This window comes from Sarcophilus harrisii, chromosome 1 (genome assembly GCF_902635505.1).
Source record: "Sarcophilus harrisii chromosome 1, mSarHar1.11, whole genome shotgun sequence".
Classification (NCBI taxonomy): Eukaryota; Metazoa; Chordata; class Mammalia; order Dasyuromorphia; family Dasyuridae; genus Sarcophilus; species Sarcophilus harrisii.
In genome coordinates this window covers 714,799,967-715,072,338 of record NC_045426.1, presented here as the reverse complement: position 1 = coordinate 715,072,338, position 272,372 = coordinate 714,799,967, and the positions used below count along the sequence as shown (strand labels likewise).

At 55.1% G+C, this 272,372-nt stretch overlaps 11 protein-coding genes across 17 annotated transcripts; 7 read left to right on the top strand and 4 right to left on the bottom strand.

Moving 5' to 3' along the window:
- The first annotated feature begins 2,122 nt into the window (after positions 1–2,122).
- On the top strand, positions 2,123–34,202 carry SPECC1L (sperm antigen with calponin homology and coiled-coil domains 1 like). Its single transcript, XM_031949173.1, is given in 21 exon segments — positions 2,123–2,294; positions 4,983–5,139; positions 5,972–6,038; positions 23,011–23,094; positions 23,848–23,905; positions 23,907–23,975; positions 23,977–24,848; positions 24,933–25,224; positions 25,226–25,379; positions 27,061–27,415; positions 28,019–28,283; positions 28,421–28,536; positions 28,539–28,577; positions 28,702–28,753; positions 28,885–28,996; positions 29,306–29,387; positions 29,474–29,615; positions 29,692–29,794; positions 32,970–33,086; positions 33,162–33,221; positions 33,649–34,202. Coding segments are annotated over 20 exon segments (3,249 nt in total). The 5' UTR covers positions 2,123–2,294; positions 4,983–5,019; the 3' UTR covers positions 33,739–34,202.
- Positions 34,203–52,490: 18,288 nt separating this feature from the next.
- ADORA2A (adenosine A2a receptor) lies at positions 52,491–67,466 on the top strand. Its single transcript, XM_031949106.1, has 3 exons — positions 52,491–52,609; positions 63,594–64,245; positions 66,507–67,466. Exons 2-3 carry the CDS (start codon positions 63,908–63,910, stop codon positions 67,231–67,233), a joined length of 1,065 nt encoding a protein of 354 aa, XP_031804966.1. The 5' UTR covers positions 52,491–52,609; positions 63,594–63,907; the 3' UTR covers positions 67,234–67,466.
- A 22,431-nt stretch (positions 67,467–89,897) lies between these two features.
- Positions 89,898–96,859, bottom strand: GUCD1 (guanylyl cyclase domain containing 1). The gene is made up of 6 exons (XM_031949107.1): positions 96,640–96,859; positions 96,222–96,306; positions 95,725–95,893; positions 95,459–95,550; positions 91,601–91,842; positions 89,898–91,470 (listed from the first exon to the last, which is right to left on the bottom strand). The coding sequence occupies exons 1-6, from the start codon at positions 96,674–96,676 to the stop codon at positions 91,379–91,381; spliced, it is 717 nt and encodes a 238-aa protein (XP_031804967.1). The 5' UTR covers positions 96,677–96,859; the 3' UTR covers positions 89,898–91,378.
- A 173-nt stretch (positions 96,860–97,032) lies between these two features.
- Positions 97,033–100,868, top strand: SNRPD3 (small nuclear ribonucleoprotein D3 polypeptide). The gene is made up of 4 exons (XM_031949111.1): positions 97,033–97,147; positions 97,780–97,920; positions 99,339–99,531; positions 100,673–100,868. The coding sequence occupies exons 2-4, from the start codon at positions 97,795–97,797 to the stop codon at positions 100,732–100,734; spliced, it is 381 nt and encodes a 126-aa protein (XP_031804971.1). The 5' UTR covers positions 97,033–97,147; positions 97,780–97,794; the 3' UTR covers positions 100,735–100,868.
- A 3,857-nt stretch (positions 100,869–104,725) lies between these two features.
- Positions 104,726–164,154, top strand: LOC100926551 (glutathione hydrolase 1 proenzyme). Of its 2 annotated transcripts, none has more exons than XM_031949108.1 (6): positions 104,726–104,883; positions 157,457–157,534; positions 160,341–160,491; positions 160,707–160,874; positions 163,068–163,198; positions 163,319–164,154. In XM_031949108.1, the coding sequence occupies exons 1-5, from the start codon at positions 104,831–104,833 to the stop codon at positions 163,188–163,190; spliced, it is 573 nt and encodes a 190-aa protein (XP_031804968.1). In that variant the 5' UTR covers positions 104,726–104,830; the 3' UTR covers positions 163,191–163,198; positions 163,319–164,154. The 2 variants fall into 2 exon arrangements, with proteins under 2 accessions (XP_031804968.1, XP_031804969.1); XM_031949109.1 differs by lacking the exon at positions 104,726–104,883 and adding an exon at positions 130,537–131,017.
- An 8,121-nt stretch (positions 164,155–172,275) lies between these two features.
- On the bottom strand, positions 172,276–174,315 carry CHCHD10 (coiled-coil-helix-coiled-coil-helix domain containing 10). The gene is made up of 4 exons (XM_031949110.1): positions 174,211–174,315; positions 173,815–174,025; positions 172,625–172,766; positions 172,276–172,409 (listed from the first exon to the last, which is right to left on the bottom strand). Exons 1-4 carry the CDS (start codon positions 174,255–174,257, stop codon positions 172,390–172,392), a joined length of 420 nt encoding a protein of 139 aa, XP_031804970.1. The 5' UTR covers positions 174,258–174,315; the 3' UTR covers positions 172,276–172,389.
- A 12,062-nt stretch (positions 174,316–186,377) lies between these two features.
- On the bottom strand, positions 186,378–193,488 carry LOC116420901. 2 transcript variants are annotated; one of them, XR_004231346.1, is made up of 3 exons: positions 192,156–193,488; positions 186,779–186,889; positions 186,378–186,513 (listed from the first exon to the last, which is right to left on the bottom strand). XR_004231346.1 is itself a non-coding variant. In XM_031949104.1 (2 exons), exons 1-2 carry the CDS (start codon positions 192,730–192,732, stop codon positions 186,792–186,794), a joined length of 675 nt encoding a protein of 224 aa, XP_031804964.1. In that variant the 5' UTR covers positions 192,733–193,488; the 3' UTR covers positions 186,521–186,791. The 2 variants fall into 2 exon arrangements, 1 of the variants encoding a protein (XP_031804964.1); XM_031949104.1 differs by lacking the exon at positions 186,378–186,513 and having other exon boundaries at positions 186,521–186,889.
- An 868-nt stretch (positions 193,489–194,356) lies between these two features.
- On the top strand, positions 194,357–201,297 carry MMP11 (matrix metallopeptidase 11). Its single transcript, XM_031949102.1, has 8 exons — positions 194,357–194,570; positions 196,028–196,233; positions 196,709–196,852; positions 197,262–197,395; positions 197,590–197,870; positions 197,968–198,172; positions 199,745–200,002; positions 200,287–201,297. Exons 1-8 carry the CDS (start codon positions 194,457–194,459, stop codon positions 200,430–200,432), a joined length of 1,488 nt encoding a protein of 495 aa, XP_031804962.1. The 5' UTR covers positions 194,357–194,456; the 3' UTR covers positions 200,433–201,297.
- A 3,438-nt stretch (positions 201,298–204,735) lies between these two features.
- On the top strand, positions 204,736–211,730 carry SMARCB1 (SWI/SNF related, matrix associated, actin dependent regulator of chromatin, subfamily b, member 1). Its single transcript, XM_031949101.1, is given in 9 exon segments — positions 204,736–204,825; positions 206,757–206,904; positions 207,468–207,588; positions 207,941–208,078; positions 208,256–208,383; positions 210,231–210,397; positions 210,459–210,649; positions 211,219–211,350; positions 211,461–211,730. Coding segments are annotated over 9 exon segments (1,155 nt in total). The 3' UTR covers positions 211,501–211,730.
- Positions 211,731–212,615: 885 nt separating this feature from the next.
- On the bottom strand, positions 212,616–214,631 carry DERL3 (derlin 3). Of its 3 annotated transcripts, none has more exons than XM_031949100.1 (7): positions 214,451–214,628; positions 214,257–214,322; positions 214,096–214,169; positions 213,856–213,949; positions 213,420–213,615; positions 212,937–213,027; positions 212,616–212,856 (listed from the first exon to the last, which is right to left on the bottom strand). In XM_031949100.1, exons 1-7 carry the CDS (start codon positions 214,541–214,543, stop codon positions 212,766–212,768), a joined length of 705 nt encoding a protein of 234 aa, XP_031804960.1. In that variant the 5' UTR covers positions 214,544–214,628; the 3' UTR covers positions 212,616–212,765. The 3 variants fall into 3 exon arrangements, with proteins under 3 accessions (XP_031804960.1, XP_031804958.1, XP_031804959.1); XM_031949098.1 differs by having other exon boundaries at positions 214,257–214,319; XM_031949099.1 differs by lacking the exon at positions 213,856–213,949 and having other exon boundaries at positions 213,420–213,622; positions 214,451–214,631.
- Positions 214,632–240,358: 25,727 nt separating this feature from the next.
- LOC100925246 (zinc finger protein OZF) lies at positions 240,359–264,222 on the top strand. 3 transcript variants are annotated; one of them, XM_031949095.1, is made up of 5 exons: positions 240,359–240,870; positions 241,123–241,185; positions 242,525–242,651; positions 248,171–248,266; positions 262,151–264,222. In XM_031949095.1, the coding sequence occupies exons 2-5, from the start codon at positions 241,150–241,152 to the stop codon at positions 263,587–263,589; spliced, it is 1,698 nt and encodes a 565-aa protein (XP_031804955.1). In that variant the 5' UTR covers positions 240,359–240,870; positions 241,123–241,149; the 3' UTR covers positions 263,590–264,222. The 3 variants fall into 3 exon arrangements, with proteins under 3 accessions (XP_031804955.1, XP_031804957.1, XP_031804956.1); XM_031949097.1 differs by lacking the exon at positions 240,359–240,870 and having other exon boundaries at positions 240,878–241,185; XM_031949096.1 differs by lacking the exons at positions 240,359–240,870; positions 241,123–241,185; positions 242,525–242,651; positions 248,171–248,266 and adding an exon at positions 252,983–254,817.
- The last annotated feature ends 8,150 nt before the right edge of the window (positions 264,223–272,372 follow it).

Genomic DNA, 272,372 nt, shown 5'->3' with positions numbered 1-272,372 from the left:
TGGGGCATTTCCCTGGCCGGCCTCCTGTCCAGAACACTGTTTTTTCCACTCCAATTATGACCTCCCAGGCGTTTGCTAAATACTAGCTAAAATCTCCCCTTCTGCAGGAAGCCTTCCCCAACCCCTCCTAATTCCAGGCCCTTCCCTTGTGTTACATTGAAAATTAAACTGAGAGACAATCCTCTTCCCCTCCTCTTCTCTTCCCCTCTCCTCCCCTCCTCTGTCCCCTTCCCTTCCTTTCCCTTTCTCTCCCCCTTTCCTTTCCCCTTTGCCTTCCTTTCCCCCCTTCTTTTCCTCCCCACTTCCCATCTCTATATATTGGAGGATTCCCTATGGCTGCACTAACCCTTGAGGTCTTCAGCTAGATCTCCCTGAAGCCCCTGGATCCCTGAGGCAGAACCTAGATGCCCTTCCCTTGCTGAGGCCCAGTTCTCTTTTCCTGTCCCCCTTCCTCAGGGTTAATCTGGAAAGCCAGAGGGCTCCGTGCCACCAGCCCCAGCCCTGGGTCTGTTTGTGGGAGGGCCTAAAGGCTCTGGCTACTTCTGTTCCTTGATTTATATAGGAGGGCTCAAAGAAGGGTGTGGGGAGGCTGTGATCCCTCCAAGAGCTAGGCCTGGGTCTCAAACCTGGGGTCTGGAGGGGATGCCCTGCCAGGCCTGGGCCTGAGGCCTCCACAGCTGGGGGACTGGCCCAGCACCCAGCAGCTGTTAAGTCTCCTGTGGCACAGACCTTGCTTCCTGGGAGGCAGCCCGGGGCCTGCCACCTGGTCCCACAGACGTCTGAGGACACTGGGTTCCCAGTAAAGCTTGGGCGCTTTCCCTTTTTCGACATTCCCCTGGCTGTCCCAGGACGGCAAACAGCTGGGCCAGGGACTGGAAGGCAGCTGTCCTCAGTGCTGGGGCTAGGAGGGCACAGCCCAGTGCCCGGGTCTAGTTCTCGGGGTCCTCGTGCCTGAGTCCGGGGGACTCCAGTGCCAGGAAGGGCCCAGTCTGTCACTAAAGCTTCCTGTGTGATCAGCTCCACATTTGGGGCAGGCACCCCAGAAATTTTGGAACCTCAAGGTCCAGGTTCTCCTCTGGAGCTGTGACACTAAACCCCATTACTATCAGTTCTGTTTTGGGAAGGGGGTGAGGAGCCTCCATTGAGACAGGAGACCTTAGCTCAGTAGCTTCAGGGTCCACCGGGCCTTTGACCAGGGCACAGGGCAAGTCATTTTAGTCAACATCCTACTTTCTGGGGGCTGGGAGACAGGTGAGGGAGGAGCTGCCCAGATGGAAGAGGAGCCTGGGACCATGGAGGGTCACTGTGATGAAAACCCCAATGAGGGTCAGGGGAATGAGGGGATAATAACAGCATCGGGAGGACCTGGTTTTTAGGTTTTTAGGAAGAGTTGTCAGGAGGGTGGGGGCCAGGAGACCTTAATAATCCTAATTATGATGAGGAAAGGAAGGAGAGGACATCCAGTGAAGATGAAATGGAGGCAGCGAGGTGAGAGGGGGAATGGCCGGGAAGAGGAGCTGAGCTTCCAGGGCTGACAGCAGGAGGCAGGAGAGGGTCACGCTGAATGACGAGAGGGTCACGCTGAATGACGAGAGGGCAATGAAAGAACTCAAGAGCCGGGCCTTCGGCGCGGTGACTAGTCATGATTAAGATGGAGGAGGTTGGGCATGCATGGGGAGGAGTAGAGGGAAGGAGGGGAGGATGACAGATGGCAGGCTGGGATCAGATTGGGGATAAAGGGGGAGATGGGGGGAGGAAAGAGGTGGAAGAGGGGACCTCCTGAGAGGTCAGCTAGCTTGACTCGGAGACATGCGCACTAGGCGGGAGCCAAGGCGCAGGCGAACAGAAGGCACGACTACCCTGCGAAGGCCCTGAAGTGCGCATGCGCCGCGGCTATACGTATACCAGCGGGTCGAGGTTCGGGAGAAGCCGGGTCGCTGCGCAGCCGCAGCGGCAGCCCGCTACGTCACGTCGCGCATGCGCCCTGCTACGCCCACAGTGGCCGGCCGACGCTTGGGAGAAGCCGGGCGGTGGCGCGGCCGTGCGTCGGTGGCAGCCCCCTCACGTCAGTGTGCGCATGCGCGCTGCCCTATCAAACGAGGCGCGTCGCGGGCCCCGCGCCTGCGCCCCGGCGTCCTCGCGGGCCCGGCGCGCGCCCCTCGCCTCGCGCCCTCGGTCACAGTGGGGCCCGGTCCGGTCCGGGTCCCGGTGAGACCCCGGCCCAGGCCGCGCCCCGTGGCCGTCTCCGCGCCCTCGCGACAGTCTGGAGGAGGAGGAGCAGGAGGAGGCCCGAGGTGAGGGGGGGGAGGGGCTGCCGCGCCTTTGCCCCCCGCGCCCTCCTCACCAACCTTCCAGCCCGGGGGGGAGGGGCGGACGGAGCCCCTGCCCGTGCGCTGGGTCTTCTGTGCCAGTGGTGCTCACCCCATCCCGTGGCCCCGCCCCACTGGTTTCCATCTGCAGAGTGGGAGCCTGCCCCCGGGGAGGGCCGCGGCTGGGGTCCCCTGACCCCCGGAGCTCGTCCGGGCTGGGGGTGGCCCAGGAAAGACAGCCCCAAGGATGGCCTTGGTCCCTCAGAAATGGTCCCTTTCCCCCGAGGGCCCCCGGGCTTAGCGCTGACATCGGCCTGGGAGGACACCGGGACCTGCCTCGGTGCTGTGGGTTGGGGAGGGCGCGTCCCCCTTGGGCTCTTTCGGGGTGAGCAGAATTTCTTCTGTGCTTGGGCTCGGGCTGCCCCCTCCCCCCAGCCCTGGAGCTCTCTGGGGCTCGGCCCCAGACTTTGTGAGGTGACTCTTCCTCGAGCTGGTCCCTGCTCTGAACTGCTTGGTGTGCGCTGAGCCCAGCCCCCGGGGCCCTGCTTTCTGCCTCTCTCCCAGCTGTCTATTTACAGGGTCAGCCTGTTGAGTCTGGTTGGGGACCTAAATAGAGTGGGGTTTAGTGAAGGTCTGGTGAGGTTTGAGGTACAGGGAGTCAACAGAGTTTACCTGCAACCCCTGGATTCGGCACAAGGTGCAGTAAATGAGGTCTAGTAGCGGCACAGGTCCCACAATACAAACATTTATTGGTCCGAGCTAGATTAGTAAAGGTTACATACTGAGTTTGGGCTTGAGATAGAGTGAGGTAGAGATAAGGAAGGCACCAGACAGAGGGTCCTCCCATGGCGGCATGTTTGGGATCTCTGCAAAGAGGGGGTCCCGGGTGGCCCTTTTATAATTGGAGACTTAGCTCCAGGGGCTTTGGGGTGTAGCCCCAAAGTTGGCTCAGATCCGGGTGGGGCTGGGACAGGTCGGGAGGCATTTATTGGAATTCAAAGGGACCAGGATTTGTGAGTCAAAGGGTAATTATATTCACTAGAGGGGTTTGGGAATCAAAGATTGAAGTCTTTCCCACATCAAGTCGAGGGTCTGTGGTCAGTCGGTCTACGGTCAGTCGAAGGTCTGTGCTCAGTTGAGGGCCCATGGACAGTCATCGGGCTTCAGGTGTGGGAGAGGCGGCTGACCAGAAGGGGATTCTTGGTTCCCGCCATGTGGCCTCCCCTCCATTCCCTCGTTTTCTGTCCAGGGTCTTGGCATTTCGCATACTCCCCTTTTGGCAGGCCTTTGGGAGTGGCTGGAGGCTGAGGATAACAGACAGAGATGGCTTGTCTGACCACAGAAGGAGGGGAAGAGACTGACCATTCACACCCAGAAGATGAGGGGCCTCACACGACGCCATTTGGTATGGTGATTCCTGGAGAGGCAGGAGCCTTTTTGTGCCTGTTTGAGGGCGGCAACTCACGGTCTGCCATGTTTAGGAAGAAGGGCTGTGCCGTGTAGATGGTGTGGAGTCAGTCTGCGGGCGCTGACACGAGCTTGGGTCCTGTTGGTTCCAGCCCCAGCAGGCGCTGACTGAGTCTCTGGGCCCACGAGCAGCGGTTCCCTCCCAGCCAGCGGAGATCCCCGCGCCCGCTGGTCCTTCTTTGCTAGGCTCGGCCTGGCCAAGGGGCTGGCGATCTAACAGCCGGCCGGCCCATCTGGCTCCTTGGCAAGAAAAAGCAACGACCGACAACAGCTCAGCCTGGGGAACCTTGGCCTGGGGGAGACTCTGGGAATTTCTTTAGCTACTCAGGTCAGGCCAGGAGGGTGGGCCGGGATCTGGCTGACTTGGTGGCTATCGAAGCTGGGCCCCCGGGACCTCCCTCTGGAGCCGGTTTGGTGAGGCCCCGAGGGCCCTGACAGGCTGGATTCGGGGTTCCTAAATGAAATTAGGGTTTAGTTGAGGTCTAGTGGCAGGTTTGGGGTACAGGGGTCAAGCAAGTCCTCCCCAGCAGTCTAGCCCAGGTAAGGTCACGAGTCCCCAATAAAGGCATTTATTGGCCCAAGAGCTAGAGTGATAAAAGTCGTTTATTACTGAGTTTGGCAGTAAGGAGATAGGTGAAGGTAGAGATAAGGAGGGTACAGGACAGAGGGTCCTCCCATGGCGGCATGTTTGGAATCTCTACCAAGAGGCGGTCCTGGGTGGCCCTTTTATAATGGGAGACTTAGCTCCAGGGGCTTTGGGGTGTAGCTCCAAAGTTGGCTCAGATCGGGTGGGGCTGGGACAGGTCCGATCTTCTATTGGAATTCAAAGGGACCAGAATTTGTGAATCAAAAGGTAATTACATTCACTAGAGGGGTTTGGGAATCAAAAACAGGAATCTTTCCCACATCAGCCCAGAGATGACCGATAGGCTTCAGGAGAGGGAAGGCCCCGTGAGACCCCGGGCCCTCCCTGCAGGATGCCCGGGCCACAGCTTGTGGAGAGGGGCAGCCCAGAGGGGCCCAAAGGGGAGCCCGCGGCCAGGCCGTCTTCTCCAGGAGACTCGTGGACCCTGGGACCCCGGAGCCCTCAGTCGGTGTGGGCCAGGCCCCCAGGGAAAGGGAAAAGATGGGCCCTGCCTTCAAAGGGAGGTCAGGGGCCCCCTTCCTGTGGAGCCCTTCGCCCGGTGACCCCACTTCTCCCCCTAGTGTCGCCCGTCAATGCATCACCGCGAGGCAGCCCAGGATGAAGAAGGCGAGCAGGACCGCCACCTCAGCGCCCAAGCCGCCGGGGACAGCTAAGAGCAAGCTGGACGGCCCCACGGGGGCCAAGCTCCCCAAGTCCGGCTCAAGCTTGCTGACCAAGGTGCGGGGGGCACTGACCAAAGTGCGGGGGGGCTCTGACCAAGGGGCAGGGGGTGGGGAGCACAGACCAATTAGGGCTTGGACCCTCCTAGGGCAGCCACTACTGTTTTCTTGGGGCTCAGATCCGAGCGGCTGGCCAGTCATGGGGCTGGGCCCGAGAGCCTGCTTTGTCCCCAGAGTCCGGCCCTCTCTGGCCCTCTGAGCGGGCAGCCGGAGCTAAGCGCCTCCCCCCTCCCCCCCAAAAAAATAATGATCAAAGTAATTGCTGATCTCTGGGGGGCAGAGGGGAGGGACCAGAGAGGAAAGAGCGGGTATGAGTGGGTTTGGGGGCAAGTATGAGCCGCCACATGTCAGGAGGGGTCAGGGGGGAGAGGCCAGTTGTAGAGTCCTGAAGAGGGTCATTAAATCATGGGTAGAGGCGTGGTCTGGAGGAGGTGGGGACTGAAGGAGCAGCCTGAGGGAGGGAGAGAGATGGAGAGAAAAAGAGACGGACAGAGACAGTCAGCGACAGAGCAGGAGAGTCCTAGAGACAGAGGGGATCGGGGTCCCGGAGGCCGAGGAGAACATTGGGGAGAGTAGGCTGCTGGGTCAGGGACGCCCAGGGCACCGTCTGGGCCTGAAGCCCGTCGGGGTTAAGACAGGGTAGGAGGGGTTCTGGGCCGGCTGCTCTCCCTGCCCGACCCCCCTTTTCTGGGCCTCGGTCCCTGCCATCTCTGGGACCTGGGGTGACCCCGGCCCTGATTCTTCCTGTCGCCCCTGCTCTGCAGGGAGCATTGCACGGCCCGGGCTTCCACCTTGCGCTCTGGGGCTGCCACGTTTTTCTTCTCCCGCAGGCCAAAAGCAACGATGACCTCCTGGCTGGCGTGGCTGGAGGGGCCCCAGGGACAAGCAGCATGAGAGGGAAGAAGCCCTGCCCGGCGGCAACCCCTGCCCCCAGCGTCCTCGCCGCGAGCGCCGCCGAGGGCAAGCCCAAGCCCGGCGCAGGTCCTGGCGCCCTCCCTCCCTCGCGGCCCCGTGGTTGGGGGGCTCCCCTTGGCCTCGGTCTGGGGGGGCTGGTTTGGGGGCCAAGGCCTTTCTCCAGCCTGGGCCTGTGGGGCAGACACAGCTCCCCACTCCCAGAGTCCATGGCCCCCAGCCTCAGGCTTCCCCATGGAGGAGGCGGGGCTGACTCAGAGCCATTGTCTCCCTCTGGGAGCGTGTCTGGTCGTCAGGGAATTTGCTCTTCTGTCCAGCGCGGCCTGAGAGAACAAGGCCCGTGCCTGGCCCTGGCGGGACAGAGCGTGCACACCCCCTCTTCCCCCCTCCCGCCCCCGCTCCCCGCCCCGGGGTCCAGTTTTGTGCCCCCTGTTGGAGGCTTTGGAGCCCAGAGCCCTCGGGTCGGGAGGAAGCTTGGAGCTTGGCTCTCCTGGGAGCTCACCCCGACTTCTCAGAGGAGGAAGCTGAAGAAGCTGGGGGTGGGGGTGGAGGGGCATCCGGTCCGGCCTCCCCTGCCCAGCCTGGCCCAGAGCCTCACCCTTGATCCCCCTCCTGAAAGGCCCTCCGAGGGCCCGCTCTGGGAAGCCCTCCCTGCTCTCGGAGATGGCAACCGGGGAGTCTCTTCACCCTTTAGGGCTTCCTGAGTTTGCCCCATTGTCTGGTCGGAGGGGAGTCACCCCCCCCAAAGAGCCGCTCTGCTCCTTCTAGTTAAGGGCACCTGGGGAGCCCGGAACATGGGGTGAAAGCCCTGTTTTCTCTGTCCCCACAGGGGCCAACTCCAAAAGAAACACGTCCATAGCAGGGCAAGAGCCCGGCTCGCCGAGGCAGCTTGAGGCAGCTCCATCTGAGCCTGAGCAGAGGCGCCCGGGCGGGCAAATTTAGCGACCCAGCGCTGGCCCGACAAGCGCTCCCACTTGTGTGCAGGCGCCGAGACCGACGTCTTGTAGGCAAGTCCCAAGTCAAACCAGATCAGCGATAGGCTGGAGGCCAGGTGCAGGACCTGGGGCTGGCCAGGAGCCAGGACTGGAATCGTCCACCTGCAGAATGAGCTGCGGGCCATGCGGGGGCAGCTGGGGCTGCGGGAGGAGCCCCCGGAGGGCACCGCCCACACCGAGCCCACCTTGCTGCAGCTCCAGGACCAGAACGCCAGCGTCCACCAGAAGCTCAACCAGCTGAAGAACGAAAACCGGATGCTGAAGGACCGGCTGAACGCCCTGGGCTTCTCGCTCGAGCAGGGGCTCGATCCCAGCCTGGCCGTTGGGCTGATCCTGAGCCCTGAGGCCTGCGGCGCGGCGGCGGCGGCAGTCGAGGATCTTGGGCACACACCTGGCCTCCTCGGCGAGGCCATTGCCAGGGCTCCCTGGGACCTGCGACCTCGGGCAGGCGGCTCCCATGGGCGCCCTCAGGCGTCCCTGTTAGCCTGGACAGCGGTGCAATGGTCACCACCAGCCACTGACGTCAGTGGCCCTGGGCGTCAGGGCCTCCTTCCCTCGGCGTCGTCCTCTGTCTCGGGAGGCCGAGGGCGGGCGCAGGCGGCCTTGGCCAGGCGGGCAGAGCGGGCCTCGGTGGCGTGCCTGACGGAGCGCCTGCAGCAGAATGGGGAGCAGCGGCCTTGCGTCGGGCTCAGGCCGCATGCGGGAGCTGGCGGACCTGCGCCCAGATCGCAGGAGCTGGGGGTGAGCAGGCGCCTCGGCGGGAGGCGGCTGCTGCTGCAGTCCCTGTGCCAGCAGAGCGAGCGCCTGGAGCTCCCTGGGCCAGCGCCAGCGCTCAGTACCTCGCTAAGCTGCCGGCAGGCACCGCAGTAGCTCGTGCTGGACGGAGACGTCAGGCGGTCGCTACCTGGAGCTGGAGCAGCGCTTCCTGGAGATGATGGAGAACGCGCGCTTTGAGCGCGAGCAGCTGCTGGGTGTGCAGCAGCACCTCAGCGCCGCCCTGCAGATGGCCGAGCAGGATAACAAAGACGCGCAGGAACTCATCGGCGCCCTCAAGGAGCGCAACCTCCACATGGAGCGGGCCCTGGAGGCTGAGCAGAAGAACGGCGCCTCCCTGACCGCTGCTCTTGAGCAACACCAGGCCACCGTGGCTGGAGACCAGCTGGAGCTGGGCCGCCTGCGCGCCCAGCTGGAGAGCGAGAAGCAGCGCGTGGCCGAGCTCTACTCTCTCCACAGCTCGGGGGACAAGTCCGACATCCAGGACCTCTTGGACGGCGTGCGTCTGGAAAAGGACAAGGCCGAGGCCCTGGCCAGTGGCCTGCAAGAGGACCTGAGCCACGCCCGGGCCGATGTCGCCCGTCTACAGGACGCCATCGCTAAGGTAGGTGGCACCCGAAAGGGGGACGGGAGGCGGGCTCCAGGGCCGACTCGTGAGGTGCCCAAAGGGAGAGGGAGCGACAATCACAGACAATCACCTGCTGCGTGCCGGGCCCCGTGCTGGATTCTGGGGATGCGAAAAGGGGCAAAGAAGGTCACTGTCTGATGGGAGAGACGACGTGCAGCCAAGAAGATAGGGAGCAAGCTCTGTATGGGATAAGGAAGAAAGAATGGAGGGAAGGCCTAGCATTGCGAGCCATCAGGGAAGTCTTGTGGAATGTGAGGTTTTAATTGGTGCTTAAAGGAAGCCGGGTCAGAACAGAAGTGTTTTCAGGGAGGGAGCAGCTGACAGCGGGCAATGCAGGGAGTGAGGTGCCGTGAGATTGGAAAAAGTAAGGGGTGCCGGGGGGGAAGGGCTTTAAATGTCAGATAGCATTTTCTCTTTGATGTGGGAAGTGATCGAGAATTACTGGTTGACTAAAAGGTGATACAATTAGACCTGGGTTTCAGGAAGGTTGCTGTGGAGGCTGAATGGAGGATGGCCTGAAGGGGGGAGAAGCAGGTGCCCAGGAGCTAGGAGTCGTTTTGGGGGGGGGCAGAGTCAGAGGTGGGAAGGAATTCCTGCCGTGGCCTGCAAAGGTGGCCTGGAAATGGACCAGAGATGGTGCCGTGCAGGCGGAGTCGCCTTCGCTGCTGTAGGGAGGCGAAGACTACAGGAAGATGACTCCTGTGTTGAAGGATGAGGGAGAGGATGCTGCCTCTACAGCAGGAGGGAAGGTGGAACCGAAGGGGCCGGGGAAAGATGAGTTCTGCTTGGCTTGTTACGGTTCGGATGTCCGTTGCGCCTCTAGTCGGAGATGTGACATGAAGGCAGCAGAGGTGGGATGGGAAAGGAGATGGAGACCAGCGTAAACATGGTCATCGAATCCAAGGGCAGTGATGAGATCCCCGAGGGAAGTAGCCTGCTGGGAGAAGAGAAGACGGCCTCCGATGTCTGAGGGTGGGTCTCTAGTTGGCAGTGGTCCAAGTCTCCCATGTTTTCGCATTTCCACAGTGATCTCTAGTGCTGTCTGGGCTCCTGACCTCTATGCGGTCCCAGGTGAGTCCATGACCCAGTCTCACTGTTGCTCACCACCTCCCATTTGGGCTTGTCTGTGCTCCCTGGGGGACCTGTAGGTGCTCTCACCCTCACTTCCCAGGGCCCCCTGGCCCCTCAGAATTGTGCCCACAGTGGTGGGGTCCAGGATTACCTGCCAACGTGGGCCTTTTCCAGATCTACTGAGACATTGCTAGGAGGGTGCAGCCAGATGGGGTGCCCAGGGCCCCTCCTCTGGCAGGAGTCGCCGAAGTTGTAATGACCACAGAAGCAGCCAGTGGCGTTGATCCCGCTTTGGCAGTTCTCTATAATGTGAAGGCCCTCTCTCTCTGGGCCTGGGACAGACTGCCCCGTGCCCCGATTCCCCTCACTTTTCTGCTCCTCTGGCACCTGCTCTCTCCCATTAGCCTGGCCTCCATTTCAGGGGTGACTCAGGACTTTCAAAAGCTGCAGCAGAAACTCCCCTCAGTTTCTCAGCTCCTCAACCAGTTCCATAGATGGGGGGGAGGCTCTGGGGGAGCCCTTCGGGCCTGGGCCTCTTCCTCCCTGGTTCTTGGCTTTGGGTCAGAATGCAGGCTGAGGAAGGGCCCTTGAAAGAAGATGGCAGAGCTGAACCTGGAGTTAGAGAAACTGCGCTCCGAGCTGGAGGAGAAGGAGACGGAGCGGGGGGACATGAAGGAGACCATCTTTGAGCTGGAGGGCAATTGGAGCAGCATCATGTAAGCTCCGACAACCACCCATCATCTCGACTTGGAAGTGGCGCCTGCTGGGGCAGGGGATGGGGGCGGGGAGGGAGGCGCGCCATGTCGCCTTCTCCCTGGGGAGGAACAGCCTCTCCCTGGGGGTCAGCTGTGCACGGGCACGGGGCTTCTGGCCCCCACCGGGCTTGAGAACGCCCTCGCTTGGCAAGTCGGAAAACTGAGGCAAACCTTGCAAGGGGTTCGCCCCCGCTCTGAGCAGAGCCAGTGCTCCGGGCACTCCGGCGCCCCCTCGTGGCCATCTGAGGAACTGTCTGGAAGGAACCGCTCACCTCTGGCTTGCCGAGCTCTGGCCCCGGAGGCGGGGCAGACACGGGCTGAGTAGAGCAGAATCAGGCTGGGGGGTCGGGAGCCGGGGGGTACGCGCTCCCCCCCCCGGAGCAGAGGGAAAGGACCCTCCCAGAAAACGTGGCAGGCCCGACGGACAGAGGGGGCCCCGGGGGTGGCTGGAGAGCTTGTCCGGGGCTTCAGGGGGGACAGGCTCGGGAGTCCCCCCAGGGCGCATGGTCTGCGTCTCCACGGTCGCCCAGGCCCCCAACTGCCCCTCGGCTCCAGCGGCCCTTCCTTGTTCTCGCAGACACGGTCAAGAAGCTGCAGGACCAGAAGCATGACATGGACAGAGAGGTCAAGACGCTGCACCGGAGGCTGCGGGTAGGAGGGGGCCGCGGGGGCCTGAATGTTGGGGGGCCCGGGTGTTGGGGGGCCTGGATGTCGGGGGGCCCGGCCATTGGGGGGCCTCGGGGGGCCCGTGGGGGGCCTGCATGTGGAGGGATGCACGCAGGGCCAGGGTCTCACGGGACCACACCCCTCCCCTCCAGGAGGAGTCGGCCGAGTGGCGGCAGTTCCAGGCCGACCTGCAGACGGCCCGTGGTCGCCATGTGACATCAAGTCGAGCTTAGGAGGAAGGTGGGGGACGCAAGCGGGCGGCTCAGGAGGCGCAGGAAAAACGAGAAGCTCTCAAGGGCTGGAGGCTCAGTCCAAGTAGGGGGCACAGCTGGGGACTCCCAACCTCTGAGGCGGGGTGGAGGCCAGGAGAGGCGAGGTCAGTGAGGGCTTTGTAGGGGCTGGGGGCCTGAGGAGGCAGGGATGGGGGGCAGGGGAGGGCGCCATGGAGGGTGAGGACACCCCGGGAGCTCTAGAGCCAGTGGGAGCCAGGGCAGTGTGACGCCCTGGTCATTGGCAGGCAGGAGGAGGCGGGCATGTTACAATTACATGGTGCGGTGGAAAGGCCTGGCACCCTACTTCAGGAGCATGAGGGCATGAGCAGGCGTCGTCCAGCGTCCTCCGGCCCACCACCCCGTGAAGGCAGCTCATCAAGTCGTTCGACAGTGCATCCCAAGGTGATGGCTGTGGGCTGGGGGGACAGGGAGGGGGGCTGGGGGGGAGAAGCAGGGGGGGGAAGCATGGGCCGGGGGCTTTGGCCCCTCCTGGGGGGGGAGCCTGTGCCTGTGAGCCCTGCCACCTTCTCGCTCCTGACAGGACCGAGCCCCGCCCCTGCCACTGCCATGCCTCGGACGCCCCTGAGCCCGAGTCCCCTGAAGACGCCCCCAGCGGCCGCCGTGTCCCCCATGCAGGTGAGGGCTGGGCCTCTCGGTGGGGAGGGTGGGGAGGCATCCTCGCGGGCTCAGCCTGGGTGTGCCCTGGTATTTGGGGGGCGCCTCGGGGGGTGACGGGCCGCCTGCATTGGTCATTTCAGAGACACTCGGTGGGCGGCTCCCTGCCCACCGCCAAGGCCCTCCCCGCCCTGTCGGACAAGAGGCCCAACTACGGAGATCTGCCCTGCCAAGGTGAGCTTGCTCGGGCCCTTGCGCTGGGGGTCTGCACCCGGGGTGGGGGTGAGGGGCCATGCCCTGCCTCAGTTGCCTCGTCTGTGGGGGGTTCCCAGCCCCTCCCCCCGCGCTGAGTGAGGCTCCGAGCCTCCGCCCCCGGCTGGACCTCAGCCCGGCTCCCTGGGGGCGTTGGAGGCGGAATGGGAGCCAGTTCTGGGGGAGGCGGGGCTGAAGCCACCTGAGGGAGGAGGGCGTGGGTCCCCCCTCCCCCACAGCTCACCCTCGCAGCCCACCCCTCATCCCACCTCTCGTCCCACCCCTCATGCAGAGCGCCTGTTACGCACCGGCTCGGTCAGCAGGCCGGCCCCATTGCTGAGGGTCCCCGCCATGGAGGGCGCCAAGTCCATCTCAGGTACGGGAGGGGCCAGAGGTGGGCACGGCCTGGGGGGGCGGGACGGGGGCAGAGCCCAACGTCTTCCTCCCTCTCGGGCAGCATCTTCCACGCCCGAGCAGCAGGGAGATCAAAGCCGGCAGCCCGTCATGACCTCCCGGTAGCCATATTTACGTCTACCCCCAACTGTCTCACCTCCCCACGGCCTCGTCCATACGCCCGCAGCCGCATCAGGTAGGGCCCCTCCCCCAGGCGAGGTCCCCGCCCCGGCCGCGCCCCGGGGATGGCCATCCTCCAGTGTCCCACCAGGGAGGAGAGGAAGGATCCGCTGTCGGCCCTGGCCGGGATCGACTTGGCTCCAGAGGAGCAGCTGCTGAAATGGTGCCAGAAGAAGACCGAAGGGTACCAGGTGGCTGGGGCTCAGCTATTTTCTTGGCTCAGGGCAGCTCACTGCCTGGGCGGGCCTAGAAACACCCACAACGCAGGACAGGAGGCGCTTTCGGCTGCTTTCTGGGGCCCTGCTGCCCCGTGGGTAGCGTGTGTTCAAATCCTGCTACAGACTCTCCCCGGCTGGGGACCCAGGCCTGGGTCGCCTCCGTTCTGTTTCCTCATCTGGGAGACGGGGGCCGTGAGAGCCCCTCCCTGCTGTGAGCGAGCCATGGTCATTCTGGTGCCGTTGACCCGGCTGTCTCCGAGGTCGGGCAGCCGACCTCTCTCCTTCCCTCCATCTCGTCAATTACCATGCTGTCTGTCTGCCGGGCCCAGCCTGGGACAGGGGCAGTCTCAGACCCTGCCCTTTTGCCGCCGCCACGGTCCGGGGCTCTTGGCCATGTCCCAGGGAGCTCTGATGGGACCAAGTAATTGGATTTCTTGCTTTGCAGCCGGGAGGAAGGAGATTACTATCTCCTGGATTAGATTAGGCCCGGCTTCCTCCCAGTTAGGGCTGGCCGGCCTCCTGGCGGCTCGTTTGCCCATGAGGACGATGGACTCCCACCTGGGAATGGGGCCGGGGAGCCCTGGGGGAGGGGTCCGGAGCAGCCCCCCTCCTCAGGAGGGATGTTGGCCGGCCCCTCGGAGCCCCTACTCGGGCTTCTCGCATGGGTCCCAGGCTTTGAGCAGTTGGGGCCCAATGGAGGCCCCTAAGCCTTTCCCTGCTCCCTTTCAGACCCTGCTAATGTCCAGATGAGCTTTTCTCCCATGCCCTGATTCCCTCACGCTGATAAGGATCCATTGGTCTGTCTTCATCTTTCTATTATCATTGTTATCATTACCAAAGCTTTCTTTTCAGAACATAATGACAGATAATTTTCAGCGTTCGCCCTGGCAAAACTTGGTGGGTTCCAAGGGTTTCTCCCCCTCCCCCAGTTGGCAGGGGTCCGATATAGGTTAAACACGTGTGGTTCTTCTGTACCTATTTCCACAATTTGAAAAATCAGATCAAAAAGGAAAAAATGAGGAAAAAAAGCAAACAAACAATAACAGAAGGAGTGGGAATGCTGTGTTGTGGTCCACACTCAGTTCCATGGTCCTCTCTGGGGGTGATGGCTCTTTGTCAGTGAACAAATGGAACTGATTTGGTTCATCTCAATGTTGAAGAGAGCCAGGGCCTTCAGAATTGATCATCATATAGTCTTGTTGAAGTGTATAGTTGTAGTGTTTTTTCTTCTTTTTCTATAATATATGATGGTTCTCTGTGGGCAGGTTTTCTGGAAGCAGCCTTTGTTTCAGTTCCAAGTAATAATCACCTCAAATGCAGCCAGGAGTTAAAATCCAAACGTTTATTTTCTCCTTCCAAGTCTTATCTCTTTCCTTGGGCCTCGTTAGCTTTCTTAGAGGCCTCTCTCCCTCCTTGGTTCCAGGAGCTCTTGGAGCTTGTCTTTTGCCTCTGCCAGCTTCTGTCTCCAGCTCAACTGCGACTCAGGGCTTCTCAATCTTTTCAACTGAACTCTCCTGACTGAGCTCAGCTGTTTTGTATGCTCTGGGGGATGGTTGACTCCTCCTCTGAGAGTGGGATTATGGGAGGTGTGAATTTGGATATCTCCTACTGAGCACTGAAATCTCCCAAATGAGTGAACTAATGTGTGAATTCTCAAAGGTGTAAACATAAGCATTGTTTCTATCAATTCTGGCTCATAACATATAATGATCTCCTGGTTCTGCTCATTTCCCTCAGCATCAGTTCCTGTCAGTCTCTCCAAGCCTCTCTGTATTCATCCTGCTGGTCATTTCTTACAGAACAATAATATTCGTAACGATCGCCTACAATTTATAGCCATTCTCAATTGATGGGCATCCCATTCATTTTCAGTTTCTAGCCTACAAACTGGGGCATACAAACATTTTGGCACATACAGGTCCTTTCCCTTCTTTAAACCTCTCCTTCAGGGTATAAGCCCGGTAGTAGCACTGCTGGATCAAAGGTATGCAGTTTGGTAACTATAGCCTGGCTCCAGATTGCTCTCCAGAATGATTGGATTCGTTCACAAGTCCACCAATAATGTATCAGTGTCCCAGTTTTCCCGCATCCCTTCCAACATTGAGCATTATCTTTCCCTGTCATTCTAGCCAATCTGACAGGGGTGTAGTGGGATCTCAAAGTTGTCTTAATTTGCATTTCTCTGATTAATAATGACTTGGAGCATCTTTTCATGTGGCAGAAATAGTTTCAGTTTCTCCGTCTGAGAATTGTCTGTTCACGTCCTTTGACCATTTACCAGTCGGAGAATAGAGACCATAAATCTGAGTCAGTTTCCTGTCTGTCAGGACCGAGGCCTTTATTGGGACCGTCGGACGCCACGTTTCCCTTCTGCCTTGGCTGCATTGCTTTTGTCTGTGCAAACACTGATGGCCTCAGGGAGGAGAAGGGCCGCACCTTGGCCGCCTTCCCTGGCTAGTCTCCGCTGTCAGAACGGGGTCTGGGAGGGCTGTCTTGTACCGCCCCTAGGCCGAGAGGTCCGGACACGTCCTCTCCCCATTTGAGCAGCCACTGGGAGGCGGAACCTTCCTATTCCCCAGTGTCTCTCACCTGATTGATCCAGAACCTGGTTCCTCCAATCCTGATCCTCCCCGAATCACCAGGGTTGTCTTTTCTTACGAAAAAACTAAATCACAAACTTTGCTTTGTTCAGTAACCTCCCTCACAGGAAGAACTTGGAGCACCCGTGGTTATCCTGGCTCCGGGCCCTCCTCTCTTTCTCACCCGCAAGGAAGGTGAGGCAGGAGTCGGCTCTGTGGGAACTCCAAGAGACATGACACAAGAGGAAGGCCAGAAACCCGGTTTGCTCCTGCTTGCACCGGGGCGCCTCCCTCCCTGTAGGCGCTTCTCTCATTGAAGGGCCCTGCACCTACACGGGAAGCGGCCTTGGGGTCCTGGGGGCTGGAGATGCCAGCCAGTTCTGGGGTCACTGCTCTCCTGGTCCCGTCTCAAGTGGCTGATCTCAGGCCCCCTTTCCTGGAAGAGCCCCCTGCTGAGCGCCGCCTCTCCCCCAGAACATCGACATCACCAACTTCAGCAGCAGCTGGAACGATGGCCTGGCCTTCTGCGCCCTCCTGCACACCTACCTGCCAGCCATCCCTGGGGCTCACGGCCAGGACAAGGTGAGCACGGAGGGCTCCCAGGGGTTCGGGGAGGGCGGCTCGTGCTCATAATCGCTTCCCACAGAGGAACTTCTCCTGGCCTTCAGGCAGGCGTTGGCATCAAGTCCAAAACTGGTGAGTGTGGGGCCCAGCCTTCCCCCTTCTGGGGTCGTGAGCCCTAACTCCCACTGAGAGAATGCTGCGCCCTCAGTGGGCAGGGTCCTGGTCACTATGAGAGGCGATAGCTGCTGTGGACCTTCTGCAAGAATGAGTTCCAGAAATTGCCTTTAAAAGCAATCATGAGGCTGGTTCCAGGTTAAAGAGGTCAAATCCCAGCTGAATGCTTCATCTAGTCCCAGATCTAGTGGAATTTCCTAGAGAGCTCCCAGCATCCCAAAGACTTCAATGGGGTGCTTTTTGACCAAGATTTCTAATTGAATAACAACACAACTTGTATGGGGAGATATGCTTTCCCAGGAGGGCCTGAGACCCCCCCCCCAAGATCAAAAGGAAACATAGTTTCGGTGTTAATTTTACAGATCAAAAGGGAACACAGTTTCCGAGTGATTATAGTTCACTCATGTCGATTTCACCACCGCCACATTTGTCATTTCACTTCATTATCTCTGATCGATTTCACCACTGCAACCTTTCCCATCATTTCACCTCTGCAGCATCTCTGGAAAAGCCCTCTCTCCTCTGACACTGCCACCACCCTCCTGAGGTCGACCCTCCCACACCCGGACAATGGCAGAGCTGCCGAGGGCAGTGGGGTCAGTCTAAGGATCCATTCAGTGACCAAAGTGATTTTCCTAAAGTGATCATGTCATTCCCACCTCAATAAGCTCCAGTGGCTCCCTATGGCCTCCTGGAGCAGATACAAAAGACTCTGTCGTTTAAAGGCCTTCATCACCTGCCCTTCCCCCCTTTCCCGCATTCTTACACCCCTATTCTCTAGCACATGCGCTTCCATCCAAAGACCCTGGCCTCCTGGCCGTTTCACCCTTCATCTCACTGTTTGGGGCATTTCCCTGGCCGGCCTCCTGTCCAGAACACTGTTTTTTCCACTCCAATTATGACCTCCCAGGCGTTTGCTAAATACTAGCTAAAATCTCCCCTTCTGCAGGAAGCCTTCCCCAACCCCTCCTAATTCCAGGCCCTTCCCTTGTGTTACATTGAAAATTAAACTGAGAGACAATCCTCTTCCCCTCCTCTTCTCTTCCCCTCTCCTCCCCTCCTCTGTCCCCTTCCCTTCCTTTCCCTTTCTCTCCCCCTTTCCTTTCCCCTTTGCCTTCCTTTCCCCCCTTCTTATCCTCCCCACTTCCCATCTCTATATATTGGAGGATTCCCTATGGCTGCACTAACCCTTGAGGTCTTCAGCTAGATCTCCCTGAAGCCCCTGGATCCCTGAGGCAGAACCTAGATGCCCTTCCCTTGCTGAGGCCCAGTTCTCTTTTCCTGTCCCCCTTCCTCAGGGTTAATCTGGAAAGCCAGAGGGCTCCGTGCCACCAGCCCCAGCCCTAAAGGTCTTTGTTTGGCTGGGGAAGGGCCCTAGGAAGCTCCTAGTACTTCTGTTCCTTGATTTATATAGGAGGGCTCAAAGAAGGGTGTGGGGAGGCTGTGATCCCTCCAAGAGCTAGGCCTGGGTCTCAAACCTGGGGTCTGGAGGGGATGCCCTGCCAGGCCTGGGCCTGAGGCCTCCACAGCTGGGGGACTGGCCCAGCACCCAGCAGCTGTTAAGTCTCCTGTGGCACAGACCTTGCTTCCTGGGAGGCAGCCCGGGGCCTGCCACCTGGTCCCACAGACGTCTGAGGACACTGGGTTCCCAGTAAAGCTTGGGCGCTTTCCCTTTTTCGACATTCCCCTGGCTGTCCCAGGACGGCAAACAGCTGGGCCAGGGACTGGAAGGCAGCTGTCCTCAGTGCTGGGGCTAGGAGGGCACAGCCCAGTGCCCGGGTCTAGTTCTCGGGGTCCTCGTGCCTGAGTCCGGGGGACTCCAGTGCCAGGAAGGGCCCAGTCTGTCACTAAAGCTTCCTGTGTGATCAGCTCCACATTTGGGGCAGGCACCCCAGAAATTTTGGAACCTCAAGGTCCAGGTTCTCCTCCTGGGCTGTAGACACCCAAGCCTAGCCCATTGCACTATCAGTTCTGTTAGGAAGGGGTGAGGAGCCTCCAGAACCCAGGAAGACCTTAGCTCAGTAGCTTCAGGGTCCACCGGGCCTTTGACCAGGGCACAGGGCAAGTCATTTTAGTCAACATCCTACTTTCTGGGGGCTGGGAGACAGGTGAGGGAGGAGCTGCCCAGATGGAAGAGGAGCCTGGGACCATGGAGGGTCACTGTGATGAAAACCCCAATGAGGGTCAGGGGAATGAGGGGATAATAACAGCATCGGGAGGACCTGGTTTTTAGGTTTTTAGGAAGAGTTGTCAGGAGGGTGGGGGCCAGGAGACCTTAATAATCCTAATTATGATGAGGAAAGGAAGGAGAGGACATCCAGTGAAGATGAAATGGAGGCAGCGAGGTGAGAGGGGGAATGGCCGGGAAGAGGAGCTGAGCTTCCAGGGCTGACAGCAGGAGGCAGGAGAGGGTCACGCTGAATGACGAGAGGGCAATGAAAGAACTCAAGAGCCGGGCCTTCGGCGCGGTGACTAGTCATGATTAAGATGGAGGAGGTTGGGCATGCATGGGGAGGAGTAGAGGGAAGGAGGGGAGGACCGAATAACGGGCCTGGGATCAGATTGGGGATAAAGGGGGAGATGGGGGGAGGAAAGAGGTGGAAGAGGGGACCTCCTGAGAGGTCAGCTAGCTTGACTCGGAGACATGCGCACTAGGCGGGAGCCAAGGCGCAGGCGAACAGAAGGCACGACTACCCTGCGAAGGCCCTGAAGTGCGCATGCGCCGCGGCTATACGTATACCAGCGGGTCGAGGTTCGGGAGAAGCCGGGTCGCTGCGCAGCCGCAGCGGCAGCCCCGCTACGTCACGTCGCGCATGCGCCCTGCTACGCCCACAGTGGCCGGCCGACGCTTGGGAGAAGCCGGGCGGTGGCGCGGCCGTGCGTCGGTGGCAGCCCCCTCACGTCAGTGTGCGCATGCGCGCTGCCCTATCAAACGAGGCGCGTCCCCGCGGGCCCCGCGCCTGCGCCCCGGCGTCCTCGCGGGCCCGGCGCGCGCCCCTCGCCTCGCGCCCTCGGTCACAGTGGGGCCCGGTCCGGTCCGGGTCCCGGTGAGACCCCGGCCCAGGCCGCGCCCCGTGGCCGTCTCCGCGCCCTCGCGACAGTCTGGAGGAGGAGGAGCAGGAGGAGGCCCGAGGTGAGGGGGGGGGGGGGCTGCCGCGCCTTTGCCCCCCGCGCCCTCCTCACCAACCTTCCAGCCCGGGGGGGGGGGGACGGAACGGAGCCCCTGCCCGTGCGCTGGGTCTTCTGTGCCAGTGGTGCTCACCCCATCCCGTGGCCCCGCCCCACTGGTTTCCATCTGCAGAGTGGGAGCCTGCCCCCGGGGAGGGCCGCGGCTGGGGTCCCCTGACCCCCGGAGCTCGTCCGGGCTGGGGGTGGCCCAGGAAAGACAGCCCCAAGGATGGCCTTGGTCCCTCAGAAATGGTCCCTTTCCCCCGAGGGCCCCCGGGCTTAGCGCTGACATCGGCCTGGGAGGACACCGGGACCTGCCTCGGTGCTGTGGGTTGGGGAGGGCGCGTCCCCCTTGGGCTCTTTCGGGGTGAGCAGAATTTCTTCTGTGCTTGGGCTCGGGCTGCCCCCTCCCCCCAGCCCTGGAGCTCTCTGGGGCTCGGCCCCAGACTTTGTGAGGTGACTCTTCCTCGAGCTGGTCCCTGCTCTGAACTGCTTGGTGTGCGCTGAGCCCAGCCCCCGGGGCCCTGCTTTCTGCCTCTCTCCCAGCTGTCTATTTACAGGGTCAGCCTGTTGAGTCTGGTTGGGGACCTAAATAGAGTGGGGTTTAGTGAAGGTCTGGTGAGGTTTGAGGTACAGGGAGTCAACAGAGTTTACCTGCAACCCCTGGATTCGGCACAAGGTGCAGTAAATGAGGTCTAGTAGCGGCACAGGTCCCACAATACAAACATTTATTGGTCCGAGCTAGATTAGTAAAGGTTACATACTGAGTTTGGGCTTGAGATAGAGTGAGGTAGAGATAAGGAAGGCACCAGACAGAGGGTCCTCCCATGGCGGCATGTTTGGGATCTCTGCAAAGAGGGGGTCCCGGGTGGCCCTTTTATAATTGGAGACTTAGCTCCAGGGGCTTTGGGGTGTAGCCCCAAAGTTGGCTCAGATCCGGGTGGGGCTGGGACAGGTCGGGAGGCATTTATTGGAATTCAAAGGGACCAGGATTTGTGAGTCAAAGGGTAATTATATTCACTAGAGGGGTTTGGGAATCAAAGATTGAAGTCTTTCCCACATCAAGTCGAGGGTCTGTGGTCAGTCGGTCTACGGTCAGTCGAAGGTCTGTGCTCAGTTGAGGGCCCATGGACAGTCATCGGGCTTCAGGTGTGGGAGAGGCGGCTGACCAGAAGGGGATTCTTGGTTCCCGCCATGTGGCCTCCCCTCCATTCCCTCGTTTTCTGTCCAGGGTCTTGGCATTTCGCATACTCCCCTTTTGGCAGGCCTTTGGGAGTGGCTGGAGGCTGAGGATAACAGACAGAGATGGCTTGTCTGACCACAGAAGGAGGGGAAGAGACTGACCATTCACACCCAGAAGATGAGGGGCCTCACACGACGCCATTTGGTATGGTGATTCCTGGAGAGGCAGGAGCCTTTTTGTGCCTGTTTGAGGGCGGCAACTCACGGTCTGCCATGTTTAGGAAGAAGGGCTGTGCCGTGTAGATGGTGTGGAGTCAGTCTGCGGGCGCTGACACGAGCTTGGGTCCTGTTGGTTCCAGCCCCAGCAGGCGCTGACTGAGTCTCTGGGCCCACGAGCAGCGGTTCCCTCCCAGCCAGCGGAGATCCCCGCGCCCGCTGGTCCTTCTTTGCTAGGCTCGGCCTGGCCAAGGGGCTGGCGATCTAACAGCCGGCCGGCCCATCTGGCTCCTTGGCAAGAAAAAGCAACGACCGACAACAGCTCAGCCTGGGGAACCTTGGCCTGGGGGAGACTCTGGGAATTTCTTTAGCTACTCAGGTCAGGCCAGGAGGGTGGGCCGGGATCTGGCTGACTTGGTGGCTATCGAAGCTGGGCCCCCGGGACCTCCCTCTGGAGCCGGTTTGGTGAGGCCCCGAGGGCCCTGACAGGCTGGATTCGGGGTTCCTAAATGAAATTAGGGTTTAGTTGAGGTCTAGTGGCAGGTTTGGGGTACAGGGGTCAAGCAAGTCCTCCCCAGCAGTCTAGCCCAGGTAAGGTCACGAGTCCCCAATAAAGGCATTTAATGGCCCAAAACTAGAGTGATAAAAGAATAATTTATTACTGAGTTGTGAGATAGGTGAGTAGAGATAAGGAGGGTACAGGACAGGGTCCTCCCAACAGCGGCATGTTTGGAATCTCTACCAAGAGGCGGTCCTGGGTGGCCCTTTTATAATGGGAGCTTAGCTCCAGGGCACAGGAACAGCTCCAAAGTTGGCTCAGATCGGTGGGGCTGGGACAGGTCCGATCTTCTATTGGAATTCACAAAGGGACCCAGAATTTACATGAATCAAAAGGTAATTACATTCACTAGGGGTTTGAGATCAAAACGGGGTCTCCACATCAGCCCAGAGATGACCGATAGGCTTCAGGAGAGGGAAGGCCCCGTGAGACCCCGGGCCCTCCCTGCAGGATGCCAGACACAACTTGTGGAAGGAGTGTGGGAGCCCAAAGGGGAGCCCGCGGCCAGGCCGTCTTCTCCAGGGCTAAAACGGACCCTGGGACCCCAGGCCCTCAGTCAGGGTGTGGGCCAGGCCCCAGGGAAAAGGGGAAAGATGGGCTTTCTTGCTGAGGAGGTCAGGGGCCCCCTTCCTGTGGAGCCCTTCGCCCGGTGACCCCACTTCTCCCCCTAGTGTCGCCCGTCAATGCCTGCATCACCCAGCGAGGCAGCAGGATGAAGGCGGGCCAGGACCCCATACCTCAGCCCAAGCCGCGGGGACAGCTAGGCAAGCTGGGCCCACGAAATAGCTCTAAGTCCGGCTCAAGCTTGCTGACCAAGGTGCGGGGGGCACTGACCAAAGTGCGGGGGGGCTCTGACCAAGGGGCAGGGGTGGGGGAGGCTGGGTGAGTGGGGCTTGGACCCCTCTAGGAGCAGCCTACTGTGGGCTCAGATCCGAGCGGCTGGCCAGTCATGGGGCTGGGCCCGAGAGCCTGCTTTGTCCCCAGAGTCCGGCCCTCTCTGGCCCTCTGAGCGGGCAGCCGGAGCTAAGCGCCTCCCCCCTCCCCCCCAAAAAAATAATGATCAAAGTAATTGCTGATCTCTGGGGGGCAGAGGGGAGGGACCAGAGAGGAAAGAGCGGGTATGAGTGGGTTTGGGGGCAAGTATGAGCCGCCACATGTCAGGAGGGGTCAGGGGAGAGGCCAGTTGTAGAGTCCTGAAGAGGGTCATTAAATCATGGGTAGAGGCGTGGTCTGGAGGAGGTGGGGACTGAAGGAGCAGCCTGAGGGAGAGAGATGGAGAGAAAAAGAGACGGACAGAGACAGTCAGCGACAGAGCAGGAGAGTCCTAGAGACAGAGGGGATCGGGGTCCCGGAGGCCGAGGAGAACATTGGGGAGAGTAGGCTGCTGGGTCAGGGACGCCCAGGGCACCGTCTGGGCCTGAAGCCCGTCGGGGTTAAGACAGGGTAGGAGGGGTTCTGGGCCGGCTGCTCTCCCTGCCCGACCCCCCTTTTCTGGGCCTCGGTCCCTGCCATCTCTGGGACCTGGGGTGACCCCGGCCCTGATTCTTCCTGTCGCCCCTGCTCTGCAGGGAGCATTGCAACCGGGCTTCCTGTAGCAGCTCTGGGGCTGCCAGGTTTTCTTCTCCCACTGAGCCAAAAGAAACAGCGATGACCTCTGTGGCTGGCGTGGCTGGGTTGGGGACAAGCAGCATGAGAGGGAAGAAGCCCTGCCCGGCGGCAACCCCTGCCCCCAGCGTCCTCGCCGCGAGCGCCGCCGAGGGCAAGCCCAAGCCCGGCGCAGGTCCTGGCCCTCCCTCCCCTCAGCGGCCCGTGGTTGGGGGCTCCCTTGGCCTTTCTCGATCTGGGGGCTGGTTTGGGGGCCAAGGCCTTTCTCCAGCCTGGGCCTGTGGGGCAGACACAGCTCCCCACTCCCAGAGTCCATGGCCCCCAGCCTCAGGCTTCCCCATGGAGGAGGCGGGGCTGACTCAGAGCCATTGTCTCCCTCTGGGAGCGTGTCTGGTCGTCAGGGAATTTGCTCTTCTGTCCAGCGCGGCCTGAGAGAACAAGGCCCGTGCCTGGCCCTGGCGGGACAGAGCGTGCACACCCCCTCTTCCCCCTCCACGCCCCGCTCCCAGCCGGGGGTCAGTTTTCAGCCTTGCCCCCTGTTGGAGGCTTTGGAGCCCAGAGCCCTCGGGTCGGGAGGAAGCTTGGAGCTTGGCTCTCCTGGGAGCTCACCCCGACTTCTCAGAGGAGGAAGCTGAAGAAGCTGGGGGTGGGGGTGGAGGGGCATCCGGTCCGGCCTCCCCTGCCCAGCCTGGCCCAGAGCCTCACCCTTGATCCCCCTCCTGAAAGGCCCTCCGAGGGCCCGCTCTGGGAAGCCCTCCACCACAAAGGTGGCAGGGAGTCTCTTGCCTTTAGGGCTTCCTGAGTTTGCCCCATTGTCTGGTCGGAGGGGAGTCACCCCCCCCAAAGAGCCGCTCTGCCTCCTTCTAGTTAAGGGCACCTGGGGAGCCCGGAACATGGGGTGAAAGCCCTGTTTTCTCTGTCCCCACAGGGGCCAACTCCAAAAGAAACACGTCCATAGCAGGGCAAGAGCCCGGCTCGCCGAGGCAGCTTGAGGCAGCTCCATCTGAGCCTGAGCAGAGGCGCCCGGGCGGGCAAATTTAGCGACCCAGCGCTGGCCCGACAAGCGCTCCCACTTGTGTGCAGGCGCCGAGACCGACGTCTTGTAGGCAAGTCCCAAGTCAAACCAGATCAGCGATAGGCTGGAGGCCAGGTGCAGGACCTGGGGCTGGCCAGGAGCCAGGACTGGAATCGTCCACCTGCAGAATGAGCTGCGGGCCATGCGGGGGCAGCTGGGGCTGCGGGAGGAGCCCCCGGAGGGCACCGCCCACACCGAGCCCACCTTGCTGCAGCTCCAGGACCAGAACGCCAGCGTCCACCAGAAGCTCAACCAGCTGAAGAACGAAAACCGGATGCTGAAGGACCGGCTGAACGCCCTGGGCTTCTCGCTCGAGCAGGGGCTCGATCCCAGCCTGGCCGTTGGGCTGATCCTGAGCCCTGAGGCCTGCGGCGCGGCGGCGGCGGCAGTCGAGGATCTTGGGCACACACCTGGCCTCCTCGGCGAGGCCATTGCCAGGGCTCCCTGGGACCTGCGACCTCGGGCAGGCGGCTCCCATGGGCGCCCTCAGGCGTCCCTGTTAGCCTGGACAGCGGTGCAATGGTCACCACCAGCCACTGACGTCAGTGGCCCTGGGCGTCAGGGCCTCCTTCCCTCGGCGTCGTCCTCTGTCTCGGGAGGCCGAGGGCGGGCGCAGGCGGCCTTGGCCAGGCGGGCAGAGCGGGCCTCGGTGGCGTGCCTGACGGAGCGCCTGCAGCAGAATGGGGAGCAGCGGCCTTGCGTCGGGCTCAGGCCGCATGCGGGAGCTGGCGGACCTGCGCCCAGATCGCAGGAGCTGGGGGTGAGCAGGCGCCTCGGCGGGAGGCGGCTGCTGCTGCAGTCCCTGTGCCAGCAGAGCGAGCGCCTGGAGCTCCCTGGGCCAGCGCCAGCGCTCAGTACCTCGCTAAGCTGCCGGCAGGCACCGCAGTAGCTCGTGCTGGACGGAGACGTCAGGCGGTCGCTACCTGGAGCTGGAGCAGCGCTTCCTGGAGATGATGGAGGCAGCGGCTTTGGTAACGAGCAGCTGCTGGGTGTGCAGCAGCACCTCAGCGCCGCCCTGCAGATGGCCGAGCAGGATAACAAGGCAGGAACTCGCTGGCGTAAGGGCGCAACACTCCACATGGAGCGGGCCCTGGAGGCTGAGCAGAAGAACGGCGCCTCCCTGACCGCTGCTCTTGAGCAACACCAGGCCACCGTGGCTGGAGACCAGCTGGAGCTGGGCCGCCTGCGCGCCCAGCTGGAGAGCGAGAAGCAGCGCGTGGCCGAGCTCTACTCTCCACAGCTCGGGGGACAAGTCCGACATCCAGGACCTCTTGGACGGCGTGCGTCTGGAAAAGGACAAGGCCGAGGCCCTGGCCAGTGGCCTGCAAGAGGACCTGAGCCACGCCCGGGCCGATGTCGCCCGTCTACAGGACGCCATCGCTAAGGTAGGTGGCACCCGAAAGGGGGACGGGAGGCGGGCTCCAGGGCCGACTCGTGAGGTGCCCAAAGGGAGAGGGAGCGACAATCACAGACAATCACCTGCTGCGTGCCGGGCCCCGTGCTGGATTCTGGGGATGCGAAAAGGGGCAAAGAAGGTCACTGTCTGATGGGAGAGACGACGTGCAGCCAAGAAGATAGGGAGCAAGCTCTGTATGGGATAAGGAAGAAAGAATGGAGGGAAGGCCTAGCATTGCGAGCCATCAGGGAAGTCTTGTGGAATGTGAGGTTTTAATTGGTGCTTAAAGGAAGCCGGGTCAGAACAGAAGTGTTTTCAGGGAGGGAGCAGCTGACAGCGGGTACAATGCGGGAGTGAGGTGCCGTGAGATTGGAAAAAGTAAGGGGTGCCGGGGGGGAAGGGCTTTAAATGTCAGATAGCATTTTCTCTTTGATGTGGGAAGTGATCGAGAATTACTGGTTGACTAAAAGGTGATACAATTAGACCTGGGTTTCAGGAAGGTTGCTGTGGAGGCTGAATGGAGGATGGCCTGAAGGGGGGAGAAGCAGGTGCCCAGGAGCTAGGAGTCGTTTTGGGGGGGGGCAGAGTCAGAGGTGGGAAGGAATTCCTGCCGTGGCCTGCAAAGGTGGCCTGGAAATGGACCAGAGATGGTGCCGTGCAGGCGGAGTCGCCTTCGCTGCTGTAGGGAGGCGAAGACTACAGGAAGATGACTCCTGTGTTGAAGGATGAGGGAGAGGATGCTGCCTCTACAGCAGGAGGGAAGGTGGAACCGAAGGGGCCGGGGAAAGATGAGTTCTGCTTGGCTTGTTACGGTTCGGATGTCCGTTGCGCCTCTAGTCGGAGATGTGACAACGAAGGGCAGCAGAGAATTGGGACAGGAAAAGGAGATAGGAGAACCAGCGTAAACATGGTCATCGAATCCAAGGGCAGTGATGAGATCCCCGAGGGAAGTAGCCTGCTGGGAGAAGAGAAGACGGCCTCCGATGTCTGAGGGTCGTCTCTAGTTAGCGCGTGTGGTCCGTCCTCCCATGTTCTCCGCATTTCACAGTGATCTCGTGCTGTCTGGAGCTCTGACCTCTGTACGGTCCCAGTGAGTCCCGCTGACCCGGGTCTCACGCTGTTGCTCACCTCCCATTTGGGCTTGTCTGTGCTCCCTGGGGGACCTGTAGGTGCTCTCACCCTCACTTCCCAGGGCCCCCTGGCCCCTCAGAATTGTGCCCACAGTGGTGGGGTCCAGGATTACCTGCCAACGTGGGCCTTTTCCAGATCTACTGAGACATTGCTAGGAGGGTGCAGCCAGATGGGGTGCCCAGGGCCCCTCCTCTGGCAGGGAGTCATCGGGGTGTAATGACAGAAACGGCCAGTGTTGGCGTTAGACCCGCTTTGGCAGGTTGTCTATAATAACGAAAGGCCCTCTCTCAGGCCTGGGACAGACTGCCCCGTGCCCCGATTCCCCTCACTTTTCTGCTCCTCTGGCACCTGCTCTCTCCCATTAGCCTGTGGCCTCCGGCCCCCAGGGTGACTCAGGACTTTTTCAAAAGCTGCAACCCAGAAAGAAACTCCCCCCCCTCCAAGTTCTCCAGCTCCCTCAACCAGTTCCATAGATGGGGGGGAGGCTCTGGGGGAGCCCTTCGGGCCTGGGCCTCTTCCTCCCTGGTTCTTGGCTTTAGGTCCAGGAGGAGTACGGAGGCTTCCAGGAAGAGGCCCAGAAGAAGATGGCAGAGCTGAACCTGGAGTTAGAGAAACTGCGCTCCGAGCTGGAGGAGAAGGAGACGGAGCGGGGGGACATGAAGGAGACCATCTTTGAGCTGGAGGACGAGGTGGAGCAGCATCGCGCTGTGAAGCTCCACGACAACCTTGTCATCTCCGACTTGGAGAGTGAGCGCCTGCTGGGGGGCAGGGGGATGGGGGGCGGGGGGAGGGGAAGTAGCAGCCGCCATGGCCCGCCTTCTCCCTGGGGAGGAACAGCCTCTCCCTGGGGGTCAGCTGTGCACGGGCACGGGGCTTCTGGCCCCCACCGGGCTTGAGAACGCCCTCGCTTGGCAAGTCGGAAAACTGAGGCAAACCTTGCAAGGGGTTCGCCCCCGCTCTGAGCAGAGCCAGTGCTCCGGGCACTCCGGCGCCCCCTCGTGGCCATCTGAGGAACTGTCTGGAAGGAACCGCTCACCTCTGGCTTGCCGAGCTCTGGCCCCGGAGGCGGGGCAGACACGGGCTGAGTAGAGCAGAATCAGGCTGGGGGTCGGGGCCAGGTACACTCCCGGAGCAGAGGGAAAGGACCCTCCCAGAAACTGTGTGGGCTGCGGACAGAGGGGGCCCCGGGGGTGGCTGGAGGCACTCAGGGCTTCAGGGGACAAATGGGGGTCCCCAGAGGCGCTGCATTCCACACGTTCTTGAGCCCCAACTGCCCTCAGCTCCAGCGGCCTTCGCACTTGTTCCATGAACCACGGTCAAGCTGCAGGACCAGAAGCATGACATGGACAGAGGGTCAGGCCGGAGGCTCTGGGTGGAGGGCCGCGGGGGCCTGAATGTTGGGGGGCCGGGTGTTGGGGGGCCTGGATGTCGGGGGGCCCGGCCATTGGGGGGCCTCGGGGGCCCGTGGGGGGCCTGCATGTGGAGGGATGCACGCAGGGCCAGGGGTCTCACGGGACCACACCCCTCCCCTCCAGGAGGAGTCGGCCGAGTGGCGGCAGTTCCAGGCCGACCTGCAGACGGCCGTGGTCGCCATGTGACATCAAGTCGAGCTTAGGAGGAAGGTGGGGGACGCAAGCGGGCGGCTCAGGAGGCGCAGGAAAAACGAGAAGCTCTCAAGGGCTGGAGGCTCAGTCCAAGTAGGGGGCACAGCTGGGGACTCCCAACCTCTGAGGCGGGGTGGAGGCCAGGAGAGGCGAGGTCAGTGAGGGCTTTGTAGGGGCTGGGGGCCTGAGGAGGCAGGGATGGGGGGCAGGGGAGGGCGCCATGGAGGGTGAGGACACCCCGGGAGCTCTAGAGCCAGTGGGAGCCAGGGCAGTGTGACGCCCTGGTCATTGGCAGGCAGGAGGAGGCGGGCATGTTACAATTACATGGTGCGGTGGAAAGGCCTGGCACCCTACTTCAGGAGCATGAGGGCATGAGCAGGCGTCGTCCAGCGTCCTCCGGCCCACCACCCCGTGAAGGCAGCTCATCAAGTCGTTCGACAGTGCATCCCAAGGTGATGGCTGTGGGCTGGGGACAGGAGGGGCGGGAGAAGCAGGGGAAGCATGGGCCGGGGGCTTTGGCCCCTCCGGGGGGGGAGCCTGTGCCTGTGAGCCCTGCCACCTTCTCGCTCCTGACAGGACCGAGCCCCGCCCCTGCCACTGCCATACTCGGGCAGCCCCTGAGGCCGAGGTCCCTATGACGCTTTAGCAGCGCCGTGTGTCCCCCCATGCAGGTGAGGGCTGGGCCTCTCGGTGGGGAGGGTGGGGAGGCATCCTACATGGCTCAGCCTGGGCATGCCCCTAGTATTTGGGGGCGCCTAGGAAATTGACGGGCATACCATTGGTCATTTCAGAGACACTCGGTGGCGCTCCACCCACGCCAAACCCTCCGCCCTGTCGGGACAAGAGGCCTTCTGGAGATCTGCCCTGCGGGGTGACACTAGGGCCCCTTGCGCTGGGGGTCTACCAGAGGTGGGGTGAGGCACCCTGCCTCAGTTGCCTCGTCTGTGGGGGGTTCCCAGCCCCTCCCCCCGCGCTGAGTGAGGCTCCGAGCCTCCGCCCCCGGCTGGACCTCAGCCCGGCTCCCTGGGGGCGTTGGGGGGGGGCGGGAATGGGGAGCCCGAGTTCTGGGGGCGAGGGCTGAGCCACACAGGGAGGAGGGGGCGGCGGGTCCCCCCTCCCCCACAGCTCACCCTCGCAGCCCACCCCTCATCCCACCTCTCGTCCCACCCCTCATGCAGAGCGCCTGTTACGCACCGGCTCGGTCAGCAGGCCGGCCCCATTGCTGAGGGTCCCCGCCATGGAGGGCGCCAAGTCCATCTCAGGTACGGGAGGGGCCAGAGGTGGGCACGGCCTGGGGGGGGGGGGCGGGACGGGGGCAGAGCCCAACGTCTTCCTCCCTCTCGGGCAGCATCTTCCCGCCGAAGCAGCGAGGAGATCAAGCCCGACGGCCCGTCCGCGGCCTCCCTGATGGCCATGGGCCCCACGTCCCCCCAGCTGTCTCACCCCTCCCCCACGGCCTCCGTCACGCCCACCGCCCGCAGCCGCATCAGGTAGGGCCCCTCCCCCAGGCGAGGTCCCCGCCCCGGCCGCGCCCCCCGGGGTGACCCGTCCTCCGTGTCCCACCAGGGAGGAGAGGAAGGATCCGCTGTCGGCCCTGGCCCGGGAGTACGGCGGCTCCAAGAGGAACGCGCTGCTGAAATGGTGCCAGAAGAAGACCGAAGGGTACCAGGTGAGCGCGGGGCCTCCGCTGGCACTGCCGGCTCAGGGGCAGCTCCTGCCTGGGCACGGAGCCCCTCGAGGGCACCCCTGGCACGGACAGGGAGGGCGCTTTCGGCTGCTTTCTGGGGCCCTGCTGCCCCGTGGGTAGCGTGTGTTCAAATCCTGCTACAGACTCTCCCCGGCTGGGGACCCAGGCCTGGGTCGCCTCCGTTCTGTTTCCTCATCTGGGAGACGGGGGCCGTGAGAGCCCCTCCCTGCTGTGAGCGAGCCATGGTCATTCTGGTCCTTGGGTGGGCCCCGTGTCCTCGGGGGTCCGGGCAGCCGGCCTCTGTCCTTCCCTCCATCTGTCCGTCCGTCCACCATGCTCTGTCTGTCTGCCGGGCCCAGCCTGGGACAGGGGCAGTCTCAGACCCTGCCCTTTTGCCGCCGCCACGGTCCGGGGCTCTTGGCCATGTCCCAGGGAGCTCTGATGGGACCAAGTAATTGGATTTCTTGCTTTGCAGCCGGGAGGAAGGAGATTACTATCTCCTGGATTAGATTAGGCCCGGCTTCCTCCCAGTTAGGGCTGGCCGGCCTCCTGGCGGCTCGTTTGCCCATGAGGACGATGGACTCCCACCTGGGAATGGGGCCGGGGAGCCCTGGGGGAGGGGTCCGGAGCAGCCCCCCTCCTCCTCCATAGGGAGGTGACCCCTCAGACTCGGGCTTCTCATGGGTCAGCTTTGAGCAGTTGGGGCCCAATGGAGGCCCCTAAGCCTTTCCCTGCTCCCTTTCAGACCCTGCTAATGTCCAGATGAGCTTTTCTCCCATGCCCTGATTCCCTCACGCTGATAAGGATCCATTGGTCTGTCTTCATCTTTCTATTATCATTGTTATCATTACCAAAGCTTTCTTTTCAGAACATAATGACAGATAATTTTCAGCGTTAGCCTAACAAAACTTGAAGGTGAGTTCAAGGGTTTCTCCCCCTCCCCCAGTTGGCAGGGGGTCGATATACAGAGTTAAGCTGCAGTGTGGTTTCTTCTGTACCTATTTCCACAATTTGAAAAATCAGATCAAAAAGGAAAAAATGAGGAAAAAAAGCAAACAAACAATAACAGAAGGAGTGGGAATGCTGTGTTGTGGTCACACTCAGTTCCATGGTCCTCTCTGGGGGTGATGGCTCTTTGTCAGTGAACAAATGGAACTGATTTGGTTCATCTCAATGTTGAAGAGAGCCAGGGCCTTCAGAATTGATCATCATATAGTCTTGTTGAAGTGTATAGTTGTAGTGTTTTTTCTTCTTTTTCTATAATATATGATGGTTCTCTGTGGGCAGGTTTTCTGGAAGCAGCCTTTGTTTCAGTTCCAAGTAATAATCACCTCAAATGCAGCCAGGAGTTGTTAAGAGTAAGCGTTTATTTTTCTCCTTCAGTCTTATCTCTTTCCTTGGGCCTCGTTAGCTTTCTTAGAGGCCTCTCTCCCTCCTTGGTTCCAGGAGCTCTTGGAGCTTGTCTTTTGCCTCTGCCAGCTTCTGTCTCCAGCTCAACTGCGACTCAGGGCTTCTCAATCTTTTCAACTGAACTCTCCTGACTGAGCTCAGCTGTTTTATGCTCTTTTAGAGGGGTAAACTCGAAGGTTGACTCCTCCTCTGAGAGTGGGATTATGGGAGGTGTGAATTTGGATATCTCCTACTGAGCACTGAAATCTCCCAAATGAGTGAACTAATGTGTGAATTCTCAAAGGTGTAAACATAAGCATTGTTTCTATCAATTCTGGCTCATAACATATAATGATCTCCTGGTTCTGCTCATTTCCCTCAGCATCAGTTCCTGTCAGTCTCTCCAAGCCTCTCTGTATTCATCCTGCTGGTCATTTCTTACAGAACAATAATATTCCGTAACATTCATATACCACAATTTACTCAACCATTCTCCAATTGATGGGCATCCATTCATTTTCCAGTTTCTGGCCACTACAAACAGGGCCGCCACAAACATTTTGGCACATACAGGTCCCTTTCCCTTCTTTAGTATCTCCTTGGGGTATAAGCCCAGTAGTAGCACTGCTGGATCAAAGGGTATGCACAGTTTGGTAACTTTATAAGCATAGCTCCAGATTGCTCTCCAGAATGATTGGATTCGTTCACAAGTCCACCAATAATGTATCAGTGTCCCAGTTTTCCCGCATCCCTTCCAACATTGAGCATTATCTTTCCCTGTCATTCTAGCCAATCTGACAGGGGTGTAGTGGGATCTCAAAGTTGTCTTAATTTGCATTTCTCTGATTAATAATGACTTGGAGCATCTTTTCATGTGGCTAGAAATAGTTTCAGTTTCTCCGTCTGAGAATTGTCTGTTCACGTCCTTTGACCATTTACCAGTCGGAGAATAGAGACCATAAATCTGAGTCAGTTTCCTGTCTGTCAGGACCGAGGCCTTTATTGGGACCGTCGGACGCCACGTTTCCCTTCTGCCTTGGCTGCATTGCTTTTGTCTGTGCAAACACTGATGGCCTCAGGGAGGAGAAGGGCCGCACCTTGGCCGCCTTCCCTGGCTAGTCTCCGCTGTCAGAACGGGGTCCCGGGGGGAGGGGCTGTCTTTGTGTCGCCCCCTGGGCCCGAGAAGGTCCGGACACACCGCGTCCTCTCCCCATTTGAGCAGCCACTGGGAGAGGCGGGTTTCTTCTATTCCCCCCAGTGTCTCTCACCTGATTGATCCAGAACCTGGTTCCTCCAATCCTGATCCTCCCCGAATCACCAGGGTTGTCTTTTCTTACGAAAAAAACTAGAATCACAAACTTTGCTTTGTTCAGTAACCTCCCCCCCCATCACACGGGAAGAACTTGGAGCACCCGTGGTCCCATCCTGAGCTCCCGGGCCCTCCCTCTTTCTCACCCCTTGAGAAGGTGAGAGGCAGGAGGTCGGCTCTGTGGGAGGACTCAAGAGACATGACACAAGAGGGAAAGGCCCAGAAAACCCGAGTTTGCTCCTGCTTGCACCGGGGGCCGCCTCCCTCCCCTGTGGGCGCTTCTCATTAAGGAAAGGGCCCCCTCACACCTACACCGGGGAAGCGGCCTTGGGGTCCTGGGGAGCTGGGGGAGATGCCAGCCCGGTTCTGGGGTCACTGCTCTCCTGGTCCGTCTCAAGTGGCTGATCTCCGAGCCCCCTTTCCCTGAGCCCCCTGCTGAGCGCCCGCCTCTCCCCCCAGAACATCGACATCACCAACTTCAGCAGCAGCTGGAACGATGGCCTGGCCTTCTGCGCCCTCCTGCACACCTACCTGCCCGCCCACATCCCCTACCAGGAGCTCACCGGCCAGGACAAGGTAGGCACGGGGAGGGGGCTCCCCGGGGGGTTCCGGGAGGGCCGGCTCGTGCTCATGACGCTCGCTTCCCCACAGAGGAGGAACTTCTCCCTGGCCTTCCAGGCGGCCGAGAGCGTTGGCATCAAGTCCACGCTGGTGAGTGTGGGGGCCCAGCCCGCCCCTTCCCCCTTCTGGGGGTCGCCAGGCCTATCCCCCACATGCGCTCTCTGTGAAGTGGGAACCCTTCTAGGAGGGATCTGCCCTCGCCAGCCCTGGCCCCATTACCCACAGCCCCCCCAGCCCTCGCCAGCCTTGACCTCCTGAGCTCCATCCACTGGTCCTGGAGCTGCAGGAAGCCCCTTTCCCTTGTTCTTGGCTCCTGCTGTCCACGTGGGCACACTTCGTGGAGCCATTGTCCTGCACGGGGTGGGGAGGGGGGCTCTCCTCTCTCTCCCTCCCCCCTTTTCCCTCCCCTCTCCCCACTTGGACCCTGGGCACCCTCACCCGCTCTGGGTACCACCCGTCGTGGGCAGCCCTGGTTGGGGTCAGCTGGTGCCCGTGACCCGCCCGTCTCTCTCGGCAGAACATCTGCGAGATGGTGCGGACCGAGCGCCCGGACTGGCAGAGTGTCATGCAGTACGTGACGGCCATTTACAAATACTTTGAGACCTGAAGCCCCAGCCTGGAGCCCTGGCGGGGACGCCCGACCGCCCCCCTCCCCTGGCCTCGGCCCTCGCCGGGACTCGCACCCAGGGCCGGCCCGGACACCCGCGTGCCTTGGAGCCGAATCTCGCCGCAGACCCGCTGCTCGGGAAGCCCAGAGGGAGGGGGTGCCGGCGTCACGCCCACCGCGTCAAGCTCGGAGACGCCCAGAAGCCTCCGGGCCCACTCCCCGGACTCCCCGCTTAGCTCGGAGTTGAGCGCCCGTGGGACCCAATGGGGAACAGTTTCCGCTTCCTGCCATGGGGGCCTGAGCCTCAGGGCGGGTCCTCCAGGGGCCCAGCTCCTAGTCCTGGCCACCTGGCTCGTCCTCCTCCCAAAGTTCAGCAGCCATCAGGGCCCAGCCAGCCCCAGAAGGCCCGGGTCAGGAGGATGGGAAGGGAGAAAAGGGAAAACCGTCCAGGAGCTCAGGGTCTGTTGGGGTGTCTTCCCTGCCACCCGGCCTGAGCTTGAGAAAGTGCCTTTGCTCCCCCCTCCCCGGGAGGCCGCACCCCAGCTCGCTGCCGGCTCCTAAGTCGTGGCAGGCTTTGTGTCTTCCGGAACCTCCAGCCTGTGGGAGTCCCTGCTCCCGGCCACAGAGGTCTGGGCCCGCCCTGTGCCCAGGCCCCCCAGGCCCCCTTCTGCTGTGGACTCCCTCAGAGCCCCGCCCCCCCCAGGGACCCCCAGCCACTGCATCTGTGACGTCCAGCAGAGGAAGAGAGCGGGGACACTGCAGGCTCCAGGTACCAGGGCCCGGCCCAGGTCAGGCTTCCCACCTCCCCAGATGAGAAGCAGGCCTGCTCGGGCCCGGCTCCGGCTCAGACTCTGCCTCCGGTTTTAGCTCCAGCTTTAGCTCCTTCTCTTGCTCGGGCTCCAGCTCCATTCCAGTTGGGCTCTAGTTCCGGTTCCGGCCCAAGTTCCAGCCCAGCTCACCTTGGACAAGTAGAGCTGTGATCCACCCAAAGGAGGGTTCGCCCCCTGGGGTGGCCCCAAACCACCCCGGGTTCCTGGGGGCGGGCCACAAGGCAAGGATTTCAAGTCGGGAATAGACAGAAGACCCTCCCCTCGCCCCCAGGGACCCTGGGAGAAGCTTCTCCTTTTTCCTTTGTTCTTTTCTCTGAATGTATTAAACGGTTAGACGCTGCCTTTTCCCTCCTGCTCCCTCCCCTTGGGCTGCCCCGGCCCCCCCATATGAGGGGGTGCAGGGGGAAGGGGGCCGGCTATCCGTGGCTCCCCTGGGCCTCCCTCCAGGCCAGCCTTACCCTGGGGGTCTCTGCTCCCATTCCCCCACCTGTGCCTTTGGGTCATGCTGCCCTTTCCCCAGCACGCCCTTCCAGGTGGGCTTGTCACCCCTCCCCCCAGCAGCAACTCCCCACATGGAACAGGAGTCCCACCCCCTCGCCCCTCACGACCACGGGGGTACAGTTGGCTGGCTTCCCCTGGAGGACCTGCGGGGCCGGGGTGGGCCGGATTTGCCCCAGGGAGACGTCCTGCGAGACCCAGCGGGTGGGCCCTGGGGGGCGCTGTTGGGCCGGGAGGGGCCCCCAGACCTGGGTCCTGGCCTGCAGCTCCCTGCCCGGGGTCACCTCCCTGACTGAGTGCAGGGGAGGGGGGGGACAGCTTGCAGCCGACCCCTTTGTCTGGCCCCCCAACCCTCCCCTGCCGCCGCTTCCCTGTCCGCGCCCCCTCCCCAGCCTTCCTGAGGCTCTCGTGGCGCCTTCCTGCGGAGATCAGTGCGCGGTCCACCACTCGGCAAACTCCGGGGGCTCCCCCTTCCCTCCCACATCGGCGTCTCCTGGCTGTCCCCCCCACCTCCCCAGAAGCTGCTTCTTCCCCGGCACCGCCCCCCTGACGGGGCTAGCTCCTGGAGGGCAGGGACTGCGCCTGGCGCACAGTAGGTCCCTAGCAGACGGGCAGATCCGAAGGCTCATGCTCCAGCCTCGGCCGGCCCGGAACCTTGCGTGGCGGGATTTGGGGTTTCAGTGTGAACACGAGAATCACGCAAATTTTCACACACGGAGAAGGCCTCGGGCAGCGACCCCCGGAGCTCCCTGGGCAGGGAGGAAGTGGGGCTCGGCAGCCTTGGCCAGGCCCGGATAAATTGGGGGGGGGGGGGCTGGGTCTCCATCCCGGGGCACTGGGAGCTGGCTGGAAAAACGTAGAGATGCACTTTGCCCTGCTTTCCTCAGCTTCCTCATCTGTAAAATGGGCAGAAGGGAGCAATGGCCAGGCCCTCCAGCATCTTTGCCTGGAAGATCCCTGGGGGAGCAGGAGGCACACGTGCCTGGGGTGGGGACGGGCAATCCTGGGAGTCCGGGCCGCGGCCTCGGGGGTCCTCCCTGAGCCTCCCCAGCGGGCAGCCCGGCCTCGGACGCTGGGGACCCCCACCGGTTCCCCGCCGTCCCTCGGCCTCCTCCTCTCCCGCTTTCCGGACGCTTGTCCAGGGAGGACCAGGCCCGGGGATTGGGGGGAGCGCCTCGAGAGCCCCCTCCCCTCCCCATGATCACGTGTGACATTGGGGTCGAGCAGCCCCTCCCCCAGGGCCCCAGCGAGCAGAGCCGGGAATGGGGGAGGGGCGGCGCGGGTGTGGGGGCTTTGCCGAACCCCCCTCGGCCCGACCGGCTCCCGAGCAGACTGTGGGGGTGGGGCGGGGCTGCACCCGAGCTCGGGCCTCGGCGGGGGGGTAGGGGGGATCCCCGAGCGCACTTCAAGGCAGAACGATGGGAGCCCCTCCCCCCCGCACGCCGGAGCCCCGGGGGCGGCGCTGTTCTGGGAGGCGGGGAGGGGGGGGGGCACAGGAGGCCGCGGGCCCGCGAAGCCCCCAGCGCCGCCCGGGCTTTGTTTCCCGCCCACACGTCGGTCCCCGGGCGCGCGTCCTGCTCGAGTCCGCTCTCCCAGCAGGGGGCGCTCCCGGCCCGGACCCCGGCGAGACCCGAGGGGGAGGGGCCGCTTGCCCGGCGCGCTGCTGACCCCGGAACCTGCCTCGCGGCGCCGGGCCCTTCTCAGCTCGTCCCTCGGCCTGGGCGCGCCTGTCGGCCCCTCCCCCAAAGCCCATGCCCCTCCTCCGGCACAGACCCAGGCTCTGTTTGGCTTCAAAGCCCTCGCCCCGCCCGTCCCCCGACCCAGGAGCCTCCGGGCATCTTCTCCCCCGAGCCCCGCGCCCGGCCGCCTTCTGCGGGAAGCCCTCCCGACGCCCCGCCCCCTCCTCGGGCGCGGAGCCTGCCTGGCCCCCACCTCCCCCCGCCCGGGCTCCTGGAGGTCAGGGGGCGCCTGCAGAAACGGTCCCGGGGGAGGGGGGAGGGGTAAATTCGGGGGATGGGGGACTGCGCAAGGCCAATCGGTGGGAGCCGAAGCGGGGCCGAGGAGGATCATGGGGAAGGGACTCCCGGGGGATGCAGCGCGGGGCGCCCCCTTCTGTCGCCTACCGGGCAGGGCAGCGAGGCCCCCCCCCCCTCCCGAGCCTGCCTCCGCTGCCGCCCGGCTCCCGCCCGGCCCCCGCAGTCCCTGCTGCGCTGCCCGGGCTCGCGGAATGACTTGCTCGCTGCCCGCTCCTTCTCTAGGATGACGCCGAGCTCCCCCCTCCCCCCGGGCCCGGGCCCAGCCAGACTCGCGGCCGCTCTAGCAGCGGGGAGGGCGGCAGGAGCCCTTCCGGGGCCTCTCTCCCGGCCGCTTTCTCCGCTTGCGGAGCCTGGGCCCGGAGCCGGCTTCCCGGCCGCTCTGAAGGCGCGGAAGGCCTTGCATTCATCCCCGTCCGCTTTTTCTCGCAAGATCCCGATCCGTTTGGGGGAGGAGCTTCTGGGGGGAATCCCCGCTCCTTGATCGCGTCCCCAGCGCTGCGGTCCCCGTGTCCCTCCGTCCCGGGCGCCTCTGCGCGACCCGTCCGGGTGTTCTTGGCGGGCGCGCCGGAGCCCGGGGCCGGGTCCTTCTGCGGCCTGTTTTACAGCCGGGGAAACGGAGGCAAGCGGGTGGCTCACTGGTGCCCCAGCCGCCGCGCCCCCTTGTGGCCTCCTTTAGTGCAGAAGGTGCTAAATCTTGACTGGTTCCCAAAGATTTGGCCTGGGGGCGGGCGGGTTGCCTGCTGAACATTGTCCCCCTGGGCCCCGGGGCCGTCTGGCAATGATATTCCCGTTTCAGGGTCTCTTTCCGGAGGTGATCCGTGGTTCTTTCCATTTCTCTCTTCCCGTCCAGTTCTAAAGTATCAGGCGTCGGGAATTTCTTAAACGATGATGTCTGGGCCTTTTTAATGGTGATTTTCAGGTTGTCCAATAATTCTTAAGTTATTTGCCCCCCCTTTTCCAGGTCAGCTGTTTTTCCAATGACGCATTTTGCATTTTCTTCTATTTTTTTCAGTCTTTGGTTTTCATTTTATGGTTTCTTCATATCTCCCGAAGTCATTAGATTCCATTTGCCCAATTTAAATTTTAATTGTTTCTTTCAAGGGGCTTTTATACGTCTTTCTTTTCATTTAACCAATTCTGCCTTTTTATAATACTTTTATTTATCGATTTATTTGTTTTTGCCGAGGCAGTTGGGATAAATGACTTGCCCAAGGTCACACGGCCAGGAAGTATTAAGGCCAAATTTGAACTCGGGTCCTCCTGACTTCAGGGCTGGTGCTCTATCCACCTAGCTGCCCACCAATTCTACTTCTTAAGAAATTCTTATCTTCAGTAGATTTTTGTATCTCTTTTGCCATTTGGCTGATTTTATTTTTAAGATGTTATCTGTAGTGTTTCTGGGCCTCTTTCACCAAACTGTTGACTTTCTTTCCCTTCATCTCTTTCCCCAATTTTTCCTCTTCCGCTCTTACTTGATTTTTAAAACTCTTTTTGAGCTCTAGGAATTCTCGGGTGGGTGGAGGCCGTGGCCAATTTGCATTTTTCTTTGAGACTTTGCAGCCGTTTGACATTATTGTCTTCTGAGTTTGTGTCATGATCTTCCCTGTCACCATAGCAACTTTCTGTTGTCAGATTCTTGTTGTTTGCTCATATTTACATTCTATTTCTTGACTTTTAACTTTATGTTAAAATTGGACTCTGCTCCCAAGATGGAGGGGACAGTATCCTGTGGTGTTCTCTTCTTTGGTATAATATGATGGTTCTCTCTGGGAGGAGGTGTCTTGGGATGGTTTTCTGGAAGCAACTTTAGTTTCGGTTCAAAGTAATAATACAGCCGGGAGTTAAAATCCAGTCCTTTATTGTGTCCTTCAAAGTCTTGAACTTCAGCCCCCAGCTCTCTCCCAATGTCTCCAGCCGGCACAAAAGTGGAATATGGAATGAATCTGTCTCCGCCTCTGAGAGTGGGCTTGTGTGGGCATCTGGGTCCGGCCCTGAGAGCTTCTTGCTTCTATGCTCTACACCGAATCCACACTGATCATTATATCACTAGGAAACCATTATCTGTTGTAGGATTAAATCAATTCTAAACTGCATTTAACCACGGTCTCCTCAATTCCACCTAGTCCCTTGTTTCAAGTTCTGGCCCATAGCATCTCCTCTAGGATCAGATCAATCACCCTGAACCAGGCTAAATTAGATAATTATTGTCTCTATCAATTCTAATGACCTAACGCTTTGTAAGGGTTCCAACAGTATCCCGAGCTGCTGTTTTCAGAATTAACCTGTGGGTGTGTAGGTTTTCATTTCTTCTAAGATGCAATGATAACCCAAAGAAGGGTGTAGTCACCGCTCTCCCGATCTGTACTCTGGTCTGGGAGTGACCACAAGCGTATTTCTGTCCTGGAACTGTTACCAGGGTCTCACTCCTGGAGTGCCCCTCCTCACCTGGAATCTGTGGCCCAGAACTGCATAGAAGAAATGCCACAAAGTCCTGCTTCCAGAACCAAGAGCAGGTTCCTTTTAATCTCCTTCTGACCAGTTGCCTGACCCCCTTCCCCTCTGTGGGGTTAAAGCTCTAAAAGTGACAGCTGCCACTGATTCAGTCCTCCCCACCTCTAGAGCCTGCTGCTGGACTGGATTCCACTCAGACTCCCCTCTCCCCGCAGCGAGACAGATCTTTATTTTTCCAATAGTATTTTATTTTCTAAATACATGTAAAGATAGTTTTCAACATTCGTTTTGGTAAGACTTTATGCTCCCAATTTTTCTCCCTCCCTCCTTTACCTCCCCCCTCTCCAAGACAACAAGCACTTTGATATAAGTTAAATATGTGCAATTCTTTTAAACATATTTCCATATTTGTCATGTTGTGCAAGAGAAATTGGACCGAGAGAAAAAAAAAAAACACAAGGAAAAAAAAATGAGAACAAAAGGTGAAAACACTACACTTTGGACGACATTCAGTCTCCATAGTTCTCTCTCTCTGAATGTCCAAGTCTATTGGACTTGCCACGAATCACTCAACTGTTGAGATGGGCCACGTCCATCAGAATTGATCATCACATAATCTTTTTACCATGGACAATGTTCTCTCGGTTCTGCTCACTTCACTCAGCATCAGTTCATCTAAGTCTTAACAAAATCAGCCTGCTCATCATTTCCTATAGAACAAATAATGATGTTCTATAGCATTCATATACCATAATTTATTCAGCCATTCTCCAACTGAGGGGCATCCACTCAGTTTCCAGTTTTCTGCCACTGCAAAAAGGGCTGCCACAAACTTTCTTGCACAGACAGGCCCCTTTCCCTTCTTTAAAATCTCTTTGGGGTATAAGCCCAGTAGTGACATTGCTGGGTCAAAGGGGATGCGCAGTTTGATAACTTTTTGAGGACAGTTCCAAGTTGCTCTCCAGAATGATCGGATCCATTCACAACTCCACCAACAATGCATCAGTGTCCCAGTTTTCCCACATCCTCACCAACATTTATCATTATCTTTTCCTGTCACCTTAGGCCATCTGAGAGGTGTGAGGTGGTACCTCAGAGTTGAGACACATCTTTTTTGCCGACCTTCTAAGATGTCTTGGGCTGGAAAATGTTTCCCCCTGTTTTTTTTTAGTTCTGCCATATCCCAATTCATTTTGAGACATTTGGAGAGTGTTGGTGGTTCTTTTCTAAAACACAGCCAGGTGATAAAAGTTCAGATCTTTTATTGTGTCCTTCAATATAGCCCGGTTAGCTTGGAGGCCTATCTCTCTGCTTAGTTCCAAGAGCTCTTGCAGCTTTGTCCTTTATTGCCTCCAGCTTAACTCCCACTCGTGGCTTCTCAATCTCCAACTGAGGCGAGTAGGCTTCTGTATCTCCCAGAGTGCTCTGTCTCTGACCCCAGTCAATGTTCCCAAGGAAAAAACTCTCTTGAGTGGCTCAATGGAGCTGTATTTATGCTACTTCTCCGAGAATGGGATTGTGGGATGTCTCCCAGCATGCTCTCTGAAATCTCCCAAACATGTGAACTCCAATGAGTACTTAGATACTTATGAGCTCTCTGAAAGTGTGAACACAAGCAATCGTTTCCATCAGTTGTACTTAGTACCTTGTTTCAAGTTCTGGCCCAAAATATCTCCTTCTAAGATCAAATCAATCATATTGAACCATGCCAAATTAGATAATTATTGCCTCTATCAACTCCAATGGCTTAACAGTTTGTAAAGATTCCAACAGGAGAGGAATTTGGGAGACTTCAGATGAGCCCCTCCCTTTACTCCCCCATCTTGGCTCCCAGTGAAAGAACATACCAAAATTTATGGGATGCAGGCAAAGGAATACTTATGGGAAATTTTGTAGCTCTAAATTATATTAACCAGATAGAGACAAAAGAGAGACAGAGGAGAGACAAGAGAGAGACGAGAGAGAGAGATTTCAATTAAAAATGGTTGGTTAGCTGCTGTCCTTCATTCTGGAAGAGGACCAAAATGATCTCATTATATTGGGGTGAAGGTTCGGTATGTGTGCCTGTGACGATCAGAGCACCGAGAGCTCAGAAAGCTCTTTCACAGGTTAGGTAGAAATGGTCTAAATGAACTGTTGGAGTAGAAACGTCTCTACATTTGTGCATCTCCTGTTTCTCTTGACTACTCAATTCTGCTTTACTCATAGAACCCGGCACCTTCTTTGATCCTGTGTCAGTGGATCCCGTTTCTCACAACTGAAAGTAAACTATAAACATAATAAATTAAATTATATATAATATATAAACTATAAACGTATAAACATAACTGATACTTCTTCAGAGACCTTGAGAGTGTCCCTGTGTCAATTCTTGTGACCGCCTTGTGTGTGTTAAATAGTCTTTCGGGTGAGCGTGCATTTGGCATTTGAACCGTGTCATGGCCCATTGGAGTCGTTTTCTCTGGGTAGAGTTAGAATCCTCGGCAGTTTAATTTGAGAAAGGACCTTGGCGTCTGGACTCACCCCACCAGGGGATCTTTGGAATCTTCCTAAGACAAATGAGAACAACTCAGTTTCTTGGCGTTGCGCTGGCAGACTGTCCAGGTTTCACGGGCACACAACACTAATGTCAGCCAATGGGTCTGCAGACTTTTGGTTGGTAGTCAACCTTCAGGGCCTCCCAACACTCCCAGTCACTGAGCTAGCTCTGGCAATGTGTCTATTACCATTGATGTGGACATCCCTGAAAAGTGTCCAGACACGGTCAGTGAACACACGGGGTCAGTAATTCTCCATTTACTGTACAAGTGGTTCCCGTGTGGAGGGTTGGTGCTGGTGGAGAACCCGTGTTTTCTTGCTGTTAATTGTTTGGCCAAAATGAGCACAAGCAGCAGAGTTGCCTTTCTGCTTCAGAGGCTGCACTGACCATACAATCATGTGCAAGCAAAAAGTCCTGCACCGACTCTTCCTTCTGCTTTAGTCTTGGCTTGTAGCCTTTTCAAGAAATAATTTGTCATCAGGGTGATAGTTGATCTTGATGCTATTCTCTTCCAAATTAATCTATTAATAGATGCTCTTGGTGTCTGGCCATCCAGATTGTGCTAAAACCAGCAGGAGATACTCGGTCAAATGTCGTTCTAAAGGCTACATAGATTGCATACACATGGCTCCTCCCCATCTGTGGTATCCCTCCCTAGTTGAGCAATTCTTCCGGTCTAAAAGGTACTCGAATTATATATAAATTTAAAGATGTATATTTTTATAAATATATAAATAAATATAAATTATAAATTTCCCAGATTAACAGAGAAAATAGTATATTTAAATTCTCAATACATCATTTTTATAATTTTGTATCTTACATATTTTCTACTATGTAACATTCTAGATGTAAGACATTATTTTATAAATGCTTAGTACTTCATTTTAGCTAATCATTTAAAACTATTTAATTTAGGCAGCCAGAAATGAGTTCCCTGAGAAAAAAAATTTCCAAATGGATTTATAGGAAAATTATCAAACAATTAAAAAAAAAAGCTCAATTCCAATACTATAGGAACTATTTGAAGAAAAAAAAAAAAGAGTAAGGGAGTCCTGCCAAATTACTTTAAGACACAAATAGGATATTCATACCTTCTCCATGAAGAGCCAAAACACAGAAAGAAAACTATAGCTCAATTTCTCTAATGAATAGTGATGCAAAATTTTAAATTAAATGCTAGCAAAGAGATAACAGCAATATATCACAAGGACCATACATTATGACCAGGTAGATTTCTGCCAGAACTGCAAGTCTGGTTCAATATGAGCAGAATAGACTATATCAATAACAAAGTCAACAGAAATCATATGATAATCTCAATGGATGCAGAAAAAGCCTTGGACAGAATGCAACACCTATTCCTATTAAAAACATTAGGGAGCATGGGAATAAGAGGAGCATTCCTCAAAATGATAAACAACGTTATCTAAAACCATCAGCGAGCATTATCTGTAATGGGGAAAAACTAATAATCTTCCCAGTACCATCAGAGGTGAAGCAAGGATGCCCATTATCACCAATATTATTCAGTATTGTCTTAGAAATATGAGCCACAGCAATAAGATAAGAGGAATTGAAGGAATTAAAATAGGCAACAAGGAAACAAAACTTTTGCTCTTTGCTGATCGTATGATAGTTTGTTTGGAGAATTCTAAAGAATCAACTAAAAAACTAGTTAAAACAAAGGGTATGCACAGTTTGATGGCCCTTTGGCTCTCCAGAATGGTTTCCTTTCTTCTAGGAAAGAGGGGGGGAATTTTTTTACAGCAATTTTTTTCTCTGATAGATGCCTTATTTCTCAAATAAACACAGAACTTAGATTTCTAAGAGCCATTCTCCAGTTGATAAATGGTCAAAAGATATTAACAGATCTCAGGCCGTTTTCAGAAGAGGAGATCAAAGCTATTAATAATCATATAAAAAATGCTCTATGAGGCAACTCTGAGATACCGTTGGCTAAGATGACAGGAAAAGATAATGATAAATGTTGAAAGAGACGTGGAGAAACTGGGACATTAATATATTGATAGTGGAGTTGTAAACTGATTCAGCCATTCTGGAGAGCCAAAGGGCCATCAAACTGTGCCTACCCTTTGATCCAGCAGTGTCTCTACTGGTTCTGTATCCCAGAGAGATCTTAAACAGGGAAGAAGTCCCACATGTTTGTGGCAGCCCTTTTTGTAGTGGTGAGAAACTGGAAGCTGAGTGGATGCCCATCAATTGGAGAATGGCTGAATAAGTTATAGTGTATGAATGTTATGGAATATTAGAGAGGCTGGAGAGACTTATGTGAACTGATGCTGAGTGAAATGAGCAGAACCCAGAGGTCATTATACACAGCATCAAGATTATGGGATGATCCCCTTGATAGACTTGGATCTTCTCAACATGAGGTGATTCAAAGCAGTTCCAATTGACTTGTGATAGAAAAAGCCATCTGCATCCAGAGAGAGAATTGTGGAGAATGAATGTGGATAAAAGCAGAGGATTTTTACTTTGTTGCTGTTGTTGTTTGAGTTTTTTCTTTCTTGTGTTTTTTTTTTCACGTTTTCATCTGATTTTTCTCACACAGTATGACAAATGTGGAAATGTTAAGAGAATTGCACATGTTTAACCTATATTGGATCACTTGCTGCCTAAGGGAAGGGAAGAGAGAGAAAGAAAAATTGGGGGCACAAAATTTTGCAAGGTCTGAATGTTGAAAAAGATGATTAATAATAGCCACAATGGGTCTGTATCCCAAAGATATTAAAGAGAATGGAAAAGGACCATTGTGCAGAAAAATATTTATAGCAGCTCTTTTTGTGATGGCAAAGAATTGGAAACCAAGGGAGTAGCCACCAGTTGGAAATGTCTGAATAACTTGTGGGATGTGATTGTGTTGGAATATTATTGTGATGTAAGAAATGGTGAGCAGGGTGCTCTCAGAAAAACCTGGGAATACTTATCTGAACTGATGCAAAGTGAAATGAGTAGAACCAGGAGATCATTATGTGATGATTGACTGTGAATGACTTAGCTACTCTGATCAAGATAATGATCCAAGACAATTCTAAGGGACACATTGTGAAAAATTCTGTCTACCTCTAGAGAGCAATGACTATCCAGAGAGAAAACTCTGAATGCAGATTGAAGCATTCTTTTAACTTTATTTTTCTTGATTTATTTTTTGTCTTTTATTTTTTTGCAACATGGCTATATGGAAACATGTTTTACATGATTTCACATGTACAAATGATATATTGCTCGCCTTCTCAAAAGAGTGAAGGAGGAGGTGGAGGGAAGGAAAGAATTTGGAACTCAGAATTTATTTTTAAAAAGAATGCTAAAAATAAATAAGTGCTCTTTTTAAAAAAGAATTGAAAACTTCTAACAACCACATGAAAAATGCTCCCACTCACAGTTTGACAAGGATGACAAAGGATGGGCTTAACCAATGTTGATGGGTTGCAGAAAAGTAGGCACATTAATACATTGTTGGTGGATCAACCCTTTTGAAAAGCAATTTGAAATGATGTAAATAAAGTAATTAAAATGTCCCTAATCTTTGAATTAGAAAATCTAAGGCTGAGTTTATAATCCAAGGAAGTCTTTGGTAAGAAGAACGTTCCCATTATATTCAAATATTTCCAGCAGCACCATTCTGTGACAGGAAAGAACTGGAAATAAAAGCAATACCTCTCATGGGGGAATGGCGAAAGAAATTATGGAGTATGAATTGGATGGGACATGACCACACATAAGAACTGATGTGTGTGATCGATCCAGAGAAGCAAGGAAAGAGCTTTATGAATTGATGCAACATGAAGTCGGCAGAGCCAGGAAAACAACACACATCAAGGCCAAGCCAATGTCAACGGAACTTCCCATGCCCGCCTAACATCACAACTAACCGACCAATAGAAGTGAAGTTCGCAAAATTCACAGACTTGTCCCCAAGAAGAAGAGGCCATCTCCCCACACTCCCCTGCACAGGTAGGAACTCCATGAGTGGGAAATATTGGAAATATTTCCTTTTATCTATTTGTTTGTTTGTTTTTTGCTGAGGCAGTTGGGGTTAAGTGACTTGTCCAGAGTCACACAGCTAGGAAGTGTTAAGTGTCTGAGGGCAAATTTGAACTCAGCTCCTCCTGACTTCAGGGCTGGTGCTCCCTCCACTGCACCACCTAGCTGCCCCCATTGGAAATATTTTCAAACTTTGTATATGCATTGATTGGTTTCATGGTCCTGCATGAGATCCTGAATCTGTAGATAACAAGCCTGGGTAGGGCAGAAAACAGGCAACGTGGAGCTGCGCTAACCCCGGCAAGACCCCCTTAAGCTGCCTTGCAACCCCAACTCCAGAAGAGAATGCAAGGTCCCGCCAAGGGAAGATCCACAAGGCAGTGCCTCCAGGATCCTGGGCCTTTCCGGGGCTCATTTCATCCATGGTTTAAAGCTTGCCCTAATTATGATGTGGCCCACGTGCAAGACTCGACCTCCTCCTAATGTTCTAGGGCCACCCTTGAAGAGTTGGAGATTCCCTCACACTCTTGAGTCCTTGCCAGGGAGCTCCTTCCCTCACCCCTAGAATTAGCAGTTGGGGACTATTTTAAGTAGCTTTCAGAAAGGGTGTTTACTAAGGTGTTGCAGTAAGAACACTTTGTACCAAATAATCCTCCCCTAACTAGCTTGGGAGCACATGAGGAAAAGGGATAACTCCCTGCTCATGCTTCTCAGAAAATCTTTTCTCCCCTTTGTGGGGGCTCGAGACATTTCCTTTCGACATGGAAAAACTTCCCGGCTGGAATACTCATCTCTGTCCAGTGTGTACTTGACCTCCAGTGCTAAGGACACCATCAGCTGCTCCAAGAATGCTCCTAGAATTCCAGTGGGGAGAGTCAGTCCCAGCAGGGTCCTCCCCTCCAACTGCCCTCAGAGATTTTACCGGTACCACCCCAAGATCTGACATCGGCAAGACTCCGGTCTAGCTTCATCATCTAGAGGCGACCCCTGGGTCCCCGGGGACGTGGCCAGCTTCTCTTGGTCTCTCCAAAAATCCCTCCAGTTCCAAGGATTTTTCTCACTGAAAGCCTTTGATAAATGGAGCTGGGTCTGGAGATGTGGAGAGCCTCCCCCCCCCTTAATTTTCCGGGTTACACCGCCCTTCTTTACTATAAACAGGACGGTCGTGACCAGCACTGATCTACGGGCAGAACTCCGGGGCTTCATCTCTGATCTTGGGTCTGTCTCGGCTCCGTGGGATTCTTCCTCAGTTTCTTTTCTGAAAGGAGAGGGAAATACCATCATACGTGGAGACCACTAGAGGGCGCCACAGTGGATGGCACCCTGGGCCTGGAGCCCCAGGGCAGAATCTGTCTCAGACATTTTTTTCACCAGCTTTCTGTGAATCCACTTGATGTGTCTCTACCTCACTTTCCATATCTGTAAAATATGGGATAGTAACAGCGCCTCCCTCCCATATAAGGATATAAGGACAGAATGAGGTCATGAGAAAGTACTCGGCAAATGCCGGGAATTCTTATCTCCATTTTATAAATGACTCCGAGTCTCTCCTAATAAATGCACGTTCATAGAAAATCCGACATGCAAAGTTTTCACACCGGATACACATTGCCCAGCCTGCCTCTGGATTTCCAAGTGCAAAAAGCTGACCAGCTTCTGCCGGCCTGGAGGGACCAGCTTGTCCCTTCAGACTCAGAGCTGTCCAGCTGGGGAATGGCTTGTTCCAGTCTGGTGAGGTAGTGAGTTCCCCGTTAGTGCCCAAGCAGAGACTGCCCTGAATAGGACTGCGTCATCTCTAAGCCCCTTCTGGCAGCAAGTTTCCCTGTTTTGGAAACCTGGTCCCCAACGGAGGACTGACCCCTTTTCTCCAGTTTCTTTCTGCATAGGTCAAAGGGGAGCAGGCTGAGGAAGATTTTTGTCCTCAGGAGTGACCTCTTCTCCCATCCCTCTTTGGGGATGCTCAGGTGGCATTCCGTCCCCATGTAGAAGCTTGGGAAGCCAGATTCCAGTCAGGTTTGGGAGAGGGACCCCACCCCCAATATTGTTTCTAATGATTTTAAGTTATTATGGACCTCCCCGAGCCAAACAAATAAGCATAATTAAAACTAAGGTTTTTTTCTTTTCTTTTCTTTTCTTTTCTCTCTCTCTCTCTCTCTCTCTCTCTCTCTCTCTCTCTCTCTCTCTCACTGGTAAATGGGCATTCTTATAGAAAAATCTGAACAGAAAACCCAAGGTGTTTCCTGAAACTCTCTCTGATGGACAGTTGGCTTTCCCTTTCTAGACCATCAGAAATTCCATAGATGCAGCGACCCTGCTCTGCTGGACTGGGCTTCCTTCTGGCTTTCCCTTAGTTCTCATCATTTTAAAAAAGGCTGCAATGACCTTTTGTCTGTTTTTCTACTTTTTTTTTCCTCCTTCCCTCTCTTTTTCCCTCCCTCCCTTCCTTCCTTCTTTCCTTCTCTTCTTCCTTCCTTTCTTCCTTCCTTATCTGAGTCTTAGCAGAGGCAGCCAGGAGTCTGAGGTGAGGAGGAGGAGGAGCTCTCCAGAGATGGGGCTCCCACAGTACAAAGTCAATGGAGTGTCCAGGAGTGAGCCCGGTCCCCACCCACCGGAGCTCAGAGACCTCAGGGCGAGGGACTCGGAGCTGGCGGGGACCCCCTCATGCCACAAGGAAGGGGACGAGCTGACAGAAGTCGGCGGTGGGGAGCTGAGAGGCTGGCTCCATGTTGGGCATAACCCTCTAGGGAGCAGGCTAGGATCCTGAGGGTTCCAGTGGCTGATGCTTACTATTGTACCCACGTGACCGGGACCCAGGAAGTGCTTCCTCCCTTGCCAGTTGTCCCAGGAGGTGGGCCTCCCTTCCTCGGAGACCTGGGAGGGGAGCTGGAGGGAGTGGCTGGTCTTCCTCTGCCCTCTGGCCAGCTTTGGGGGTGAGACGGGGGCTGGGGTCTCCCCGCTGGGGGAGCATTTCCAGCCTTAGGGGAAGACTCGGCCCCTTGGTGCCATGAGGTGGGCAGGAGATGGGGGGGGGAGACGGCTGCCAACAAGCATTTATTTAGTGCCTTCCTTGCCTGTTCCAGGCAGGCTGCCAAGCACCGGGAATAAAAGAAAGGTAAAAGACAGTCCTTGGGCAGGAACTTTCAGTCTAATGAGGGAGACGCGTGCAGCCACTGTACAAACAAGGCAGAGCAGGATAAACTGGGGATGATTCATAGCGGGAAAGCGCTAGCGCGGAGGGGGATGGGACAAGGCTTCCTGGAGAAGGTGGGATTGAAGCTGGGACTTGAAGGAACCAAGAGAGGGAGCAGAGCCTCCGGATCACAGAATACACGGGCAGTGGTGTGCAAACATGGGAGCCCACAGAGGTCAGAGACCTGGAGGCCAAGCAGGAGGCCAAGTAGGAGGCCAGGCTCCTTGTCCAGGCAGAGCGATGCTGGTGGCTGTTTGCTTGGGCAAAGGTCTTTCAGGGTGCCCCTTTGGCTGGTACCAGAGCTTCAAGGGCAGTGAAGGGACATGGACAGAAGTGAGGAGGTTGTTCGGGGGGAACTGGGGAGAGAAGGTATTCAACCTAATGTTGGACACAAAGTACTTGAGCAGCTTGGGGGTGGCCCAGGAGGGAGATGTCAGCGGGAGAGAGATTAGGGCTGGATGTTAGCCAGATTTGGAAGAGGAGCAGGGAGAAGGGGTGACCACTCAGAAGCTGGGTAGATCAGACTTGGTCTGGGGGACACCTTGTCAGGCAGGGTGTGACCAGGGTTTCTCCAGGGCGGGGAGACCCTCTGGCCGGTGTTGGAGCGGCACCATCAAAAAAGGTTCCGTTGTCCTGGCTTGGACTTTTGTCTGCTGTGGAAGAGAATTCAAAGGAAGTCTGGGGGAAATCTGACCTCTGCTGACTGAGGAAGGAGGCTTACTGGGGCTGGTCATTTCCCAGCTCTGGTCTTTGGTCTCCTCATCTTAAAAATGGGGTCAGTGCCCTGCCTGCCCATCTCCAACTGCCATCACACATCCCATCTGGATGTCCAACATACATCTTAAGCCCAAGGTGTCCAATAATGAACTTATCTCCCCCTCCTACCTTCCTATGACTTTTGAGGGCAGCCCATCCTCCTAATCCCTCAGGTTCTCAACCTAGGAGTTATTCAGGACTCCTATTTCTCACCCCCAAATCCAGTATGGTGCCAAGGCCTGTCCATTTCACCTCTACAAATCTCTGGTTTATTTCCCCTGTGCAGCATCTCTAATCTGTTTCACCTGTGCAGCATCTCTGGTCCATGTCACCTCTGTTCCATCTCTGATCCATGTCACCTCAGCAGCACCTCTGGCCCAAATCACCTCTGGCCTGTGTTACATTTGCAGCATCTCTGATCTATGTCATCTCAGCATCTCTCCAATCTGTCCCTTTCTCTCCTCTAATCCTGTCCCAACCCTGGTGCAAACTCATCTCCTCATGCCTTGACTTTTGCAGTAGCTGCTCAAGGGTCTGTCTGCCCCAGGTCTCTCCCACCTCCTGTCCATCCTCCAAGCAGCCACCAAAGTAATTTTCCCAACTCACAGGATCAACCACATCATTCTTCTCTTCAAACTCCAGGACTAAAGAGAAAACCAGCCAGTGTCTGAAAGGCTCTCCCTCCTCATTTTCACCTGAGAAGCCCCTTGCTGCCTTCAAAGCTTGGCTGGAGAACATGAAGCCAAGCGGCCCCGCCAGGATCCTTCTCCCCGTCCCTACCGCCCTCCCAAGCCTCTCCTGACTCTGCAGTTGGTGGTGCCCTCCCTCCCCAATCGGATTTATCTGAGTTCAGATCCGGGCTCAGATACTTCTTAGCGGGGTGACCCCGGGCACATTACTTTGCTTGTCAGTTTCCCCCTTTGTAAAATGAACTGGAGAAGTTAATGGTAAACCACTTCAGCGCCTTTGCCAAGAAAGCCCAAAATGGGGCCATAGAGAGTCCCACGTGACTGAAGAGCAGCCCGAGGCACACGTGGTTTCCAGGGAGAGAATGGCAGTTACCTAGAGGTAGACCTGTTTCCTTTTGTCATCACATCCGCCATATACTAGAGAATAGAGCAGGTGCTTAATATTTGGTGATTGGTGGGTGGAGGAAGAAATGGCTAGACGAGGTTGGGTATAAGGAGGCGAGGTCCTGCAAAGGAAGGAAGGGTGAATGTCTTTCTGCTTGGATGGATGGGTGGATAGAGACGTGGATTCATGGACTGATGGACAGATGCTCTATGTATGGTTGGATGGAGATATGAATGGATGAAGGGAGGGAGGAAATGAGGAAAGCTTAGAGAGATGGAGAGAGGGATGGGACTGCGTGAGTGAGTGGCTGGATGGCTGGAATGATGCCTAGAGTGAGAGTGTTAGTTCATAGGAGCCTCTCTAAAGTAGCCCCGGAGTCAGAAGAATTAGACACTTCCTAACTGCGGAAGTCACTCAATCTCTCCCTCGTTTTTCTCATCTATAAAATGGGAATAAAGAGCAGAGTTGTGAGAATGAATACGTGTGAATCGCTTTGCAAACTATAAAGCGCCAGTAAAGGTGAGTTACTGGTACTGTTTCGATGCCTGGGCGTCCCAATACTGAACGATCGGTCCTCCAGGACACCATCGCAGCGCCACCTCAGAACTCCAGGACCCTTGGGGGTCTCGAGAGAATTGCGTCAGTGCTTGAGAACAGCCCCCCCCCAGCTCTCCCGCTTCCCCCAACAGCCGTAAGCGCAGGGTTCCCGTCGGTCACTCTGGTCCCTTCCAGTCCTGGCTGGTGTGGCGAGGGGGGTTCGAAGAAGGAAGGCACCGGCAGGTGCCGCCCCCTCTGCTTCGGTTCAGGGTAGCCCTCCTCGCCCAGAGCCCGGGGAAGGGGAACAGCAGACCCTCGGTATGGCCGGTCCCTAATTCCAGGCCCGCCAGGATCCTTCTCCCCCGTCCCTGCGGCCCTCCCAGGCGCTCCCTAATGTTTGTCCCGTAGAGGAGGCGAGTGAACGAATCAAGGAGCAAATGATCGGCTCCTCCCTGCGTGGCCCTGCTGTGGGGTGGGGAATCAAGCGCCCAGGATCCGGCGCGTCTCCAGCCAGTCCTTCCCTCTGTGCCTCAGTTTCCCTCTCGGTTCAGAGAGATTGCGAATCTCCTCTGGTCGACTCGACTGTCAAGTTCCGGGTGCTGGGCAGGGGGAAGGGGCGTTAGGGGAGTCGGAGAGAGAGGGAGACCCAGCTCTCGAGGAAGATCCCGGAGCTGGACCAGACTTTGCCGCCCCGCCCTCCGACACGCCCGGATGGGGAGCCCGGAGCCGGGGCGGGATAAGGGCTGGGGGGTTCTGGGGCGGGGCCCTGGGCGGGGCGAGGTGTAGCTCGGACCGGGGTCTGCAGGGGGCGCCCGAGGGCAGCGCGGGCTCCGCTCCGGGCGCGGCAGCTGCGGCCAGGGCTGCCGGGGACTCGGAGGAGGAAGCGGGCGCCGGCGGAGGCGGCTGCGGGGGCGGAGGAGGACGCCCCCGGCTCGGGAGGCCCCCGGCTCAGGTCAGTGCACGCAGGAGCCGCGGCCGGGGATGGGCCGCCGGCTCAGAGCGCGCCGGTCCCGTCCCCCGTGTCCCGCCCGCTCCAGCAGCCTTGGGAACCGCTGACGGCCAGACGGGGCGGACTGTTGGACGGGGCGGGAGATGGGATTGGGGTAGGGAAGGGGAAGGGGGCGGGGGGGGGGCGCCCCCCCCGCCCTGCCCCTCGTTCTGGAGTGGGGAGCCCCGGGCCCCCGCATGTGCCTCCCGCCGCCGCAGGCGGGCCGTCGGGGGGGGGGGGGTTGCCACACTGAGTGGGGGAGATCCGGCTGTGGAGGAGCCGGCCGCGATGGGACGCGCTAGGTGACCCGGGGCTGGAGGACGCCCCCGACGTCTTAGGGGCAGGGTCCGGCCCCGGCCGCCGCGAACCCGGTCTCCCCCGCCTTGCCGGGGATGGGAGGCGGGGGCAGGTGCGCCGCGGAGGGGGCGGGCGTCAGCCGGGAGCCGGCCTGCGGGGGCTCCTGGAAACGGGCAGCGCTGTCCCTGCCGGGCAGCTCTGGGCTCCTGCGCCCTCCTCCCTCCCCCATGCTTCCCTTCTTGCTCCTCCGGGGGTGCGCCCGGAGGAGGCTTTCTTCCCGCTTCCACAGCTGGGCTCCAAGCTGCAGGGGGGGCCGGGGGGGCACGGAGTGAGAATGTGGGGGCTCGGAGCCTCTGGGGAGAGGAGGGGCTCAACCTGAGCCCCGATACTGGCGGCCGAGAGATGGGGAAGGGCAGGCGGGCGTCCTGACCTTTCCAACACCCTCCCCCCCAATCTCGTGGGATCTAATTGGTCCATCTTATCCCCTTCTTCCTAAGAAAAAAACTGAGACCACTGTGGATATGAGGGGATCACGGGCCAGGCGAACTCGCCCCTAGGAGCGCTGGGTGTTCATGTGCCCAGAGGGAAGGTTTTAGGGTCTCTGGGAAATCCTGGCACTCACTGGGCCCCAGGGCAGTCTGGGACCAGCTGGGAGCCGCAAGGGCCAGGAAGGAGGGAGACCCCGCCACGACCCTCTTCTTGGATCCCCTCCGAGCCCTTCCCGGTTCCCCAGCTCCTCTGGACTGGGGGCAATTCTGCCCAGCAAAAGGGCAGGTATTTTAGGAGGGAGGGAGAAGGGAAGGAGCAGAGGTTGGAGCTGATGGCCTTCCCTTATCCCCTCCCCCGTCGGACTTCATGTATGGGAGGCTCACTCCCATCTCCAGCCTGAGCCTCAGTTTCCTGCTTCTTTAGGCTGGCCCCCAAGTCTCTTCTGACTAGGCAGCCCAGACCCTGAGGGGGCCGTTTCCTCACTGAGCCGCTTCATGCTAAGGTGGGGGCAGCCAAGCTTCCACCCTCCCAGCTGGGCACCGAGTGATCAAGGGGGCTTAGCTTGGCCACTCAGGCTTTCTTCCCCCTCCCCCTCCCCCTCCCCTAATTCATTCCCAGATGATCGCCTGGAAGAGGCTGGCCTGGCCTGGGCCTCTGGCTCCCCCCTCTCCCGGTCAGCCCCTTCCAAATGCTCCGGGGCCCAGAGCCCTTCTGTGCAGGGTCTAAAAGGGGAGTTAGGCTCCAGTGATGGACAGATGGATGAATGAACAGGACAGACAGACCGAGCCAGTCAGTGCCCTTGGGAAGACGGGACCTTTTTTCCCGGCTACGGGAGCAGGAAATTAGATTCTAAGGGAGCCAGGACAGGAATCCGACAGAAGAGGTAGGTAGGTGGTCAATATCCAGCGAGCTTTCCTTCATCAGAGGCCAGCCCCAGCCCCTGATAGCGACCCGCGAGCAACCAGTGAAGCCCTGGGAAGGATTCGGGACCACTTGGTCCAGGGGAAGCTCAGGGTGAAGGGGCAAGAACGCAGCAAGTGAGAAGAGTGAGGGGGGCTTGGGAATTATAGGAAGCAGTGGAACAAAGGCTGGAAAAGAGGAAGAGGCCACGTCAGAATCAGCCAACCCAGAAGGAGAGAGCAGAAGATGGAGAGTCTGGGAGAGGGAGCTCGGAGGGAGAAGGGGAAGGGAAGTGGCTTCGGCCAGACGGGTATCCATCTATCCAGCGGGGCACGGGCTGGCAAGGGTTTCGGCCGGCAGTTAGAGTCTGGGCCTGGAGCTCGGGAGAAGGTTTGTTGGGAGTGAGGGAAGAGGAGGGGCTGAGGACAGAAGCTCAGGAGATGACAGCACCAGGGATAAGGAAGAAGATGTGGGGCCCGTTAAGGAGATGGGAAAGCAGTCAGACAGACAGGAGGGGAGGGAGGACCGAAGCAGAGGGAGGAGAGTATCGAGTAAACGGGTGGCCAGTGGCGGTCCGGACAAGGGGGGAAAGCTGTGGAGGGGCTTCTCCTAGGCAAACAGAGTGAAGCTAAGCCTGCCTCCTCAGCACAGTCCTTCGGTACCCAGCAAAGCCATTATGATTCTCCCCCACCCACACACTCTTCCCTTCAGTTCTCTCCAATCTAAACATCCTTTAAATGCATTCTCACATGTCACAGACTCCAGACCCTTCACTCCTCTAATTGTCAGACCTCCTGACCCCTCCTTGAGCCTGGAAACTGTTCTTCCCCATTCTGCTTGAGACTGCATTGGCTTTCCGGTAGCCACATCACATTATACTATCTCCTAGTGAGCTTGTGATCCCTCCAAATCCCCGAATCTTGTGCAGGGAAGCTGTTGTCTGACTAGACCTCTCCCATCCTAGACATGGGAAGTGGGTTTTCTCGAATCCAAATGGAAGCCTTTCCACTGAGCCCTGTGGCATTTTATCTTACTAAACTTGGCCTAATGCTTGAGCCTGCTGAGATCTTTTGGGATCCTGAGTCTATAACCCAGTATTTTAGCAATCCCTCTCATTTTCATGACATCTATGCACTGGTGAGCCTGTCATCCATCCCTTGCTCCATGTAAAACACAGATTCCCTAGGAGTGTCTCCTGGAGACCCCTTGCCACATTAACACGGAACCAAGAAAAATTATGTCTTGACTGCTCAGACACTTCCAAGTGCATCCATCCAGCTGTACTATCTGTGGGAAGTGTGGGGGATTGGAGAGATCCACACCTTTCCTCCACTTTCCCGAAGGCTGTCAATCCACACTAGTTAATCCCTGTTGGCAAATCAGGCTGTGCCTTTGTTAAACTCAGACTGTTTTCTGGGGCCTCATCTGAGTCTGGGGGCACAAAGAAAAATAAGAAACACATGGTTCCTGACCTTGAGGAGCTCACGAGTCCACAGAAAGCCACATCCACTGTATACACAAGGTAGCCCGCAGGGATCCTTTGAGGAAAGGGGGAACCATGTTGCGAAAGGTTTGCTTGTGGAAGGAAAAGAATAGAGGCATATCTATTTGGGCCTGGAGGCCATAGGGAGCATGGAGGTGTTAAGCAGGGGAGTGACATGGTCAGACCTGGTTTTAGGGAGATCACTTTGGAGGCTGAATGAAGGATGGTTCTGAAACAGGGAGAAACTAGAGGGGGCAGCCCAGGTAGCTATTGCAACAGTCCAGATGGGAGGTGACGAGGAGCTACGTCAAGGTGGGGAGAGAATTAGAAGAGAGAAGGAGCCTCTTTCAGAGAGATACTGTTGAAATCGACAAGAAATGTAGCAGAGGTGAAATCGACAGGAAATGTTGCACAGATGAAATAGACAACGTTGCAGAAATGAAATGGACAAGAGATGCTGCAGAAGTGAAATCAACAAAGACATTTATGGAGATGAAATGGACAAGCCTTGGATCTAAGGGGTGAGAGGGAAGAGGGTGAAAGTGAGTGGGAGTCTGGGATAACTCCTCAGAAGCCCCATTTTTTGGAATCTCCCATAGTTCACTGAAGGCTCACCCAGTCCCTTCTTTCCTGTTTGCTCAAAGAGATAACATTTTAAAACCACTTAGCACTGCGCCTGGCACATAGTAAGTCTTCTCCATCAATCTGCGCATGTATTTCCTGCCTTTCTACAGATGTTAGGAACTTTTCGAATGTTGTGTGGAGAAAGGGAGGGATTGTATTGTAGTGGAGCTGGTAGAGCTGGGGTGGGGGGAGGAATGGCTGAGGGTGAGGGCAGCTCAGGAAAGTTATTTTAGGACTGAAAATAGGTATGTTTTGAAGGGGAGGGAGTGGCAGGGACCAAAGAGATGGATGTGTGAGTATGAAAGTAGGGTGGTTTGCTGGGCAGAGAGGGAAGGGGAAGGGTTAGGGGGCTTAATCCCCTAGAAGCTGAAATTCTGATCCTTTGCAGTCAGGTGAAAGGGACAATGTGAAAGGGTGACTGATGTCTAGGGAGGGGAACCGAAAACAGCTCTGCCATGGTCTCAGTCGGGGAAAGCAGCAGTGCACATTTAGGGCAGGGGCATCCCATTCTGGGATGACCTCCCAATCACCTGGGGCTGTGCCCAGGAGACCCTCCAGTTCATCCCCTTAGCTTCTCATCCATCATGGGGGAGGGGGCTGTCTGCCATGGCTCCATTATTATGCTCCTTTAAGAGGACCACTATATTTATGGTCCCCCTTTGAGAGTTAAGGAAACTGAGGTTCAGAGACAGCAGGTTTCTGTTCCAGAGTCACAGAGCTTATGAATATCAAAAGTGGACTGGGATCCTGGGCCCTTCAGCATCCTTCACTAGGACTCGGTTGCTTCTTCGGTAAAATGGAGATTTTCATGGCTCCTGAGGATCCTCCTGGGATTACTGGAAGGTGTGGAAAGGGCCCCAGCTAAGGTCTTGGGCAGACCAAGTTCCAGGATGAGAACCAGTTTTGAGGCTAGATTGGGGGACAGAGAGGCTGGGAGGGATAATTAATCTGGGAGATATTTTCCCTCACTTTCCTTGGGGGGAAACCCCCCAAGAGAAGTACAGAACTCCCTCCCTGGGCCCCGAGGACAGCCTGTCAGTGAGACCTTGATGGGGGAACTCCGGCTTCCACAGTCCCAGCTCCTGCCTAGAGAATATTTACAAGCCTTTGGACTTGTGGGCAGCAACCTGACCCACCTTTCCAGACCGGGCCGGAAGTCTCCAGGGCCAGACAGGCCTGCTGTTGTCCCCTGTGGGAGTTTCCCACCCTCCCCCTACATCCTGCCCCTGGGTCAGGGCCCCCACCGTTTGGCTTCCCATCGCATCCTTTGTGTCCTCAGCTAGTCTGAGGGCCATCCCAGGAGCAGTGGGAGAAACACAGCAGAGCCTTAGTTCCCTCCTTTGCCGGCCCCACACCGTCCCGGACTGGGAAGGAAACAGGGGCATTCAGTGGCCAGGCTGGCCTTCTAAAGACACCAAGAGCCCAGATTTAGGCAGGGCCCAGGCCTGGCTAATGCTGACCTTCAGGGTGCCCTTTCAGGCTCAGACCCAAACTCACCATGGCGTCTGGAGTGAGGCACTGAGTCTCAGTTTCCTTTTCTGAGCCATTGGGGAGATCCCATGGGATCCTAGAGGCTACTGTTTTCTCCCAGGATGCTGAGAGGTGGCAACCTGCCAGAATGGGCCAGGAGGGAGTGCTCTCCCCAAGCATCGCCATTACAGGCTCTGGAACCACTTCCTTTGACTCGGGCTACGTGTTTATGGGGCTGTGACTTCCCCCCCCACCATGCCTCAATCCCTTCCCTAGCTCCAGCCAGGGCTGCTCACCTGGGAAATGGCCCCTTGTTCAGACTCAATTTCCTTTCCTAACCAGCTGCACGTGATTCAGGAATTCATTCCTGAGGGAAAACTGAGCAAGGACTGCACCCCCCCCCCCCAGACCTGCCTCCCTAGGGCACGGCGAAGCACTGGGGGCATGACAGGCTTGTCTGGTGCTCCTTCCCACCCTACCCTCACTTCCAGAGGCCAGGGGGACAACCCTTGGGTCTGGCATTTGAGACTCCATAAATCTGGACCGAGGTCAAGGCTTTGGCCGGAGCCAGGGGCTGAGGTTCCTGCTGGGGCTTCTCAGAAGCAAGAGTTCATAGGTCTGATTTTCACCGCTGGGGTCAGCCCCCTGCTGCAGCCCCTCTTGCCGTGGACATCATCTCATGGCCAACTCCCAGGAGTGCTCAGGGCAGACAGCCAGGCTGGCAGCTGGTGGCTGAGAACTCGTCTTGGGCTGGACTCCTCGGGGTGCTGGGAGGGAGTGCTCCCACTGGCCTTTGGGTTCTAGTTGCTTGAGCTCAGATATGAGGTGTTAGGGCATGAGATACCCAAGGCAGGAGGTTGCAGAAGAGTGAAGGAGAGCGAAGTGCCCCCAGAGTGCAGCTCCTGCAGGAGATCCCGACTTCCTTTCAGAAGGGGAAGGGGAGCCAGGAGCGTCCCTGGGGGGGTAGCATTGCTGCTCCCCAAAGATGTCGGGCAGGAGAGGGGGCACAGGGACATGAGAGCAGATGCAGGAGCCGAACTCATCTTGTCCAACTCCTACCTATTTGACAGGAGAGGAAACTAGGCCCAGAAAGTGATATGCCAACCAGAAGCAATTGGTGGCAGCTGCCTAGACCGATTTAGGTTAGATGTCCCAGTGTGGGACAGCCTTCCCCGGGAAGCAGTAGACACTCCCACTGGAGGGTCTTCAAGTATTAGATGGCAAAGGAACAAAGGGATACCAGACTCCCCTTAGAAGAAGGCAGGAAATCTGGCTGAGGTGCAAATGCAGGGCTCTCTTCAGCCGAGTGGCAGAGGTTCCTAGGAGTAGAAGTGGCTCAGAGCATGGGCCCAGGAAGAGAAAGACAGATTCTTCGGAAGGTAATGCTCTGGGCTTGTGGTCAGGAAACCTGGCTCTGTTCTGTTGGCCAACCCTCTGCTCTTTTCTGAGCAACCTCAGTTTCTCCTTTTAAAAGAGAAAGGGCGGAGCTAGTGGGTCACTGTGAAGACCGAGTTAGCTCCCTGTTGACCTCAGGATCAGCCAGAGTCAGGATCGGCAAAAGTCCTTGGTCTTTAGGGGGAGAAGTAAAGGAGATGGACGAAACTCCACGAGGCTCGCCACCAACCTCTTCTCTCCTCCTCATTCTAGTCCAAAGTGACTCTGGCTTGTCTTACTCCAGCCCCTAATCCCTCCTACAATTATCTGTGTACACCAAAAGATGGAGCCAGCACAGAATGGTGAGAAGGGCCATTTTCCAAGCATATGCTAATAGAGTATTGTCCAATAGGTCATTAGCCCTAAGTGCTCCGTTATCCGATTCCAGTGCACCTACTCAGAGTTTCAGCCCTTTACGGGTCACCAAGGTCTCTCCCAGCTGGGGGAGTTTTTATGTTGTGTTCTGTGTTCCTGGACCTGGACTTCATACTTGAGGAAGGCCACTGAAAGAATCAGAAGTTGTCTGGAGAAGGTTAGCCAGGCTACAAGGGCAAAAATGGCTGTGTCTTCTGCCCTCCAGGAGCTGATTCTCCTGAGGATCAAAGGTCAGAAGACATGGCCCTAGGAAATGCAGTACTATATGTGTCCTAAATAGATATAAAGGGTCAGGAACGTGTTTCAGAGAGGAGGAAACCTTTGAGCTGAATCTTGAAAGAATCTAGGGACCCCAAGAAAAATGAGTGAAGAAGGAAGGCATGCCAGGCACGAAGCACAGTCAGTGCAAAGGCAAGGAGACAAGAGATGCAGGGAAAATAGCCAATTTGGCAGAAACATGGCATATGGGAGCAGGGTGCAAAGGAAGGTTGGGTCCTGATTGTCAAGGGTTCTTAAAGGAAGTAGGCAACCACTTGAGTTTATTGAATGAAAGGTGGGAAAGGTTACAGGGTTGAACCAACTCTAAAAGTCATTTAGTGGCTGAGTTTCCATTGGTGGCCTGGAGGGAGGAGAGACTGAGGCAGGCAGTCTCACCATCAGCTATTGCAGTAGTCCAAGTTCGAGGAGATGAGGGTCTGCACCAGAGTGGGGGCGGAGTCAGAGGAGAGAAGGGAGTGAATTGGGGAGATGCCATACAGGTGAAATAGACAAGAGATGCCACAGAGGTGAAATGGACCAGAGGCAGTGCAGAGGTGAAACAAAGAGTTGCAAAAGTGAAATGCACCAGAGATGCTGAAGTGAAGTGGACCAGAGATGCTACAGAGGTGAAATAGACAAGAGACACTGCGGAAGTGAAATAGACAAGAGACACTGCGGAGGTGAAATAGACAAGAGACACTGCGGAGGTGAAATAGACAAGAGACACTGCGGAGGTGAAATAGAGACATGAGAATAGACAAGAGACACTGCGGAGGTGAAATAGACAAGAGACACTGCGGAGGTGAAATAGACAAGAGACACTGCGGAGGTGAAATAGACAAGGGATCTTCTGAGAAGAAATAAAGTGGGGGCACCTGTTGTAGATGATCTTCTCAAAGTTTAATCACAAAATGGAGGGGAGATAGATGCCTGCTGGTGACCACGGAAGGATCAAAGAAGGGGCGATACTTGGGAAAGCAGCTTCAAGATGGAGAGAGGGAAAAGACGGAGGGGGTGATCTGCTCAGGATATGCCTAATGGTGAATAAATATATAGTCCTACTCTATGATAGGCATTGTGCTGAGTGCTGGGTATACAGATAAAAAGAGTCTTTGTCCTTAAGGAGCTGACAATTGAATAAGGGAAGACAGTAAGTAAAAAGGTGAAAGTGGGAGGGTACCAGAGTTGCCCCAGCACTGATTGGACCAAGCCAAGGAACTGGTGGGAAATGAAGAATTCTCTGGAAGAGCCCTCTTGAAGGGGCCTTTGGGGAGGAGGCAGGATGGAAGAGGATCCTTCGAGCAGGTGGAGGGTGCTGCCCTTTCATATGAGATGGGGCGCAAAAAATTGACGGGCAGGGACAGAGGGAGCTCTTGGCCAATGATCCAGGAGAGTCCAGATAAAGTGATTTCCTCTGCCTTCATTCAGCAGCAGGGACAGAGGAGGGACTGGGCAAGGGGGTGACCCAGTTTGAGGCCCAGTGGGACAGGACATCTTAGGGACTAGCAATGTCCCGGCTCCCTGGGGCCAGCGTGGCTCTCCCCGGATCCAGGAGCAATGCTGAAGGAAAGCACCGATGTGCCGGGCTCTGCCGCTCCACAGGGAGCTTCCCGTGGGTGACAAAGCGTTGCAAGGAAACACCTGCAGCCAGATGAGGGGGTGGGGGGGGAGGAGGCAGAACTCCTGGACAATTGCTGGAGGGGGAGGGGGGAAGAAGGGGAAGGAAGTGAAGGAGAGGGGAAGGAGGAGAAAGAGGAAGGGAAAAGGGGTGGGGAGGAGGGGGAGAAGGAAAGGAAGAGAGAAGGGGGAGGGGGAGTGATCGAGAAGGGAAGAGGGAAAGAAAAGCTGGAGAGAGAAGGGGAAAGAGTGTGGTCAGGGTCCCAAGTCCCTTGAGTGGGGGATAGTGAGTGGGCTCCCACTCTCCCAAGAGCCCCGGATGTGCAGACCCTCAGCGGAGGGCAGTTGCCTCCTCCTCCTCCCTCCCGGTGGCTGTTTCTAGCCCTTCCCACCCGCCCCCTGCCGCTCACCTCCCGCGGACCCTAAGTGCAGCTCAGCCGTCCCAGCACGGGCTCCTCCCCTCACTCCCCGGCGCCGGCAGGTGGGGCCCATAAAAGGGCAGCCGCGGCCCTGGTTTCCAAGGGTAACCCCGTGGGCGACCTCTGCAGTGTACAGAGCACTCCCCCCCCCTCCCCAGTAGGCCTCCCGAGTATTCAATTAGCTTTTTGGGAAAAACACTATTCAAACGGGGAGCAGGAACAGCGACTCCGAAGCATTTCCCCAGGAGCCTGGGGCGCACACTCCCGCCCCGCCAAGCGAGCCTAGGGAAGGGTGGGCCCGGGGGAGGGGGGGAGGAGGGGGCGGAGCCCCGCCCACTCGGAGACACGAGGCCAAGGGCCTCGAGGCTTCCTTCCCGGGAGGGAGCATGTGCTGGTGGCGGGTGAGCCCTGAGGGTCCCCCCGGGGAGGTGGGCAGGTTAGCCCGGGCTAGAGCATGATGGGAATGCTAGATGGACCCATCGGGCGAGTGGGGGGAATGAGCAGGTGACAGCTGCTGAGCTGGGCCAGGAGTGTCCCGGGACCGCTGCTGGGCCGGCTGGGGAGGACTCCCTGCCTCCGGGAGCCGCTGCAGCTGGGGAGGACTCCCTGCCTCTGGGAGCTGCTGCAGCTGATGGCTGCTCTTCCTCCCGACTGGCTCATCCCCAGGCTCTGATGTGCTCAGCTCCCTCTTGCTGGGCAGCCTTGGTCCCCACAGACCCCCCCCACCCCATGGCTCTGCTGGGGATTTGTGCTCTTCCTCAGGAGCAACCTTTGGGGGGGAAGGAGCCTCTGTTCTGCGGTTCCCCCCCCAGAGGTCTTGACTCTGGGGTCTGACAGTGCTTCCTGACTCCCAGCAGTTCCATCGGGAGAGACCCCCCCTCCCACTCAGGGCCATCAGGGAGAGATGGGCAGGAAACAGCATTTATTAAACACCCACTTTGTGCCAGGCCCTGTGCTGACCCTCACACCCAGGACCTTTCTCCCGGGGGAGACACTCATTATCCCCACTCTGAAGTAGAGGAGTCAGGACGGGCTCAGGGGTGCCAGCTAGGAGGGAAGGAGCCAGTGGAGGGGGGCTGTGCCCTGGGACAAAGTGCTCTTTGATGATCTTTTCCAGAGGAGGGTCACAAAGTGCCAGGCCCTTCTTTCCCCTTGACATCCCAGCATGCCCCTCTTTGCCACAGGCTCCCAGCTTGTCAGGGCACCCTTGTCCTGGCCCTAGGAAGCCACCAGGCCCAGACTCGAGGTGCCCCCCCAGGGGAATGACCATGGCCAGGCCAGGGAGAGGCTTGGCAAAGACCCCCAGGCCCCGGAGGCCGGAGGAGCCTCGTGAAGCATGAGGGAAGAGCCCCATGGCATGAGGAATCGGGCTTGGAGACTTCTAGGGCCTTGGGTCTCCTGAACCTTGTCTCTGGCCAATGGGTGTGATCCCCTTTTCGTCTCCCCCAGAGGGAGCTGGCCTGCAGGCCGGGGAGCCGAGCAAAGGGGCTTCGGCCGCTGGGAGGGTGCAGGAAAGGCGGGGAGGAGCTCCCCTCAGCCTCCCCCCACGGTTCCACTTTTCACAGGGTGTCTTGTTTCCTAGGTTCTGAGGTTCACTCGCAGGTAGAGGAGGCGGGAGACCATGTGACTGGAGGAGAAGCCGCTGTGCCGTTGTGTGGGGTGCACAGCCCCGGGGCCCTCCATAGAGAGGAAGGGCCCCCCCCCCGCTCCTGAATGCTGGCCCACTGGGCCCCCTTCCCCAGGAGCTGGGGAGCGGTTCAAGGGGGGCTGGGGCCTCAGGGCAGGTCGGAACCCCCCCGGCCCGTGACAGCCCCGATGCTGGGGCTGCCGCTATGGACCCTGAGCCGGCCGGGCCTGCGGTCACTCTGAGCCGGCCCCCCCGCCCCTCCCGGCGCCATGGCCCTGGCCGTCTCCTGGGACGTGGTCTACATCGTGGTGGAGGTCGCCATCGCCGTGCTGGCGGTCCTGGGCAACGTGCTGGTGTGCTGGGCCGTCTCCATGAACACCAACCTGCAGAACGTCACCAACTACTTTGTGGTGTCCCTGGCGGCGGCCGACATCGCCGTGGGGGTGCTCGCCATCCCTTTCGCCATCACCATCAGCACCGGCTTCTGCGCCGCCTTCCACGGCTGCCTCTTCATCGCCTGCTTCGTGCTGGTGCTCACCCAGAGCTCCATCTTTAGCCTCCTGGCCATCGCCATCGACCGCTACATCGCCATCCGCATCCCGCTCAGGTGAGTGTTCCCCACTTCCGGTCCCCGCGGTGGGGGCCGGGGCCGCGGCTGCCTTTGTGAGCTGGCCGACTCCTGGCCCGAGCCAAGAGGTGCCAAGCTTCCTCCAGCTGCACCGTCCCCTGCTCGCCCCGGGAGGCCAGGCGGTCAGAGCTGTGCTCCCCAGAGGGACCATGGGCAGCCGGCCTTGGTCGGCAGGGGCCAGCCAGAGAATTGCACTCATAGAACTTCAGGAGCAGGGGCGTCCAGAGGTGCCCAGGGGTGTCCAGGGGCATCTAGGGGTGTCCAGAGGCGCCCAGGGGTGTCCAGGGGCGCCAGAGCTCTCGGGACCACTCATGCACAGCAGGGCTCCATGGGAGGAGTCTGACTAAGAATCCCTCTTACGGCCTCTGGCACACTCTGTGCCAATCTTCGTCTGAAGCTCTCCGGGGAAGGGCACTTCCCACTTCCCGGGGCCAGACTGTTCCACACAGGGATGTCAGTAGGAGGAACCTGGCTAGACTGGTCTCTGTAACTTGTCCCAAGTGCTCCAGGATCAGCTCCGGGGGCAGAACAAGGGGAATCCCTCCCCACAACGGACCTTCAGAGACTTGAGCAGCTCTCCTGGGCCCCTGATCCAAATGTTTTGACCTCCCCTGACGTCCCCCTAAGGCCCTTCCCCGGCCTGGCTGCTCTCCCCGGGACCCTGCTCTGTCCTTCCTCCTTGTGGGGCCCGCAGCTGCCGGGACAGAGGAGGCCGGTGGAACGGATGCTCTCCCGTCTCCAGGAAGCTCCGAATGGAGCCCGGGGCACGGCAGCTTTTGGGGCCGCCACATCCCGTGGTGGAGCCCGCTTCCCCCCCCCCATTCTTGTGTGCTGTGCCGCCCTCCTCCCTCACCTCGCACCCCAGGAGCCGCTTTCCCGGACCTGGCCTAAGGCTTTCGCACTTATCTGCACTTGATTTCCTCCGCTTCCGTGCTCCAGCTCTCGCAGTCCCAGTGTTTTATCCGGGGCCCCCGGTCAGTGTCACCCGCAAGCTGGCAAACGTGGGTCTGCCTTCCCCGAGGCTCCGGGGCCGAGCCGAGGCAGATCCCCAGGGCCGTCAGAGCCCGCCTGCCCCCTGACCCCGGCCCGGAGGTGCTTTACGGCTGGCCCCTCCATCAGTTCTGAATCCCGGCCCCGCCTCCATCTTCTGTCCGCCAACGGGAGGAGCGGCTTGATCCAAAGTTTGCTGAAATCGAGGCAGACTCGAAGCCCAGGCCTGCCCCATGTGCCGGCGTAATCTCTCTGGGCCCCGGGAAACGGGCTCGGTCCAGCAGAGCCTGTGCTTGCTGAGCCGGCCAGGCCGACTTCTTGGCAAGTCCCCCTCCTTTCCCAGATGTTCCCTGTCTCTTTAATGAGCTTCGCCACAATTTTCCCAGGACTAAAAGCCAGGGCAGATGGCCTGGAGTCCTAAGTCTGTTCTTTTCCCCTGGAAAAAAAAATCAGGCCAGTCTCCAGCCTCACCCGGAACTCCCGAATTTGTCAGGGACTCCAGCGGCCTCCAACCCACCTTGCCCCAAGCCACATCACCCCCAACCATCCGTTCCCCCCCCCCTTCCCCGTGGTGTGGTGCTCTCTCATGTGCCTCGAACTTTCCGGTGTCCTGGAGCGGTACAGTGACCGTCCCTATCCCCTGGAGGGGTGTGGTGACCCTTAACCAATCCCTCCCCATCCCCGGGGGCCCGTGACCCTCCAACCAAATTCCCCCTTTGGGGAAGGCCGCGCTTTGACCCCCTCTGGGCCAAAATTTTCCCGGAGCCCAAAGGTTTTGCCAGTTTAAGTCCGCCTTCCAAGAAAGGGGAGGTTGGACCCCAATCCCCGCCCAAGCCCTCGGGCCCAGCCTTGGTCTCCTTCTAACCCCAGTTTGTGATTTTTCCGGGATTGTTCCCTTGGGTCCCCACCTGAGGGCAGGCCGTTCCCAATTTCCACCCACCCCAGCAACCCAGCAGGGGGTTCCGGGTTCCGATGCCCCCAAGGGATTTTTGGGACCGCCCGGGCCTTTGGGGGAGGGCCCCCGGGGTTCCAAAGACCAAGCAGGGCCAATTCGTTGTCCCAGGGAGGAGGAACAGGAACTGGGGAAGGGGCCGGGGGCCTTAAAGGCGGGCTACCGAGGGGCGGGGCCTTCGCCCTCCCTCCCTGTGGCCGGAGGGGCGGGTCCCACCCTCCTGGTATTCCTTGGGTCAGGCCCTCCCCCTCCCCCTCCCTCCCCTGGGGCGCGACGGTGACCCGGCTCCCTCCCGCAGGTACAACGGCCTGGTGACGGGCACGCGGGCCAAGGGCGTGATCGCTGTGTGCTGGGTGCTGTCGTTCGTGATCGGGCTGACGCCCATGCTGGGCTGGAGCCGCTGCGGGGAGGCGGCGGGCGCGCGCAACGGCTCGGAGGCGCGCTGCGGCGCGGGCCAGGTGCCCTGCCTGTTCGAGGCGGTGGTCCCCATGGACTACATGGTCTACTACAACTTCCTGGCGTGCGTGCTGCTGCCGCTGCTGCTCATGCTGGCCATCTACCTGCGCATCTTCATGGCGGCGCGGCGGCAGCTGAAGCAGATGGAGGGCAAGGCGGCGGCGGGGGGCGAGCGCTCGCGCTCCACGCTGCAGAAGGAGGTGCACGCCGCCAAGTCTCTGGCCATCATCGTGGGGCTGTTCGCCGTGTGCTGGCTGCCGCTGCACATCATCAACTGCTTCACGCTCTTCTGCGCCGAGTGCCCGCACGCGCCGGCCTGGCTCATGTACCTGGCCATCGTGCTGTCGCACACCAACTCCGTGGTCAACCCCCTCATCTACGCCTACCGCATCCGCGAGTTCCGCCACACCTTCCGCAAGATCCTGCGCAGCAGCCGCGGGGCCGCCGCCTCCCCGCCCGCCGCCCGGGACTGCGCCCGCGCCCAGGAGCGCGTCAGCCTGCGGCTGGACGGCCACGGCGGCGGCCCGGGGGGCGCGCAGCTCCCGGAGGCCCCGCCCGCCGCCTCCTGACGCCGGAGCCCGGAGGGCGGTGCCGCGGGCGCGGGGGGCGCGGGAGCCCCGCGCGGGGCGGCCTCCCGAGCCGCCGCCGGACGATCTGCGGCCTCCCGAGGGACTCGGAGCTGGCCCGGGGAGCGGGGTGGGGGCTGGGAGGCCTTGGGGGGAGGGGGCGGAGGGGAGAACCCCCGGGAGCGATTTCGGGCTCCGGGCGCCCCCGGGCCAGGGAGGCTCCGCGCAGGGGCCGGCAGGGCGTATGCCCGGGGGGGGGGGGGGGGGGGCGCGGGGGGGGGGGGAGTGGGCACGGGCGGGCAGGGGGAGTGCATGGGGAGGCCAGGCTGGCCCTGGGTCTGCGCGGTGGGGGACCGACGGCGGTTCTCAATAGCCACGGTTAATGTTTATTCTAGAGACGGAATTAAAGGGGACTGTGTGACGCTGCGTGTGTTTGCGCCGGCGTGGCTCCACCCCAGCCCTAACCGCCTGCCCCCCCTCCCCCCGGACCCCAGCTCTAACCGCCTATCCCCTCTCCCCCTTTCTCCCCCCACCCTCCCCCCCAGCCCTAACCACCCACCCCCTCCTAGCTGGCTACCCACCCGCTTCTGAGAGAGGCGCCAGGGCCGGCCTTTGGTGGGCACCCGGTCCTGGGCACGGGGCAGAGCCCTCAGGGAAGCGGGCCTCGGGGGCCTTGGCCCGGCCTTCTGCCATCCTCCTGGCCCCTCCGGAAGCCCTTGGTCTGGTGCCTCGGACTCCTTCCCTAGAGGCAGGAAGGAGCTGGTGAGGGGCCCTCGCAGGGGCAGCTCTCACTCCTCCCCCAGAAGTCCTCCAGGGACTCTTAAGGCCTTTTGAGCTCATAAGGCCGATAGCAGAGGGGGCTCGGGGTTCCGGCAGTGCTCCTGTGCCAGCAAGCCTGGGCTTCAGCCCTGGGCTCTCCCTAGGGTCCCGGCCAGTCCAAGGAGGAAGGCCAGAGTCCCGGGGAGCCCTGGCACCCTGCCCTACTTGGTCACCCCACAAGCTCGGGGAAGCTCTGGGAAACCTTGGTAGTTTCCTAGAAGGAGGCGGGAGCCAGGCCTTCCTCGCCCGCAGCCTGCACCAGAGGACGGCCCCAGTTCTGCTGGCGGGAGGTTCAGGTGCCGGGGTGGCTCTGCCATGCTGGCGGGACCCCCTCAGCGTTCCCCCACCGGTGCCCAGACTGGGCTGGGATGCGAGGGGCCTTCCCCGAGCCCCAGCTTTAACCCCGGCCCCCTCCCCAGCCTGGCGTCCCCCGGGTGCGGGGCCCTTCAGGGACGGCCCAGACCACCGTTAAGCCCCTACTGCGTGCAGTGCGCCATGTGGGAACAGAGAGAGTTCAGGGTGACCCCTGGGCTCGGGTCTTGAGGACCTGGGGAGGGCCCGAATGTTGGAAGGGAGGGGGAAGATGAATTGGGCAGGGGGGGATTGTGAGGAATCCAGGAGGACCCCTGGACTGGAAGGCAGAGGGCCTGGGGGGGGGTGCCTGGACAGTCCTGAGGAAGGAAGGGGGGGAGCTCTGATCTGAGTTTCAGATGGCCACTGGCCGGAGATGTCTGAAGCGAGGCAGTGGAGGCAGATCCGAACGGAGGCAGATCCGGGTGCGCCGGCCGGAGGAGGCCCACGTGGGGCTGATTAGGTCACCGGAGCAGCGGGCCAGAGCTGGGGGACACAGAGGAGGCGCAGTCCCAGGGGGAGGAGAACGGGAGGCCCAGAGGGAGCCAAGTGTCTTGGGAGAGGCTGCAGGGCCCGGGGAGGAGGCTGCAAGAGCTCAAGGGAGCTTGGGAGTGGGCGGCAGAGGCACAGAGCAAGGGAAGGCCGGGCCTGGGGCTCCCACGGGCACCTACCCAGGGGCTCCCCCTAGATCTGGCTGGCACCGGTGGGCCCAAGACAGGAGGAGAGACCTTGGGTGCAGGGCGCTTCCCAGGTCTGGCCCAGGGCCTGGCTCAGGAAGAGCCCTGTCCGGGCCTGCGGCTCCCTGTGCCAGGGACGGGATGGCCAGGCAGTCTCAGGCGGGCACCTTTCCTGGGAATGGGCACCTGCCCTGGGGATGGGCACCTGCCAGGGAAAGAAGGAGGCCATTGAGGCTCTGGGCCCAGGACCCTGCCTGCAGCTCCTCCCTCCCCTCCCCCGGCTCTGCCTGGGGCTGGCACGTGGTGCCATCCGCCCACAAGCCCAGCCCCCCCCCAGAGGCAATTTTCCAGTTAAAATGTTGTCAGTGACTGTCACGCTTTGATCTTGCTTTGTGAGTTTGGTTGCCTACTCCCGGTGGGGGGAAAGAGGGGGGGGGGGCGAGCCACCCAAGGTTGGGGGGTGGTTGGTGTTAAAGCCCTGCCCCTAGTTGGGGTTTTATTCCTGTTTAGGTTTGTTGGCCCTTAGTTGGTTTAAGTTGGGTTTTTTGCCGTGTTTTCGGGGACTTCACCAGTTTTTGGATTTCAGCGCTTTTTCCCACTTCCAGCCTTTGGCCCTCCCTGGGCCCTTAGTTTGTGCCCTTAGATGGGGGGTGGGGGGCAAATTGATTCCTTGGAGGTTTGCCAGTGTTTTTGAGGGTTTTCCGGTTTAGAGTTCCCCTTTCCCGGGGGGGTTTGGGAAGATGGGGATCCTTGGTAAAGGGGCCGGGAGTGGGGCATGGGGAACCGCTTGTTCCTAGGGCCCCTTAGGCAAAGGCCTGGAGAATGGCCCATGGGCCAGATGAGGAAAGGGGAGAGAAGGGAATGACCCCAGGGGACCTTGGGGGGGGGAGAAAAGAAGAAGGCCTTGTTTGCCGCTGGCCTTAGGGCCTTCTCAGTCAGGGATACCTTTTCGGTGTTTTCCTGGAGGGGATTTGGGAGGCCCTGGGTTCCTGGATTTCCCTTTAGGGGGTCATGGACCCTTTGATTGGGGAGGAGGTGGAGGTTTTCTGGATTTTGTTTGGTGCCTTCTGAGCGCCTTGGGCCTGGATGGGGAAGTTGGGGCCTTGCTTGGCAGGAAGGTGGATGTGGGGGCACCTCCTGAGCAGAAGGGTTCTGGTCCCAGGGGGGTCCGGTAGGTGTGGGGTCCCTGGGGGGCCCGGCAGGTGTGGGGTCCCCAGGATTCCTGTATGTGTTGGAGATCCCAGGGGGGGGCCCGGCAGGTGTGGGGGCCCGGTAGATGCGGCCCCCCCCCCCGGGAGGGGTCTGCGGCTGAGGAAGGGGCCCCAGGAGGCCGAGCTCTCCCTGTCCCCAGCCCTGAGACTTCCCTGCCCCTCTCCCAGCTCCCTCGGCCCCCTCCCTTCCGGGCCGGCCTGTGTTTTCTCAGGCTATTTGCGGCCAGGCCCCAGCTGCGCCCCGGCCCGGCTTATTCAATTAGCCCATTAGGAAGCCTGCCCTTCCTGCCGGCCGGTGCTGGGGCTGCCAGGCCTGGGGGAGGGGCCGCCCGACTCTGCCGCCCCTCCCCCGCCCGCGCTGGGGCCTAACCCAGGGCCGGGGGCTCCTGCCGTCCGGGACAAAGCCCCGGCTGGGAAATCGGGCCGGAGCCGCCACAGGCAGGCCCAGCTCCCTGGCCTGGGAGCCGGCGGCGGAGCAAAGCCTCCTCGGGCGCAAAGGGCCTGAGAGACCTCCGAGTCTAGGGAAACTGAGGCACAGTGAATGAAGGGCCCCAGGCAGTATCGGTGACCTGGTGCTCAATTGTGGCCCATGAGGCAGTGCTGGGGACTGGGGGGGGGAAGACCACTGGAGGCTGGAGACAGGGGAGAGAGGGGAGGGAGGAGGGGAAGGGGGAGAAAAGGAGGGGAAAGGGGAGGGGGAGGAGGGAGGAGGGAAGGGAGAGAAGAAGGGGGAGGAAAGGGAGCTGGATGGGAACCCTTGCCCTCCCTCTGCCCTTTGCCCACTAGCCCAAGCTCAGGTGGGAGGGAAACGAGCTGGTCCCTCCCCCCCTCAGAGAGGAACAGAGCAGCTGAGTGGAAAGGGGAAAGGGGGGAGAATGGAGGGGGGGGAGAGGAAGAAGGAAAAGGAGGGAGAAGTGGGGGAGAGAGGAGGAGGAGGGAGGAGGGAGGGAGGGGGGATGAGGAAGGGGGAAGGCCGGCAGGGACTGCACAGATGGAGGATGAGGAGGAAGAGCTGCCTTTGGCCACCAGGGCAGGGGGGAAGATGGGGGGGGTGCCTGGAGAGGGCAATTGGTCAGAAATCCCTCTGCCAAAGCCCCCGGTGTAGATATCTTTCTTGGTAGCTCAGCCACCAAGGGCCGGGCTGAGGTGGGGCTGAGGGTCAGGATGGTGCTTTGGGAGGCCGGGGGCTGGAGTGGCCCCTCGGGCCAATGCCAGCATGCAGGGCTGTGCCCCGGGTTCTGCTCCTGCCAGGGTTCGGCGCCCAGCCGCGGCCCCGGGAGTGTCCCATGTGTCCTGCTCCCGCTCCTCCCGAGCAGTTTTTTGTCTGGGTAATGGGGACAATAGTCTGGGCAGCGGCCGCCCCTCTGGGACCTGGCAGTCGCCCGCCTGGACGGCTCCCGGGCGCTTGTGGAGGTGTGCCCGACTGCTCAGGGTACAGGTGGCGCCCCGTGCCAGCGTCGAGGGCTTTGTCAACACTGGCAGATGGGTGCTGTCCGGCCCCCTCCCCGGGGGCCCTCTCCCCAGTGCAGGAAGGAAAGGAAGGGGGGCGGGGAGGCCAGGCCCGGGGCCGTGTGGGAAGCCAGTGGCTCTTACCCAGCCTCATTTCCTGACTCGGAAGGAGGCCGGGGCCCTCGGAAGGGCTGGGGAACCCGTGGGCCAGGAGAGGGGCAGTGGGGGCACAAGGGACGGCCGGGGCCATCACCTGCTGGGCACTCTGCCCACCCGCAGCCTCTGGCGGGCACTGCCCAGCTGCCACCCCCAGCCCCAGCAGACTTTGACCTTTCCACTCAGCTGCTCTGCTCCGCTCTGTGGGGGGCGGGACCGGCTTGGCTCCCTCCCACCCTGAGCTTGGGCAAAGGGCAAAGGGCAAAGGGCAGAGGCCAAGGGCTCCGATCCTCCCCACTCTGACCCGGCTTTCTCTTGGTAAAGAAGGCCTTCCTGGAGGCCGGCCTGAATGAGCCTCTAACTGGGTCCCGGCCTCTGGCCAAAGCGAACAAAGCGGGGTCCCTTGGCCTCGAACCCAGACCCCCCCTCCCTGGCCTTCTCTCCCCGATTCTGTCCCCAAGCATTCACACACTCCCTCCTTGTGGGTCTGCTCTGGGCCAGCAGGGAAGTCTCTCCCCCCCCCCCCCCCCAGTCAGTTCCCTGAAGGAGAGAGTGGGCAGCCCCCGGGAAGCAGATATAAAGTGTCTGGTGGAGATACAAGTGTCTGCCCCCAGATACAAAGTCTCTGCCCCCAGATACAAGTGGCTGCCCCCAGATACAAAGTCTCTACCCCCAGATACAAAGTCTCTGCCCCCAGATACAAGTGTCTGACCCCAGATACAAAGTCTCTGCCCCCAGATACAAAGTGTCTGCCCCAAGATACAAAGTCTCTGCCCCCAGATACAAAGTCTCTGCCCCCAGATACAAAGTCTCTGTCCCCAGATACAAAGTCTCTGCCTCCAGATACAAGTGTCTGCCCCCAGATACAAAGTCTCTGCCCCCAGATACAAGTCTCTGTCCCCAGATAGAGTCTCTGCCTCCAGATACAAGTGTCTGACCCCAGATATAAAGTCTCTGCCCCCAGATACAAAGTCTCTGCCCCCAGATACAAAGTCTCTGCCCCCAGATACAAAGTCTCTGCCCCCAGATACAAAGTCTCTGCCCCCAGATACAAGTGTCTGCCCCCAGATACAAAGTCTCTGCCCCCAGATACAAGTGTCTGCCCCCAGATACAAAGTCTCTGCTCCCAGATACAAGTGTCTGCCCCCAGATACAAAGTCTCTGCCCCCAGATACAAAGTGTCTGCTGGAGATACTTTGTAATCCCAAGGGGGAACAGCAGGTCCAGGGGCTGGGAGAGGGAAACAGTCACCTCCCAGGGAGGCCCAGGCTGCCTTGGGGCAGAAAGGAGGAGGGAATGAGGAGGAAGAGGAAGGGAGGAAGAAGATAGAAACGGGAAATCAGCCTGGGAACATCCTCTGAGATGAGGTCAGGAAGGGCTTTGAATGCCAAACAGCACAGCCTTAGGTGCCTACTAAGTGCTTGCTCCCAGCCCTCCTCTTCCTCCTGTATGACTGGATGCCCCGAGCCCGGAAGGGACTGTGGGAGCATTTAGCCTCCAGAGCAGGAAAGGCTTGGACCTGGCCCGCGGACTGCTGTGTGTCCTGAGGCCGGTCCTTAGGGTCTCTGTCTGGAAGGGCCAGGGAGGCTCTGGATGGGCTAAGCAAGCTCCAGGCTGGCCCGGCGTGGATGCCATCCTCCCCTCCCAAGACTCTGTGCCCCCAGCAGCTGCCCAGGGCCTGTCTGTCCTGCCCACGAGGTGCCCACCCCATCCCGGGCTCTCCTGGGCCCAGCGAGACATCCTGGGCGCTGAGCAAAGGCGTGCCCGAGGCTGGCTGGCAGGGAGGCCCCCTTGGCCGGGCTTTCTGGCTCTCACACACGTGCGGAGACGTACACACAGGACACGGCACACGCATGTGCACGTGCGAGTGTGCCACGCCTGTATGTGCACACGGAGCTGCCCCAGCCCCTCCCCTGCCTTGGGAGCCAGGTCTCCGCGCTGCTCCCGGCAGGTTTCCAGTCCACTCTGGGCAGCCTGGCCGGCTGGGGCCGCTTCCCACAAGCCTCTGCCCACCTATTGTGACCAGGAGCCCAAGTCTGGCCCGGAAGAGGCCGAGGTGGCACTGGGGGCTAAGAATAGCAGTGAATAGCGGGAGAGGGCGGGCTCCGTTCCCCGGGGAGGCCGCGCCCCTCCCCCAGCCCTGGGAGCCTGAGTCTGCTCCAGGAGGGGCAGATCTCTCAGCAGGTGGGAAGCCCTTCGCAGGTTCCATCCCTGCCCTCCAGAGGTGGGCTCTAGGGGAGGGCACACATGGGCCCAGGTATCCGGACCTTGCTGGAAGCCTCACCTTCTGGAGCCCCCAGTGACCGTCAGTCAGGGGAGGAGCTGCCTGTCCCATGAAGGCTGGGGCCAGCAGGCCTAGAGAACTCTGGGGACCTAAGGAGGACCTTGCTCTGCCTCCGGGATGAGTTGGAGGAGCCAGGGCGGTCCCCAAGAGGAGGATGCCTGGGGGAGGCTGGGACTTCCAGGGCCCTGAGGCACGGGCCCCACAGGCAGGCCTCTTAGGAGCTACAGTGAGGGAGAAGCTGGAGAACTTGGGGGCACGTCCCCAGGGTTCCCATGAGCCTCAGGGGGTAGGGAATCCCCATCCCAGAGGCCTCCAGGGGAGGCTGGCCGGAGGCTCCTGTCCCCTCCAGGTCCCCGTCTTTGGTGGAGGTGAGGGGAGCTTTGGGAGCAGGGCCCGGGCTCTGCAGGGGCTCCTTGTTCCCCCCTGGGCCAGGCCTTCTCAACGTTCCGTCCCCTGGGCCGTCCTCCCTCTGCTGCTGTGCCGCCGCCTGGTGAGGAGCCTGCAGGGCCCTTCTCTTTTCCCTTTTCTCCCTGCCCCCAGGTGACCATGGGTGGCTGCCGGGCGGCTTCCTCGGTAGGATCCCCCTCCTCAGGCCAGGGACTGTCTCCCAGCCCTCAGCTCCGGGGGGCCTCCTCCCTCCCCCCCCATACAACTGCCAGCCTTCCTCTTAACAGACCATTTCCAGCCTCCGTGCTGGTGACCCAAGGGGCCGAGCCTCCCTTTTACAAATGAGGAAACTGAGGCACCCTAGAGCAGGGTGGGCCCCAGACTCTGGACGTCCCCCTGAGGACAGGGGCTGGCCTGGAGATGGCTCAAAGTCAGCCAGCCCCAGTCTTTTCCAGCTCCGCCCCCCCTCCCAGAGCCCTGGAGATGAGGCAGCCTCTGGCCTCGGAGCTAGACCTGAGACTTCAGACAGCCCTCTGCCGGCCTCCCGGCCAAAGGCAACACGGTTCTGGCCGCTGCCCCAGCCGGCCCTGATGGGACTCTCACAGAGCCCGGGCTCCCACCAGCTCCTTCCAAGGAGGCTCCCAGACAGAGCGAGAGAGAGTGAGAGAGAGAGAGAGACAGAGACAGAGACAGAGACAGAGACAGAGAGACAGAGAGAGAGAGAGAGAGAGAGAGCGTGGGGCAGCCCCTCTGCGAGGGAGCGGGGCACAGCTGCCCCAGGGCAGGGAGGCTGGGGAGGCCAGGACTGAGTGGGAGGGGGGAGGCCAGACGGAGGGGGAGGGCACAGAGCAGGGAGCTGCGGGAGAGAGGCCAGCTGCACTTCCTGGCCCGTTCCTCAACTTCCTCCCCCAAGCCCCTGGAAACTTCCCAACAACCTCTCTCTTCTGTCTCCCGTCTCCCCTTCTTCTCTCCCTCTATCTCTTATCTTCTCTCTCTCTGTCTCTCTCTTTTCTGTTTCTTCTCTCTCTGTCCCTTGTCTCTTCCGTCTTCTTCTCTCTCTTCTCTCTTCCTTCTTCTCTCTTCTTCTTCTCTCTCTCTCTTCTCTTCCCCTCTCTTCTCTCCCTCTCTCCCCCCCTCCCCACCACCTTTTTATGCCAACCCCTCATTCTCCCCCACAAAGGGTTTGTTACCCCCTTCGAGGGGACTGGGGTTTCCTTCCAAACTGGGCCCAATCTCCCAATCTCCCTCACTTTTAAACCGCCCAAAGGTTTGGGGAAACCCACCCCCTCCCCAAACTAACCTCCCCCTCTCCTGCAGAACCCCTCCCCCCAAGGGCCAGAAACCTCTCCTTCAATGTCCCAAGGGCCATCTTCTGGCAACCCCCCCCCTCCTCAAAACCCCAACAACTTCCTTAAGGACCTTTTCACTTTTTCCCCAAAACCCACCGGGGCTCTGGCCCCTCTGGAAACCCCGTGGTTTGAAACCGGAACCTCCCCTTTAAACCCAAAAACACCCCACCCCCACCCTCCCCCCTCGGCCCCAACCCTTCCAAGGCCCTTTGAAGTGGGGAAACTCTTGGGAAACCCAAGGAAAACCGGTCCTCCCTGTCCAACCATGCCCCCCTCAGAAACCTCGGGCCCGGGAATTATGGGAAACCCAAGGAGGGAAGGCCTCAAAAACCCCTCCGGAGAAAACCCCCCCAAAAGCAAAACCACCCTCCCCTCCCCTCCAATTGGAAAGTCTGGGCTCATTCTAAGGAACCTTTTTCTCTCACCCCTTGGCCTCACTATCCCTTCCCAAGGCCCTGCCTCCAGGCCCCAACCCCCTCCAAGGACAACCATCCCTCTGCCCATCTGCCCCAGGGACTTTCTGAAAGTCTGGACATCGGTCCACCAGCATTTATTAAGCAACACTGTGTGTCAGGCCCTGAGTTCGACATGGCTCCTTTGCCCCAGGGCACTCACCCCCCCCCCCCTTCTGGAGGCTCTTCAGACTTTTGTTAACATAATGGCGGGGCTGCTGCTCATTGGCCTGATGCCTCCCACAGCTGGCAAGGGGGCCTGGCACACAGCAGGTGCCCAAGAAGTGCTGCCGCTCTCGACTTGAGGGGAAGTCTGTGGCCAGCTTTTCCAGCACTGGCCCGTCCGGAGGCCCACCCAAGCCCTCTCCCCGGCCTGCCCTGGCCCTCTCCTCTCCGGGCTGCCCTCTCCCTCTCCCTGGGCCCGGCTCCGGCCCTCTCCTCTCTGGGGCTGGTTCGGGCCCTGCCCTCTCCGGACTGCCCGGGGCTTCCAGAAACCTCGGCCGGGGGTCACTCCCACAGGAGTCCTCCTGGCTTCTTGTGTGTGGGGCGGGCTCTAGCTGCTGTGGCCCTCAGGTTGGGCCCTGGCCCGGGACTGCTACTGGCTCCGTGCTTGTGGGAGCGAATGCCCCTCAGTTCCGTGACCCTGGCCTGGGGCCCTGAAGGTCGGGATCAGAGTGGGGGTCATCAGGGCTGTGGCCTCCCAGCAGAAGCCACGGCGAGAGGCTCCCCCGCCCCTCCCCCTTCCCCCCCACCTTGTTGTCTCCTGAGTGTTTGGGGGTGGGGCTGCCTGGAGGTGGTCACTGGCCCTGGGAGGCCTCAACGGGTCAGGCGGTGGGAGGGGCAGAGCTCAGGCCAAGGTCCAGAGAGCCCCGTGGCGCTGCCAGCCCAGCTGCCCCTCAGGGCCTCGTCCACCCGCCATGGCCAGCCCCGAGTTCTCCTCGCTAGAGCGGAGCCTGGAGGAGAACCTGCCCCCGGGCGACCTCAGCAACGTCCGGAGAATCCTGTTTGGCAACGAGACCAAGTGTGTGAGCGGGGCGAGTGTCCGTGGGCAGGGGTGGGGAGGGTGGGAATGTGAGTGTGTGAGTGTGATTGTGAGTGTGAGTGTGAGTGTGATTGTAAGTGTGAGTGTGTGAGTGTGAGTGTGTGACAGTCTGTGTGCTGAGGCACATGAGCACTTAGACACACAAATGAGTAAACACATGCTTGCCCACACACCCCGGGAGTGCGGGCCGGACACCTGGGTCCCCAGGCTCTCTCCAAAGCAGGTTTGGGCTCCACAGGCTCAGGCCCCGCCTCAGTTGCCCTCCTGCCCTGTCAGTCTCCTGAAACCAATAGTGACCCAGGCCCTTCCTGGGCCAGGTGGGCCTCTGGGAGGGAATGCCCATGGAGGTCCTGCCAGCTGAGCCCTTGGCACCCCCTGGTCCCCATAGTCTGGAAGGCCTTCTGACCTCCTCCCTGGCAAGCTCTGCACTCCAGAGCCAAGCCGGTGTGATAGGATCTCTCCTGCCCCAGCAGCCCCCGAGTCTCCAGGACTGCCCCCCAAGCCCTGAGCTTCGGGGCCTCCTAGCCCTTCCCTCTCCAGCTCTGCTGTGGCTTTCCCAGATGGAGGGGCCCAGGCTGGGACCGGGGCTCCGGACAGGCCTGCGCCGCTGGCAGAGGCGGGCAGAGGCCCGAAACAGAGGGCCAGAGCCCTCGGGCAGCTCGCACACTGGCCCCTCGGCCCCCTTCAGCCCGACCCAGGGGCTCCTCTTGGGTCCCGAGCCGGCCCTGAGCTGCCCTGAGTTGCCCTCTGTAGGCGGGACATTAGGGCTGAGCTTCCCAGGGAGCCAGGGATTTGAGAGGCCCAGGGCTGAGCCCCAGCCTTTTAGGAGTCCACCCAAAGGGGTGGAGTGGGGGACGGGAAGGCCTGTGCAGAACAGCCAGTAACAGAGAGGCTGGAGCACGGAACCTGCCCTTCACAGAGACGGGGATCCCCCCGGGAGCCATAGCTGGCCCTTCGGGGGCACCCCAAGGGAAGGTCCTCCACCAACGTGGCAGACAATCCCAGTGATAATTTGCTACCATTTATAGCATCTACCAGACACTTTTCAAACACTGTCACTTGCTCCTCGAGACCCCTGAGAGGTACGGGCTGGTGTTGCCCCCCCCCTTTTACAGATGAGATAACTGAGGCACTCAGAAGCCAATGACTTGTCGAGGGTCACCCACGGGTTAAATATGCCAGTCCCAATGTGAAGTTTGGCCCCCAGGCCAGGAAACTCTTCCATTCAAAGACCCTGGGCTCAGGCACTAGCGGGGTCCCCAGCAGCAGCCCTGCCCTCCCGCCCTGGCTGAGAGACCCCTCCCCACAATTTGGTATCCCTGGTTGTCCTTGTTCCTTGTGGAACCAAAGGGAAGCTTCCATGTTTGGAGGAAGGCAGAGATGGACGAGTGCCCACCGGAGCAGGGCAGCTTCAGACAGGAAAGACTGAGAACCCGGGTTTTTTCCCCCCCCCCCCCCCTTTTTTTCCCCCCCCTTTTTTCCCCCAAAAGCCCCCTTTTTTGGGGGGGTTTCCCAGGGGGGGGGGGGGGGCGGGGGGGGGGGGGGGGGCCCCGGGGGAAAAAGGGGGGGCCCCCCCCGGCCCCCCCCCCCTTCAGCCAAAAGGGTCCCTTGGGCCCCCCCCCGGGCCCGGGGGCCCCTTTTGGGGGCCCAAAGGGGGGGCCCCGGGGGGGTTTGGGAAAAACCCCCCCTTTTAGGGTTAAAAGGGGGGAGGGGCCCCCCCGGGAAAAAAGGGGGGGCCCCCCCCGGCCCCGGAAAAGAACCCCGGGGGCCCCCCCAAAACCCCCCCCCCCCTTTTTTGGCCCCCCGGGGGGCCCCCCCCCAAACCCCCCCGGTTTGCTCCCCCCCCCGGGGGGGGAACCCCCGGGGCCCCCCAAAGGGCCCGGGCCCAACCTATTTCCCAAACCCCCCCCCCCCCCAAGGGAATTTTCCCCCCAACCCCCCTTTTTAAAATTTGGGGGGAAAAGGGGGCCCGGGGCGGGCCTCCCCCCCGGGGGGCCCCCCCCTTTTGGTTCCCTTTTCCCCCGGGTTCCCCCCCAAAAAGGGGGGGGGGGAAAAAAAGGGGAAAAAGGGTTCCAAAAAGGGGGGGGTTTGGGGAACCCCCCTTTGGGGGTTTTCCTTACTTAAAAGGGGAAAAGGGCCCCCCCCCCCCCTTCCCCCGGGGGGGTTTTGGGCCCCTTTTGGTTTGGGGCCCCGGGGGGGGGGGGTTTTCCCCCCCCAAAGGGGGGGGGGGCCCCCCCCCCCCAAAATTTCCCCCCCCCCTAAGGGGGGGCCCCGGGGCCCCCCCCTGGGCCCACCCCTTTTTGGGGGGGGCCCCCCCCCCCCCCCCCCCCCCCCCCCCCCCCCCGGGGGGGGGGGGGGGGGGGGGGGGGAAAAGGGGGAAGGGGGCCCCCGGGGGGCCCCCCCCCCTTTCCCCAAAGGGGAACAAGGGGCCCCCCCGGGGGGGTGGGGGGCTGCCCGGGGCCCCGGGGAGGGCCCCGGATTCCCCCCAAGGGGGCCCCCCCCCCCCAAACCCCCGGGGCCCGGGAACCCCCAAAAACCCCTTGGGTCCCCCCGGGGGGGCCCGGGCCCCCCCGGGGGGGGCCCTTTTTAAAAAAATTTCCCCCCCAAGGGTTTTTCCCGGGGGGGAAGTTTAAATTTGGTTTCAAACCTAACCCAAAATTTTCCCCTTTTTTGGGGGGGGGGAAAAAACCCCCCAAATTTTTTTAAAAAAACCCCCAACCCCCCCCCCCCCCCCCCCCCCAAAAGGGTTTTGGGGGTTTTTTAAAGTTCCCCGGGAAGGAAAAAACCCAAAAACCCCCCCCGGGGGGCCCCGGGCCCCCCCCCCCCCCCAAAACCCGGGGTTTTAAACCCCCTTCCCAAAAGGGGGCCCCCCAAACTTTTAAAACCGGGAAAAAAAGGGGGCCCCAAAAAACCCCCAACCAAACCCCCCCAAAAAAAAGGGGAAAAGGGGGGTTTTGGCCAATTTTAAAAAAAACCCCAAAAACCCCAATTCCCTAAAACCAAAAACCCAAACCCAAAAAACCCCAAAAGGGGGGGGTAAAAATTTTGGGCCCCCCCCTTTTCCCGTTCCCCCTTTTCCAAAAAAAATCCCCTTTGGGCCCCCAAACCCCAATACCCCCCTTTAAAAAAAAAATTTTTTCCCGGGGGTTTAAACCCCTTACCCCCCCTTTAATTCCCCTTTTAAACCCCAGGCCCCCCAAACCCCCCCCCCCGGGGGGGGGGCCCGCCCCTTCCCCCCCAAAAACCCCCTTGGGGGAAAAAAAACCCCCCCCAACCCCCAAAAACCCCCCCCCCCAACTTCCTTTTCCCAAAAACCCCCAAACCCCCAAAAAAATTTCCCCCCGGAACCCCCCCAAAAAAAGGGAAAACCCCCCCCCTTTCCCTTTTTCCCCCCCTTTTTTTAAAAAAAAATTTGGGCCTTTCCCCTTTGGCCCAAAAAGGGGGAAAAAACCCCCAAAACCCAAAATTAAAACCCCCCCAAACCCTCCCTTTAAAAAAAAAACCCCCAAAACCCCCCCAACCCCAAAAAAAAAAACCTTTGGCCCTTAAACCCCCCTTTAAAAAACCCCCAAACCCCTTTTTCCCCCCAAAACCCCTTCCCCCCCCAAAAACCTTTCCCCCCCCCCAAAAACCCTTTCCCCCCCCCTTTGGTTTCCCCGGGCCCCCCCAAGGCCCCCTTTTAAAAATTTAAAAGGTTTTTTCCCCCAACCCAAAACCCCCAAAGGGGGTTTCCCCCACCCTTCCCAAAAAAAAAGGGGGGAAAAAAAAAGGGAAAATTTCCAAAAAGGGGGTTGGGCCCCCAAAAACCCCCCCTTTGGGAAAAAAAATTCCGGGAAAACCCCAAAACCCGGGAATTTCCGGGGGGGAAAAACCCCAAACCCCCTTTCCCCCTTCCCCCCCAAACCCCCCCGGGGAAAACCCCGGGGAGGATTTTAAACCCCCCCCCCCCCCTTTTTTCCCCCCCCTTTTCCAAAAAAAATTTTTTTAAAGGAAACCCTTTGGGGCCCCCCCCCCCCGGGGGCCCCCCACCCCCCCCCTTTCCGAGGGGTTTTCCCCGGGAGGGCCCAAAAAAACTCCCCCCCCCCAAGTTTTGGGAAAAACCCCCCCAAAAAAAAAAAAGTCCCGGGAAAAACCCCCCTTTTCCCTTTTCAAACCCCGGGCCCCGGGCCCAAAAAAATTTTCCCCCCAGCCTTCCCTTCCCTTTTCCCTTCCCAAAAAACCCCTTTCCTCCTTTCCCCCTTCCCCTTTTAAAAGGGGCCCCAATAAAAAACCCCAAAAAAAAAACCTTCCCCCCAAAAAACCCCCAACCCCAAAAAAAAAAGGGGGAAAAAGGGGGGGGTTTTTTTCCCCCTTTTTTAAACCCGGGGGCCCCGGGGGGGGGAAAATTCCGGGGAAAGGGGTTCCCGGGGCCCCCCCGGGGGGGGGGGGGGGGAAACATTCCTGGGGGGCCCCCCGGGGGACCAACCCCCCCGGGGAAAACCCGGTTTGGGGGGGGGAAAGGGGGCCCCCCCCCCCCCCTTGGGGGGGGCCCGGGGGCCCTTCCCCCCCGGTCGGGTTAAAAAAAAGGGGGGGGGGGTTTTCCTTTTTGGCGGGGCCCCCAAAAGGGGGGGGGGGCCCCCCCTTTCCCCTTTTTCCCCCCCCCCAAAAAACCCCCCCCGGGAAGGGAAAAAGCCCGGGGTTTTCCAAAGAAAACCCCGGGGGGAAAAAAGGGGCCAAACCAAAAGGGGAAAAAGGGGTTGGGGAAATTTTAATCCCCCTTTTTAAAAATTTTTGGGGGCTTCCCCCCCAAATTTAAAAAAAAAAAAAAGGGGGGAAAATTAAAAATTTCCCCCGGGGGGGCCCCCCCCCCCCCGGCCAAAACCCAAGGGCCCCCGGGGGCCCCCCCGGGCCCAATTTAAACCCCCTCCCCCCCCCAAAGGGAAAAATTTGGGGGGGGTTTCTTTCCCCTTTTAAAGTTTTGGGGGAAAGGAACCCCAAGGGGGGGTTTTTAAAATTAAAAAACCTTTCCCCCCGGGGAAAAACCCCCAAAAACCCCGGGGAGAACCCCCAACCCCCCCGGGAAACCCCCCCCGGGGGGAATTTTAAAGGCCCCCCCCCCCCAAAAACCCAAAAGGGTTTAACCCCCAACCCCAAAGGGGGAATTTTTTTCCCAAAAAACCCCTTGGGGGGGGAGGGGGGTTTTCCGGCCTTCCCCGGGGGAAAAAGGGGGGGGGGGGGGCCCAATTTAAAAAAAAGGGGAAAAAGGCTTGGGAAGGATTTTTAAAAAGGGGCCCCCCCCCCTTGGGAAGGAAACCCCAAAAAAAATTGGAAAAAGGGGGAAAAAAAGCCATAAACCTTAAATCTTCCTTCCCCGGGGAAACCCCCCCCCCCCCCAAAAACCCCCCCCAAACCCCCCCCCCCAAAAATTTCCCCCTATTTGGGGGCCCAAAATTAAAAACCCGGGGGAAACCCCCCCAAAAAAAAAAAAACCCCCCCAAAACCCCCCCGGGAAAAAACCAAAACCAAACCCCAAAAAAATAAAAAACCCCTTCCTTCCCTCTCCCTAACCCCAAATTTTAAAGGGACAAAAAAAAAAACAAAGGGCCCGGGATAACCCCCAAGGGAAAAAGGCCCAAAGGGAAAAACTTTCCCCCCAAAACCAACCCCCCCTTAAAAAACCCCCTTTCCCCCCCCCCAAAATTGGGGAAAAAAAACCCCCCCCCCCCCAAAACCCTTAAATTTCCCCAAAAAAAGGGAACCCCCCCCTTTAAAAAAAACCCCCTTTCCCCCAAAACCCCAAAAACCACCCGGGGGGTTTAACCAAACCCCCCAAAAATTAAAACCCCCTCTAAGGCCAAAAAAAAGGGAAAAAGAAAACCCAAAAGGGAAGAAACCAAAAAATAACCCAAGGGGTTTGGGGGGGAAAGGGCCCAGGGCCCTTTCCCTCCCCCCTTCCCCGGGCACCTTTTCCCCCTTTTTCCCCCTTTGGGGGGCCCGGAACCCGGGGCCCCCCCCCCCGGCCAAAAAAAAAAATCACCCCCCCAAAAAAAAACCCCAAAAAGGGGGGGGAAAAAAAAGGGAAAAAAAAAAGGGGAAAAACCCCCCCCCCCCCCCACACCAAAAACCCCCCCCCCAAAAAAAAAACCTTCCCCCCAAAATTTTGGGGGGTCCAAAAAAGGGAAAACCAAACCCCCCCCAAAAACCGGGAAGGGGCCCCAAAAGAGAAAACGGGAAAACCGGGGGTCCCCCCCCTAAAGGAAAAAAAAACCCCCAAAAACGGGAAACACAAAAAAAAACCCCCAAAAAAAAACCCAAAAAAAAACCAAACTCACACACCAAAAAAAACCCCCCAAAAAAAAACCCAAAAAAAACCCCAAATTAAAAAAGGGAAAACCCCAAAAAATAAACCCCCACAAAAAAAAAACCCCAAAAAGGGAACCCCAAAAAAAAACCCCCAAAAAAAGGGGGGGGGAAAAAAACCCCCCAAGAAGGCAAACCAAAACCCCCAAAAACCCAAAAAAAAAACCCCCGGGGAAAAAAAAATGGTTTAAAAAAAAGGGGAAAGGAACCCAAACCCCCTTTCCCCAAGGGTTCCCCCCTTTTCCCAAACCCCCTTTCCCCCCCCCCCCAAAAAACCCAAAAAGGCCAACCCCGGGGGGGGGGGGAAAAAAACCCCAAATTAAAAAAAAAACCCCCCCGTTCCCCCCTTAAAACCCCCCCCCCCCCCCCAAACCCCCTTTTTAAAAAAACCCCGGCCCCCCCTTCCCAAAAAAAGGAAAAAAAAAAAACCCAAAAAGGGGGGCCCCCCTTTCCCCCCCCCCTTCCTCCTCCCCCCTTTTTAAACCCCCCTTTCCCTTTTCCCCCCCCCAAAAAAACCCCAAAAACCCCAAAATCCCCCCCAAAAACCCCGGGGCCCAAAAACCCCCCCCAAACCCCCCCCCTCCCCCCAAAAAAACCCAAAAGGGGCCCCGGGAAAAAAGGGGAAACCCCCCCCCCCCTCCCCCCCAAACCCCAAGAAAAACCCCCCTGGCCCGGAAAGGGCCCCCTTCCCCCCCCCCCCCCCCCAACCCCCCCCCAACCCCCCCCCAAAATTTTCCCCCTCCCCAAAACCCCCCCCCCCCCCCCCCATTTCCCCCCCCCCAAAAAAAAAGGAAAACCCAAAAAAAAACCCCCCAAAAAAAAAAAAAACCCGGGGGGGGGCCAAAAAAAGGGGGGGGGGGCCCCGGGGCCCCAAAAAAAAAACCCCCAACCCCCCCCCAAAAAACCCCCCGGCCCCCCCCTTTCCCCAAATTTCCCCCCGGGGGGCCCCCCCCCCCCCCCCCCCAAAAAGGGGGGGAAAAGGGCCCCGGGCCGGGGGTTAAAAGGGGGGTTTGGGGGCCCCCAAAACCGGGAAGGAAAAAAAATTTTTTTTTTTGGGCCCTCCCCCCGGGGCTCCCTCCCCGGGCCCCCCCGGGCCCCCGGGCCCCCAAAGGGGGGCCCCCCCCTTTGGGCCCCCCCCCCAAGAGGGGCTCCCAGCAACCGGACCCGCCCTTGTCAGTGGCGCTGCCGGGCCAGGGGTGGTGGGGGGTGCTCTGAGGCCCCGGGACTCCCCCCCTTCAGCCTCTTCTCCTCCCTAGGAGCACTTTCCGCGAGAGTTCACGTCTGGGGATGGAAAACCAGGTAGGTTCCGGTGTGTGCGCACGTGTCCTCAATGGGAGCGGGGAAGGAGCCGGGCCTGCAGGAGCAGGAGGGGGGAGGGATGTGCACGTGGGTGCACGGGGCGTGTACATGTGAGCACGCAGTGTGTGTGTGTGCATTGTGTGCAGGGGCGTGTGTGTGCATTGTATGCACGGGTGTGTGCATTGTATGCACGGGTGTGTGTGCATTGTGTGACGGGTGTGTGTGCATTGTGTGCACGGGTGTGTGCATTGTGTGCACGGGTGTGTGTGTGCATTGTATGCACTATGTGCATGGGTGCGTGTGTGCATTGTATGCACGGGTGTGTGTGTGCATTGTGTGCACTGTGGGTGCGTGTGTGCATTGTATGCACGGGTGTGTGTGTGCATTGTATGCACGTGTGTCAAATATGCATGGGGTGTGTGCATTATTATTGACGGGCGTGCATCCTTTGTGCACGTGTGTGTTTGTGCACGGTTTTTCTTATGCACGGGTGTGTGTTTAAGGGGTGTGTGCATTGTATGCCCGGGGTATACATTAATTTGCGGGGCGTGTTTGCATTTGTGCACTATGTCATGGGTCGTGTGCATTATGCACAGGGGTGTGTGTGTGCATTGTTTACTGTGGGTTGCTGTGTGCATTTATGCAGGGTGTGTTGATTGCAACGTGTTTACGTGTTATCAATGGGTGTTTCATTGTGTGACTGGGCGTGTGCATGCATTGTGTCGTGTTTACTTTTCACTTTTTACATTAATTGAAGGTGTGTTGCATTAATTCAATTTTACGTTATGGGTTTTTGTCCGTTAATGGGGGTGCAGCCATTGTGTGCCGGTTGTGCTTGTGTGCAGGTTTGTTGCTTGTATGCAGGGTATTTGTTGCATGGGGTGTGTCTTGTGTGCACTGCTTGTACACACCTGGGGGCAGCTCTCCGCAGCCTTTCCCTGCCCCCGACCACGCCCCCACTCCCTCCCCCGGCTCTCCCAAGCGCACCGTGACTTGGGCTACTTCTACGGCTCCGGCTCGTGGGCCCCTGGGCAGCAGGGCCGGGCCTTCCCCACCGAAGGCAGCCTCTGGTGGCCCAGCTGGACCTCAACCTCTGCCGGCAGATGAGCGACGTCTGGAACTTTAAGGTCTGCGTCTCCCCGCTACCCCCCTGCGGTGGGCCCCGGGAGGAGGGCTGATGAAGGAAGAGGGGGAGCCTGGGAAGCTGGGGGAGGAGGGCAGCCAGGACAAACGCCCGGAGGCTGGACTGAAGGCTGCCTAGGGCCCAGAAATTGGAGCTTCTGGCGGATGGGAGGCCGAGGGAGGGGCAGGGGTAGGAGGAAGGGCCCCAGGCAAGGGACTGCAACTGGAAGGAAGGAGGCCAGCTGTGGGGCCCTGGGCATGGTCCTGCTGCTGTTTGACCCTGGAGGCGGGCAAGCAATTACGAATTAAACATAGTGTGCCTGGCCCTGTATAAACCCAATCCTGGGAAGTACAAACACATGGAAAAATAAGACCCCCGACCTTGAGGAGGGCCTCCAAGGGGGCCCTGGAGAAGCTGCCTCCCATCCCCAGAGGTTCCAACCAGCCCTGCACCCAGTAAATTCTTGGAAGAATTGGCCCCGGAGTTCTGGGCCAAGGCCCACATGGCTGGGGATTTTTGGGATAAAAAGCTCTACCCCAAACGCACCAGTGACTGGGGGTGTGGGGGGTGGGGTTGTGGATTTATTAAGCACCTACTTATGTGCCACCCACGGGTTGAGCACCTTCCAAATATTGTCTCCCTGATCATCAACCAGGGATGGGTTTTCTTATCCCCTCCCGTTTACAGGTGAGGAAACGGACAAGGAGGACTTGCCACGGTCCCATGGCTACTAAGTGTATAAGGCTGGTTTGATCTCAGGTCCCTCGGTCTAGATCGACCTTCTGCACACTGTGGTGTAATGCCCGGAGAAACTGAGGCAAGATAAGTTGGGAAGATTTAATTAATTTATTGGAAAGGAAGATTTACTGGGACCCAGTGGATCCCATTTTTTAATCCCAAGGGCTGGAAGGGACCCGTTCTTTGGTCTCCAACAATCCAGCCAAGGAGAGTTCTCAATGACATAGACACGTGGCTCAGACCCGGGGTAGACTGAGGTAGGGGCGGAGTCAGGGTGCTGAGAGCGGGAATGGGCTCTGTCCCTCCCCCCGCACCCCTCCCCTCCTTCCCGGTGGTCCCAAAGGCCCTGCCTGGGAAGGGCCGGAGGCTGCAGGGAAGGCCAAAGGCGTGGGCAGAAACCCCAAGAGCCCTCTGCACCCAGCCTCCCTTCTGGACCCAGGGCCAGCCCGGGCCCCTCTAGGGACCCTCATTGTGCCTTAGCTGGACAAGGGCTCCCCTCCCCCGGGAGCGCACAGCTGCCGGGGCAAGCAGCCGTCTGTTTCCCCCTCAAGATGACGGGCGCTACGGGAATGCACGGAGGAGCTGGCCAAAATCCCAGCCGGACTACGGCCCCCGTCATCAAGGAAGTAGAAGGCCGGGCTGGGCAGAGCCCAGAAAGTCAGGCCTTGCCTTCCCTCTTTTCCCCAAGCCCTTCCCCTTTGGCCCTTCCTGGAGCACTTCCCCATGGCTGGGCTCCAGACTGGTGGCCACCGGGAGTCCCCTCAGGCTGCCTTGAAGCCCTGGGGGCCAGTCCCTCCTGCTGGGGGAAAAAACAGCCCAGTGTCCCTATTCCCATCCCCCCATCCCACCCTGGTCTCCCATGTTGCAGAAAGGTGCCTAATAAACATCTGAAGGCAAAGCTCCTTGGCCAAATAAACCCTCTCTTCCCGCTTTCCCTCTCAACCCGACCTCCCAAACTGGGAAACTTCAACCTTCTCTTCCCCACAAGGGGAAACTCTCCAAGGGTCTCTGGGACCCTGGGCAGAACACCAGCCCCTTCCAGCCCCCTAGCCAAAGGCAAAGGGTCTTGTTGGCTACCCCCACTGGGTGGGCCTGGGGTGGGGTAAACCTCCCCAAAGCCTCCAAAACCCCAAACCCACCTCCCATTGGGAACAAAAGGTCAAAACCTGGAACCTAAAACTTCTTCTTCTATCCCCTCAAACCCTCTAATGTTTGAAATCAATCAAACCTCCAAAAGTCCCAAGGGAGGCCTGGAGGAAACATTTTCCAAAATCCAAAGGGAATAATCAAACATAACTCAAATCCCAACCAGGAAACCCCAAACCACCAAAACTCCGTCAAACTCCCCACACCACGGAAAACCAAAATGGGGCTCCCCTTAAAAACCCATTCCCACCGGGAATGGGCTAATCTCCAAACGGAAAATTTCTCCCAATAAACTCATTCAAAACCTCCCAAACTTCTCTTCTCTCTGACCCATCTCCTTGGGTTGGTAACTTCCCTTCACACAGCCAACTTTGTCCAACCAATATTTGGAAACCCCCTTTCTCTTCCCATAATCCTTTTGTCCTCCTGGGCCTCCAAAATTCCCTCCCCCCTAATTTCCCCCCCCCCCCTCTGGTCCCTCTGTCCCACCCACCCACTCCAATCTCCCAAACTTGGGAAACTCCAAGGGAAGGGCTTTCAACCCCCAAATCTCTCCACAACAACCCTCTTAAATCTAATGCCTGGAACCCTTTCTTAAACAAAAAACATACCTCTGTCTTGTAAACTGGGGTTAGAAAAAACCAGGTTCTGAAAATCCCCACAACCCAAAGGAGAAGCCTTGGAAAGGGAATCCCTGGAAGGGCCAAGGTAAGTCCCTCCCTCCCCCAAACCCCCCCCATTCACTTCCCCAATTCCCTGGGAAAACCAGCTCGGCCAAATTCCAAAGGGGAACTTGGGCCCAATCCCCCCATTCCTTGAAACTTTGGCAAAACCCATTTGGGAATCCCGGGCCCTAATCCCTCCTCCAGGCCCTTTGGCCCAAACCCCTCCCTCCCTCCCCCCAAGATTGGCCAACCTTTACCCCTGCAATTCTTACAGGGGTCTCAATCCCCCGGGTCTCCCCACCGGGAAACCGAGGCAACCCCAATCCCTGCAAATCACCTTGAGGAACTCCCAGCCTCTTGGCAACCCCTCCCCCCTCTCCCCCAAACAACTCTTCCCCACCTCCTGGGTCAAAACCCTTTCTCGGGGTTGGAAGGCGGGCCCGAAACAAGGCCAAAGGTGGTAACAAACATCACAAACATCTCTCTCCAAAATTCTCCGGGAACACCCACCCCCGGTTCCAAAACCCAGGGGGCGGGAGGAAACCTCCAACACAGGAAACCGGGCTCGGGAAACAAAGGGCAGGCAGGGTGGGAAAGGTCCCTCCCTCCCGGGCACCTTTGGGTTGGGGAATGGCCGGGAAAGGGCGCGAGCGTGGGTGGCAGGATTCGGAGGGGCCCAGCTCCCCGGGGCAGCCCAGACGTCAGAACGTGGCGCTGCTGGAGGCCTCCTGGGAAAGGGGCTCGGACCCCGCCGCGGCCTCATTCTTGGGGACGCCCCCCGAAGAGCTCCAGGCAGGAGAAGCCTTTGCCCGTCCCGGGTCACTCCGGGCTGGCGCTTTTGTCCAAGCCCGTTTCTGTCCCTTCCGTGGGGCCCCTCCTGGGCGACAGGCCCCCACCCTGGGCCCGGGCTCCCTTTTGTTCGGGCCCCTCGGCCCGAACCCCTTGCCTACCCGGGGAGGGGCTGCTCCCGAACTCTGGGTTCGGTTGGGGCCCCCCATGGGGCCCTCCCCCCCTTTCCTCCCCCATGGGGTTTTGTCTTGGCAAAGGGCAAGCTTGGGCTCCCTGCCCCTAGGGTTAATGGCCCTTAAAAGGGGCCCCCCATTTTCCTCCCTCATTTCCTCTGACCCCTCTTTCCCTGTGGCCATCACTTCTCAGAAGCACCAGGGGCAGTTTGCTTTAATAGAGATCAGTGGTTTTTATTGAGTGGCTCATTACAAACAAAATATATTTATGTATAAAATTTCTTTGCATGTAAAATATCCCTTTCCTGTGGTCAGAGGAAGCAAAACGTGTGAGCAGCAACCGGCAGGGGCAGGTTCTGGTTCCAACGAGGCCTGAGGGCTCCAGGGCCCCCCACCCACAGGATTGGACTCAGGCAGCCAGGCTTCCAGATCTCTCCAGGCCCCCAGCTGGGGGGGGAGGCTTGTTCCCGGGGTCGCTGGCCACCATTTCTCTGGCTGGATTCCCAGCCTCCACCTGGCCAGCTCCGAGCTCGTCTCCTGTTCTGTCCCCGTACCCCACGAGTGGGGTCCCCTGCCCAGCCTGAGGAACCCTCCTGCGGCCCACCACCCTGCTCGCGGCTAGGGAGAGGCCCCCCCCTTTGTCCCACTGAACAGCACTGAGGCCTCCAACGGGGAGATCGCCGCTCGGCTGACCCGGGACCAGGAATGAACCCGTGTGCCCAATGGCTGCTGGGGGCTGAGAACCGACCACCCTGGATACTCCAGCCTTGACTGGCACCCTATGCCCACATTCCTGATGGGCAGCTTTGGGGGTGGAGGCCCAACAACCCCCGAGCTGTGCCCCTGGTCCCCAGGAGCGGGGGGTCTGAGCCCCAGCTCCCCGTAGCGGGGCCCGAGTTCTGGGACAAGCGGCCCGGTGGCTGGCATCGGGCCGAGGTGGGGGGCCGCAGCCTCACTGGCTTGTTGGCCACATTCTGGCAATGAAGGCCTCGGCAGCTCGGGCAAGGACCCAGCCGAGGAAAAAGGCAGACGCCCCAGGGACGGGACTGAGGGGGGTTGGGGGCACAACGTGCCCTCCCTGAAGGGGCCCGTCAGAGCTCAGCTTTCCTGTCTGCATCAGGAACCCAACTCCTCTCTGGGCAAGGAGGCCCCGAAGCCAGTGGCACGAGGGAAAGGCTGCCTGTCTCTCTCTCCTACAGAGGCTTGCCAGGCCCCGCAAGGGGCCACTAGAGCGGGGGCCACGGAGGAGCAGTGGTCTCCCCTCTCCCTTCTCCATTTGCTGGTTTGGGCGGCCGGGCGGCCTGTCTCAAGACTTCCAGTGTGTGTGCTGGGGAGGGGGAAGGGCAGCCTCTCCTGGAGGCGGCCCCAAGACCAGGCACGGTGGAGTGGGGGTCCCGAGGACCTCCTCCCTGATGGAAACAAGGCAAAGACGGCAGAACGTGGCCGTCCCCGCCAAAGGCTGGGGGCGGGCCCTCCTCCTCACAGAAGCCGCCCACGTGCCATGCCAGGGGGCCAGGATGCCGCCATGGGGCTCGCCTGCTTGGGCTTCTCCCCCGGTACCCAATGGATTGGGGGAGAGACGGGCGGAGGGCTGGCCACTGAGGTCAGCCGGGGGTGCAGGCACAAAGCTCCCTGTCCACCCCCGGCGTCGGCGTCTGAGGGCACAGCAGCAGCAGGGAGGGGGCGGCCGGGCCCGAGGTCAGCTGTCGGAGTACACAAAGAGGATGTCCTCGTCCGTACCGTAACTGGTCCTGGCTTCCTCGAAGTTGGTCACACTGGTGCTGCACATGCCTGCGGGAGAAAGCCCGGGGCTCTGCTGGCTGTCCAACCCCCCCCCCCCCCCCCCCCCCGGAGCTGGCCAGGTGGAGGCGGCACCAGCCACCCTCCATCCGCCCGCCCGCCACCCGCAGGAGTCACTCACGGTCCGCGTAGGCCGGGTTGTTGTAGAAGATGCTCTCGGAGGCCCGGTTGTAGCCGCACAGCACGATGAAGTGGCCCTGGTAGTCGGGGCCCCTGCAGAAGCACTTCTGGCCGATGGGGAGGAAGCAGCAGTACTTGACGGGGCTGGAGCACAGGTCACACAGGAGCAGGACTGCATTGACCAGGACGATGGCCACGTGTCCCTGGGCCAGGTGCTCCTGGATGTCCCGGACAGTCACCGTGCTGGAGGAGGGGGAGGGAGCCTGAGCTCGGCCCTGGGATCCCGGGCTTCTCAAAGCCTCCCTCCCCGACCCAATGTCTGGGAAGGGCAGCAGGAAGGGGGGATTTGGGCCCTCCGGGGGAGACTGTCCCGGGCCTGGGCGTCCGCTCAGTTTGCCTGACTGCCCTTTTCTGTCGGATGGGGGTTTAAGGCCCTTGGGGGGACTGAAGGGGGGAAGCTGACCCGTCCTCTTTCCTGCTGCTCCACGCCCGGGCAGGGGACGGCTCGGATTCTCATCTCAGGGAAGCCTTTCCCCTTGACAGCTAGCACTTGCCCTTGCCCCTCCAAGCTAAATATCAAGTTTCCACAAATGCCCCACGATGCCCAGGGTTCCAAGTCCAGGGATTCCTCCCCAGTTAATGTCCTCTGACCTTTGGACTGAACACATGCCCCCGGCCCGGTCACAATCTAAACTTGGGCCGTCTCCAGACTTTAAATGGGGCCATGCCCTGGATGAAACCACTTCCATTCTTTCAAAAAAACCTTTCCTGTGACTGCTCCCTCTTTTCCTCTCCCTGGGGTCACCCTGGCCTGCCTCCTGTCCTCTTACCCCAGATTCACCACCTGGCTTGGCCCTGTCCCCTCTCCCTCTGCTCCATCTCTGACCCGTCTACCCTATGGTCCATTCTATGTTTCCCCACCTCTGGTCCATTTCCGGGTCCCTTCCCCATAACCTGCCTCCTCCCCTCACCTCTGGTCCCATCTCACCTGCAACATCTCTCCAATGTGGTCTCTCTCTCATCCCGCCCTCATGGCACAGAACCTCACCACTTTGTGCCTTCACTACTGCAGTAACTGCTGGGGGAACCAGGTGCGTGTCTGCCCACCTGTCCCTCCACTCCAAGTTAAGCTCTATTCAGCCACTAAAATGATATTCTTAAAGTGCAGGATGGATCAAGTAACCTCCTTATTCTGAAAACTCTAGTGGTTCTCTCTGGCCCCAGAATCAAACAGAACATCTCTGACTTTCTGATCCATTTCACATCTCCTCCACCTCTGGTCCCCCTCTGACCCTTTATACTCTCTCCCCTTCCCTTCTCCAGTCTTCTTACATCTTATTCCCCGCCCTCAGCCCACGTACTCTGCGATCGAGACCCTGGCCACCTCGGGCCTCCTCATATAAGCCCTCCAGGCCAGCTTTGGCATTTTCTATGGCGATGCCCCATTCTTGTGATACTTTCTTTTCATTGTGGCCTCCCGGCTTCCTTCAAGTCTGAACTAAAATTCCACCTTTTAAAAGATGCCCCCCCTCATCCCTCCTAAGGACAAGGCCTTTCCTTACTATGGGCGACCCCAACCTGTCCAGCCCATTCCTTCTATATACACGATTGTTTGCATGTCATCTCCCCCGATGGATAGCGACTTCCTCGAGGGCAGGGGTTGTCTGACTTTCTTTGGCATCCCCAGTCCTTAGCACTTAGTGCCCGGCACAGTGGGTGCCCTTTGGCTGATGCCCACTTTTCTCTGTGATGGTCTATAGATCATCTCCTAGTTTCTCTGTCTCATCTTCAACCTCTCTGAATCTAATGGCTCCTAGCCCTGCTGCCTACAGACATGCCCATGTCCAGCCTCCATCCTTACCAAGTCTTCTCTGTGTCCTACCGTGCATCTCCTTAAAGCTGTACTTGTCCTCCCACTGCAGCCAAGATCCTAGAAAAGTCTGCCCCCTCTCGCTGCTTCCTCCACAGCGGCCTCCGGGGCTTTTCTCCATGGTCATTCTCCCGGCCCTCTGAAAGTGCCCATCAGCATCTCCTGGATCCTCTCTAGGTCTTCCTGACTCAGCTTTCTCCTGGTTTTCCTTCCTGTCTGGCAGTTCCTCGGTTGCTTTTAATGGATCTTCATCTAGATTTCACCCAACCATGGGTATCACCATGAGAGTATCACCTTCTGTCCCCTAAGGTTTCCTCCAGGGTCCTTTTCTCTTCTCCTACACTAGCAGTTCCCAAAATATGGACCCTTTTAGAGGCCAAATGAATTTTTACAATACTATTAAAGTCATTTCTGTTTCTAATGATAAATATCAAAAGAAACAAAGGTTCTCTGAAAGGGGGATCCTCAATAAGGTTTTTATGTACACATGATTGTTTTCTTACAAAATGTAATAACAAACATAAACGCATCCTGAGATCCAAACATTTAAGCCACACTGCCCTAAGACTCACTTGCCAAGCTCTTGAGCTCCCACGGCTCAATAACATCTTTCCACAAATGGGCTACGAGTCTTTTTTCTGAACTGGCTTTCCCATGGCATCCCGAGATCTGTGTGTCTGTGCTGGAATCTGTGACCTTCCTCTCCACACCATCTATGCTATTCTCTGCCCCAAGCCTGCCCTCCACTAACAGCCACCCAGCCCTCACCCCCCTCAACCAACTAACGAGGCTCCCGTGGTCTCGTTCCTCTGTTCAGCCCGGCCCTGAGATAGCTTTCCGGTCTCCCTGGACGTTAGTTACCCCTTCCACATCGTGGGGTTAGGGGCGTGGTGGCCCGTGAGCTGGCAAATCTGTGCAAAACTTTTTTGCCCATCCCTTCAAACCAGGGACGTCTCAATTACCATAGTTCTAAGAAACATAAGACGTTGACATCCTATAATAACATATGTTTCATGCGTTGCTGAGTTTCTAAAATTTTTTGTCTTATTTGCTGGCTCCTGCAAAACTCCCCAAAATTCTTATTTCATTTCTCATTCTGACTCCAACAAAACTCTGAGAGGGAGCCGAGACGTGGAAGAGATAAGTGCACTGTCTGCTCCACGCTCCCCCTCACGGACTGCTGTCCGCTTCCCTGGGTCTTGAATAGCCTCCCCAGGCAGTGTGAAGGTCATATGGTGCTGTGCGGGGAAGTAGGAGCCATAATGACCTCTCTGACTGTCTCCCTGGTTAGTGTGGAGGAAAAGGGGGCCCTTGCCAGGAATTTTTGTATTTGCAGCCCCAGCTCCTGGACCAGTGCTTAGTATACAGTAAATGGCTAATAAAAGCTCATCATGACGCAAAGATGCAAAATCTCCAGAAAAGAAAGATGTGAGCAGGGCGCGGAGCAGGCTCTTTCCCGGGAACACCCCAGGGGCCGGCAATCTGCCTCCATGTAAGCACTGGGTGCCCGGGAAGGTGGCAGGCATATGTGACTCCCTGGCCCCATCGAGCTATGTGCTGCCCTCCCGGGCTTCAAATAGAATCGTGCAGGAGACCAGAGACCAGATTTGGGGAGGGGGCCTCGGGAGGCCCCTATTCCAGAGCACCGAGGGTCATCTCTAACCGAAAAACGGACAGAGAAAGAACCTGGCCCAGCGAACCACATAAAGAAATGCTCTAAATCACGACTAATCAGGGAGATGCAAATTAGCGGCTCTGAGCTTCCATCTCGTCTGGATCCGAGGGAGGGCTCTGGGAGAAGGGCCCTTTCCCCAACCAGGGGAGAAAGCCATCAGAACGGAGCCCTAGGCGTCTCACCACGGAGGCCACAGGCCCACAACCAGCAGCTCTTCCAGGGGTAGCAAAGGCCTGCACTCTGAGGGGAGGGGTGGGTGGGGTGGCCCAAGCGCCCCGGCTGCCCCGCCCGGGGAAAAAGGGAGGAGGGCTCACCACTTCTCCACCAGCACCTTGCAGGACGCGGCCCGTGCGAACAGCTGGTTCACCCGGCTCTCCTCGGCGTCAAAGTGCCTCCTGTAGAAGGACTGCACGACAGGGCGCCTCCTTAGGAGCCCCCGGGAGGGGGGAGCTGCAGCCCCTCTTCCCCGGACCCCCGGGAGGGAGGGGCCGCCCAATCCCCCGCCCCCGCCCCCGGCTGCAGCGCCCTCAGGCCGCCAGCTCCCCCCGCCCCCGGCTGCAGTGCTCCAGGCTCCGCCCACCTGGTTCCGGTAGCCCTTGTCCACGCCCAGCGTCCGCGTGCAGAACCGGTGGCGGGCCCCGAAGTGGCGCATCAGGTAGGCCAGGTCGATAGTCCAGATGCTCCGGGTGAGCTGCAGCTCCTGCAGCGCCTGCTCAAACGCCGCATCGTCCTCCAGGAGCTTCAAGTACCTGGGGCGGGGGAGGGCGCGGATGAACTATCCGCCAATCACCGAGCTCGGGAGAGGGGGCGGCCCACCGGCCAATCACCGAACTCAGAGGGAGGGAGGGCCCGAGTGGGCACCGGCCAATCACCGAACTCAGAGGGAGGGAGGGCCCGAGTGGGCACCGGCCAATCATCGAGTTCGGGGGCGTCGCAGCAAAAAAAAAAGAATCAATCCCAGCGCGGGGGGGGGGGGAGAAGAGCAGCCGTCAGCGGCCAATCCCGGCGCCCGGGGTGGGACGTCAGCGGCCAATCCCGGCGCCGGGAGGGTCGTCACTGGCCCGGGCCCCTCCTCACCTGAGCACCATCCGGGAGCAGGCCAGCCCGCAGTCCCAGTGGTACAGCTGCTGCACGATGGGCACCTTCAGCTGCACGAAGTCGCCTGGGACGAGAACGAGCATCGGAGGAGGTCGGGGACGGGGGCGCCCCCCCGGAGGGCCCTGGAAGTCCCGCCCCTCCCCTTCACGAGGGTTGGCTCCACCCCGGGATCCCGAGCCGGAGGCCCCGAGTTCAAATTCCACTGCCCGCCCTGAGCCAGGCCTGGGGCTCCTCCCCGTCTCCTCTAGAGTCCCAGGCTGGGCATCCGGGAGGGCTAGCCTCGGCCGGAGCTGGCCAGAGCCCCGTAGACGGGCTTCCGCGGCTGGGTCTTGGCTCCCCGGCTGCTCGCTCCCTACCGCCCCCCTGCCCGTGCCTCAGCCTCCCCGGCTGCCCTCACCGGGTTCGGCCCCGGCTCCCTCGGCCTCTTCCCTCATGCCGCCTGCGGGCGGACGGGCCGGGGCTCGGGCTGTGGAGACGCCTCGGCCATAGCCCCGGCCCGATCCGCTCCTGCCCGGGCCTCGGCCCCGCTCGGGCTCCTGAGCCCCTCTCCGGCTCCTCCGCCGCTACTGCCGCTCCCGGGAGGACGCGATATCGCACACGGCGCATGCGCGAGCGCAGGCGTAGCGCGCCGCCGCTGCGTACGCACGGCTCGGCGGCACGCCCAGGTCCCGCCTCTCCTCCGTCCCCCCTCCCCTTTCCCGCGCACGCGCCTCAGGCCCCGCCCCTGAAATCCCGTCGTTTCTTCCTCTATCCCCACTGGGCTGCTTTGGGGCGGGGAGCTTCCCGGAAGTACCTGCCTCTCTTCCGGGCCCGGTGCACACTGGGAGCGCGAGGCCCGCCATTCAGTTGCCGCTACTCGTCGCACGTTCGCGCCGCCGGAACCGGAGCCGGGGCCGGGGCTGCAGGTGAGGCCGGGGCCGAGGGGGCCGCGCGGCCCGGGGGGAGGATGGGCACCGGGGGGGGGAAGGGAGGCGGAGGAGCAGAGCGCGTGGGGGAGAGGCCCTGGCTCGGCGTTCAAGGCCATGCTTTCCCGCCCCGCGCTTGGGCCGGGCCGGGCCTCCCTTGGCCCGTGCGCGCCCCTTAGGAGAACCCCGGGGGCGGGGGCGGGGGGCGGGTCTGCCTGCTTCGGGGTCCGCTCCGGGCCCGGCCTGCGCCCTGCATCCCGTCCTCCGCGCAGCGCTCGGCCCAGCGGGCGCTTCCTCCCTGGCCCTGCCTGCCTGCCTGCCTGGGGGGGCGAGTCCCTGTGTCTGCTCCGGGATCTCCCCGGCCCCGGAGCCCCGCCCCCTTCCCGGCCCCGGCGCCCCGCCCCCTTCCCGGCCCGGGGGGAGTCTCCATGCCTGTGTCTGCCCCTGAGGTGCCTCCCGGAGGCCCTCCCCCCCGCGGGGGCGGGGCTCCGCCGCCGCTGGGACCGTCCCCTTCCCAGCCTGGGGGCGGGGAAAGCAGGTTCCCACGGCTGCCCCGGATCTCTGGTCCCTTCCCCGGCCCGGGGGCCCCTGCCTGGCCGGCGGCTGACCAGCCTCCGTCCCTGTGTCCGCAGCTTCTTTCTCCCAGAATGTCGATCGGGGTCCCCATCAAGGTCCTGCATGAGGCGGAGGGACATATCGTCACGTGCGAGACCAACACCGGCGAGGTGTACCGGGGCAAGCTGATCGAGGCCGAGGACAACATGAACTGCCAGGTCCGGGCTGCGGCGGTCCCGGGGCGGGGGGCTGTGCCCGGCACGGGGGGGGGGGCTTTGGGGGCGGGTCGTGCCCCACAGGGGTCCTCCCTGCGCGGGCTTCTCTTCCTGCCCTCGCCAGGGCTCTTGCTTTCTCTGTAAGTGTCCGGGTTGGGGCATCAGGCTGAAACCCCCAAACCTAGGGGTGGTGGGCGCCCTGTGGCCTGGGCTCAGCAGGGGGTGGGCAAGGCCTTGGGGACCCTCGGGCAGGGGCTGGGTGTGGGGGCGGTGACCCCGGGCCATCCCACGTCCAGGCTTCCGAAGGCCCCGATGGGCAGCAGCCCTCTGCAGTCTCACCTGGAGCGGGCGCCCTCCCTGAGGGATGCCGGGCTCTGAGGCCAGGTCTGACAGGAAGGTGGGGGAGGGAAGAGGAGCGGGTCAGGAAGCATCTCGGGCCGGGCTCTGGGTAGAAGGGCAGCTGCTGCCCTGCCCTCGGGGCGCCCACGGTCTCGGGAGAGGTGAGTAGCTCTGTGCAGACGGCACCCGAAGGGGAAGGCGCTGGTGCGGGGGGCAGCGGGGCTTCCTGCTGGAGGAGCCGGGATGCAGACCTCGGGCTCTGACTCCGGGAGGTGGCGGGGGGGAGTCCTGGAGAAAGCCGGCGAGGATTTCAGAGTTGGGAGAGGATTCCGGGGGCATTCTGGAGGGGCCCCCTCTGGCTCTGCTCCCGCTCAGTGATTGCTCAGCATCTCCGTTAGCTCCACGCAGGCGATTCTCACATGCGCTTATTCTTCCCTAAGCTCTCTGGGACTTGAGGTCCTCGTCCTGGCTGCCTTTTGTTCATTTCCAGTTAAATCTCGTGCCTTGAACATTGCCTGAATCTGGCCCGACATCCTTCCGTCCCCCAATCCTCCCCCCCATCCCCCCCATTCTCTTACTGTGGAGGGCGACACTCTCCTCGCAGGTTCCCGGCCTGGGTGTCGTTCGGCTCCTGCCGGTGGGCAGGTTTTTCCCTTTGTCCCCTCTCTCCAACGTGCTCCCATCCCCCTGGTGAAGGGAGTGTCCCCTCCCATCTGGGCTGTCACAGTAGCTTGGACCCGTGCGCCAAAGTCCAATCTGACTTGGTGCCCTGTGGTCAGACAGGTGTCGCTTGGATTTGGTGCTTTCTGTTCTGTCCTTTGTCTCGTTCCATTTAACTTGACTCCCTCTTGCACCCCGCGGTCCGGCCAAACTCTCTGCTTGCTGTCCGTCACGGATGACGCTCCGGCTCCCGTCACTGTGCCTTTGACCTCGCCGCGCTTCACGTCCGTCTCGCCAAACCCGCGGTCGGCCTATTCCCCGTGACCGTGGCCCCGAGAGGTGGAGCCGATGGAGGGAGAGGCCCCGGGGCCTCCCTGGGAGGCAGAGGCAGGGACCCTGACTGTGAATGGTTCCCCTTGCAGATGTCCAACATCACAGTCACATACAGAGATGGACGAGTCGCCCAGCTGGAGCAGGTTTACATCCGGGGGAGCAAGATCCGCTTCCTGATCTTGCCGGACATGCTGAAGAACGCCCCGATGCTGAAGAGCATGAAAAACAAAAACCAGGGCTCCGGAGCCGGCCGGGGGAAAGCCGCCATTCTGAAGGCCCAGGGTGCGTAGCCGGCGGCCTGCCCCGGGGTGGTGGGCACGGGCTTTCCCCACTGCTTCCGGCCACCCCGGGGGAAGCTTCTGGGCCCCAGAGGGGAGGGAGGGGGCACAAGGCACCAATACAACGGATGCGTATACATGTATTTATGCAGAATGCATGTGTGTTAAAGATGTCACGTTATTTGTAATATACATACATGATGGAGAGGAATGTATTTGACAGAAAAATATACGATATGTATGTAATATAACATCGCACCTGATACGATATGTAATATGCATGGATAAATAGCCACATACATAATGTATTTATACACAGAATATTTTATGCATATGCAATAGATAAAAATGTATTTATGTACAGGCATGATAAAACATGTTTTGCACATAGAACAGATAGTATGTGATATCTGCACAGATACACATACTTATGCACACAAATGCACACTTATGCGAAGATGCATGTATACATGCAGACAGGGAAACAGTTATGAAGAACACACGCATGTATGTATAGACACAGGTAGACACATGCATTCCTACACAGATACAGACACACAGAGATACATGCACTGATATGCATCGACCCCGCTGTATAGTGACAGACACGCATGCATGTACACACAGACATGCAGATATCAACACCGATGTGAAATACATTAAAGGATATGCATGTGTGTAGATAAGAACATGCACATGTATAAAGACAAGATATACCCAATGTACAGACATACACGCATTTGTGTGATTATACACAGAAACAGTTACATACATGCACATATACATACACAGATAAACCCATATGGCAGATAATATCAACATGATGACATGCATATATACACGGACACACATTCGCAGATACACACTCAGACATTCACACTACAGACCACATCTTGTGTCTTTCGCAAAACAGATGTACAGTTATACTCCCAGACATTTGCCACATGTCACACTTCCGGCCCATGCCTTAAACCCCAAGCACCCTCACCCCCACCTCATACCCACACCCCTCTTACACACCCGGGCCTTTTGACTTGCTTCCACACTCACCACACCCCGCCTCACCTGCCACACACCTTTCCACACTGCCACCACTCGCACTGCCTCCCAAACAAGAGCCTCCGGCTCACGGCCCCCCCTTCTAGTGGCTGCCAGAGGAAGAGGACGTGGAATGGGCCGGGGCAATATTTTCCAGAAACGAAGATAATCTCATCTGAGCAACAGAACTCTGTACTTGTCGGATTTTAGGGCTTGGAGCTTAGTCGTCTGGTGTGTCGGCTCCTCTTTTAGGTGAGGAAGGGGCAGGAGCTCACCAGCCAAATAAAGGTGTTTTGGAGTACTTGGGCCTGTGTGGGCCGCTGTCCGTGGCCGGTCCTGCCCTTTCCTTGGGGTGCTACTGGGGAGGCCCAGGCCGGGGCAGAGGGCCCCACGGGGCTGGCTGCCGCGGGCCCCCTCAGCCCGCCGGGGATCCGGACGCTCTCTGCGGCTGAGCCTCGAAGGAAGCCGAACGTGGAGAAAAGCCTCCAGGCCATGGGGGGGAAGGTGGGCCGCAGGCTGAGGGGCTTGTATTGGGTGCCAGTGGAGGTTCTGTGGGACACCTTCCGGGCAGAGGTTTCAGGAAAATCACTTTGGCAACTGTTGCAATGGATAAATGGGGGAGGAGAGGGGAGGCTGGAAGCGTGGAGGCCAGATCTGAGGCTGGGCCGGGGAGAGTGGAGGAGGGTCTGACCTTGGGGGCAGCAGGTGTGACGAGGCCGCCTGTAGGGTCAAAGGGCAGAAACGTCCTCCCAGCACTTGCTGCTCTGAGCCTCCCCAGGCTGCTCCTCCACCACATGCCGTGTCCTGCTCCCAGAAGGCACCCAGGCCTCTAGCCAGTTCTGATTCGGGCCCCTTGGGGGACTCCCCAACAGACCCCAAAAGAAGGGTGGGAGTTCTGGCTTTGGTCATCCCAGTAGAGGCTGCGCATCTAGTTGGCAGGGGCCCGCCTCCGGGTCTGGGGATGCAGCTGATGAACGAATGGGACGTTCCTGCTCACAAGTTGCCGAGATTCTAGGGGGGGCCACCTGGACACGTCACAGTCAGAATGGGGAAAGGGGGGGTCGGCAAGAAAGCTGACCCCAGGTTGGGGACAGGGAGTGTCCTGCAGAAGCCGAGGCTGGGGGGTGGAGGGCGGGAGGGCGGTCCTGGGAGGTGGGTGGGGGAACGGCGGGAGCTTGTTGCCCCATAGCTGGCCGGGGGAGGACGTCCTGCTGCACTGTCCCAGGGCACAGAGAGGCTGGGCCGTCCCTGAGCGTGAGTCTGAAGGGCCGTACAAACCAGACGGGCACGGCTGGCTGCTCTGCTGTCAGGAGGACCCCCAACTTTCCCAAGGAGCCTCAAACCCAGCCCTAGACACGAGCGTGTCTGCCAGGTGGCAGAGGGCAGGCGCTGGGTCAGAGCTGCCCTGAAGGAGAGGACTTGGGGGTGGGGGGAAGGGGTGCGAGGGCCTGAGCTAAGGGCTCTGATGGGGGGCCGGCCTCTGAGATGCGTGGAGGGGGTGGCCCTGAGGCTCGGAGGCACCGTAGGGGGCTGAATGGAGGATGGGCTGGAGAGACTGGTGGGCAGGACCTCTGCCTCCCCCCACCCCCAGCACTATTCATTAGTCCAGGCCTGGGGGCCCACCAGGGAGGTGCTGCTGGGGCAAGATGTGGGTGGCAGCAGGTGCCAGGTTCTGTGCCAAGGGCTGGGGGGTGCCAACTGGAACAAACCCAGCAGGAGTCCAGTCTCAGAGAAGAGTCCGGATGAGCCGGGGGCAGGAAATCCGGCCCCAGGAAGATCCGGGAGTCAGGCCCAGGCTGAAGGCCCCACTGCCCCCTCCACTTCTCACCCCTGGTCAAGTCCTCTCCCCCAGAGACTGCGACGGGTGAGGCCCCAGGGCCCGGGGAGGGGGGTCTTGGGTCCGGCCTTTCTGTGCCCCAGCCCAGAGGCTGCTGGACTTGCCAAGCCGTCCTGAACATCTCACCAGAAAGGGGCCACCCGGGAGGGACCAGCTCTGGCTGGTCAGCCTGGCGCTGCCGGGCCCTGGAGAAGCAGGCTGGGGGCCGGCGGGAGGCGGTGAGTGCCTGTCCTTGGAGGTGTGTGAGCAGGCTGGCCGACCGCCAGCCACTGTGAAGACCAAGCCGGTGGGCAATGGTGAGCCTGGGAGCTTTCCTCCAGCCCGTCCGGGCTTGGCCAGGCCCCCCGGCCCCTGGTTACAGGGCTTGCTTCTTCCCCTTCTAGGTCCCCGTCTGGCCAGACCTGTGCCCCTGGCAGCCGGCCCCCACCCAAGGGGGGGAGAAGCCCCCCAGGGGTTTCATGAGGCCTTTGGGCTCCAGAGCCCGTGCCAGCTGGCTGCCCACCAGGGGGCTCTGCGTGCCACGGGCCCAGCCGGCCAACCCCTGGCAGTCTCGGCCTCCAAGCCCCTTCCCCCGCAAGCTGGGCCCAATCACGCTGTGACTGCGGGGGCTACCCCAGCTCAAGAGGCACCTCCAGTCTGGCTTGGCTCCTGGGGGATGGGGGAGGGGCTCTGGCCCCGTCGAGGGACTGGGACCAGGTCTGACAGCCCCTGGGCCTCGGCCAGCGGGGACCCCCAGGGACTGGTGTTCATCCGAGGGTGACTCTGGCTCGGGCCTGCCCGGCTTCAAGCACGAAGCTCCATCCGTGGCACCCCCCCGGGTCCTCTCGGGGCCCCTGTGAATGCCCAGGGTCAGAGAACGCAGCCTTCCCCCCTCCAGGTTTCTGTTGGAGACGCTGGCCAGCCAGGCGGGGGCGGGACTCCGTGGGGCCACCTCCCCAGCTGGGGGTCAGTGGGCACAGGAGGTACTGGACAGACCTGAAACGGGCTTGCCTTTCCCTGGACCTGGTGCCTTCCCCTCCCCCCCCGGAGCCCGGTAAGTGGCCCCAGCCGCACTCGCAGGCCCAGCAGAGGAGGCCCGGCCCGGTCCTGGCCCCAGAGCTGCCCGGACACTGAGAGCCCCGCAGGACCCGGCTGCCTCTGGGGAGGGATGGAGGCCCAGGGAGGACCAGAGGCGGGGCCCTGGGCCGGCAGGCTGAGGTGCCAGCCGCCGCCGCCTCCCCAGTCCCCCGGTTGGGAAGAAAGCCTCTGTGTCCTGGCCGAGCCCCTCCTCCCTGCCCCCTCCTCCGGCCTGGCTCAGGACCGCTCCTTTGTTCCCATGTGTCCTCGCTGAATTCCCTCCTCCTTCTCCGCGGCTGCTGCCACGTCCCTGATACCCGCCTGGCTAGGCTCGGCGCTGAGCCGTGCAGGGAGGCCGGGCACCGGGAGGCCCAGATGGGGTCCGGCCCGCGCCGCTGCTGCCAGTGTGTGCTCACACGGAGGCACACGGGCTCACACCGGGACACACAGGCTCACACTGGGAGATACACATACAAACTCACACAGAGGCACATGGGCTCACAGCGGGACACAAACTCACACAGAGGCACATGGGCTCACACTGGGACACACACACACCCTCACACTTGTATACCCACACTTGCACACACATGCTCACACGTGGGTACGCACACACGCAGCCCTGCCCCTGCATCTCCACTCCTGTGCCCTGGGGCTGTGCCAGGATCTGGCACTGACTCCCACCTTTCCAAAGCTGTCCCCTAAATGCAGGGGCTTCTCACGGTGGGCCCATGCATTACCACACCCTGGGGGCTGGCCGTGAGTGGGGCCAAAGCCGGGAGCCTCAGCCCCCCTCTGGAGGAGCCCTGGTTCTCTAGGGAAGGTAGCCCAAGGGGGGCAGGGGGGTGCCGGGAGAAGAGGCCATCCAGCCCAAGTCTGAGCCCCCCAGAGAGGGAGGAAATCCTGTGCTTGCAATGCCAAGGACAGAAGCAACTTCCCAGGTGGCCCTGAGGGGAGCGGTGGGGGGCCGGGGCCTGGCGCCTGCACCCGGCAAATGAACCCCCACCTAGAGAGCGGGGCGACAATGCCCGAGCGCCCGCGGGCAGAGAGGGAAGGGAGCCCACGAGGGTGGCTTTGAAAAGGACCTTCCCAGCCAGAGTTGGGATGGGGAAGGGGAGAGGGTTCCTAGAACGGGGGGTGTCAGGGCGGGGCGGGGCCTCAGCACGGGGTGGGGGGAGGTGGCAAGGGTGGGCGGGGCCTCAGGGAGCAGGGCGGGGCGGGGCCTCAGCACGGGGTGGGGGGAGGTGGCAAGGGTGGGCGGGGACTCAGGACTGGAAGCTTAGAGCAGAGAGAAGGCTGGGGGGCGGCGCGGCGGAGGCGCATCTCGCCCCATCTCCTCTGGCAGACGAGTGGGCAGGAGTTTACTGAGCTCATGGGGACCTTCGGACTTCGGGCCCCGGACCCGCCCACGCGGGGCCCTTCCAGGTCAGGGAAGCCAAGCTTTGTCTGGGTCGGGGCCCGCTTCCCATGACGCGGCGGGCAGGCAAGGGCTCCGCGGGGAGCGGGGGCGCGCGGGAATGTTTAACAACCAGCTTCCCTAAAGATAAAACAGCGCGGCCGAGCCCTACACTCAGTACTTTAATGGGCGTTAGCAACAAGCCAGGGGCTCAGAACTCGCAGCCCCCAGCAGACATTTAACACCCAGCTGGGTCTGGGGCGGCTCTGAGGGGGAAGAGCTCGCGGGCCGCGGGCCCAGGAAGTGCTCGGGACCGGTTAGGACGGGGGGGGGGGCAGCGGGCAGTTAACACCCAGGGGGGGGGGGGGGGGTGCAAATGCTGCCTTTCCTTTCGCTCCCGGCGCCGCTGACGCTCCCTGTGTCTCGGCTTCCTCATCTGTAAAGGGAGCGGGCGGCCCCAGTGGCTGCTACGGTCCTGTCCCCTTCGGAGTCCGTGACCCCTCCGTAGTCGCTAGAGCCGCCCTGAGCGATGGCGGCGCTGGGGGGGCGGGGGGAGAGGAGAGCAGGACTGGGGGAGCCCGCAAGCAGGTCTCCAGTGGGTGCCTCGGGCATCGGGATGTTTGCCTGCTTACCCCAGGACCTGCAGGCTCGCCAGGTCTCGTCTCCTCACCTGGCCCCGCCTCCTAGCCGGGTCCCGCCCCTCACCTGGCCCCGCCTCATCGCCTGGTCCCGCCCCTCACCTGGCCCCGCCTCCTAGCTTGCCGCCTTTCAGACCAGGAGGCCCGGCACTGTCCATGGTGCCCAGGGCCCTTCCGAGCGGGGCCACGGGGGTTCCTGGCCCAGGATTGTCCACCCCTGCCCCTGGCGCCCCCGGCTTCCTAGATGGACTCGCGGAGGGAGGGGGCCCCCTGGCTGCTGCTGGGGGCCAAGGGGAGGGGAGCCTGGAGAAGGTGCTTCTGGCCCAGGGAAGGAAGGGGCTGCAGGGCAGCCCCCCCCCCCCCAGTTACCCCCCTGCCTTGGCTCCCGCCATTCCCGCTGTTCTTGGTCCTGGCCCAGGCCCCCCGCCGGTCTGGGCCCTTTCCCCTGGGCACGCGGGGCCCCTGAACTCTGCCCTGTTCTGGCTGAGGCGCAGGGGACACGTGCAGGAAGAGGGAGCAGGAGGGCAGCGCCAGCGCTCTGGCATCGGCTGTCTGAGAGCGGGGCTCGGGGCAATCCGGGAAGGCTGCTGGAGGCGGCGGCAGGGGAGCTGGTAGACAGAGGGAGGGGGCTCAGGGAGGGCAGCTTCCCTGCCCCAGGCACCTTGGCCCCCGCCCCCCCTCCCAGGGCCGGGTCAGACGCAGAGCTCCCGGAGGCTGCAGGAGCCTCCCCTCCCCCAGCTCGTGGGCTTGGCCCGGGCTCAGGGAACGCTTCTCCCTCCCCGGCCAGTGCCCGGCCGTCTGCCAGGAAGGAAGCCTGCGCCCCCCTGTGGCTGCTGCACTTTCCAGGGCCCTTGCCCAGGAGTTACCTCATGGAAGAACGGCCGGGCGGAGGCAAGAGGGGCGCCTGGCCATCCCCGAGATCCCACCGGCGGGGGGGGGGGGGGGGGGGAAGAGAGGGGGGAGGAGAGAGAGGCAGAGACAGAGGGGGAAAAAGAGAAGAGGGAGAAAGAGATAGAGAGAGGGGGAGAGAGACAGACAGAGACAGGGAGAGGCAGAGCACCAGGGCTCCCTGCTCTGGCCAGACCTCTGTGTGTGAAGCTCCTGATAAGGGGCTGCCCCGCTGGCACAAACAAGCATAAACAGGAGCGTTGTGGTTCACTGAGCAGGAGGGACAGTCCTCAGGGAGGTGGGCGATGGAGGCAGGAGACCCGAGAGCCGGCTCTGCAACAGTGGAGGAGGCCTGGAAGGAGGCACCGTGGGGCCTTGGAAAGGGTGGGAGGAGAAGGGGGGGCAGAGCTAGAGCAGGCAAACCTGACTCAGAACAAGGGGCTCAGGGGACGAGGGGGGGGCGTCCCAAGGAGCCAGGCCAGGAGGGCAAGGTGGGCTCTGGTCACTGGGCCGGCGGATGGCTCAGGACAAAGCCTTGTGGGGCAGGGAAGCTGAGGCCGGCTGAGGGGGGCGGGATGCAGGGCCCGGGCACTGGAGCCAGAGGACGTGGGTGAGCCAGGTGGTCCAGGCAGAAGGGACGGGACTCCACGTCGGCAGACGTGGCCGAGCCACCAAGCCGGCAGCGGCCGGATCTTGGCCCAGAGTCCAAGGGCACAGCTGGCGGGTTGGACGTGATTCCCAGTTCAGAACAACGACGGGAAGGGGGCCCTGTGGCCCTTGTCTTAGGCAAAAGGTGGATTTGCTCAGGGGAGGAGGTCCTGGACAAAATAGGGGGATGCGAGAGATGCTGGGAGGGGGAAATGTGAACCAGGGCCAGAGAGCAAGGGAGATGGACCGAGTCAGCCGGTGTTGGGAGAAGGGGCCCAGGGAGGGAACCTCATGGGGGCTCAGTCCTGAAGAGAGCTCAGCAAAGGTCTCTGTCACACAGATCTCTTCCAGGGCAAATAGGCCTTGGGCTTCCTGGGCAGGAAGGTGCAAAGCAGGGTCCGAGAGCTGGTGGAAGGCCCCCGTGGCCCGAGCCCATACCCAAAGAGGCACCCGGCGGCATCTCAGAGGTGGGCTAAGGATGCCCAGAGACTGAAGGGCCCAAGGAACAAACAGCCTACTGTCATTGGACTGGCTGTAGCCAATAACCCAAGGCCCAAAAGGCCCAGGCTCAGGCCCCCTCCACCCCCTCCATCTCTGCCCTCCTGCCCCAAGGTTCTCCCCTTTCCCCCTCCCCTTCTCTGTCCTTCCTCCTCTCTCTGTCCCTCCTCCTCTCCCTTACTGTTTCCCCATCCCTCTGACTCTTTCCCTTTTCTCCCTCCCCCTCCCCTTCTCTCTCCCTCTTCCTGTCTCCTGCCCCTCATCCCTCTGGGCCCCAAGCCTTCCCACTCACTAATCTCTCCCCACTTACTGCCTTTGCTTGCTCAGACCCTGACCCGGCCACCCACGACCATTCCCTCCCCTGCTCCCAAAGCTTCGGTGGTCCCCCAGAACCCCAAGGTCCCGCTGCCCCTCCCGTCTTTGTCCTGGGCAGCCCTTCCCAGCCTGGGCTTCGTTCCATTTCTGGCCGGTCCAACATCTGTGCTCCCTGTCTCCTCTGCAGCCTCTCCAGACCTTGGCCCAGCATCTCCACGAAGGAGTTGTGCTCCCTCTTCCCTCCTCCCTCCTCCAGGCCCCCCATTTCCCAGCTTGTCGCGCTGTTCCCATGAGGCACAGTGTTGTCTCTGGGTGCCCAGTGCCTGACACGACCCGTGGGAGTCTGGTCGAACTGAATGGAGAACCAAGTCCGGTGTCCCGCGGGCCCTGGGCAGTGCTGGGCTCAGTCTGGTGGCAAACGGAGCAAGGACTGCAGAAAAGCAGGCTCTTTCCCGTTTTCCAACAGTAACTCGGCTCCCCGCTCCTGCTGTGGGTCCCTGACCCAGAGGGGACCAAACTCTCTGTGCACACGTCCCAGGTTCCCTGATGCCCGCAGCGGAGGGTAGAGGGCCCACATTGGCTCCAACCTTGGGTGGGATACTGGGCGCGGGGGAGGACGGAGAGAGACCAGCTGCAGGCACGTGGAGGAGCTGGAGGTTGCTGGGTCACTGCCAGGGCTCCCGCCTCAGATCGGGGTCGGGAGACTTGGAGTTGGCCGAGTGTCCGGTGGGACCTCGAGCAGGGGGACAGCCCCTCGGAGGAGGCAGCCCCAGGCGCCCCTGGTCTGCAAGTGCGCACCAAGCCTGGCCTCCTAGACCTAGGGCGCAGTGGCCACACCTCCCCTCCGACCCCTGTGACAAGCCTCCTGTCCCCAAACTGTGCTCCCTCCAGAAGTTCCGAGTCCTCAGGCAACTGTAGAAAGGCTCCCCTTGCCCCTGCCACTTCCCTACTGTCCAATCGGGTCTTTGGAGGATGGTTGACCACTGCCACCCTTGGGCTCTCACCCTGAAAGACTGAGGATCTCAGACTCTCACGAGCCCCCACCGGTGCGCTTCCCGTTCATCATCAGCCGGACTCAGTAAGCTTTTAGAAAGAATATTTACTGAACAGGAATTCCCCAAACTGGAGCAGCCCTGTCCCCTTGTACACACCGCGTTCCTGGGGAAGACGGGCTCACTCTGTAATAGGATGAGTGAGGTCCACACATGGGGGAAGCCCAAGGGCCAAGGGCAGACTCGGTGCTTGGTTAGGGAAGTTGTCCCTTCATGGAGCCCTTAGGCTTCCCTTTAGACGTGGCTTTCTGTGGGGCTCCGAGGACTCCCCAGTAGCCATTGGTCCTTGTGTTTAGGACATTTCTGCTAGCTCTCGGCTCCCGGTGCGGAAGCCATCGGCTGCTCCCGGTCGCTCTCCCAGCTCCATGACGGGACCTCCGGGTCCAGTCCCAAGGTCACAGTCTGATGAATGAAGACTCTGACTAATCCTTGCCCCGGCTTCTCTGAAGTCCCAGGAGGACTCTGCAACTAATTGTGGTCAGCGAGGCTGGGGAAGGGACAGAGCAGCTCCCTCCCGGGAGCCTGGCTCCTCTGCTCCCAAAGTTCTCTCCTCCTGCACAATTGGCTCTGAAGAGCTGGAAAGTCTCAGCTCACCCAGTCTTAGTCCTCGTGCCTGTCAGCTCTGGAGGAAGTGGGTGGTACGTTGGGTAGATGCTGGGCCTGAGTCAGGAAGACCCACGTTCAAATCCTTAGATGCTTGCCAGCTGAGTGATCCTGGACAAGACCCTCTGTCTGCCTTGGTTTCTTCATCTGTAAAATGGGGACGGTAATAGCACTTATCAGTTATTGTGAGGATCATATCTGTAAAGCTTATAGGACCCGACCTGGCACACAGCAGGCACTCAGTAAATCCCTGCTCCCCCCCTCCAGTATACAGTGACGGTTGCTTGATGCCACCCCCCCCCACTCAGTGCAGTGTTTGGCACAGAGTAGATATTTAATAAATGCTCGTTGACTGACCAAGCCATCAGCCTCCCTCACAGGGAGGGCGTCTACACTGGCCCGCTTCAGTGAGCGCTTATTAGCCTGGAGAGTGATGGGGGGGGGGGGGGGGAAGGGGGGGCGGGATTCTCGAGGTTAGTGCAGGTGAGCATTGGTCAGGGCATTGGACGTGTTTCGCCTGGGACACCCCAGCTGCCCCGGCTCTGAAGGGCTGTTCTGGGCCCCAAGGGGCAGAGAAACAGCCCTGTGGCACATGGAGGGACTCAGCCCCTCCCGCCCCCTAGAGCTCCCTGGCCCAGAGCCCCTCAGGACGAGGGGGGAGGCCGGCCTCCCTTTCCAAGCAGGCCTCCAGGCACCCGTTCAGGGCTGCACTAGATTAAGTGGCCCAGGAGCCCAGCCCCAGCTCTGTGGGGCAGAGGTCCAAGGTCCAGAGCCCTGCAGTGTGGGGGGTGACCCGTCGGGGAAGAAGGCTGCTGGGGGTGAGGGAGATCAGTGTCCCAGGGGGGAAGAGAGGCTCTCCCAGGCCCTCTTCTCCAATGAGTTACCTCGAATGCTGACATATTAACTCCTGGTGACCCATTAACGCTTGGGCTGGGCCGGAGGAACGATTAGAACCTCCAGCCATGGGTCCGGGGTGAGGTCCAGCCGTCCACCCCTGACAGGCCCCAGCAGCCTCAGGAGACAGATGCCCAGGCGTGCTTATCAGGAGGACCTGGATGCCCGGTCAGAGGTCTGCTGCCCACTCAGCCAGGACCCGGGCTGCTCCTGTGACAGAGGGGGCCGGGCTCTGCCTGCTGGGCCCGGGCAGCCTGGGTTGTCCCCGAGGGCTCTGCCCAGGCCCACCTTGTGATCACCTTCACTGCAGTGGCCAGAATAGGGACTCAGAGGTCAGGAGGACCTGAGCCTCAAATGTGGCCCCACCTTCTTCCCAGCCATGGGACCTGGGCCAGCCTTTGAATTCTGCAAAAGAGGGGTGATGGCAGCCCTGCCTCCCAGGGCTGTGTGTTTAGCCTGGCATGGAGGAGGAGCTTAATTAATGCTTCTCCTTGCCCCCTCTCCCTGGCCCCCACTCATGTAGTTACTTTGCATAGAATCTGTATTTCCCCGAAAATGCAAATCCCCGGGGGGTTGGATGCTTTCATCCCTGCCTTGGAATTGGCAGGGTGGCACAGGGGGCAGGTCCTGTTTTCTGCTGCCCACGGGCACTACCCTTCCTACCCTCGCAGCGGTCTCTGCGGGGCTGTCCCAACTCCCACGTCTGCCAGCAAGTGGCAGGCTGGTCCCCAGAAAGGAGTTACTACCCACTCTGGGAGGATGGCGACCAGGGGGGGGTCCCATTACAATAGCTCAGAGGCCCCCACCGGTGTGCTTCCTCCACGATTATCAGTCCATGATAATTAATCAGCTGGTCTTGATAAGTTTTTAGAAAAGGGTCTTTACTGAGATTGTACAGTAAGACTTCTGGTGCAAAAGCCTGCCCTCTCCCCCAGTCTGTGAGGTCCTCTCCCCCGAACTACCTTTAGTACCCACTGAGTCCAGGGGGACGTGAGTTCAAACCTGAAGGGAGCCCAGAGTGCCTCGTTCACGCTCATAGACTGACTGATTCAGTCTAATCAAACCCCTCTCCCTAATTGAGATGGGGGATAAAGCCCCCATCTTAGACTCAGATTCTGGGGCTAGTGTTCTCAGCCACTTGTTTGTGGTGGGTCACTGGCCTGAGGTGCCCTCCTCCAACTCTTCCCTGAGTCTGGGTACTTCTGCCTCCTGGCTTGCCACTGTTTCCATTCTGGGGGCAGGCCCTTTCTCCTCATAGAAGGTCAGAGGGAAGATGGGGACGAGAGGCAGGTGACAAATAGGAGCTCTTGTAGTGGTCCCGATGAGTCAGGACGAGGGTCTGAAGGAGTGTCCCAAGAGAAAGGGTCCTATCCATGAGAGTCGAGAGGATAGCGATGGTGAGAGCTGACAACTGATCGATCTGTGGGTTTGGGGACCCGGGGTGGGGGGGGATGACAGAGCCCTCAACACTGACAAAGAAGGTAGGGCTACAAGGAGGGGTTTGGGGGCTCCGGGTTCCCTGATTACTTCATTCTTCCCCCCTTTCAAACCCGCCTCTTGGATTGACCCTTTATGATGACAGTGTCCCCGCCTATTGGAGTCTGGTTCCCATGAATCCCGAGATGTGAATGAATATCCAAGGCCAGGAGAAGATAATCTTTGTGATCTGAGCGCTAGCACTTATGTACTCTTAGTGTTATGGTAACGCCGGCTGCCTCCAGGTGACGCTCTATACCTTCCAGGATCAATGCATAGATCCCACTTTGACCTTTCAATTCACCTTAATTGGTAATAAGGTGATATCTGTGGAACAGGGTCATCAGTAACAGAAATGACCAACAACAATATCACAATATTGTCAGTAACAGAAACGACCAACAGCAATAACACGATATTGTCAGTAACAGAAATGATCAATAGCAAGATCTTTGTCAAAACAGAGTTGTAAATCGCACAGCTGTGATGCCTTGTCCCTGTCACATCCTTTCTCCATCAAGATTATCCTTAGAGAGATGGGGACCCAGTAGTTTGAATAGTAAGTCCTAAAAGGAGCAGGTCTCAGGTAAGACCTGGGCTGGACTCCTGCTGTTCATGTTCTTATTCAGTACTGACCCTTGGCAGCTCTCGCTTTTTATTTGGAAGATGAAGTCTATGCAAGTTGCTTTGAAAAGAAAATGTAATTTCAGAGTACTTTCATCTCAGTGTTGATTAAAAGTACGGGGTATGAGGGGCAGCCAGGTGGTGCAGTGGATGGAGCATCAGCCCTGAAGTCAGGAGGACCTGAGTTCAAATCTGGCCTCAGACACTTAACACTTCCTGGCTATGTGACCCTGGGCAAGTCACTTAACCTCCATTGCCTCACCCCCCCCCCCAAAAAAAAAAGTATGGAATGGCAGCAAACACAATGCTCCCAGGAAAAAGAAGGGAATGATTCTCTGTCCTCTGCCCTACTTGGTCTGCCTTTGGTTTGGGAGGCCATGCTACGTCCAGAAGAGGGCATAGTAAATAAGAATCAGAACTGGTATTTGGGGGTGTCTGGCAGGCTGTCATGAGGAACAGGGATGCTCCTGAAGAGGAGGCCCATCCAGGCTGGCATCAGGAAAAGCTGCCTCAGAGTGAGAGGCTGCTGCCTGCCGGGACTCTTCAGGTAGAGGCGAGAGGATTACTGGTCAGGCCGGTCATGGTGGGAATTCCTCTGTGGGATGGTTGCATCGAGGCCAAGGAGGTCGATTCCTTTCAGTTCTCAAGTTCATGGCTTAGGAGACACGGACCCTTGATGATGACTTCATTTGAGGCTGTGAATCTGGGCAGTATGGCCCACTCCTCCCTCCCCCGTCCTTTCGCCTCTTTGGAGTTCTTTGGATCTGGGAGAGCTGCCGTCTGGCCGCCTCAGGTCCCCCATGCCCAGTTCTCAGAGGGCGTGCTCCTGCCAGGGCCAGAGCCCACGAGCTGCGCCATGGTTGTCAGGCTGCCTTCCCGAGGTGTTGCCCAGTTCATCTCAGTCACCAGCCATGGTGGCTGCTGTCCTTCGGCTGCATCCCACTCCACGTGACCCCAAAAACGTGAGCTATGGGGTTTTCTGCCAGAGATCCTGGAGTCGTTCTCCTTCTGCAGCTTATTTACAGATGAGGCAACTGAGGCAAACAGGGTTGCGTGATTTGCTCAGGGTCATTCATCTGCTAAGTGCTTAAGACTGGATTTGAACTCAGATATTCCTGCCTCCAGCCGAACTCCATCTCCGCATTTGTGTGGAGAAGGTGAAGGGAACAAACGTTTTTAAAGTTAAGTGCCTTCCCACCATCCCACTGGGGTGCAGAACTTGCACAAACCCTGATGCTGACGACCACGTCACTGAGCGCTTCCGAGGTCTCTCCCTCTTCCTTAACCCAGTCATCTCTGAGGGAGCCAGTATTCCCTCCCTCCTTCAAGGTGCTCAGGGACAGCCTTTGGTGTGGAGGCTGACAGAGGCAGGAGTCCTCCCCCCTCCCCCCTCCCTTGTGGAGAGTGGGAGGAATGGGGCATACCTGATTCCACCCCCAGATGCTCGCCTTGACCCTGACCTTCCCCCGAGGTCCCCACAAAGGAAGATTGAAAAGCTCCAGGTACACCGTGATCTGTGTGTTTGGAGATAATTTTATTAGCTCTCCAGGGTTTCGGGCAAAAGTCCAACGTCTACCTGGCTTTCGTTCTCCACAAAGCATTTTTTTTTTTTTTAGTATAAAATCAGATCAAAAGATTCAGAAATCCTCTGAGCCCCCAAGCAATCTCTAGATTGGCAGGCAAGCCCTGAGGGTGATCTCTCCCCAGCTAGGCAGTTATGCACAGATTTCCACCTCCTCCCGTCCCACTCCTTAAAATAGTAATGTTCCCTCAGGATACCAATTAAAATGACTTTGTGTTTATTGAGTAAGTCTTGATTGCAAGATGTCTACAGCTAGCAAAATTTAAACTAGCAACAAAACTGGAGGAGCGTGCCTCGCCATTCAGATCCTTGTCATGTGGGTTCCAGGCAAAGGAAAAGGCTCCAAGTCGAGCTGCTCTCCGGGAAAGCATCCTCCGTCTGCTGCCATTATTCTCTCTGTCTCCCAATCGAAGCCCCTTTCTCCTCTCCCATCCCTCTCCAGAGAAGTTCCATTCGGTACAACACCTTTAATATCCTTTTCCCTATATCATCACCTCAAAGTCAATTTATGCCCACAATCTGTCTAGGTATAACCCTTCTAACTGCACTAATAAAGATTCACTTCTCGAGACTTACAAGTATCATCTCCCCATGTAAGGATGTAAACAATTTAACCTTTAAATAACATTTTTTTTCTTTTCTGTTTATCTTTTTATGTTTCTCTTTAGTCTTGTATGTGAAGACCAAATATTCTGTTCAACTCTGATCTTTTCATCAGAAGTGATTGAAAGTCCCCTATTTTATTCAAGATCCATCTCTTCCTGTGAAAGATTCTGCTCAATTTTCCTGGGTAGTTCTTGGTCAGAATCCAAGTTCCTTTGCCCTCTGAAATATTGTATTCCAGTTCCTCCTCTCTACACAAAGTTCTAAATCCCGAGTAATCCTGACTGTGGCTTCTCAGTTCTTAAATTGTTTCTTTCTGGCAGCTTGCAGTATTTTCTCCTTGACCTGGTAATTCTGGAATTTAGCTACAATATTTCTTGGAGTTTTCCCTGTGAGATTTCCTTCAAGAAGGAGTCTTTCAATGACTCTTTTGCATCCTGGTTCTAGGACATCAAGGCACTTTTCTTTTTTCTTTTAAAAAATAATGACAGCTTTTTATTTTTCCAAATTCATGCAAAGAGTTTTCAACATTCATTCTTGCAATATCTTGTGTTCCAAAGTTTTCTTCTTCCCTCTTCCCCTCTCCTTCCCCCCCCCCCCCAGAGAGCAAGTAATCCAATATAGATTAAACATGTGTAATTTCTCTATGTGTATTTCCACATTTATCCAGCTGCCCAAGAAAAATCAGATTAACAAGGGAAAAAAGTGAGAAAAAAATAAGCAAACAACAATAAAGGGGAAAATCCTATGTTGTGACCCACATTCAATCCCCCTAGTCCTCTCTAGATGTAGACGGCTCTCTCTCCATCACTACTGAACTATTGGAATTGGCCTGAATCACCTCGATGTGCAAAAGAGCCACGTCCGTCAGAGTTGGTCATCACATAACCTTGTTGCCATGTACAACGTTCTCATGTTTCTGCTCACTTCACTCAGCATCAGTTCATGTGAATCTTTCCAGGACTTTCTGGAAGTCCTTTCTTGAACTCAACTGCCGAGCATTCCCGCTCTACTGCCGAGAGCCCGACTCCATTGGGCTGGCCCCATTGGTCGAGTGCCAGATGCTTGCCAAAAAGATTATTTTATGGAAAACTCACACTTGGCAAGCACTCAAAAGTGCTCAGAAAAAAAACATACAAGGACACTCTCAGTGTCTCCCTTAAGGATTTTAGGACCGATTTTATGATTATAAGGGAGACACTGGCACAGGACTGCACAGCGTGGCGTGCCCTTATCAGAGAAGGGGCTGGGCGCTATGAGCAAAGTAGAATTGAAGAATCAGAAGAAACGTGAGATGTACAAAGTTAGAGAAGCACCCAAAATGTTCCTAGGGACTGTTGCTGCTCAACCCATGGCAGAGCATCGCAAGCTCCTATTGGTCTGATTGGCCACAGCTGTACACACTCACTCAACTCTGACAAAGGGGTGTCATTTTGGTTCTCTTGGAGAATCGAAGACAACAACCAATCGATAGGAGGGTAGTCCTGGGGGGAGAATTGAGGGAAGGAAGCCCATCAGGTCCTGTCCAGTTCTGGGAATCTGTTCTTCTGCGACATGGGTAAGCTGCAGCACAGGGAAGCATTTCTCGAACCCTTTGGGGAGCTTTCTCCAGAGGAGGGGAACCTGTGTAGCAGGGTCAAGAATAGGGTAGGGACCCGTTGGTCTCCACACTCCTGGGGAAGAAAGACCCTCAGTTTTCTTGCAGAACTGAAGAAACAAACATTTTGTTAAGGATAGAGACCTATTATTAGTTTTTAAGGTACAAAGCAAAAGTGTGTGGCCGGGGGGAGGGCCGGGTGGATCTCTAGGTCTTTATCTGGGACACCTGGTCTGGATTATAACTGAAGAAAGTGGTAATGGAGGAGGGGGAAATCATCCTCAGAAGGGGTGAGTATCAGAGGGGAGAGGATAAGGCAAGAACGAGTAGGGAGGGAGTGCTGGAGCCAGAACCCTGAAAACCAAGGTCAGGTATTGATCCTTTGTTCTATAGGAAATGGTGCTGAGCAAAGGAGCTATGTGACCTGAGCAAGGAGATCTCTAGGAAGGGATGGGGCCTTTGTGTGAAGGATGAACTGGAGAGAGGGTGACATGGAACAGATAACGGGAGGATGACCTCCCACCGATGGAACTTCTCCCCACAGTGATGAGTGGTGCCCAGCTCCTTACTCTGAGGGTGTGGGGAGAGGGAGGGTAGAGATGACAGTCTCCCTGGGGGAGGGGGTGGTGACAGGGACAGATGACTTATAGACACGGGGCAGGGTCCATATGGAGGCATCAGAAGATATGACTAAAGAGATGATCATCAATGACCACAGTTGTCCCAGGCCAGCCCTGCCCTTCAGTGACCTTCGTACCCAAGACGGCACAGCCTGGCACAAACCTTTCCTAGGAACACCCCCAAGACAGCAGAGAAGGGAAGAGCTGCCAAGGCCCCTCCTTCCCAGCTGGCCCGGACCTGGCCTTGACCTCCCCTCTACAGGAAGCCTCCTGGGGGAAGAGAGACAAACACAGCCTTTGCACAGGGCTTGGCTGGAAGCAAGTCCCACTGCTTCCTGGTGCAGTGGCCTACCTGAGGACGAGAGGGCGAGGCTTTTTAGGGAAGCCAGCCGAAGATTCGAGGCTTGAGCTGAGCCTTGAAGGCAAACAGAGATGGGTCGGCGTAGTCCTAGCACGGAAAATGGCCTTGCAAAGGCTGATGGGAGTGCCCGGGTTGCTTGCTCGCAGGCTGGGATGGCAGGAGTCTGGGGAGAGTCAGGTGGTGATGAGTTTGTGAATGGCCTTGAATACCAGGTGTAACTGAAGAATTGGGAGATAACCAAGACTCCAGGCGTTCCCTCGCCTTCTGGGATTGCTGCGCTCCTTTTCTTGGCAAAGGGGAAAGGTCTTACCGCTGTGGTTTCCGCTTTTTCTCCGTGATTTCGGTGTAGCTCAGCCCGCCAGTTAGAAGTTGTAGCTGGTTACGCTAAAGTTGCGCTGTTCCTTGCTGAGAGAGATGTCTAAATGGGCCGATGCCCTCTGCCCTATGGTATGCTTGGCCTCAAGATGGCAGTGCCAGGCACTGTGCTGGGGACCGGGCGTACAAAGAGACAAAATACAGTCCTTGCCCTCGAGGAGCTTCCAGGCGAACTAGAGACACATAGTGCAAGCAAGCTCTGTACAGAATAAATGGGAATTAAGGGATGGGGGAGGCGCTGGGAATTTTGGTCAGGCTGAGAAGGGAGGGCTTTGCAGGCACAGGGCACAGGAGAAATGAGGGTCTGTTCCTGAACAGCCACGAGGCCGGGCCACTGGCTGACAGTGCAGCAGAGGGCAGAGGGCTCCTTAGGGCAGGCTGAGAAGAACTTCGTGGGAGTGAGCAGCTGGGGGTCCCTGGCACACCAACTGGCTGGGGGTCCCGGGCGAGGGGCTTGGCCGTGGCTCATCTGTGAAATGGAGATGACAGCCATACTCTCAGGACTGTCGTGAGAGTCAAGAGAGATAATAATTGTAAAGCATTTGGCACAGAGCTTGGCACACAGGGGCACAGTGCCTGGCACACGGGGGGCACCGTGTTAATGGTCACTATTATAGGGACTCTCTGGTTAACTGAGGAGGGAAGCGACATGGCCAGGAGTTCATTCTGGTGGCTGAATGGAGGCTGGGCTGGAGGGGGAGAGATGGAGGCCATCGTCATCAGCAGCATGAGGAGATAAGGGTTTCTCCAGGGTGGGGGCAGGGCCAGAGTGGAGGTGTCAGAGGCATTTTGAGAGTGACCGCCATATTGGATCTGGAGGTGAGGGAGGAGCCTGGGGTGACTGGGACCATGGGGATGCTCTCCACAGTGATAAGGGATGGAGAGCGGGGAGAGACACATTGAGCTGAAGATGGACGTTTAGTTGGAGATTCTGGAGCTTGGAGACTGGAGCTCAGCGGAGAGGTCGGGGCAAGAGAGGCAGATTTGGGGTCCCCGGCACGGTGATGGTCATGAATCCACGGGAGTGGGTGAGGGTGGGGAACCGATGAGGCCCCAAAGAGCAGCAGGACAGTGCCAAGGACCTCCGATGATGGGAGGCTTAGGGCCCAACGCAGGGCAAGGGGCGGGCGGGGAGAGAGGCAGAGGATACTTCTGAAGTGACATTGGGGGGAAGGGGCTTCCAGGGTGGAGACCCGAGAAGTGCCTGGGACAGCAGCCCACTTCCCTGCCACGTTTCCCAGCATCTTGGGTGAGGAAGAGATTCCCGTTGGGGTTCACCTGCTCAGAGTTCTTCCAGGTTCTTTCCTGGCCAAAGCCCTCCCATGGTCCACGGTGGGGGGGCGACCCCCTTTCCGGGGGGAGAACAGGCAGGAGACACACTTCAAAGGGAGCCTCTCCTGTTGTTCTTTCCTCATTCTGTCGGAGGAAGTCTGGGAGACTTTCAGGCTAGATCCAGAGAATCTTAATATTTTTAGAAAAACTAAATGAGAGGCTGGGGTTTTATGGGCAATAGGCAGCCATGCAAGGGCCAGGACAGAAGACAAGGGCTGGAAGGCATCTCAGGCGCCACCGCCCTCATGAAGAAACTGAGGCAGAGACATTAAGTGACATCCCTGGGGACACGTGTGCCAGAGGCAGAAGGTGAACTCAGGTCATCCAGACCCCTACTCCTGCACACTGAGCGCTTTCCCCACTCTGGGCCCCCCCCATTTCCCTGCCCCCCCCCCAAGCTACCGAAGAGGAGGCCTGGCTTCCTTCAGAGTCCTGGCTGCAGTGCGGGGGCTGAGGGGAGCCCTTAGGTGCCGAGGGTCAGACTTCCGTGTGGCAGCTGAGCCGGGGATTGGCTCGGGTCCCTCTGTCTGCTCTGCCCCAGCTTCCAGGCCCGGACAGGACAGGACGGGGATGGGGGGCACATGTCTCCGGAGCCACCCTGGGGAGCCCGCACCCATACCCACAGGACACACTGGGCAGCCTTTTCAGGAGATCAGGTTGTGTATAACCCGGAAGGAAACCCTGCACCTCCAGGGCCTTCTGGACCCCGAGCTCCTCACCCCCACTGCTTCTGGCAACAGCGCCGACCTGTCTGGCAATACCCGCAGCAGCAAAGCTGGCTGAACCCCAACATCAGGGAACTGCAAGGAATTATCCCTGCTGCCCAACCCCTCAGGGCTTCCGCCGCCCCAGGCAGAAGAGTGGGAGTTTCCTTCCTTGGCAGGGCCCGAAGCACCTCCCTGGCGCCCCTTCCCTCTCTGCTCCCTCTCTGCCTGTCTTCTCTTCCTCCTCCCCCTCCCCTTGCCTCCCCCTCCCTCCCTCCCTCTTTCCCCTCCTTCTCCCCACCTCCCCTCTCTCTCTGCTCCCTCCCCCTCCTCCCCCTCCCCCTTCCCTGACCGCCACAGACCAGGGAGGGAAGGATGGAGGGGGTGAGAGACCGGGCAGCTGAGAGAGCCAGTCCTCAGAGTCTCAGCATGGCCACGTGCTCCGGGTTCATACTGAGCAGCCCCTCTCCAGGTCCCTCGGCCGGCCTCTGGGATACCTTCAAGGACAGGCAGCCCCAGCTCTCCCCAGGCAGGCAGCCCCTTCGGGCACTGGGGGTGAAAGGAGGGGCGGGCAGAGGGCTGGGGAGCTGAGCTTGTGCTCCTGCTGGGCCAGGGGCTCCAAGCCTGCCCCCCCCCCCCGACTCAGACCCACATCCGCTCTAACGGAACAGATCTGGGGGAGCCCACAAGCTCCTCCACAAGGTGGGGCCTCCTGGCCTTTTCCTGCAGCTGGTCACCGCCAAGTAGGGGCTTCTGGGCCAGGAGGGGGCCCGGCCCGCAGGGCTCAGCCCCAGGCAGCCAAGCCTGGATGCTGGGCTTGGCCCGGATGGTGCCTCCAGGTGATGCAATGCAGGAAGTTGGCTGCTAAATCAGGAGTGAAGGGGGCAGTTAATCTCAGGCCCCTGGCACCTCGGAAATAAGCTCTGGGGCTGCGGGCAGAAGCCTGGCTCCTGGGGGGAGAGAGGAGGAGGAGGAAGGGGAGGAGGGGAGGAGGAAGGAGAGGAGGGGAGGAGGAAAAAGAGGAGGGAAGGAGGAGAGAATGGAGAGGAGGGAAGGAGGGGGAGGATGGAGAGGAGGGGAGAAGGGGGAGGAGGATGGGAGGAAGAAGGGGAGAAGGGGAGGAGGAGGAGGAGGAAGAGGAGGGGGAGGAGGAAGGGGAGAAAGAGGAGGAGGGGAAGGAGGGGAGGAGGGGGAGGATAGAGAGGAAGACAAAGAGAGGGAGGAGAGGAGAAGGGGGAGGAGGGGGACATGACCTACTGGGCTCAGCTCTGGTCCAGGTCCCACGGAGGGTGGATCCCTGCAGAAGAGAGGGCTGGGGGGTGAGCATGTGATGACTCTCCTCTCAAAGAATCTGAAGGGCGATCTTGTGACTCAATTGTGTGGAAGGCGCAGTCCCACAGGTTCCCCATCCCGGGAGGGCTTAGAGGGGAACACATGAGAATTCATGTTCAGGCCCCTTCCCGTGTGGGGATTCTGGGATGCCTTTATCCATGATCCGAATTTCCAGGGTTTCCCCCCAAATCAAAATGTATGGAAACTGACATTGGGAGCAGAAGGCCTCCCCCAAACTCTCTTGTGCACCTTGGTCCGTGTCTATGAAGCAGACTGATGCCTGAATTCAGGGGGATTCTACACTTAGAAGGGTAATTGTGAGGGGGATTGTGCTTGTGTCCCCCGGTTAGGAAGAAAAACTGGCTGAGAACAGGCTGGGACCTGGGCTCCCCCTCAGCCCTGTGCTAGGAAAGGCTCCACTGTGGCCCTCATTGCACTCCTGCCACAAACAAAGGGACACCTGGCAACCTGGGGACAAGGTGGGCCGCAGGTGACTTGGAGATAACGCAGAAGCTGGGAAAATGTATTCTCTAGATTTTAGATTTTCTTTTGGAAAAAATAATAATAGCTTTTTATTTTTCAAAATACACACAAACCTAGTTTTCAACCCCTCGCAAAACTTTGTGTTCCAATTGTTTCTGCCTCCTCCTTCCCTCTCCCTGCCTCTGGACAGCGAGTAATCTAATATAGGTTAAACGTGCAATTCTTCTACATGTCTTTCCACATTTATGATGCTGTGCAAGAAAAATCAGATCAAAAGGGGAAAAAACGAGAAAGAAAAAAAGCAAGCAAACAACAATAACTACAACAAAGGTGAAAACACCATCTTGTGATTCCCATTCAGCCTCCACAGTCCTCTCTGGATGGGAATGACTCTTTCCTTCACAAGCTAATTGGGATTGTCTTGCATCACCTTGTTGTAGCAGGGGTTCTCAAACTTTTTAAATAGGGGGGCCAGTTTCCTGTCCCTCAGACTGTTGGAGGGCCAGACTATAGTGAAAACAAAACTTTGTTTTGTGGGCCTTTAAATAAAAAAACTTCATAGCCCTGGGTGAGGGGGATAAACATCCTCAGCTGTTGCATCTGGCCTGCGGGCTGTAGTTTGAGGACCCCTGTACTAGAGTCAAGTTCATCATAGCGGATCATCACCTAATCTTGTTGCTGTGGACAACATTCTCTTGGCTCTCCTCATTTCCCTCAGCATCAGTTGCTGATGCCTCCAGGCTTTTCTGAAATCAGCCTGTTCATCATTTCTTATAGAATAATACATCCCATAATATTCATATCCCAGAACTTCCTCAGCCATTCCCCAGCTGACCGGCATCCTCAGTTTCCAGTTTCTTGCCACACAAACAGGGCTGCCACAAACATTTTTGCACATGTGGGTCCTTTTCCTTTTTTTATGATTTCTTTGGGGTACAGGTCCAATAGAGATACTGCTGGGTCAAAGGGTATGCACAGTCTGATAACCCTTTGGGCATAGTTCCAAACGGCTCACCGTTAGGTTGGAGCAGTTCACAACTCCACCAACAATGCATTAGTGTCCTAGTTTCCCCACATCTCCTCCAACAATTATTGCTATTTTTTCCTGTCATTTTACCTAATCTGAGAGGTATAAAGTGATATCTCAGAGTAGTGTTAATTTGCATTTCTCTAAACAATAGTGATTTAGAATATTTTTACATATGACTAGAAATGGCTTTAATTTCTTCATCTAAAAATTATCTGTTTATATCCTTTAACCATTTATCACTTAGGAAATGGTAAAAGTTTTTCCCCTCCAGTTTTCTGCTTCCTTTTTAATCTTGGCTGCATTGATTTTGTTTGTACAAAACCTTTTAAATTCAATATAATCAAAATTATCCACTTTGGAGTGGATTTCATAATGATCTCTAGTCCTTCTTTGGCCATAAATTCTTTCCTTCTCCACAGATCTGAGGTAGACTATCCCTTGTTCTCCTAATTTGCTTATAGTATCACCCTTTACGTCTAAATCATGAACCCATTTCAACTGTATCTTGGTATAGAGTGTTGGGTGTTTCTGCCTAGTTTCTGCCATATTATTTTCCAGTTTTCCCATCACTTTTTGTCAAATAACGAGTTCTTATCTCAGAAGTGGAGTCTTTGAATTTATTAAATACTAGATTACTGTGGTCATTGACTATGGTGTTTTATGAAGCTACCCTATTCCACTGCTCCACTACTCTTATTTCTTAGTCAGGCCATCAGGTTTTGATGACTGCCACTTTATAAAATAGTTTTAGGTCTAGCGCAGCTAGGCCATGTTCCCTTGTATTTTTTTTTTAATTAATTCTCTTGAAATTCTTGACCTTTTGTTCTTCCAGATGAATTTTTTATTATTTTTTTCTAGAAATGTATTCTCTAACAGAATAAATTTAAGAAAAGCACAAATGAAAGTAAGGTTGGGGCCTTAGGAAGGGCTTGCCTTCCCTTGTTCCTTTTTCTGAGGGCTTGTTTCTCTCCTGGCTCCTGCTCTTTAACGAGGAATCCTCCAAATCAAACATCTACCCAGTCTCATCTCAAATTAGGTCTTTCTCTTCCCAACTGAGAAGAGCTACAATCCCAGGGAACTTTATGGCCCTTATATAGGAAAGTGTGCCCAGACTCAGCAGGCAGGGCAGAGAGCCTGCGGTAGATTTCTTGGAAGAATGGTACCCAAAGCCACATACCGGCTCCACTGCCATCTTTGTTCCGGTCACTGGTCGTGAGTCTCCTTGAGGATTGTGGAGTGAGACACCTCTCTGAATGTTGTATTTCCCAGGTCTCTCCCTGGGTCTGATCGGATCCTGGCAGGAAGTCCATACCCTGAGCAAAACCTCCCACCACACTGGAGACTTTCCAGGTCCTTGCCGTGTATGTTTGAGGGGAACTGAGTCAAGTGCTCATCACCACCAATCTTAGGTTGCCTTAGGACTTATTCTTACCATGTCTGTCCAGAGATGGGAAGTCAGGCAGACAATCTCCAAAGGTTTGCTCTTCCTTGTATTCTCCAAGGACACATAGACATTTGTAGCCCTTTGTACACCAGGAGCCCGAGTCTCACCCTTCTGAGTGACAACACCTGAAGTCATTTTGAGCCTGTAAAATCTGGGCCCACCTCACTTCCCACTTCTATGGAGCAGCAGGGACCTGAAGAGGAATCCAGCCAAGCTTTGAGGAGTTTAGACACTTTTAGAGCTGTGAAAAACAGCCCCAGAAATGTCTGGAGGGAACGAGACCTCCCAGAAAGCCACACCCCGGGGATCCAAGTCAAAACAAAGCCAGTAAATATGCAGTGGAGCGATGACCTTAGGGCTTCAGAGGTTACCCAGAAGCTTGTGCAGATGCTTCTGAAGAGAATCCAAGGACAGCACTGGTCTCCTTGGAAAGGTCCTGGAATTGTTGCATCTACACCATCATTTGGGGGAAACTAGGGAGAGTGACTTGGCTTGTGTTATGTCCGAGGGGAAAAAAATCCACACCCAGGTCAAATACACTGGAGAAGAGAGTGGGACCTCGGGATTCCGAGGCAGGGGCCAGTAGGACCAGGGACAGAGTTCAGTCCAGTCCCACTGAGCATTGACAATGGGCTCATCATCAGTTCCTGTGATTCTATTGGTTGTTACCTGCCGTCATAGGCTCTCACATGGAGGTTCAGGTAAAATCTGGAAATGTGGCTCACAATGCTGTCCTAGGCAGCACAAGTGACCACTGCATCCAGTCATTCCAGAAGAGGCAGCTGAAGAAAACCTCTCTTTTTGCCTCTGACAGGTGCTGGCTTGGAGGACTCAGTCATAAAAACTACTCATCCTTGGGATACATGGAAGTAACTGTGGAACTTCCTGAAGGATATTTTGCCCCCACTTTGTCTAGACCTTCTAGGTATCAGGGGAAGGTCAGCACTAATTAGAACCGATTCTCATCTGTTCCGAATACTGTTGTCCACAATTCTCCAAGCCTGCACCGGCAAAAGCTTGTATGGAGTGCAAGGAGTGGTGCTGTCAGGGAAGCTTTTCTGCCCCATCCAGTGGGCCCCTTCTCTCCTTCAGGCTGAGATAAACTTTCACTGTGACTCAGCAAAACTGGGTGTCCCCCTCTATTTTCCAGTGACTCAGAGAACCTGGCACTGGGCTGTTGTCTCAGGGGAGACATCCTCCCCACGATCTACCTATGGCCTCCCTCCCCAGCACTAGCATGGTTGCTCTCTGCCGTAGCTGGCCCAGGTTTGCCTTAACCTTTTGAACAGATGAGAATCCAAATATGAATCCTCCTGTACTGTGCTTTATTACTCCTTTGGCTCATTAGGGACAACATTTCATTAAAGCCTTCCTCCTCTCCCCCAGAAGACTGGAGAGAGGGACAGGGATGTGTGTGTGTGTGTGTGACAGAGAGAAACCCATGTCCAATTTTCTGACTTCTTCTGGTAACTTGTTCTGTTCCATGGTTCTAAGCCTTCACATGGCACATTTGTAGTGGTTAATTTGTTGTTGTGTTTTTTGCCGAGGTTAAGTGACTTGCCCAAGGTCACACAGCTAGGAAGTGTTAAATGTCTGAGGTCAGATTTGAACTCCTGACTTCAGGACTGATTCTCTATCCAGTGGGCCACCTAGTTGCCCCCCCCACTTTTCACATTTGTAGTGGTTTGGCCTGACCTTGACCCTTCCTCATGGGTTAGCCTTCTATCCCCTGACTGATGCTTCCAGACTTCCCCAGCACCCTCAGTCCTATACACAGACCTGTCTCAAGTATCAGGAAGCCTTGATCGTCATATTAATTATTTTAAGTTGTTAAGATCTAGCCAGTACTAAGGGGAGAATCATAGCCGTGACGGCAATGTTTAACAGTGCCCCCTAAATACACACACAGCTGATTAAACAAGCTCATGAAATCTGGCCTCCCAGGAGGCCTGTGAGCAAACAGCTCAGGTGGTCAAAGTGGCTATAAATCATGGGGCCTTCTTCCTGGGGCACTGGATACCAAGCTTCACTATACAGAAAGGGATCCCAGAGGATGGGACTGGGAAACAAATCAACTCTAAAACCAGCAACAGAGGAAAAATGATCTCTTTTTTTTTTTTTTTTTTTAATAGCCTTTTATTTACAGGTTATATGCATGGGTAACTTTACAGCATTAACAATTGCCAAACCTCTTGCTCCAATTTTTCACCTCTTACCCCCCACCCCCTCCCCCAGATGGCAGGATGACCAGTAGATGTTAAATACATTAAAATATAAATTAGATACACAATAAGTATACATGACCAAACTGTTATTTTGCTGTACAAAAAGAATCAGACTCTGAAATATTGTACAATTAGCTTGTGAAGGAAATCCAAAATGCAGGTGGGCATAAATATAGGGATTGGGAATTCAATGTAATGGTTTTTAGTCATCTCCCAGAGTTCTTTCTCTGGGCATAGTTGGTTCAGTTCATTACTGCTCCATTAGAAATGATTTGGTTGATCTCGTTGCTGAGGATGGCCTGATCCATCAGAACTGGTCATCATATAGTATTGTTGTTGAAGCATAGAATGATCTCCTGGTCCTGCTCATTTCACTCAGCATCAGTTCGTACAAGTCTCTCCAGGCCTTTCTGAAATCATCCTGTTGGTCATTTCTTACAGAACAGTAATATTCCATAATATTCATACACCACAATTTATTCAGCCATTCTCCAACTGATGGACATCCATTCAGTTTCCAGTTTCTAGCCACTACAAACAGGGCTGCCACAAACATTCGTGCACATACAGGTCCCTTTCCCTTCTTTACAATCTCTTTGGGATATAAGCTCAGTAGTAACACTGCTGGATCAAAGGGTATGCACAGTTTGATAACTTTTTGAGCATAGTTCCAAACTACTCTCCAAAATGGTTGGATTCGTTTACAACTCCACCAACAATGCATCAATGTCCTAGTTTTCCCACATCCCCTCCAACAATTGATCTCTGATTAGGAAGAATCCCACAGGCAGAGTATTCCTAACCCTGTAACTCTGACCAAGAAAGGAGCATAAACCTGTACCCCAGAACCACAGGAGTGAGCCAGCCAACAAATATTCATTAGGCACTTCCTGTGTTCTGGGCACCAGCTAAAGGCAAAAATCGAGATGGGCCTTGCTCCCAAGGAGCTTATACTCTAATGGGAGAAGTTTCAAAGGGAAGAGGTGGGGGACATGAGGGGGGGCAGGACAGAAGTCTGGAGTGCCACCTGAGGAAGGAGCCTCAGGGGGTGCTTGCCTCGCGCGAGGCAGAGTGTGTGGATCCTGGAAGAAAAGAGATAAGGGCAAGAGAGAGGGGACTCGCAAAAGGGAGGCAAGTCAAATCATTCTGATCAAGCCTCATTTTAATGGGTGCAATAGTACAGATATATATAGCAGTAGAAAAGAAGTCAGGGTTGTTCAAACACAGTACAGGGTGGGGGTCCATGACAAAGGGTTGGTATCCTGCCCAAGGATGAGCTGCTCAGATGTTTCTGGTGGCAGGAAGCTCTATGATGTGATTAGGGGATGCCTAGATATCTGCCCATTCAAAGTTAGGATGTGATTAGGAGATTCCTATTCAGGAAGTCTTTGGTATAATGTGATTAGGAGATTCAACCTATTCAAGGTTGGCCTTATGTGGCTGTAGATTAGTGCCGGCTCCCCACAGGTGCTCTCCTTACAGAGAGGGCCTGGGGGAAGCCATCACTTTAAGGGGACGCCTCTAGGCTGGAGGGCGCCCCCAATGTGTGAGATTCAGGGCTGGAGTGAGGCTTCTGGATAAAGGGAGGCTGACAGATCAGCAAAGAGGGGGAAAGATGCCTTCAGGATATGAGGGGAGGACGAAGGGAGGAAGGAGCTCGATGGGATAGTGCCCTTGTGGAGTTCTCCTGGGTGGGTGGTAAGGCGAGGGCCCTGTGGGAGGCTCATGGCCAGAAAAGGAGGCTATTCCCATTTTCATCAGATACAGATCAATGGGAGAAAGGGCCGGGCTTATGGAGGGAGAGAGGAGTCTGGGAAGTCTGGGGACAGAATGAAGGCTGGCCTCAGTTCTTTCCCAAACTGGAGGCTCCAGAAGGAACCGACCACCACGAGAAGGGGACAAGCCAGAACCAATCGGGACCCTGGCTTCCCCCCAGGCTACGTCTTGAACTGAGTTATTTGCGTGCCTGGAGCTCTCACAAGGCAGAGCTCCTTTGTCTCTGGGACTGATGAGGGAGGAGGGACTGTAGCCCACAATGCAGTTAGACCCGAACTTTGCCCTCCATTGTTCCCATGAGTCGTCTGCACCCTGTGGGGTGAGCGAAGAGTCTGGCCCCTCATGATCCATCATGGTCCCTCTGGAAAAGCCACGCCCCCCTCCCAGGAGCCCTAATCTCTGCTACTCCACAGAGCAACGATGGGGCTGGAGGCCAGTTTGGATGTTGGAGGTGCAAGGGCTCCCCAGGCTGTTGGGGGGAGCAGGAGGAATGCTTTCCAAGAGAAAGCCCAGACCTGGAGCGGAGTGGGCACTCTGGGAAATGGGGGACTTGGAGGAAGGGGGCTGTCTTAGTTTAGGGGCCGGCGTTAGTGTTCTTAGGGGTTTTCTCCTTTTCTGAGGGATGGAATGGTGGCTGTCCCACACCCACTGTGTGCATGGCTACCCAGAGGGCCTAGCCCGGGTTCTGGGGGCAGGACTGGAGCCCTCCCTGTAGCAGGAGGGCTTTGCAGGCCAGGTGAACACTTACTTCCAAACAAGGACTCAGTACCAGGACTCGGAGATGAGGCTTGGGCCCAAATCCCCGACGTCTGAGCCGGAGGCCTCCCTGTGGCCGTGTCTAGCCCCTGCTGGGGTCCTCTGAGGACCCCAGGGAGTTGGCCACCCTGAGCTGCTCAACAGCCCGTCCCATCGGGCTCAGGAGCCTCTGTTTCCCTCTGCCTTTGTCTGGCTAGCCAGCCCCCTTCACCTCTGGGGACCTCGGTTTCCCCATGTGCACATGAACTGTCTGGGATGCTCGGGATGCAGGTGTCGGCCCTTCCCCTGCCGGGGCCCTTCCCTGGCCACTGTCCCCCCCGGAAGCAGAGCCAGGTCTTCTGGCAGGGTCTGCCGGCCTGCCGGGAGCAGCTCCTGCCTCACGGTTGGCAAGGCCCTCGCGGGCGGCGGCGAGGTTGGCCAATAAGTGTTTGTTAAGCTCGGCCCGGTGCCAGGCACTGGCTGCTAAACCCTGGAGATAGAGCCCAAGGAGAAGCCCGGACAGAGGGCAGCGCCGGGAGCATCCAGCTGGGGAGGGGGTCGCACAAGCCCTCAGCTCCTTAGGAGGAGCTGCCGAGCTGCGGCTGGAGCAGTGCCCTGGGCCCCGGCCGGTTCTTTGGGCGCCCGGTGGCCCCAAGAGGCTCTCTTCAGGCTCCCTTTGTCAAGTCGGGCTTGTGGAAGCCAAGTGGGAGCCAGAGACCGGAGCGGGGCCCAGGGGCCCAGGAGCTCCCTTTCCCCAGTCCCTTCTTGACCTGAACCTCTTGCCCGCTGCCCCATCTCTTCCTAAGAGGAGCCTCGGGCTGGCCCAGCCCCGAGGCGCAGGTCTGCCCCGGGGAAGAGGGCTTCTGGCTGGCTCTCCTCCTCCACTTTTAACTTTCCTGCGAAGGGGAAGTGGAGGAGCTGGTTTGGCCACTTTTCCAGCCAGACTTGGGGCAAAAGGAGCAAAATGAGCGGCCGGGGATTGTTTGAAGGCTTCCTGGCCCAAGAGGCAGCAGGTTGGTGGCCTGGGCTTCCTTATCTAGGAGTCTGCCCGGCCCTCTCCCCCGTGGCCCCCCCATTTCCTCCCCCCAAGCTTCTGGTGCAGTTTTGTGGTGGGGCCTGAGACTGTGGCCCCCGGGCTTGGGATGGAGCTGGGCAGTGGGGTGGGGGTGGGGGCAGAAGCCCCAGCCCGGGCTGGCTGCTGTTTCAGATGTGGCCTCAGTCCGGGCTCCCCCTCAGCCTTCTGCTTCCCCCCTACCCCGCTCCTGGGGGGCGGGGCGGGGGTGGGTGGAGTGGCGGAGAGCGGAGTGAGGAGCCAGGGCTGCTGAGCGCCCCAAGAACCCTGGCTGAGAACCAGGTTCTTAAATCCAGAAAACCAAACCCAGAGCATTGCCAAGGAAACCGGAGATATTGGAACGGTGACCAAAATAGACATGTTTCAAAAACCACCTCAGAGCCTGGGGTTGCGGAGCCCTGGCCCACTCTCCCCCAAAAGCCCCCCAGCGCAGGCCCGCTGGCTTCCCCTCCGCCCTGCGCCGGACCTTCCGGCCTGGACCAGAACGTCACAACCGTAAGGCCCTAGAGTCCACTTACCCATTTTACAGATATGGAAACTGAGGCCCCTAACGGACCACCTCCCGGGGCTGGAGGCAGGCCCCTTCTCAAGGCACCGGTCAGTTTCCACAAAGCTCTCCGTGGAGGGCGGAAGGAAGAGGAGGAAGGCAGGGTCGAGGCTGGGGGGGAGGAGGCAGCCCCTTCCCTCAGGGAGTGGGGGGGGGAGGGGAGCTGAGGGAAGAGGTGAGGCCGCAGCAGACCTTGAAGGCAGTTCCCTCCTGGGTGAAGGACCTTGGCAAAGCAAACACCGTAATTCAGAGGAGGAAGCAGGTGGCCCGGAGAGAGCAGCCCCGAGTCCCGGGTCACACGGGGGGAGGGGGGGAGAGGGGGAGGGAGAGGCAGCCGCCGAGCCAGAAGAGGAGGCGGCGCTCCGGCCCGCCGCGGACCAGAGGCACCTTCCCGGGTCGCCCCTTCCCCAGGCCAGGCCCGGCCACGCCCCGCCCCGCCCCGCCCCGCCCCTGGCTCCCTACCTGGCTCTCCCCCCTCCCCCCACAAGGGAAGCACCTTTGGTCCTCTGGACCGAGGAAAGCAGATCGAAGACGGGAAGAGGAGCTCGACAGCAGGACTGCGGGCGCCATCAGATTCCTGCCGCGGTGGGAGCCCCAGCAGGTTCCAGGGAGCGAGCCGACCCGGGGCCGCACCTCTTCCGCTGCTCGGCCAACGGGACTGTGCCCCGGTGTCCTCCGCGCCCTCCCCGCAGCAAGCGGCCGGTCTCAGGTGCCTCCTCTCCGTCCGTGCGCCCCTTCCCTGCCCCCGCCCTCTGTGCGCCCCCGTGGCCCAGTCCCGGTTAATGATCAGTCCGTCCCTTCCCGCCCCTGGCGCCTGCCCGAGGTGAGCCGGCCACAGGTGGTCCCGCTCCAGTCCTTCTACCTGCCCGGCCCTGCCCGGCCCTGCCCGGGCTCCCAGCCTGCCCCTGCCCGGCCCTGCCCGGTCCTGCCCGGGCGTCCGGTTCTGCCGCGAGTCAGTCAGTCCATCTCTCCCCACTCTAAGCCCTGCCCCCGGTGACAGGATCCTCCCGCTCCCTCCTGTCTGGAGTCCTTTCCCGCTTCCCCCGCTGCCCCCCCCCCCCCCGTCTGCCCCCCCCCCCAGGATCTCCTCCCCCCCAACTTCCCAGCTCCATCCTTTCTTGGCTTCTTGGTCGTTCCCACCTGCAGATGCTGCCCTTGGTGAGCATCCCCTCCTCGTGTGCCAACCACTGCTCTTTCGGTCCAAAGCCTCTTCTGTGCGTCCTCGTCCTCCCCTCCCCCCCCAATTCTTTCTGGCTGTCCTTCACTATCTCTCTCCTCCCCGCCAGTCCGGGACAGAGCCCGGAACTCTCCCTCCCTCCCTCCCTCCCTCCCTCGGCCGGCAGCTTTCTTGCTGACCTTTCTCCCTTTCCCTCCTCCTCCGTCCCCACCCCAGCCGCGGCCTCCAGTCCTGCCTGCCCGAGCTCGGCATCCGCTGGCCTCCCGGCTGGCCGGGACCAAGGCTGCCCGCTCTCCTCCCCCCTCCCCTTCCCCCGGCTGTGGCCAGGGCAGGTGGCTGGACCTCCTTGTCCCTCTCCCTCCTTCCGGGCCGGGTTTCTTTCGCTCCCAGACCCCCCGAGAGGCCCCGGCCTCGGCTCTGCCTGCCGGGGACCTCCCCAGGAAAAGGAGAGCCTGTGGTCGGCGCGTCCCCGGGAGGAGGCCAGCCTGCCTGGGGAACAGCCCGCCCCGTTGGCAGAAGGCTCACAGACTGTTGTTTCTAATGACCAGCAGCCTCAGGAATGAAGGGCAAGCCGGCTAGACAGTGTGTGTGTGTATGTGTGTGTGTGAGTTTGTGTGTGTGAGTGTGTGAGTTTGTGTGTGTGTGAGAGTTTGCATGTGTGTGTATGAGAGTTTGTGTGAGTGTGTTTGCATGTGTGAGTGTGTGTGAGTTTGTGTGAGTGTGTGTGTGTGAGAGTTTGTGTGTGTGTGTTTGCATGTGTGAGTGTGTGTGAGTTTGTGTGTGTTTGTGTGTGTGAGAGAGTTTGTATATGAGTGTGTGTGAGAAAGTTTGTGTGTGTTTGCATGTGTGAGTGCGAGTGTGTGTGAGTGCGTGTGTGTGTGCCCACGTATGCACGTGTGTTGGAGGGGCTGGAGTAGGTCTGGCTGATTTCCCACTTTGCTTCTTGTCCACCTCTGCAGACCTCTGCCTCTCGGATTTGCGGAAACTCCTCGTGGGGGATGATGAGCCTACAGGTTGGGGGCTGGGGGGGGAGGGGGTCGAGCCTGGGGGCGCCACGTGTACTTGTGTGCCCCGGTGTTTGGGGGTGGTCCCCGCAGAAAACGGCCGGTCAGAAAACTTGGCCAAAGCCAAGTGCGAGATTTCTGGGATGTTCGCTGGGAAGAGCGGAAGAGGCTGAGAACAGAGTCTGTTGCGTTCCGCCGCTGGGCATTAAGCTCCCCACCTGTCAGGCTTCCCGGCCGTGAGCCCCTTGGGCTGGGCCGGGGCCAGTGTGGGGGAAGAGGCATCCCCGCGCTCGGGAAGCTTACCTTCTGTGGAGGGTGTGGGCGGTCTGTGTTTGTGTGGGCAATTGTGTTTGGATGCGTAGATGCGCATGCTTGGGTATGTGTTTGTATGTATGTATATTTGTGTGTACGCGTTTGTATGTATGTATATTTGTGTGTACGCGTGTTCGCGTGTTGTACGTGTGTTTGCCCATGTATGTATGTGTTAGCGATGGGGCAAGGGGTTGGAGGAATGGCCCAGATGCAGGGGAGTCAAGTGCCCTTTCCTGGACTGAGGGAGCCCAGCCCGGGGCTGGCCGCGGGAAGACGACTGGCCAAGACCATTTGCCGGGGCGGCCGGGGGCGGGCCCGAAAAGGCTTTTGGGAGGCGATCCCGGGCCTCGGAGGAAGCGCGGGGTTCCAGGAGTGGAGAAAACGTCCTTGATGATGCACGAGGTGTTGGAATAGAGAGCTCGAGTAGGTCATCAGCCTGAAAAGAGAGTGAGGGGCTCATCTTAAATGGCGGGAGCCCGTCTGGGGTCTCGGGGCCGGGCGCAAGGGCTGGGAGGCTCGGACTCGGCGCTCGGCCCTCGGTTTGTGGAATACTCGGGGTCTCTCTTAATGGCGGGAGCCCGTCTAGGGTCTCCGGGCTGAGCGGCTCGGACTCGGCGCTCAGCGCTGGGTTTGCGCAATACCCGGGGCTCGTCTTAAATGACGGGAGCCCGTCTGGGGTCTCGGGGCTGGGAGGCTCGGACTCGGCGCTCGGTTTGTGGAATACCCGGGGTCTCTCTTAAATGGCGGGAGCCCGGCTAGGGTTTCGGGGCCGGGCGCAGGGGCTGGGGGGCTCAGACTCGGCGCTCAGCGCTCGGTTTGTGGAATACCCGGGGCTCGTCTTAAATGGCAGGAGCCTGTCTGGGATCTCGGGGCTGAGCGGCTCGGACTTGGCGCTCAGTGCTCGCTTTGTGGAATACCCGGGGCCGCGCCCCCATTTCTCAGGGGAAGGAGCAGCAAGTGGGGAAAGCCTGGTTGCCATAGAGTCACCGAAGCCGGAGAGCGTCTGGGCAGGGAAATCACGTTAGCGATGGAGAAGCGCAGTGCACTGCGGCCCGCTGATAGCGCCAAGGGGATGCGCCTGGGAGCCTGCAGCAGGTGCTCCCGGCTTCCGAAAAAGGGGAGGGGGGCGGACTCGGGACCGGTTCTGCTTTGGGTCTGTTGACCTTGCGCGCTCACGGGACATTCACGTGGAGACGCCAAAAGGCAATGGAGATGGGGGCTGGATCCGAGGGGAGCCCAGGGCAAGTCGTTCATCCTCCCGCGTCACTTCTCCCCCTTCTAGCCAGCCCCTGTCTCTTCCCTCCGTCCTTTGCAGACCCCTCCTTGCTGGTGCGTCCCCGCAATCAGCACGATGGCGGCCTGTGGCAGGTATTGGGCATTCATCCTGTCTCTGCCTCTGCCTCTCTCACTGTCACTCCCCCCCACCCCCCCTTGCTTTCTCTCTCTTCTCCTTTCCTTTGTCTCTCCCTCCCTCCTCCCTCCCCATCTCCTCTCCCTCCCTCCCTCTCTCCCTTTTTCTCCTCCTCCTCCCTCTCTTGCCCCACCTTCCCTCTTCTTTTTCTTCCCTTGCCCTCCATTCTGCCTTTTTTCTCCCTCTCCCCCTTTTCTCCTCTATCTCCTCCTCTCTCCACTCATTCTCCTTTGCCCCTTCTTTCTCTCCTCCTCCCCCCTCCTCACCTGCATTAAGTGCCAGTTGAACCCATGGGAGCTAATGGATCCCTAAGTGAGTGTTCAGAGAGAAGAGGGGCCAGGAGGGAGCCTTAAGAGACCCCGGGTTAGGAGGCGGTGGTGAGGATCCTGAGCCAGCGAAGGGGCTGAGGCAGTTGGAGAGCCAGGAGAGCGGAGCCATGGATGTCAGTGATGGCGGTTATTGCTGCTGTCATCCATCTGGGACCATATTTTTAAGGGGTTCTCTTGGCAAAGATACTGGAGTGGCTGGCCATTTCCTTCTGCTGTTGGAGGGGGCAAAGTCAGTGAGTCCTAGAGAATCCTGATTAATTAGAAATCTGTCTACACTAGTGATTAGTTAGAAATCTCTCTAGAGATTAATTAGAAATCTATCTACACCAGGGACTAGGTAGAAATCTTTCTACACTAGAGATTAGTTAGAAATCTATCTAGAGATTAATTAGAAATCTATCTAGAGATTAGTTAGAAATCTATCTACACTAGTGATTAGTTAGAAATCTATCTACACTAGAGATTAGGTAGAAATCTATCTACACCAGTGATTAGGTAGAAATCTATCTACACCAGAGATTAGTTAGAAATCTTTCTACACTAGAGATTAGTTAGAAATCTATCTACACCAGAGATTAGTTAGAAATCTATCTAGAGATTAATTAGAAATCTATCTACACTAGAGATTAGGTAGAAATCTATCTACACTAGTGATTAGGTAGAAATCTGTCTACACCAGCAATTAGTTAGAAATTGAACAGATAAGAAGGGAATGTGGATATCTTTTTCTAGGAGTCTGGCTGACTGGAAGGGGTGGAAGAGGGGAATTTCAGAGTCGGGGCCTTCCTGCCTTTGTACCTCCAACACCTGGCACAGTGCCTCCCACAGACCATGGGCTTGATCAGTCGGTGACTGTGGATGACTGATTCAACTAGGCAATTTGTGAGCAGCAGGGAAGGGAAGAATAGATAAGGAGAGGCTGAAAATGGCGGAGAGCTGGGATGGGGAGTGAGAGAAGAGGAAAACCCGTGGTAGAGATGAGAAGCACCATGAGCAAGACCAGCCTTGGCCAAGACAAAGGCCCTGAGGTTGGATCAAGTAAAGGAGAGAAGGGGAAACCATATTTAGGAGCTAGGTAAGAGCAGGTGGTCCAGATGGATGGCTTTATTTCAGTCAAGTGTAACACTCCCTCTGGCCTTATTTCCCAATGTGTGTGTGTGTGTGTGTGTGTGTGTGTATGTGTGTGTGCATGTGCATGCAGGCGCGCACATGTGCGAAGCTCACAAGGCCCTACTGGTGGGTCTTTCCTAGTGATCAGTCAGTAGACAATTAGATTTTAGCAAAAGCACTTTCTTCCTAAGAAGCTTAGGGTTAAGAATAATTAATAGGCAGCATTTTCCTTCTCCCCCAAAGCATGGGGAGCATTCTCTTACAAACACATGCTACCTTCATGGGAAGTCATGTGGTCAGTCCTAAAGTGGTCAACACTAAAGTATGGCGGCAGTGAGGTCTCCATGCAATTTCTGCTATGGGAAGTCCTTTCTACCACCTTTGACCTGGAGTAGCTCTCCTGAGGTGAAGCTCTGCTGGGTGGAGCATTCAGAATGCGCTGCTTCTTGAGCCTATAACCTCCTTTTCACCATGAATGGGAACAGTCTCTGAAGCAATATCTCCTGCATTCATATTTGTCCTTCACACGGCCCTTCGCTCTGGTTGGATTGTGTCCTACTGGTCTGGGCTCAATAATAAGATTGCTTGCTAGTGGGGAGTGGGAGAATATAACCCCCTTCTCTGGGATTACTCTCCCTCACACCCACCCATTGTTGCCTGTGATGACTGCGTTAGCACCCTGGATACTTTAGAATCAGCCGGAGTCAGGATCAGCAAAAGTCCTTGACCTTTATTCTTTGTGGATGTGAAGGGAATGGCGATACAAAGTGAGAGGAATAGGGCTCCACCCTCTAAATCCTCCACCCAATTTCTCTATACAACAGATCAAGCCTGTACAGAGTAGTGGGCAGGGCCATTCTTTCTCCAAGTATATGCTAATAGAGTATTGTCCAATTGGTAATTAGCCTTAAGTGCTCAGACCTTAGAGCATCAACTGGGTTTCAGCCCATTATAGTTGCCTTCTAATACTGATGATATAATGGCTTATCTTCACATTTCCAAACTAAGGTCACTCTAGTGATGGGATGACCAATTCCCAGTCTGGCATTGAAAGTTCATCCCCCATGCTCTTACCTTGATTACATTAACCCAGGTGGGGATGGAACCCTTGTTCTTAGAAAAGGCTAAGGTGAGGAGGATGGAAGGAGTACTGTTAGAGGCTTGAGGGGAAACACAGAACAGGACTGAGAGAGTCAATCAGGGAAGAGGCAGCATGAAGGACCCATTGGAGGTAAGATCACTCGCATCTGTAATGGATGTCACCATTGGGTGACTCCTTCCATCCAAAGGAGAGAAGGTGGAAGGACCAGAAGTTATGGTGAGGATGGGTTTAGGAGGGGGGAGACTCAGGAAAAGCTGTGATCAGATGGAAGAATGTCCGTTAGACCTTATTGTCTGGACTGGAGGGAAGCCACAGGTCCTAGACCGTGAGTCAGTCAGTAAATATTTATCAAGTACCAACTCTGTGTCATACAGTGCAAAAGTGTTGGAGGGGATGTGATCATGGAAGCTCCAGGATGGGGAGGAAATTTCCCCTGAACTTTCCAGAACTCCCTGAGAAAGGAGGGAGAATGATTTGAAGGCCAGGGTAAATCGGATGGGAGGAGAATGTGTCCGGAGAGAGAAAATCAGCCAGGAGAAGAAATTGAGGCCCTGTAGAAGTGGCAGTGGGAGGAACAAGGAATCAGCCTGTTCTTCTTGTGCCAGAGTATTGGGTTTCTTGAAAGAAGGAGCATCCAGGGAAAGGTTTAGGAGGGGAGATGCCAGAGGTGCCAGAACTAGGTCTTGAGGTAAATGGTAAATTGGTTGTTCAATCTAGAGGCAGCTAATGGGACACAGCGGATAGAATGTGGGACCCAGAGTCAGAAAGCTGCATGCACCCTCCTGAGTTTCAATTCAACCTCAGACACTTAGCTGTATGACCTTGGACAAGTCACTTAATCCTATGTGCCTCAGTTTCCTCATCTATAAAATGAACTAGAGAATAAAAAGATCAACCACTCCATTATGTTAACCAAAAATATCCCAAATGGAGTCATGAATGAGGAAAACCTGGATTTTCAAAAGAGCAGTTACGAGGAGGAGGGGCTTTCCAAGTATATATAGGGGTGGAGGATGACATTAGGGTTAAAACATTGCATTCTCAGTATTTTATCCCCTTTCTATCTTGGGAAATTTGGCACAGATTTTTTCCCTCCATTTGACTACTTTCCTTCTTGTTCCAGATGAATTAATGCTATCTGTACAGAAGTTTTTCAGTTGCAAGTTATCAAAGTTATTCTATTTTATCTTTTGTAATTGCCTCCATCTTCTATTTTGGTTGGGAATGTGTCTCTTACGCAGAGTTGGGAGAAGTATGTGATGTTTCTGTTCTAATTTTTTCGAATATGACTTTAGTATTAAGATCACATGTTCATTTAGAATGTATTGAGGAGTGCTGGTCAAAACCTCATTTCTGCCAGATTGCTTTCTAGTTTTCCTATCTGTTTTTTTTTTTTTTAAACAAATGAGGTTTTTTTCCTAGGCGATTTTAGGCTTTCCACTTTATCAGACTATTGGTTATTGAATTCTATTGTTTCTGCCTCTCCTTTGTCTTATCTATTTAGTTGATCTATCTCTTCTCTTTCAACAATTCCAGACGATTTTGATGACTGCTACTTTATAATAATTTGAATTTCCTCTTCATCTCCAGTTCTCTTCATCATTTTCCTTTATATCCTTGATCTTTTATTTTTCCAAATGAAATTTATTATTATTTCATCAAGTTCTTTAAAGTATTATCTTAGTAATTTAATTGGTATGGGATTAAAAGTGTAATTGGTATAGATAGTTTTGTCACTTTTATTCTTTTGGTCCAGCCTAACCATAAACACTGGATATTCCTCCAGTTCTTTTGTGACTTGCCCAGAGTCACAAGCTAGGAAGTGTTAAGTGTCGGAGGTTAGATCTGAACTCAGGTCCTCCTGATTTCAAAGCTGGTGCTCTATCCACTGCACCACCTAGCTGCCCCCTCGGGATTTCTTTAAGGAGCATTTTGTAATTAAGTCTATACAAAGCTTTCTTGTGTTTTGGAAGGCTGATTCCTAGAGATTTTATGAGCATTGTCATTTTTTGGAATAAGATTTCTTTCTATTGTTGCTTTTTATGTTTTGTTATTATATAGAAATACTGCTGATTTTTGAGGGTCTGTTTTGTATCCTGCAGCTTTGTTGAAGCTATCGTCTCAATTAGTATCTTTGCTAATTTCCTAAGATTTTCCAAGTAAACAACCATATCATTAGCAATTAAGGATACTTTGTCTATCTTTGTGTCTTTAATTTCTTTTTCTTGTTTTATTGTTGTTACTTGCATTTTCAAAAGGGAAAGGGAATTTCTACAGTATTTTTTTATTTATATTTATGTATCACTTACTATGTGCCAGCCACTCTACTAATCACTTTTTACAAATATATCTATTTGATCCTTACAAGAACCTTGTGTAGAAGGTGCTGTTATCATCTACATTTTAACAGTTGAGAAAATTGAGACAGATCAAGTGACTTGGCCAGATGATAAAATTATTAAGTATAATTATATCATATAATAGTGGGGACAGTGGACATTCTTGTTTTTACTCCTGTATTTATTAGAAAAAAATCTAGTGTATTCTCATGGAATATCATCTTGGTTTTTGTTTTTGATAAATGCTTTTTAATGATATTTTAAAAAGTCCCTCTATGCCTATACTTTGCAGGGCTTTTAGCATAAAATAGTGCTGTACTTTATTAAAAGCTTTTTTCTTTTATCTATTGATAATCATCTAGTTTGGGCTATTTTGTTTTTTAATATGACTAGTTATGCCAATTATTTTCATGATGTTGAACCATTCTTGCATTTTTAATATCTCTGATTTGAGCTTACTTTATATATATATATATTTTGGTTTTCTAGTTCTAAAAATGAACACTTAGATCATTAATCCTCTTTTTCTACTTTGTTATAATGTTTATAGGGATATAAATCCACCCCCAGGGACTGTTTTAGCTGCATCCCAGAAGTTTTGGTATGACATTTCATCACTGTAATTTTCTTTCACATAATTATTTGTCACTACTATGATTTGTTCTTTGACTCATTCCCTATTTCAGATTTCATTATTAAGTTTCCTGTCAGCTCTATATTTTGTTTGTGGTTCCTGAACTAGTGTTTATTTTCATTTCATTATAATTGGTAAAAGATATACGTGCTATTCTTCTTTTTACAATTGTTTACAAGTCTCTGTGCCATAAAACATGGTCAGTTTTTGTAAATGTTCTATGTGGTCCTGAGAAATATATATATTTTTTGCAATCATATAGAAGATGCTGTGAATTGTTTCGCTCTAGCAAAATGATATCATGTGTCTTTTAGCTCCAGTTTCTCCAGCAATTCATTCAGTTCCATGTTTTCCCTTTTGTTTATCTTTCTGTTAGATTTATTCAAAACTGTGAGAGGGATTTTGAAGTCTCCTGTCATTTTTGCATTTCTGTTTATGTCTTCTTGTAGCTCAGTTACTGTTTCAATAATAATTTGTATGCCAAGATATTTGGAGCATAGAAGTTTATTGCTGGTGCTAGTTTCTTGTCTGTGGTTCCTTTCAGCAAAATATGATTTTCTTGTTTATCCCTTTTTACTTTTTAAAAAATGTTTGTTTTTGTTTTGGCATCCTCTTACTTTTATTTTGTTCACATCTTTGTCTTTTAAATGTATTTCTTGTAAGCAACAGATTGTAGGATTTTGCTTTCTTAATTAATCTGTTACACTTTTTCCTTTTATTGCATTTTTATATCATTCACATTTAAAGTTCTGAGAGTTAGGTTTGTACTTTCCTCCACTTTTCTATAATTTTGATTTTTTTCAAATTAGAATCTCCCTCCTTCCCATCCTGCTATAAACACAATACCGTTTCTTCTGTTACTTTAGCTTCGTCTTTTTTTTATGATGACTCTATTCTCATTGACTCTTTTTCTTCCCCTCTAACTTCTTCCTTCCACTTTTTTTATCCCATTCCCTTTGGGATTTTTTTTTTATTATAGTAACTTTTTATTGACAGAATCCATGCCAGGGTAATTTTTTTTTTTTTTACAACATTATCCCTTGCACTCACTTCTGTTCCGATTTTTCCCTCCCACCCTCCACCCCCTCCCCTAGATGGCAAGCAATCGGGATTTTGTTTATAGTTCATTTTTCTTTCTTGCTTTTATCTTTTATTTATTTTAGTTTAATTCCTTCCTTCTTATCTTCCCCTCCAATTAATTATAGTCATTAGTTTTTATAATTTCATTTTTGGGCTCCTTTCTAGAGAGGATTTCTCTCACTCTCTATTCTTTCTGTTCTAGACTCTCATTATCTGATTCACGACCACTTTAATTTTCTAATCTCTCTTTAGTTTCTCTATTCTTTATACAATCATAGCTTCTATGATATCTATTCTAGGCTCTCACTAGGCAGTTTCTGCTACTATAGAAGCTAGCCTTTGTAGGGCTTGCCCACAGATTCTCCTTTTCCATTGTTCCTCACTCCCCAAACACTGCCAGTTCTAGTAAATGACAGAGTGGACCCTGTCCCATGATAGAACTCCCTTTCCATTCCCCCATTTCCTGATCATTCAATCTACCACTGATCTATAGCTTTCTCCTGGTTACCTTCTTTTCTCATTTGCCTCAAAATCTCCTCCCTAGGTCTTACACTCCACAAGGTGCAAATTGCCTGCAGGAGTTCCAACCTCCACCCCCTTCCAAGACAAGACTTTTCAAGCACCAAATTCCCCTGACCACCCAAGATCCTCATCTCTATTTGCAGAACATTTTTAAACACAGGAGCACTTATTAGTGGAACCCCTTCTCACTGCCAAAACAAGGCCTCTCTCCTCTCCTCCCACCATTTTTTCTTCCTGACCCATTCTCTTAGATACTTGTTTCTTCCTGAGAGGCCACAGGGACCAACTTCTCCTTATTGCCAGCCCTTGATTTGATCCATACACACCATATTCCCTTTTATCCCCCTGCTGACCTTCCCCCTTCCATGCACCCTCCCATTTTGTAATGTACTCCCACAAAAAAACATTGATTCACCTATAAGCAGGATGCCATGAGGTTCTGTCCATAATGCTCCAGTCCCAGATCTTCACCATAAGACCTCTACCTTCAGCCCTTCTCCATGTATACATTTGGAAGGAAATCTCTTAATTGTCCCTTGTCACTATTATTGTTGTCCTTGACCGTGGTATTTATTCACTCCATCATTTCTATTGTTTAGGGTATTTGAGAAGCAAATAACATCTTTAAGTGTTGCTTTTTTTTTTCTAGATATGTTTCAACTATCTCTATTATTGAACCTTTTTTCATTTATCATTAATATCAGATTTGTAGAGTAAGTTATCCTGGACCTCATCCTGAACTCCATTCCTCTTTAGAACACATTATTCCATTTCCTCCTACATTTTCTTGTGGGTACAAAATAATCCTGCATTATTCAAAAGTTCTTTCCTTCGCATTTGGAGATCTTTCTCCTGATGGCTTCCAGAACGTGTTTCTAAATTGAATTATTAAATATAACCACTATGTGTCTTCAAATTTGCAACCTTGTTTTTTTTTTTTTTTTTTTTTTTCTTTTTCTGGAGGCGATCTGTGAATTCTTTCCATCAGAATTTTATTTTCTCTGCTCAGAAGTTCTGAGAAGTTCTCTTCTATTATTTAGTTCATTCTGGTGTTTAGGTTTTTCGTCCTGTTGTGTTCTGGGAGACCTGTGATCCTCAGGTGGCCTCTCTGCTTCCTGTGTGTAAGATGAATATTTTTGGCTTGCAGAGTGAGCATATTTTCTTTTAATGTCCTTGTTTTTTGCTTCTCGTCTTCTCAATTGTCTTTCTCTTTTGCATATTTGCATTTCCAATCCATTAGTCTCTCTTTTGTTTCCTTGGTGAGGAAACTTGCAGATTCAAGTTTTTCTATTCTCTTCATTATTTTTGCCATAAATTCTGCTCTCATAATTCTCATTTCCCTCAATATTTCCTGGGGCACTTTCCCTTTTTCAGCATCTACCTTAACCTTTTTTTTTTTTTTTTTTTTTTTTTTTTTGAAGGGGACCATATTTTTCTTTCCTAATGCTCAAGGATAAAACAGAAAGTCAAAAAAGGGCTAACAAGGAGTTGCAATTTACCTTCCCCCCCCCCCCCTTCACTCTCTTTATCTCTGAACTTTCTGTCAACTTTTTTCCAGTGTCCTAGAAGAATCAAACTATTAATCTTGTCAATCACTTTTAAAACTTAAAAATTTTAAAAATAAGGTGCAACCCTTATTTTTCTTTAAAATAAATTCTATAGAGTGGGGCCTCAAAACTTACGAAGATGTTTCAGAAGGGGGCAAGTTCCTGGAATTATCGCAAACCTGTCAAACTTCTATCTCAAAACCTGCAGAATCTACTCAGATGTTTTCAGTACTTCTCCAACTATCTAACTTTATTGTTATAGCATCAACTTGGGACCACAGGAAAAAAATAATATTTTTATAGGCTTTTCCTCTATTCTTATAGTCCAATCTTCCACAGAAACTCTAAGGTGGGAGTTAGTAAAGTTAATAAATGCAAGTACAGCTCTTAGAAGGTGACCTGACTGGTTGCATTTTAAATGTTTTTATAAGCTGATTTTGCAGGAGACAGCCAAGTGGTGATTCCCTCCAGACGGAGGCCCAATACCATAAGCCTGAAACATCCTTCCCAGAGCCACTCGTCTCAGCATGCAGTGTCCTGCAGAGGAAGACACTGAGCACAGGGGCTTGGGCCCAAATACTGTCCTCCATCCAGAGGGAATTTTCTGGCCACAGAGACACAAGAAGTCCCTCCAAGTTTTCCTAGGGGCTTGTAGGACACTGGTTAAAGTGAGGGGAGGCCCCTTACCTTAAAATGGAGGGACCTGAATCAGAGACCTTCTCCATAAGGGCCAGTAAAATGTTTGGGCTTGGGCAAATGATTCACAGTGTTATCTGAAAGAGTTCAGGACTCGGTCTGCAAATCAAAGAAAGGCTTTGAGATTTGTGCACTCAGGGGGCGGGTCAAACTCTCTGAAAGAGTCCGCATCTTAGCAAAGCAAGACAAAGATTTGTAAACCAGTTGGTGTGGTAACCCGGGTGTAGAAACCAAGTTCCAGAACCTGCTGACCTGCTTATTGTTGGTTACAGGAGAGTTGGGTGTGAAGGTTTCCTGGAGGCAGCCTTATTGAAATAAATAATTACTCCAAAATTGCAGCCAGCTCGTAAAAATGCAAACGTTTATTTCTCCTTCCAAATTAGCCCGGTTAGTTCAGAGACCTATCTCTCTGCCTGAGCTCTTGCAGCTTTGTCCTTGGCTTCTGCCTCTGCATTCTTCAGCCTCCAGCTCAACTCCGACTCGTGGCTCCTCAATCTCCACCTGAGGCGAGTAGTCTTCTGTATCTCCCAGAGTGCTCTATTTATGCTACTTCTCCGGGAGTGGGATTGTGGGATATCTCCCAGCATGCTCTCTGGCCCTAAGGAAGGTGTGAATTCAGATATCTCTTTCTAGATACTGAATCTCCCAAACTGTGAACTCCATTGAGTACTTAGATACTTATGAGCTCTCTAGAGGTGTGAACACAAGCATTGTTCTATCAGTATTAGCAACTTATCACCTTGTAAGGATTTCCTCTAAGGTGTGAACCAATGAGCACTGTATCAATTCTATTGAGTTAACACCAGGATTCTGACATCACCCTTGAGTTTTCACCTTGTTTCAAGTTGAGTTGACACTAGGATTCCAACAGTTGGGGATTGGGGGGACAATTAGAATCCCATCAAAACTCCCACCGTTTGCTGGATTGTGGAGGAAGCAAGGGAACTCCAGAAAAAACATCTACTTCTGCTTCATTGACTACACGAAAGCTTTGGACTATGTGAATCACAACCAAATATGACCAAGTACTCCAAAGGATGGAAGGAAGGACCATCTGACTTGTCCCCCTAAGCCTGTCTGCAGACTAAGAAGCGGCAATAAGAAGGAAACATGGAATGGTTGGTTAAGGGGAAAAAAAGTTGTCTACTGTCACTGATTTAGTTTATATACAGAGTCCATCACTCAAATGCCAGGCTGCATGAATCAAAAGCCAGAATTAAGGTTGCCTGGAGAAATATCAGTCATCTCAGATATGCAAATGCTACTGCTCCTGACAGAAAGTGAAGAGGAAGGAAAGCTTTTGATGAGGGTGAAAGAAGAGAGGATTAAAGCTGGCCTGGAGCTTAATGTTAAAAACAAAACAATTAAGATCAGAAAGGGAAAGAGGCCTACTTGTACAAAAGCATTTCTGGAGCCTCTTTTTGAGGTGACTAAGAATTGGAAATGGAGGGGATGCCCATCAGCTGGGGGATGACTAACAAGCTGTGGTATATGATTGTAATGGAATACTATTGTGCTTTAAGAAATTAAAAACTTGATTTCGGAAAAATCTGGAAAGACTTAAACTAATTGATGCAAAGTAAAGAGAGCTGAACCAGGAAAATGTTATACACGGTAATAGTAACGTTGTTTGATGAAGAGCTGTGAATGACGTAACTCTTCTCAACAATACAATGATCCTTTCTGAAAGACCGATAGTTGTGATATAGGAGCCACCTGCCAGTGGCTGCTGGAGGTCTAACTCAGACCTGTAGAATGGATCTCCTCATGTGAGAGGATGATGATGAAACAAGGAGACTGAGAGGCAGTCGTTCTCTGACCTCTCCCCTCTCCCTTCTTTCCTCTGCCTACAATTTATTTCATTCCCCATCCACAAAGAACTGTTAGTTCTGTGTTAGTAAAGGCTGCCTCGCAACTCTTTCTGATGTTAAGATTCACAGCTGTGGAGGCCCTCGGGGCACTCACCTGCCCCTTCACCTGGGCATGGTCCTTAACAGCCTATAGTGAAGTATTCTGTCCACCTCCAGAGAAAGGACTGATGTTGAGTGAATATAGCTTTTTTCACTTTCTTTCATTTTTTTCTTTTATTTAAATCTTCCTTTACAAAATAACTAATATGGAAATGGTTTATATACTTGCATGTATAACCTATGTCTCATTACTTACTGTCTCAGGGATGGGGAGATGGAAGGAGCAGAGTGAGGGAGGAAGGGCTGAAATTTGGAAGCCAAAACTTTAAATAAAAATGTTAAAAAAAAAAAAAAAAAAAACACCTTAAGATCTTGGCAACTGGTCCCATGACTTCCTGGCAAAAAGAAGGAGAAGAAATGGAAATGTTGTCAGATTTTATGTTCTTGGGCTCAAAGACCACTGCTGATGGTGACTGCAGTTATGAAATTAAAAGGCCCTTGCTTCTTGGAAGGAAAGCAATGGCAAATTTGGACAGCAGACTAAGAAGAAAGACAAAGGTCCACCGAATCAAAGCTGTGTTTTTTCCATTGCATGGCTGTGAGAGTTGGATTGTAAGGAAATCTAAGTGCCGTAGAGTTTATGCTTTTGAATTGTGATGTTGAAGAAGGTTTTTGAGAGTTCCTTGGACAGAAGGAGACCAAATCAGTCGATACTTAAATTAATTCAGGCTATTCACTGGAAGGTCAAATATTAAAGCTGAAGTTTAGCGACTTTGGCCACATAATGAGAACTTGGAATTCACTGGAGAAAAAAAAATTCCTGATGTTGGGAAAGATTGAGAGCAAAAGGAGAAGGGGATGACAGAAGATGAGGTATGTAGAGAGTGTCACAGAAGCAAGGAACATGAACTTGGATAGACTTTGGAAGGCTGTGGAGGCTAGAAAGGCCTGGTGGATCATGGGGTCATAAAGAGGCAGACGTCGTGACTGAACAACAGTGGATCTGTTCACTGGAACTGAAGGACGTGTTTCCTTCTGCTTATGTTCAGATTCTCTGAGATTTCTTCTTCCTGTTATCTTTGGTAATTTGTTTCTCTCTGTCCTCATCCCCACATCTTATTTCCCTTTTTACTCACTATTTCTCCTCTGATGTGTTTTCCCTCTAGGCTGGATCTCACAGCGTCTCGGCCTCCTCCCAAGGTGGACAATCCCCAGTTCACCAGCCGGGATCTCTGGCCCAGCTGACTTTTGGGTGGTCAGAACAGGCTCCAACTGAATGCTGGGCTCTTGCCCTCAGGCTTGGTGGAGTGCTGCACCGATTCCCTCCCCCCCCCCCCCCCCGCCCCAACATTAATGCCTGCATTACTTTCTCTCTTCCTCAGTCTTCTGGCTCCGCACTGGCAGGTCAGAGCCTGCCGAATCGAGTGGTATTCCCTTGATTTCTGTAGGTTAGGTCTCTGAATCTCTGGGTGGGAAGAGGGAGAAACCTAGGCTCTATTTCAAGCCCAGACACATGACTTGTTCTTCTCCTCTATTCTTCCACTCTCCTTTGAGCTCTTTTGTAGCACAGAACTCTGCTTAGTCTGAAGCCTGACTTTCCGCAGCCCTGAAAAGAGAAAAGACAAAAGAGCACCGGGGAGCATTGTGGGGCTTTGTGGCAGACTTGTGGGTTAGTCTCTGGCCAGAGGAGTATGATCTCGCCGCAGGAAGGGTGGAGTGGGTGGTAGTCAAGGGAGTGCTGCTTGAACTCCAAGTTTAACTTCTTTTGTATTTCGGGGGCAGCTGAAATGGCTTTATCTTTGGTGCAGAATTCATGTCTTGCCAAAGTTTGAGAAGTCATGGGATAAGAGAAAATGTCTAGTACACCATCTTGGTTGCACGACTCGGGCTCCTGGCCAAAGTAATTGATTTCCAGCTTCTCCAATATTCATTCAGTTCCATATTTTCATTTTCATTTAACTTTCTGTTCAATTTTCCCATTTCTGAGAAAGGAATATTAAAGTCTCCAATAGTTATTGCATTGTTAATTTTTTGCAATTTTTTTCCTCTTGCAATTCCATCTATTGAGAATTTCTATTAGTTAATTTCTGTGGTTAAACCCCAAAACTCTCTGCTGCTTTTGATTTTGTGAATTTTTGATTCTGCTTTCTCTGGAATGGCAAATACTCCTGGAGAGGGAGGGAACAAGCATTTATTAAGGGTCCATTATGGGCCAGACATTGTGCTAAGTACTTTAAGACAATTTTATTTGATCCTCTCAGATGAGGAAATTGAGTCAATGACAGTGAAGTAAGTATCTGAGGCCAGATATGAACCGAAGTCTTCCTTGCTCCAGATCCAGCACTTCATGCACTGCCCATCTAGCTGGACTTGAGATTTTGAGGAAAGGATGGTGGTGTCTTAGGCAGAAGGAGATAAATCAGCCAGAAAGGCAATGCCAACTGCGAGCTTCTTCAATAGAATGGAAGCTCCTTGAGGGTGGAGTCTGTCTATTTGTTTTTCTCTCTTTGTATCTGTCTCTGTCTCTCTCTCTGTATCTATCTATCTATCTATCTATCTATCTATCTATCTTCCATCTTCCCCATCTTCTTGGCTTATGTAGTAGGTGCCTAATGAATGCTGGATCAATAGGACAACCATAGAGTCCTAACCATAGAGTCTGAGATGCTGCTGGGATCTTCAGGGAGAGGGAGCTGTCCAGCAGACCGTGGGCAATGTGGGTGTGGAGCTCGGAGGCTGAGGAGATGAGGGGTCAAGGGCACAGCTAGAAGCAAGGCCATGGCAGAGGAGCAGGAGGTCACCAGGAAGGAGAAGGCGCTCCCAGAACGGACCCCTCGAGGCTGAGCGCACTGATAGAGCAGGGGCTGCTAGGGAGACTGAGAAGGAGCAGTCAGGCAGGAAGGCAAGGGGGAGATGGGGAAGATGGGGGAGCATGTGGGAGGAGGGGGCGGGGGGAGGGACAAGGAGGCTGATGATGGTGCCAAAATCAGCCGAAGGTCAGGAGAACGGGGCCTGAGAAGGGTGGAGGGCTACCAGCTCACAGCTCAGCACTAGGAACCTTTGAGCTGCCTTAGAAGCCAGACTGAAGTCCAAAGGACTGGTTGGCCTGGAAGCCTGACTTCCTCTAAAACGCCTTAGCGCCCGGGAGCAGAGAGAGGTGAGGTTGGTGGGGGGAGGTAACCCGGGGCTGGAGTTGGACAAAGTTTGACAGGCCGCTGGGAGGACGAGGGGACGAGGGTTCAAAGAGAAAGGAAGTTGAATTGGCCAACCCTGCATTGCAGTTTGTGAAGGGCGGGAGTGAGGGCTTGCAGCTGGAAGTTGGAAGGAGGAAGGATGGGAGAAATTTTGCAGGTATAACAGATGGGGAAACTGAGGCTGCGCAAAGAGAAAGGACAGGGACTGGTTCATGGTGAGGGTCTAGCTGGCCGGGGTGGGGGTGGGGGGGGAGTGTGGCAGGGCTTCTGGGTCCAGTGCTTGGAGATGCTGCCTGAGAACATGCTGTTGGGTAGACTTTGCCTCTCCCCTACCCCCGCCTGCACGCGACACCTTGGACTAATGTTCAGGGAGAGGGCAGGGGAAGGAGGGAGGATCAGGCTTTGGGAGGCTGGTGCCCTCTGACCCCGAGGGCCCTCACAGGGACATTCACACCCTTGGGGAGGTGTTAATTGGTCACTTGGAGTTAATACCTTACCCTGCCCCTCACTCCTTTGCCAAAATATCCTCCTCTGGGCTCCTCCTGGGCCACATGGTCTTCAGGAAGCCCGGCAGCTTCCAGCCTAGCCCTGCTCTGGGCCCCTTTCGGGAGGGGAGGGGGGGATGGCTTTCAGAAACATCTTCTAATGCCTAAGCAAACTGTATCCACAGAGCCCCTCTCCATCTGGGGACCCTCTCTCCGTCTGGGGAGGCCCTCTCCATATGGAGACCCCCTCTCCATCTGAGGCCCCCCTCTCCATTGCGGTCCTCCTCCCTAGTCGAGCAATCCTGTTATCTAAAAGAGAAGAGGGACTGGAGTCACTGACCCTGGCCCGAGGAAGGGGACAGTTTCCTCTTGGGAGGGACAGTGGGTAGAAGATAGGTAGAAATGTTGGGGCCGAGCCACAAGGCTCTGGGCGGCGGGCAGGCGAGCGTGTGGGCAGGTGGGGAGCTGAGGCCGACCAAGGGCTTCCCGGGGACAGGTGGGGACGCAGGAAGGCCCCATGGGGGCGTCTCAGCCCGCTTTCCTGGAATGTGGAGCCGAGTGTGGGAGAGAAGTAATGTGTAACCAGCTGGGGGGGGGAAGGCGGGGGGGGGGGGGGGGGGGGAGCTTGCCGGCGCCTTCAAAGCCAAACAGAGGCCTGGGATGGTGTCTTTGGGGCAGGGGTCAGTCCCAGGGGACTCGGGGCCGGATCCAGGTGGTGGCTGCTGAATGGAGAGCAAGGGAGACGTGTCAGGTGACCTGGCCCTCGGGGGTGCTGCTGTTGTGAGGTCATCTTTACAGCTGAGGAAAGGGAGGCAGGAAAACGTCTGGGAATACTCAGGCAGAGGGAAGGCTGGGAAGATGGTGGGGAGACCTGGAGTTTTGTCGGGCTGGGGAGCCGGCGGCCCCCTCTTGGAGGTGTTCAGCGGGTAGTTGTGAGGTGGGACGGGAGCTCTGGGCAAACTGCATCTGGCAGTCCCCAGCATGAGCCCAAAATGGAGTCCAGGGAGGGGATTTAATCACCCGGGGAAAAAGGGGAGCGAGAAGAGAAGGGGGTGCAGGATGAAGCCTCGGGGGGCACTCGGGGTTAGCAGGATGTGTTAGCACAGAGATTTTCAGCAAGGGGTGCCGGCCGGGGAGGAGGGGGCTCGGGCCAGGGAGACAAGGGGCGCGGGCCGGGGAGGAGGGGGGTGACAGGTCCACTGGGCACTGCCCATGTGCCGGATCAGGCAAACAGCCCGATGGCCAGGAGAGAAGCAGGGAGTCTGTGTATGTGGTGGGGGCAGGGAACGCGATCATGGCTAGCTGTTCTGGGGACCGTCTGGGGGTCATCTAGACGTGTTTGAGAGGACCGAGATCACGTTTGGGATGAATAATGGAGTCCTAGAACACTTGAAGTGCGAGGAACCTGCGGAAATGGGGCCACCCAGCCCACAAAGGAGCAAGCGTCCACGTGTCTGCGGTCCTCCCAAGTATTCATGGGGTCCCAGTGAGGGGGAAGCCCCCAACCCGCCCAGGCCGCCCACCCCGTTTTGGGAAGACCCAGTAGGTTTCTCCTTTTGGAGTTCTTGGCTCCACTGAGACCGAGGCTAGTCCCTCCTCCTCAGGAGAGCCCCTTCCATTCTTCCCCAACTCCTCCCCCCAAATCTGAGTCTTCTCTTCCGACTAAATGCTTAATTTTTCCAAATGAGGATGGGGTCTCTTTGTGGGATGTGAGGGCTCCGTGGGGGAGGGGGCTCTGTCAGAGGATAGGGGCTCAGTCAGGGGATTAAGGGCTCACTGAGGGGGGTGGGGTGGAGCCCAGAAAGGGAGACGGGCCCCACTGAGTGAGGGCTTGGGGGTGCTTAGTGGGGAGGCAGGAGCACAATGCAGACCCAGAAGGCTTTGGGAGGAGTTGGGCTGTGGGGGGTGGCGCAGGCCTGGGGGCCCCAACCTGGCGCCAGGGGGAAGCTGGCAGGCAGACTTGGGCTGCCCAGCCAGTATAGGCATGGGCTCTGCTGGCTGCTCAGTCCTGGAAGGCGTGTTCCAAGGTTCTAATGAGGGGTAATTAGGGGCACTGGGATGCTGCCTGGCACGGCTCCCCTGCCCACAGGGGCTCCCGGGGAAGCGCTCCAGTGTACCCTCCCACCCTCACCCCGGCCCTCTGTGCTTCTGCACACTCAGCACAAAGCTAGGCTCGGGCTGGGCCGAAAATAGATCTTCAGGGATTTAATCAGTGAATCCTCGGACCTGTCCCGGCCTGTCCTGGATCTCCAAGCAGTAGCCAGTGCTTCTCTCCTGCCAGGGCTTGGGTGATCTGCGCCTTTCTGACTACTTTCCTCTATTTCTCTGCCCTTTCCTGCCCCCACTTCTTGGCCGGATGTGGCTTCAGGTGCCGCCCCCTCCCAACTCTCCTCTCATTCCTTTGGTGACTTTATCAGTTCTCAGTACTTTAATCATCACCTCCACCAGGTGCCACCCAGATCGTATCACAGCCCCAGCAGCCTGGAGCTGAAGCTGAACCGGAGTGTCCTCGCTCCCCTTCTCTGGGAATGAATCCTCTGCTTCCTTGAAGCCTTGCCTGATAGGATCAAATCCTGCCTGACTGACCTTGTGCAATCCCCCCCTCCCAAGTATAAAGGGAGGAAATCCTTTTCTGAGACCCTCCTCCTTGGATCCTGGGGATTCTCTGAATAGGGAAGGCACCTCTAGGGGGAAGTGCTCCATAGAGGGGAGAGGCTCTCTGACTTTGTGGGACTTTTCCTGAGGGAGTTCTTGACTGTCCTTTTCTACCCATCCCTACCCTTTCATTCCCTTTGCTGTATAACTCCAGGGGAGGGATTTGGTGACTCTGGGCTTGGAGGGATGAGCAGAAGGGGGAGAGGAGCTGGTTCTGCCTTTGGCTCTGGGAAAGACTCTGGGGGTCAGGTGAAGCCCTATGGGGACCGGCCATGTGGCTCTGTTGACCTCCTGTGCTCAGAGTAAGGTAGGGGAGACACCTTAGCAGAAGCTGGAGTGGCTCAGCCTCCTTTTCTTCCCTACTTTGTTATATCCATGACAGTTCAGAGTTAGAGGAAGCACAGGCAGAGAAGGCTTTTGGATAAGGGTCTGTTTTCCCACCCTCCCCAGGATGCCATGCAGCCGGAAAGCTGGGGAGTGGGGATGCAGAGACCACAGCCAGAGCCAGACTAGCCCTGGCCAACCTCTCCCTCTTTCCCTACAGCTCTGACTCCAGATCTGGCTGAGGAAAGAGTCTGTGGCAAGTGGTTTGTATGGTGGTGAGAGAGGTGTCAACACTGAGGGAGGCCCCAAACGGAGTCTAAGGCAGGTAGGCAGGAGATAATGTCCTGGAGAAAGGAACCGCAGGAAAACCAGTTTGGTTGGAAGGGAGGTAGTGTGAAGGCTAAAAGAATATGTCTGGAGATATGGCCCGTTGAGAAGGGGCTTGAAATGACAAATCAGGAGTCTGCGTTAGTCCCAGTAGGAAGGGGGAAGTCCCTGAAGCTTCTAGAACTGCTGCATTTGAGCAAGGTCATCTTGATAGCTGAATAAAAGATGCACTGGAGTGGGGAAAGATGAAAGGCAGGTAGAAACACCGCCCCCCCCCCAGCTATTGTAATATTCCAGGTGTGAAGTGATGAGGGTCTGTACCAGGGTGGGGGCAAGATCAGAGAGGAGAAGGTATTTCACCTGTATAGGTAAAATCTAAGACAGATGTTGAAGAGGTGAAATTGACCAGAAAGACTGCAAACATGAAAGAAAGAACTTGACTAAACATGTTGCAGAATTGAAATTGACCAGAGATGTTGCAGGAAATGAAATTGACCAGAAATGTTGCAGAAATGAAATTGACCAGAAATATTGCAGAGGTGAAATAACAGACAGACCTGGGTGAGAAAGAGTGAGAATTCCAGGATGACTCCTGGATTGGGGGCGGAGGCTCTGGGAGGATGGCTTTGGCCTTCACAGTAAGGGAAAGTAGAAATGGGAGAGTTTTTTGGAGTAGGGAAGGTCATGAGTTCTGTTTTGAACATATAGTTTGAAAGGTCTATTCAGTTTGTGGTGTCCAAGATGGAGCTTGCCATGCTCTGGCTGGAGAAAGCACTTACAGGGTTATGAGATGTGACTGGAAGGATCTGAAGTCTTTAAAGGATGCCCATTTTGTAGCAGACCCAGGTGAGTGGGCCTATGCTTAGCTCCAGGTATGGGCTGAGCCAGGAGCCAGGGTAAAGGGACAGAGTTAAGTCTGATAGCAGCAAGCTTCCCAATACAACTGGCTATCCCTGACATGGGGAAGGAACTGCCCCTTCCTGGCCCATTAGAGTGTGATCTGGGGAGTGGGACTGGGCTCTGCAAAGGTTTCTCCTAGCTCTGGCGTTCAATGATCATAGGCCTTAGCACTTCAGGGAATCTCAGAGTCTATAGTATCCAACTCCCTCCATTCTGGAGTAATAAGAGGGATCAGGCCGGAAGGAGGGGAGGGGCTTGGCCAGAGTGATGTAGGCAGTAAGGAGTGATTATTTTTATACTGTTTTGTCAGATTTTTGTATTGATTCCTCTCCATTCCTGCCTTCTGTCCATCACCTTCATCCCTTCTCGAGAGAACTATCCCTTTAAAAGCAAAGAGTTAAAAAGAGAGGTAGTAAAAAAGACCTGGTCTTTTTCTAGTGCTTTACACATAGCTCATTTGAACTTCTCCACAGCACTAGGAGGTAGGAGCTATTGTTGATCCCCATTCTTTAGATGAGGAAACCAATTTAAGGTCAGAGTGTATGAGATGTCCAGGGAGGACCAGCCCTTCTGGTGGGAGAGAGGCTTCTGGGCCTTCTCAGGACCGCATGTCCAACTTAGGTGTCCACCTGCTGCTCAGCTGCCCCTTGTGGCTTCACCAAGCTGGAGCATGTGCAGTGACCACACTCTGATGAGCCATGTTGGCACCCGGGCTAAACCAGGTCGAAGGGAACTGAAGGGTTTCAGGTCTGGCAGTGACGGGGGGTGGGGGGGTGGGGGGGTGGGGTATCTACCCCATGTGTGTGTGAAGACTTTTCCTGGCAGAATGGGCAGATGAGAACAGTTTGTTTGCACAGTCACAAAGGTCACTGAAGCAGGAGCTGGGGAGCGCTTAGAACTCGGTCTTCCTCTGCGTCTTGGATCTCCACCAGTCATCTTGTCTCTGTCTTGCCAGTGGACCTTGATGACTCTGGAAGAGTGAGGCTGCTGGCCTTGTGCAGTTCTGCCTCAATTAAACCCAATCCCCGGGCAGGGCAAGCTATCACCCTGTGATGTCATTGGTCTTCTTTGAGAATGAAGAATGAACAACAATAATAGAGGAGAAAACTGGTTCTGGGTTCACCCAGCTGGTGAAATGTTTGTTCAAACATGAAGTCAGATCTTTGCCATTGTCGGGCCAGCGTTCTGGTCACGGTGGTGCCCCCTGGCTGCGGCTCGGTAACATTTCCCATCCAAGGCTGAGGGTCTAGATGTAGTGTTCCTCAGCCACGGCCTCCGACCTCGGCCAAGGAAGAAGTTGGCTACGTTTCCTCTTCTCGGCTCAGCTTGCTCGTCAAGATCCCATTTCCAGTTTTATGATATGGCCGTCCCATTCTAGTGCCTTTGTTCTGCTTTTATCAGAGCCGTTTTCCTAGATGTGTCCCCATTCCTATTCCACATTAGCACCCTCAGGTGGGGGGGGGGGCTGGGTGAAAAATAAGCCTCTAAGTAATGAATCCCGAGGGCTTGAGTTCAAAATCTCCCTCCCCCCCAAGGGTCAGCCTCGATGGCCTCTCCGGCCCCTCCCAGTCTACCTTGCCGATGTGTGGGTCTGTCCTTGGCAGACCTTTTCCTTCTGGGATATGGCATTTCTTCTGTGGAGTTCGGGGACCAGGCAACTCAAAGTTCTGGGGTTATCCCTGGCTGCCTCCTCTTGGAGCTGGGCTTCTTAAGAGGATGTGGACTTTAGAGAGAGCCTGGCACAGGGCCAAGAAAGAGACTGAGAGGCCCCTTGGGAGCCTTCCTGAGAACTTGCTAGATTGCTGATCCACCCAGGGCTGGGCCGTCAGTCACCTCCTTTGGACCAGGAAGGGAAGCGTTGGTCAGCTTCTGCAGCCTCGGCTGCTCTAGATGAGGAAGAGAGCATTTAGTAAGCACCTACGTGTGCTAAGCACTAGGCAGGCTGAGCACTTTACCGATATAACCCCGTGTGAGAGATGAGTCTGGGACAATCGGGACCTGGGGGGCTGCATCTTCTTCCTGGTCTTGCCGAGTGTCCCTGATCCTAGCTTCAGGCTCAAGGGTATTCTCCAAGCATGCACTCAGTGCCCAGAGTTTTTAATCAGGATCCCCTGTCTGGATATCTGCACCAACTTCATTTTACCAATGGCTCTCCCAGTGGGCAAACTGCCCCTTGTAACAAAGGGGCAATAAAAGTGTTTTGGCAAAATCAGTGAATACTGTAAGGGAGAGGAGGGAAGGGGAGGAGAGGAGGGAGAGGAGGGAAGGGGAGGAGAGGAGAGGAGAAAAAGGGAGGAGAGGAGAGCAGAGGAGGGGAGGGGAGGAGAGGAGGAAAGGGGAGGGGAGAAGGGGACAAGGAGGCGAAGAGGGAAAGAAGGAGGGAGGAGAGAAGGAGGGGAGGGTTGGGGGAGGGTGTCTTGTCTTCCTTCAGGCCTTCCGTTATTGGATATCACTCTCTCGCCTCGTTGTCAATTGGACAGACTGGAGGGGCGGTCTCCCGGGGGCGGGGATTTGGAGCTGCTTTTTGTGCGCTCGCCTGCCGCTCGCTTTTCGACTTCCTTGACCCAATGAGCTCTTGGGGAGCGATCGGGATGTTAGCGGCTGTTCTCCCCATCCCATGTCGGCGCTATTCTTTGTCAAAGTTCTTAGTCGGTGTAAAGTTTTGTTCCCTCCCTCCTTTCTCAGCTGCCATTTTATTTGGACCAGCTTTCTTCTCTCTCTCTCTGTCAGGGAACCGGTTTCTTCTGTGATCTCCAAGTGGTCAAGAAGCAGCTTGGCCGCTCTGGCCGTGGGCCAGGAGTCAGGGACACCTGCGTTCCAATCCAGCCTCAGATATTTAATGGGCGACCTTGGGCATGTCTCTCCTGAATACATTCTTTCTCCATGGTTCTCCTTTTATAGATGAGGAAACTGAGGCAAACCCAGCTAGTAAGTGGCTGAGACTGAATTTGAACTCGAGTCCTCCTGATTCTGGATTTGCTGAGATTCTCTCTCTCCCTGTGTCTCCTCTGTTTTCCTCTATCTTTCTCTGTCTCTCATTTGGTTACAATCTCTTCCATAGCTGGAATTGGGAAGAATATCTCCCGTGTTCCTATGGTTTCATTTTAGAGGTTATCTTTTATTTTTTTTTTTTACTAAAGTATTTAATTTTTCCCCATCCATGCAAAGAGTTTTCTACATTCATTTTTGCAAAACTTCATGTCCCCAATTTTTTTTTTTTTTTTTTTTTTGTATCTCTCTCCTCTTCCTCTCCCCTCTCCTCCCTCTGGCCCAAGACAGTAAGTAATCTGATATAGGTAAAACATGTCCAGTTTCTCTAAACATACTTCCATATTCAGATGCATGCTTCGCAAGGAAAGTCAGGTCAAAAAGGGGAAAAAAAAACAACACGAGAAAGAAAAAACAAACAAGTAAACTACAACAAAGGTGAAAATAACGAGCCTCGATCCATTCAGGAGATGACCTTTTATTTTGAGGAGGGCCCTCATATTGTGAAACTCCAAGGGGAATGTTCTTGTGGCCTGGACCTTTTAACATGGAGCAACAAGAGACGGGATGTCCCTTGGGTCTGGGTCTGGCAGGGGCCACAGCCGGAGCATTCTCGGGGAACCCCGCGTGGGGCTTAGGCCCCAGCTCCATTTCCCAGAGAAGGTATCTGGGCTCTCCCCTGATAGGAGCTCTGGGGCTGATGGGAGATCCTGTGTGTGAATGTGTTGGGGAGGGGGCTCCCTCTCCCTTTGCTCCTCCCCTGGGTGAGTTCGAAGGCCGAGTGGGACGCAGACGCCGTGGGGATGCTTCTGGGCTGTGCGTTCAGGCCCCAGGAGGCTCAGCCCAGTCTCTACTGGGCCACATCCTGTGGAGATTTTCCCAGCTCCTGGGGTCCCCACCCCTCTCTTCTTCCCCCTTCCCCTCCCCTATGGGCTGGGCTCTGGGACAGCCAGGCTCAGTTTTCCCAAAGCTACCAGCTTCCTGCTCTGCAGGCCAGCCCCAGCTCCTCTATCACCCCCTCCTCAAAGCCCTCCCCCCAGCCCCAGTGATGCTCTGAGTAGGTCCCACACTGATATTCACTCTCACCCCTCCCTCTCCACAGACTACAGCAGACCGGGGTCTCTCCCAGAGGACAGGGCTCCCCGGGAGGCCCCGAAGCCACCTATTTCCCAAGGCCAGGGTAAGTGCCGCTGTTGTTTCAGCTGGGCTGGGAGGCCGTGTGATCCTGAGCCAGTCACTGACCACGACTGACCTCCATGCCCATGTCGAAGGACCGCCGAAAGCCTGGGGGTGGGAGAGGGAAAGGCCCCGCTTGCTCCCGAGCCCCTTCGTCCCCCCCTCCCCAGTCGGCCCTTTCTGGAATGTGGAGGATGTGTGCCTGCAGGGAGCCACATCTGGCGGGCGGGGGGAGGGCTGGTGGTCTGGAGTGGGGGTGGGGAGTTAGTCCACTGGCGAGCAGGAAGCCGCAGCTGGATCCCAGGGCCAGAGCTGGGGGGGGAGGGGGAGGTCTCGGCTCTTCTGACAAGGACCCTTCCATGCGGCGCCTGCTCTGGAGCGGGGCCCAGGCAGTCATGGGCCTGACTGACTGGGGGGACAGCACGGGCTTTGTGCAGTCCTTGAGTGGAGGCAGGAGGAACCAAAGGGCACCAACGAGCCTCCCTCAGGCACAACGAGGAGGCCCGGCCTTCAGGGAGCCTACGCTCTGCATGTGCGAGTCTGTGCATCCAGACAGGAGCAGGAGAGAGGGCCCGGGCCAGAGGGGGGAAAGGGCGAAGAGGCCCGGGCCGGAGGAGGGAAGGCCCGAGGCCCTTCAGGGAGAATCAGAGTAAGAACAGGGACTCGAACCCCAGCCCAGTGCCCACATCACGTCCGGCACGTTTCCCCACGACAGATGGGGCTGCTCCCAGGTGGAGGGAGGTCTTAGCCCAAAGACCTGACCAAGCTGCCCGAGCCTGGGTCCTCCCTCCCCCCCCCCCCCATGTCCCAAGGGTTCCTTGATGGAACTGATGGAACTCTCTTGCCCCATTCGTCTTGGGTGGACCCAAGCAGCTCCCTCTCCCCGGGCACCTCCAACAATGGGGAGCTCACCACCTCCAGAGGCAGCTGCGGCATCCTTAGGAAGCTCCTTCTGCCCTCTGGCCCCCTCCCTGCCTTAGCCACTCATGCATGGTCCAGCACTGGGGGTCCCTTCTCCACAGGAGAGCCCCCCAAGCCCTCTTCTCCGGCCCGCCCCTTTGGCCTCCTGGCCCTTCCCCACTGTGGGCCACGGCTGCCTTTGGCCGTGTTCCCAAACCTTGTTGCACCCGAAGCCTGGGTTTCCGGCCATGCCCCATGTTGCTGCCTGCCAGTGTTGCCTGCCTGCCTGTGCCATGGGTTAGCCAGCCATTGGTTGCCTGTTTTTGAAAAGGCCGTTGTTATTCGCCTTGCTCTTCCAAATTATGCCGCAACATGCCGCCATTGCCCACGCGGTTGCCGGTTAATTGTGCTGCCATGCCATTGGCCCTACCATGACTTTTTCCGGCCATGGCTGGCCATGCCAAAGTTGGCCCTGTTCCAGTGCTGGTTTGGAGGCTGCTGTTTCCGTGCCATGACCCGCCGGGTCACGCTTGTTGTCCATGTTGCCGTTCCGGCCTGCCATGCCACGTGTTTGTTTGGCGGATGTTCCATTAGTGCTGGGTTGCCTGTGCCATGGGTTAGCCGCCAGGTGTTGTTTCCAACCATTGTTCTGTGCCCACCAATTTGCCGCCATGCCATGTGGGCTTCCGTCCAACTGGCCATGTTTTGGTTTGGCCATGTGTTTGGCCCAGGCCACGTGGTTAGCATGCCCATGTGCCTTTGGTTGGCCTGTGTTGGTTGTTCCGGCCATGTTGTTGGCCAGGGTTGCTGCTCCGCCTTGTTTTATGCCTTTGTTCTGTTCCAAAACTTTCTGTTGCCTGGTTGCTGTTCTGTCCCGGTTGCCCTTCGCCAATAGCCGTTGTTCCCCAGGTAATTGCCGAAGGTCACCGGCGGTTAAGTTTAATGTGTTGCCGGCCTTGCTAGCATGCCATGTTGCTTGTTCCGGCCATTGGCGTTTGCCATGTTGCTGTTCTTGTTAATACGTAAAGTGCCGTCCATTATTGTCGTCCCGGTTTCCGGTTATGTGCCGGCGGACCATGCTGGCTGGCCAATGGGAAAGGGTTCCATCCCGAGGGACCCCGGGGCTGATTGTTTTCCCCATTCTTGGGCCCAAAGACCAGGGCCCATGGGCCTGCCTGTGGCCTCGATGGGGGCCGGGAGCCTTGGGTGGCTCCTGCTGCCCTGCTCCCTAGGGGCTGATGGGAACACCTTTGTGGGAAAGGAAGGATGGGGGCTTCTGCTCAGGGAGTCACTCACAGGTGTGTCTGGGCCCCCCTCCCCCCATGTCCCCTCCGGGGCTCTGAACAGAAAGGGAAGGATGAGCCGGACAGGCAGAGTGGACCGAGTAACGCGGGGATGGGGGAGGCCCGTGGGGGAGGTCAGTGGGACTGGGCCAGGAAGGGAGGCTGGGCTTGAAATGCCCGGGAGAGGAGAGCTGGGCTTTTCCCAGGGGACCTGAGGCAGCCCCAGAGGCTTCCAGTCAGCTCTCCTGCTGCTTCCTTTCCAGCTTCCCCTCCTCCCCCAACCTGGTACAACCTTAACCTTGCCTCTCAGCCTGCCCCGAGATCTGAGCCCCCGGAGCCGTCTGTCAGTTGGGCCCACTGGCCGGCTTGGGGTAGGACGGTCTGAAGGTCAGCGCTGCCCCGGCAGGGAGGGCTGAATTTGCACGACACCTCATACCCGAAGCGGGGGCATCTGCTCGCGGAGGGCGGGAGCCGGGCAGTGACTGAGCCATGGGCCGAGCTGCCGGGCATTCTGGGTGCCGAGGGGAACGGCGCTGGAGGCTTAGGGGAGCTCGAGGCCCCCACGGGTCCCACGCGGGCCTGGGGGCTTGGTCTCCCCCCACAGCTGATCTCAAGTCTCCCTTGCAGGAGCGGGCACCTCAGAGAGCCTGGGATTCTGTCCTCAGGGGACAAAGCAGGAGGCCCCGTGCTGAGTGGGGCCAGGAAGGCGGTGGGAAGCTCCCAGCCCCGGGCCGCAGCGTGGGCTGAATTCTCGGCACTGTCCAGGCCCCCGGAGCCAGTAAGTGTCCTCAGAGGTCGTGGCCGGCCTGCCAGGGTTCCCCGAGTCCCGAGCCCTCGCCCCACCGCCCCCGGGCTTTCCCAAGAGCTCTCCCTGACCTGGGCAAGCCCCTGGGCCTCCATATGGAGCCATGTCTCTGCCCCCTCCCCTACTGTTCACTGCCGCCGGCCTACCAGGGCTCCTCCCAGCCCCGGCCTCCCACTGTGTCCCCCCAGAGCCATGAAGAAGAAGCTGGTGGTGGGGCTGATCGTCCTGGTCACTGTGGTCGTGGTTGCTCTGATCCTGGGGCTCAACCTGGGCCTGAGAGGCAAAGGAGCGCTTTCCCATGTGTACCGGCGGGCGGCTGTGGCCGCAGACGCCGAGCGGTGCTCAGAGATAGGGAGGTGAGTGCGAGTGGGCCTGCTGCTGCCTGGCCCGGCTGCTGGTGCTCTTCCTCAGTCCGGTCCCCGACGCCCTCCCCAGCCAGCCCCCAACGCCCTCCCTGGCCCTTTCCCGGCCAGTCCCTGTGACCCTCCCCGTTGGTCACTGACGCCCTTCCTGGCCAGTCCCCGAGGCCCTCCCTGCCAGTCCCCAGGCCCTCCCTGCCAGTCCCGATGTCCTCTCTGGCCCAACCCCGAGGCCCTCCTGGGCCCAGCCGCCTGGGCGGCTCAGAGACTCCAGGGGAACACTGCTCCAAAACTCAAGGCCTTCTCTACCCCATTCTACCCGCCCCAGCAAAAGCCCCCAGATGTCCTTTCTCTCTAGGCCTCCTCAGTTTTCTCCTTTGTGGAATGGGTCTACTCAGTGATTATACTCCCTCTGTAAACCTCACTAAGGGTGGGCAGGATGACCCCTTGTGGCTGGCGAGTCCTCAAAGCTGGGTGCCAGGGTCTCCTGAGGCCCCAGTCACTGGGGGCCAGCGGGACAGTGCTGTGCCGGCTCTCTGCTTTCCACTGGGAGCTCCGAGATCTCGCTGCTGGGTTTGGGGCTGGCCAGAGGATTGCTTGTGTGCCCCTATCTGCCCCCCCCCAGCCCTGTTCTGCCTCCCCTGCCCTGCCCCTCTGTCCCCTCAGTCTGGCCCTTTTTCTAACTCTTCTGTCCCTCTCTCCATCTGTCCCGGTCTCCCCCTCCCCCCCCTTGCTGGGATTCCCGGTCCGGGGGCCATTTCCTGTCGCGTCCCCGGCCCGAAGCGCTTCTCAGGCTCCAGCTGTGTGCCAGACCCTAAGGGGCACCTGCAGCTTTCGGAATAAGTGGAAATCTTGGGGGGCGTAAAGAACTCAGGGTCCGGGGGCTCCGCCAGCAACAAGCTCCTGCTGCCGCTCCATCCTGCCCCTGCTTACCCTGCCTTGGGCCTCCCCCGTGGGACCGGATTGCCCCTCCCGCCCCCCCCCCCCAGCTCTCCCAAGGCACAGACGTGTGGCGGAGGCCGGGTGGGCGGGGCCCACAAGCGGGGCCGGAGCTTGCTTCGCTTTGTCGGAAGCATCTTGGGGAGCCCTGTGCGCTCTCTCCCCGACATGTGCCGTGGGGAGCGCGGCTCCTTCCTGAACTGCCCTCCAGACACGGAGCTCGACCACTGTGGGCGCCCCGTTCTGTTCCGGCAGCCCCCCTTCCTCGGCTGAGAAGGACCCGGATCCCATCTCCAGCCCGGGGGACTGCTCTCCTTGCGTGGAGTTGGGCCGGGGTTCTCCCAGGGTTCTCCGGGCTTTGCTTCCGTGCCCCCAAACCCTCTGGGGCTTCTCTGCCTTCTCATCTCTTCCTGCCTACCCCCCTCCCCTCCCTCCCCTCCCTCCCTCCCTCCCCCGTCCCTGTCCCCTATCCCTTCAGTCCCTCCCCAGCCCCAGGCCACGGACCATTTTGCCCTGAGTTCGTCCCCTGGGCAGTGGCGCTGGGAGGAAGCCAACTCCACTGTCTCCTGGCGCTTTGCTGACTGCCTTCCCAGGCGGCAGAGCTGGCGCTAACTCCCCCCCCCCCCAGTCTCCCGCGCTAACTTTTCCCACCTGGCGCTGCGCCAGGTTCTTGAAATACGTGGTGGCTTTGAGGCCACTGTCGCACCCGGGGCCCAGAGCGCCCCGGGCCTCGCCTCAGGCGGACACGGGCTGGGGGCCCCCCCGCGGGCCCCTCCCAGGCTCCTCAAGTGCTCCGCCACCCTCGCAGCGCCGGCTGAGGCGGGGACCCTCTCGTGGCCCTGAGCACCACGTGGGACTCCTCCCAGCAGCGACCGTGCCGGGGGTCTTGGGTCACTGGGCGGGTTAAGCGGAGTCTGCCCTGGGCTGGTCTCGCTCATTCCTTGCCTGTGGGAGCAGAGAGAGCAGGGAGGGCGCATGCGCCATCTTGAATCCTGGGGCTTGAGCCAGCCTTTGCCCTGAGGCCTTCTGGACCCGAGCCTTGGCCTTGGAGTCCTTCAAGTGTCTGGCTGGGACCGCCCCCCCCCCCCCCCCAGGCCACCCGCCCTCCCAGGCGATCGGTCTCTGTTGTCCCGCGGCCTCCCTGCCAGTCTCACGGGGTCTTTGGCCCGGTTTCACCACGTTGTCCTCCGGGGGCGGGGGTGGGCCAGCGGGGCCGGCTGGGGCTCTGAGGTGGTCCTGTGGGCTGCGCAGGGACGCGCTGCAGGACGGCGGCTCGGCGGTGGACGCGGCCATCGCGGCTCTGCTCTGCATGGGCCTCATGAACGCCCACAGCATGGGCATCGGCGGGGGCCTCTTCTTCACCATCTACAATAGCAGCACTGGTGAGTGACGGGGGCACGAGGGGGGGACGCCGGGCCTCGGCAGCCCTGCTTAACGAGGGGGGAAACCGAGGCAGGGAGGGATCTGCCCGAAGGGCTGACCTCCTCCGCCCTGGCTTTCAGAGAAAGTCGAAATCATCAATGCCAGAGAGGTGGCCCCCCGCCGGGCCTTTCTCCATATGTTCAATACCTCGGAGCAGTCCCAGAAAGGTGAGTGGGCAGCGGGCGGCCGTTCCGGGTGGGCCTAGGGCTGTGCCGGGGACGGGTCGGAGAATTCAGAAGTGGGGGCGCCCTTAGGCTTAGGGCACCAAGATCCCTGATGTGGATGCCCGTGCTGCGATCATGAGGGGACACACGCGTGCACAGCGCCCCCACGCACAGCAGTGCACCACTCTCGGGCACAAACAGCAGTGCACCACGCGCGGGCACAAACACACGTGCATGCTCGCACAAACCTATTTTCCACCATATGCAGGTGCACCACATATGCACACAGTGCTCACAGTGGGACCGTTCAGCTCTCAGGATCTTCTTCATGGCCCCCTTTGGCGTTTTCTCCCCCTTCTCCCCAGGCTGTGTGCCCCTTCCCAGCCTCAGGGAGATTTTCATTGTACAAAGAAGGAAACAATGTCACATTCAGCTCAGTTCAAATCAGTGAGCATGTATTAAGCGCCTGCTGTGTATGTTCTGAGCACTGTGCTAGGCACAGAGGACACATGGACAAGTGAAGCCAGATCTGTCCACATGTGTCAGGCAGGGCTTCCCCTCCCTTTCCCCTCCCCCCCACTCCCCCGCTCTCCCCAGCAGCCCTGGAAGGTCACCCTAAGGACCCAACTACAAAGACGCGTCCACGGCTTCTGAGGCTTCAGGATCTCTGAGACCCTCCGAGTGTCTGAAAGCTGTGAATAATTAGGCTTTGGAGGAATTCAGTGGGGGAAGTGGGGCTTCGGGAACAGAAAGCCCTTGGGATGGGGGGAAGGGGGGGGGGTTTTTTAAAACCTTTCCTTTTTTATAGCCCCCCGGGGGCCCCTTCCCCAAACCCCCCCCCCAAATTTTCCCCCTTCAAACCTAAAAGGGGAAAAAGGGGCCAAATGGGAAAAACCCAAAAAACCAAAGGGGGAAAAAAAACCCCTTTCCCGGGGGGAAAGGGGGGGTTGGGGGGGAACCCGGCCCGGGGGGAAAAACCCGGCCCGGGGGGGCCCCCCTGCCGGGCCCCCGGATTGGGGGGGGTTTCCCTGGGGGCCCCCGGCCCCCCGGGGGGAAAGGGGGGGTTTTACCCCGGCTTTTGGGGGGTTTTGGGTTTTGGCCCCTTCCCCAGGGAGGGTTGGGGTTTGGGGGGAGGTTTCCCAAATTTTCCCCCCCGGAACCCCCCCCGGAAGGGGGGCCCCGGGGGGGGCCCCCCAGGGGGAAAATTTTTTTCCCCCCCGGGGCAAAAAATTTAGGAAAGGGAAAAATTTAAATTTTTTGGTTTTTTTTATTTTTCCCGGTAAAGAAAAGAAACGAAAAAATTTTTTAAAAAAAAAAACCCCGAAAATTTGGAAAAATTTAAAACCCGGGGGCCCCGGGGTTTTTTCCCCCCCCCCCGCCCCCTTTTTTCCCCCCCCCCTTTTTTTGGGGGAAGGGTTTTTGGGGGAAACGGGGGGGGGGGGAAAAAGGGGGGGGGGGGGGCGGGGAAAAAGGGGGGTTTGGGGGGGGGGGGGGCCCCAGGGGGGGAAAAAAAATGGGCCCAATGGAACCTTTTCCCCGGGGTTTGGGGAAAGGGGGAAAAATTTGGGGGGAAACCCCAAAAGAGGGAACCGGAGGTTTGGGGGGCCCCCGGGGTGGGGGCCCGGGGGGGGGGGGGGGGGGGGGGGAAAAAGGGGGGGCTGGGGGGGAGGGTTGAGGGGGGGGTTTAAGGCTTTAAAAAAGGGGGGTTCCCCGGGGGTTCCCGGTTTTTAAATTGCCACCCCCGGGAAACCCCCCTTTCCCCCCCGGCCCCCCCCAAGGCCAACCCCCCCCCCAGCCCTTGGGCCCAAGGGGCCCCCCCAGGCCCTTCCCAAAACCCCCCACCCCCCTTTTTTTCCCCCCCCTTTTCCCTTTCCCCCCCCCCCCCCCCCCCCCCCCCCCTTCCCCCCCTTTTCCTTCCCTTTTTCCTTTTCCCCCTTTTCTCCTTCCCCTCCCCCTTTTCCTTTTCCCCTTCCCCTTCCCCCCCCTTTTTTTTCCCCCTTTTCCCTTCCCCCCCCCCTTCCTCCCTTTTTTTTTTTTCCCCTCCCCCCTTCCCTTTTTTTTCCCCCCCCCTTTTTTTCCCCTTTTCCCCCCCCTTTTTTCCCCCCCTTTTTTTTTTATTGGCCCCTTTCCCCTTTTTTCCCCCTTGGGGGGTTTAAAAAAAAAGGGGGTTCCCTGGGTTTTGGAAAAAAAAAAAAGGGGGGGGGGAAAAAGGGGGAAAATTGGGGGGGGGGGGGAGGGGGAGGTTTGGGAAGGGGGGAAGGAGGAAAGGGGGGGGGTTTTTGGGGGGGAATGGAGGAAGGGGGGGAGGAAAGGGGGAAAAGGGGGGTTAGGAACCCAAAGGGGGGGGGGGTTTCTTTAAGAAGGGGCCAGGTTCCCCCCCGGGGGGCCTCGCCCGGGGTGGGGGAAAAAGGGGGTTTGGGGGGGGGGGCCCTGGGGGGGGGGCCCCAAAAAGGGGGGCCCGGGGGGGAAAAAAGGGGGGGGGGGGAAAGGGGGGGGTTTTGGGGGGGGAAACAGGAGGAAAAAAACAGGGGGGGAAGGGGAAAGGAAAAGGGGGAAAAGGGGGGGAGGAAGGCCCTGGGGGAAGGGGCCCCCCCCAAAAAAAAAGGGGGGGGGGAAGGGAAGGGGGGGGGAAAAAGGGGGAAAAGGGGGGGGGGGAAGGGCCCCAGGAGGGGGAAAACCCTGGGGTTGGCCCCAAAGGTTTGGGGTTTGGGGGCCTTGGGGGCAGGAGGGGCCCCTTTGGGGGCCCCCGGGCCGGGCCCCGGGCCCACGGAGGGGTTCCTTTTGGGGGAGAACCCGGGGGGGGCCCCCCCAAAGGGCCCTTTTTCCCCCCGGGGGTCCCCGGGGGCCCAAACCCGGGGGGCCCCCGGGGGGGGGAAGGCGGGAAACCTTTGGGGAAAACTTTTTCCCCCCTGGCCCAAACCCTTTTGGGGGAAAAAGGGGGCCCCCCAAAAACCCCCTCCGCCCCCCCCCTTTTCCCCGGGGGGGGGGGGAATTTAAACCCCCAAAGGCCCAAGGGGGGCCCCCGGGAGGGCCCCCTTCAAAAGGGGGGGGGCCCCCCGGGCCCAAGGGGGGAGGGGGGCCCCTGGGGTTTCCAAACCCCCCGGGGCCGGGGGTTTCCCCCCCAAACCCTTTGGGGGGGCCCCCTTTCCCCCCCCCGGGAGGGGGAAACCCGGGGCCCGCCCCCCCAGGGGGGGGGGGTTCCCGGGGGGGGGGCCCCCTTTTCCCCCTTTTCCCCCCCCCCCCTTTGTTTTTCCCCCCCTTTGGCCCCCCCCTGGGGAAGGGGCCCCCCTTTTTCCCCCTTTCCCCTTTCCAAAACCCCCCTTCCCCCCCGGGGGGCCCCCCCGGGTTCCCCCTTTTTTTTTTTCCCCGTTTTGGGGGGCCCTTCCCGGGGCCTTTTTGGGGGGGTTTTTTAAACCCCCCTCCCTTTGGGGGGTTCTTTCCCTTTTCCCTTGGGGCCCCTTTTCCCCCCGGGCCCCTTAAGGGGGGCCCCCCTTTTTCCCTGGGCCCCCGGGCCCCTTTTGGGGGGAACCGGGGCCCCGGGGGCCCCGCTGGCCCCCCGGGCCCCCCCTTCCCTTTTCCCCTTTCCGGGGGGCCTCCTTTTTTTTTTGGGGGCCTTTCCCCTTTTTAAAGGCCCCTTGGGGGGGCCCCTTTTGGGGGGGCCCCGGGGGGGCCCCCTTCCCCCTTTAGGCCCCCCTTTTTGGGGGGGGGGGGCCCCCCCGGGAAGGGCCCCCTTTCCCCCTTTGGGGGGGCCCCCTTTTTGGGGGCCCTCCCCCCCGGGCCCCTTTGGGGTTCCCCCCCGGGGGGCCCCCCGGCCCCCTTCCCTTCCCCCTTCCCCCTTGGCCCCCTTTTGGGGCCCCCCCCCCCCTTCCCCCCCCCGGCCCCCCCCCCCCCCTTTCCTTCACCCCTTCCCCCCCGGGCCCTTTTGGGGAACCCGGGGGGGGGCCCCCCCCCCCCAGGGGGCCCCCCGGGGGGGGGGGGGGGGGCCCCCGGGAAAACCCCCCCCCCGGGGGGGCCCCCCCGGGGGGGAAGGGGGGGGGCCCCGGGGGGGGAAGGGCCCGGGCCCCCCTTGGGGGGGGCCCCTTTTGGGGGGAAAAGTGGAAGGGCCCCCAAAGGGAGGGTTTGGGGGGGGGCCAAACCCCGGGTTTTCCCCTTTCCCCCCCGGCCCCCCCCCCCCCCTTTTTGGGGGGGGGGCCTCCCCCAAAAGGGGGGTCCCCCCTCCCCCCAAAATTCCCTTGGGCCCCCCGGGCCGGGCCAAAACCCCCCCCGGGGGGGGTTTCCCCGGGGGGGCCCGGGGGGGGGGGGGGGCCCCGGGGGGGGGAAAAAGGGAAGGGGGGGGGGGGTGGCAAGGGGTTTTGGGGAGCCCGGGCCCGGGGGGCCCCGGCCGGGGCCCAAGGGGGGGGGGGCCCAAAAGGGAAGGGGGGGGCCGGGGGGCCGGGGGGGGGCCCCAAGAAAAGGGGCCCAGGGGGGGGGGGCCCCGGGGGGGGAAAAGGGGGGGGCCCGGGGTGGGGTTTTTCCCCCCCCCAAAAGGTTTCCCCCGGGGGGGGGCTTTTTTTCCCCCCAAGGGGGGCCCGGGTTTTAAAAGGGAGGGAATTTTCCCCCCAAAGGGGTCCCCGGCCCTTTTCCCCCGGGGGCCCCGGGGGTTTTGGGGGGGGAAATTTCCCCGGAGGGCCGGGGAAAGGGGGGGGGGGGGGGGGTTTGTTTGGGGGCCCCGGGTGGGCCCCCGGGGGGGCCCGGGCCCGGGGGGTTGGGGGGGGGCCGGGGTTTTGGGGGCCCCCCCGGGGGGAAAAAGGGGGGGGGCCCGGGGCCCCCTCCCCCCCGGGGGGGCGCCCGGGGGGCCCCCCCCCCCGGGGGGGAAGGGGGGGTTTGGGGGGGGGTTTTGGGGCCCCCGGGGGGGTTCCCGGGGGGGGGGAAAAAGGGGGCCGGGGGGGCCCTTGGGGCCCCCGCCGCCCCAAAATTTCCCCCGGGGGAAGGGGGGGCCCCCCCCGGGGGGGTTGGGGCCCGGGGGGGGTTGGGGGGGGGGGCCCCCCGGTAACCCCCCGGGGGGGGCCCGGGGGGGTTTTTCCCCAAAAAGGGGAAAACCCCCGGGGAAAGGGGCCCGGGCTTTGGGGGGGGGCCCCCCCCCGGCCCCAGGGTTCCGGGACCCCCAAAAACCCCCCCCCCCCAAGGAACCCAAGGTTTTTTGGGGGGGCCCCGATGGATGCTCAAGCAGGGCCGGGCAGGACGGGCTGGTGGGCTTCCTTCCCAGCCGCTCCAACAATAGCCCTCCACCCCGGGTGGGACCGGCCGCCTCTGCCCTCACCCATGGGGTGGCCTGGGCGCCCTGGGGAAGGCCGAGGGACACGTGGGAGAGGGTGGCGTGAGATGGACTGTCCAGTGCAGGATCTCCCACTGGGGAGCCATGGGAAGCTTTTGAGCAGAGGAGGAATCTCTGCCCCCAGGAGGAACCTGGAAGTAGATCCTGGGGGGTGGGAGGGCAGGAGATGGAGCTCAGGCCCCGGAAGCCCCGGGATGCCCTCCCCATGCCCGCACCTGTGTCCCGGGCATCCTGGGCCTGGCAGGCGAGCATCGGGCAGGACCCTGCCCTGTGGGAAGAGGCAGAGGTGGAGGGGGACCCAGGCAGACCGCCCGGAGCACGGCGGCAAGTGGCCAAGGGCAGGGCGCAGGGGAGGCCCTCCCTGACCCAGCCATCTTTGGATCAGTGCCCTGGAGAGCCCAGAGGGCAGCTGGCTCCTGTGGGGATGCCCCAGGGTCAGGGGCTCCAGAGAGATGGCGCTGAACAAATCCAGAAAGAGGCTCAGCTCCCTGGGGCCCCTGGGATTGTGTGCCGCAGCCAGCTCATCTGAAGTAGCTGGGGCCAGCAGATGGGGCTGCGGGGGGCCTGAGGAACCGGGAGGCCGGAGGCCAGTTCCTAGACTGGGGCCACTCTGGACCCGGGCTCCACTCGGGGCCCCCAGATTCCCAAGGGGAAAGGGAGTGAGAAAGCCTCAAAGCGGCATCTGTTGTGCGTTTGAAAACTTTAAATGGAGAGCCCATTACCTCCCAAGACTGTCGGCCTCCGGTTGGGGCTGATGGCTGGGAGGTTCTCCCTCCATCGGCCTCCATCGTGGGTCCTGGTGACGCCCTCTGGGCTAAACAGAACTCACTTCCAGGGAGCAGCCCTTAGGAACCCCCAGCTACCCTCCTGGTGGGGGGCTCCTAAGGTGGGGGGCTCAGAACTACTCCCAGACCTCCAGGAAAGGGCAGAAGAGAACATGTCTCCCTCCCTGAGGCTGGAAGCGGGGCCCGGGCTGGAAGTGGGACCCAGGCTGGAAGTGGGGCCCTGCCTACGAGCTGGCACTTGGTAGGCAGTGACAGCTGGCCAGAGATCCCTGGGGCAAGGAAACGGTCCTGAGGCGGTTCTCCCTCCCCCCAGGCGATCATCAATCACCTCTGGTTCGGCTATGACGTGAAGAAGGCCGTGGAGGAGCCCCGGCTTCACAACCAGCTGCTCCCAAACACCACGACCCTGGAGGAGCAGTTGGAAAAGGTGCGTGAGGGAGGGGGCCTTCAGGGGCAGGGGGGGCCCCTGAGTCCAGCTGGGCCCCAGAGCAAACAGCCAAACCCCCCAAGGGGCCTTCATGTGCCATTCTCCCCATGGCAGGAGGGGTTACAGTCAGGAGACAGATAAGAGAGAGACAGACGTACAGAGAGACCAGCAGAAAGATGGTCAGACAGACAGACAGATGGACAGGCAGGCAGGCAGACGGACAGACAAAAGAGAGGCAAACATACAGAGAGACTGGCAGACAGATGGTCAGATAGGCAGAAGGACAGATGGACAGACAGGTCAGCAGACAGATAAGAGAGAGGCAAACACAGACAGGCAGAAAGATGGTCAGACAGGCAGACAGACACAAAGGCAGGCAAAAGACAGATGGACAGATAGGTAGATGGACAAGAGAGAGGCAAACATACAGAGAGACCGACAGAAAGATGGTCAGACAGACAGACAGACAGGTAGATGGACAGATGGGCAGACAGAAGAGCCAGGCAGTCAGCCGAGCCGGCCGGCAGAGATGGGAGCCTGGGACAGAGCACCTCCCCTCCCTCCCTCCCTGGCCCCTCCAGGCTTCCTGTAGGGGGTGGGGAGGGGCCACAATGCCCCGGGCTCAAGCTGAGCTTCCCTGTTCCAGGCTGTGGGGCCAGAGCTCAGAGCCCGGAACCATCACACCAAGACCACCGAGGACTTCATTGCCGTGGTGCAGGCAGTCGCCAGCTCCCCTGACGGCTGGGCCGCCGCCTCAGACTCCCGCAAGGGCGGCGTGCCCGCCGGGTACTGACTGAGCCGCACCCCCGGCACCTTGGGACACCCCTGGCACCCTGGGACTCAGAGACAATGAGGACTCGCGCAGGGGATGAGGGCAGGGCGGGCTCGTCCCAGTTCTGTGTCTGCAACGCGCTGCTGGTTCGGGCAATAAATGAGCTGGACCCATCTGTGCCTCCCAGGACCCATTGGGAGGGAGGAAAGCCTGGCCTTTGTCCCCTCTGGGGCCTTAATGGACCGTGCCCAGGGACCCTCCTGGCATCGCATCTGAAGGTCATTGTGGGCACCGTGGGTGCCATGTGTGAGGGCCATCATGGGCACTGGGAGCCCTGGCACTGTCTGGAGCTCATTGCCACCTCCAAGCATCCTGGGGCCTTTAGAAGCCCCCTGGGCCAGTCCTCACTGGGGCTCTCCCCAATTTCCCTGGGGAACCCAGTCCGTTCCTGAACAGAAATGCCCTCTGTGTTTTGCTCTGGGAAATGGGGTTCCTGCCCAGAGGACAGGGGAGCCCCTGTGACACTCAGCCTCCCAAAGTGAAGGAGACTCTGTCCCTCGCGCTGCAAGCCTCCCTTGGGGGTCAGTCTCCCCAGCTGACAGAAGGGAGCCCTGCTAAAGACCATGCCCTGAGCTTGGCTTCTGAGTCCTAGAGACTGAATGGCGCCAGGGATGCCCATGGGGGACGGGGGGACGGCTCAGGTCCTGCTGGGCACTGGTTCGCCCCCCTCCCATCCGTCCTGAGCTCTGGCAGCCGGGAGGATGAGGTGGGGGGGGGGGCGCTCAGAGCATGGGCCGGGCCCTCTTCCCAGACAGACAGTAGCAGGTGCCAGCCAGAAAGAAGCCGGCCCTCCTTCCCTCCCTCCCTCCTTTCCTCCTTTAAATGGGCAGGACTGGGAGATAGGGGTTGGGGGGGAGACTGCTGACCCCAGGGGAGGTCAGGTGATTTTGCAGAGAGGTCATGGAGGGGACCGGGCCGAAAGGGGTGGTCCCTGTGCCCCCCAAGCCGCACCTTCTTGCTGGGGCGGGGCCTCCTAGTGGGTCGGCGGCCTGGGCAGGGACTGGAAAGTTCTAACAGGTTCAGACTTTTCTCTGCCCATCTTGCCACGTGTGAAAAAGGACCCGGGACTCCTGGCCGGCAGGGCCTAGACTGAGCCCGGCATCCGCCGTGGAACAGGCCAAGAGCAAGTGGGGCTGTGGTCCAGTTCCCGGCTCACACCTGAGTGCCTGCCCTGCCCAGGGTCCGGGCGAGAAGACTCTTGAGGAGCTTGGACCCAGAGCCCAGATGCCTCCCCAGGCCACCCTGCTCTGCCGGGGAGCCCCAAAGGGGGTGCACAGGAAGGGCAGAGATGGCTGGGGGGACCGTGAGGGGGACCCGAAGGGCCCGTCGGGGAAGCTGGGCCAGCCGTTGCCAGCTCCCCAGAGGCCCCCAAGCAGCAGCTCATGCTTTCCGAGGATGGCCGCTGATGGGTGGGCAGCAGATGCCCTGGACTGAGTGCGTGCCCCCCCCCCCAGTGTGGGCTCTGAAAGAGCAGGTCAGCCCAGAGGGTGAGGGTGGCGCAGGAGCACAGAGGAGGACAGGGAGCCGCGTTTTATTGTTCCGGGGCCTGTTCTCCCGTGCCCTCACCCACGGCACTTGCAAAGGGGACGGCTCCCACCGCTCGGCTGGTCTTGCGTGGGGGGCTCAGCTTCACATCAGAGTGGTCAGACCTGCAGGGAGAGGGGTCCGGGGTTAGGGTGGGGGCAGGGCGGCTTTAGGGCCATTCTGATCTCACCCCCTTCATCTCTCTGCTGAGGGTCTGTCATCTCTGACTTAACTGCCCCTGGCCCTGGTCCTGCCCCCCCCCACCATCCCTGCCCCCCCATTCCCTGCCCCTGCCCCAGCCCTTAGTCCAGCCTCAGCCTCCGCCTCCCACCCCCCTCACCGTGGCTGCGCTGACACTGCTTCAGAGCCTCACTGAAGCCCTCACACAGGGTCAGGTCATTCTGGGTGGTTGAGCAGTCCAGGAACTGCTTGATCTCGTAGTAGCAGGGTCTCGAAGGGGCTGACAGGGGGGCCTGGGGCGCCTGGGGGGAGGCAGCAGACAGGTTCAGGCTGAGCTCTGAGGACCCCTGCCCCCCACAGCGGCGCAGGGAGAGAGGAGAGCCCCGCAGCCTCTGCTCGGAGACCGCAGGGGCACTGGGCTCGCCCTCCCCCGGGCTTTGCCCAGGCCGCGCCCCGCCACTCCTTGCCCAAAGTAAAGCCGGACTTTCCCGTGCACATCCCAGCGGCAGGGTGGTTGATCCCCCACTGCCCCCAGCTTCCCAGAGACACAAGTCTCCCGGAGCCTTTCCTTCTGGCGGGCTAGGGGCCTCCTCCCCGGGGGCCTGGAGGGATCCGGCGGCTGGGCCCTTGGAGCCCCCTTTCTGGAGCTGGTTCCCACCCCGTCTTTGCAGAAGAGAAAACAGGCAAATCGAGGCCGTGCGCGGCGCGCCCCCTAGCGGCGCTCTGGAGGAGCTCGGCCGGCCCCAGCCCTGCAGCGGCCGCCTCCCTCGGGCTTCCTCCGCTTTGCGGGCTGCGCCTCGGGCTCTGAGAAGCGGGGGTACAGGCAGCTGGGGTACAGGCAGCTGGGGTACAGTCTCGGCCCTCCCGCTCTCTGCCTAGCCGGGACCCTGCTCCGGGCCTCCAAAAAGGGGAGGCTGCTCCGGGTTGGAGCGTGGAGGCCGGAGGAGGATGAGGAGCGGAACGGGGGTGGGGCGGGGGTAGTCTCTCCAAGGCTCAGTTTTCTCAGTTGCAAAGTGGACCTAGCACTAGCCCAGACTTCCCAGGCTCAGGGGAGAAGGAGGCCGGGGCCCCTCGACACCAATTCAGATGCGGCTGCAGAAACTAGGGGCGCCCCCCTTTCCCGCCGCTTGCTCCCGCACCCCGGGGACTCCGGCCCTTTACTGAGCCGAGAAGGGGGGACCCGAAGCCCACTGGGCCCGGGAGGAGCCGGGTGACCTTGAGCCCGTGCCCCGCCCCCTCTGCAGCCCCCAAGTCCCCACCCCGCGGGATGAGGGGGTTGGTCCTTCTCCCGTCCCGCCCCGCCCCGCCTCCTTTCAGCCCTGGGCCGCAGCCAGGCCCCTTCACACTCACCTGCTCCGGACGCGGGGCCGACTCCGGCCGGGGGCTGCTGCCCCCTCCGAGGGCCCCCGTCAGGGCGCTGCCCACCACGTGGCCCACGGCCGAGCCGACGGCCACCCCCGCCGCCGTGGACGCCATCTGGGAGAAGAGGCCCGGCTGCCCGCTGGCCGGGGCAGGAGCGGGGGCCGGGGGCGCAGCTGGGGCCGCGGGGGGAGCCAGGCGGCTGCGAAGGGAGGGAAGCTCGTAAAGAGGACCCCTGGCCCTTCCCCCCTCCCCCCCGCCCCAGCAGCGGCCGCCTCCCGCCCCATGACCTTGGCCGTGACCGGCCTGCCGCTCCATCCCATCCCGAGCCCGCCCCGCCGCAGCCCCCAGACCTCCTCTCTACCCACCCCAGCCCCTGGGGCTCACCTGGCCGACGGGGCGGGCGCGGCGCTGCTGCGGCTTCCGCGGGGCATGGCGGGGTCCGAGGAATCTGAACCGGACTAGAGTTGACTGCGGCCTAGACTGGGGTTGCCGGAGGGAGTGGGTGGGGCCTGCCTCGGGGGCGGGGCCCCGGAAGGGTAACTCCGCCCCTTCGTCCTTTCCCCTAGGGGCAAAGTCAGCTCGCAGGTGGGAGGCACGGGGGCACTGCTTGGGCTGGCGCCTCCCGGTGCGCCCGGGACCCCGGTGGGTCCCGCCGGCGCTGGTGGCTCCCTCCTGCGGGTGCTTAACGAGCTGGGGCCGCTCCCTTGGGCTCTGGGCTTCCTTCCTTCTGGCCGCTCCTTGGGAGGGATTCCTCCTCCCAGCCCCGAGGGCCTTTGGAAGAGGAGTCTCCTTATTCCTGGGGACTAAAGCCAACCTGAAAACAACTGTCTCCCGGAACTACCCATTCATCCAATGCCGTCTAAGTAAATCTCTAAAACTTTATTTTACCGACTTAGAAAAAACAAAACCAAAATTCTTTTGGAAGAACAAAAGGTCCGGATCTTAAAGAAACAACGTGAAGGAAGGAAATCCGGTCCGGCCGGACCTCGGAGGTAAGGCGCCGAGTGCTGAGATGGAAAACGAGTAACTTCATTGTAAGCGAAAATGTTTATTGGGTAAGTCAAACAAAAGCAGCAAGGGGGAAAGAAACGCAGAAAAGTGGGGTACAAAACCTTTCCTAGACCATCAACATAGATTGGGGTCGCGTGGGATACTGCCCTGCTTCCAAAATGACGGGCTGTTGATCGAAAAACAAAACATGGAAAGACTTGGATCTTGAAGAAAGATGCTATCCCCCTTCGGAAGAAAAGGGGAAATACGCTCAATACGGTCTTACGGACGCGCACGTACAGGACTTATGTTTGTAGGTAGCTATGTGTGTGTCTGTTTCTATGTCGGAGGGCAGTTGTAGTCTTCTTGGCGGGGAAGGAGAAAAAAAACTAAAAGGAAACAGCAGAGAACTAAAGAAAGCCACAAGGAAGCACTGAAAAGCTGGGCAACTTGGAAAAAAATGGCTAGTATTTATTACAAAGGTTTTCTTGAAATGGAAATCTATTATTTTTGAAGTTTTCTCTTGTGGTCTTTGTGTATATGGGATTTTTTCTTTTTTTAATTTTAATTCTCAAAATGAATAAAAAAGGTACACAACCCCTCCCCCCGAGCCAAATGGATAGTTATGTAAAACAAATTTCTGCATTTACTATGTTCTTTTTTCTTTTTCTTTATTAATTGTAATACTTTTTTTTTTTTACAAGAATTTCTCATTATCATTTCTCCTCCCTCCCCTGGCAAGTGATCCAATGCAACAAATAACATTTTGGAAAAATAAAGAAGGAAAAGAGACACAAATTCCCAATAAAATACATATTTTAGACATATACATAATATGTATGGGATACGTAATAATATGTATCATAGATACGATACATACAAAAGTGTGAGAACATATGCAAGGACCCATACCTTTGGACCTCCCACAGTCCGTGTTCTTAAAAAAAGAAAAAAGTGCAAAGCTTCGATCTGCCCGGTGAGTCTCAGCGCTTTCTCTGGAGATGGGCAGCGGGTTTCTGGGGCGCCCCTCCCGGACTGTGATGGGTTATCATATTGAGAAGTCGTTCGCAGCTGATCACGAACAACGTTGCTGTCGCCGTGTCCAATGTTCTCCTGCCTCTGCTCACTCCGGCCAGCATCAGTTCATGGAAGTCCTTCCAGGTTTGCCCGAAGCCATCCCTTCTGGTCGGTGCTTACTGCGCGCCAGTATTTCCTCCCATCCGTCGGCACAGGAGGCGGGGATTCCCTCCGGGGACAATCCTGGAAGGACTCCACGCTGGGCGGAGGATTCGCATTCATTCACAGAATGTACCTTCGCGTACGGAAGCAAAGGTGCCGGGCTGGTCCAGCTCTGCTGACTCCCGACTCCCGACTCTATAAAGCGCTTCGCTGGGGTGTGTCAACAGCATCAGATGCCACGTGCTGTCACCATCATCTGCCCTTGAAACTGGTTCCCCTTCTGGCGTCCCGATCCCGTGCCATCTCTGCCATCTGCCCCCAGGCAAACTTAGGCTCAAAACTGTCATCCAAGGAGGCAGCGCCAATGGACAAGGACCAGCCGCCGGCCCCCGGGATCAACTATCTGCCCCTCACCGGACCTGGCCCTAGTGCCCGGGCGCTCTGAGGGAGACACAAGGGGCGGCGGGTGCTAGGCAAGCTGGACAACTGCCATCTCCCCAGGACAGGGGCCCCAGGGCCTTGGGCGTGGCCAGGCTTCCAGTCAGCCTCCTGGGAGCGTTGTGCCCTGACAGACGGGCATTAGGCCCAAGAAGAATGCGCCGGGGAGATGTAGTAACGCAGGAACACTGACACGCAAGCGCGGCCCCGAGGATCCCATGGCCCTTAATGCGTGAAACTTCTAGCTTACGAGGAGCAAGAAGGGGGAGCGTCCTTAAGGCCACAAGAAGTAGTTGTGCACAAGCCCAAGCACGGCCTTTAGCTCCTTATCTGGGGATGCCCTTAGCCCTGAGGCTGCTGCCTGAGAGGTTTCAGGAACTGAAAAACAGCCCTTGGGGCCCGAGAGAAGGGGGAGCTCCTTGTAATCTCCCTGTCATGGGTCACGGGTGTGTCTACGGGGGCTTGAGCTGGAATGCCGAGCTTGTGCCCAGGTTGGAGAGCGCTCAGGATTTTTGCATCAGGTACAGAAATCTCGTATTGCCCTTGAGGCCAGGGGTCGCCCCCGGAGAGGCGCAACACCCCCCCCCCCCCAGGGCTCCCTGGAAAGGTGACTCCCTGGGGAGGGGCGGCTTCTGCAGCCACAGCTAATGAGGGCTCAGGAGGGAGCCCTCCCCCTCCCCCTCCCCGTCCTTGGTCCTGTCCGATGCTTCAGCAACAGAAGCAGATGGAATTGTTAGCAGTGGAAATGACTCGGGTGGAGAAGCCTAACTCCTCTCCCCGCTGCCCCGCGGAGTTCTTGCCCTAGGAGCTCCGGAAAATCGGGTTCCGGCTGACAGTCCCGTTTTACGACCTCGGGGCTTAGCACTAAGCGAGGCGCAGGCAAGCCCTTGAGAAATGCTTCCTGCGGTTCTCACTGCTCTTTGCACCCTCCGGATTCCAGGCCCCTTGACCCCCCCCACCTCCACTTCCGGGCTTCCCTGGCTTCCTCCAGGAACCTGGTGCAGGAGGGAGGCCTTCCCGGTCCCAGCCACTTCTGGGCTCTCCCCCGCGAGTCTCCCTTGCGGGGACGTAGCTATCTGTGGGCTCTCTCCCTCATCAGACTGCGCCCCATTTCAGACGGGCCACTTGTCTCCCGGGGCTCGGCACACAGTAGGTACTTAATCCATGCTTGATGACTCGGCCCGACTTTGAAGGATGAGGCCCGGATTTAGCAACCCCGGGGCGGGGAGGGGGCAGCAGAGATTTCTCTGGTTTTTGCATCCTTGAATCCTAGATCTTTTCTTGCCTTGGAAGTTCCAATTCTGGGCGGGGCAGCAGGGAAGTGAGGGGGCTCTTCCTTACCCAGTCCTTGGGAGAGGGAGGGCGCGATAGACGCGCATTAGAGACTCGGGCGCCTGAATTAGAGACCTCGGGGAGACTGGTGGGCAATTGGCTTGCGTACAGCGCCACCTGGTGGGCACGCCACCCACTTCACTCGCGTTGTCAAGCCTCTGTTAGTGGGGATGGATTTCTGCCTCCGTCTCGGGATGTCCCAGGGGCCCCAGTCTGGGGAGCGGTGATCATGGGAACATCCCGCTCACTCCCGGGTGTGACGAGCGACTCGTTATCCACCTGCAATCGGTCCCCTGGAGAGGACCCCGAGGATGGCCTTAGGACCAAAGCGGGGGAAGGGGACCGAGATCCCCCAGAACCGGCCTGCTCGGTCCAGGACAGCTTGTGCCATTTCCTTTGGACCGGATCGCAGCTCAGTGAGCGGGGGAGGGAGGAAGCGTACGCAGCTCCCAGAAAAGTACCCCGGGAGGCTGCCCTCCCTGTTCTCGGGGAGCAGACGGGGATAAAACGCAGGCGGGGCCACAAGACAATGGCGGGATTCAGGACGATGGGTGCGGGATGTCTGCTAATAGTCCGGGCGGGGTCGGAGCTCAGGTTTGCCCTGTTCTCCGCGATCGCCTAAAGGCACCAGGGCGAACCCCAAGCTGGGGTTAGAGAGAGCAGACAATAAAACCAGGCAGCAGAGCCTGGATCCAAAGGGCTCTTCAGCCTTGGGCTCGGCCCAATAGGTGAAATTCATGAGGGATAAAGGCACTCCCGCAGAAGTGCTTTGCAGTCCGGGTCTACAAGAATAACAACGATTTTCTCAAAAAGAATGTGGGTCCGAGTGGCCCACAGACCCAACAGAAGCCAAGAGACAATTTGGCAGCCAGGAAAGCCTGGGGCTGCAGGAAGAAAGGCACAGATTCCAGAACTGGACCTTCTGGGGAGCCTGTGGTCAGTCCTGGGCACCTCAGTTTTGGGAGGACATTGATTACCTGGGGGGCGCCCAGGGAAAGCAGCCATCTTCGAGCTCTGCTAGAATTCACTGACACATTTGGGTGTGTTTAGCCCAGAGAAGAGAGGAGGGGGCTGTAGGACATCATGTGAGAGACAGGCCGTGAGGAATTGCCATAGGGCACAGAGCACTTGGCCTGGAGTCCCAAAGACTCATCTCCCTGGCTTCAAATCCGGCCTCAGCACTTGCTAGATGTGGGAAGTCACTTAACTCTGCCTCAGTTTCCTCATCTGTAAAATGAGCTGGAGAAGAAAATGGCAAACCCCTCCAGTATCTCTGCCAAGAAAATGAAGTTAGACATGACTGAAAACAAGTGAAGGACATGTGAGAGACAAATGAGACTTCCTCTGTTTGGTCCCAGAAGACAGAACCAGGAACCATGGCTGGAAACTTGGCCAGTTTAAGCTTCACGCAGGAAAAGCTTCCCCTTCTAACAGAGCGGTCCCACCATGAAGGGTCGGGAGGTCTCCAGCAGAAGCTGACCCGGTTACTCCCTCCTGGGTTGCCTTTGATCCCTGAGACTCTGCACTTTGCTTGTGATGTGGCCGGAGTGGCCAACAAGAGTCTTGTCTTTGGAGCCTGAGGACGTCCTCCCCCATGTGGTCCTCGCATCCAAGGAACAGTGTCAAAGCTGGGAAAGCAGCGCCCCACCCTTTGTGACTGAGACAACTGGTTCCCCGCTCTGCTGTTGGGCCCATTGATGCCTCAGAAGGAGCCTAGCGGAAACTAGCCAGGAGCGCCCAGGTTCATTTGCCTTCCTTCCGGAGGCGGAACTGGAGCTGCTGGGGAGAAGGTAGAACCAGCCCCCTACTCGTCCAATTACCAAAAAAACGCAGTTTTTAACATTTTAAAAAGTCTTGAGTTCCAAATTCTCTCGCCTCCCTCACCCTCTCCTCCCTCCTACCTGAGATGGTAAGCAATCAGATATAGGCTATGGATGTGCAATCATGGAAAACATTTCCATATTAGTCATTTGGTACAAGAAGACTTGAAAGAAAGGAAGAAAGAAAATGAAAAACTGTACGTTTTTCTGCATTCAGACGACATCCAGTCTTTCTCCAGAGGAGGAAAGCATTTTTCCTCACGAATCCTACCGAATGGTCTTGGCTCATTATATTGCTAAGAATAGCAAAGTCAAGCAGTTCTTCGTTTCTGTTGCTCTGTGCAATATTCTCCTGCTCTGCTCGTTTCCTTTTGCTCCAGTTCCTGGAATTCTTTGCAAGTTTTTTCTGAAATCAGCCCATTTGTCATTTTCCCATCACAATCACATCCCGCAGAGACTCACCCTTCCCCAGTGATGGGCATCCCCTCTGCTTCCAACCCTTTGCCATCCCAAAAAGAGCCGACACAAACATTTTCATATAAATACATTCTTCCTCTTCCCCTCTTGAAATCTTTGTGGCTTCCTATTGCTTTTGTATTTATTCTTTTCCGATCTTTAGGCAAGAAGGATTTTAAGAGCAAAATCCCTAGCTGACCACGGGGAGTTGGGAGACAAAAGGCTCACCAGTAACAAGTCAGCAGCAGCCAGGAGGTGGCTCGGGAGCAAAGGCAAAAGGGTGGCAGCTGAGCAGCTCAACCTGCAGGGCCCTGAGGAGCTGCCAGACGACAGCTGATAGATAGCCCTGTTCTCCAGCACCAATAGCTGGAGGGCTGGAGGACTGGAACGCTAGAGGGCTGGAGGGCTGGAGGGCTGGAGGGGCCAGGTCCAGCAGGGGATTGTCCATCCAGTAGCTTAAATTTGTGCAAAATATCCGCCCCGCCCCGCAGCCAAGAAATCTCCAGGGGCACCTAACCCTAAGCCTGAGATCTCATTGTTCAGTTTTAGTCATGTTCTTGGCAAAGATACTGGAGTGGTTTGAGATTTTCTTCTCCAGGTCATTTACTGATGAGGAACCGATTCAGATTATAGACCATGACGTCTACATATTTAAAAAAATAGTTATAATTCAACATTAGGAGTTTCCTTTACAATTCTATGCATTTTTTATACACTTAAAATGAGACTTTACCAGACTGACTACCCAAGGTGTCCATGATACTAAAAAAGGGCTAAGAATCCCCGGGACGGGGGAAGGTAGGCCCGACATACCTGGCCAAGGGGGTAACCCACATCATGGGGAGCCCTTTGCTGGAAGATCCTCCTCCCCTTTGGGGTCTCTCCTGAGAGTTCTTTTTGGCCATGGCTAGCTCTCCTCTGCGCTCCCTGCAGAACCCTGAAGGGGAAATGAGCAGAGCAGCCACTAATTCCAGTATAGATCCTGCCACCAATCACTGAAGTTCTAGGGACAGGACACCAATGAGAAGTCCAGAGCCTCCAACGCTTTAAAGGTTACTGTAATGGGCCAGAACTCTGAACTTGAAACAAGGATGCTTACAAGGTGCTAACTCAGTGGAACCGATAAGACAATGGTTATCTGGTTTAGCGTAGTGCTTAATAGTTCTCTTGTTCAGTATGATTGAATTAATCTTACCACAAATAATGGTTCCCTAGTGATATAATGACTGACTTATACTCAGTGTGCTGTAAATGATCTAATTAGAATAGAGCATATAAGCCGGGACAAACCCAGCCAGGGTCAGACTTGGAGAAGACAAGGATTCAGTATGATTGAATTAATCTTACCACAAATAATGGTTCCCTAGTGATATAATGACTGGCTTATACTCAGTGTGCTGTAAATGATCTAATTAGAATAGAGCATATAAGCCGGGACAAACCCAGCCAGGGTCAGACTTGGAGAAGACAAGGATTTGGAAAGGGCTCAGAGAGAGACTCGGAAGGGGACTGGAACAGACTGGGGAAGGCCTAGAGGCTCCAACTAGAGGCTAGAGCACAAGCTCCCGGACTCAGGGAGACTTCAAGACAGAGACTGGCATGGTCCTCCTGCCTCCCCCACAGAAACCAAGACACCTTCCTGAGGACCTCCAGAAAGCTGGCCCGGGCCCCAGGCAAGGAGACAGGCCGTGAAGGAGACAATAAAGGATTTGGACTTTATCCCTGGCCATTCATTCTCGTGGTGATTGCTCTGCTGAACTGAAAGATGGTCCAGAGGCCTTCAGAAAACCCACCAGAACACTACAGTTTATAAGCTCAATTTATGGTAGGAAGAAAAGGGACCAGTTCAAATCTAATCTCAGACACTGAACAATAGATCCCAGGTCAAGACCCCGGATCACAATTTGGGGCCTGACTGACTCAGAGTGAGTGCAGAAGTCGCAATCGTTTCTGTTTTGGCCAGAAAGTCGGAGGGGCTTCCCCTCCCAGAGTTATTTACTTAGGTTTAGTTTTTGGTTTTGACTACCTGAAACAGGCCATTCTTTGCCTCAGTGGCTCCCTGGCCTCAATCATTGAATGGATGTTGCCTCAGTCAAACCGAGACCTGTTGAAGACCTTGGCTTAAAAAGGCCCAGGTCCCCTATTGCATCCAGGGCCATTTCTATACCTTGCCACTGGACCCAGATGCTCTGGAGGGGAAACTGAGGCAGGGGACCCCCCCCCCCACAGCCCTCCCTCGCTTTGATGTTCCCTTATTTGTCATGGAGTCCCTGCTGTCCTGGTCCTCTCCAAGAAGGAAGGCCGAACAACAACAGTGAGGGAGAGTGAGCCCTCTTCTGCGCTGCCCCCGCCCAGCTTCCTCCTTAGGCACTTTGGCAAGGCCAGAGCCAAGCAGACAAACCCCAGCCCTGCCCTGGCTGTCACAAGGAGTCTTCCCCAGTTTCCTTGGGAGCAGCTGCCCGCCTCCCTGGTCGCGAGGGGCCGGCTTCCTGGGGCATTGTCCGAGCCGGCCCGGTCCACTCCACCCTCTCTGAGTCAGCCCTTTCCTGCTGACCTTTGGCATGTTTCTCTCCATCCTTCTGGGATTGCACCACCCCAGGATTCACTCGGAGGACTCCCTGTAAGGGCGTTTGAAGGGCCGTCTGGGAGGGCTCGGTGAGCCCCTGGCTTTGGGCCTCCATATCAGCTGGGCCCTGGCCACTCCCTCTCACCCAAAGGCCCTTTGTCTGGCCCGGCTCCCTAGGTTCTGACTGCCTGGGGCCCGTTAATTGCTTCAGAAGCGCCATTCTCACTTGGACCACATTCCCTGGCCGGCCTATCCCAGGAATTCCTTTGAAGGTGGGAGAGGACCGAGCCCGGCACACTACCTGTTCTCACGCTAGTGACCGCTGTACCCCAGAGGTGCAGCCCCCTTAGGGAGGGGCCCGTGACCGCCCCCTCCGGTTCTGAGCCCAGCTCTGTGGGCGGGCTGGTCTCGGTCCACTGCCACACAGAAGGGTATAGAGATGACCAAGCATTTGCCACTGTCCAAATTTAAGTCCTTAGTAGCCATAAGAAGTACGGGCCTGGGGCAGCTAGGTGGCGCAGAGGATAGAGCACCAGGCCTGAGGTCAGGAGCACCCAAGTTCAAATCTGCTCTCAGACACTTAACACTTCTTGGCTGTGTGACCCTGGGCAAATCACTTAACCCCAACTTCCTCAGAGGAAAAAAAAAGAAAGATCTATCATTTCCCCCCCCCTCCCCCCAACAAAGATGGCCCCATACCTGAGCAAGCCAAGGGACTTCACTACTCTGGGCAGGCACATAATCTGACAAGTTCTCTAAGTGGGAAAGCCCCCCAATCCCAGAATTCACCTGGACTGAGTCAGAAATCTCCATTCCAGACCCCCAAAATGACCCGCAGCTCTGCCTGAGGAGGGGCTCTGAGACAGTCCTCCCTTCCCAGGGCAGCCACACATTGAGGTGAATCATGGCTGGGCCGGCTTGTCTAATGCCGAAGAGACTGAGCAAGACAGAGATTAGAGACCAATTCAATAATTATTAAATGGAGAGAAATACTGGGACCAATGGATCCATATTGACCCCGGGGCTAGACGAGACTATCATCTCAAAGAGTCTAGCCCTGAGTCTGGGGGCAGCGAGCCTTTTATGGAATAACAAGAACAATGACATAATGGAGGTACTAGGAGGTATTAGGGGATAACCTAATAGAGAGAGGTTACTGATATTCTAAATGACATTAAGGAATGTCTATAAAACCTTTATCTCAACCATTAAGAGGGGACAGTCATAACCTAAGGCAGAATAACGAAATAGGACAATTGGAGGGACTGGTCACCCCATTAAAAGAGAACTTTGGCATAACACTGGGAGGGCACGTGGCAGCTTGCACCCATCTGGCTGCCGCATTGGAGAAGGAATCCGAGGCAGGGGCAGCACGTGAAGAAGGAAACTGTAGAGGGGCTGATGGGAGAAAGTACCGGGCCAAGAGGGGCTCTCCCGGGACTGAGGGACGGCCGGGGAATGAGGGACAGCCCGGGGCTGTGAGGGACGGCCTGGGACTGAGGAATGCTTGCGCACCGAGGGGCGGCCAGGGACAAGAGGCTGCAGGGGACCGAGGGACCGAGAGCAGCCCAGGCCTTCCCTGGGGTCCCTGCCACCTGCTCGTTCTGTACCCAGAATGCACCTCGGACGTGAGAAGGCCCAGGGTTACTGAGAGTCACCAGAAAGTGGGATCTGGACCAAAGCCAAACTTCCAAGTTTGGGGGATCCGGGCGACGGGGAGCACGTGAGAAACTGCATTGAATACAAGTAGGGGAAGCAGGAAAAGGGCCGTGAAAATGCGCCCCAAAAAGGCTCAGTTCTATAAGGAAATGGGCCCGTGTTGTCCGAAAGAAAGGGGCGGGGGGGGGCGGGACCAGAGAAGCTCCCTTCTGGTAGGAGACCCGGGAAGAAAAGATCCAGCTCTGTCTCAATCCATCGAGGAGGAGGATGGAGCAGAGACTCAGCGCCAGCCAGCTCCGCCCCCTCCAGCACCGCCCCCCCCCCCCCCCCCCCCCCCCCCCCAGGCCAGCCAGCTCCGCCCTGTCCTGCACCTGGGCACCAGAGGCAGCCCGTACCTCCCAGGGCCGGGTTGAGGAGCAGACGAGGGGCCCCGGCTGACGGGCTCTCCAGCCTCCGAGCTTTTCTTGCTGCTGGTCCTGGGGTTTCCGCCCAGAGCTGTGGGTGCGAGGCCGCTCTCTAGGGCCTGAGGAGGCCGGGAGAGAGGGAGGGGAAGCGCCGAGCGTTTGGCCAGGGAGAAACCAGAGGGGGGCGGCAGCTCGGGGAAGGGGGAAGTGGGGGACGGGTTCGGGAGGGAGCGGGGGACACTCCCCCCTCCCCCCCCCATGCCGCGTTAATACAGCTCCAGAGGAAGCAAGAGGAAGGAGGGGGAGAGCTGGAGCCCCACCTCGTCCAATTTGCACACACGTGGACACACGCTCTCCTGCGACGCACACACACATGAGCACGTGCACAGACTCTCCTACAACGCGCACACACGGGACACAGGCGCACACACGTGGACACGCGCTCCTGCGGCGCACACACGTGCACACATCTGCACAAAAGTACCTCGTTCTCCAGCGCACACGCGAGCACGTGCACTGACTCTCCTACAACAGCGCACCCAGGGGCACTCACATATGTACGCCATGCACGTGCCCCTGCACGCGCCTCCCTACAGGCACACACGCTCTTCCACAACGCACACAACACACGCTTCCGGGCTCGCACGCGGCGGAATTGCCGAATACGCGGCTCTCGACACCCAGCGGGGCATTAATGGGCAGAAAAGAGGGACCGGGGAATTTCCGGGAGGGGAGCAGAGTCCCCGGAGCTAAAACCACTCGTGGGGGCGGAGCGCCCGGGGGAAAGGGAGACAAAGGCTAAGAAGTGAGCAGGGCTGGGGAGGAGGAAGAGAGGCTCTTCCCCCTCCTTCTTCTCCCCTCTCCCCCCCCTAAGTGTGTAAGGAGACCGGCGGCCCCGAGGCTCCGGGCTTGGGCTGTAACTTGCACCCCCGACGGTGACAAGAAGGCCCCTTTGGGGGCCGCTGCCCGCCAGCGGTTCTTGTTTTTCTCCAGGCGGAATTTATCGAAAAGTTTTTTCTTTCTTTCAACTGGGAATTGGGAGGGAGAGAAGGTAGATTTTTATGGACTGAAGAAATAATATTAACTTCGAAAATGAAAGTTTCAACTGAATGCAAATTAGTTGAGTGGCAGCTGGGAAGCCTTTGGAGCAAGTTTCTCTTCTACCAGTCTTGTTTCCAAGGCGAACAAGGAATGGGTTCAAGTTTATAAAGAATCAGAGCGGAATTTCCCAACAATAAATGGCCGAGGAACGCGAATAGGCAGTTTTCTTTTTCATTTTTGCTGAGGCATTTGGGGTTAAGTGACTTGCCCAGGGTCACACAACTAGGACGTGTTAAGTTTCTGAAGCCGGATTTGAACTTGGGTCCTGCTGACTTCAGGGCTGGTGCTCTATCCACGAATTGGCAGTTTTCTAAAGGGCAAAAACCAAGCTCGCTATCACTAGCTATATTTAAAAAAAAAACCCTCTCCTCGAGAAATGGAAAATAAAAGCAACTCTAAGGTTCTCGCTCCTACCTCTCAGAGATGGGCAAAGTTGACCAAAAGGGAAAATGACAAATGCTGGAGGAGCTGGGGGAAAAGCACATTAACGTGTGCTTGACACATGAACTGATCCAGCTCTTCTGAAAACATGGAGACTCTCCCCACCAAAGCTTTATAACCAACGACACCAAAGAAAGAGCATGTTTGTGCACAGAAAAGTTTTACTTTGTCGGTTTTTGGTGGGAAAAAATCCTGGAAACTCAGGGGGACGTCAGTGAGGGCCAGTTATGGTCTGCGAAGGGTTATTACCGTGTATAAAGAAGGATAAAAGGAAGTTCCAGAGAGAGAGGAGATTCACACACTGTGAAGCGAGCAGAAAAAGAACTACTTTCGTGACTTTTTATTTTCAAAGTGCAGGTAACGATAGTTTTCAACATTCACCCTTGTAAAACCTTGTGTTTTTCTCCCTCCCTTCCCCCCAGCCCCGTTCCCTTGAGTAATCCAATATAGGTCAAGCAGGTGCATTCAAGAACTATTGATAAAATAAAAGCAACAATGCAAAGACAAGTTGGAGAGACTGAAAAACCCGGATGGACACAGACCGAATGTGATGGCGAAGGACTCACCAGAGGCAGCTCTTCAGCTGCTGACGGAGGCGGGAGACTCGGGGAAGAAGGCGACCTCCACTTTGAGATTTTTGCCCATGTCTGACAGGGAATTGCTTTGCCTTTTTTTTCCTACAGTGGAAAGAGATGAGGAGAGAAAAAATGCTTAATTGAAGCCAAGGGAAGGCATAAAGCCAAATGAAAATACTAACGGGGAAGTGGGGGAGACCCGGGTGTGGGGGGGAAGAAGGGAAGGGAAAGAAGTAGGGAGGGAAGCAATAAATAAGGAGAGGACGAATATTAGGGAGAGGGCCAGGTAGTGGGGAGATGAGGCTGGAGGTTGGGCAGGAAGGGAGAGGTGAGTGCTCTGGGCCACGGGTGGGGGCTCTGGCGTTCAGGACTCCTCCTCCATCCTGCGGCCTCCACGGTTTCTTTCTTTTTTTTAAAATTTTTAATAGCTTTTTATTTACAAGTTATATGCATGGGTAATTTGTCAGCATTGACAATCGCCAAACCTTTTGTTCCAATTTTTCCCCTCCTTTCCCCCACCCCCTCCCCTAGATGGCAGGGAGATCAATACATGTTAAATATGTTAAAGTATAAATTAAATACAAAATAAGTATACATGTCCGTACAGTTGTTTTGCTGCACAAAAACAATCAGACTCTGAAATCGTGTACAATTAGCCTGTGAAGGAAATCCAAAATGCAGGCGGACAAAAATAGAGGGATTGGAATTCTATGTAGTGGTTCCTAGTCATCTCCCAGAGTTCTTTGGCTGGGCGTAGCTGGTTCAGTTCCTATCTACTCCATTGGAACTGATTTGGTTCATCTCCTTGCTGAGGATGGCCACGTCCATCAGAATTGATCATCATATAGTATTGTTGTTGAAGTATAGAATGATCTTCTGGTCCTGCTCGTTTCACTCAGCATCAGTTCATGTAAGTTTCTCCAGGCCTTCCTGAAATCATCCTGTCTCCACGATTTCCTTAAACACTGCTTAAGCATCCAGGCGTCGCGCAGGGCGCTAGAGCCAGGAGAAAGGAGCAAGAAGGAAACCCCTGCCCTCGAGAAGCAGCCCCTGCCCGTGAGAAGCAGCTCCTGCCCGCAAGGGGCTCACGATCTAACAGACACCATGAACAAGGATGTACAAACGAGACCTCCACAGCAAAGAAAGGAAATCATTAACCCAAGGGAGGCCCTGGGGTTAGGAGGGGCTGGGGAAGGCTTCCTGCAGGGGACTACTTTTACACTGGGGCTTAAAGGAAGCTCAGTGGTAGGAGTGGGGAAGGGAGTGCCTATCAGGCACGGGGGATGGCAGAGAGTGCCAAAGATGGAAGGACTTCTTGCCTGGGTCCCTGCAAAGAGTACGCGCCACATGTTTAACACATTTACCTGCCATTTGGGGGGAGGGAGAAAAAACTTGGGAACACAAGGTTTTACAAGGGGGAATGTGGAACAATATGTATGCATATGTTTTGAAAATAAAAAGCTCAAAAAAAATTAAAAAAGAAAGTGTCAGGGAGTAAGGGATAAGAAGACTGAAAGGAGAGGGGGGAGGGGAGGAGGGGCCTTGAATGCCAAACACTTTTATATCTTGATCCTGGAGACAAGAGAGAGTCTGTTGAGTAGAGAGGTGTCAGATGTTTGATTTTAGCGGCTAGTGGAAGATGGACTGTGGTAGGAAGACTGTCAAGGCGGGCAGACCCTCACCCCCAGCAGCTCTTGCAGTAGTCACAGGATGAGGTGGTGAGGGTCTGCACCAGAGCACTGTCAGAGGAGAAAGGGGGGCATATGGCCTTGGCAACAGACCGGATATGGGGGGGTGAAAAATGCTGAAGAAGGGGCATCTAGATGGCGCAGTGGATACAGCACCTGAAGTCAGGAGGGCCTGAGTTCAAATGTTCCCTGATACTTAACACTGCCTAGCTATGTGACCCTGGGCAAGTCACTTCACCCCAATTGTTTCAGAAAAGAAAAGAAAAATACTGAAGAATCCAGGATGACTTCTAGGTTGGGAGCCTGAGGGCCTGGGAGGATGGGGTGCCCTTTACAATGATAGGGAAGCTAGGGGAGGATTTATAGGGCTAGGTAATGACTTCTGAATTTAAGATGTCATCTGAATTTCTAGTTGAAGATATCTGCAAGACAGGCGGAGATGCAAGACTGGGGACCAGCAGAAAGGTTGGGGCAGGATAATCTGAGAATTCATTGCACAAAGATGGTAATTAAAAAGTAGTCTAGAACCTTGAAGGACACTAAGGTTAAAGGTAAAGGTGATCTGGAAGATGATTCAGCCAAGGAGACAGAGAAGTGACTGGAGAGGGAGGAGGAAAACCAAGGGAGGATGTCCTGAAAACCTAGAGAGAAGAGAGGAAAAAGGAGGAGCGAGTGACCAACAGTGAGCAAGACTTCAGAGCGGTCAGGGAAAACGGGGGTGGAGAAAGCACCTTCGGAGCTGGCAAAAGATCTCTGGTGACTTTGGAGAGAGTGGTCCCAGTGGAATGATGGGGCTGGATGCCAGATTGCAAGGGGACGAGGAGAGGGAAGCAGAAGTGAGGCCCTTGTCGGAGGCCACCTTCTGGGATTTGGCAGCGGAGGCCAGGAGAGACACAAGACAATGGTTAGCATGGAGGGAAGGATCGGGCAAAGGGTTTTGAGGATGGGGAGATAGCAGCATGTAGGGAAATAGCCAGTGAAGAGAGACTGAAGCTAAACCAGACAGGCAATGACAGAAGCGGGAGGAGCTGGGATAGAAGGGGGCGACTTGAACAAAGAGAGAGGTTAGCCTTTGTCAGGAGTCAGGCCACATCCTCATGGGGGCCGTGGATGAAGGAAGAGAGAGTAGCAGAAGGCACTGGAGTGATAGAAGAAGAGGAATAGGGAAGAAAATGGAGCTCAAGGCAAATGGCCTTCTTTCTGTAAAATATAAGGTAAAGTTCTCAGCTGAGAGAGTGGCGGGGGGGGGGTGAGGGAAGCTATAGGAGGTTTGGGAAGGGAGGAGAAGGTTTGGAAGAGCCATCGGGGAGATTGGAAGAGTCAATTGATAAGGGATATAGAGCAGCATTGCTGGGCAGCAGTGAGGGCCCGGATTCTAATTGGGTGGTAGATACAAATAGCATGAATCTCAAGGGAAGAAAGGTTTCTGAGTGGAGAAGAAAGGGGGAGAACCTGTAAGTGGCAATGGGGAGCAAAGAGTATTCCAATTCCCCTTCCTCAAGGAGAATTAGTGGAAGTTCAGTCAGTCCCTGAAAGGGTGGCCAGGGAGGCTGGCACTGAGTTTATCCAGATTTCAGTAAGAGCTAGTAAATGGAAGGGATGGAAGTTGGAATAATGGCCCGGAGGGGTTCAGAGTCACCGACTATAAAGAGGATGCGGATCAGAGAATGTTACACATTCCCTCCAAGGGCTGCAGGTCAGGCAGGAAAAGGGCACAGCAGGAGGCAGTGAAACCTGCCCAGAACGAGGAGACTTCTTGTCCTTCCACCAGCTTTCCTCTTTCTCAAAAGGCAGGCACAGCAGGACAGGGACAGTGTGTACTGTTCTTGTGGTCTTTCTCCTTGCTTCAGTTTCCCCAAATTGCCTCAGAATTCCCTATATGGCTGAGTTCACACTATACCACAACATTATTCTCTGTTGTTCCTCCCTGACACCTTTCCCCGGTGATGAGCACCTTGTTTTTTGTAGAGCCAGCCGGGTGGCGTCGCTAGCTTCTGTAACATGTATAGAGTGTGCGACTCTCCTAGAATAGCTGAGCACACACGGGACCTCTCTCGCCTCCTTTCCTCCTCGGATGTTGGGAGCATGTTGGGAAGGAGTGCCCAGAGGGAGATCACAAGACAATCCTGGGGGTTAGGGCCAGGTGCACAATTGAGACCCCCAGTGTCTGATGCAGCTCTGCCATGGTGGACCGTGTCTGTACGCCCATGGCAGACCCTGTCTGTACGCCCATGGCAGACCCTGTCTGTACGTCCACGGCGAACCACATCTGTACGCCTACGGCAGACCAAGTCTGTACACCCACGGTGGACGGCATCTCTGCTCATGGCGGATCGTGTCTGTATGCCCACGGTCCTTCCCACTGGCGACGACCGTCGAAACATGAGTTGTGCAGAGTACTGCAGCTATTCCCTGCCTGCTTTCTGCCAACCCCATGGGTAACTTAGCTGGTTCTTGGACGTTAGAGATGATGTGCTCCCGGGCTGCCTCTAGCCATGTGGTGGCTCAGCACTGAATGGTGGTCCTTTTATCCCCCACCCCCACCCCAGGAGGACAATAGTGGAGAAAGGAGTTGAGCTCTTTAAAAAGAAGAAACCGCTGCAGCCCATTCTGGAGAGCCCAGAGATTTCTGGGGCAATGAATGGAGCTGCCCGGCAGGGAGGAAAGGCTCAGCACCACACAGCCAGCTACCTACCACAGGAGGAGCCCAAGCTGCTGGCTTGGTTTGCCAAAAGCCACAGACTCTCCAGGAGACAGTGGAGGTGAAACATAACTGTGGCAAACGGCTTCAGGTTCTCCTTGGTTTTCATTTTTGCTGAGGCAGTTGGAGTTAAGTGACTTGCCCAGGGTCACACAGCTAGGAAATATTAAGTGTCTGAGGCTGGATTTGAACTCAGGTCCTCTCGACTTCAGGGCTGGTGCTCTAAACACTGTGCCATCTAGCTGCCCTTCTCATTGGGTTTTATATCCGTCTCCCAGCAGATTGGAAGAATAAGATAAGCATTCCCACCTGTCTATTCTTTGTTTCATTATCTTCAGTCCTGCCTGACTCTTTGAGACCTCTCTGGGGTTCTTGGCAAAGATACTGGAGTGGTTTGCCACTTTCTTCTCTGGCTCATTTTACAGATGAGAAAACTGAGGCAGACTTGATTAAGTGATGTGCCCAGGGTCAAACAGCTAGTAAGTATCTGAGGCTAGATCTGAACTTAGGTTCTCCTGACTCCAAGCCCAGTGTCTACCCACCGTGCGGCTAAGCTGCCCTTTTATATTCTGGGTGTGTCCTGATCCTTAGCATTTCTGTATAGGAAATAAATGCTCGTCCTTCATACTCACATGATGCTGATATCACAGCGCACAGAGCATGAGCCTGCACACTCAAAGATCCGAGTTCAAATGTGGCCTCAGACACTTTTAGTTTTGGGAACCGGAAGCAAGCCAGTCGGCCTCATCAAAACTGGTGCTGGAATGGCACCCAGCTCCCGGGGTTACAAGGATCGAGGGAAATCGCATCTGAAGCACTTTGTGGACCTTTGGGTAGTTTGTAGACACATGCTGTTCTTAGCAAGGACCCTTGAATTTCCTTTTTTGCAAAGATCTGGAGAAGCTTTGGATAACTCGTCTCCAGGGGTGGGATTGGGGCCCAGGAGCCCAGAGCAGGAAGGAGGGGTGCCCCGGCTCACCCTCCTGGGCCATCTTTGCGGGTCTGTGGAGAGGAAGCGGCAGCCTCTTCTGCACATTTCTCCAATTACGACTGGTCTTCTGGAGAGCGTACCCTTTGGAAGTGTTCTGTCGAAAACTGCTCCTCTCCTCTAGCCCATTCCCTGGAGATGGCTCCCGTGGCTGGGCAGCCGGGACCCTTGGGATACCACAGAGGAGGCCAGAATGCCGGGGATCCACAGGACGACGGAGTCCGCGTGGGCCCAGGGCAGCAGAGAGAGCCAGCGAGAGCGATCTGCCGAGAGCGATCCGCCAAGGCGAGGGACATCTGCGAGGAAACCAAAGACCTAGGGCTGGAAGGCTAAGCCCATGTGGGTGACTGCCCTCCTCTGATGGGTGAGGAACTTGCCTAGGGTCACACAGGGAGTCACTGGCAGACCAGCGTGCTTCACCGTGAATCTCGATGCCTCCCAAGGAGACAGGCTGGTGATGTGGCAAGATAGGCCCTCCATCAGCCCCTACAGAATGGAATCGTGGCCACATGAGTCTGAGTCTGGCCCCATTCCACCCCTGCAAGCCCCCATTCAGCTGGGCTCCCATCAGCTCCCCTGGCGAGAGAGAGGCTGGGGATGAGGAGGGAGGGGTCCTTCCTGTGGCTCATCAGTTTGGGGGGTGGCCACCAGCACCAGACCCTGGGGAGAGGCTCTGCAGGACAGCTTGACCTGGAATCCTAGGGAGGGGCAGAGGCCTCAGAGACCTGGAGGGATTGCCAACTGTAGCAGTGGAGAGCCTGTGCCCACATGGAGGAGCTGGAGACAATGGGTGCAGAAACCGGACTGAGATGCTTCTTCTTACTTTGGGCACTTGTGTGACTTATCACTTGTTTATGTGGAGCATAAGTCGGGAAGTCCGCCAGCAGCAGCCAGAGAAGAAGGCCAGAGGCTGGAGAAGGGGTCCAAAGGCGAGGGGGGGCAGTCGGAGATCAGAGGCAGAGGGCACCAGGCAGAGGGAGAAGTCAGAGGCCAGAGGAGACCCTAAGAAACAGGTCAGAGAAGGGTTATCCGAGAATTCAGGCACACATAGGAGAAAAGAGACCGGAGGAAGCCAGGAGAGTCCCAGCTGAAGAGCAGAAATATAGCAAGGGCCAGAGGCCGCAGGAGATTGGACCAGATGGCCGGAGGCCAAGGAATGGAGCTCAGAGGCTGCAGGACAACAGGAGAGTCTGGGAGTGTGACTCAGAGGAGGCAGGCTCGCAGGGGGCGGCTTGGGATCCCAGCCAGCCCTACACTGGGGGCTTCCTGTGGTCTAGTTCTGGGCCCAGCTCCCTGTTTGTGTGTGTGTGTGTGTGTGTGTGTGTGTGTGAGAGAGACAGACAGACAGAGACAGAGAGACAAAGATAGAGACAGAGATGGAAAGAGACAGACAGAGACAGAGAGACAGAGACAGTGAGACAAAAACAGAGACAGAGATGGAAAGAGACAAAGACTGAGACAGACAGAGACAGAGACAGCGAGACAAAAACAGAGACAGAGATGGAAAGAGACAAAGACAGAGATGGAGACAGTGAGACAGAGACAGAGACAGAGATGGAAAGAGACAAAGCCAGAAGGAGACAGAGACAGAGAGACAAAGATAGAGACAGACAGATAAAGACAGAGACAGAGACAGAGACAGAGTGAAAGACAGAGAGACAAAGACAGAAACAGAGACAAGCATCGGCTGGTGTCCGGGCTGGCCAGGTTAGACTGGCCACAAATGGCCCCCCATCCTCTGTGGCCATTTGAAGCTTCCTGTTTGGAGAGTGTCCAGCACCCCCTGGGCAAGGACCAGCTGCTCTCCTCTGGATGTCTATTGCTGGGTCCTAGGGTCCTAGCTCCAGCCCTTTCCCCTCCCTTCCATGCACCTAGCCCCCTCCTGATGTGCCACCCTCCCCCCCCAACCTCCCCCCCTCACCGCGAGGCACTGCGGGCCCACCCTTGGGGGGGATGTCTGCTACTGAGCAGGGCTGGAGTAGGGCGCCTTCCAGATGTGGGGGGAGGGCAGAGGCAGGCTGCCCTAGGGCTCCCCCCTCCTTACTCAGAGGGGGGTGGGAAGAGAGGGAGAGAGAACAAAAGGCAGGCTGGGTGCTGGTGGAGGGGGGCAGGGCCGGGCCCTGATCGGGGAGGCGGGGAGGGGGGCAGGGAGGGGAGGCAGGGGGAGGGGAAGGCTCCGGGCCCTCGGCCGGCTGGGGGGAGGGGGGAGGGGCGGGCCGGGCTGAGCCTATAAAGGGCCGCAGTCAGCCGGGCTCCGGGCCCGCCCCGCAGGCCCCTGGCGCCCGCCCCGGGATGGCCCCAGCCCCGGCCCGCAGCCGCCGCCCGCTCCGGCTCTCCGGAGCTCTCATCCTGCTCCCGCTGCTGCTCTCGTACCCGGTCCTGGCCCGGCCAGCCCCGCCGCCGCCCGTGAGTCTGAGGCCGGCCCCGTCCCGCCCCCGCAGCCCCCACCCAGCCGGGGGGGGGGGGGGGAGAGGCTGGGGGGGCGGGAGGTCCTCGCTGTGGGGGGTGGGCAGCCCCGCGGAGCCGCCCTGCGCTGTGACGGGCTGGCAGCCCCGTGCCCTTGTGGATGTCCCGGAGGCCCTGCCCAGGTCTGGCCCGGCCCCCTGCTCCTCCCCCCTCTTCCCCCTCCTCCTTCGGCCCCCTCCGAGTCCTCCCGCTCTGCCCCCCTCCCCCTCCCTCCTCTCCGCTTGCGCCCAGGTGCCCTTGTCCCTCAGCGCCCCTCCCCCTCCGGGGGCTCCTAGGAAGGGGCGGAGGGGAGGAGACGTGGGGCTCCCTTTGCCAGTTCCCCTAGGGGGTCGGCACCCCGCTGGCGCTGCTGCTTCCTCCGCTTCTCGTCGGGCCGGGGCCTCCTCGGCCTCCGTGGCTGACTGAAGAGGCTGCGGGGGAGCCCAGGAGTATCAGCGGGAGGCGGCCAGCGGTGTCTTTCTCACTCAACAATTAGCTCTGGGCCCCCACCCCGGCTTCTTGGAGAGGTTTTGGAAACTGGAGAAAGTCCTTTCCCTTAAAGTATGCAGTTATTCTCTCTGTCTACACACACTCAGACACACTCACATACTCGCACACTCCCACGGACACACTCAGACACACCCACTCTGACACAGACACACTCACATACTCGCACACTCCCACGGACACACTCACATACTCACACACACAAACTCCCAAACACACACACTCTCACACACGCGTGTCTTCTAGGCTTAAGCGAACCATTAAAGATGCTGAGGCTACAATTCGTTAACAATGTAGCGAGCAGTAAAACAAAGAAGGACCCGGTGGCTTACAAAGTTTCCGCTGCGAAAAGGCCCTGGAGGAAACCCCCGGAGCTGCCGCAGCTGCTCCTCCCCCCTTTGGAAAAGTCTCCCAAGACTTTCCGGGCTTCTCTTGCCATCTTGGCCCCGCCTCTTCTCTTTTTCTGTCTGTCTCTGTCTCTCCGTGTCTTTGTCTCGGTCTTTTTGTCTCTGTCTCTCTCTATTCTTTGCTCCATCTTTCTTGTGGTAACGCGCTAGGGCAAGAAGTAGACTTGAAACAAATACATTCTCCCAAGCCCCGCCCTCCGCGCTTTTTGGTGACCCGGCCCACGTCTCAAAATACTTTTTAATGCTAACGCCTGGGGGGGGGGGGGGGGGAAGGGGGAAGGGAGAGGGAACCTGAAAGCCTGGATCGTCCTGGGCGCAGCTCCTCGAAGGCGGGCCCTGATGCGAGTCCCGCCCACAGCAGGAGGTGACCGGTCTGTCCGCTGGAGCAGAAGCCAGGAGAGCTGGGGGGCGGGGCCGCTGCCGGTCGGAACTGGGTATGGGGGGAGGGGGGCAGGACCGCTGAGGCATGGGGGGCACTCTGAGGCTTCTCCGCTCCCCATGCAGGACTCGGCCCTCAGGGAGCATGGACGCCAGCTCGAGGCTGTTCCCGAGGCCGCGGCCTCCGAGCCGGAGGTGCCCCGGCGTGCCGCGGCTCGGGGCCGCCCCCGCTGCGGGGTACCCGACCTGCCCCCCGGACTACGCCTCCAGAACCGGCAAAAACGCTTCGTGCTGTCAGGGGGGCGCTGGGAGAAGGTCCACCTCACCTATAGGTAGGGGGCCGGGTCTCCGCAGGGCCTGGAGCGGGACGGCACGAGGGGGAGGGTGGGGGGCGGGACGGCACGGGGCCCTCGAACCCTTGCACCTGCAGCTCCTTTAGATGAGGCTGTCCGGGGGGAGGCTGACCTCACCTTCCGGTGGGGAGGCGAGGAGGAGAGGGAGGAGAGGGGCCCAGCCCTCGCTGGCTGCCGTGCCAGTCTTCCTGTAAGGCACCGAGGCAGGGCTGGAGGCTGCAGAGCACAGAACCCCAAACCCCAGGCCTGGAGTCCTAAATCCCTGAGTTCAATGGCCCTAGTTAGCCAAGTCCACTAATCTCCACCTACCTCAGTTTCCTCTACCGCAGTAACAGAGCCCATGTGGAGAGGCTGGAATATAGTTGGTACTAAATAAGTGCTCTCTCCCTCCTTCCTCCCCGGTGGGATCTGGGGACTCTGACCCCGGCCCTGCGTCTCCTCCCACGCGATCCAGAATCCTGCGCTTCCCCTGGCAGCTGCTCAAGGAGCAGGTACGGCAGATGATGGCCGAGGCCTTGGGGGTGTGGAGCAGCGTGACCCCACTCACCTTCACCGAGGTGCAGGAGGGCAGGGCCGACATCATGATCGACTTCACCAGGTAGGTGCGGGATGCTGGGCTGGAGGCCCCTGACCCTTCCCCAGCCCTGCCCCTGGCCTTGGCCACTTCCATGCCATTCCAAAGCTCCGATGGGTTGCTGAGCATCCCAAAGTCCTTTTCTGGAAATCGGGAGCAGGACGCCCGGTCCCGCGGGCCGTCAGGGTTCTCGTGGGGCGCCTTGGTTCGGCACAGGGAGGCAAGTCCACGTGGCCGAGTCTGCTCACGGTGACGTGTGGAAGGGGCGGAAGAGGGCACGGCGACTTTCCCGGGCTCTGGAGTCCTGCCCAGGGTCACAGCCCTGAATGAAGTGGTCCTTGCAGGGGGGCTGGGGGCGGAGCTCCCAGTTCGCAGAAATCCGTTCTCTGCCCAAGGTCGGGGTAGCTGAGCCGCTGACCTCTGCCCTCCCCAGGTACCGGCACGGGGACAACCTCCCTTTCGATGGCCCCGGGGGCATATTGGCTCATGCCTTCTTCCCTAAGACCCACCGAGAGGGTGACGTGCATTTTGACTATGATGAGACCTGGACCATTGGGAACAATCTGGGTAGGAAAGTCTTGACCTGGGGAACTGAGGCAGGCCGGGAGAAGGGCGTCCTGATGGAGGGGAGGCCCGGGAAACTGAGGCAGGCTGGATGGTGGGTGGGCCTGGGGGAACTGAGGCAAGGCAGATGGCCGGCGACCCTGTGTGGGGATCCCCTGCTGGGGCTCCGGACCGTGAGCTCCCGTGCCCACCCCCAGGCACAGACTTGCTCCAGGTGGCGGCCCACGAGTTCGGCCACGTGCTGGGCCTCCAGCACTCGACCGAAGCCAAAGCCCTGATGTCCCCCTTCTACACTTTCCGCTACCCTCTGAGCCTGAGCCCGGACGACCGGCGGGGAATCCAGCACCTGTACGGACAGCGGCTCGCGCCCCAGCCCGGTCCGGAGACCCCTCCGGCCCCGGGCCCCGCCGGGCCCCGCTCCCGAGCGCCTCCCACACCCCGGCCGGGCGACACGGACACTAACGAGATCTCCTTGGAGGTGAGTCCGCGGGGCTGCCCGCCAGTGCCCACCCTGCTCCTCTCCTGCCTGCTTCCCGCCCCCAGCCACCTCACTGTGCCCCCCTCCCCCTGTGCAGCCAGACGCCTGCGACACGGACTTCGATGCCGCGGCCACCATCAGGGGGGAGCTCTTCTTCTTCAAGTCAGGCTTTGTCTGGAGGCTGAGAGGGGGCCGGCTCCAGCCCGGCTACCCCGCGCTGGCTTCCCGCCACTGGCAAGGCCTGCCTGCCAGCCTCGACGCTGCCTTTGAGGATCCAGAGGGCAACATCTGGTTTTTCCAAGGTGAGCCGCAGGGCAGTGCCCAGGGGGAGGGGAGCCCCATGGTCAGAAACCTTCCCACGGAAGTTCCCAGGGAGCCACCCATGGGAAAGCTGGGAGAGGGACAGTGAGGAAGAGCCAGGGAGACTGGAGACGGAGAGAGGAGGAAACGCCTGGGGGTCCCAAGGTGGGAGGCACCCAGTGGCAGAGCCTCCACGGACCCTGGAGTCGGGGAAACCTGGAACCAGGTCCTAAGTGGGCCAGCCAGAGCCCCTGACTCCTCACATCCGAGCCTCAGTGGTCTCCAATGGAAAATGGGGCCAACAGGGCCTACCTCCCAGGTTGTGAGGATCAGATGAGGTGATGACTGTAAAAAAGCACAGGGCCAGAGTAAGCACTTAATAAATGCTTGTTCCTCTTTCCCTCCCTCTCTCCTCCATTTCTTCCTCCTTCCCTCCTTCCCTCTTCCTTCTCTTCCTTCTTTCCTCCCTCCCTCCCTCCTTCCTCCATCACTTCTTTCCCCTTCCTCCTTCCTTCCTTCCTCCCTCCCTCCTTTCCCCCTTTTTTCCCATTCTTTCTCCTTCCCTTCTTCCTTCCTTCTTCCATCACTCCTTCCCCCTTCTTTTTTCTTCCTTCCTTCCTTCCTCTTTCCTTTCTCCCTTTTTTTCCATTCTTCCTTCCTTCCCCCCTTTTTTCTGGTTCTCCCTCCCTCCCTCCTTTTCCCCTTTTTTCCCATTCTTTCTCCTTCGCTCCCTCCTTCCCTTCCTCCCTTCTTCCTTCCTTCCTTCCTTCCTCCATCACTCCTTCCCCCTTTTTTCTTCCTTCCTTCCCCCCTTTTCCCCCAGTCTTCCTCCTTCCCTCCCTCCTTCCTCCCTCCCACTCAAGCACATAGTCCCTGCATCCTTTGGGGGTGGGGCCAGGTAGCTCCAGCTGGGAGCCCGCAGAGCAGACGGTCCCTCTTTTGTTGCTTCGGGGCCGGGAAGGTGCTCTCTTTGTCCTCCTCTGGCAGGGAGACCCCTGGTTCCTGCTCCCAGCATCCCTCCCTGTGTCTCCCTTCAAGCTTTCACTCCCCAGGGCCCTTGTCTCCCTTTGGAGACTCTCATTAGCAAAGGGCCCTTTGGCGTGGCATCTGTCCGCCCGTCTGTCATCCCTCAGTTAAGCGCCCACTAGTTCTGGGTTCTGTGCTATGGAGGCCAGGCTGGCGCCCTCCCTCTAGGACTTCCAGTGTACAAATCTTCAGGAAGCTAGGAGTGAACACGGGGAAGGCCTGGGACATCTGAGGGCTTGGGGGGCTCCTTGGAGGAGGCGGGATTGTAGCTAGAATTTCCAGGAGCCTGGGAGGGTGGGATGGATGGAAATGAGAGGCGGTGAGGGGCGAGTCCTGGACCAAAGAGAGTGGGAAGGGGGAGGTCAGGGACAGCCAGAGCGGGCTGTGTCTGGCCCCCAGAAGCCCTCGGCCACCCCCGTTAGGGGCCCTGACACCGGTGGCCCAAAGGCAGCAGCTGGCGTTCCCATGGCCTAGGGCTCAGGGGAGGATGACTCCGGCCACCCAGAGTGAAGGCTCCCAGCAGCCCCCTCACTCCTTTGCCCCGCCAGGCTCTCAGTACTGGGTGTACGCCGGGGAGCAGCGCCTGCTGGGCCCCGCGCCGCTCTCGGACCTGGGGCTGGCGAGCCCTGGCGTCCAGGCGGCGCTGGCCTGGGGGACGGCGAGGAGCAAGATCTACTTCTTCCATGGGGGCAGCTACTGGCGTTTCCGGACCAGCACGCGGCGCGTCGACAGCCCCTCCCCACGGAGGACCACAGACTGGCGGGGCGTCCCCGCCGAGATCAGCGCCGCCTTCCAGGACAGTCACGGTGGGTTTGTCCTGCGGGAGGCGGCCCCGGGCTGGCCAGGGTTCCCCTTCCTCCTCCACCTCCCAGGCATCCCAGGATGAAGGGAAGCCTTCCTGACCAGGCCACCTTCGGATCATCCGTGGGGAACCGGCTCTCCGGCCTCTTTGAGCCTTCCAGGAGGCTGGATGGGGCCAGGTGGTGCAGGCCGAGCGAGGCTGAGCTGGGGGACTACTGGGGGACCCTCCCCCTTGACTACTGCCTCTCCCTCCCCTCCCCCCTGACCGCTGCCCCTCCCTCCCTCCCAGGCTACGCTTACTTCCTCCACGGTGGCCAGTACTGGAAGTTTGACCCGGTGAAGGTGAGAGTCCTGGAGGGCTTCCCACGCTCCATCGGCCAGGACTTTTTTGGCTGCGCCGGACCCGCTCCCCTGGCTTCCAACGCCTTCCTCTGAGCCCTGGCCGCTGCCGCTGGCCTGGGCAGACCCTTTGGGGGCTGGCCTCCCACGGTGAGCCTGAGCAGGCAGCACTATTTATTGGGGGGTGAAGATGAAGGCCCCCGGTGGCCAGGCTGGGCTCAGCAGCGGTGGGGGGGAGGGCCCGGGAGCCCGGGCTCGGAGGCAGAGGTTTGAGGCCATGCTGGTTGTGGCCCTCGCTGTCTGCCCTGCCCGCCATTGTCCGCAGACGACCTTGAAGATTGTCCATCGACCCCCCTAGAGACTCCACCCCCGAGAGCTGCCCCCCCAGACTGGCTTCTGTCCCAGAGGATGTCATGGGGGGGCCACGGGGGGGGAAGGGGGGTTTCCCCTTCTCGAGTCCTTGTGCCTTCGCTCTCCCCTGGGAGCTACTCCTTTCTTCCCTCCATCCCCGGCCTGGCCCCGAAGTCTCCCCTGCAAAGGGCCCGCTCCTCCCGAGCCGGGGATCCCAGTCCAGGTGGGCGGGCTTGTGATCTTGGGGCTGGGACCCTTGCCTAGAGATGCCCCCTGCTGCCCCCGGGCCCTTCTCGGGATGTGGTCTCCGAGAGCTCCAGAAGGGGTCAGGGCCCAGGGTGGCGCCTTGGAGGTTCCTGCCCTTCCTCCTGCCCGCACCCTGCCGGCTTCTGAAGGTCCCCCACCCTCTGGAGGGCCAGCACGCCACTGACTTCAGGGGACCTGACTCTGCCCCCCTCCCCGAGCAGTCGGTGCGTCCAGAGCGGCTAGAGCTGGGAATGGCCCCTCTGCCGGCCGGGCTGCCGGGCTTTGTCCTTCCCCGCGTCCACTCTGTAGCGCACTTTTGTACCAGTGGCCGTCTGTTTGACAATTAAACGCGGCCTGTTTTCTATGGGACTGTCCGGCCTCCTTCTTGGACGTACCCTGGGCTTCCCTTCTGGGCTCTTTGGGGCCCTTCTTGATGCCCCGGGACACAAGGGATTGCCCACAGTTGCCCAATCAGTGCCAGTTCTAGGGGTGGAACTTGAACCCGGCTCCCTTCTGATGTCGGGAAAGGCGGATCAAGTCTCGGACCCTGACTCAGCTGGTGCTGCTGGCCTGGCCCCCAGACGTCTCCGAGCGGGGCCCCCATCTCCAGATGGGCGGCTGCCCCTCCTCCCTCACAGGAGGCCAAAAGGCCTTTCCTCTCCCGTCTGTTGGCCAGACCCTGATAGATGCTGACGAAAGCCTCTGGGTGTCGGACAGAGAACGGAGGCCGAGAGGGGCGGGGCTTGGGCCCCGTCTCAGCCAGTCCTTTGGGGCCCAGAAATGGCCTTTGGACTCGGATGCTTTGGTGCCCGCGGCCCGGCTCAGCCCGGCGGGCGGTGCGGCCTTGCCCAGGCCGGGGGCTGTGACACAAGAGTAGTCTGGTTTTGAAGTCTGCGGGACTGGTTGGCCCCGAGCCCCCAAGGGACAGACAACGTGAAGTCCTCTCCTTGGGTCCGGGAACCAACCTCCCCAGGATGAGGCGGGGGCTGAGGGTTCTTGGTTTCCCACGGCCGTGAGCCCCTGGGGGGCTACGGGTACAGGTACTGAGCAGGAAGCAGATGGTTCCCGCCCTGAGCCTGGTCGTCCAGCCCCAGAATTTGAGCCCACCCCCCTCCCACCCAAACAGCCTCTGACTGCTGAGGGAAGAGCTCCCTAGAGATATTATGGAGGGGCAGGACATGAACTCAGTGGGGAGATGTCTCGGGGAATGAGCACAGGCAGGAGTGAGGTGCTGAAGCATGGGCAGGCTGCTTGTGGAGAGGAGGAGGGAGCTGGGGGGAAGGAGGCAGAGGTACATGGAGCTGCAGAGACCTCAGCGGAGACAAAGAGGAGGAGCTGAAGGGGCGATCAACTGGAGCCATCCGTGGTTCCTCGAGGAGCATTCTCATTAGGGGTGGAGGCAGGAGCTAGAGTTAGGAGTCCAGAGACTGAGAGGAAAGGAGATCAGGGAGGGAGCTGAGAGCTGGTGGAAGATGGACTGCTATCCCTTTACAGAGTCAAGGAACGGGGTCTCTGCAACAGGTAGCTGGGGCTGCTGGGGGGAATCTGGAGCGGTGAATGTGGGATCGTCTGCCCAGAGACGACGCTCGGCCCCAGTGGTGCCCAGCTCTGCATCGAGTCACAAGCGCGTGGCGCTTCTCTGGTGCCGGCCGCTGGGCTTACAAAGCCGGTGCGGGATAAGGCAGCCCCCCAAGGGAGGAGAGCTAGGGGTGGGAGAGGTGGGTGCAGGGGGGAGACCTGAGCCTCTTTGGGAAAGAACCAGTGATGAGAGGTAGGTGGGGGTGAGAAAGAGGGGGAGGCTGGAGGCAGGGGGGAAGGGGGCAAACGGCTGGTGACGATTGGGCGGTGGGAGCGGGGGTGGCAGTGCTTGGCGCCTGGTCCTTTCCAAAGGCCCACTGGGCGTCCGATCCCCAGGGGGGAGTCTGATCCCCCGGGGGGGACCCCGTCGGCCCACCTCCAGCAGCCGGAGCCCAGGCTGGGCAGGACCGGGACCGTGAGCAGACGAGGCTGGGGCCTGGGGAGAGCTGACTGGGAGGGGGTTGCTCCTGGGGCTGGATGGGTGCGGGGAGCCAGAACACCCAACTAGATTCTGAAATCTCTGCGCCCTCCAATGGGACGGGCTGCTTGTATTCTCCACAGATGCAAGCCCAGGGTCCTTCCAATGCGCCGGCCGCCTTCTCTGCCCACTCCTGACCGTGGTGGAGCCAGTCCCTTGGGTTTCCTCCTCTCAAAGGGGGCCAATATCAGCCCCTCCCTCCCGGGGTCGGTGGGACGATGTAAGGGAGGTCTGGCCCAGGTGGGGCGCAGAACCCCTGCAGACTTGGGTGCTCCTGTCGTCCTTCCTGCTCCCCCCATCGCCATCTGCCCTTCTGGGCATTCTCCCTTGCTGGCCTCTCCCAGGCGGCTTCTGTTGGTTCCTCGCCGGGGCCTAGCCTCCCTCTGGGATGATCCCCCAGCCTGCAGCCGCGTCTCCGGCTTGGTCCCCGGAGAAGTGACCGCTGTGTCGGCGCTCTCGGTCACCCCCGGGCCCACATCGCTGTGACTCCCATCCATACTCAGCCAGCGAGCTTCATTCACTCTCAGCAGAGCGTTTTACTGTAATTTTATAGTAAGAACAGTGGTTTATGTTTTAAAGTTAAAGCCTTTTCTTTTTTTGCTGAGGCAGTTGGAGTTAAGTGACTTGCTCAGGGTCACACAGCTAGGAAGTTTAAGTGTCCGAGGTCAGATTTGAACTCGGGTCCTCCTGACTTCAGGGCTAGTGCTTTATCTACAAACCCTTTATTTTCAAAACAGGTGGAAGGATAATTTCCCCCCATTGACCCTTGCGAAAACCTCGAGTTCTGATCCCCCCCTTCCTCCGTTTGTCCTGAGATGGGGCTGAGCGATGAAAAAGCGAGGGGGAGACTCCAGGACAGCGCCCGGGGTAGCTGAGCGCGCTGGCGCTGGGCCAGGGAAGGGGGTCCCCGGGGAGCAGAGGAGGGGCCGCCCCCGAAGCAGGCCAGGAGAGCCTGCCGGGAGCTGGGCGTCCGGCAGCTTGGGGGGGCCCCTGCCGGGGGGACGGGTCAGGGGCACGGGAGAGGGAGAGAGCGCAGGTGGGCCATTTAGATGCGGCGCGCCCGGAGGGCTGTGCTCGGGATCCTGGGGAAAGAGCGGGGCAGGGAAGGAAGGGAGTCTGTGCCGATGTTTAGTGGGCCCTGCGCAGCATGGGCGGGGCCCCTAAGGACCCCACGTGGGGGTCTGGGCGGGGCCAAGCCCCGTAGTTTTGTGCTGACCCGGGAAGGTCGAGGCTGGGGGCGGGGCCAGCGTCCGGGGGCTCAGGCAGAGCTAGGTTGGAGGCGGAGCCAGAGGTGTGCGTGTCAGTGGGTGTGTGTGTGGGGAGCCACGCCCGGTTCTTTTGTCCGAGTCCAGGCGGAGGTTGGGGGCGGGGGCGGGGGGCGGAGCCGGCTCTTTGTCCGCTCCGCGCCCCATGCGGACGCACTCCGCTAGCACGCGCACGGAGAAGCCCGTCGAAATCGTCACGCCCCGGCGCGGCTCGCGCAAACGCAGCACGCTGGCGCGGGTGACGCGCACGGACGCAGCGCGCAGGCGCAAATGACCCGCGGAGAGGCGCGCACGCGCACGCTTCCCCGCCGCCGCTATCCCCGCGTGCGCTTGCGCAGTGAGTGGCGCGGCCTGGCGGGTGTGGGCGGCGGCGGCGGCGGCACGGCTGAGGTGGCAGATCAAACAGGGGAATTAGGAGAGAGAGACGGGCAGCTCTGTGCTGACAGGGCGAAGCCTGGGTCCAGGGACAGACCCCAGCACGATGATGATGATGGCTCTGAGCAGACAGTTTCGGCGGAGAAGCAGGTGAGTTCTGGAGGAGGACGGCGAGTTCTACATGATCGGGTCGGAGGTCGGAGGGTTTGGGGTCCGAAGAGACCACTCGGCAGGGCAGGGGAGAAAGGGGAGCGTGGCGGTGGCGGAGAAGACCCGACAGTCCAGGGGAGACCCCTGGAGGCGGCCTTGGGAGGCGGCAGTCATGCCTGGGCCCGACAGGCCACGCCTTTCCACTGGCAGCAGGGAACTCATTTCGTGCCGGACCATCACCCAGGGAACCGAGGATGACTGCGGCGGGATTCTGGACGCAGACTTTCTCTCGACCCTCGAGACCGACATCGCCCCCGTTTCTGTATCTGACTGTGCCCGTCTCTCTGTGTCTCCGTCTCCACATCCACTTCCATCATTCCTGCCTTTCCCATCTCCCGGCCGCTTCTCCCTTTCCATCTCGGTCTCGGTCTCCTTCATCTCTTTCTCCCTTTCCATCTCTGTCTCCTTAATCTCTGTCTCTCTCTCCCTTTCCTGCTCCATCCTGTCTCCTCCATCTCCGCTCCATCCTTTCTGTCTCCTCCTGTCTCTTTCTCCCTTTCCATCTCTGTCTCCTTAATTTCTGTCTCTCTCTCCCTTTCCTGCTCCATCCTTTCTGTCTCCTCCTGTCTCTTTCTCCCTTTCCATCTCTGTGTAATCTGTCTCTCTCTCCTTTTCATATCCCATCCTCTCTTGTTGTATGCATTATGAAATAAGATAAACAACATTAATAAATAAGCGATGTAACCATAAACCGTCATATGCGTGTAAACCCCGGTTTTCGCGATAATAATATAATAAAACTTAAGCGTAAAAGTCGACGCGTGTAAATAGCGCGATAATGGCAATAAGCAAAGATATGCTGATATGCGGCCGGTTTTCGCGTTAATATGGCCGAGCTTAAGCGGCCGTCGCGACAACACGTGTAAATAAAATTAATAAATCACGCGTCGGCAGGTAATCTGATGTATTAATAAACAATAAAACAAAATTATATAACACTTGATGTCGTGGTTTTTGATGTAATAATAAACCGCCTTCGATAAACGATATGCATCAAGTGCTCAGGCCGTCGGCAGCGTGTCAGAGCGCGTAAACAATAAACGCCGTCATGCGCGATAATAAAGCCGGTTTTTTTAGCGATGTAATGACAAACAGCGTTAATAGCGATGTTTGGTTTGCGTTAACGTTCGGAACCGGTATACGTCGTTTTAGCGATGCTCACGTATAATATCGTTTCCATAGTATCATCCGGTCGGCGGATAATGACAATAAAATGCTCTGTCCTGTTTTTTAATACATCGTTTTCTTTGTGGCGCCATGAACGAACAATATTTTCGTTGTTTCATGATAAACTTAATAAGACAGCCAAGCCGTCGTTTCTTGATGTCCGTCATATAACCGGTTTATATGCTCATCGGCTTCGTCTCTTATTGATTTTCTTACGATATGGCACTTAAAATGCTCCGTTTTCTCCCGTCATGATTTTCTTATTGACATAAATTGTTAAATAATAAAATTTGTTTTAAGGTCTTTTCCTTACGTGCTGATGCTCGTTTTAACGATAACAATATATCCGTTTTCTTGGCATATCCGTCGCTCCGTCGTTTTTTGATGCTCCCGTCTTTCTGTGTCTTGATATATCCGTTTTCTGTCTGTTTTCCTCTTCAAATCTCTTCCTCATGGTCTCCGTCGTTTCCGGCTCCGTCTTCTTCGCCAGTTTTACATTCTGTCCTCGTTTCCTTTCTCTTTCTTTTCATTTTCGTGATATCATCAGGTCTCATTTATCATCGTTTCCGAAAATCTTCATAATTTCCTTCTGTCTCATCTTCCTTCCTCTCATAAGTATTCTCTCATCTGCAATGCCATCTCTTTTTCTTTCTCTGTTTCCATTTCTGTCTCCTCCATCTCCATCTTCATAATTTCTGTCTCTCGGTCTCCATCTCTGTCTCCATCTCTGATTCTCTCTCCTCCCGGCAGGTGGGGAACTACTTGCGCATGTTCCGGGGGTCTCTGTACAAGAGGTACCCCTCCCTGTGGAGGCGCCTTGCCACCGTGGAGGAGAGGAAGAAAATTGTGGCGTCATCACATGGTAAAAAATCCAAACCTAGCGCTAAGGGTGCGTCTTCACAAGGGTTTGTAAGCCTGTTTCCAAACTGCCTCGAGAGAGATGTTAAAGCATTTTAGGGTCCCGGGGCGTCTTCATGGGGGAGTGGGTGATGGGTTGGGGGAAGGGGGCGGGGTGGGGTGCGGAAGCTGGGCCGTGAAGACGCCTTGGTCCTTAAAGTGCTTTCCCGTGTGGCTGTGGGCATGTCGACGTACCCAGTGACTGGATGCAGCCCGCGGCGTGCTTGGGGAGGCTCAGTCCTGCTCCGCGCCAGACTCGGCCATGTCCGTGGCATGCTCCTGATAGCAGGGGGGGGCGTCCTTGTTGCTCGGTGGCGTGTCGTCTGTGAATTAAATTAATCCGATGGTCGTTCTTGAATCGGAGGCCGGGGACGAACCGTCGAGACCGATCCGATTGAACTCACGAGCCGAGCTTGGTGGCTGCTTTTGCAGAGCCCCTGGGCGGGTTTTGGGTCCCAGCCTGCCAGTGTGCACATGTCACCCTCCTGGACAGCCCTCCCGACCTGCAGCCCGAGGCGTCCTCAGGGGTTCAACAGCTTGGAGTGCCTTTCTGGATTGAATGGCACCTCACCCTGGCCACCAGTGTGACCCTGCTGAAAGCCTCTGAGGTCGAGGAGATACTCGACGGCAATGACGAGAAGTACAAGGCCGTGTCCATCAGCACGGAGCCTCCCACCTACCTCAGGTAACGGGGCGGCGAGGGGCCGGGACTCTGGGGGAAACCTGGGGCCTCAAGCCGCACCCTCTGGGCAGGGAGGCGCGAGGCCATCGAAGTGGGCCTTGCCCTTGGCTCCGGCTGACTGTGACTTGGGGGGGGTGGGGCGCCTTCGGTCGGACCCCTTCCTCTGCCTTTCTTTGACTATTCATGGCGATCACCTGGGAGGGGCTCCTGGTGCCCCATCACTCCTGCCCTCTTCTACCTCCAGTAGGGCTCCTGCCCTGGGACCACCCATCCCTACAGGGAAGCCCGCAGACACGCTGCTCTCGGTCTTCCTCCCCCTCCTCCCTCCTTCCTCTCCCCTCTCCTCCTCCTCCAGGGAACAGAAGGCCAAGAGGAACAGCCAGTGGGTGCCCACGTTGCCGAACAGCTCCCACCACCTGGACGCCGTGCCCTGTTCCACCACCATCAACAGGAACCGCATGGGCCGAGATAAGAAGAGGACCTTTCCTCTCTGGTGAGCCTAGGGGCGCCGGGGCCCTAGGGGGCCCAGAGGCGGGCAGAGGGGCCGTGGGCCCTCGCCAAGGGCTGAGTGCCCTGGGGCAGCAGGGGGAGCTGCACCCGCCTGGCCTCCTGCCCTGGGAGAGCCGGGGGGCCGGGCCCTGCTGCTAGAGTCCTTCCTCTTGCTTTTCAGCTTCGATGACCACGACCCTGCGGTGATTCACGAGAACGCATCCCAGCCCGAGGTTCTGGTCCCTATTAGGCTGGACATGGAGATAGACGGGCAGAAGCTGAGGGATGCTTTCACATGGAACATGAACGGTACGGGGGGCCTTGGGCCTGTTGCTGGGGGGAGCAGCCTGGGGAGCCCAGAGCTGTGCTCTCAGGCGCGCGGGTGCCAGCTCCTGGGTTTTGGAGGGTCTTTGTTGTCCCTGCTGCCTCCTTGCCTGTGGCCAAAGCTCAGACCCCCCGGCAGCCTGGTCGGCTCCTTCTTGACACCTTCTCTTACTAAAATGGCCCTCATGTGGACCATCTGGGCCAAGCCAGACTGCTCTGGGAGGGGCAGGTGACCTCAGAAAGCCGGGAGCCTGCACCTGCCGGGGAGCCGCTGGGAGGGCAGGTCAGCGAGGGGGGACAGACACAGCTTGTTGGGCAGGGAATATGGCAGCACTAAGCCCATGGCTTTGAGGAAGGGGAGGCCTTGCCCTCAGGGGGCTGCTGGGCAGATGGCGGCGGGAGATGGGCAGAAACCTGGAGGTTGTTCTGGCGAGCGGGAGCAGGGCCAGCAAGAGACATAGCAGCATGGCACTTTTGGGGTGCGGGCCTGTAAGGGACACCTTCCCCAAGAGCTCTGGTGCCCGGCCGACCAAGTGAGAAGAGGCTGGCCCGCTGAGGGACAGCAGAAGTGCCGCCTTCCATGGCCTGTGTCCTTCCGCCCATCTGTCTGTCATCCAGCCCCATCTGTCCGTCACTCCTTCCACTCATCATCCCCGTGTCTGTCAGTCCATCCCTTCATCTCTCTGTCCACTCTGTTCCTTCCTCTGCCCATCGGTCACCCTCCTCTCAGTCTGTTGTCTGCGATCGTCCGTTGCTGGGGGTACTTGGGAGGAGGCGGCCAGGCCGATAGCGCCCATTAAGGGGCCTGCTTTAGGCTGGGCAGGGTCAGGACAGCAGGCCCTGGGCAGAGGGCACCCTCTGGGGTCCCCCTCAGTCACCATCAGATGGGGAGTCCCTGCCAGCGAAGGACCCGGCAGCTGGGAGGGCGGCTCCGGGCCATGTTCAGACAGGGCCCCCTTCCCCCCAGCCTGGCCCAGATGGCGGTTCTGAGGGCGGAGAGGAAAGGGAACGGGCCAGGAGCGGCCCGAGTCTGAGGTGGTCTTGCTGCCCCTTGTCCACCTCTGCCCTCCTTTCAGCCCGGGAGGGGGAAGGTGCTTAGAGAAGCTCACTGGCCTCTCTCAGTGGGAGGGGAAATGGAGGCAGGTCTAGGCTGGGGCCCAGCTCTCTTGCCAGAGGTCCGGATGCCCGGCCTCGGGCACTCGTGCCCTCCTGAACTGCATCCTGTGGGCACTGATGTGTGATGGGAAAGCCCAGGAGGGGACGGGAAGGGGCGCGCTGGGCCCGGCCTGTGCAGGAGCCCAGATGTGGCAGTGGGGGATGGGATGGGGGCAGGGCTCCCAGGGGGCTGCTGTGGAGGCCTTGGGTCCCTGCACCCAGCATGCATCAGGGCTCTTTGGCGCACTGCCACCCGGTGTTTCTCTTGGTGTGTTCCTTGGTTTTGGGGGGTGGGGCTCAGTCTTTGCCTCATTTTGGATGCCCCCTGGGACCTTGGGCTCCAGCTGAGCCTCCGCACCTGGGGGGGCTCCAGGTCACTCCCCGGGAAAGCCGCCACATCCAGGGAGGCCCCTGCCAGCATTGAGGAGGTCGGTGTGGTGTGGGGGGAGCTTGCCACCCTCTCCTCACGCTGCCCGCTGATGTCCCTGGTTCCCCTGCCCCCCAGTCCCCAGCCTCTGTCTGCAAAAGATCTGCAGGTCTGGGTGAGACTGGTCAGGTCACACGCAGGGTGGGTGGCGGAGGGTTCCGTCAGCTTGGGCCCAGCCCCCAGCGTGCTCCGTGGCGAGCGTCCGGGGCAGGGGCCGGGCACCCACAGCTCCCCTTCCCCCCGATCACAGAGAAGCTGATGACCCCCGAGATGTTCTCAGAGATCCTCTGTGACGACCTCGACCTGAACCCCCTCACCTTCGTCCCCGCCATCGCCTCGGCCATCCGGCAGCAGATTGAGTCCTACCCCACCGACAGCCTCCTGGAGGACCAGTCGGACCAGCGAGTCATCATCAAGGTGGGGGGGCCAGGGGGGGGTGGGGGGGGAGGGGCCGGGCCTGACGCCGCGCTCTGTGCAGCTGAACATCCACGTGGGCAACATCTCCCTGGTGGACCAGTTCGAGTGGGACATGTCGGAGAAGGAGAACTCCCCGGAGAAGTTTGCGCTGAAGCTCTGCTCCGAGCTGGGCCTGGGGGGCGAGTTCGTCACCACCATCGCCTACAGCATCCGTGGCCAGCTCAGCTGGCACCAGAAGACCTACGCCTTCAGGTGGGGACTGGGGGGGGAGGGGGGAGGGCCCTGGGAGGGCCAGGGTCGGGGGGCGTGGGGTCAGAATGGTTTGTGGGCAGAGGCGACGGCCCGGCCCCCCAGGCTCACAGGCCCACACCCTGGGCACTCCTGCCAGTCGTGGGGGAGGGGACAGAATTGGGCTTTGGCATCGAGAGCTTTGTCACAGAGGAGATGAGACAGGCAGAGGATGGGGGGATGGGGCGGCGGGCCAGGGGCCCCATGGCCAGGGTGGCCTCACAGCCCGGGGATCGGGAGCACGGCTTTGGCCTTCAGGGAGAGGCATTTCCAGGGAAGAGGTCTGCCCTCCTCCCGGCCAAAATGGCGGCTTGCTGCCCGCCACGGTCTCACTCAGCCTTCCCCCAACCCCACCTCCTGCTTGGGGGTCCTTTGGGGGAGGGAAGCCTGTGGAGGGCAGAGACCCATCCAGGCAGAGGACTCCAGAGAACTAGGGAGCGGTGGAGAGGGGTCCCGGAGGCCCCGGGCGGGCACCTCAGACCTGGGCCTTGGGGGCAAGACCCGCCCAACTTGGGGTCTGTGCCTTCCCTCAGTGAGAACCCTCTGCCCACCGTGGAGATCGCCATTCGCAACACCGGCGACGCCGACCAGTGGTGCCCCCTCCTGGAAACCCTGACAGACGCCGAGATGGAGAAGAAAATCCGGGACCAGGACAGGAACACCAGGTGCCCTGACCCCGCCTGGACAGAGGGGGGGTGGGGGGCGCTTTCATTCCCCGGCCATCGGGCAAGCTGGAAGGTGGGCACCCGCGCTGACCATCCCTTCTGCTCCCCAGGAGGATGAGGCGCTTGGCCAACACTGCGCCCGCCTGGTAGCCGCCCGCCGGCCCTCACCGTCACGGCTCTGAAGATGGGGCCAGAGGAGGCTGCAGGGAGGGGGCCGTCGCGCTGCCCTGCCCAGCCTGGCCGAGGACGCCGTCCCTGGCCCAGCTTGGGGGAGGTACAGGAAGGCCGTCGGGTCCGCTCCTGTTTGTGTGTATAGGTGCCCCGGGCACGGCTAGGAAGGTTTTTTAAATAAAGAATCTGGGACGTTCACTTCCTTAGCAGAGGCTGGCCTGCCCCAGCTCTCTGGGCATCCAGGGGGAGTGCAGGGTTCAGCACCCGCTGTGCGCCAGGCCTGCGCCAAGGGCTTTGCTGTATGCCAAGGCGGGTGTTGCCACGGGTTTCCTACATCAGTCCCATGTTCTTGGGGGGGCTTTGAGGGGCCTCCCGTGCACTTCCTCGGGGATGGACCTGATCCCCCAAGAGTGAGTGTGGAGGGTCCCGGGTCCCCCTGCCTGCACTCGCACGGCCAGCAAGGGAGTGCTCTAGGACCAGTTGGGGGGTGGCCCATGGGACCAGGGCTGGGATTGTCCTCGGATCCCTGGGAAGCAGGCAGAAACAGCTCAGCCCCCGGGGGAAGTGTGGGGGGGTGATGGGGATGGGGCAGACCACCCCCTGAGGGCAAGGTCTGGCCACTGGCAGTGCCCAATGAGGAGGCTGGTTCAGACTGCTCCCTCCCTTCCTCGGGTTGGAGTTGGGGAGTGAAAAAGCGTTTATTCAGCCTGTGCTGGGGGGCAGCAGAACCAGGGCGGGCGTGAGGGGGCACTTGCCTGTGCCAACTTGTAGATTTGCAGAGGCCCGTGCCCCTTGCCACCTAAAGAAAGAGGTGCTTCCTGCCTCCCCAGCCACCCCCACTGCTCCCTCCAGCATGCAGGTGGGCGGTCTGGCCCCAGGCCACCCCCGGTGTCCTGCCTGGAGGAAGAGGCTCTTCAGGGAGCCCCCTCTGGCTTTGGGCCTTGGGGACCCTTGCTTTCTTTGCTGGGGAGAGGCTGACCCATGACCCCTGCAATGCCAGGGCGGCTCCAAATAAATGGGAGACATGCCCAGCGTTCTGGCCAGCTGCCCGGGGAAGCACCAGGCTCGGGCAAGAAGGCACCGGAGGCCAAGACTTGCATGGATGCTGCCAAGTGTTTATTTCTAGCCGCTGCCCCCTCCCACCACTCTCATTTCCTAGGAGAGGGCCGGGCCCTTCAGAGGGAGGGCCCGGGGCCCGACTAGAGCCCCAGCCCCATCTTTTCCAGGCTGGGAGGAGGAAGCGGTCACTGCTGGTCCCCGGGGCCCCCGGCCGGCCGCTCCTCAGGAAGGGGTCGGTAATTGGGGTCCTCTTCAGGGGTGTCAAAGATCAGCTTCCTGCATGGTTAGGGGACAAGAACCGCTGGTTGGGACTTGGTGGGGGGGATCGGGCCCCGGTCCCAGTTCCCCATACTCACAGGAAGCCTGGGGTGAGCAGGAGCTTCTTGCCCCCTGGTTGGTTGGGAAAGACATCTTCAAGGAAGTAATAGATGTGACCCACAGCGATCCCTGAGCGGGGGAAGAGATCAGGCTCGGGATGGGGTCAGGGCCAAGGACGGCCAGGCACGGGCCCTTGTTCTGGGCAAAACCAAACCTTCAGGGTTCTGAGGCTGGGCCCTCTCTTCTAGGAGCAGGGGGACATTAGAGCCCCCCTCAGAAAAGGACCCCTCCCTCCCCATTGTACCTTGGGACCTTCTCTCCTTGACTATGGCATCCAGGGGTTCCTGCAGGACTGGCACCCCCAGCCCTCTCTTCACCCAGTAGGGGGTCCCTAGAGAGCCAGTATCCTGCCCCTCCCCTGTGGTCCTGCAGAGCCAGTACCTCTCCCTCGTCCCGCGGGGGTCCTGCATCCCTCGCCCCCTCACCAGCGGGGGTCCCCACAGGCCCCCCCCCCCCCTCACCCAGCAGGTCCACCAGGATGGAGTTGCCCAGGAGCAGGGAGAAGGCCATGAGCACCCAGGGCAGGAAGGGCGCCTGGAAGTTGAGCAGGCCGAAGAAGTTCATGCGCAGGGAGGGATTGCGGCGGCTCCACACATACACCAGCATGATGGTGAAGGCCTGGCCCAGGAAGAAGAGGCTGGCCAGGAGCCCGAAGAGCTGCGAGCTCTGGAGTCAAGGAGGGGGCGGCCCGAGGGCTGCCTCAGTGTCCCAGCGCCATGGGGGGGGGAGGGGGGGGGAGGCCAGGCTTCTGCGCTGCCTGCAGGGGGCGCCTCCGGGCCGGGGGCAGCCGGACTGACCACCCGCTCCCGGGGAGGGGGGGGAGGGTGACCTCCCCGCACAGCACCGGCCCCCCTTTGCGGCTCCTCCCCCACTCCCCCAGGAGGGCAGAAAGGATACTGTCATGAGGACTCCGCCGAAGAGGAACATGAAGACGAAGTCGGCCGTGCGGCCGCGGAAGGAGCCCTCCTCCAGCATGCGGCAGTACCTGTAGCTGGCGCGCTATCGGAAACTGGCCGAGGCAGGGGCTGGAGGGGTGGGCGGCTGGAGCCGGCGGCCCCCCTCCCCCAGGCCGGGCCCGGATCTCCCCCAGAACGCGCGCTGGGCGCCCCGCGGGGCTCAGGCGCGGGCCAAGGATACAGGAAGAGCAGGTTGAAGAAGAAGCTGAAGCCCAGGGGCCCGAAGAAGAGGAAGTTGGTGACGAGCCTCCACACCTGCGGAGGAAGAGGAGCCGGGGCTGGGGGCGGGCGCAAGTGCCGCCCCTCGGCCCCCTCTCCCCTTGCCCTGCCCCCGCCGCTCACCTGGAACTTCCTGAAGATGAGGTCGGGGTTGAAGTAAAGCTGGAAGGGGGTGATGAGCTCCAGCTGCTGCGGGGACACGCCAGAGACCCGGCTGGGGAACGGGGCGAGGGCGTGGGGGGCTGGGGCGGGGGGCGCTGCGGTGACTGGAGGGGCGGGGGCGGGGACGTGGGGCCCTCCCCGGGGCGCGCTCTCACCACGGCCGCTGTGGTCAGCACGCAGGCTGCCGTGTAAGCGCGCGTCACCGCCGGCACCTGCCAGAATTCGGCCGCCAGGCCCCGCTGCGCCATCTCTGCCCGGGCGCTGCTGCCGAGGCCGGGGCCGCCGCTGCCGGACTCGCCGCCTCCTGTACCTTTAATGGGGGCTCGCCCCCTCACCCCCCTCCCACCCCATCCCGGCCCCCAGTAAATTGGCCAATCCAGGACGAGAGGGGAAGCACGCCCTGTTCGCGCCCCGGAGGCGAGCGGCCAATGGGTACAAAGGATGTGGAACTCTTCCCGCCCCAAACACAAACGGACCAATGCGAACAGCGGTGCCGCGCCCCTTCCGTGACGCGCTCTTTGGCCAATCCAAAGCCACTCCGCTCAGGATTCCTTCCTCATGAAATGATCGTGGCATCCAATCAGAGGGCGTAATAGGCTAACGGGGTGGGACCCGGGGGGTCGGGGCCAATCAGAGGTCGGGAGATTGGTTTGAGCGAATCCAGTGACTCCAGACGAGTCGAGGACAGGCGGCCCAATCAGCAAGTAGGGCGGGTTCTTGGAAAAATAAACCCATAAGAGCAGAGAGCGTAAAGGGGTCGGGCGACCGGCAGTTGGGAAGACCAATGAAAAGGAGTCGCGTGGAACAGGAGTCTGCGGAGGGCCCCAGGAGGATGGACGTCGTGAGCAATGACCAATGTGAAAGATTCACGTGAGGATGAAAACACGGGGGCGGGCCCAGCCAATGAAGACTCAGACGAGAGACAACTAGAGCGCGGAAGGGGAGTAAAGAGCCCTCCCTCCTCCCGCCCCCGCCAAGGTGCAGCTTCCGGGAGGCGGTAGCCCAGGGTCACGTGGGACTGGCTTCGGCCCCTCCCCCCGCCTGCGCCCCTTTCTGCGGCGCGGGTAAGGCAGCCTGAGGGGCCCGGCGGGAAGGCGGCGGGGCGCGGGGAGCAGCCTGCCGGCCGCTCTTACTTCCGCTTTTCGGGAGAGGCCGCGGCCAGGAGAGGCGGCGGCGGCGGCGGCGGCGGCGGGCGAAGGGGAGTGGCTAGGCTGCCCCGCGCCGCCCCCTCCCTCCCGGCTCTGCGGGCCGGGCCTCCCCGGGAGCTTCCCCGCAGCTGTGCCCGCGGCCGCCCCCCTTAGACTGTGGTCAGAGAGAGGGCCTTGGGAGGCGGGGAGGAGGGAGAAGCCGGCTCGGAGGCGGGGCCCACCCCAGACCGCCCGAGCAGGGCCGGCGTCCCACGCGCGGAGGCTGAGGCGGGGGAAGAAGCGCGCGCTGGGGGCGCGTCAGCCGCTGCAGGAGGGGCCCCCAAGCGCTCGGCGCAGCGTCTGGCCGCGGCTTGGGGCTTGGAACCTTCCCTCGTTAATGGCTCCCTGCCCGACCCCCCGGAGCCTCCTCCGAGGGTGGGATTGTGGGAGGTGTGACTGAATCTCCCCGACTTGTGGGCTCTAATGTGTGAACTCTCAAAGGCGTGAACTTAAGCATTGTCCCTGTCAATTCCAGTGAGTTATCACCTTGTTCCAAGTGCTGGCCCATAACGGGCAGCGATGGGGGAGGAGTGGGTCTGTACCCCCCAAAACTCATGACTTGCGATTCCTGCCCCAGCCCCCGGCCTCTTCTGCCTCCACGGGGGACCACCGAGCATGGGGTCATGGCATGATGCTCTCCGCCTCCCTCCCCAGGACAGCCCCCCGCCTGGCTTCCTTCACCACGCCCTTGTCCAGCCTCTGCCTCCTTCCCCGCCTTCCACCCCCTCCTCTGGGAAGGCGCGTGTGATCGCTGCTTCTTCGAGTTGTCAAACTTGGCTTTCCTGGCAGCTATCCAAAGAAGCGGGCACCCTGTTCACAAATCATGAGCTCATCTCCAATCCCCTGATCCCTCCGAGGCCTCCTTACCTCCTGATTATGCCCAGGGACACCCCTCGGAACATGCTGACCCACCGGCCTCCTCTTCCTCTCTCATCAGTGCCCTCTTACCCTTCCCAGTGTCCCCGAAAACCTCCTGCGGCAGGAGAAAAGGGAGGGCTTTTTCTTCTCCTACCCTCTCAGCTGCAAAGGCTGTGGAGCACCTTTTCCCCCCTCATTGTCTCCTGTCACTCAGGGGAAGAAAAGCCCCCCTCTCCACCCCACACCCTGAGACAAGCCCTTCTCCTCCCCCCTCTCCAGTTGCCTCATTCCTGCTCATGCTCTCATCTTCCATCTCTCCCTCTCTCTCTCCGCTGCCCATAAACAGCTCATGTCTCTTGTCCCTTTCATCTTTGCTAACTCTCAGCCCTTGTGCCAGCTCCTTGCAGTGGGGCCTCCACCCCTGCTCAAGCTTTTTTTTGGCAGTTGGGGTTAAGTGACTTGCTCAGGGTCACACAGCTAGGAAGTGTTGAGTATTTGAGGTCAAATTTGAACTCAAGTCTTCCTGATTTCAGGGCTGGGGCTCTATCTACTGTGCCACTTCGCTGCCCCTCAAGTTCTTAACCCTCCCAACTGGCTTCTGACCTCATTCCACCAAAGCTGCCCTCTCCAAAGTCAACAGGGACCTCTTAGCTGCCCTGTCCAGTGGCTTTCTCTGCTCCTCAGTCTCCCTGACCTCTCTGAGGTCTTTGACACTACTGACCAATTTCATCTGAGGGATATTCTCAGGTTTTCAAGACGCTGGGAAGGGAATAAGCATTTCATGGTGCCTACTGTGTGCCAGGCACTAGGCCACACGGGCTTTGCAAATATCTCATTTGATTCTCCTTTGGTTTGAAGCTTTGATTTTCAATGATTGATACATTCTGCCTGAATTCTTTTTATTTTCATCAAGTTTTATGAAGACTTAAAAAAAAAAATCACCTGGATGCATTTCTTCCTAATTAAGTAAAACAAGTCAACACACTGACCATGGTAGAAAATGTTTGTGCACCTGGCTAATGTGGAACTTTGGTTTGCAAGATTTCATGGATAAAAACTGATGCCGTATTGCTGCCTTAGTGGGTTAGGGTTCAGGTGAAGGGAGACAATTTGGGACTTGAAAATCTCAAAAGTGAATGTCAAAAATAATAGAATAAAAAGAAAAGAAAATCTGCACATCAAAATCCTTCGCTGGCTTATGAGACCACAGCTCTAGGGTTGGAAGGACACCTGGGCCATGTCCTTCAGTGGACAGATGTGGAAACTGAGGCCCAGGGAGGTTAGCTGGACCCTCCCCCCCCCCGCCCCACGCTGCCTCCCAGAAGCCAATAGGTCATGCATATGGGAATGTATACCATCTGTCTGCAGAGACCAGAACAGTCTCTGACCTGGGAATGGCCAGAGCCAAACAGCAGACTCAAGGCAGGTAGATCAAGACCCAGAGCAGCCACAGGATTGATTTCAGAGTGAGGAAAAAGCGCTACCATCCTCACCCGTCTCTGGAGAAGGAGGGCTTGCTACACTGGAGTAAGGCAGTGCTTAGATACGCAAGTGGGCTTCAGTGGGACTTGCCTCTCTTACGGCTTGTGGCTGGCATTTTTTGGCCCAGGACGGGTGTGCTGGGTCCCATTGGAACAGTCATTGTTTTAAGTCATGGGGGTCATGACCATCCTGCAGAGCCCTGTGACAGGAAGAGGAGTCATCAAGTATAGGGACTGTGAGCAGTGATGGATGGCCCTGGGAAAGGAGGGAGCTAAATCTTACCTCAGCGAGCGCGTGGTGCAGGTTCAAGCAGTGCAAGTGGCCCGAGGGTGTGGGGAGTGCCGAAAACTGTAGTTATACCAAGCCCAGGGCACAGCCTGCTGGCTGCCCCTCAGCTCCAGGAAACGGGGCTCTCCAGAGTATTCCGACAGTTCCGTTGGTAAGGGTTCTCTTCAGTACGAACGGGTTCTTGATGAGTCAAGTTGCCCTTGCTGGAAAAAGGCCACTCTACCCTCCAGGACCATCTCTGCCCATGCCAGAGGCTCAGAAGGTACCAGGAGCTTAGTCCTTCCTGCTCTGCAGCTGGTCCTGACCATTCTGACCCGGCAGCCTACTCTTTCAGGAAGGCTCCGCCCTGCTCATTTCAGGCCATTTTCTCACTAGTCAGTTAATTCCTGCATGGCCCCTGTGCCACCCCGATAACTTTGAGGTCCAGATGGGCTTTCTTTGACCATGGCTCTTTCTCACCTTGGTCCTTGAGGGAGGGTATCTCCAGGACAGTGTTTAGCAGGTGAATAATTAATTGGCTTAAGGGTTTTCTTTGCCCACCCGTCCATCCTTCTATTCAGGCTATCCTATGATTGTATGGTTTCTCTGCTGAGTGAATGGAAGTGAGGGGTGAATTTCTGTTGTAAGCCTTCCTAATTCATTCCATTTATAAGCTTTCTCCCCATTATTGAACTACCTTAAAGTTATGAATTAAAAAAAAAAGAATCTAGATATTATATTACAAAAAAGTATTAAGGAAAATTGCCCTGGAACACTAAAACAAGAGGGAAAAATAAAAGTTAAAAAGCCACTGATCATCACCTGAAAGAAATCCCAAGATGAAAATTTATGGAAGTATTATAGCCAAGTTTCGAAGTTTCCAGGCTAAGGAAAAAATACTATAAGCAACAAGAAAGAAAACAAATAATCAGGATATTACAAGATCTAGAAGCTTCTACATTAAAAGACCCTTGGAACACTGCATTTTAAAGAGCAAAGGAGATGGGCTTGCAACCAAGAATAATTTACCTAGCAAAGCTGAGGATAATCCTGAATGGAAAAAAAGTGTGTGTGTGTGTGGTGGGGGGACACATTTAATGAATTGAAAGACTTTCAGGTATTCCTGAGAAAAAGACAACTTAATGGACAATCAGACATATGAAATCAAGGGGAAACGTAAAGCAAACATTCAATACCAATTATAAGAGGGCAGGGGAAGAAACCTTTCCCACAATTCTTACATCTATGAGGTTTTGCCCCACTCTGAATTCTCTGATGACAAATTAAGTTTGTTCTTTGGCCAAAGGCCTTTCTATATTCATTACATATGGAATCCGGTATGAATTGTGTAATGGGAAATCAGGGAGGAGCTGTAGGTAAATCCCTTCCCATGTTTGTTACATTCAAAATGGTTTTCTTCACCAGGAATTATCTGATGTCTAGTAAGTTCAGCTGTCAGGCAGGAGGTTTTGCCATCTTCCTTACATGAGTGAGGTTTCTCTCTGGGTCATGTCGGAGGAGCTCTGCCCTCAGGCAGAAGGCCTTCCCGTACTCATGATGTTCATGGGCTTCCTGTCCAGGATAAACCCTTGGATGTCCAGGAAGTTCTGCCCCTAGGTGGGAGCTCTTCCCTTGGTCACTGCCTTGGGAAGGATTCTCAGCACTAGGAATCCTGTGATTTGCAAGTGGGGATGCGCCTCCAGTCTGTTTTCTTTTGGGGAGCAATTGTCTGCTGGACAGAAAAGGAAAACCCTTCTTCACGTCAATCACTGTGGGATGTGTGGGGAGACGTTGCTTCGGCTCTGCCAGGGCCTTCTCCCTGCTTGCCCCGGGATTCGGTTCTTCAATTTCTTTGGCTAAGCACTCCCAGCATTAAAGACCTCATCACTTCTGTCCCGGGCCTTGGATCCAGGGCCTGGAGCCTCTGGACATTGTCTGACTCAGCATCACGTGGCCCTCAGAGCCATTCAGTTGGACAATCTGCTGTGAGTCTTCCTGGGGGTGGATGTCCTGAAGGAATGCTCTGCTTTGGAGGAGATTCCCTGGTCTCAGTCCTCATCTCCCCGTCTGAGAGCCACGGAGAAGGCCAATTTCCCCCACGCTCACCCCTCTATAGAATTAGTTCTGCTTCCTGGCTCTCCCATTAAAGAAATCGAAGATGTACCCTGCCACCTAAGGTCACTGCTGTCCCTGCTTCGTGGGAAGCTTTCCCAGATTCCCCTCACAGCTCATTGTGCTTCAGAATATTTGGCAGCGACTTGCCTCTGCGCTCCCTTTTTTTTCTTTAAATGAGTTACAATTAAGTGAAAAATGGTCAAAGACAAAGAAACTCAAGCTATCTATGGTCACATAAAAAAGGCTCTAAATCACTAGTGGTTAGAGAATAATAAATTAAAACAACCTCATACTATCAAACTGGCTAATATGTCCAGAAAAGGAAAATGACAAATTTTGCAGGGGATGTGTGAAAACATGGACAAAGTGCATTGTTGGTGCGGTTGTAAACTGATCCAACCATTCTGGAGAGCAAAAGGCCTTAACATTTTGCATACCCTTTGATCCATCTGTATCTCCAAAAGGGTGTGTGTGTGTGTGTGTCAGTGTGAATGTGTGTGTGAGTGTGTGTGAGTGTGTGTGTGAGTGTGTGTGATTTTGTGTGAGTGTGTGTGAGTGTATATGTGATTGTGTGTATGTGAATCAATGTGAGTGTGTGTGAGTCAGTGTGAGTGTGTAATTGTGTGTGTGATTGTGATTATGTGAGTCAGTGTGAGTGTGTGTGATTGTGTGTGTGTATGTCAGTGTGATTGTGTGTGTGTGTGTCAGTGTGAATGTATATGTGTGATTTTGTGTATGTATGATTTTGAGTGTGAGTGGGTGTGTGTGTGTGATTGTGTGTGTGTGAATATGATTGTGTGTAATATTTAGAGTCTGCTCCCCCACAGAAGCCATGTGTCAGTTAGACATGTTTGCATCCTTTTCCGGAAGACAAACCTGAACCTTGGTCCCTCCCAGCCACTCAGCCCCTAATTATGGGTGTAGGAGCAGAAGGTTTCCCGATTTACTCAAGGTTTGCCAGCAATAGTGACATGAGAGACCTTACCTATGGAGCCAGGTGCTGGGGGGGCCATCCAGGCCCAGGTGGCACTGCCTAGTTGTCATCATTGAGCAAGGAGGGTATGGTTGGGGGATGAATACTCTTCTAAGGAACATCCTGATCACTTCATCCATGCCAGAAGAATACCCGGCCATTATTCTCTCAGGTGAGAGACCAAAGACCTGCTTGGGCTGTAGTTTGTCCAAAGATGTACAAGCTCTGAAATGTAACTGTCCTTAGTACATCTATTATAATATGAGTAGGACAGCTTTTCCTCTAACCCCAGAATGTTAAAGGTAAAAAAGTACTTAGAACGAAGTCTCTGTGGCATTTAAATGATATAGTATTAGATGATGAACATTTTAATTAATAATTTTGATTAATAATAATGATTATATAACTATAAATTATATATTATAATATTTAACACAATATGTTATGAATTAATAATAACAATTATATAATTGTAAAATAATATAGTTAATAATAATGATTAAAAAATAAACTTGGTATTCGGCATGTGGAGGGCTGACACATTCCTGAAGGGAAGGGTTTCACAAAGAGCCCCGCTCAGATAGGTGGGTACAATCTACAGCAAAGGGGGCTAGTTTTTACTCCTCAGCGGAAGGAAGGGAAGCATGTGTAAAGCTAAACCCATCCAGAGACGCAGAGAGAGAGAGACAGAGAGACAGAGAGAGAGAGGAGGGGGTGATAAGGAAAATAATGGGAGGGGAGAGAAGAGATTAAAAGTCCTAAAGATTACAGGAAGAAAAACTCAAGTAAATCAATAATGAAAATGGAAGGAAGTGTGGCCTCCAGATCTAGCAATGAGTTCAAGGATCTAGAATAAATTCTGCAGGATGAAGGGAAGCAATCCAATGTGTGGTGAGACTGAGTAGTATCCTAAGGCCAGAAGACTTTGAAATCACTGACATTGTTAAAACAGAAGCACCCCAAAGTGGGGAGGACCTCCTTAGTGCTTCCTCCCCTAGAAGCTATACTCTTTCATTTCTCTTCTCAAGCAGTTTGAACCCCAAATTCATTTGGGACAAAGGAATGGAGATCCTTCATGCCGATAAGGGGTATAGAACTGTTCCTAGTGGGGTTCAGACTGAGGAGGGGAGGAAAGATGGCAGCAGGGGCATTCAGGGGTGCTGAGTGTTAGAATCAGTTAGCTCATGATATTTAGGTGAACGAGGAGTTGGAAGGTCATAGCTTGGAGTCTGGTGGAAACAAATCTCACAAGTAAGTTTTAAAAGTGGGGGCCAAATATGAGCAAAAAGAATAATTAGAAGTGGAGTTAGTTTGGGGGTTCCTAGAGACAGTAATCAGGAACCCCATCCAGAGGAAGACTGAGGGGTAATCAAGGCTATCAGGAATGTCTCTCATCCAGACATTTTTTTCTGGGATAAATACCAAAGAACATTATCCCAAATCCCTGCTTTTGTCTCCCCAGAGGAGTAGGTGTAATGGCTAGAATAGCGGCAGTATGCACAGTGAAAGGAGTACTCAGGGGTCTAGGCACAAGCCCCCTAAAGTTGAAAAGCCATTAGGCACAAGGGGAGAGGAGATAATAATTAGTCTTCAGTGGGTTTATATCGCTTTTAGAAAAAACCTGAGCCTTCAGGCTTACAAGGAAGGCTTTTTCCCAGTTAGTAAAAGTGTGACAAAGACCAAAAGCCGTTTGAAGCCCCTGCATGTGTAGAATCCATCTGCCGGTCCTCCCCTGGGTAGGTACCCCTCCTCAGATAGGCTTCAGGATGGGGGCTTTACATTATACACGGCAGCAACAAGACTATACAAAGAGCAATTCTGATGGACATGGTTCTCTTCAACAATGAGAGGATTCAAACCAGTTAACATATATTTTAACATGTTTAACATGCATTGGACTGCCTGCCAGCTAGGGGAGGCGGTGGGGGAAGGAGGGGAAAACTTGGAACAAAAGGTTTTGCAAGGGTCAATGTTGGAACAATTACCCATGCATATGCTTTGTAAATAAAAAGCTTTAATAATAATAATAATATATAAAATTTTTTAAAATTAAAAATAAAAAAAGGGTAGGGAATCTAATGTCCTTTCAGGATTTCCCTGGGCACAAGCCAGACAGACCTGACAGACATGTTTAATTGTTTCTCCCAGCTTGTGACCTGTGAAAATAGGTTTCACAAGGGATTGGAGAGCCTGGTTTCCCAAGTGAGTAGTTTGGTGTGGGCAATAGAGAAGCTTTCACTGGCTGGCCTCCAGGGGGGAAGGACAAAGTGTGTACCCCTTTTCTTTAGCAAGAGCTTGTTCCTGGGAGCTACAAGAGGGTGTAGAGTTGGGGACTCGGTGCCATGGTCAGAGGCAAACAGGCAGTAGCACAGGACTGAAGCTGTTTGAGGTTTCTAAGGCCTCAGCTTTGTCAAGGGCTGGAGAGCTCTCCAAAGCCCCTGGGTTTGTAGGGAAGGATTGAGGCTGTTTGAGGTTCCTGTGGGCCTGAGCTTTGTCAAGTGCAGGGGAGCTCTCCAAGGTCTCTGGGTTTGTTGTTTAAGGTTCCCGTGGGCCCGAGTTTTGTCTAGGGTTAAGCTGCTCTCCAAGATCTCTGAATTTGTGGGGAAGGACTGAGGCTGTTGAGTGTCCCCTGACAGAGTGGGAGTGAGTGGCCTGCCCTGGGGGGATGGCTGGGCTCATGGAGGACGTTGCTCTGCTGATGCTGGGCCTGGAGTTAGGAAGACCTATGTTCAAATCTGCTTAATAGATGTACAAAGTGATCAGAGCAGCAGAGTGCCCAGCCCTGCGTCAAATGCTGGGGATATAAATAGGAAACTGAGACGATCCCTTCTCTCTAGGAGCTTCCATCCTTGTTGGGGAGGGACCATGTTCAAGTCATGTCAGTTGGAAAAGTCTCGGGACCAGTGGCCAGTCCTGTGGCCCTCAGGGAAATATGGCAGGACCTCAGCACTGGGTGGCATGGTGCTGTGCTGGGCTTGCTTCTAGTCCTGGTAACCCACCTGGCACCTTTGTCCAGGCATCAGACTCAGGGACTCTTTCCAGGCTTTTCCTGCTCCTGGTCAAGCTTCTGTAAATATTTGGTAGAGGAAAGACTTTGTTTCCTTTCAGCGATTTCTTGCTGAGAGTGACTATTCCACTGGGGCTCCAGGGCAGGCCCCTGTGGGATGTATTTTGGCGAGTCTTGTTTCTAGTGCTTCTTAGGTTAGAGGTAGGGCCTGGTCAGCTTTGCAGCTGCACTCTATCAGCTATCCATTGGGTCATTTCCCCACAACTCAGGCAACATTTCATTGTCTGATTTTTAGCTTCTGACAATTTAACAGGGAGTTGAGCATCTTATTGGTTTTCTTTCCCATCTTTCTGATGACACAACTTCCTCATTACTTTTCTGGAGAAGTCAATGTGTGAGTGACTGGTAATCGAGAGAACCTCAGGCTGCTGCCTCAGTTTGGGAGATGTTTGTGTGGAGAGAAGAGTTAAACCCAAACCCTGAAAGAAAGCCTAGAGAGAGAAGACTAGAAGAAAGTCCAATGTCATCCAATCCAGACTCAAATTAGATGCTGATTGAAAAGAGGCCCCAGGGGCCTCTGCTTGGAAACGTTCATCTTTCTAGAGATGAGCTAGTCATGCTGCTCCATCTGGATCTGTGACCTTGATTTTTGAACCTGTTTAGCCCAGCTTTGTCTGGACTTGTGATTTTAACAGTCAAGATGAAAATGTATTATGTGGTACCATCAGTTGTTCCCTATCCATCATCCCATATCCAATCACTTCCCAGGTCAGAATGTTTCCACGTCCCCCCTTTTCTCTCCATGCACATAGGGCCATACTTGAGCACTCGGCTGGACCCTTCTGTTTCTAGTCCATCCTACACATGGTGGCTAAAACTAGCATCCCAAAGGCCAGGTCTGACCAGGGTAAGCTCCTTAGTGATTCACAGTTCCAACTCCTTGTCATTCCCCTCCTTGAGCCACTCCATAATCTGTGGTCCAGCCAAACTTCCCTTCTCTTTGTTCCTCATACAAATCTCAGGTCTTTCCACAGGCTAAACATGCTTGGAGAGTATTTCTTCCTTGCTTCTGCCTCCTCAAAGATAGGGATGGTTATAGGGTTTATCTTGATCTCTATCACTTAGCACAGTGTCTGGTACATGCTTAGTGAGTCCTTGTTGATGGATTATTGTTCTGAATCTTACAGTCTTAGAGAATTGTCTGAGATCTTCAGTGACTCAGCCAATTTACTGAGCCAGAGGGCATCTGCCATGGTGGGGCCTGTGTCGGGTCATCCCAACTCCAAGGGCAGTTAGCCCTTGTTCATTATTCTGTTAGTCTGTTCATTATTCTGTGCTGCATCTCAGTGATCACGTACATACACAATCATCTAAACAACAGAAACCACAGGACTTATTGACCTGGATGCAGAAAAGACCTCGGACAAAATACAACTTTCCTTTTTACTGAAGAGTTGAAAAACCTAGACATGGAAGGGCCCTTCTCTTAATATCAAATCTATTCCTAAGACCAAGAATCAACATTTTTTGCAATGTAGAGTCACCAAAAAGTTTCTCCACACAAATGAGGTAAAATCAAGGACACTTCCTTCTTTCACCAATATTGGACATCATTTTTAAAGTGGCAGGGATAGTGTAAGACAGGAGAACAAAATTCAGGCTGTGGGAGAAAAACCACAAGGGTGGAAGTTAGGAGTTCATGTCTGAATCCTTACTCTGCTACTTATTAATTGTATGATCTTAGGTTGGTCATTAAGTCAGTACCAGTTTCACTTTTCATCTCTGGAAAATGTTACCAGTGACCCCCCCCGCCTTGTAAGGTTGTTGTGAGATTAAGATAAAAGCTTTTTGTTAGTTACAGATGAGTCTCTAAATAAGACGGCATTGACAATTTACCTCTTGGAGTTGATAGTGGTATCTCTGATGGAGAACAATCTAGGGGTAAGAGTATAGCAAAGGGTGCAAGAGGTATTGATGCTTCATTTTTCCTTCAGATTGGACAGTTGACCTCCAAACCGAGGAGTCAGTTCCAAAGCATGGCATTTCAGTGGAACAAAGACCCCCAGGAGAGACAAACCAAATGTACTTCTTGTGTCTCCAATTTGAGAGAATCCTGGGAATGGGGGGCTGTTGGAATCTTTACAAAGTGTTAAGCCATTGGAGTTGATTTGATCTTAGAGATATTTTGGGCCAGAACTTGAAACAAAGTACTAAGTGGAACTGATTGAACAATGCTTGTGTTCACACCTTTAGAGAGCTCATAAGTATCTAAGTACTCAATGGAGTTCACATGTTTGGGAGATTTCAGAGAGCATGCTGGGAGATATCCCACAATCCCACTCTTAGAGAAGTAGCATAAATACAGTTCCAGTGAGCGACTCGAGAGGGTTCTGGGGAACTTCAACTGGGGTTGGAGACAGAGCACTCTGGGAGATACAGAAGACCACTCGCCTCATTTGGAGATTGAGAAGCCACGAGTTGAGCTGGAGGCTGAAGAAAACAGAGGCAGAAGCCAAGGACAAAGCTGCAAGATCTCTTGGAGCCAGGCAGAGAGATAGGCCTCAACTAACTGGACTATTTTGGAATGAGAAATAAATGTTTGCACTTTTATTAGCTGGCTGCGATTTTGGAATAATTATTTATTTCAACTGAGACTAAGGCTGCCTCTGGAAAACCACCATAGGGGGCCAGATTAGAGAGGCAGCAGAAGAATGAGGAGGAACTTTTTGTGAAAGTAAAAATGACCCAGCAGACAACTCCTACTAAATTGGGAGGCTGGGAATCTTACATATGGATGGATGGATGGATGGAGGATATAATATATACAGTAGAAATTCCAGTCAATGGCAGATCCTATTTCCAAGAAAGGGGGTATCCATGAAAAAGTGTTTCCAAAAAAGCGAGAAACACAAAAAGAGAAATTATACTTCAGAGAAATGCAACGAATATGGGGAAAGTAGTTGGAAAACTCACCCAAAGTTTATAAGGGGGAAAATCTTTGTGAATGTTATCAATGTGGGAAGGCCGTAACAGCAGCTCATTCTTTGTTTCCCATGGCATGATGGGAGGAACCTTATGACTATAATGAATGTGGGAAGGCCTTCAATGGCAGTTCAACTCTGACTTTGCATCAGAGAATTCGGACAGGAGAGAAACCCTTGTTCTTGTTTGTCCTTGTTTCTTGAAGGGAACCAAGATGTCTGAGAGGGTGACATCATAACATGCAAGTGAACTTGATTTCAGTGAGGGAGGGCTGGGCAAGGTCACCTGAGATGTACATGGTGAGCAACCTTTACAGATGGAATGGATGGGGGAAGGACTCCAACCTTTTCTAGACACCAGATAATTCACACTGATGAGAAACCTTTCAGATGCACTAACTGTGAAAAGGCAAACCACACTCAGTATCAAATGATTCACACGGGGGAAAAACCTTGTTATAACCATGGCTAAGCCTTCTGCCTTGCCATTCAATGGCAGAGAGTTTGTAACAGAGAGAAATCTCATACATGTCAGGATGTGGGAAAGCCTTCTGGCTGAACAGATAGCTTACCCGACATCAAATGGTTCATGCCCAAGAGAAATGTTATTAATTAAATCCCTATGAGCGAAATGAATATAGGAATAATTTTGGTCCAGTCACCTACTTCAGGGAAAATTGGGAAATTCAATTGATCTAATGGTGGTCAAATTTCCAATGCTCGCTTTTCTAAACTTTTTGCACGCATTAGATCCCCCAATCACTTTCCTTCCACAACCCCCACATTTGAGCTATTAGATTTGAGAATGTTGTTGATGTGACAGGAACTCGCTTCCTCAACTCCACTTGTAAAAACCTCTTCGAATCCTTTTCCAGCCTCTCCTCCCTTCTGGTCCCTGTGGAACAATTTATTCATGCTCCACTGCCAGAGCCTTCCTTCTGAAGTTACCTCCCATCCACTCTGCATATATCTTTCAGTGTGTACACATACATATATGCAGGCACGAATGTACATATGTGTATGTGTGTATTGTCCTTGTCCCAAAGCCCATTGAAATGGGATACTATGTTCGGGGCTGGGGGAGACGAAGGTCCTGCCCTCCATAAGGGCAAGAAACTCTAAGACAGTCCCCTCCCCCCTTTGGGGACTTTTCAAGCAAGAATCTTCATGGAGTCCAGTGTTTCTATCTTCAAGAAGATGGGAGAAGCCAGGTAGCAGAAGGAAGACTGGGAAGGCAGCAAAAGAGTGGGCAGTCTCCATCATGTCCTGTTCCCAACTTACTCCACTGGAGATTTGGGGAGTTTCCTCTTGGGGGAGATCTAGAACCCCATTGCTTGCCTGAGCTGTTACCTCACTCCCAATGGGAGAATTCCTCCACTCTGTTGTCTGACAGATATTCTCCCATGTATATCTTTTCTGTTCCAGGATGATTTGGATAAATGAACTTCCTTACCATTTGCTCTGAGTGTCATCATTTTGGAACTGGCATAAAGGTGGGAAAAGTGTCAAGGCTTGGATCTGGAGCTCGGGGCTCCTCTCCATCCCAGAAATACAAAATAATCAAAAGTTAAAGGAACACAGAAAGGGAGCAAATAGACATGCTTCAAGGCTGATGCTCCCCTCTCTGAGGCCAGCCCAGTAGTGCCTCCTGGCTCCAACCTCCCACCTCTCTGGGATGTCTCTTCTGCCTCCCATCCTGGCCCTCCATGGGAGGCCAGCGTGTGGAATAAACACTTAGGTCATTACCTATGGACGTGGGTAAGTGTGTAATATGTGGCACAGCTGGGTTGCGCCATAATGGATCAAGCACTGGCTGGAATTCTAGAATTCAAATCCTTCCAGAACTTCCAAGCTCTGTGACTCTGGCGAATCGCTCAGTCCCATTTGCCTTGTTTCCTCATCTGTAAAATGAGCTGGAGAAGGAAATGTCTGAACACTCCAAGACATCTCTCGATGTGCTCCCCAAACTCTCCCCGGTGTTGGATGGATCACTCAACAACTATGGTGAATGTGGGATTGCCAGCACTTGATCAGTCACAGTAGCTAATAATTGTTCACATTTCTTAGTGCCTGAGGATTGTTCTCTCTATGTAATCTCATTTGATCCCCACAGCAGCTGGGGAGGTCAGTGCTATTACAATTTATAAAGGAGCAGACTGATTTTCCTAAAGTCTTACAGGAAGTTCGATTTGAAGACAGATCTTCCTGACTCCATCCAGTTACTGAAAAGGGTCAGGCAACTGGACAGTTTTGCCTCTAGGAGTTCCATCATCCTCTGGGAGGGAGCAGGACTTACTGCTTGGTCACACCACCTCTCAGACTGGGATCTGCCCCATTCAGGCACCTTGCCGGCGATGAGAGAAAAGCCTTTGGTTTCTGGAGAGATGCAGGAGGAACAGATTCCCAGAGAATTGGCCCAAAGCGTCTTCTTATAATCATGGGAAGAAATTCTGCAAAGCCTCTCCTTTCCTCTACAAATGCGAAGCCGGGCTCATCTCTCTAATCCCCACTTCCTGCCTCATCCCAAGAGCCTTCAACCTATATATTGACTCTCCTTCACATACCCTGCTCACCTCCCATGAACTCTCATCTCCTCCACCTGAGCCCCACCTGGAGCTCCTTCTGCCCTCACCAATCCATCTCTGATCACAATTCGTGGTCGTCCCTCCTCTGCCTTGGTACCTGGCACCCATCCTCATCTCAGTCCCTTGGTGGACCGGTCCAACTGGACGCTGGCCCTTTCTCGCCTCTCCCTTGTCCCGATGACATCTGTCAGCCTTGGATTGCTCCCGCCATCTGCTCAGAGAAAATCCCTCGGCCATTCTGAGCAGGTCCCCTGCGCCCCTGAGTGAGTCCTCAAAGGCAGGAAATAAGCCGTTATCAAGGGCCTGTTGTGGGCCCCACACTGGGCTAGGCTCAGACGGAGAGCAGTCCCGCGGGCTGATAGGGAAGCCAGTAACAAACCCCCTGCGCTGTCGGAGCCCGGCTCCTGGAATACGGGGAGTGTGAGTCTGAGCTGCGCCTCCGAGGCCGGCGGAAAGTGGGGTCCGCCACCCTCCTTATTAATCCGAGAGCCGGTTCATCTCTCTTTGCGCTAGTGTTGCCTTAGCACCAGCTGCCTCCAGGTGGCCTCATACACCTTCCAGGGTCAAGGAGTGGACCATACTCGGGCGTTTCCGCTCCTCCGGGACTAGCAACAAGACGCTATCGGACCCGGGCGTAAATAACAGTAACTGTCAATAACAAGGCACTTGTCAAAAGGGAGTCGTAAATAGCAGAAAGGATCAAAAACAAGCGTTTGTCGAAACGGAGGCGCGCTGGCAGCTGTGCTCCTTGTTGCTGTCACGTGCTTTCTCCCTCAAGACCATCCTAAGCTTATCCCCAGTCTTCCGTTCGCTGGGAAGGGCGGTGATGAGCCGCGGCTGTGAGCAGCTCTCCAGGGAAACCTGGCGTGGGCTCTTCCTGTGCGTGGACTTTTCAACCCTGGCGCTCTCCCCTGCACAACAAGCGCTGCCTCCCGTGTTCTGCCTCCCGGGCTCCTGGCCCCCTTTAAGCCCCCGCCAAAGTCCCATGTCTTATTGGAAGCTTCTCAAAGCTTCTGAATTCCAGGGCTTTCCTCTGTTAATTATTCTGTGCGGTGTTCTCTTCTTTTATATAATCTATGATGGTTCTCTCTGTGAGCAGGTTTCTTGGGGAGGTTTTCTGGAGGCAGCCTTAGTTTCAGTTCATCGTAATAATCGCTCCAAATGCAGCCAGTGTTAAGGGGATACACAGTTTGATAACTTTCCAAACTGCTCTCCAAAATGGTTGGATCCACTCACAGCTCCACCAACAATGTTTCAGTGTCCCAGTTTCCCCACATCGCCTCCAGCATTGGTCATTGTCTTTTCCTGTCATCTTAGCCAGTCTGACAGGTGTGTAGTGGTATCTCAGAGTTGTCTTATTTTGCATTGCTCTGATCAATAGTGATTTAGAACCTTTTTTCATATGACTAGAAATGGTTTTAATTTCTTCATCTGAAAATCATCTGTTCATATCCTTTGATCATTGATCGATTGGAGAATGGCTTGAATTCTTATAAATTTGAGTCAATTCTTTCTATATTTTAGAAATGAGACCTTTATCAGAATGCTTAAATGTAAACATTTTCCCAATTTATTGCTTCCCTTCTAATTTTGTCTGCATTAGTTTTGTTTGTACGAAAATCTTTTCAACTTAATATAATCAAAATTATTTATTTGGTGTTCAGTAATGAACTGCAGTTCTTCTTTGGTCACAGTTTCCTTCCTTCTTCATAGATCTGAGAGGTAGACTATCTTTTGTTCCTTTAATTTGCTTATAATATCACTTTTTATGTCTAAATCATGAACCCATTTTGACCTTATCTTAGCATACAGTGTTAAGTGTGGGTTCATGCCTAGTTTGTGCCATACTAATTTCCAGTTTTCCCAGCAGTTTTTGTCAAATAGTGAATTCTTATCCCTAAAGCTAGGATCTTTGAGTTTGTCAAACATTAGATTGCTATAGTCATTGACTATCTTGTCCTGTGAGCCTAACCTATTCCAACAGATTGACTACTCTATTTGGTCTTAGCCAGGACCAAATGGTTTTGATGAGCGCTGCTTTATAATATAGTTTTACAGCCTTAGTATTCCTAATATGGCTTAGAGCCAACATTTTGGTATAAAAGCTTTCTTCCCCCTGTCCCTAATTGCTAGTTAGTTACCCATGCTATTTGGCCTGCCTGATTTGGTGAAATAAAGCTTTGACTTAAAAAGCATCCTGTGCAAGTTTTCTCACTGATTCCAAATCAAACTCTCTTGCTGCTTTTCTATTTATCCATTCTTTCTCTGGATGCAGGTAGTATGGTTTTTCATATGTTTTTTGTAGTTACTCTGGATATTTATATTAGTCAAAATGACATTTACTCAAACTCGTTCTTTTATTTTTTAAATAAAATTATTATTTATATTTTAAAATATAATTATTTGATTATATTTTAAAATAATTTTCAACATTAATTTAAAAAACGAAAGTCCAAATTCTCTCCCTCCCTACCCACTTCCGTCATTGGGAAGGAAAACAATTTTATATAGATTATACTTATATAGTCATGTAAAACATAGCTCCATATTAGTTATGTTTTTTTTTTAAAAGGCCAAAATAAAACCTCAAGAAAAAAAAGAAAATTTAAAAATTGGGTTTCCATTTGTATTCATATCCCATCATTCTTTTTCTGAGAATGAATAGCATTTTTCATCGTAAGTCCATTAGAGTTGTCTTGGATCATTGCATTGATAAGAATAGCAGGTTATTCACAGTTGATCATATACAATGTTCTCCTGATTCTACTCATTTTACCCTGCATCAGTTCATGTAAATCTCTCCAGGTTTTCTGAGAGCATCTAGCTCATAATTTCTTATAGTACAATAGTATGACATCACAATCATACTGCAGAATTTGTTCAGTTATTCCCCACTGGTGGGCATCCCTTCAATTTTCAATTCTTTGCCAAATATTTTTGTAGATATAGATCCTTTTCCTTTAAAAAAATATCTTTTGGGACATAAACCCATTAGTAGTATTGCTAGATCAGAGTTTATGTAGTTTTTATGCCCTTTGAATATCATTCCAAATTGCTCTACAGAATGGTTGAATCAGTTCCCAACTTCACCAATAATACATTAGTGTCTCAGTTTTCCCACATCCCTTCCAACATTTGCCGTTTTCCTTTTCTATCCTGTTAACCAATCTAATAGATGTGAAGAAGTACCTCAGAATTGTTTTAATTGGATTTCACTAATCAAAAGTGATTTTGAGTATTTTTTCATGTGGCTATAGATAGCTTTGATTATTTACTTTTTATCTGAAATCTGACTTCATATTTTTTGATCATTTATCAGTTGAGAAATGGCTCTTGTTTATACAAATTTGACTCATTTCTCTACATATTTGATAGATGAGGCCTTTATCATAAAAATTTGCTTCAAAACATTTTTCATAGTTAGGACAGCTAACTGTATTTCTCTCCTTACTAGTTCCCCCTGTTTATTCTCTCTATTTTCACCCTATCTTCCCTAGTTTATGAAACTAACAGTTTCTAAAAATAATTAAACATAAGTATGTTTAGACTTGCTGGACACATTTGTTTCTGCCTATTTCTTTGCCCACTCTGCCTTCTCTTCTATGAGCCCCTCTCTCTCTTTCTTTTATCCCCTTCATTTCTTACTTTCCCAAAAGGTAAGATAGCTTTCTATACCCAAATGAGTGTGTACATCATTCTCTCTTTGAATCAATTCGGATAAGAATAAAGGTCAATCATAGCTGTACAGTAAAAGTTTTGTTCTTGCCTCTTTTATGTGAAATTACCCCATGCTACCTCTCCCCTTTTCCTTCTCCCAGGGACTTCCTCTTTATCACTCCTTAATTTTACTTTTTTCAATGCCATTCCTTCATATTCAATGAAAACCTAGGTCCTTTGTCTATATATGCTCCTTCCAGCTGCCCAAATAATGAGAATAGGTACCATTTTTCCATGTAGGAATTAAATCCCATATGATATGCCTTTCCTGTTTACCTTTTTTACGCTTCTGTGGAGTCTTATATTTGGAAGTTAAATTTTCTATTTAGCTCCAGTCTTTTTATCAGGAATGTTTGAAAATCCTCTAATTCATTGAATATTTAAATTTTCCCCTCAAAGGACTGTGCTTAGTTTGATTCTTGGTTGTAATCCTAGTTCCTTTGCCCTTTGGAATATCATATTCCAAGCCCACTGATCCTTTAATGTAGAAGATGCTAAATCTTGGATTATCATGATTGTGGCTTCATGATACTGGTAATGTTTCTGACTGTTTACAATATTTTCTTGATCTAGAAGTGCTTAAGTTTCGTTATAATATTTGCGGGAGTTTTCATTTTAATATCTCTTTCAGGATGCAATCAGTGAACTCATTTCATTTTCATTTCATACTCGGGTTCTAGAATATCAAAGTAGTTTTCCTACTTTTGAAAAACATTGTCTTAATTATTTTAAATTTTTAAACATTTGTATTTAAAGTTTTGAGTTCCAAATTCTCTCTTCCTTGCTCCTCTCCTTCTTTTCTAAGATGGTAAGTAATCAAATATAGGTTCAATATGTGTAATTATGTAAAGCATTTCCATATTAGTAGTTTTGTACAAGAAAACTTGAATAAAATAAAAAATGAAAGAAAGTGACAAATAGCACCTTCAGTCTTTATTCAAATGATAACAGTGCTTTCTCTGGAGCTGGATGCCTCTGGAGGCATCAGTAGTCCCTTGGAATTGTCTTGTTGAGAATAACAAAGTGATTCACAATTCTTGACCAAGTAATATTGTTGTTACTGTATACAGTGTTCCTGGTTTTGTTCACTTCACTCTGATTCCAAACCAAACTCTCCTGCTACGCTTCTATTTATCAGGTTTAGGTTTAGGTAAATCTTTATAGATCTTTCTGAAATCATCATGCTTATTTCTTATGGCACAATAACATTCCATTACAATCATATCCACTAGCTTGTTTAGCCATTCCCTATTGATGGGCATCTCTTTGATTTCCAATTCTTAGCCACCACAAAAAGAGCTGCTCTCAATATTTTTTTGTACAAACAGATCCTTTTACCTTTTTTGTTGGTCTTTGGGATATAGACTTAGTAGTTATGGTTGCATCAAAAGGTATACACAATTCTATAGTTCTCTGGACATAGTTCCAAATTGCTCTCCAGAATGGTTGGATCAGTTTGTAATTCCACTAACAGGATATTAGTGTCTCCATTTTCCCATATCCCTTCCAAAATCCAATATTTTCCTAATTTTTTTTTTTTTTTTTTTTTGTCATATTGGCTAATCTGATAGCTGTGAGGTGATATCTCAGAGCTGTTGTAATTTGCATTTCTCTAATCAATAGTGATTTAGCACATTTTTAAATGTGATTATAATTTTGCTTTTTTTTGTCTGAAAATTGCTTGTTCACATCCTTTGACCATTTAGCAATTGGAGAATGATTTGTATTTTTATAAATTTGACTCAATTTTCTGTATATCTGAGAAAGGAGGTCTTTATCAGCAATACTTGTTGCTTTCCTTTTAATTTTATTGTCTGGTTCATGCAAGAATTTTAAATTTAATGTAATCTAAATGATTTATTTTACATTTTTAGTGCCTTCTATATTTTATTTGGTCCTAAATTCTTCCCTTATCCATAAACTAGATAGAAAAAATATTCCGGCTTAATTTGCTTATTGTCTCAACCTTTATGTGTAAATCATATACCCATTTTGACCTAATTTTGGTATATGGTTGTGAGTTGGTCTACACCTAATTTCTGCCATTTTGTTTTCCAATTTTCCCAGCAAAGTGAAACATAAAATAATGTGCTTTTATAACAAAACCTAGAAGAATCTTAGGGTTTATCGTATATTAGATTACTATGGTGATTTTCTATAATGTAATTTACACCTATTCTGTTCCATTGATCCATCCCTCTGTTTCTTAGCCAGTACCAGATTGTTTTGATAATTACCATTTAATAATATAGTTTGAGATGTAGTACAGTAGACATTTCACATTTTTCCCATCGATTCCCTTGATACTCTTGGGCTTTTCTTCTTCCAGATGAATGCTATTTTTTTCTAGTTCGATAAAATTTTTTTTTGGCAGTTTGATTGGTTTGGTACTGAATAAGTAGACTGATTTAGGTAGAATTGTAACTTTTATTAAACTGACTTAGCCTAATCACAAATAATTAATATTTTTTCAGTTGTTGAGATATGACTTTGTATGAAAAACATTTTATAGTTGTGTTCATATAGTTCCTGGCTTTGTGTCATGACAGGTAGACTCCCAAATACTTTATAGTGTCTTCAATTATTTTAAGTGGAATTTTTCTATCTCCTTTGCTGGATTCTATTGGTAACATATAAAAATGCTGATTATTTATGTTAGTTTATTTTTCTTGTATCCTACAACTTTGTTAATAACTTCACATATATTTTTAGTTGATTATCTAGGATTTTCTAGTATAACATATCATCTGCAAAAAGTGATAGTTTTGTTTTCTCATTGCCTATTCTAATTTATTCATTTTATTTTTTTCTCTTATTGCTATAGCTAACATTTATAGTACAATATTAAATAATAGAGGTGACAATGGGCATCCTTACTTCACCCCAGTTGTAGTGGGAAGGCTTCTAGCTTATCCATGTTACAGACAATGCTTGCTGATGGTTTTAGATGAATATGACATACATTTTAAAGAAAGCTCCATTTATTCTTAATGCTCTCTAGTGTTTTTAAAAGGAAAGGGTGGTATATTTTTTCAAGGGCTTTTTCTGCATCTATTGAGATAATCATGTTGATTTTTATTGTTTTATTGATGTGGTCAATTATATTGATCAGATGGAATTTGATTCTTGTGATATATTGCTACCTTTTTCTTAGTATCTTATTTAATTTTTTGCATCAATATTCATTGGGAAAATTGGTCTATAGATATGACCGCTACATGTTGTGAAAAGAATTTGGTTATGATTCCTTCTTGACCTATTTTTCCAAATAGTTTATGTAGTATTAAGATTAATTGTTCTATATACTTTAACATGTTTATTATGTATGGGACTGCCTGCCACCTGGGGAGGGAGTGAAGGGAGGGAGGGGAAAAGTTGGAACAGAAGTTTTTGCAAGGCTCAGTGTTGAAAAATTACCCATGCATATGTTTTGTCAATAAAAAGCTATAATAAAAAAAGATTACTTGTTCTTTAAATGTTTGGTGGAACTCATTTTAAAATCTGATTTTCCCCTCTATTTTATTGATGTAAACAATCAGAGGTAAAAAATTTTCCCTAAATACCACTTTGGATGCATCCCATATATTTTGGTATGCTATCTCATTGTCATTTTATTTAATGAAATTATTTCTATGATTTGTTCTCTGACCACTTTTTTTTAGGACTAGATTTAATTTTCAATTATTTTAAATTTCTCTTTCCATTGTCCATTACTGAGTGTGATTTTTATTGCGTTATGATCTGAAAAGGATTGGTAAACTTATGTTCAGTATTGATAGAACTTCATTTTTTATGGTATCTTTCAGCAAGATAGTTTCATTCTTTTATCTCTTTGAATTAGATGTTTTTCTTTGATTTTTCTGAGATGACTGCTATCCCTGTTTTCTGTTCTTCATCTGAAATATAATAGCTTTTGCTCTAGCCCTTACTTTTATCCTATGTATATCCCCTCTGCTTCAACCATATTTCTTGTAAACATCATGTAGGATTTTGAACTTTAATCCATTTTTAATTCATAACCACTTGCTTTATGGATGAATTCATCTATTTACATTTATAGTTATAATGAATTGTGTATTTCTCTCTATGCTATTTTGCCCTTGTTTATATCCTCCTTTACTCCCATCCTTTACTTCCTCATAGTTTACTTCTAATTACTACTTTCCCCAATCTAACTTTTTAAAAAATCAACCTCCCTTGTATTATCCCTGTCTTTTGACTTCCTCATAAGGTAAGATAGATTTCTCTATCTGAATGTAATTATTTCCTCTTTGAGCCAATTTTGATAAGAGTAAAGTTTAAGCTTCATTCACCTCTCCTCCCCCTCATCTTCTGTGTTTTAACTTTTACATGCCTGTTTTATGTGGAATAATTCAATCTCCCCTCCCATCAAAGTCATCTTGTATCTATACCTTCTGCTATATATATATACCTCGTAATTGCTCTTGTAATAAAGTTCTTTAGTGTTATGAATATTTTGCCATGTAGAAATATAAAGTTAACTTTTATTGAATTTTATGTCTTCTCTTCCCCCCCCCTTTTATGTTAACCTTATAAGTTTTGGAATTTTGGTCCAATATTTCTTGGAGTTTTCCATGTGGGATCTCTTTCAGGAGATGATTTATAGATCCCTTCAATGACTATTCTGCCCTCTGGATCTCGGATATCAGGATAGTTTTCTTTGATGATTACTTGAAAGCTGCTGTTCAAGATCTTTTTAAAAATTGTGGCTTTCACGTAGTGCAATGATTGTCTCTCTGGAATATATTTTCTAGGGTTTCTTTTTCAATGAAGACATTTCCAGTTTCCAATGAGCTTCTATTTGCCCGTTCTAGCTTTTAAATGTATGGTTTTTCTTCAATTAGCATTTGTACTTCCTTTATACTTCTAAAGGTCTTCAATTTTTATCCTTCCTTTTCCAAGCTGTTGGCTCTCTCTCGAATAGTTCTCATTTCTTTCCCCAATTTTTCTACTTCTTATTTGACTTTTAAAATCCTTTATGAACTCTTACAAGAAGCTCTGAAACCAATTCACACACCTCTTTGAGGCTTCCCACGTGGGCATTCTGTGCTTGTCTGAGTTGTTGTTTCGGTCTTTCCTGTCACTATAGTAGCTTTCTATGGTCAAGATTCTTGTCCGTTTTGTGTCCATCTCCTTCCTCTCCTCCTCCTCCCCTCCTCCTCTCTTTTTTCTCTTGTACTCTCTCTTTCCCTCGCCCCCTCTCTCCGTCCTTTCCTTCCTGACTTTCAAAGTTGAGCTCTGCTCCCGGGACTCAGATGCCGCTATGACAATGCTCTTCTGCAGCGGTGAGACTGTCTTTGCGGTCTGGGGCCCCTTGTTTGGGTGACTGCTCACAGGCCTGAGCAGGGGTGGGCGGGTAAAACCTGACCCAGCTCCCCTGTTGTTGCCCGGCTTCCGGGCTGGCAATTCGCCTTCTGCCCTGGGACCGGAGCCTTGGATCTACTTTGCTGCTGCGCTGCTGAGTCAGCCCGAGGGCTGATCTGTGCGGTGATGGCTGCCTTGCCTGACACTTCTGCTCGGCTTGCGGCCCTTTCACCCCAGCCAGCCTGCCATTTCCTGACCTCCTCCAGACCTGGAGAACTGTGCCGTTCCAAGTTCTGTCCTTGGGGATCTGAAGTTTGCTTTTCTGCCCTGCCTGAGGAAGACCGGGAGAGCTCGGGCAGCTTCCTGGCTTGTCTCTGCCGCCTGGGCTCCGCCCCCTCCGAAGAGGGCGCCCGCACTTGCCCTGGTCCTGGGGGTGGCCCCGCCCCCCGGCTGAGATCTTCCCACCAAGTGCTGGCACGAGGTGCTTCGGGCTGCCAGGGAGCCCCCCTGAGAGCAGCTCCGTGGCCGGACGTCCCGCCCCTCGGGCGAACCCCGGTCCCATGATGATCTTTGCCCTGCTCTGCACTCGCCCAATCCCTACAGATCTGTCTGCCTTGTATAACGGGACTCTGGGTGGGCCTTCTGCCACCTCCGAGGCTCCGGGGGCGGGTGGAGAGGCGCCCCTCTAACACTGATGGGCAGCTGTGGGCGTGGGGCCCCAGGCCCGCAGCCGGAAGAGCTGCCCTCGAAACTGGCCTCTGACACTTGTTAGCCCTGCCCCGCCCTGCCCTCCCCCTCAGTTTCTTCGCCTGCAAAATGAGCTGGAGAAGGAAACAGTGGGACCTCTTGGGGGCTTTACTCAGAAAACCCCAAATTAGAAAGGGCCGATGGGCTTTCGCGCACCGATATTGCCCTCCCCCACCCCGGCGTCTCCTTTAGACTCCTCCTGCCCCTCGGGGGGGCCCTGCTCAACCCGGGTCGGGGCTCCCGGGACCCTCGCACCGCGGGTGGGCCCCCCCGAGCGGGGAGGCTGGGACGGCCCTGGCCACTAAGGGGGAAGGCCGCTGCCCCCTCCACCTCCTTGCCCCGGGTCCCCGTCTTGGGCAAAGCCTCTCCACGGGAGGGCGGGGCTCGCCGGACGTCCAGCCCCCTCTGGCCAGTGTCCAGCGCGGGCGCGCGCTCCTCCGGAAGCCTCTGGCCCACACTGGGCACCGACCCTCCTCGTGGGGCAAGGGGCAGGAGGCACTGGGCGTGGGGCCCTGATGGGCACTGCCAGGATCTCCTGCCCCACTTTTCTTCCTCCGTGCGGGGGGGAGGGGCTGGAGAGAGGGGCTCTGGGCTAGAATCTCCCCCGCACCCCCTCCCCACATGGTGGGTCCAGAGCTCCCGGCCATTCCTTTAATGGGGAAGGGGGGAGAGGGAGGCGAGCCGCGTCCCCCAGGCCCCAAGGGGAGGTCCTGCCACGTAACATACAGCACAGGGAGGGGGGGGGTCTCCAGCAGCCCGGAGATCCCGGAGACCCCGCTGGAGGAGCAGCTGGGGGGGGGGGCGGCGGGATGAGAGCTGGAGGGAGACAATATAGACGCGACCTCACTGACAGCGCTAACTTAGACTCGAGTGAGAGTGGCTTCCTGTGCACCCGCTTCTCTCTGCGGCGGGAGACGGGGGGGGAAGGGACGGGGGCCTTGAATGCCGAGCCCAGGCTGCATCTGCCTCGGAAGGGAATGAGCTCCCTGTCCGGGGAAGAACCCTGGACTACTTGTGGGGCACGTCCTAGAGGGCCGGCCCAGAGGGCAAGAGCTTGAAGCACAAGAGGCTTAAAGGGAGAGGAGAGTGAAGAGAAATGGAAAGGGAAGTCCTAGCGTGTCCCGCGCGCCTGCGCCAACGGACTACATTTCCCAGAAGGCCGTCAGTATCCTGAAAGGAAAAGCCGCCACTTCCGGGATGGTTGTCGCGGCAACGGCGGAGCATAGGCAAAGGGAGAGCCCACGTGACTTCCGCTTCCTGCTCCTTCGCTTACTAGGCCCCCGTCGGACCCCTGTGGCTTCCACGGATTTTCCCGAGTCCGAGGCGCGGTGGTCAGTGCCCAGGGACGGGTCATTTCCTCCGCCTTCCTCCCGCCCCGCGCGCCCCTCCCCGCTCCCGTCTGCACTCTTGTGCACCTCCGTCTACACCTCCCCTCCCCCCCTCCCCGGCCCTCTCCCCTCCCCCTCCCTGGCCCTCTGACCTGGGAGGGGAGGGTCCCGGGGGGGAGGGGGAGGGTTCCCGTGGGAGGGGTTCTGGCCGGGGGCGGGGCCAGCCCCCTCACGTTTTTCTCCCCCCTCCCCCAGCTCTGCCCGGCCTTCGAGGGAGTGAGAATGGTGCCCGTGCTCCCGGCGGCCGGGGCTCTGCGGGTGAGTGCTCTGAGAGCCCGCGGCTGGGGGTCAGGGAGCGCTCCCCGCACTGCCCTGCGAGCCGGGGCTCCCTTCGCCAGCCGGCGCGGAGACCCAGGAGCCGAAACTCACCGGAAAGGAGCCCTGCGTGGGCCGGGGCGCCGAGCCCTGGGGGCGGGGGTGATGGGGGCAGCGTGGGGGCCCTGGGGGGTGATGGGCAGCGGGTCCTGGGGGTGATGGGGCAGCGGGGCCCTGGGGGTGATGGGGGCAGCGGGGGCCCTGGGGGTGATGGGGGCAGCGGGTCCTGGGGGGTGATGGGAACAGCGGGTCCCACAGAGGCACCAGGCCCTCGGGGCGGGGGTGATGGGGGCAGCTGGTCCTGGGGGTGATGGGAGCAGCGGGTCCGGGGGGCCCTGGGGTGATGGGGCAGCGCGGGGCCCTGGGGGTGATGGGGCAGCGGACCAGGGGCCCTGGGGGTGATGGGGGCAGCGGGGGCCCTGGGGGGCGTGATGGAGCAGCGGAGACCCTGGGGGCCCTGGGGGTGATGGGGCAGCAGGTCCTGGGGGGGGTGATGGGAGCAGCGGGTCCCGCGGGGGCCCTGGGGGGGGTGATGGGGACAGCGGGTCCCGCTCTGCTCGGGTCACATCCATGCCCCTGGGGGTCTCCATCCCCTTCACCAGAGGCCTCTGCTCTGGGCCCCGTTCTGGGCTGTCCAAGTGGGGGGGACTCTCTCCCCGTTGAAGGCTTCCTTGGGCCCTAAGCCGGGCTTGGAGTCCCTTGCAGGCGTTTGCCGTTTTGCATCTCCACCCACGATGCCGCGGTGCCCCCGCCCTCACCGCCCCTTGCTTTTTGTCCTTTCTGCCAGTCTGCGTGTCCGGTTTGCTCCCCTCCCCCCAACTGTTGGCGATTGGTGGAGGAGCCTTTGGAGCGCTTTTCTGCTGAACCGATCTGTCTTGTCCTTTGACCTCCTGAGGGCGGCTAGTTTTATGACTATAGTGAATTGTTAGTATATATCAGGTCCAGGCCCCGGTCTGGGACCCTCCCCCTCCCCCCTTTGGTGTCGGTGCTCCAGGACCCTCGGGAGTCGCCTCCGTCTCTGGGGCCGCTGCCTTCCTCCTCCCAGCCCGGAGCCTTGTGCAGATGCTGGTTCTTGTGGCAGTCAGGAAGGACGGGTGGGAGAGATGGAAGGTTCAGACTGGCTTCTGGGGCCGCTGCCCACCCCCTCACTTAGCTGGGCAGGGAGAGGGGCAGGGCGGGCACTGGGCACACTGGGCACAGGAAGTCTTTGATGTTGACTAGAACCAGCCCCTTCCCTGACCTCAGACCTCGGACAAGCACAAACGGGCATTTGGTGTTTCAGGAGCCAGTGACCTTCCAGGATGTGGCGGTGGTCTTCACGCAGGAGCAGTGGGGGTACCTGGACCCTTCTCAGAAGGAGCTGTACCGGGACGTGATGCTGGAGAACTACCAGAACCTGCTCTGCCTGGGTGAGGGCGGCTTCCCCCGGGGCCTCGGGCTCTGCCTCCTCTCCCCTCCCCAGACCCCGTGGGGTCCCTGTCTCCTTCTCTGGCCCACAGGGAACCTTGGCTTTGGGCCGAGGGAGTCCCTCAGCAGGTATTGGTGTGGGGGGAGTTCGTTCCTGGGGGTGGGGCTGTGAGAAGGGGGGGCCAAAGGCAAGATGTGGAGCCATGGATGGGGGCTGTCGGCAGAGGTTGCCTTTCATCCTCGATGAGCGGGGAGCGCTGCGGTCTCACCTGTGCCCTCAGAGCATTACTTTGGGTTGGGGGAGGGGGCCAGTGTCAGGGCTGCCAGGGGTGCAGTTTGGCCCAGGAGAGGCTCCAGTGTGTGGGGGAGAGAAGTTTTGTCGTGAAGTGAGTGATGGACAAGGGGTGATCTCTTAAGGCGACAGTAGGGCCAAGGGGTTTGGGGTGACATTCTCACCCACAGCCTTCTGGTTTGGGTTGAATTTAGCACGAAGCTTTCAGAACCACCCTGCTTCTCCAAGCTCCAGTTCTTGCTTAAAGAGCAAAAAACAAGTTCCCATTATAAATAAAGATCTGGTTCCCAGGGAGGCTATGACAGCATTCTGCTGTCCATCACATAGGCCTCTGTCAGGAAGTAGGCAGTCTTCTTCCTCCTTAGTCCTGAGAGAAATGATTGTTAATCAGTGATTTGGGGAAATCCAGAGTTTTCCCAGTTTCCTAAAGTCCTAATTTTAAGAAGTTCAGTGCTGAGAATGCGATTGAACTCCCTTTCTTGTTCAGACTGGACTCTGGTGGAGTAGCCGTTGTGTCCTGCTCAGGCTTGGGTGGGGCATAAATCCTTGGTGGGGGGCGGGATTTAGAGCAGGAGTCCTCCTGCCATGATCATTTTTGGCCTGAGAGAGACAGTGAGAGGACCAGCCTTATATGAACAAGTCTGCTGACCTCATTAATCAGATAACTAAGTTAACCAGGAACAATGGCTCTCAAGCCTTTTAATTGCCACAGTTCTCGAGGCTTCCCAGCTCACGTGCCATTCCCCTCATTCCCGGACTTTGTCCACACTCAGAGCTGCTTCCCAGAGGGCTCTCAGTGTCCTGTTCCTCTGGCTTTGCAGGATAAGTGGCCTTGTCAAGGCTTGCCCATAGTTTAATGGACATTTTGGATGTAATTCCCAATGGCTTTCCAAAACGACCAGACCGATTCCTAGCTCCGGCCTGTTTTCCTGCAGCTGTTGCTTTCCTTTTTTTTCCTTCGTTTACATGAAGTTGTTTTACTCTAGATTATGAATGAACTGCAGTGTTTCTTAGCATCTTTGCTAATAACTTGGATTTCTTCCTTGGAAAACTGTCCTTTGGGGAATGGGTCTCCTACTTATGAATTCAGCTTCCTTTATAGCTTTGTGGTCAGCAAAGAAATTGGCCTCCGTGGGTTTTTCCTAATTAATCATTTCCAGTCTTAGCTGCTTTGGGTTTGCTTAGGCAAAAGCCTTTTCATTGGGTGACATTTATCTCCTCTCTTGTCTTCTCCCTTGGCCCTCTTTGGAGGAGATACCTGATGCTAATATTGCTGGTGTAGCAAGAGGGCCTACCTTCCCTGCCAGGTGCTCCTGCCTTCCCTTAGCACCTTCCCTAGTCACCATTTTTCTGTTTCATTGTCTTTGCCAGTCTGCTGAGTGGGAGATGGAACTTCAGAGTTGTTGTGGATGCATTTGTCTTCTTATTACTGATTTAGGACTGACATTGTGTTCCCTTTCCCCTTGCCCCAAATTTCCTTCTTTTTCCTTACATACACTGAGGTGTTTGTTTGTTTGCTTTTCAATAAATTTGTTTTTAATACACGTTGCTTTATGAATCATGCTGGAAAAGAAAAATCAGAGCAAAAGGGAAAAATCATGGGAGAGGGGAAAAAAACACAGAAAAAATAAGTGTTGATTTACATTCAGTCTCCTTAGTTTTTTTTCTGGATGCAGATAGCATTTTCTGTCCAAAGTTTGTTGGATTGCTTTGGATCACTGAACCTCTGAGAACAACCACGCGTTTCCTAGTTGACCGTCACACATTCTTGCTCTTACTGTGCACAATGTATTCCTGGTTCTGTTTGGTTCACTCAGCATCTGTTCATGTAAATCTTTGTAGGCCTTTCTCTAATCCGCTTGTTCATCAATTTTTACAGAACAATAATCCATTACCTTCATTACCTTCATTTACCACAACTTGTTCAGCCATTCCCCAGTTACTGAGCATCTACTCCTTTTCCAATTCTTTGCTACCCACAAACATTTTTGCACGTATGGGTCCTTTTCCCTCTTTGTGATTTCCTTGGGATACAGACCCATTACAGACCTGCTGGGTCAGAGATATTTTTTTAAGTCTTTTCTTTCCTATATTTTAAAAAATGCTGTCATTTTCCCTGGCCCCTCCTTCTAACAGCCCTCGTCTGTACCAGTCCAGTTAGTCAAACAGCCCCTCCCCAGCCCAGCTGTCCCTCTGGTCTCATTGTCACCCCCATGTATCTTCAGACTTTTTCTCTTTTGTCCCCACTTCTGCTTGAACCCGTGCTGCTCAGGCCCTCAACTGATCCATGCTCAGAAAAGGCGTGTTCGGCATCCCTGGTGTTCTTCATGCTTCTGGAACTCGCCCACATCTGAGAACGTGGGATCCTTCCTGTTCTGTTGGCCAGATGCCCATCAGACCCGAACAGTCTTAATAGTGCGCGGCTTTCTGCAGTGCTTTGAGATTCGCGCCATGCTGGAGATGCACTCTTTCACTTGATTTCCACCACAACCCTTCGGGCTGCAGGTGGCTGCTTTTTCTGTGCCTTTTTTACAGATGAAGAATCTGAGACAGAGGGAGGTTAGATGACTTACCCAAGGAGATATATCTGCTAAGTCTGACAGGATTTGAACTCGGGCCTCCCTGACTAGACTAGGTGCTCTGACTCCCGTAGCTAACATTCTAAAGGTCTTTTTCAGGTTTTTAACTTATCTTTTTCATGGATTTAGCCGAGGCTCAAAAGAGTACTTTGTAGTCCCCCAGAATTTTTGTTTGCTGCCTATTTGCCATAGTTTGATCAGGTTTTTCATTAAGTCCATTCTGACACCACAGATTAGTAGATAATGGACTCCTGAGACCTGGAAAGACTGAATCCAAACCCTGCCACTGTTACCTGCAAGTCTGTGGCCTCCCTCACCTGAGTTCTGACCCTCCCGGCCTCCTAGCTTTGGTGTTGTCAGTTCTGTTCTATGGTGGACTCATTCCGTTCACGTCCACAGTCATGATTGTGAGCTAGGTTTTTTCTCTTGTCAGAAGACAGGCGCAAAGTGCCTTCCCCTACCCCCAGCACAAAGGGCCCCTGCCCCATCCCACTCTGAGAAGAGGAGACAGCGAGGACCCATCCTCATTTTCTCATTGCTAACCGAAGGTGTTCCTTGATTTTCACCACCTCGGAACACTGGGTTTTAGGAAACCCCCAGGTGATCTCTCTCCCCCCTCCCTGTTCGCATCCGCTCGCCATCTCCTTGCTTCTGGATGTCCCCCGTAGTCCCAACCTCCTCCTGTCCTCTGCAGGGTCACCATGACCTTGCCTCTGTCCAGACAGTTCCTGGACCTCACCTCTCTGTATCTGGATGATTCCCAGACCTCTAAGTCTCTAAGTGTCCAGACGATTCCTGGACCTTGTCTCTGAACAATTCCTGGATCTCTTCTCTCCACATCCGGATGATTCCCGGACCTCGTTTCTCTTATGTCTGGACGATTCTCGCCCTCGCCTCTCTGCTGGGATCATCTACAGGTAGCTTAGATCTCCACGTCTTTCCTCAAGAACCTTCTCTTCCTCCTGAATCCCTGTTACTGTCAGGTTACTGTTACCCTCAGACGCTTCCTTGTCTCTCAGCTTCCCTGCCCAGGTCCTCTCCCTTACCCTTCCTATCTCGTCACCTTCTCTCCTTGCCCAGAGGCTTAGGGCAGGAGGTCTGCCCGCCACAGGGCTGCCAGCCCTTCTTCACTCAGCCGCTGAAGGCATTTTCTTCTGTCTGACAAACTCGGACCCTTGATGCTCCTCGGCGTGGGAGAGCGTTGCTCTAAGAAAGCTGTGGCCCGAAGGCTGGTGGAGACGTCAGCCTTGGCCCAGCTTCAGCCTGACATGTGTGACCCACCATGCGGGCCTTTGGTTGTTAAGGTTCCCGTCCAGCTCTGCAATCCTAAGCCCCCCTGGGGCTCACACTTTCAGAAGCCAGTTCGAGTGGGAGCAAAGAAAGGGGAGAAAGCTTGGTCCCCCAGAAACTCTTTGCACTGTTCCTGAAACTCTAGTTAAGATCTCTTGTTAAGAAAGCTTTGATAAATATAGCAAGAGGCGAGATGCCCAGGATTCACTTAGGCCTGTATGCCCCCTGAACCCCAACTACCACCTGTCTGCACAGCCCTGACTTCTGGGAGTGAACCCAGGACTTTTCTTTTCAAAATGCACAGACTTAGTTTTCCTCTAAGATTGGGCCAGGGGAAAGCCCCTGGAAAGCCAGTTTTTCTTGGGATTTGATGCTAAGATTGTCCTCCTTCCTCCCTCTACTCCCCCTTCTTTCTGCCCTCCCTTTTTATCTTCCCCTCCTCCTCCCCCCTTCCCCTTCTTCCTCCCACTCCTCCTTCTCTTTCTCTCCTCCCTTTTTATCTTCCTCCCCTTCTCCCTCTTTCCTCTCTTCTTCCTCCCCTTCTTCTCTCTTCCCCCTCCCCTCCTCCCTCCCCTCTCCTCTCTGCCCCCTCTCCCTTCTCTTCTTCCTCCTCCTCCCCTTCCACTTCTCCCTCTTCTCTCCTCCCTGCTCCCTCCCTCTTCTCTTCCTCCTTCCCTCCCCTTTTCTCTTCTCCCCCTCCCCTTCCCTTTCTTCCTTCCCCCCTCCCTTTTCGTCTTCCTCCACCACAGTCTCAGACTTGACAGGGAGTCTCCTTCCTTACAGCCTCAGCTTCTGTCTTCTGCAGGAGGCCTTTTGACTATATCTTGCACGTGGCCCCTTATTCATGTGTTGTCCCCCCCATTTAGAAGGCGAGCTTGAAGGTAGGGGCTGTGATGTGGGCGGTCTTTTTCTGGTGCTTGGGTTGGAGAATGAGTGTTCAGGGCTGCTCTTCCTAGAGCCAGGGCCTGTTCCCCATTGCCTCAGGTTTGTGGGGCTCTGCCTTAATCCCTGGCTTGGCCGCTTTTTCCTGATGTTTCTTCTGTGGACACTGGCCGGTAGTCCTGGGGATGGTCAGTCTACACAAGCCAGAGGCGAGGGATCCTCCGTCCTGAGGGGCCTGTAGCAGTGGCTTAGGGACATCCTCCACTGGCCTTTGTGGGCCTGAGGTCTCGTTTCCAGCTCCCAAACTCCCACAAACCTTCATTTGTTCTTTCTAGGAGCTCTGGATGGGGTTTTTTCCCTAGTTCCTTGAATCTCTGCTTTCCTTGGTCTGGGTGTGTTCTTTTTTGGAGGGTTCGGGGCTGCTTGGGACCTTTTAGGCCTCCCTGATTACCCCAAGATTCCCCTTTCCTTTGGGCAGGACTGGCCGTGTCCAAGCCTGAAGTGATCTATCAGCTGGAGCGAGGGGAGGCTCCTTGGAGGCTGGAGGAAAAAGGGCCAGGGAGCAGCCATCCAGGTGAGTGAATGAGTGACCAGCAGGTAGGTGAGTCCTTGGGAACAGTGGGAATCCCCTCGCTTAGGTCCCCCATGTCAATTGCTGCATCTCTCAGAACCTGAGAGGGACCACTCCCTATTTCAGAGGTGACACCGGGTTTGGATTCAGCCTTTTCTTGTCAGAACCCTTTGGCATTGTGTCTAAAATGGTCTTTGGTGACTAAGCCCACTGGGGGAGAGCTGTGAGACAGCCCTTCTGGGAAATCCTCTCCTAGGTCCATACATTGCCTTTGATCCCATCATGCCATTGGGTCTGTTTGCTAAGGGGATTTATGAGAAAATAGGAAGATTTCAGTTGTATAAACTAAGGTGGTATAAAAAGGGAGAGTGCGAAAACCTGCGCCCACCCACAGTGTAAATGAAGGCTGAGCTGAGATTGATGCTTGAAGAGCTCTGGCAGACATGGGCAAAGACCGCCTTTCAGTAGATGCAAATTGTGAGCTTGGGGTCACCAGGGCTACACACTGGCCAAAGGGGTTGGGCCGGATCCGTTGGAGTCTGCTCCATTTTCTTACTTTTTTATGAGAGGGTTTGTTGGGTGGGGCATATTTGGAAATGATTCTGATGATCAGCAAAAGGCATAAGTCACTTCAATGAATGGGACAGACTGGACACCCCCCATCAATATCAAGATACACCCAGAAGTACCTAATAGAGTCTAGATTAAAACCTAGAAGGACGTTGAATAGATATCTAGATTTGTTGTTCAAAATACACGGTTTAATACAGTTGAAGAACCATCAACATTTCATAGAGTTTTAACAGAATAGTAGAACAGTTTCCATTGTGGAAACCATTAAGAACAGTAGCTAGGAATTAAAATGTTAGTTTAACAAAGTTCCATTTGGGTCTTATAACAGGAAATGTGAATGGTCTGGATTCTCCCATTAAAAAATAAGTAATAGATGGTCAAGAAACATTCATCATGTTACGTGCTGGGAGAAATCTCTAATATCAAAAGATACATAAATATATATACATACATATGCATATACATACATGTGTACATATGTGTGAGCATGTGTATGCATATTTAAATTAAGAGGTTGGTCTAAAGCAGAAGTGGCAAACCCATGGCCCATAACACTCCTGAGTGCAGCCTGAACTTGTTTCAAATGTAATTGGAAAATATTTAACACATTAAAAATACAATAAAATGTAAGTAATATTACATTTAAAAACTAAGTCATTGAGCAGACTACAGGACTTCCCCCATTTCTACTGGAGTTTGATACCACTGGTCTATAGTATATCATACTGCTGGAAGTCGTAATATTGTAGGAGTGATAGTATTGGTATTTCAATGTGGAATTCAAGCTAGAAAATGTTATTTGAGACTATTACACAATAGTCAAAGGGAAATGAATGACAAACACTTGTCAACATATAATGTATTCAAAAACTTGACAGTCGAATTCAAAGTATCAGTGATATATATATATATATATATACTACACACACATATATGTATGTATGAATACATGTATATATATATACATTCACATAAACATTTGACTGTTGCTCTCTGCTATCATTTTATGACAATCATATATTAACAATAAAGAACTCCCAGAACTGAATTGTTGTCTTACCAGATTAGAATTAATTTGTGTATGGAAAAAGGCAAGGTGGATAATGCACAGTGTAGAATGCCTATGAGAACCAAATGGCTAACTATACTAAAAAAAAGATCCTTTAACAAAATATAGCAAGGGAGAAATAAGACAAACTTTTTTCAGTTGGTAATGAAATAAAATGACCTTGAAATTACATGATTAGAAATTATAAAACTAAATAGCAACTGGAAATGATTTATTAAATGTTTAAGGTTAAATAAAGAAATGAAAACAACAGAATATTTGAAAGAGAATGACAATAACAATCCAATAGAATCCAAATAGAAATTTATGCAGGTAGCCAAAGCAGTCCTTAGATTTGATATTTCTGAGTTCCTGTTTATTAATTGAAGTTTTTGGTTGATAATTTTTGTTGTCACATCACCTAAGTTTTCCCTCATCCCTTATTTTCCCTCCACTTTCACTCAGAGAGCTATCTCATATAATAAAAAATATATTTTTTTAACAGAAAAAAAGATGAGTGCCAATTTAAAAGAGAAAGACCTGTTAGCTTGCTTAACATTGGAAATGAAGAGGCCAGGATACTTGAAGGTAAAATTTTCATAGGTAAACTATTTTGATTAAAAATATCTAGAAATTGCCCTGAGTTCAACCAAAAATATTTACTGGAGACAATTTAGGTAACCAACCTACCATGCAAAGGTTCCATAGGTGTTGCAGCTAACATACAAAGTTAACTTTCCCAAATTGCCTGTATTGACTTTGCAGTGATTATTAGGGAAATGCCATTTATAAATAGATAGATGACCAAGATATAAAGCTGCCATCATTAGTAAAGTAGAGGAATAAAGGAGTAACCTCTCAGATCTATGGAGAGGGGAAGAGTTAGTTCATTGTCTAACAAGGGATGGAGTGGTTCAGGAAAGAGAACAAAAATAATTTTGGTTATGTCAAATGTAAAAATTTTCATATGAATAAATCTAATTAAAATTAGAAAAATGGTAACAAAAAAAGGTGTAACTTGTATTTTTGTGTGATGTCAAACATATTTATATGTGATTGGAATTTATAAAACCAAGAGCCATTCTCTGATTGATAAATGGTCAAAGACTATGAATAGGAATGTTCTAAATGACTATTAATCAGAAAAATGGAAATTTAAGCCATCTGGAGGTTCAACTTTCCATCAGTCAGACTGGTAAAGATAACATAAAATGCTGGCTCTTAGAGGAACTGTGGGAAAACATATTCTACTGTGCATTTGGTGGAGTTATGGCTTGATCTAGCCGTTCTGGAAAGTAATTTGGAATTATGCCCCTAATGATTAAACATTGAACCTAGGGATGCTATCATTAGATTGTGAGCTCCTTGAGGGCAGGGAGTATTTTTTCCCCTGTTTTTGTATCCCCAGAGCATAGCAGAGTGCCTGGCACATAGTAAGTGTTTAATAAATATTTATTTGGCTGTCTTGACTACTAAGCCTATATTAAGAGAGGTCAAAGCAAGAGGAAAAGAATCCATGTGCATATGAATATTTATATCTGCTCCTTAGTGGTAGCCAAAACTTAGAAGCCACCTATTGGGAAAAGGCTAAGTATTCTATAAATAGAGTGAAATATTATAAGGAATGACACAATGTACAGTTTCAGAAGAAACATTTGTCTCTCTGAACAATTGCAAAGGGAAGTGAACAGAACTACGACTTTGACAACAACATTGTAGAGAAAGACAACTGAAGGACTTGAAACTCTGAGCAGAGCAGTTAATAAGCCATGGTCTTGGGCACGGAAGAAGAGCTTGCATTTCCTTGCTCCATTCAGATGAAGCCTAATCTTCATCCTTACTCTGTATTCCTGGTCTTAGTTAGGCTTTCATCTGTGTCTCTTAAAGCAGACTGTCAGCCTGGCTGCCTTCTGAGTCCCCCTCCACATGGAAAGAGCAGGCTGAGTCAGCCCTTGATTCCTCTCATCATTCCGAGCAGGAAGAAGACCATCAGGGGCTGCCTGGGAGCCCCTTCCCCTCCCCAGGCTCTCCCCAGCGGTCCCTCTCTCCACCTCCGACATCTCCAGGTCCTCTGTGCTGCCTCCGTGATGGGGCAGCAGTGAGGCACGCCAAGATGATCGGGACGATGGAGCTCCAGAGACTTGCTGGGATTTCTGCCTCTGCCATCGTTCTGAGCCCCAGGGTTCACATTTAATGCAATAATGGTCTTCTGTTCCTCCAAAGTTGTATTGTGGACAGTGGAAAGTTTCCCATAAACCCCATGCGATCTGGCCACAAGAGCCCCTCCTTTCCCCTCCCCTTTGCAGTTTGTGCAGTAGTTATTTCAAGAGGAGCACCTCAGTGCACAGCAGGTAGGTACAGGTGACGTTTCCGTTTTCTTTATTTCTTTCAGATGGGGAGGAGTCGCCCTCAGAGCTGAGCATGTCTATGGAGCAGAGACCGGGCCAGGACAGCCTCAGGAGGCTGGGGCTCTGTGTCTCCAGCTGGAAGGAAGCCTGGGCCTGTGGTGCCAGATTAGGGAGGCAGTGGAGCCCCGAGGAGGGAAATCCTTGGCAGGTGGTGAGGGGCCCAGGGGGCCACGACTATGGCCAGAGTTCCGGGGCAGAGCCCAAGCTCTCCTCACGGCAGAGAGTGCCCCTGGAAAAGCATCTCCATCAGTGTGATACAGAGTGGAAAAGAATCTGCTCAGAGGAACTTTTTTCTCAGCGTGATGGTTATGGGGATCCCTTCGGTTCCAAACCAGATTTTGTTGAATATCACAAATTATGTAGTAGACAACAACCTCATGAGAATAATGAATATGGGAAGGCCATCAAACTCTACCTATCTATTCGTTTAAATCATGCAATTGACACTGAAGGGAAAACCCCTAAATATGATTTATTCGAGAAGATTTCCCCCTTGAATATAAAATTGATCAGACACCAGAGTTTTCACATTGGAGAAAAATTTTATGAACAAAATGAATGTGGGAAGCCATTAGTCCAATGTTCATCTCTAAGTTCCTATCAGAAAATTCGCGCTGGAGTGTGGGAAGACTTTTGGCTACAAAACCAAGGTTACTTTACACCAGAGAACTCATACTGGAGAAAAACCTTATGAGTGTCATGTCTATGGGAAGGCCTTCTGTATAAGGACAGACCTCAGCACCAGAGGATTCACATCGGAGAGAAGCCTTATAGCTGTAGCCAGTGCGGAAAGGCCTTCTGCATGATCAAAGAGCACGCGCGCCACCAGCGGATTCACACTGGAGAGAAGCCCTATGAGTGCAGTGAGTGCGGGAAGGCCTTCAGTGGCTGAGGGCAGCTCACCCGATCTCAGGCGGTCCACACCAGAGAGAAGCCTTACGAGTGCGCCAAGTGTAGGAGGGCCTTCGGGGGCAGAGGCCATCTGACTTGCCATCAGAGGATTCATACTGGAGAGAAACCATATGAATGTGAAGAATGTGGGAAGACCTTTTATATTGACAGAGACCTTAACAGACACCAAAGAATCCACCTTGGAGGGAAACCTTATGAATGCAAGGACTGTGGGAAGGCCTTCCACCTGAGGCATCATCTGAGTCAGCATCAAAGAACTCATACTGGAGAGAAACCTTTTAAATGCAGTGAATGTGGGAAGGCTTTTGGTCATCGTACCCATCTCACCATCCATCAGAAAATTCATACTGGAGAGAAACCTTATGTATGTAGTGAGTATGGGAAGGCCTTTGGCCACAGGACACAGCTTATTGTCCATCAGAGAATCCATACTGAAGAGAAGCCTTATGAGTGTAAAGATTGTGGAACAGTCTTCTGTCTTGGCAAAGAGTGCACAAGACATCAGAAAATTCATACTGGAGAGAAATCTTATGACTGGAATCAGGGTGAGAAGACCTTCAATGGAAGAAGACAGCCTACTAAAATCACAAGATCATGTTGGAGAGAAAACTTACCAGTGTAATCAGTATGAGAAGGCTTTTGGTTCAAGAGGACAGTAAGAATGAGAATTTTCATATTGGCGAGAAGTTTAAGAATGTGGAAGGGCTTTCAACCAGAGAAGACACTTTAACTTCAGAAGAGACTGACTGGAGGGAAGTGTTATGACTGTTAGAAATACGAGAAGACTTTTTGTTTGAACAGCATACCTGACACTATAGAATCCATCTTGATGGGAAACCTTTTAAAATACCATCAATTTGGGAAACTTTCTTTTTGAATTCATTTTATCCAGATGAAGGAATTCATAAAGGAGAGACTAAAGACTAAATGGGAGTATGGGAAGATGAATTTTATCAGACATCAAAACATTCCTATGGGAGAAAAACTTCATGAATGAATATAGGAAAGTCTTCTATCCTAGAGATCACTGTCAACATGAGGAAATTCGAACTAGAATAAACTCCATTCATTACTGAATTGGCAAAGTTTTTGGCTTCAAAAGACAGGCTACTGAACATCAGAAGATTTATACCAAAGAGAAACCTTATGAAGTCTATGTGGGAGAATTCCCTTCTGAACACAGAATTGATTCCACATCAGAGAATTCTTATTAGGAAGAAATAATATAAATGTGATGGCTTGAAAAGGCTTCTCACCTCAGTGATACTTAATTCAGTATCAGAGGAGTCCTGTTGGAGAGGAGTCTTATGAAAAACCTAAGTAAAAAGGGAAAGGCTTTCCTCTGAGCAGGGAACTCATACTAGAAGAAACGTGAATGTGATGACTGGAATACCTAGGTAGCACTGCTTAGTCTAAACCTGAGAATTTGTACTGGAGAGAAACCTTAAGAAAGTAATGTAGGAAGACATATCATTAAGGAAAAAAATAGCTACTAGTGTTTATAGAGTTTCACCACAGTGAAGAGGCATCCTACTCGAGGAGACAGCTTGCCCCAAAGCACAGATACCATAGTAGACAAACACCTGGACAAGGATGGCAGAAGACTTCTTACCGTAATACAGAATTTTCTTGGCCTATAGTATTTAGTGACTTTGAGAAGGATTTCTGTTTGAATGAATCCTTCATCCCTCATGAGGCAATTTATTCTTGATCAAAAATGAATATCAAATATTTTAAAGGCATTCCTCCAGCCCAGTTCTTCATCCTTCCTTGTATCATGGGTCTCTTGGGTTGACATGCACACTTGTTGGCTTTTTGACTTAAAAAACTTTAAGAAAGCTTAAGGATGCTTAAGAATGCTTAAGAATAATGTTGAATGAATAAGATAAAATTCATAGGGTTATAAGGGAAACCAATTATATTGAAATATTATGAAAAAATTTTTTTTGAAGCTCCCTGGTCCCAGATTAAAAACAATTGCTCTAGAAGGCAGGACTAGATTGGGGAGATTATGATGTCATTTTTGATGGTTCTATTTTTCTTTCTCTACAGTAGTACCTACAAATCTGCAGAACTCACAATTTCTCATGCCATAAAATAATATTCCATTACATTTGGTGCCACTGTTTGGTCATTCCTCCAGTCAATTTACACTGACTCAATTTCCACTTTTTGTAATATGATAGAAGTGCTCTTGTTAATATTTTTATGTCTGTGATTAGGAAGAAATGATATCATGAGCTAGGTCATGTTTAATTCTGGGCTTAATTCATCCATTTGCCTACTTTCTAAGAAGTGTTTGTGTAAGTATAAATACACACATGAGCACATACACTGATGGCCAAGCTCTATAGCCTATCCACCTAATTTACCATCTAGACAAATGGTGTTCTTCATCAGCATGGTTTTTCATTTGGAATGGTCATACCACAGCGATGTAGATCTTAGTTTCTCTCTTCAGGGTTAAGGGACTAGTTGCATCTAGCACAGTGGCTTCTTGTACAGGAACTCCTGGTGGACTTCAGCCTCTTCTCAAGGGAATCGCTCTTTACCTTGGACTCAGTGCTGGATCTCCTTGACAGTTGTACAGAAAAATGCCTTTGTGGAGAATTTGTCTTTCTCTTTTGTGTTTGATCTGATAGTAATTTTAGAGGATCATCAAAGAGGGTTATTTCATATCTTTCATGACATTTTTCACAGTTTTGATGTGTTTCATGGGAGACAAATAGTTGGAAAAGAATTCTGAAGTCAGCATTTTGTTGAGAGTCACTGCTTCTGAGAGTTAGAAGGCATTCCCAAATTACTTTGCCTTGGTCAGACTACATCATAAGTGGTATGAGAGAAAATAGTAGGAAAAATAACTTTGAAAGACCCAAAGATTGGTCAGGGAAATGACCAGTCAACTTCCAAAGACTGATAATGAAGCAGTCCTTTGTAAGGTGTGCCTTGTATGTTTCATTTAACATACACTTCTAAAAAGAAGCTATTCATACTAGAGATTTATATAAACAATCTTCACGTTCCTCTTATTTTGGAGTGTTCGTGTATATTGATATCAGAGTCACAATAAAAATAGAAATGAGAGAATGATATTGTAATATGTAGCAGGAGCCAACCTGTGGATTGAGTAACATTGGTTTATAGAATGATCATCTAAGAAAGGAGAAATTTCTAGTGAGAAAACTATTTACCTCAGTGAGAGTTGAGAAATGACATTGAACAAAGATTTGGAGAGGATATAGGTTCTTAGCTATCAGATAGCTATCTTGTCCCAAGTAATTGATTCAGTTTTTAAAATATACATTTATGTATATATTTTTTACCGTTGGTGGGAGCGACCTTAAAGATGGTGTTCAGTGTCCAGTGAGAAGAGGCCCAGTATCTGCCATTTCTCCAGAACTGCAGGGTTAGGATTAAGGAACAATGAATTTGGCTGATTCCTCCTTCGCCGCCCCTCCATCAGCAGTAGGAGGCACTTCAAGGGTCAGCTTGTTTGAGGTCCTTGATGGAGAAGCCTTTTTTTCTGACATTTCATGATTACAGAGAGCTGAGGAAAATCTTAAAAATCTGGAGCTTTCCTGAGGAGCTGCTTGTTTAGTCATTTCTGGCTGGGTCTGACTGTCATTTGGGATTCTTTTGGCAAAGTACTGGAATAGTTTGTTCCTTTTCCAACCCATTGGGACAGATGAGGAAATTGAGGCCGACAGTTAAGTGATTTGCCCGAGATCACCAAGCTGACACATGTCTGAGGCCAGATTTGAACTGGGGAAGATGAGTCTTCCTGGCTCCACATCTGGCGTTCTGTCCCCTGCACCACTTAGCTGAAGAGAAAAGCAGAATGAAAAGAAGAAAAAGCAAAACCCTGAATACTGTAGTTCAGGACGTCATGAGAGACAATCCATTGGAATCATCACAACAGGACCAAAGATGTAAAGGCCCAGCCTTGGCACTTTCCAGCAAGGCCGCCATCTCTTCTCCTGTTGCCTGGGATTCCTGGAGACCCTGGCTTCTGCTGGGTGGTCTTTGTCTCATTTGGCTAGGTCCCCAGGACAGGGGACTGGATGCCTCATGTCTGCTCATCCTCAGCCATCCCACCATCTGCTCTCTGCCAGCGAGTCAACCCCCATCCAGGCCCCAAGCTGCATTTCGGTGTCATCTCTGAGTGACTAAATCCTCAGTAGCTTTTCTGCTTCCTTTTTCTGACTGTTCCCTCCCTTTCTTTTTCTCTCTGCCCTCCCTCCCCTTCCATCTCCTTCCTTTCTGCTGATCTGTCCAATGTGTGTATAGGAACTTTGCTGAAAGGAACACGGAAGGCCTCACTATCCCTAATTCCCATTGGAATGCTTGCTTTTCTCTGTATTTTACTAAGATTATGTCACTAGATATCCTTGCCTTGTATGGTTTTGTTCTGCTTTTCCTCCCTTTGTCCCCTTTTTTAGTCTCTCCACTCATTTTTGTCTGGATATGGTCTCTCTAGGTTAAGGGCTCTCTTAATTGCTGAATCAGTTGGTCTTTTCTGAAACCTCATTCTTGATTTCTCTGCAGTCTTTGACACTGTCATTGCCTCTCTCCTAACTTAGTTTTCATGACACTGCTTTCTCCTGATTCCTCCCAGAGTGCTCTCTGGCCCTAAGAGCTTCTTGCTTATATGAGCTCTCTAAAGGTGTGAACACAAGCATTATTGTCTATCAGTTCTATTTAGTACCTTGTTTCTTCTGGCCCATAACATCTCCATGTAAGATCAGATCAGTCATGCTGAACCATGCTAAATTAGATAATTATTGTCTCCATCAACTCTAATGACTTAACATTTTGTAAGGATTCCAACACTGCCTGGCTGATTATTCCTTCTCAGTGACTTTTGTTGATTCCATGTCATATCCACAGATATTAATGAACATTTGTTAAATACCTATTATATCCCAGGCATTTCACTTACTTTTGGAACTACAAAGCAAGGCAAGACTCGAGGAGCTGACAGTGTGATATAACAGAGACAAACAAAGAGATAAATTGGAGATAATCAGAAAGCAGTAGAATTAAGGAAAATAGAAGGGAAGTGTGATTTTTAACTGGGAATTGAAGGGATCAGTCAGGAAATGAGAATTTCTTGTTAAAAGAACATTGAGAAGGTTAGCTTGAAGACCTTGTGGGGGGGAATATAAAATGCAAGAAGTCCAGAAGCGTAGGAGGGAGAGATGATGAAGAGCTTTCAAAGCTGAATAGAGGACTTTGTATATGATTTTATAGATGACAAGAATTTATTTCTTTTTCTTGTTTTTAGCAAGGCAGTTGGGGGTAAATGACTGGCTTAGGGTCACATAGCTAATAAGTGTTGAGTGTTTGAAGGTGGATTTGAACTCAGGTCCTGCTGACTCCTCTGTGCCATTTAGCTGCTAGGGATAATAGGAGTTGCTTGAGTGGATGTGTGTAACATGATCAGAGCTCTGTGCTTTAGGAAAGTCAGTCACCTTGGTGACTAGAGAATGGACAAACCCACCTGAAGGTTTTTGCAGTAGCCAGACATGAGGTGAGGAGAAAGGAGAAAGGTTTTGGCAGGCATCCCTTTGCATTTTGATCTTTTTTTTTTTTTTTTTTTTTTTTTTTTTTTTTTTTGTCTTTTGATCATTTCTGAGTCATGTCATTTTTTCAAAGGGATGGATGAAACCAGTAGTTTCTCCAGTTATTTTGGTCTTCCTTTATTTCTGGTATCCCTGTCTGATAGTTGAAGTTCTTCTATACTCCATTTGAGAGATTGACAGGACTTGGCAAGAGAAGGAACAGTCAGGTAGGGGGATACTCAGATTAAAAAAAAGTTTGAAGAAGTGAGTGACAGTGTCAAAGGCTGCCAAAAGGCCAAAAAGGAAGAAGACTGAGAAAGGGACATTAAATTTGGGGAAAAGGGTGTAACCTTGAAGATTAGAAGCTAAATTATAAAGATGAGATTGAGGGGAGAGGAAGAAGAGATAGAGAGCTTCAAAATTTAGCCATGAAAGGGAGGCAAGATATGGGCTGATGGTGGGGATAGAACACAGGATGGTTTTAGTGGATGAGGGAGATGATGGGTCTGTCTGGAGGCAGGGAAAGGTGGAGATATTAGAGGAGACCATTTGATGGAGAAAATGGGATGCAATGTAAAGAAGTTTTGTCTTAATCAGGAGAAGAATCACCTTTTTCAGCGAGATGGATGAGAAGAATGGCCGAAGTCATCTGAGTAATGTGAAATTAGCAGGAGGAGAGAAGAGGAAGCTCAGGGTAAACAACTTCTCAGCAGCAAGGATGGGGGTAGCTGGGGCCAAGGGAAGTTTGAGGAAATAAAGGCAGGTTTAAAAGTTGTGGTGAATGAGAGAGTGAGTTCATTAGGGATGTGTAAAAATAAAAATTGCTTCTTCAATGACAGCCCCATTGAGGTGAGAAAACACAGAATTCAGGTGGACCCAGTTAGCATGGTTTTGTGATTTTCTCAAGATTCTGTCTTGTTTGATCTAATCTTTTCCTTTTCTACTCTCACTTGGAAGAATCTCATCATCTATGGGGGTTTCCATCATCATCATTATCATCATCATCATCATCATCATCATCTCTTTTCAGATGACTCAGATTAGGTATTTAGCCCTGATTTCTTTCCTGAGCTCCAAGCCTAATAGAGCTAGAGTTTTAAAATGCTCATTGATAAATTGAAATATGGGACTTCCTTATCCATTTATTCCTGTGACTTTTATTGTTGAGTTTTCAGGTTTTGGCAGGCATCCCTTTGCATTTTGATCTTTAATAGTCTTTTGATCATTTCTGAGTCATGTCATTTTTTCAAAGGGATGGATGAAACCAGTAGTTTCTCCAGTTATTTTGGTCTTCCTTTATTTCTGGTATCCCTGTTTGATAGTTGAAGTTCTTCTATACTCCATTAGGAGAAATGAGGAAGTATGGTGAATTTGGGGGCCTGTCTGGCTCTGTCTCTGATCCTCACAATGCTGTGGTCTGTTTAGGAACTCAGTGCTCCTTTGAGAATGTCAAGCTCCTTAATCTAGAGTTTCAAACTGCTCTCCTTTCCATTTCTTGAAAATCCCCTTTTCCATTGTGACCATCTTTTTGGCTATTTCTGTAACATATCCTCAGTTCCCAGTTGCCAGATCTCTTAAGTCTCACGATTGTACTTTATTTGAGTTTGGAGAGGTGAGTTCAGCATCACCAGCCAGGTACTGTCTCCTCCCATCTCACTTCAGCTATTATCATCTTCCCCTGAAATGTTTTCTTTCCTGCTGAAACAATGCAATTCCAGGAACACAAACAATTGGAGAAATTCTTCCTTATTTGACAAGAAAATAGCCAGTATTTTGACTAAGAAGAGAAACAGACTAGCATCTTCCTAGCAAATTTCAGTATACCTAAGTAATATTTTGAGTGGAAAAAGAATTGTCATTGGATGGAATGATGCCCCTTTAACATCTATGGTTAGGGAAGGAATTCACAGCCAAATAAAAACATAAAAGGAAAAACTTAATAACATAAAATTAAAAAACTTAGGCCAGGAAAAACCAGCATAAAGAGGATAACAGGAAAGTGGTGGGGAAAAATAAAAAAACAAACTTCATAAGTTCCAAAAAACAGACTGTGCTATTCAAAATCACAGGGGGACCACACCCAAAATTTTGTCAGTGACAAAAATTAGTTATGATATTGGTAGCATAGCTTTGCTCAAGTTAAATAGTTAAAAATTTCTAAATATAATAAATACTGCTGGTATCTGAGGTCTCAGGCTGCTACTCAAAGTCAGCTGTTACTGAAGGGGTGGCTCCAGTGGGCTGCAGCTTGGGTGTGAGAGTGGTGGGCTTTGTCCAAGGCAGCATTTGGGAGGGAACTGGAGCTCTACCCACAGCTCCTCCTAATCCAGAGGATAAAGATGATTATGGCACTTTGCCTTTAAAAAGACCTGAAGTTTGGGAAAGTGGGTGTCAGAAGTGTTGTAACTTGTGAGCCAGTGTAAAGTGGTGCAATTTTCTGCATTCTTGCTGTATATTGAGGAGAAAATCTTGCATAAACAAATTGAAATTTGAGTAAAACTCAAGATTGTTCATTTGTATATCAGTATATACAAATATATATAGAATTTGTATATAGAAGAAATGTGAATTTCCCAAACAAATGTTATAGTGGAACTAATGATGTTCATCAGTTTCTGAATCTTTTAATTAACACCAGTGATGTGCCAGGCAAAGTTCTAGGACACACAGTGAAACAATCTCTGCTCCCAAGGGGTCTGTATTGGAGGGAATGTTTACACAGCTAAATGGGTGCATTGTAACTAGATGGGGCAGGACAATGAATCCTTCCCCCTCAATGCAGCCATCTTTTCAGAGTTCTCCCTAAGCAATGGTCACCAAGCCTTTGCATATTTCCAGGTCTCGTGAGCTGATTCCATAATAGGGCAGCAGTGAGATATGGCAGGAAGACCAGGAAGGTGGAGGTTACAAGACTTTCTAGGATTTCATTCTGCCTCTATTACTAATTAGTCATGTGACCTTGAGCAAATCATTAATTTATTCTGAACCAGAGGATCGAATTAGATACTTTGTCTTCCTTATGTCTCCAAAACTAATGTGAGGATCAGTGTAGAAGCATTTAAAAATCTGATTATATCAACTAGATGTCATTAATTCTATTCTTTAAATTGTGGCAATAATTGTGATGAAATAAGTATCTCTTGAATTGTCTCCTTTGTTCCTCATAACAATCTTGGGAGGCAGGTACTATTATAATTCCTGTTTTACATATGAAGAAACTGAGGAAGAGAGCAGTTAAATGATTTGCCTAGGGTCATCTGATTTATAAGTATTTGGGGCTATATTTAAGCTCAGTTTTTCTTGATTGTGTGTCAGAAAGAGACAAAATAGGATTAAGTGCTCAGCACAGGATGCAGGTGATATTTCCATTTTCTTTGTTTTTCAGATGGGGAATCTAGGTCTGAAACCAAGGACTTCCCTCCAGAGATGGTTATTTTTATGGAGCCTTCACTTCAGCATAGACTAAAGCAGAGCAATGAAAAAAAGAATTCCCAGGAAGTAAAAATGACTCAGATGAAAACTCCAACTAAACTGAGAGGCTATGACTGTGGCCAAAGCATTAGGCTAGAACTAATGCTTTTCTCAAAACAGAGAATATCTCTAGAAGAGAGTCTTTACAAATGTGATGCACGTGTGTCTGCAGATCCAAGTATATGTCAAAGAATATCTTCAAAGGAGATCTTTTCTAATTGTAATGAATGTAAGGAAGCCTTCATTTCTAAACCAGATTTCATTGAATATCACAGACTGTATGCTGGGAAGCAGCCTAATGATTATAACAACTGTGAGAGAGCTGTCAACTTCAGCCAATTCATTCATTCCTTGGAGACAAATGATTTTGAAGAGAAAAGCATTAACTGTAATGAATTGGGAGAAATTTCTACCCAGAATATCCAACTGATGGAGCATCAGAGAATTCACACGGGGCTACAGCCCTATGAGTATAGTGAATGTGTACTGCCTCTTGGTCACAGCTTTTCGGTGACTTCCTCTGAAAGCGGCTACACTGACCAGAAACCTTTGGTCTGTCGGGCCTGCGGGGATGTCTTCCTCTGGAGCATCCAGCTCGCTCGCCATCAGAGTGCTCCCACTGGCGAGAAACCTTATGAGGGCCCAGAGTGTGAGAAGGCCTTCTGCCTGAGAGAGTCCCTGACCAGACGCTCACGGATGCACACCGGGGAGAAGCCCTACGGTTGCAGCGAGTGTGGGAAAGCCTTTCGGCGCAGGGGGCAGCTCACCCGACACCAGAGAATCCACACTGGCGAGAAGCCTCACGAATGCGGAGATTGTGGGAAGGCCTTCTACCAGAAGGACCAGTTTACTCAGCACCAGAGAATCCACACTGGGGAGAAGCCTTATGGGTGCAAGGAGTGTGGCAAGGTCTTCCGGGTGAGGACCCAGCTCACTCAGCACCTTCGCATCCACACTGGGGAGAAGCCCCACAAGTGCAACGAGTGCGGGAAGGCCTTCAGGCAGAGGGGCCATCTCACTGTGCATCACAGGATTCATACTGGGGAGAAACCCTACGAGTGTGGTGAGTGCGGGAAGGCCTTCCGCCTGAGCACAGAGCTCACCCGCCATCAGAGAATTCACACGGGGGAGAAGCCCTATGCATGCAGTGAGTGCGGGAAGGCCTTCCGCCTGAGCACAGAGCTCACCCGTCACCAGAGGGTCCACACTGGGGAGAAGCCTTATGGCTGCAACCGGTGTGGGAAGGTCTTCCGCCAGAGCACCCACCTTACTCAGCATCAGCGCATTCATACCGGAGTGAAGTCTCATAATGTACTTTATGCAGCAAAACCTAGCGTGTTCCTCCTGGAGTGAAGTTTCATAATGTACTTTATGCAGCAAAGCCCAGCCTGTTCCTCCTGGAGCCGAATCTCATAATGTACTTTATGCAGGAAAGCCCAGTGTGTTCCTCCTAGACTGAAGTCTCATAATGTAATTTATGCAGCAAAACCCAGCGTATTTCTCCTGGAGCGAAGTCTCATAATGTACTTTATGCAGCAAAGCCCAGCCTGTTCCTCCTGGTGCAAAGTCTCATAATATAACTTATGCAGAAAAGCCCATTTTCTGAACACACAGCTTACCAAACACTGCAGAATTCCATAGAGGAACCTTTTAACTATAATGTGGAAGGATGGTGGTGGAACACTATATCACACCTTCCCTATTACATTCTCTTCCTCTCCCCCCCCCCATCTCATGCATGTTTTCTCTTAAAACTTATGACATTTCTCATATCTTCGAGGCTAAGAATTTTGACTAGTGTTGTCACTTCTGAGCCCATGACAAAGCAGCCATGAGGACCTGGAAGGGAGTAGTCTTTTAAAAATGATATATTTTTTAACATTCATAGTAAAAATTTTGCATTCTAAATATTCTTTCTCCCTCCAGTCCCTTCTCCATCCATTGAGAAGGCAAGCAATATGATATTCATTATACATGTGAAGTCATACAAAACATTTTCATTTTAGGCATGTTGCAAAAACATCAAACAAAAAAAATAAAGTGGCGGAAAAAAAAAAAACCCTGGTTCAATCTCAGAGTTAGTTTTCTGGAGATGTGGAGCATTTTTCTTCATGAGTCCTCTGAAATTGTTTTGGACCATTGTCTTGATCAGAGTAGACAAGCATTTTGCAGTTGATCATTGTTCCATTATTGCTATTACTATGTACACTGTTCTGCTGGTTCTGCTCACTTCAATTTGCATCAGTTAATATAAGTTCTAGGTTTTTCTGAAACCATCCTTTCCATCATTTATTATAGCAAAGCAGCATTCCATACATTGTGATATTTTAAAAGTTGAGAGACATAGTTTCTCCTAATTTGTCATTTTGTTAGCAATGCTAGCATGTCATTAGGAACACAGATGGTCATTGGGCCATCTTGGACCAAAGAAGAATTATTGCCATGTGCTCCACAGTTTGTATAACCTTAAGAGTGGATGTTCCTGAGGATGGTAATTAACTCTGATTGGCTAACATTAGAGAATATATATGAGAAGTGGGACTGTTCTAATGAGGGTTAGGGGATGTGACTTTGATCATATCATTTGCCTCAGGGAAATCTAGACAAAGGATCTATATTCCCCTACCTAAGCCTGAGTAAAACACATGGGCTGAAATTTCACAAATTAAATTCCTTATAAATTTAGGTGGAATATAAGATTGAAAATGTTAATCCTTATCTACTATCACTCAATCCCATCCTTCAGAGACTAAGCTTTGAAATGAGGATTTTGGAAAAAAGGGGAAGACTTGGGTATCTCCCCAAATAACAGCATTGGTAATTAGTTTATCTGTCTCTGTAGCACACCTTGCTCAGCCATTCCCCAATTAATGGGCATACTCTCAATTTCCAGTTCTTTGTTACTACTATAAATACTTTTACTCATATGAGGCCTTTGATCTCTTTGGGATAAATTTAGTAATGAAATTTCTGGATCAAGGGACATGCTCATTTTGGTAGTTTTTGGGGTATAGTTCCAAATTGTTCCTAGAATGACTGGATCAGTTCACAACTGTGCATCAGTATCCCAATTTTCCCAAAGTCCCTTCAGCATTCATCATTTTTTTCTTTTTCTGTCATGTCAGCCAATCTGATAGTTTTGTGGTGGTACTTAAGAATTGTTTTTTAACATGCATTTCTTTATTAATGATTTGTGGGGATATCGTTTGAGGGCTTAACTAGTGGACCATGATGGGCCTTTTTTATGTCAAGGACTCCTTTGTTACTCTCATGAAGATTATGAGCCGCTTTGCAGAATGGTTTTTAGATTAATTAAAACACACAATCACAAAAGAAAATAAATCGTCCTAAAATAGTTATCAAAGTATTTCCTAACAAGTTCTCAGGACTCCCATGGAGAAGCCCGAATCTGGTCACTGTACTAAGGCCAGTGACCTCAGGTTGCGTCTGAGTGCCTGGAGGAGAGGTTTGGGCTCTTCCCAAAACTTTGAGCTCTTCCTGCTGTGGCTCCTCCACTTCCACAACCCGTCTTGCTGAAGTCTTCAGGCGTCCCTTCTGTGGCGACTTGGAGCTGGCCAAGCTTCCTGCTCTAGAGAAGGCAAGATGGCAACGATAAAGAGGTGAGTTGCCTGCCAAAGCCGGAGGAGTTGAGCTAGGGATCAAGCCTTCTTGACTCCAAACCTTGCCATTGCCTCAGACTCTTCCCTTGCAGCCCCTTCCACTCTGTGGAAGAAGTCTCAGAAGTGGATGCAGCGACATCCTAGGGTACTGAGGTCCCATGGTGGCTGCCTCGGGTGTGAAGAGGTGAGGGAGGGCTGGACAGTCAAGGAGGTACCTGGGCTTATCGCCCAAGTTCATTGGCCAGCCGTTACCTGGTTTCTCCTTGCTTCGGATGACTCAAGTCCAAGTTTGAACTGAGCGTGCTTTTTGTGTGTTTGTACGTTGGCAGATAAAGGTCCTCTGGCAACATTGTCCTCTTCTCTGGGGCAAATTTAGATGAGACTCATCTCCGACTACAGAGTTCACCTTGAGGGTGCCCTGCCCGGGAGGTGGGTAGAAGGTACTGGTGCTTCAGGGCTTTGAAACAGGACCCGGCACTGAGGTTCTGCGATGCTGTGCAACAAACACTTGGCTGAGGGAAAACAGAGGGAAGGGGGAAGAAGGAACTCTGCCCCTGTTGGGATTTTCATGGTCTCTGGAGCTGAGCAAGACAGTCCCCTCTTTCATATAGTAAACTGAGTCGGCTTCACTCGTGTCCACATTACATGTTCTCTTCCTCATTTCCCCATCCTGGCTGAAGTGATTCTCTTTCAAAGAAAAAGTCACTGTCACTTCTGAATCTTTCCACCCCAACTGATCCCTTCCTTACAACAAGTAAGTTGAGTCATGTGAAGACTGTGTATTTTTAAATCAGCAGGAGTCAGGAATTCAGGTTAGGGGAAAATCATCAGTCTTTATTCTCAGTGAAGAAGAATCGGAGGTGGAAGAGAATCGGCCATAGCAATGTGTGCAGCTGAGTCAAGAAGCTAGCTGGATCAGCAGCCACACAACCAGCAGCTAGGAGAAAGGAACCAGGCCCAATCTCTCCCAGCTTCTCTTCCTGTTCCTCTCTCTGCCTCCACCCACCAAAATCGTCATCTCCCGTACAACACATCAGGACTTGCACAGAGAGTGGGCAGGGACCATTCTTTATCCAATCATGTATATTAATAGAGTATAGTCCAATTACTATTTAGCCTCATGTACTTGGGACCTCAGTGCATCAACTCAAACCTCAGCCCATTACATCTCCCGCTTTCTTTTATTTTAGAACACAGGTGGTCATGCCATCCCTGACTCCTCAGGGAGGTCAGAGCCCCCAAGGAGAGGTGATCACAGCCTCCCTAACTTCTCAGGGAAGGAGGTGAAAGCACCAAAAAGGAGGTGATCACAGCCTCCCTGACTTCTCAGGAAAGGCGGTGAAAGCACTAAAAAGGAGATGATCACGCCCTCCCTGACATCTCAGGAAGGGAGATGAAAAGCACCAAAGGGAAGTGGGGGTTGCTAGCGGGTTTCTGGGCTGAAGGGTCTTATTATGCACAAACCCATCAGCATGGGAGGTATTACACAAGCACATAGCAATAATGCAGAGGCTATTAGGGATGACTCTCCCCACAGGCAGTACAGGCTCGATGTGGTGTAACAAATATGAATTGTACACGCAAGTAGCGGAATAGCAAACAATATAAATCAACATGGTGTTGGAAAAGATCACCAGAAATCCTAGAAGGAGGATATGTAAACAACAGTCACACATACACCACCTTCAGCAGCCAAGAGATAGTCCAAATCCAATCTATTGTCCATTGTTTCACATGTCAGGGAATCCAATGATCCCCCTGAGTTTTTGAAGTCCTGGAAAAGTCTTTTTATGTGTTAGGGAATCCAATGATTCCAGCAGATTTTGAAGTCCTGTAACAGTCTTATCATTTCTCAGAGAATCCAATGATTCCTGAGAGTTTTCAAGTCCTATGTCTCAGAGAATCCAATGATTCCTGAGGGTTTTGAAGTCCAACAATCTTTGATGTCCATGAGTCAAATGCCATAACTGCCACACTCTTTCAATGGTGAGCACAATCAGCAACAGAACCACCTGATATTTCTTGGGTCTTCTCCGTCTCTCTGCGATGGACAAGGCGAATATGGCTCGTTGGCACCCATCTGATTCCTTCTCCACCTGTAGAGATACAAGCAAACCCTCTCCCCAAAGCAGTTAGCCTATCTGGTCCTTTCCATTCACCACTTTCTGGGTCTCTCCACATCACCTGGCGATTATCTAAAGACAGTGGAGCTGCTTGCACTGGACACTAACCTTCCGGTGGGTTATAAAACCTGTCTGCCAGAGCCAGTGCATCTTTGTCAAAAATCAAGAAGTTAATAGTATAAAGAGCTAGATTTAGAAGTTCTCTAGGATTACCTGTGGCTCCCCCTTTCTTTTGTTTTTGGAGGAGCGTCTTAATATCTCTGTTTCTCCTCTCCACTACTGCCTGTCCTTGAGGATTAAAAGGTATGCCCATGGTGTATGAAATCTTATACTGTGCACAAAAGTGTGCAAAATGTTTTGAAGTATAAGCAGGACCATTGTCTGTTTTTATTGCTTGTGGCACACCCCTACTTAAAAAACCGAAGTACTCATTTTTAATCCTAATTGCTGTAAAATGTCTCTTCCCCACAGATTGATGGGGATTTTTTCAACTATAAAAGGAGTAAAAACTCCTGTTTTTCCTTCAAAAGTCCATCTCATAGGGGCAGCACTAACTTCAGCTGCTATTGATCCTCCTACACCAGACATGTAGGTGTCTGCTTTAATCTTTGGCCAGTGACTGGGCCAATTGGCACCTCTAATGACCGTCCGATCTGCACCAGTGTCTACCAATCCTTCCAATGGAAGGCCATTTATATAGATCGTGAGCATAGGTCGGTCAGTTGTTACAGCTGCTGTCCAATATATTGCTGGATTTTGTGATCTGAAATCAGAATCTGGGTGACTATCACCAAGCTGCTTATTAGGATTCTGTATGAGTAAACCTGATGCTACTATTTCTCCTGGGTGATAAGTCACACATTGTCTGCCTGTATTGGTGACTGGGATATTATCTACACATTCCCCAGTTTCCCACATCAGTGTGTGGATGGACACTGTTTTGTACATACTCTCAGGAGGTAAAATGGTCAAGCCTACTGTGCCTGGAGGCAAGGGATCCATAGGCTGGAGAGGAACAGATTTCACCTCTCCAGGGGGTATCTCAGTTGTCTCAGCTGCATACAACTCTATTTTCCCTAATTGTAATCCCTTTCTCCCATCAGGTTGCTTCCTGGCTGATTGATTGTGTAATCCCTTTCTCCCATCATATGGCTTCCTGGCTGATTGGTCATGTCTGGGTATTGGACTTCTAGGCACTCTCTGGGTGCACCATTGGCTGCCATCATGCCCCAAGTGTTTTTTGCCTGGGGCCCTGGGGCTGGGCCCCTCATCCCGTTTCCCTGAACCTGTCTACATTCTGAGGCCCAATGGAAGCCTCTGTTGCATTTTGGACATGGGGTGCTGGGTCTTGTTCTCCCACCCTGCTTTCTCACTCTGCCTCTATACCAACATTGAGCTTTCAGATGCCCTACTTTACCACACTGAAAGCATTGACGTGTCTCTCTAGAAGTCCCTTGCCAGAAGGGACCCTGTCTACCCATGTTGGGATCTTGGGAAGTCTGCATCATAGTCTGGCTATCAAAGGCATTTGTGCCCACTGTGGCACAGCGTCTTATGAACTCCTCTAAAGGAGCATCCTTGCGCAGTCCTAGTATAATCCTTCTGCACACCTCATTAGCATTTTCCTTAGCAAGTTGCCTTATTAAAACATCTGTTGATGAATTTTCCCCATTAGTTCTTGTGATAGCAGTCTGCAAACATCCCACAAGTCAACCAAAGGCTCATCTGGCCCTTGTGTTATTTTTGAAGGCCTCACCTTTGTCATTTTATTGTGAATCGAAGCCCACGCTTTGATAGCATTAGCAGCAATTTGCTCATATGCTGCTACTGGATAATTAATCTGTGCTATGACATCTGCATATGGACCTATACCTGTTAGTAGGCCACAGATGATCGCAGCATGAACAGCATTTTGACTATTTTGTTGGGCTTGTATCCTACAGAGCTCACTATATTCAGAAAGCCACATGTAATTTTGTCCATGTTCTAGGCATACCCTTGCTATAGATTTCCAGTCATTAGAGTCAAGATTTCAAAAGCCAAATTCTGTAATAGCATCTTAACATAAGCTGATGTAGCCCCATAAAGAGTGCAAGCCTTTTTTAGGTCTTTGATGATTTCTATGTTAAAAGGGGCATATCTTCGACTTTGTTGATCGGAGGCATTAAACTGGGAAATTACAGGAAAGATATGTGGCTGGAGCTCTCGGACGTCCATGCCCTTTTCTTTGGCCTTCATTAAGCCCTCTTGTAATATACTCATAATTGGATACTGGGGATGCTGGGGGGGAGGTGCTGGTGCTGTCACTGCCCCCCCCCCACTGCCCCTCCTCCCTCCATCCTGGAGGGTGGAGTTGATGGAGGAGATTCAATCACTTGCTCCTGAGGTGGGGCTGAAGCTGCCTCCTGAGGTGGAAAGTCACCACACCCTTGCTCACTTAAGTCTCCATGCCCTGTGGGGATATGGTCATTAATCTCTTCATTGCCTTCCTCCTTAACATCAGACCTTCCTCTTTGGCTACTCCGAGCGGGAGCAATGGGTTTTTTCCTTCTTCTAGGGATAGGGTTTCTTAATGCTAACTGAATTATATTGTATAAACAAAATACCTCGATGGAAATTGAATGAGGACCCTTTTCATTGTAATATGCTGACAACTGTTGTCCAACCAAGGGAAGATATCTCGAGAATCTGCTCCTGCTCTACAAACCAAGGGAGATGAGTTTAATGTACCCAGAAGTCTAGCTACCTGTTCCCAAGTTATAAGTAGCCCTTGTCCTTCTATCAGCTTAAGCATGCTTTCTATAGCACCACTAGTGGGTGGGGTTGAAGGGGTTGAAGGGGTTGAAGGGGTTGAAGGGGTTGAAGGGGTTGGGGGCGGGGATGGAGAGTCTTTAGCTAGCATTTGTCCCATTTTAGCCAAAAAAAAAAATACTGGTTTAGTTTTTAAGAAAATAAGTTCCCTGTTTGTCTATTAACAATACTCACCCAAGTTCCTGGTCACCAGAGACTTCTTCAGTCCTTGGTTCCCACCGTTGGGCGCCAAATGTGAAGACCATGTATTTTTAAATCAGCAGGAATCAGGAATTCAGGTTAGGGGAAAATCGTCAGTCTTTATTCTTAGTGAAGAAGGATCGGAGGTGGAAGAGAATCGGCCATAGCAATGTGTGCAGCTGAGTCAAGAAGCTAGCTGGATCAGCAGCCACACAACCAGCAGCTAAGAGAAAGGAACCAGGCCCAATCTCTCCCAGCTTCTCTTCCTGTTCCTCTCTCTGCCTCCACCCACCAAAATCGTCATTTCCTGTACAACACATCAGGACTTGCACAGAGAGTGGGCAGGGACCATTCTTTATCCAATCATGTATATTAATAGAGTATAGTCCAATTACTATTTAGTCTCATGTACTTGGGACCTCAGTGCATCAACTCAAACCTTAGCCCATTACAGAGTCAAGCAAAACATTAACATATTGGCCAAGTATAAACTGTGAATGAGTTTGCCATCCCATCAATATATATCAACATAGTTGAACTGAGTATGTAGACATGTGTTCTCTCTGGTTGACTTTCTTATTCCAACTTGCCCTCACCCTGGCAGGTTTGAGTTTCCAAGGAAGGATCTCTGCCATGGGGCTCCATTTGGACTCAAAGGTACTAGGAGAACTGCTGTGGTTGAGGAGGGGAAATGAATACAGCTCTAGCCTTCAGTGAAGTGTTTCCATTTACAAAAAAAGCAGCTACAATACTTTTAAATATGAAACGCCAATTTTCTTTTGGCAAAGGCAAAGCAGGTGCATGAATAATAATAGTGCCAATGCACACATACATATGAATCATAATCTCCTAGCGATGCATTCTGGATCCATGGGGAATAGCCGCTGCCCACAGATCCCTGGTTGGGAAGCATGTGAGTGAGGAAATCTTATTGGGGAGTAGCTCAAAACTCAATGGAGGCTGAGATAAGTTTATATGAACATGAGTTTGGTAGGATTGATGTTCTGCTGGAACTGCTAAGAGTGAGCTTACACTCTACCCATGACTGAGGTGGAATAGGAGACAAGGTTGTTGGGGAAATATTTATACTACGCTCTTGCTATACCTTTGAAGTCAGTATCCTTTTGGAATTCCCTGGCCTTCCAATCCTTCTGCCACTTTTCCAATCTCACACTCTCCTTCTTCACTCCTCCCCTATCATCTGGACTAGCTCTCTGGAGGCTCTCGGTACCAGCCCTAGTCCTTGGTCTTAGAAGAGTAGTGATGAGGAAGGGACCATGCGGATGGTCAAAGATGGAGTATGTTTATTTCAAGTTCTCTCAGCCTTAAATGCCTTAGTACAATTACATCACTACATCACATTGTGTATGTGCTAACTATAAGCACCCTGCTATTGATATGT

Coding starts and splice junctions, on each gene's coding strand:
- ADORA2A (XM_031949106.1), top strand. CDS start 63,908: ATGGCCCTGGCCGTCTCCTGGGACGTGGTCTACATCGTGGTGGAGGTC. Junction 64,246..66,506: donor GCCATCCGCATCCCGCTCAG/GTGAGTGTTCCC, acceptor TCCCTCCCGCAG/GTACAACGGCCTGGTGACGG.
- GUCD1 (XM_031949107.1), bottom strand. CDS start 96,676: ATGAGGGAAGAGGCCGAGGGAGCCGGGGCCGAACCCG. Junction 95,551..95,724: donor ACAAGGGCTACCGGAACCAG/GTGGGCGGAGCC, acceptor CCTGTCGTGCAG/TCCTTCTACAGGAGGCACTT. Junction 91,843..95,458: donor AAGGTGCTGGTGGAGAAGTG/GTGAGCCCTCCT, acceptor CCCCTCCTCCAG/CACGGTGACTGTCCGGGACA.
- SNRPD3 (XM_031949111.1), top strand. CDS start 97,795: ATGTCGATCGGGGTCCCCATCAAGGTCCTGCATGAGGCGGAGGGACAT. Junction 97,921..99,338: donor AGGACAACATGAACTGCCAG/GTCCGGGCTGCG, acceptor TTCCCCTTGCAG/ATGTCCAACATCACAGTCAC. Junction 99,532..100,672: donor CGCCATTCTGAAGGCCCAGG/GTGCGTAGCCGG, acceptor CCCCCCTTCTAG/TGGCTGCCAGAGGAAGAGGA.
- LOC100926551 (XM_031949108.1), top strand. CDS start 104,831: ATGGGGACCTTCGGACTTCGGGCCCCGGACCCGCCCACGCGGGGCCCT. Junction 104,884..157,456: donor CCCACGCGGGGCCCTTCCAG/GTCAGGGAAGCC, acceptor CCCTCTCCACAG/ACTACAGCAGACCGGGGTCT. Junction 160,875..163,067: donor CGGTGCTCAGAGATAGGGAG/GTGAGTGCGAGT, acceptor TGGGCTGCGCAG/GGACGCGCTGCAGGACGGCG.
- CHCHD10 (XM_031949110.1), bottom strand. CDS start 174,257: ATGCCCCGCGGAAGCCGCAGCAGCGCCGCGCCCGCCCCGTCGGCCAG. Junction 172,767..173,814: donor CGGCCCCGCGTCCGGAGCAG/GTGAGTGTGAAG, acceptor GCCTCCCCCCAG/GCGCCCCAGGCCCCCCTGTC. Junction 172,410..172,624: donor GCAGTGTCAGCGCAGCCACG/GTGAGGGGGGTG, acceptor CTCTCCCTGCAG/GTCTGACCACTCTGATGTGA.
- LOC116420901 (XM_031949104.1), bottom strand. CDS start 192,732: ATGGGAGCCCAGCTGAATGGGGGCTTGCAGGGGTGGAATGGGGCCAGA. Junction 186,890..192,155: donor CGCAAAGATGGCCCAGGAGG/GTGAGCCGGGGC, acceptor TTTCCACTGTAG/GAAAAAAAAGGCAAAGCAAT.
- MMP11 (XM_031949102.1), top strand. CDS start 194,457: ATGGCCCCAGCCCCGGCCCGCAGCCGCCGCCCGCTCCGGCTCTCCGGA. Junction 194,571..196,027: donor GGCCAGCCCCGCCGCCGCCC/GTGAGTCTGAGG, acceptor CTCCCCATGCAG/GACTCGGCCCTCAGGGAGCA. Junction 197,396..197,589: donor GACCATTGGGAACAATCTGG/GTAGGAAAGTCT, acceptor GCCCACCCCCAG/GCACAGACTTGCTCCAGGTG.
- DERL3 (XM_031949100.1), bottom strand. CDS start 214,543: ATGGCGCAGCGGGGCCTGGCGGCCGAATTCTGGCAGGTGCCGGCGGTG. Junction 214,323..214,450: donor TGCTGACCACAGCGGCCGTG/GTGAGAGCGCGC, acceptor GTGTCCCCGCAG/CAGCTGGAGCTCATCACCCC. Junction 213,616..213,855: donor TCGGCGGAGTCCTCATGACA/GTATCCTTTCTG, acceptor CAGAGCTCGCAG/CTCTTCGGGCTCCTGGCCAG.
- LOC100925246 (XM_031949095.1), top strand. CDS start 241,150: ATGGTGCCCGTGCTCCCGGCGGCCGGGGCTCTGCGG. Junction 241,186..242,524: donor CGGCGGCCGGGGCTCTGCGG/GTGAGTGCTCTG, acceptor TTGGTGTTTCAG/GAGCCAGTGACCTTCCAGGA. Junction 248,267..262,150: donor GCCAGGGAGCAGCCATCCAG/GTGAGTGAATGA, acceptor TTTGTTTTTCAG/ATGGGGAATCTAGGTCTGAA.